The sequence below is a fragment of the Pomacea canaliculata genome, linkage group LG3 (genome assembly GCF_003073045.1).
Source record: "Pomacea canaliculata isolate SZHN2017 linkage group LG3, ASM307304v1, whole genome shotgun sequence".
Lineage (NCBI taxonomy): Eukaryota > Metazoa > Mollusca > Gastropoda > Architaenioglossa > Ampullariidae > Pomacea > Pomacea canaliculata.
Genome location: NC_037592.1, coordinates 13123015 through 13411372, shown reverse-complemented (window position 1 = coordinate 13411372; position 288358 = coordinate 13123015). Strand labels below are relative to the sequence as shown.

Below are 288358 nucleotides of genomic sequence, written 5' to 3'. Positions count from 1 at the left end.
GGGTAAGGAGCTATCTATACAGCATTTTCGATACCAATGGTTTGTGGGTTTTTTTTCCAGAGTTTACATCCCCAAAAATATCTGCTGCGTTTTTATATTTTTCTTTCTTGGCTCACACATGAATGTACAAACTTTTTTCAAAAGTGTGCGTGTGTGTGTGTTACTATTTTCGACCCAGTCATTGATTGTGGCAAGTGTATTCTAGCATCATGCCCAGATGCTGCCAAGCAATCGCGACTGGTCAGATATTCTGGTGCCAAGTGTTTTCGGAGTGTGATAAATCACCCGCCTTTTTCTGGCGGGGCAATTTTAGACAGCGCGTACACACTTCTAAAGCTTTCAACAAATAAAACAAAAAAAGAAAGAAAGTATGAAAACCTCGAGATTAGCCGTGTGCGTGAGACAGCACTGAATGGCATTTAATTCACATTGAGCCACATTCTTGTCTGCTCGTATTCGCAAAAAGAGACTGGGTAGTTCATGGTGATCGTTCACGTATCGCGAATGGATGCAGCTGTTAGCAGTCCACGTGTGCGTATCAGTAACGATACAGTTTGCCTGGAACGATACACGGCGATACAGTATACGTACACCGCGAAGCCTCCCAACCTTCTGGCCGCCTAGAGTTTCCGAAGTGGCTCGCACGTGTTTGTCTGCCCCTCTGTCCTCTCCCCTTCCCACCCACCAATTTTTCCCCTCCTGGTGGTGTCCGAGTGCTGCTCGTGCAGTTGGTAAACTCACGTGCAAGGTAGCTGCCATTGTTGGTAGTTTTTATTTTACCCTTGTGCTGCGCACGTGAGTTCTTCCTGGCTTTCCATCCCGAGAAGATGGCCGCCTGGAGATCTGACAGGACGAGTTGGACTGCATCTGCGATTCGGTTGTCGCTGTCATCGCTGTCCTGCGGTTAAGATGTCCTTTACATCGTCTGCTGCACCATCTGGGGAAGGTTGTTGTTGTCATGACATCGTGCACGTTCCGGCAAAACCATTGTCCCTTGTTTTCCTCACCAAGTCTCGTCAACGTCGTCTTTACGTGATCCGACCGTTCTCCGGTAATACAGTCGTCGCTGATGGTGTGGCGTTGAAAATTCTCATCATCTCACCGACTAAATTTCCACCTGTGGATTTATTGGTGTTAGTGGTCAATCGACACTTGGAATATAATTGCCATCTTCTCCATAACTGAGTAGAAGTAAATTTAAGCAAGTCTAATCTAATATACAGTAACATTACATTCAAGTTTCTGATTTTTTTTAATAATACTGAAAATTTCACGAAAGTTTACCTTTTTGGTGAAAGATGTACTTTGTGAGAGAAAATGATGACGAAAACCGTAAGAGCGCATGTTTCTTGTGGGGATCAAGATTTTACGAGATAAATGCGTATATTGACATACATACGTTTTTAGATAAAGATCAGTTCTTAGAAAGTCGTTTGTTGCGGTATTTTAAATTAAATTTTAAATTACCTAGCAAAATCAGCCTTGTATTTGCACATTTGTTGTCTTAGAAAAACGGTGTACCGTAAGAAAGACTTTGTTATAGCTAGAAGAAGGATGGAATTAAAGACAGGTATTAGTGTCGACAAAGTAACTGCTGCCATGGAAGACAAAGGCTGCGAGTGATGGATGACCTGTTAGGATGATGCTTGTTCTGCCCATGATCTCAAACCTCAGAGGTGGTGTGGCAGGCCCTCGGCATGACAGTCAGCAGCAAGTTGCGGGACAACCCTTCTGACTCCGAGTTGCTGGACTTGTTTTTTTGCTTACACGTCCGGTCTTCTCTCTTCAGACACTCAACCTCTCCAATGAATGTGCAATTAGATGATAGCAGGGGCCGGGGGAGTGCTAGGAAAAGACTTACTAAATAACCTTTGTTGTTAGTATTAATTGTCGCCATTTACTGTTCGAATTTTTAAATGTCCTGTAGAACTTTGACAGTCAGTGCTTGCAATTTACCGCCAACCTTTGTACTTGGAAGGTATTTTTCATACCGGATGATATTTCCAGCCATAGACCTAAAAAGAAACATCTTAGTATTTTTTTTTCATTCCTTAATAAAGATCCTTTAATTAAGTTGGGGGTCTATAGCTTCGAAATATTCCCTTCAGTAACATGGAATTCTTGTTAATGATAAGTGCAGTCGACTGTTATTATAGAGGAGATAAACAAATCTGAGTGAATCAGAATAGTTTTAACATCAACCACAGTCCGTCGTGAGTCGAAACGACAAAGACCCTCTCGGCAAGAGGAACTCTCAGGAGACGAGCCGCCATCGTCCAAACAAGGACCCCCTGGACGAGAAGAAGCAGGTGGCGCTGCTGGCAGTACTCGCGGACCGTGCTACTTGAGTACTTTTGTCTTTGCTGGTCCACAGACTAAACTGGAGGCTTCCTCGCTGATCGGAACCGGACGTCGTCTGGCTACTGTCATGGCCAGGCCAGGCATCCACACCTCTCACGCATGTCCTGAGTTCTTTGGCTGAAGACCTACGTTGGCATCTGGACGTCCTTTCAGGAACATCCTTTCGATGCTTCGAATAGAAACACACACACTCACAAACACACACACACATGCAAATTAACCATCGCGATACACAGGAGGTGCATGCACCCGGAAACTGATAACGTAGAAAAAAAAAATGGCGGCCCGACGGATGAAAGGCGCCGAGTTGCCAAGACAGAAGTCGAGACTCTTCTTCTTGCCTGTCGTTTCTACGATCCGTGACAACCTGGCAGCTAATTGAATTATTCGTCAGCTATATTTGACACTCGTCGGTCGTGGCTTGCACTGCCGCCGGCGTCGCTCCTTAGACAAGTTGCAGGCAAAAGTTTGAAGAGAGAGATGCTCCCTCACTTTATGTGTCATACTCCTCTCTCTCTCTCTCCCACCCACCATCCACATCCCACACCACCACCTGACAGGCCACGTCTGCGTCCCGCGCTAACAACCCCGTCCCCACCCCTCCATCAACAGGAATTTCAGATCGCCCTTCTGTTCGCAGCCGGGTCTGCATTCCTTTCCTTTGCTGGTCAGTTGTGATCAATTTTAACAATGTTTCCACTGGAGTACCAGCCCTCCGGCTCGACTGGCAATAGAAGTAATGCGCAAAGACAGAGAGGATTACGATCCCATCGTCTATCCCCCCTCCTCCCCGACTCCCTGCACCATCCCCATGCTGACTGGAGTTTCTGGGCTTTAATTACCAGCAAAGTTTCTTCTGGAGACTTCCAGTCTCCGCCATCTTTGTCTGTTCACATCTGCCATCTAAGTCTTTTTCACATCAGTCATTTGTTTGTTTTGTTTCGTTCACTTTTCTTATCATGTGTTAAATTTCTGTCTCTTTAGTTTCTCCATTGTTTCCTGTGGTCGTGCATTGACCCAGTGCCAGTCGCTAAGTCCCCGCCATCTTTGTTCCCTTCTGCCATCTTTGTCTTTCCCTTTCCGCCTTCTTTCTCAGTTCACTTCCGCGCCACGTTTGACTTCATTCATGGAGCACATTACTGCTTATGAGGTTTCACCCAAGTTTATGTTCTTTCTTTCTCTCTCTCGTAGCTTGTTTACGCCTATCCTAATTGTCTGCAAGAAATACCAATGAACAGTGAAGACGTTCTTTCTTCCTTCTTTCTCTCCCACCCATCCCATTCCTTCGCCCACTCCCTCCACCTCCTTGCCCTCTCTTCTCTTCTGCTTTGCTTGCTCTCAGAGCTTAGTAAGGAAGAAAGAAAAACAGGTGATTTGGTATAACAAGCCGCCTAGAATTTCTGGGCAATAATTGCAGACCATATGTGCCGGATCAAGAGAGGGTAACAAAAGTTTGTGGCTTCGGCGTCAGATAAACTCTGTCTTGTGAGGTGGGTGGCTCTCGGTCCCTGCTGAGTGTTTTAGTCATAGTACCTCCCTACCCAGGCACACCTTTCTCTTCCCCCTCGTTTTCCTTTAACCCACCCAGTCCCACCTTCCAAACCCTCCTCCTCTCGAAGTTGGATGTAGGCTTTTTATCATCTCCACATCGTATTGGCAAATGAAACGAGACCTCCAACAAACTTTTGGAAAGGGTACACATCTTGAAAAGATTATGTATACTGAAAAATTGTTTTCTTATTTGTAGAAAAGTGATATAGAAAGATCTGAAGTTGCTAAAACACAATTACCACCGCCTCCAATAATAATAATAATAATATTAGAGGGTTCCCTTTTCTCCCAAGTAATGACTTTAAAAAAATGTTGTCTGTATTTGTTTCACGAAGCGCTCTCAGCTCAGAAAGCTAATAGAGGAGTTAATGCTGTGGAAGATATTCATACTCGGAGTCCTTAGACGGACATTCCATGCTGAAATATGTGCCTTCCAGCCCCCAGCGCAGGTGTCGTAAACGGACTTCTTCAAACGAAGATGGAAAACACAAAGGCTGCGTCGGCGTTAACCGTCGTTCCAGCCTCCTGACCATTCTTTGATTCCACGCCTCCCGCTGGACGGAAAGTGCAAAATTAGTTTGCCACTGGGATTCCGCATTCCAGCAAGAAGGGGGCTCTAATGTTCGGAACAGTTGCTCAAGTCCTGTTTGTGCTTCAGACTGTGAGCCCTCCGTGTTTTGTCTTGGAGGATCTGGAATTAATTGCCTTCTGGCCCTTGTCTGCTCCTGGGGTCTGCCCTCTGTTATTGTTGTTGCTGCCACTACGGGCGCGCGGCTGCGACGGGCTTCTGTTCTGCCTTGACATTTTTCTGGCAGTGAGTTCAGTTCAGTTTAGCTTCGTGAGAACTTGCGCCCCTCCCTGTGGGTAGCGCTGGATGCTGCGAAAGGTGGGGGTACCCTTAAATACACATGATTGGACAGTTTCTTTACACAAAACAACATTTACACATTGCAGTTTTATGTGTTGCTGGGTTCAATGAAAGTTCCCTAGGGCGGATGAAGGTTTGTTCAGATTTTTTTTTATTTTTTGTGTTCAGTCATGTGAAATTGTAAACATGTTTCCTCTCAAAATCTGTTTCTCCTCCATTCCCAACTAGTCCGGCGATGTGGAGTCCAGTTTAGTCAGGTGTGTGGACCGAGGTCAATCAAAACTTACATAGAACCGAGAGCACAGGCAGTCAGAACACAGAAGGTGGCACCAACAGGAGAGAGCCTACTGGGGACCTTAGTCTTTAAGAGATGGACGACCAGAAGCCCCAGTCCTTCCTCCTCCCAAACCGCCTGCAAGAAAACGTTTTCCGAGCGGTCACGCATCGTTGGGGTGCGGTCATGCAGGCTACCGCAATCAGTCAGCTAGCTGCTGACAGGCTGATGGGATGAAGTCTTCCATACACACGGGTGAGAGGCTGAGCACGGTTCAACGCTGAACGTCGTCAGGCTGGCACCCACCCGTGGTCAAGGCGTCAGAAGCGCGCGGACGTCGTTGCGCATGCGCGATGAACTGCCGATGTCCTCCTCGCGGCTCAAGGGTCAAGTTATAGCATCATCTTAACAATGGTCTCTTTGATCACAGGAGAGTGAAGATTCCAAAAACTGTTGTAGGATGTCATGATAATGAGGATCATCCTTCTTCTATGCATTAATTATATTTAAAAGTATATTAAAAGTAAGATCCATATTCAATATTGGCTGTGAAAGAATACTCTTAATTATCACCAATAAAACATTACTAATTCTTCTGTTGAAATTAACTCCTAATTTACCACTTGCACTAAAATTCAGTTCTCATTCAACCCTAAACTCTGTATATTACATGGAAAATAATACAGTGCATTGCGTCTTATAAATTATATGATAGCTGTTCTACCGTCAACAACTAATAGTCTGCATATCCATAATTTTCCACACTGTTCACATTGTTCACATTTATTTATATGTCATTCTGACATATCTCTCTCTCTTTCGCTTTTTTTCTCTCCTATTCATCTTCTTCTTTCTCCTACTTTCTGCTTCTTCGTTCATCCCATATCCTTCTCACATACCACTCCACATACTCTTCTCATTATTTGCTCCAGCTTTAACGAGAGCGCCAGACGATGGTTTTTAGACGATTCACTTGCAGCAGACGATAGGAGCGGGGCAGAACGAGTCCCTTGCCATCACCTGACGATAAGCGAGGGAACAAGGACCGTCCATGTTGCCATACACGCTTATCTAATCATTTCAACTATTTCCGCTCTCACTGCTTCTCCACGTCGCCTCGGAGCCCATTGTTTATCGAGAAGCGAAGGAAACAGCTCGCGACATGCACCTCGTGACGCAGACTGTTTAGAAATTTTCTCTCTCTCTCCTCCCTTGCCGCGAGCTCTCCTTCATCCGCCACGGGGGCTGCTGCACCGGGATGACCTGCCAGCCGTTGCAGTTGCGTCGCAGGTGGTTCTCATACGTCCTGACCAGCCAAGCGAGATCTTCACGCTGACTCCGGCGGTTGCGGTTCCAGCCGACCAGAGAGAAAAATGAGAATGAGGTTACTCTACTCACGAGCTAATCATGAAGAGTTGATGAACCTGACGTATGGAGGACGAGACTAGGAGTCCTGTTAGTAGAAGAGTTTTATGTCATCGAAAAATTTCATGAGCTGACTGTAGATGCTAGTCGTTGTTCTGGACTGTAGTGGATCAGATGATACTGAGTTCAAACGTGAAGAAGTACAGCCTGGCCGGTTCGATGCCCGTATGACGCTGCAAACTTTTCTCCAACTGACCAAGATGTAGAATTGGTACCTGACTGCTTAAGGCAGAGAGAGAGGGAAGGAGATGGACACTTGTCTGGCAAAGCTGGTCCCGTAATAAATGAGGGATTTATTTCATCACTCTCCTACGACTGTAAAATCACGGGACTACCTTATTTTATACATAATAAATTTAGACTGCTGATTGTGATGTTAGTCATTGTTCTTCTATACTGCAGGCACATTTTTTCCACACACACACACACAAAGAAGAAATAAAGTTGGAAAGAGGTGAATAATTCAACCGTTAGACCAGATGGTCTGTCAACAAGATTTTGAATATTTGGCGTTTGGAGGAAAACAGATGCGAACTGCCCCCTCCCTTCTCTCACTCTCTCTTGACGGGTTTAATGTATTTCTAGATCTTCACGTGTGAAGGGGATTCTTCCTGTTCCCTGCGATAACAGTGCCTCGCCCGAGTGCATCGCCACCCATAAAGTCCGCCCACCCCGGCTCCTCCCACTGTTTTCTGTCTGCAAATCATTTAAAATAATATTAAAGGGAAATTTTGCACGCCATTTTGCCCAAGATTTTCGCCATTACCCGAAGCTCGCTAACAACACGGCCGCCTGTGGCTCACAGCGGGATGATGCACAAGTTTTGCCTCCAACAGAAGGAGGAAGGCCATTGTCTCACTTCCGGTGCGCTATGGCGCAGACCGCTCAACGGAGCTGTGAACGGTGCGCAAAGGATTATGGGAGCCAGATATGCGGTAGTGTAGAAGTTTAAGGACGGTCCCAGCGGTCGTGCATGTTTGCAGGTTCTGCAGGTGCAGACGACAAAACTTGCCAGCTGCGCACCGGAAGAACCTGTCGCCATCTTTTGAACGAGTCACGTGGCCAGGTGCGGGTGTACCCGTTGCCGGCTTGCTGCGACCGGTTCCAAGTGTTTGTGTGTGAGTGGATGGGTGTATATGCTCGTATACGATAGCTCATTATATATAGATTTGTGTGCGTACTTCTGATAAACCATTTCATTATGACACAGTTTCAATGACTATTTAAAACCTTTTTATTTAAAAATTTATTTTTATTTAAAACAAAATGGCGCCTGGCTAGTACCTAGTTTCTCTCACGGATAACCACAAACATTCCAGACTCATCATTTTGAAAGATGCATTCACTGTTTAAGACTTGCGCCTGTCAGAAATAACCCGGAAGCAGTAGTAAGAGGATGAGGATGAGACGGGTACCAAAGCTGACCCCATTTCTTGTCCTGTGACCTCACGGACCGGAGAAGCGGGTGGAGATGGAGGCACAGCCAAGAAGCAGCCATCCATGGCAGATTTATTCCATGGTCTGACATAAAGTCCTCCCTAACATCGCACCTCCGCAACATCAGCAACACGCGACGTCGTTAACGTCACGTGAACAGCTCCCGGAGGAAAGTACAAGTAGGCCAAGAGAAAGGAAAAACTTTTTTCTTTTCTTTTTATCGCGAAACGGCTCTTTATATTGCTTGATTATTGAAACGATTGCTTTGTCCCACCGACTACAGCGCACAATTAAGCTTCCTTTCGGTTCTCTTGGTCCATTTTTGGCAGGAATGATGAAATAGCGGGAACTGGATGCCATTACGGCCTGACATGATTAAATAGATATTCTGAATGTGGAATGCGTTTTTTTTTTTTTTTTGCAAGTCACCTTTTGGGGGATTTCGTAGCTTGTTCTGCAAGTTTGCATTGGGTTCAAAACTAAAATTATTTAGAATTGCGCAGATCGATTCTTACGAGAATGTATGAGCTTGCAAGTGCAAGAAAACACACACACAAACACACACACTTGCCTCCACAACCTGCATGTCTGGAGGTTGAGTGGTCATAAATTCAGCGAGAATTCACGAGTGTGACCTACGCAAAACTGAGCAAGTTTAGAGGGTCGGACTAGTGCTTGTCATTATTCCGCAAACTTAGAGTAAAAGGACAACAACGACAAAATTATTATACTTTTATATCACAAGCTGATTTTTGGCATCGATGTAAGAAAGGAGTTTCAAAATATACCAGCAGGGAGTGGTGGTCCTTTGGTGAAATCCCCGGAGGCAGAGGCTCTTACCCCGCGGAAGAATGTGGGGTTTGATGGGAAACATTGAAACCTGATCAGTTATCAACGTCATTAAATGTCATCGCCATTAAACAGCGGCAAGGAAGGGGTCACAAGTTTCCCACCATAATCGCTACCTTCCTTGACTGTTTTCTTCGTCTTCTTCCTGTCATGTTATCGAGTTGGTCTGTTACACAAGATAGAGTGGGAGTAGTTACCGCCGCTTGGACTCCACGGGAGTGTGTTGTATACTGCCATGCAGAAAATTCTTCTTTAAACCTATGACTCAAAAACCTCTAATCTTCATACTCCGATCTCATGTCTCGTACTTTCTTGTCTTGGGACTGTAGGTGTCTCTCTGGTCTGTGTTTCTGTCCCTGATGTTCCTTCGTTCCATGTCTTCCTGAGCGACCCGGTGAGGTAACGGTTATCGCCTGTCACCGATGTAGTGAAGGTTGTCACTTTTGTAGCAATTTAGCCTACTTTTTCATCAAAATGTCATTCCTATGACCATCTTGTCCATTCCTGTAGTATACCCCACCATTTCACATCACATTCCTTGAGGGTGTTCGTCCATTTCACGGTGAGCCACTTCCAGGACCATTTACTGGCGGTCTGCCTCAACCTTAGGATGTACGAAGGCCTTTCACATTCCGCTCTGCCAGCTGGTGGTACTCGGAGTGATTTTTTCCCCTGAAGGGTAGCCCAGCTAAGTAAGAGCTTCTGTTGTAAGCAGACACCTCCGGTTTCAAACTCCCTCTTGCTTTGTTTTAATGTGCCACGGAAATTAGCTCCCTTTAGCCTGCCACGGCCCTTGTTTTGCTCCCTTTTCGCCCCCTTTGCGACGCCCCCACAGAGCGCACCCCCTGCCAGTCCCAGGTCTTGTACCGCCGTGGCTGTGGGCTGCCTGCCTCCTTGTCCAGGACTCGAGACACGGGCAGCACCCGGTGCATTGTTTGGAGTGTCACGGCTGACATCCCCTTGTCGGCATCCAGCTACCTGCCGCTGGGGGCCTGTACAGAACATTACACAACCGGTCATTATCTAGTTGCCAGGCCACGGCCAAAAAAAAAAAAAAAAAAATGCAGCATCAGTTTCCATCACCTCCTTACTTAAGAAGCATCTTAAGGGAGACAACTGCTGTGATTAGCAATGGTATCAACGCCAGAAGAAGCAAAACCCTTCGTGGACTAAGAGATATGTACACAAACACAAAAACGCACACACATAGTCGTTCAAACACACAAACACACACACGTGACGTGGCAGGGCAGTCTATGGATGATTCTACACACGCCAAATTGTGTGTGTGTGGATGAGGGGTAGATACCAGCGGCTTTGGAGCCAGCTAACCATCCCACCAAAAAAGAAAAAAAAAAAGAAGGTTTGGTTGAATCGAGGGCTGGGGTATGTTTATATGGACATCGGCAATGAACCTACAGAGTAGAGAACTAGCTGCTTACTTTGCCCCCGATAGACACATTCCTGACCTGGCGATGTTACCAAACCCACCAGCATTGCGGAAATTCCCGAAAAAAGGTGTGAGCAAAATCAACAAACATTAAATACAAATCGAGGAAACAAGCATAAAATATAATTAAAAAAAGAATGGTGGGGTCAAATTTATTCTGTTTGAGTAACAGGCTGGGTTAGCTGGGTTCATGAATACGATCCCGGGGAACCTCGCGGATCGAAATACTTTATAGAATGCTCAAGACATGGTTTCCCCCATTAAACATGTTTGAGACCAACACTAGCCTGATGGTCAGATGTTAAGAATGATAGATTTTCGTCAAGTACTGTACTTGATTAACTACTGTTAACTTCTCTCTCCCTAGCTCAATATCATAGCAGTAGCACAGAGATGGTGATCATCGTTGTCGTTGTCGTCATCATCATCATCATCATCCTCCTCAAACCCAGCAGCAGCATCTATTCCTTCTCCGTCGTCATCATCACAAACAGCGCCACCTACAACCACCACCACCCGCCATTGATTCCAAAAACACAAGCGGGTTGCGGAGAGGGGGACAGAAGGGGACGAACGGGGGAAGCGCATACACTAGCGAGCCAATACACCTGTTGACACATCCACTTCTCGCGTTAACGGCTCCACCATCTTCCCGCGCACGCACACACACTCACACGCACGCACACACTGCGCGGGGGCAGGCCCATCCTGACGACGGGGGTATGGTATGGTTATTCCAGACCCTTTCATATTGTCTGTCATTAATTTCTTGCACAGCACCCCTGGGGGAAGCCTTCTGCTCGACAGAACACAAAGGCCACATCTGAGGCGCGCTGCAAAGTCTTGCAGACTTCGTACACAAACAATCAGCTGCGTGCGCCATTAGGCTGGAACCGTGAGACCCTCAAGGGTGGGTGGTGGATGGAAGGAGGGTGGGGGATGGCGGGAGCCCAGGTGCACGTGCGCTTCTCCACCTGACGGGCCGGGCTTAACGGCAGGCCGGCCGTATGGCTGCGCGGGCACAGTACAACGCTCTTCACAACAATGGAGAGCTGGGGAGTGAGCAGTCCATCACGCCCGACGCTGGCTCCCTACTCACCCCACCCCACAAACTTAAGCTCTTTCTATTCCCCGAATGTTCTAGAGAGCTGGGACAAGTGTAGCGGCGGTGTCGAAAGAGAGCGAGGTCGAGAGGTCAAGACAAAGCGGAGAACGCGGTCACCTGACTGCAGCTTCGCTCTGATACCTGGGATGTAGCAGATGCCGCAGTTTTCGTCAACTCTTCAAAACTGAACAGGAATGGACATCTTTTTGAAAAACTCAAATCATTGTTCTGAAAAGATAATTCTACAGAGCTTTAAATGTCTGTCGACAGGTGAAACCATCTCTAGAAACTAGGTAATAGCTGTCATACCTATCATGATCATGTACCTGTGGTATGATGGTAGAATTAATTGTAAAAAAATATCCCCGACAGGTCTTTGTTTATAAATATCATTGGAATCACAAACCAACTATCAAAGAGATAAGACATAAAGATTTAAAGCAATGAGCAATGTGGACAGAAGGCTGCAAGACATGGTGGGACAGAATGAGTCTGAAGCTTTTTCGAGGTCGATGCCCTGTTCCTTTAAAATTCACTTCTCGGGATAGATCGAAGAGTTTGGTCTTGGGGTAAGAAGGCTAGGGTGGGGGTTGCGGAAGAGAGGAGAGGAAAGACTGGCAATGGTACTCTCGGGATATGTACATATCTTCCCGCTGGACGCCATAGACATGACGGATGACACTCGCATAAAGGCTGCGTCAGCTCGCCCTCTCCACGTCTGGGAGGCGATTGCTTGATTTACTGCTCCCCTTGCGCAGGTTCAGATGAGACTGCTACTGCCGAAATTTTATTCCTTTTCTTTTCGTTTCCGTCTGGAACAATGTACATTTCCACCTCCTAGTCCTGGTCGCTGGTACGCCTGAAAAATAAATGTTATTTTTTCTGAACCTCACCCGTCTTTTTGCAGATACTGAACCGTATTCCGCTGCCTCGCTTGTCTGTTGTCGCTTATGGCCATAAGGATAGGTGTACAAACAATCGCATCAACAATTATCATAAGCAACGTATAAACTATAAATGTGCATGGGGGAAAGGTAAAAAAAGTAGAGAGCTTGGGTGGGGTTGGGGTTGAAAAAGCATGAAATACGACACAGAAAGACAACGATTTTTTTCCCATATAGGTTTGTGAGGCAAATTCATGGTCGACTGCTCAATTAATTAGTACTCATGCTCGCTCGTTGTCATTTACTGTTTTTAAAGTTAAACGAACCTACAAACCTACACCTGCCACCTGTCAGTCACTTCTCTCTTTCTCTACCAGAACATTTTTCTGAATATTATTTGTATATATATATATTACGATATCTACTCAAATTGTTCTTTATGGTGAGAGGGAAGTTGAGCTCGTTCGTTCGCATGTCCTAGTGATGATCTAAAACGTCCCGACAACGTACGGCTTGAGTGAGAAATCGCTGACGGCAGAAGCACTTTCCCTGTTAATTACGTTCTTGACGTGAGGTCTGGCGACGGTCCGAGGGCTGCTGTGGCGCAAGCCGCAAGATAAACAATTAGCGTGCGTGGCTGCGCAGCTGTCAAGGTCAGGGCGACTTGAGTGGCAGGAGTGTGCAACAGGAAACACGCTCCTCTGGCACTCGGCAACTTTCTCCAAGACAAACGGCGGAAGTCCATGGATTTTAAAAATGGCTTTCAGACGCCGAGAATTCTCGTTTCGCAACTGTCGACTCGCTCCATCTGGAGTTTTAACAATTTTCTGGGTTGTTGTTTCGTTTTGTTGCTGTTTTTTTTCGATGGAGGGGTATGTTGATGTAAATAGCCAACATAACGGTTGTAGATTTGCTGTGGTGTTTGTTTTGTAGAAATCGTTAACGCTTGTTACAGCCTTTTGGCCTGCGTGTGTAATGTTTGTTTGTGTGGGGAGTTGATAGGGCTGAAGATGCTAAGTGTGATGAGAAGAATACTGTGAGAAACGAGGGTAATGATGCTAAAGAATTGCATGAAGACAGAGATATTAGTTTAGCATTCAAAGGAATGTTGAAACAAGTGATCAGTGTTCACTGTGTCGCTGTCCTACGCACACGAGATAAAAGGAGAGAGAAAGATGAAGAAAGAAGGTGGTAGTGGTGGTTGGGGAAAGTGGGGTCAGAGAGAGAGAGTAAAGGTTCCTGATTTCATCGTCACACCTTGTTTCATCGCACAGTTTATTCGAGCCTTGCAACTGATTATAAAACTGTTGTTGCGAGAAAAAAAAAATCGTGGGAAGCTGGGTTGCTGCAACCAAAGGATGAGACCTCGACGATGTGGCCTGACGAGAGGGTCAAAGGAGGAAGCAGAGGTCGACTATCCAGGCCTTGGCTGCGGCCAGGCAGGTAATCCTCCAGCAAGGGAGGAAAACGGATAAAGCAGATAATGAGTGAGCGGCGCTCACAACTCCTTTGTCTGGGACAAGCGCCGGTCTCCTAGGTGCCAAGACACGGGGCCTAATAGGTTGGCTCAAGCCACCAGCGTTTGCTTGTGAGGCCTTTGATGACAATAACAACTCTCTCTCGTCTTTGCCTATGCTCCTCTGTCAGCAAATAAGCAGCCCAGTCGACATGCCTTTGAAGATGCGCGAGCAAGCCGGAGTTCTAAGTTTTGAACTTTTCTCTTTCTGTTTCCCCTCCCCTTCTCTAGTGTTTACATTGTTCTAAGGTGCCTTTTTTTTCTTATTTTCTCTGTCTTTGTTCTGTTATTTCACTCTCTCCCCCACTCTCTATCGCATGCTCGAGCGTGCGCACATCACGTGCAGGACACTGATGGTATCAGGGGTGAAGACGACGAGAGAAAAAAAAATTCTAAGTTACCTGAACAAGGTACCAAAGAATAAACTTTGTGTGAAAATGTTTTCCTTAAAATCGTATTAACAAAAGACATGGATAAAAGAGAAAGTTTTTATTTATCCTGCACAGGTGTAACAAATGAAACGATTTTGTGATAATGAAACGAGGTCTTATCTCACTCTTTTAATCTATTCCTCTCTCACTCTCACACACACAGGCACTGAATAAAAATAAAAATAAAAATAAAAATATTTATTATTATTATTATTATTATTATTATTACACAAGCACGCACACACGCATGCCTACACACCCAGTTATGTTTGTGTGCATGCGTAGATGTATGAAGTGAAATTTTTTAATCAACATAATCACAGAGAACTAATGTCTGTCTATCTTTTCCCAGTGTTGCGATTTACTCCAACTAATTCTAATACTGGACTAATTCCCAGCAGGCCACTCGGGCACTCCCCCGGGTAGAAAGTGCAGTGGGCGGGCAGGGGAATCACGAACGACCAACAGTCGCTTGTTGACAAACATCACTGAGCAGCACGTGGCATTACGTCACGCCTCGAGCCAGTGTCGATGCCGGGAAGGAGGAAAAGTGTGGGGACGGTGGGGTGGGGAGGGATCTCTCGCTGGGCTGCCCACTACGTGCCAGTCAAGGGGGTCACGCCCCATCGGGTCATCTTCCTGCATCGTCGTTGTCTGCCCCACTGCTGGTGGTGGGTGTCGGTGTCGCTGTGCAGCCAGACGACGCGGAACAGCTGCCGTCTCCAAGTGTGGTTGGAGGGGGAGCCTGCCATCATCTTTTTACTCATCAAAGGATTCTGAGCACCCGGCCAGTCACCCGGGACTTGTGATACTCGCAACTCACGCTGAGGTCGCTTCCGCCAGTCGTGACCCCTGACTGTAAATTGTAGATGCAGGACCTGATGGATATTTCAGAAGCCTGCTTGTTGGTTGGTTCGTATGCATGTTATTGTATATTTGTGTATCGGTGTTTTGTTGTAGAATCTTTCGCATTTGTTTCCCCTCACAAAACGAGGGGATAGTGCCATTCGTGTTGGAGGGAATCTGTGTTGTTTTGCTTAGCGCGGGTGTAAGAGTCTGTACCCGGGTACGGTAAATTTCACACGGCACACCTAGACAACGTTGTTTAACGTTCTTGCTGGGGTAGCACGGGTATTTCACGCTTTGTTGATGCTTCGTCTTCGTCAATGTTGGCTTGTCGTGATGTAGGATGAAATGGATGCCAGCGGCGTGTGGAGTTAGTTCGTTTTTTTCCTACTTTTTCTTTCCATCATGTGTTAAAAAGTAACCCATTATCTATGCAAATTATGACTTAGTTTTACCTGTACATGAGCGAGTGTAGGTATGGGTACCAAACAGCTACTAACTGCGCCCTGTCTTGACTTTTGATTAGTAATTTACAGAAAATTAATTATGTAATATATATATATATTACTTAATAGTTACATATGTAAGATTTTGTGTGCCTGTGTGAATGTACAAGAAAAGGAACTGTTTAACAATGTGGATCATGATTATCACTGACTAACAATAATACTGCCCTTGCTTAAAGGTCTCCGCACAGGCGGCCTCAACCATCTCCTCATTATCCGGTAAATTATCGGATTGGTCGTCAGCTGATAAAATAAATCGAGCCTGTTGAAAAAATATGGAAATCGTGTCTAATCAAATCATACAGGATTTTTTTAGAAAATGTTATAGTACTGGATCATGTAGTAAATCTGGAAAAGGTAATTTGAGAAGGCGTATCCAAAAGTCGTGAATATGTGTAGGGTAACATCCTGGGTACATGCTTCATTAACATGAACCGAGAGCTGATGTAAAGCAAATATACTGATATTACCTGATAATTCAGACATTAAACACGACATCAGACACAAAGGTAGGACAGCTGTTTCACCTGTCACTGTGCTGCCATTAAGTTAATCGGCTTGCGACGCTTGTGGCTGGGTCAAGAAATATTTCAATTTATTAAAACACTTTTTTAAAATGTTAAAAGATTGAAACATAAAAGGTAAAAGTAAAATTATGCAGGAGACAATATGTCACCTTTTCATGTACGGATATGATTGATCTGTGAAGACAATAAGAGGACAGAAAGCTTATGTGATAGAATCACCAAACGGTCTTGGCTAAAAAATGTTAATGTATTGAACGTCTATCTTTGTTTTTAAATATGCAATCATTAACCGTGCTTATAACAGGTAATTATTGCCAATATTCTGAAATATAAGCCTACGACTTAAAAATATTAAATTAAAAATCTTAAAGCCTTGCTCTTGTGCAAAAAAAGATAATGTAAGTGAACTTTAGTTTTTGTAAAAAAATTAATACATTTTTTGTTGCACGAAAAGAAACTATTGCTGATTATTGGGTGGAGCATCTCCCGCCCCCATTCTCCCCGCCCGCCACACCTCCCTCCCACTCCCGACTTTTGATCATTTTGTGTTGACTTGATTGCTTGTGTAGTTCATGTTTATTTTCTATCAGAACTGTTGTCCGTTACAGAAAGATTTGGGAGGTTGGGGGAATGCATGCGTTGTATAGTTTTAAATCCACGCGCACTTTCAGAGCACTTCTGTGTGAGAGAGAGAGAGCGGGGGAGAGAGAGATACAAACTTTCGATATCAGCCTCCATGTGCTAAGCGGTGTGGATATCTCCGCTACCATCTGGAACATTCGAGCCTTGGAAGCGTCTTTAAGATACGCCTGTGACCACGTATAAATGTCGGGAGACACGACGTAGGCACGTAGTCACGACTGACGCGCCCCCTGCCAGCGTCGCTGGGTGGCGGGCCTATCGCTCGCATGGCGCCTCGTACATTCTCGTTAGCGGCGAGATTTTTCCTTCATCACGAGAAGACATCACAAGCTCTTTTGTCCTGCAGACGTAAGCAATGTCCCGTTGTTTTCGGCCGCTCAAAAGCTCTTTTGTTTCACACCCGTGCTGCTAGACAGTCCCCCCGACTTATAAACTCTATCAGCTCGGCCCACGAGGGGGCGGGACGCGGGCACAAACAATGCGCCATTGCAAGCGCCGATGCTCGAAAGCCTTGCTGCGTTTGAAGTTGGGAATTGCAACCATCTGTAATAAACATCATTCTCGGAAAATGTCTCAGAAGGACCAGCGTTGTTGCAGGCTGCAAGGCGATGACAGGAACTCTGTGCAGAGAATCTGGAATTCACACTGTGGCGGCATCCGACAGATAGAGCTGCTCCTGAGGACGTGCTTTTCCTCCCTACAGCTGGAAACACTTGTTTCGTCAGTCCTTTAGGTGCGACACACACACACAAACACAGGGCATCTATAAGGCTGAAATACATTGAAAACGATATCAAGAAACTTCACTCAGTTGACAAAAAAAATAAAAAATAAAATAAAATAAAATTCTTGATTCATCTGCCACTCTCGAAGGGTATGGAGATATTATAAATAAATCCATACATATTTACACCGAACCTACTTTTTTTTTAGGGTCAGGGATGATTGTTGATATGAAGAGATGACACGTTTGACATTTATTGGCAGAAATAACAGGATGCGATTGTAAGGAAGTCTTTTACTGGTCTGAAGGAGGACGATCAGCTATATAGTATGTAATCTCTCCAGTGTGGAATTGAACTGCGATCATTCTAACGGACAGACAGTCAAAGATATTCCAAAAGCAAGATCAAATGGCGTTCTAACTAGCAAAGTGCTGTCTTATTGTCCCCCTGTCCTGTAACATTGCAATCTATCATCTTTCATATCAACAGAAATATCACAAAGCTTTCGGCAGACGAGAAAGAATCAAACGACGCGAGGAAGCCTGAGAACACTTCCTGTCTTCACATCGTGCCAGTCGTTAGTCAGACTGTCAGGCCACAGAAAGGCAGCAGTGGCCGCCATGTTGAACAGGCGCCGTCGTCCCGTGACACGTGGGCCGATATATTTCATAATGCTGCCTGGTGCCAGACAAGGATTACGTATCTCTCACGACCAGCGACTTGCGCCCATTCGTTTTCATCAGCCCTACAGTCGAGCCCTCGGATGCATTTAGAAGGCGCTGCGCTTTTTCTTCTTTTCTGTTTTTTTTCTTTCTTTCTTTTTTTTTTTTTTTTGAGCGGTAATTTTGCAACGTGTTAGACGCTTTGTTGCACTTTATCTAACGACAGTGTTTTTACCCTCCCATGCACATTTTTCTTACTTTATGAAGCTTTTGTCTTGCCAAGGGCATTATCAGTATGAGGCTGTTTAGAATTCTTTAAATAGGTTGTTGATGTTGTTGTTGTTGTTGTTATTGTTGTTGTTGTTATTGTTGTTTGCCAATCAATAATTTTGTTCTAGTTTTATTGACAGTTTACACACACGCGCTTTGATTTGTTTATGCGTTTGTAAACAGGCTTGACAAAAATTTGCTGCTGTAGTCCCTATTTCAGTAATAATCTACAGGTGTTTCTGAAAATACAGATTCAGTTTCAAGAAAGAAGGAGAAAAGGGAGTGAAGTGTTGGAAGAGATTTTTTGCAGTTTTATAACGACAGATGAATGAGGGAACAAAAGGGGAGAGAAAGAGAAAAGGTGGAAAAGTAGCCTTGAATGACTTTTTTAATCGTTTCTGCTAGTACATCAATTATTTTAACATGTTGAGGTACAACTCTTTACTCGCTGCCTCTTTCATATTTTCCTTTTGTCTTTTCTTTTCTTGTTCTCACTCCTTTTATGTGTGTTTGAGCCTGCGTGCATCTCAGTGCACGTATCATTCTCGATCCTTGCTGCTGCTACCTTACTCGCAAACCCCATCTCCCAGACTAACCCTAACCCTAACTCCCTAACTCCCTAACCCCACACTGCAATCCCCACCATAGCTCCCAGACTCTAAATTTTAAAACATCCTTTCTTCACTCGCTAGGACAAGGACGGTGCCAGAACACCAACAGCCGTAGCAGAAAACACAACTCGCAAAGACATTTGTTACGTGGTCCGGAAGTGCAACAGGAAGACGGACCACAAATCGGTTGCCCTCTCCAATGATGCCCTTCAACGTCGTATTTCTTTTCTTTTCTTTTTTTCTTTTTTTTTTTTTTCATTTTCATTCTTCTGAGTTTTAAGTCCCTAGCAGAGAGAAGTCTCTCTTTCTATCTTACTCATCCCCCACCCGTCCACTTCTTTTCCTCCTCCCGTCTGTCACCCCAGCGATGATGGATGTGGACAGTGGTGTGTTGTCTGGCTGCGATAGATGATTGTCGTATCAAAAGCAGACGCTCTCCGGGGCTAGGATGTTGTCGTGTCCTCCATCACTCGCGCGCCACGCCCAGCACCCAGACAGCTCCTAGCACCTCCGAGCATGCTCGCCTTTCACAACTCCTAATTGATATAATGATGTCGGAACATGCATCCTGGGAGACCATTATTTATGGCGGAAAATCGTGTGGAGAATTGAGACACACACACACACGCACACACACATACACACGGAGAGAAGTAGAGAGGACCTGTTAGGTAGGAGTGTTTTCTGTCAACACTTCTATTGCCGTTTGTTTAAGTGGAACTCGCCCTTGTGACGCCATCTACAAGAGAAATGTGGCTGGATGACTGGGCTTGTGTTCAGAGAACCTCCAAGGAGGAAATCATTACTGAAAGCTGAGATGTACAGTCATTGTCGAATAGGAACAGGGATGCCTGTTGTCGGGTGGATGGGGCGTTTGCCGTCACAAGCCAAGCCAGTCACACCCTGCTTTCTGCGGTTGTCCAAGATGAAAAGAATCCATGTAAGAATTACAAGCCGACCGGACCACAACTCTTGAAATCGAGTCAACTGAAAAAAAGTTGGGTGGGAGGGCGGACTTCCTCTCCAAGAAGGTCTTTTTATCATCGTTATAAGAAGAAAATAGAAGATATATGCATATCAGAAAGAAGGGTAGTTGTTGCACAAATATAAGGTAGGGTGGCCATATTTTGATGGACAAGGGTAGATCTTTGATTGCAGGTATAACCCTCACGACCTGTTGCTTCATCAACGAGCCAACGAGAAAGATACAAGAACTGATTAGCAACCGCAAGACGTAAAGAATAACTGGATGTGTGAAGCAATTAGAAGGGTTATCGCGATATACCGAGGGCATCAGACCATCCTTAATTCTCCCGATACTTTTTTTTTTTTTTACAAAAAGCAAACAAAAAAAGGAGATCGAAGTAGGTCCAGCTCTCTTGCATCACTTTACCAGTAAACTCCCCCCTGCACTCCAGTCTGAACGTGTTGCACGCTTCTCTTATAGGTGACTGTAGGCGAGTTGGCCTGACTACAGGCCTGAGGTTTGAGAATGAGAAGTGGAAAGTTTGAATCCTGTCTAGGAAAAAATGAAGTCGCTTTAAACGAGGAAAAAAAAAATTTGAAAATGGATATATATAGGAGGAGACATCAACTTTTACGGAGAAGCTGAAGTTTTTTTTCTCCTCTGATGACCCTAAAGCAGACACACGTGTGTGTGTGACTCATACATGTCTTTTATAGTATAATTAATGCGATACTTAATTTTTTATCGCGAAAGATTGTGTTGATAGGAAAGACGACTTTCATTTATCATCATCGTCGTCATCGTCTTTGTCATCATCATCAGAAACAGATCATTCAGTAACTCTCGCACGTCTTACAAATGATCCCGTTATTATGATTACCAGTACAACAATAATAAAAACAACACCTCGGTAAAGACAGCTCTTGAGAGAGAACTAAAGTGGAATGTTAACTGAGAGCATTTGGATGGAAGTCCATGGAAGTTCTCACGCTGTGGTCGGCTTCACCGACTCAGGTCCTGTAATCACTTCATTAGCCGCAGTGGGCCTTCTTGCTTCTGCCGATTCCACCTCCCACCCTTCCATCACCACCACCACCATCATCACCACCATCTTCGTCCACCGTGACTTGCTTTTTCTCCTCGGTTCCACCTTCTTGTTTTTCCTGTTCCATCGACAGGATGTCTTTGAGGCCCAAGAGTCTAACTCCTTTAAGTTCATAAGTGGATATTCATACTCTGATGATAAAAGATACACAGGGAGTAGTGATGAGTAGGGGATGGATGGTACTCACCCGTTCTCTACAAGCAGCTGGAGCCCAAACTTTTGTGGAATGCGAGAAGAACCTCAAGAACAGTGCCAGAGAAAAGTTTCTCATCCCAAAAAAAAAAAAAAAACAGCCGCCCGCTTCAGAAGCACATTTAATTAATGCCTTTTTCATCTTCATCAAGCGCTTGTGATAACGGTGTCCTTTGTTCTTTCTTTCAACTGCATTTATGGACAGTTCATTGTAGACACTGGAGGCTTAGCTTCCAACGTATCTGTTACTGATGCTCTTAAGCGCAAGAGCCTCCTATTAAGATGAGAGAACAAGCAAAGCGTCCGCGTGTTTAAAGTTGTCGAAATGGGCGTCTTATAGTTTCGCCGATGTTTCAAGTCTCCGGCACGCAAGAGGTTAATATCTTCGTTGCCTGTGACTAAATCAAAAGCACACAAACGCTCGCCGCCTTGCCGCTCAAGTAGTCCAGTTCCCTTATTTCTCCTTTATGAGCGAAGTCGGACTGTAAACTGTACGGCGATCGGTTCATGCAAGTGTGCTCAGCTTTTTTACATCTTTCTTTTCTTTTTATCAGTGTTTTTTAAATTTAATTTAGTACTTCCGCGTAAACGTTACAAAAAACGAAATAGTTTTGGGTTATCTCACTGATTAATCTAATTAGTGGTAAGGTCTATCCTTTTTGAACACTTTTGTCACGAGTGTGTCCAGCCAGCCAACCATCCATGCAGACATGTCATCTTTAAAGAAAAAAGTCATTTTGTCTATGCCGCTGGCAAGTGTGAAAACATGGTGGATTTTTTAAATTTATTTTATTGTTTTGGTGAGGGGGCTGAGGGGCAACAGTTTGTCTTGTTCTTCCGACGGTCACCCTGACCGGACACCACCCGCATGTCACGCGTGCACCCGGCAGTTTCGCCACTGTTGGTGGGTCACGTGTACACCCGGCCGATTTGACAGTTAGCTGGTCACGCGCACATCGCTGCTGCTGCTGCTGCTGCTGCAGGCTTGAGTGAAGACGTTAATGATGGCTTAAAATGACAGCGCCGAGCGAGCTCTGCCATTTAATTAGACGAAAAAGCCTCCATTTCAAAGACGACTGTTTTAAAGACGTTACCACCTTGTGACCTTTGACAGCAGGAAAAACGTTAACGATTTAGAGAACTTCCAGTGAGAAAATATGTGGCAACCATCCTTGCGCAAACAACACTTTCTTTTTGTCTTTCTTCCTTCCTTCCTTCTTTTTCTTTTTTGGTTTCTTTCATTTTTTCTTTTTTTTTTTTTTTTTTTTGTTTCTTGTCTTTCTTTATCTTTCTTTTGTTCTTTTCTTTCGTTCTTTTTTTGTTTCGTTTCTTTTTTTATCCTTCTTTTGTTCCTTTCTTTCGTTCTTTTTCTGTTTCGTTTCTTTATTTATTTGTTTGTTTATTCTTTCGTTCAAAATCGGATTGTATTTTATTTTTTCTACCAGGCAATCACGTACTCATCTCGTTTTTAAAATGACAGTTTGAAAATATTCCAAGAGAGATAAGAGAAGACAACTCAGGACAACAGTAGTAGTAAAAAGAAGAAGAGTGTTCTGTCCGAAAAATGAAAAAACAAAACTGTTATCACTGGGCTCTCGCAGCACTACAAAATTATTACGAGGGAGCTATGTCGTAGGTTTTATTTCACTTTGTGCTTCTGTCCATATCGTATCTGCCACCAGTTATCTCCTTCTACCACCTCCAATCTCTAAACTTGATGTGTGAGTTGGAAGAGGGCAGTTTTTTTTTTTAAGAAAAAAGGTGGAAAAAATTCCCGCAGCGCCTGGAGATCTGGGCTCCTGCCACTTACACCGTATCTTCATCACAAGGATGCTGCTAACCAGTTTTTCTTTTCATGGGTTATCGAATCAAAGAGAACAAAAGTAGAATAGACCGAGCCTTCAAAGAGCTGACAGCAGGCAGTCAGTCTTTTAATGTGAGAGTTAAGTTCTCCTCGCAAAGCGCAAAACCCTTACACAGCTGTCGCCATGCTGATAAGGGGAGAGGAAGTTACAAGGAGGCTTGTTTCATTGGAACACGTGTTAGCAAGGCGCCGATGAGACAGAAACTTGTCTATGGGGGGAACCAGGGGGTTCCTCTCCACGATAGAAAGACGAAAGTGTATATCTTCAAGGGATCAGAAGACAAGAAAGAACATAGCTACCCTGATCGTTGGTGTTAATGACTATGAAAATTTGTTCTTATAAGTTTTCAACTCTTGGCCCCCAAAAAATAATTCAGGACATAGTCGCACGGTGGTGACCAAAGTTAAAAATGGTGAGGAGTAACTGGTTGCTTATAGGCAATTTACAAGCCCTTTTAACTCTTTGATTGCTGATTACAGTTATCTCACTTGCTTGCCCCACTGCTCAGCTCACAGTCGTGGTCGGGGCAAGAAGCGAAGTTGTGTGGAATAATCAACAGTGAAGATAGGATCTGTGAAGACGCGGTGCAGCTGCTGCTTCGTTGAGATGTTTTGCGCGCCGACGATGCAAGAAAAAGGGAGAGAAACCGTAGAGGAAACGTTACAATTGCTTACAGGTGAGGGACAGGGGGGAGGTAACCGACGAAAGGAAGCCCAAGCAGATAAGTTGTCCCCCACCACCAAACCCACCCCTTACTTGTCTGTTAAACCGACGAAGAGAACTGAGCAGGTAGATTAATTTATTTTACGATTCTTCCTTTCTTGTGAAAGAAAGTTTTTCTTTCAAGAAGAGGTCTGGTCAGTGGGTACGTGCGATTCCTTGGGGAACATATTTACGAGTGGCTTTGAGTTGGATGAACTTACCTCAGCAGTAAATGTTCTATCCTTTCATTTTCTGAATCCTAGATGGATGAGGTGGAAGGTGTCTGAATAGGAAGGACTTTCTGAGGACACTTGGAAGTAATTATTGGTGGAGTCTCAAACTGGACGGATGGTTGGAGTAGATGCAAAGGTATTATCGAAATCTTGATAAATTTTCAGCTCTCAGTGTTGATAGTAGACTAACAACAATTCACTTCCCATTACACGATCTTTTTTTCCACGTTCGTGAAGAATTTCGAATTATCTCTAGTTCTGTGTTTATTTGTAGAAAATGTGATAACTTGAAAGTAAGGAAGCGAGTGAGTGGGAGATAAAGAGACTGAGAAAGAAAAAGAAAGAGACAAAAGTAATTTTTCCAGTAGTTCACTTTGGATGTTGATTGTCATTTGTCATTACAATAATTAGAATCGTTCATCTTGTGGTGCGTCTTATGTCGTGAGAAGACCTTAACCCTACATACTCTGTCAGTCAGCAATGACCCATACCTCTACTAAGCTACCCCTTTCCTTACTCACCACCCGCCTTCCCCATCGCCAGTAGGTGGAAGCTATTCCTCATGAATATTTGACGATCTTGATGAAGGCAGTAGAAGCACATGTCGATCATACGTGAAGCACACATACAGCCCAAGACAAATACATATCAGACACGTAGAGCACACCTACAACATCCTACAGCAGGCAAATTAAATGTACACGCCCTTTGTTATACACACATTGTGCAGGAGATGTAGGTTTACATACGTTCAGGTGAAAAAAAGGGAAAGCACTCCTCCTCAACTTTTAAAAAAAAAACTTTCGAGACTCTGAAAGTCAGCGACTTTTTTCTTGACGTCTTTCAAAACGCTGCCATTGTACGCTAACTTGTGTATTTTGCATGTTGGAAATTATTTGCGGGTGGTGATAAACATCCTGTGAGAAACTCCCCGCATTTTGTTTTTTGACGGCGTCGAGCATGGCGGCCGGATGTGAGACTAGTCAGTTGGCTTCCGGTCCCTGAGCCACCCGCTTAGCACGTCAGTGGAATTGTTCCACCAAGGTGCATCGCAGATATGTTTATCTGGCAAAACGCGTGTGTCACTTGTCAGAAGAGAAATACGTTTACCTCAAATTATCGTCGCTTAAAAATGAAACATAAATAAGGAATCCAGGTGTGTGTGTGCGGTGTCTATGTTTGATGCTCCACCCGCACACTTTTTGACTCGATATATTATCTTTGTCTTGACCCGGGTGGACAATGGGTAGCAGACGTTTGCGAATCATTTTGGTGTGGACAATCGCAAGTTTAAGATTTGCCATGTACCTGGGTAGAAGGACACTTCCTCTCCATACTATTGGACAAGGCCCAAGGGAGTTAACCAGGTCAGTGAGAGCGCGTTCATTCAAAGGTTAACAACGAAGAGATGAAGCCTGGCAAAAAAAAACAAAAACAACAACAACAACAACAAAAAACAAAACAAAAACAAAATCAAGCAAACAAAAACAAAAAAAAGACAAAAACAATTCAAAAAATGAAAAAACGAAAAAAAAAACAAAAACAAAAACAAACAAAAAAAGACAAAAAAAAAATTCGGTGGATGCAGAAGCATCTGCACCGACCATGCAGACTTCTCTCGATTACGACACATCGGTATCTGGAATGTTGAAGTTTGGAAGTTTGGGAGTTGATGACCTGACACTAGGGTGACATACCCATAGCGTCGTTTGCCACCCGGCAGGCGGGTGGTCGTCGTCACTGATATCATTCTGAAATTCGATCTCTCTAGGGTAGGGTTTCCGACTCTGAGCTTCTCGAAGATCTGGATCTGTCAGGGGATCGGGGTGGAAGTATATGTGTGTGCGGTGGTGGTCGGGTGGGTGCTGTCACTCATCATTCTGACCAGATTTTGTTGCGATGCGGTTGTAGAGTTGCCGTCGATGTCGCTTGTTGATATTATCTCCTTTATTCTACCTTCGCTGCCCTTTTAAAATATAAAGGATCTTATAAATGTAAAATTGGATTTTACACTGTATTTTTAAGGGAAGTGGTGAGGACATTAAAAGCTCATTACATATTAAACTTTACTTCATCTCCCCCGCACACTTTCTTCTAATGTGTACAGTCTCGTGTGTAGTGTTTGCTTTAGATGGAGGGAGGGATGCAAGAAGAGGATAAAGAGTTTACGGAAACGACACAAGAGTGAGGGGCTGCTCAATTATCGCAAAGGTGAAATTACAAAAGCTGCTGTTTACATGAAAGAGAAAGACTGTGCTTTTCAGGTAAACAAGCAGTGGGCTCTGTAGATAAACCGCCTCCACCTCGGGACAACACCGTATACATCCAGCTGTCAGAGACCAAGATGGCGGCCAGGTGACGTCACGGAGTCGCCACAGACACCCCGATAAGGAGTATCTTTGGGCCCAGCCACGAATACATCCGGGAGCCTGCCAGGAATGTAGGACATGAAGGAATTATGTTACCTGGTGATAACCGAACGACACTACCAATGTTCAGTCCATCTGTCATAAGTCAATGTACCCTGTCCATGTACCCTGTCAATGTATCCTGTCAATCATGTTATGGTTAAGAGCGCGGGCGTACATTCCGTGTTTACGAAGCTGGAAGAAGAAGAAGAAAAAGAGGAATGAATGACCCGCGCAAATAATTCGTTTTACTCTCTTTTTCGGTTCATTTATTTCTTCGTGTGTCAATTAAAATGTGAAACAAGTGATGAACGCAGCGAGACCAGTGGAAAGTGAGAAGGCTAGGTTTGGGGGAGGGGATGAAGGAGGTGGGGGCAAAGAAAATTTATCTCCCTTGACTGAACAGGTGGATGGTAGGATCCTGGAGAAAGGACTCTTTTTTAAAAGAAACGAAAAAAAGAGAAAGATTAAATCTTTATAAATATATACTTACAAATACACTACTTTATATACCTATACTTTTATATGTGTATATATATGAATATAAAATATTGGTAATGTTTAATAGATAACGAAGCATATACCATGCAAACAGACACATACATGGTTATATATGGACAATTTCTTAGACACACATACACACACGCTCATCTAAGTACTCGCGCGCGCACACACACAAACAAATGTATTTTTGGAAATTTCGTTTTATTTTCTAATCTGAGGTCTCCTTTATGGGGGTAGAAGTGGCAGAATACAGTATATTACATTGGGAAAAAAAAACTGTAGCGAGATGGCGGCTCCGGCGGAGATTTCTGACAGCACGTGATGACGTGATACGCAGAAAAGTGATAGCAACCAGGTTTTTACTGCACCCCCTCCTCTCTCCTCTCTCTCCCCCCAGCCCACATGCACATTCTTCTTGCCCTTCTTCTCACCCTCCTTCCCCCGCTTACGTCCCCCCTAATTGCCAAAATGTCTGTGATCTATGTTGTAAGGGGCCAAGTGTTTCCACAGTAACGCTGACACCATGTTGCTGGCATTTTGAATTTGTGATCTGGAGGAATTGTTTTGTCTTAACCCGTCACGCGACCAACCCCTCACTCCGCTGAGAGGTAAGGGGGAGGGGCTGGAGGATGAATTTCCAGGTTGTTTTTTTTGTCTTTCTCTTACATACGTTCATCTTCATTCACTTTCATGTACACGCCTGTCTCTCTCTCTCACAGACACACAGACTTTAGAATCAAAATGTGCAAAAAACGAAACCGCACAAAAAATTTTAAAAAGTTGTTTTGGTATTTCTCGTATGGCGCAGTGGAATTGGGAATTGCGAGAAGGTTATGCTTTTGTTGGGGATGGAGGGAAGGGAACGCAGCTCATCCCCGCGAGAAAATGTTTCGCATCATTCGAAACCCGCTCGCTGAAAGCTCGTTTGTCGTTAGTGGCGCTCTTGTTCTCGCCGCCTTTGTCTCGTCTCGCGCACGTTCTTCACCTCAATGAGGCGAAGAGTAGGTGATCCGAGTCCTTCGGCGAACAAACATCTCTCCTCTGTGTCATAATCTGTTGGTTTTTTTTTTTAAAAAATCCTCCCCTCCCTTTTCCTTGATGTCGTCTCTGCCGTTGTCCACCACCATGGTTACTGTCTACGCTTAAAGGATGAGTACGGCGTAATTTTTTTTAATCGCTGGATTGAACTCTGTATAAATATCGTTTCCCGAAATGTGGGTGAACATCTCTTTCATTTTTGAAAAATAATATCACAATGTACAGCAAAATATCAAACTCGTGATTTGTCGATGGATTTTAATTTTAATGTATAGTCCCAGCTCTCCCTCTGATTGAACCATCTTTACCTACATACAGTAATACTTACTATCTTTTGAGTTCTTTCTGTGCGTAGTAATGTTTGAAAGGGTGTATATAGAAAAAAGGAAGAAGGGGATTCCCAGATTTCAGATTTATCAAAAGGATATCTTGGACTGAGCTCCGAGAAGGATTTTTTGCGCCGTGGTAGTCCTTTAAGTCAGCAGCAGTAGAGGGCGCTGCAGCGTGAAATGTAAGTCTGTGAAGCACTGGCGGCATGGCCTTGAGCGCACCTTGGTAACCGTGGAGCGCCACACTGTGTTTGTGAGCTTTAATGTCAGCCTCTTACCCCGGGCCATTCCTTTCTCCTCCCCCGCGCGCACGCGGCGCACTGCACTGCACCGGAAGGCGACGGAAAACAAAAGGATGAAAAAGTGATCTAATGCCGCCCAGCTGCCGAGTGCACAGCTTTGAACGCGCCCTGCTGACTGACAGGCAATAAATTGGTATTGTATATAAAAATAAACTGGAGGAGGGCGGAATCAAAGCGGGCTTCAGAAGGGAGGACAGTAGGGGGAGCAAGGCCCCAGTATTCGGCAGATCTGTTTTCTAGTGCTACACACACACACTGTGGGGGGAAAGTACTGTGGAACCCGCACTGCACGACTGTTACAATGTAATAAGGTACAGGGATTACATGTAGATGGCAAGTATTAATGATAGGTATTGTGCTAAAAATAGTCCTGCAGATGTCCTTTAATGTACGAAGTGGATAAAAATGTACAAAGTCTGCTTGGATTATCAGCTCGTCGTAAGATACTGATTTGTTTCATTTAAAATATATACAATATATTTTCCTGTTTTTGTAGACGCTTTACGTCCATCTTGATGATGGGAAAAGACAGTAAAAATCAAATCATCGCCATCATCATCATCGTCGTCGTCGTTGACGCTGCTTTACCAGGTTAATGCATCATCAAGTAAGAGTTCTCTAGTTAGCACATGCATCTTTGTTGGAGTTGAAGTTCCGCATGTCTCCAGGTTAGAGTTTATCATTACTGCATGTCGCCGCCATGTTGGTAGCCAGCCAGGAGAAGGTAACTGTGCATCAGAGAGTCTGACAAAAGCCACAGAAGTTGAAAGGTTCCCCCTCCCATTCCCCCGCCCAGACCTCCCGCCTGGCCTCTGCAGGATTTATTAGCGGATTCGTGAGTAGTGTTTAAACTTTTGTGGATTGTATTAACACGTGGCCGCCCGGGCAACATCTCTTTGAGGCTGAGGCAGGGACAAAGTGAAGGGACATAACTGTGGAGGCTGCTGCTTTCCTTTGCACTTAATAAAGATCGGCAGTTGCCTTTACATAAAAGACAAGCAGTAATGAGGGCATAAAGATGCTGAGTGTGGCGGCGGTAGTAGTGGTGGTGGGTAGAAAAAGAAGTGGCAAAGTAACTAGAAGGAAGAGAAAGAAAAGAAAACCCAAGTGCCAGGATATGCATTGTGATATATGTTACTATATTTGGTATTTGTTTATATGACCGTTCTGTAAACATGCCAAACATGTGTGTGTGTGTCAGCATATAGCGTACCTTATAACGGTAGATATTCGAGGAAGAAGACTGTTGAAACCATCCACCCTCCCCAACCAAAGACCTCCCTCCCAGCCAGACACATCAGTCGACTATTGCCGGGCCATCAAGGCACAGCCAGGATCTGATGGCACCAGACCACTGCGAGGGTTCTAGAACTCTGGCGGCTGACTGCTTGACGTCGGTACCTGGACACTGGACTCCCATAGAGCTCCACCTTTTGACCATCCCGCCGCCCTCCAGCAGGGGCCAATCTCTCTCTCACGATCATTATGAACACCTGCCTTATCAGCAGCTAAACAGTCCTGAGGTCTACACATGCAGTTTAATTGGTCAACGTTTAAAGGCTTAGCATATGGGGTTAACTCCCCACCTCCTCAATTTCCTAACGGTATCAGTCTGTGACGAACTCTGTGACTGTACTCTCGATTCAGTCAGATGAAGATATGAAACCTTTTTAACCTATTAACTTAAATATTAGAAAATGTTCTTTACTGTTTCGTCTAAGTCAATATGTTTGTTAATACAATTATACAAGCACGAACAACCAGCGTGGTCAGGAACAGCAGCCTGGTCCATGGTCAGACGATCTGAGTGAACGTCGTCCCTGAAGACCATGTCATCCTCCGGAAGGACCGCAGGCGTTGTGGTCGCCGGCTGTCGTTTGGTCGCCATCTAGGTCCGGATAGCCAGGACTAGGCCGTGCTGTGTCCAACATTGTGCCCTCTGGCAAAGAACAGAGCTACATGCCCATCCCTGCTGTGTCCTTCTCCTTCCCTGTATAAATTTGACTGCGGGATGCATTGTCTCGCAGGGCCCTCGAGCTCTTCGTATGTTTTCTGGCCCGACAGCGCCAGAGAGCCGTGAAATGGGGCAGGCAAATGATGCTGGCTTTTCATTCCCTTTTCTTCTCCCTTTTGGCCGCGATAACGACAGTCATATCGTCGCCATCAGAAGTTTACGAGTTCATCCATCCCCTCTGCACCTTGCATCCTCCCCTACCCCCCGTGCCCCTGTCTTGCGCCGTGATAACAGTGGAAGCGTTGGACGTTGAACAGTGTCCAAGGGTCCTAATGTCTCTACCTGATACGCCCCCTCCCACTTGCTTTTGATCCCCCTCCCCCGGCCCCTGCTGGTAGTCACTATACAGACCTGTCTCCCGCCATGCCGCTGCCTTTGTTGATTTCCGCTCTGTTTTATCCTTTCCTTTTCCTTCTGGGTCATCTCGTCTGTGTTTTCAATTTTAGCTCGACTGCTGGCTCGTGTTGGTGCGCTCACGAGTGAGCGAGCGAAAGAAGGAAAGTGAGGAAAAAAGAAGTGTTCCTTGTTTCTCACATGCCATAAAATATGAGTTTACATTCACAGATTGAAACAACGCTTTAGGTTCTTTATCAAGTATGAGGTAAAACTACCTCTACTTCATGCCACCAGGTCTTTGTCTCACTCTCAGAGTCCTGTTCACACGACTGCGACCAATCTGCCGGTGTCGCCATCAAAGTTTAGTTCCGCATTATAGGAGAATTTGCATCCAATTGCAGCGCTCAAAAGCTCATTATAGATGGCACTGACCATTCCCTTCAATGCCAGCTGCCTGTGTTCTTGTGCACGTGACAGTCTTAATTAGTTTGCTCATGTCACTTATTCTCTTTCAATGCTTGCACTTTCACTATGTATGTTTTTATGTCAAGTTGTTTCTCGGCTTTCACGAATAATTATAATCAAGAGCGTGCATCGTCGTCCAAAGTTTCTTTTGTTTCGTTCCACCCCTGACATGGGCGCCGATCCTATCTGGACGGACTCCTGTCAGAGATAAACAGACGCCCACCATGGCGACACTGGCACCAAGCGGTTCTCGTCCTACCTACACGTCACATCCCGTCTGTCATTTCCTCTTCTGCATCACCACCTTCTTGCTCATCAGATTCTTTTGAAGAGCCTTTCCCATTCCTCTTCCTCGTTTCCGTTCTTCAAATTTATTTTTCTGTGCGTGCGAGGCGCTTGTCCAGCCTCCACCTGTACACAGCTTTTCCTTCTCCTGTACACAAGTCCTCTTTCTTCCCCTGTATACAGCTCCTCTTGTACATACCTCTTTCTTCTGACCATGGGTTTGGTTGTTCCTCACATCACTAAAGCTTCAGGTTTTTTTTTTTATCTGACTACTCAGCTCCTTCTTCCCTAGCACATCTTGGTGGCTGGAGGGACGCTCTGCCGCGTTCAAGAGGAGTTTTCATTCCTAGCGGCATTTATTCCTCGTTAGTGGGACTAATAGCACGCCGTCATTGCGCGCGCAACACACTTCATGAATTTTTATCGTGAGCACGAATCAGTGTCCCCCTCCTGTAACGGCCTGCCTCGGCCGCGGGATGCGAGCCCCACGAATTGTGCGGAGGTCGTGGAACAGCTCCAATTTCAATGCAGTGCGTGGTCCAGCTATCAAAGACCATTATGACATGCCATCGCAGAATTACCTCATTCGCAGACTATGGCGCCATCTCCAGTCAAGCTCCAGAACGTACAAGATCGCCTTCCCTATTCCCCGCACCATTCCCATCTCGGAACGTGCTCCCCCAGCCCCCGGCCTTCAGTTGTTGGATTTTTTGTTGTTTTGTTTTTTTGTCATTTTTTTTTTTTTTTGCCTTTCCTTAAGAATTTTTTTCTTCTTTCCTCGCTCTCCTCCTCCTCTCCTTCCTTGCCATGTATTGTTTCTTCCTCCATTTGCATAATGGGCGACAACTGAGGGGCGGAGTCTTGCGGAGCTGATTTATCAATGTGGCGTTTGAAGATCTGAGTATTGTGCAGTAACGGTTTATAGACTTAGGGGAGAGGTTGGGAAGAAGAGGTGGGTTTATCTTTCCTCGGGTAATGCGAGACACTTTTGTGAGTGTTACATTATTTTTATCTTTCCAGATCAATGTTTGTATGCCACTACATATTATTTACATGGCCGATCGACTACATCACAGGACTGTGGGAACTTGGGAGAAAACACATTTTTTTGGCAGTAGTTATAGAGGAAACGGAGTGTTTCTTTTTCTTTATGGAGATGTAAAGTGTAGCGACAAAGCATGAAAGAAGGAAGAGAGGGTAATAGATGTGTATGGAGTGAGTGTACACTGTAACATCTCTAATAACTCCAAGTGTACATGTTAGGAAGTGTATGTACACTAACTCACTAATCAGTGTATTAGATGGCGAGGAGAGTTTGTGTGGCTTTCTTTCCCCTCCGCCTTTAGTGCATTTCCTTTGTCGGCACAAGTCATCTGCCAACACCTGCACGCAATTCGCTCATCCACTCCCGCGCACCCAAAAACCGAAATAACTCACATTAAGAAATAATGTCGCGCACACACACACACTTACAACCACACCATCCTAATGAGATCAAATGAATGTAATGGACTAATCGTTAACGGTCCACTTTCACATCAACAAGCATCCTTTGTGGTGGTGGGGTTGGGGGTGATGACGGGTGTTGTTGTTTATTGTTACATTTTTGTATCAATTTTTTTCTTCCAGTCTTGGGTAGCACTCTGTGGCTTAAACAGATACTGGTTAGAAATTCCATGTTTCTCATGCAACTATAGACAACTAATTAGCACTTATCTGAGGTATTCATATCTTTAGAACTCTAAACGCTTTACGTATTCAAACAGGTGCAGAAACAACAACAGGTGTTCTCAGGTGAGCCGGGACTCATTCCAGTAAATACTCCATTCAGCAAGTCCTTCAGATGAAGCATAGGTTGTACAGCAAAATATTTGGACCTTTGAATCTCATTACTAATAAACTTCCCCTGAAGCCTGCAACACCTTAAGATATATTTTTGTTGTGTATGAACATGTCCCACAGCCCCTGCAACACTGTTTCTGTGTTCGAACATGCCACCGAGCCTGCAAGACTTGAAGTTTTGTCTCTTACTTCCCTACCCACCCTGGAAGGAGGGTAAACAACTTCTATTTTTTCCTAGAGTCACATTTCTTAGAGCTGATTTATTGTTACACATTTATTTCTTTTTGACAGCGTTTCACAATCGAGGGGCAGATAACGCCAGGGAGAATGGAGGAGAGCCGAGAAGGATTAATGTGGGAGCTGTGCTCGTGCACAGTACTGACAGTTATTGCTGTCGCTGACGATACAGCTTTTTGTGGCAAGGATTTTTTTGGTATTATTATTATTTCTCCAAATCTCTGTGACGATGATTTTAAAGTTGCTATTCTTGGGATATTTTGTCAAAGTTTGACAAAAGTCTGTCGGGCAAAGAGGTCGGCCGATGAATGGACGGCGCAAAAAGTTGAGGAGGACGTTGTGAATGGCGTGGGACTCGAAGAAAGAGATTGTGAATGGTTTACAAATCTTTGCAGAATATTGTGAATGGTGTAGGAATCGTGAAGGATGTTGTGAATTGCTTACAAATCTTGCGGGATATTGTGAATGGTTTAGGAATGGTGATGACTATTAGAGACGATTAGAAGAATATTGTTGAGAGTCAGAAGACGAGTATCAGTCGTGAAGGATGTTGTGAGACAGAGTAGGAATCCCGCATTCGAGCTAAAGTTATAGATATATACTGAAATTCAAATCCAGAATTTGTTGCCTCTGTCAAGTAGTTCAAGTCTCAAAATCGAAACGGGTACGACATGGGGTAGGTGCCGTAGACAGACACAGAACACACATAGTAGCCTTGTGTATGCACAAACCTTCGTGGGGTATGAGGGAGCTACAGCCGCTATGTTCCATCAGTAATTTTACGGTAATCCTTTGTTGTTTGTATATCTCATTTTACTGCTACCATCACCCTGGCAGCTTACACAGCTGCTGCTTGTGCTTCTAAGGGGCTAAGGTATGTTTACGTGCACCTCGACTACCCGTATATGCTTACTTGTGTGTGTAGGACAGCGGGATGTGTTTATCTTTATGTGTCCGACACAAAGACGAATTTCGTTATATGCTCCCGACACCCACTATCCCCTCCCTTCTCCCTAAACTCATCGGAGTGTCGGATACAGTTACAGTACATTGCTTCTGTCAAAGTTGTCAGCCACCCGATTTCCTTCTTGATTTCAGCTCCACAGAGTTAAACTTTCATTCTTGGGGAACCTTTGCTCCTTCAATGGTTATTTTGAGATTTATAACATTATTAGAGAGCCATACAAAATTAATTTGCAACATGTGCACCCGTCTGTCTGGCATTGATGGTCACCTCCGTGGAAGCCGACGAGAAGCGTACTTGTGTCCTTGTCATGTCCTCAGACATGTCCTGTCCATCCAGTAATGGACTTTCCTTCTCGTCCTTCAAAATTAAAATCATTTTCATAATCCCCTTAATGTAAATTTATGTTGCCACGAAAAAAAAAAGCTCAGATTTACTGAATTTCGAGACCCGCCTTGGCCAGGCCAGAACAAATGGCCGGACGCTGCCCACCCCTGCTCGAGGATATCCACCCCTGGAAGAGCAGGGATGAAGCTGTACAGTATTCTTGCCACACTAACAACAGACACGAGGGAGGGGGAGCCTAGCCTGATAAAAGGAGGCTACTTTTTGTGGCAAGTCTTTGTGTTGGCAGGGATCTGATCTCGCGTCATCTCGCGTGATGTCTGATGGTGCTCGCTAGTCTCGTGCCAGGATTTTGCGCCTGAGCTTGTTGGTTTTGCTTGGAGAACAGCTTACACACACCCTTTTCACACTTTCATTTTTTTCATTTTTTTCTTTTGTTCCCTTTTCATTTGTTATTTCTTTTTTGCGCCCTGTTCATTTTGTTGTTTCCTTTTCTTTCTTTTTTCTTTTTCTTTTTTTCTTTTTTTTTTTTTTGTTTGTTGAGGGTTTTAGCATCCTTTCTGGAATGTTCTTCTTTCTTTTATTTCCTTCGTCTTTTCTTTCTCTCTTTATAAGTTTCTTAGTTTGTTGTTTTTTTTTCTTGACGTTCGTTTTTTCCAGTTTCTCTCTTCCTTTCATTATTTCTCTGTTTTGTTGATGTTGTTGTTGTCGTTGTCGTTGTTTTCGTTCTTTCCTTCTTTTTTAGAATCTTTCGGTTTTCTCTCAGATTTACCACATATTATAATTATTTGGGAAAATACAGATGCATTCAAGTACATATTCCTCCCTTAATGTCATCAACCACCTCGATATTTCTTGCCCGAGCTCCTCCAGACTGGAGAGGAGCAGCACCCAAAGACCTCTGTAGATGCCCATCCTGCAGGACTGACTCCCTCTCTCCGTCATGCCAAGGGTTCGCAATGTCGCACATCAGACTACCCGCCTAACCCAACATCAGCGTGAAAACAAACCTACAACAATAGCACTAAACCCGTTTGTCAAACCCTAGTTTCAACCACGAGAATAAAGTCTGCTGGTAACTCGGTAAGATGAGAGGGCAAAGGTGACTGTTGGTGTGTGTGTGGATAGGTGGTGGTGGTAATGGTGGCGGTGGAGTGAGGGGGTGATGCATTTTTACAGTTACAGATTAGGTCGTCTGGCACACAACTGCACCTCGGCCACTACACCCTCCCTCCACTCTGTCGCAGAGATGCAACGATACTGTGGTGGTACCCCCCTACTCTCCTCCCTCCCGTGCTGGTGTTGTCGTTTAGCCACTTCAGTCGCAACGTCAGAGGCTTGCGAGAGAAGGGCTGAGAGTTGTCTGTCCGGCGAGACTGCCATATGGTACACTGGGCTCTCCGGGGGGAGAACTCTAGCTGCTGCAGGTGTTGCGATCCTTGAAAAACAAACCTGCTCGGAGAATGCATCGTCGCATAACTGAGGAACTGCAGCTGTCTGTGGGCCTCAGAGGCTAACGTCCTGTATAGCGTTACCCCAAAGGTCTGGCGGAGTTCGCGGCGTCCATTATCGCTCCGTGACAGCCAACGTCGGTGCGATCTTTGACGGGTGGCTCGATAGCGCAGTGGCAAAACTTGTTGCGCGATTCAAGAATCGAACTCGCTGAGTTTAGATTGCTTCTCGACACACAGTCTGAATCACCCACCTGTTCATTGGGATGGTTGTCGAACTTTTTTTTTTTTCGCTGGTACTCCAGTTTCTAACCCTTTCGACATTCTTATCTAATCAACATACATACCAATCAAACCATGACGTGTATGTATATCATACCCCGCGCCTGTATATCTGTTCTACTTTCGATACTTTGTAATGTGGAACTTTCACATTCTTTTCTCTCCACTTTTAGTCTTTTTTCAGTTTATCGTTCAGTCCTTCTGTATATATAATTTAGACAGAACAAAATTTTAAAAATTTTAATTTGATGTTTACAGTCAAGATTTTCTTTCACTTCACCGGCGCCTTTATCTTCACTCCAGTGGCTTCCTGTACATCGTCTTGTCTACAGTTTTGCCTCTTCCGAGCATAAAGAAGTGATATGTCAGGATCTGACTCAAGAAAAAAGTCCGACATCAACATCACAGTAGGCGGCGTTATTTATTTGAACCCTTAGCAAGTCAGTGATGTGTTTCCTGCACGGCTTGATAACCCAGCGCCATCGGGTAGCACGTCCACCCGAGCGTGGAAAGAGCAGAATAAGCATGGATAACACATCACAAAATGTCTCTGTTGTCACGTCTCATTTTTTTTTCTACTCCCGGTTTGAAAACGAGACTTACAGAGGAGTTGTCGACAGCAACCAATCAAACAATAAAAGTTATAAGTCGTTAAAAGAAATATTCGTATATTTTTCTCCCTCACTAAGCTTATCCCACGGGACTGGATTGAAGTCAAACAGTGTTTGGGCTTAAATGGTTTTAATTTTATAGACTCTTACAATGTTATTGATGTGTCATACAGACGCATTGACAGGTGTGCCTGTTCAGCTTCTTAACAATGTCGCCTTCACAATCAGGAAAGCAGTGAAGCATTGCAACAGTCGGCACAACACCCACAAAACCATAATGTAAGTGAATAAAGAAATACTGGAAGGGGAAAAAAAAAGCTCCCGTCCATTTTTTTCTGAGCGCAGGCAGGCAGGGGGGCACACAATTCCGTCCCTACATATGAAAATTAAACGGGAAGAAAAGACCGCTTATAATGGAGCCTGCAAACTTGAAGCGCACGTTCAAAGGCGGTCCAGTGAACAAAAGCTCACAGATTGTGATGAAATGACAAAAAAAGTGTTCACCGACGGGCGGTGTCAGACTTATTATTGAAAGGTTTTATGAGAGTAAATAAGGACAACATTGCAGACACATCACAGGGTTTACCCTCTCCCCCTACCCTCTTCACCCCTTTGTACCCGTGTTGGTGCGTCTTCTCTCTCTGTGTCGCCTCTTCCCAGTCCGCCATACCCTTACATTGCAAACCAAACAGTGGCAGTAAGCACTTCAACTAGAGAAAGACGATTTTTTTTTTAAAAAAGGAGGAAAAAAAAAGAAAAGAATTGTCAACAGGGTGGCTCCTCCTTACACAGAAAAAGGTAGGACACACCCCGAGAACTCGCCTTGGGGTACCTGTAGAGGTTTGCTAAGCTCACTTGTTGCACAACACGCTCGACCTCAGAGCTGGCGCTGCCTGTGACACCCGGGGTAGAACCGGTCGTTCAGCAAGGGTTTTCCTTGCGCCCAGCCCTGTCCACGGGCTACCCCACCCCACTCCACCATCCCCATTATAGCCGTGGGAAGAAGATCTTACTCTGCAGCTCTCTTTCTGTCGTTCCGCGTCCTCGTCTGACCTCTGCCGACAAGAGTTGAGTTTGTTTAAACTGGCTTTCAAAAGCTCTCAGCTTCTCTGAGTCATGCCAGTGTCGCAGTTTTGTCATGAGAAATGTCAGACTTTTTCTCCTAACCTTTTGGGGAGGTCGCCGAAACGGCTGCTGTGACGGTTAGAGAGACTGGAGGGTGAGGTGCGCGGTCGTGGGGGAGTCGGGACTAAAGACCAATAACCTTACTTTACCATCAGGACAACGCCACGACAAGTTGTCCGAGGGTGGAGACAACATCTGGCTGACGTCATGTTAGTGCTAAACCCTGGATCGTCTCCTGTCACGTGATCAGCGTACCGTCGTTGGAAGAGGTAGACTGAGGACAATGTGCTGAGAATTATATATGGTCGTTGTAACTGAAAGATGAATCCAGGAGGAAAACTTATAATCGTTTGGTTGTTGTTTTGTGTGTTTCTTTGTTTGTTCGCACTTATTTGCCATTGTTACCGCTCGTCCTTTCCCACACAAGTATAGCCATCTTGAAATAAGGCTACGCCACCCTGACAACCGAGCAGGCACGACCCTCGTGCAAATCTGTGGTTGGGTGCACTGCATGGCCGACCGACGGCCTGTCGCCGCAACATCGTTGATGACATAATCAAACATCTCAGCCTTCTAGGACCACTCACACCATTTACACTGATGTCGTGAGGAAATCCTGTTGTCTTTCGCTTTCCCGTCGAGAAGACGATCATGCAGATGGCAACCCTCCTACTAACCAGGTCACGAGCAGCCCAGTATCATCTCTCCCCGGTTACCTGGCAACTGCGGACTTGTAGAGCCCACTTGACCAGACCCCACGTGACCAGGAGGGCTATGTGCGCAGGAACAGACTTTATTACACTGAACGCACGATTTTCGTGACCTCCATTGGGGTGGTGGTGGTGATGGTGGTCAAGAGTCGCTCAACTTGGAATTTAAATTCTATGAAGCATCTACTCCAGTTATGTGCTGGGTACGCAAAGCTACCCCGATGTACAAGCCCCTTGCATGTGATACAGTGGGACTATTGATATCACCAGACCTTTCACCTTTCCGGGTATTTTACCTGTTTTTTTTTAAAATAAAGTAACAAAGAATGTGAAACATAAAGTCTAGCCAGACCAGCCAAATAAATTAACGAACCAGTTGTCACGATGCTAAAGTATTGAACGACTCACGCGTGTCAACAGCATGTTGTTTACTCAGTTCAAACGTTTTTGCACGTTGGACGCGAACAGTTTGATTAGATGTCCAAATAGTTTCAGTTTAAAAAAAAAAAACGCTACTTCTTACACCTTGGACGAAGAGGATGTGAATAGGAGGGGAAAATGAAGATTAGCAAGTGGAGATAAAAATGAAGTCCGTCTTCTGGGTGAAGAAGTCTTCGACTCTCCAGCCGATGCAGTTCTCTTGAACGGACTGGGTTTTTTTCTCTAAAGTAACTTATAAAGACAAGAACTGTTTATTTAGCCATGTAACCAACATTTAAGCTTGTCACCTCTTTGCTTTTCTAGATTATTTTCTAACTGCGGACGAGGTTGGTGTTGGTGTTGGTGGTGAAGCTGGTGGTATTGGCTGTGGATGTGTTGGTATTGGCGACAATGGTTTACAAATCTTTGTTCCCAACTATTGAGAAGATAGACGATGTTTTCCTTAGTGCTTTGGGCGTATCTTTGTGAACTAAAAGCGAGGTCAGAATGGGGAAAAAGTTGTAAATGAAACTAAATAATCGCTTTTAGCTTTTCAGTTTCTTTATAGGCGCCTCTGTCTTTTCCTCAGTCGATCTTCCATTTAATAACGTCTCCAGTTTACATTTAAAGACTTTCGATTTTCAAATTAGTGATGTTGAGTGCTAACTGAATTTACCCCTACACGGCCAATGCTGGTTTTCCTATCAGCAAATGGAATCATTGTTTTCCTCTCTAGATTAACCAATAAAAGTTAAAAAAAAAATCGTTCTCTTCTGTTTTCATTTCATTCAAAGTCGTTATGTGTGACCTATAACCGCGAGAAGGAGACTTCGGGAGCCTCGAAAATCTATCAGATAATGCACGGCCGCGAGTTGGAGTTGAATTCTTTTCCCTTTTCTTTGGGTGAACGCTTTCATCCATTCACAGGCCTTTCTTCAACCCCGTTTCCTCTGCTCGTATTTTCTCTGGCCACAAAGCCTTTCTCTTCTTGATGATTTCATTTTTCTCGATCTAGACATTGTGGCCACATTGTTTGATTTATCAAATATCGCGGCTCCAGGCAGGGTAGAGGGTTTGACCACCAGAACAACTGGCGTTTGGTTAAGAGTCAAAAAGTCCCGCGCCTTTCAGCTCTTGTGTTTGCTGTGCAATCAAGGTCTTCAAAAGATCGGAATCGTCTTGGCTCCACAGACCGAGCCTCCCAGCTTGCCTATGGCTAGAAAGCAGGGAGAAAAAGGAATTGTGGTTTTAGGACAACGTGGAATGTGGAAGAGTGGCTAACTTTTTTGTGTTTTATTTTATTTTGTGGAAAAAGGGGTAGACGGGTTAATATTCTCTCATTTTCTCTCTCAGTCTTTGAGACTTTGAGTTTCTTTCTCACGTTGACAACAATCGTGATTAGTTATGTTTTTCTTTTTCTTTTTCTTTCTCTTCTTCTCCTCTGATATCAACTTTATAGGTTTATTTTTATCTCTGTTCAGCACCAGATGATGATAGTACCCTCCCCGACAAGACTCGGTGAGTTAGCTACCCCCATCTCTCTCTCCTTTTTCAGCCACCCTTGTAACCACGAATATTTTCGCTATTTCTAGGGTGTTGCTCTCGTGCCATGATCTGCTAGTTTCCGTACACGTCTACAGTTCAGGCTCCTGACTACTGCACTCTGTGACCCACCAGACAGACACCGGGTAGGAGCTATTATTAGCTCAATTTACCCTTCCTGTGAGAGCGACGCCCTCGCAGACGATATGACGAACAGTTAGTCAAGCACCGAGGCACAGCCAACGAACTGTGAGGAAGAATTTTAATATTGTTTGTGAATTAATCAACAAACTAACACGCGAACGGTGCTCGAGACTTGACACTGTGCGATTAAAATGTCAAGACGCCATTTCTCCACCACCAGCTAAAAATAGATCAGTTGTTTGCTGCGTCATTGTGTGCCGACGTCATCGTGACGCAAGCACGAAGACCTTTGACTTGAGTTGTCGGCGAGCGAGAGACGCTGCGGCTACCTGTGGAGGTGTCTCGCGAGGGGCATGCTGGGATGCTGGCACATACCCCTGTGAACTTCCTCGCGACGCTGCATACCTCCAGCCACGTGTGCGTAAGAACATTGCGGGTGTTTAGGTTTCTGCTGGCTTTTTCTCCCCAGCAGAATTAGAAACGCACTCATTGTATGGAAAATGGCCTGCCAAGACATCCGGCTGTACAAAGGAATAAAGCTTTCTAAGGACTGCGCTAAGCAATTTACTGATAATGGTTATAATGGTTTCTCCTCCGTCTCTCGCCACAATGGTCCGTGGAGGTTTTGTATGGCAACTCCAGTTCAACTGGGGACATTTTTAAAAGTGATGTACATAAAATGGATGGGCAAATATTGAAATGAAATATTAACAAAGGCCTTGCATTGCGGTATTTTTTTTTTCTTCTTTCATTTTTGAGACTTGCTCCCTTTTTTTTTTTTTGCGTTTGGCTACGGAGTGACTGTGAGCCTCATTGTAAGGCTAATTGTCGACCCCTGTGTGAATAAGGCTAAGAAGTTTTCACAGGAGTTGTAATGGAGGTATACACGTGCATGTGCAGAAATATCAGCATGCATTCCAAAACACAGAAATGCGTGCGCGAATGTTTCAGAAGTCTGCCGGCGCGCGAAATGAGGGTGGGTGAGGGTGGGTGGGTGAATGGGCGGGAAAGAGAGAAAACATCAAGAACAAAGAGAAGAACATTTCTAAGAAAATGGGTTTGTAATTTACCGATAAGAGCTAGAAGGGAGTTCATTTAGAGCTGACTGATGCAGAAGATTTGAATTCCAGTTTTCTAAAAACGTCGCTCGTCATCTGCATCATAACACTTTTTATTTATTAACCGTATTCTCTTTTTTCCTCCCCCTCCACCCAAGAATCTCACCCCAACCCCACAAATATATATACACAGTCATCTCTGTCTCGCGCGACTGTCGTCATCAAATGAAATGCTGAAGCTTTGACTTGCAGTCTGCTTCTGACGTGTCTTCCTGTTTAAAATGTCCGCACGCTGAAGTGCTTTGATGGAGGTCCACAACCCTCACCTGCACATGGAACAATGAAACTGTGATTAATTTGCTCTCTATGGACTATTTTATCATGTTCGTTTCTGGCCTGCATGATGACAGTTATTTGTATACCATCCAGGTTTTGTTTAATGGTTAGTGACATTTGTTGTTGTGATCTTCTGTCGTATTTCACATCATCATATCGTCGTAGTCGCTATTACTGTAAACATCATCACGATGACAGCTAACTGGCCTATCAGCTAGCAGCAAAACTCTCCCACACCCCCAACACACACCCCACCTTTTCTATCCATACTTTACTGTCCTCCGCCCCCATTTCTTGACCCTTGACCCGGGCACTAATGACATCAGTGGACTTTTCTACTGATCTCCGTAGTACGGTTGCATTGCTGCATCCCTCTTGTTGTTTATTTTTTCCAAAAGATCCACAGCGAACATTCTTCAATCAGTTCAATCAATTGCCGACGATAAAATGAATGTTAAAAACAAACTATGATTGAAAGACTACGTACTTGCTATGCAAAAGCATTTCATCAATACTGTTTTTTTAAAAAATTAAGCTTATGTAATATGAAGCAGGTATTGTTGATTGTGCGTACGTGCGTGAGCACATTTTTAATAAGCAGCAGGGTAGTGGGACTGAGTGAGAGATATTTAGCAGTAACATGAGTTATAGTAGGGTTGACCTTCTCTCGGCACTTTGGGGGTCGGGGGTCGGGGGGAGTAGGTTGGCGGTCCCGACGAGTTCACAATCGAGAAGGGACGAGGGATGGGGTGTAGAGCTGGGCGAAAATCACAAATGAGAAGGGGTAGGAAGGGGGTCCCTCCCCAAATTTCAGTTGTAATGGGTGGATGTTGTGCAAAGAAAAGTTTGTAAGCATGGGAGAGTTAAACACACAAGGCAAGGAACAAAAGCGACAATTGACAGCCATTTCTAGTCAACTTGCTCACAAAAGCTTGAATAACAAGTCTTTCTGCCTCTTCTTCTCGCTCGCTCTTTCGAGTTTTGTGTTCTTCACCCTTTCTCTCTCTCTCCCTGTACAAGTGCGCCTGTCGCCCGAACTAACGGGAGACATTGTACCTGGAGGTGGGCACGTCTACCTGTCAATGTAGCTCTCGCAGCCCCTTCACGGCAGGCACTCGCCGGCTCTTTGGTCGTCTCCTGTCCTCAGCCCCTCCCTTGGTCTCGGCTTTTATCAGTTTGTCTTTTCTCTGGGTCCTTTTTTTCCCCCCGAACAACGGCACAGGGGCGTAGAGTAGGGTCCCCTGTTCTGCACTGCTCGGCACACCGGTTTGCTATCTATTCTATTTCACCTGATGACCAAACACACCTGGGATATTACGAGGTGAGCGAGCTTTGGCGGCATGGGGAGTCTCGCAGTCGGCACTGAGGTACACAACTTTTCCATGGGAGGTTCGATGGCTGGCGCTCTTCCTGTAGACTTACATCCATAAAGCAAGGAAGTGATGACAGAGTTAAATCTAGCGCTTGTGCGTGTAATTCTCTGGGAAGTATAGCACGTGTGACCCATCTTTTTCTAACAGCAGTCTTTTGATTTTATTCTGTGAAACTCGGGTGTGGACTGTTCGACCAGCGCAAGCTTTAAGACAAGATGAGTAGTAGACGGAGGGATGCTTCCTTGCCGCCGACCCCCATGCGTCTCCTCCAACTCCCACGTGCCATGTGAACACCAGATGCTGCTTCCTCCGGTGTACAAACATCTCAGTTCGCCTCCCGATAAGAGTGGAGTAATCGGCGGCGAAACAGATTTGTCGTGTGTAAACGCAGTGCACTACCAGGAGTACACGTTGCTCCCAGTGTCGTCAGCTCGAAGGCGTGGAGTTCGTATTCCGGCAGGTCGCCGACCTGTCTTGTCGATTGACGGCCCACCCAGAGCAGGACTGCACCGTGCGAGAGAGGATTATTACAGATGTAATGTGAATGTTCTGCTTGCCTGAAGGTGAGATCACAGGTGTTCTGTCTTTACTGGTGAGGTTGCAGGGTATAACGCTGTTGTAGCAGGTGTCTGATCCATTATACGTTTACTTCGCCATGTATTTGTACGTGTGTGCGTGCTTACATGTATATGTGTGTGTGCGTGTGAGAGAGAGAGAGAGACAAGGTGCCAATGAAGAGAGAGAGAGCTAGCCCGCAATAGCTAGGATGAGAGAAAGAGATAGGGGGGAACAAAGACAACGTGCATGAATGAAATAAAACATGCAGGTGCGATAATGAGCCTTCCCAGTCTCCACTAGCGCCCCCTGCCTAGATCAAAAAGGTGTCATCCAGGTGTAGCTGCCGTATTTTTTTATTTATTTATTAAAGACACCCAGAAATATTGTTACGGACTCACACAAAATAGCTGCAACACATTTTCTCTGGTTCTGTTGGAGCGATCTCCCCACCCCTTACCCAACCCACATCCCCCAGCCCCCCGTTCTGCTATACACTTCCTACGTCACTGGCCTTGTACGCTGGTCACCTCTGCCGGGGTCATTGACTGTCAAGTGGTTTCCCCTCCCGCACTCCCCCAGAACCCGTTTGTGAACCCACTCGCTCGATTGGCCACTCGCTGGACCCCAAACGCGATCAGGATCAGTCGTTTGACGACAGAACACTTGTCCTCAAGCATCTCTAGCCTTCAAGAAAGGCCACCAGGGGCTGAGGAATCAGTCACAATCCTTACCGCCCCTTAACCGACTGTAACAGGGAGTAGGAGTGGATTGGGGGGATAGTCTGAGAGCGACACAGTCCAGTTCCCCACTTTCCCCATCCCTTCTGGCGATGGTGCCACCATTGTAACTACACTGGTGCAGAGACAACCACACACTCTTTACCTTTTCTTTAATTGAGTTTGCATCCAACCATCTCTCAGATTTCTTCACAGCAGTGAAAATAGCCTCTTGTACCCTCCGTGAATTTATTGTGGATAGAAAGAAACTCATTTTTTTATTCTTTCGGTATAAAATGCTGTCTCGAACTTTCCTTCCTCTGACAGCCAGCATCAGCCACCAACTCCATGTTTACCCACGTGCAGACAGACACGCCAGTGGACCAGATGCCTGGCTTCGTTTTTGGTTGTGTGATAGATAAAATTTGATTTGTAAGGACGAGGTGATTATTTTAAGCGTAGAGAGAACTTGATAGCATCCCTTCTTCCTCCCTTCCTCACCTTAAAAAAAAATCCAACATGTCTTGGAGAACCATAGACAGGCACGTGTTGGAGGCGGCAACGGTAACAAATTGTCGACGATAGAAACAGACGAGGAATAATGATGAATGGCATTTACAATTTAATAATATTTAATATAAATTGAAAACAATTTTTCTATGTGAGTTTTATTTAAATAATATAGACAGTTTAATGATTTTATTCTAGAGTATGCACATTCTTGCAAAATAAAAAATAATGTTAGCCTACACAGCTTTTGATAGAGACATATAAAGACACATACAAAGACGGACTTACAATTACAGACATAAAGACAGACATACGCAGAGACAGACATGTGGACAGGAAGGATGGGGTGAAGGTAGAAACGAGGGGAGGGAAACATAATCATGGGAAGGACTGACAATGTGGAGTCACTGCCCTCGACAATAATAGTGAATTGCGAACAATAGTTATTTTATTTGAAGAAAAGTCTCTTTGCTGACCCTCCAGTTTGTACCTCCAGAAACACTTCAAACCTGTGTAGGCTCTCTCTATCTCTCTTTCACACGCACACACGTAAATAAAAATTTTAATGTGCGATACTATACATATATAAGCTATATGAGAAAGAGTTTTCGTAGAAAAAAAAATATTGTTAATTTTATTTAGATGCTTTATAAAGAAAACTTTATAGTTAAATTTTCGAATTTTGCATTCTTCCGACTTCTCGCATTCCTCCTCCCCGTACTGATATTTTCAGTCCACACCACCGCGACTGCTCTGTGTGGCTGAAAATTTGAACCGCGAGCAAACACAATGAAAATATTCTCAGGAAGGGCTGGGATGGGGTCAAAGGGAACGGAAGCGCTGAAAGGAAAAAGAAGGTTGAGAGGGGGAGGGGATGGTTTCGCCAGGGATGGGAGACAAGGCGTCTGTAGCCCGATGCGCGAGTTACCAGCGATTATTATGAATCAGCGGCGAGGAGGGAAAGTGCATGGTAACGGTTAATAAACAGCACCCTGAGAGCACTGTTATTTCAAGACGGCAGAACTAATCAACCCCGCACTTTTTTTCTCACGCGCCTTCTCGCTGCCCTGGGAACTGCACTGAAGCAGAGCGTCAATGGAGTACGTTGTCTCCTCCGGGTCCCCCTCACCCCCCAAAACCACCATTTTGTTTCCCTCTTTGCTTGAAGAGACTGAGGTGAAGTCAAGGGTTACTGTACCTAATAAAACTGGAGCATGGACTTGTAATAATTTGTCAGAGTAACAGCCACTGTGTGTGTGAGTGCGTTCGCGCGTGCGTGTGTGTGTTTGGGTGTTAGTGCGCTCGAGGGGACTTCGTGCACGCACAGTACACGCGCACCGCTGATCCCTCCGACACCATCAACATCCCGGTACACACGCACGGAGATCAACGCCTTCACGCCAATGCACGCGCACACGCACGGACGTATGTTCCGTCCTGGGTGTAACACCCTCCTGAAGACATTGTCATCGTCATCCTAGATGACCGTCCACCCACCCACCACACCCTGACTGCGTCCACAGCTTGTGTGTGTGACAACCATCTGGTGCTCACATGACAAGTAGTCAGATGACGTAGTTAACAAGACCTTTCGTACGTCATCGCCAACAGGTTCTCGACAGCCAATGATCTGTCGTCTCTGCGTCAGGATGCGAAGGTCGCAAACTGTTGAGAAACCTAACACCTTCTCATCTTCTCGCTTTACGCTCACAGAGCGAGACGGGTGGGGGGAGAGGTGGAAGGAGGGGGGAGAGAAAAGGGAGGGTAGGGGGAATGATGGAGGGTGGGGTAGGGAGGTTGCGTTACACGTTGGTACGACATCACACCCACTCCTATACGATCCTTCATCCTCTACGCTCGGCCTCTCACGGCGCGGCTGGCTTACAAGCTGTGCAGCACAGTGCGGCAGGCAGGGAGGCAAGGCGGGCAGGCCAAGGCGGGCAAGCCAGGCAAGGCGTTACAGCGCCGTGTCGCGAGGGGGGGGATGCACGCCAGCACAAGCGGCGGCGGCGCGGCGGCGGCGGTGGCGGGGCTCGCGCCTTCCTTGCATCGCCATGCCATTCACAAGAGCCTGCCAGGCCCACGCCGCGCGCTGATTGGCTGGCAGGACAACTAACACATCATTTTACCTAGGCCGGCATTGGCAGGCTGCCGCGCGATTGTCTCAAAACCAGCCACTGTTTCCGATTCTTCTGCTTGTCTTCGCAGGCACCAGATTCTCTCCCCCTCCTTCCCTTCCCCCCACCACCGCCTTTCTCCCTCCCTCTCCCCTCTTCTTCATCCTTGTCTTTCTGTTTTTGTCGGGGGGTGGGGAGGAAGAGGGTCTTCTTATCCCCCCCTTTACTTTCCTCCCTTTGCCAGGTCCTCCTCCTCCTACCAAGCTCATCCCCTATCCTCCCCTCCTCCCATCCCGTTTCTTCGTCTCTCGCATCCCCCCTTCCATCTCCGGCCTATTTCTTACCATCTCTTCTTCTCTACTTTCTAATCACTCAGTGGCAGCGAGAGAAGGGGCTACGGTAGCTCGCCATTCAGCCTCCGGCCTTCAGGAGCAAGCGCGCTCTCACAGCTGAGACAGGGGGAAACCGATGCCGGAAAGACACGCGATCAGCAAGGCTCTCGATGGGGTCTGAACTCCAGCACCAGCACTCCGGCCTGTAGACGGCTCGTAGAAGGAGGGACCCGCCGCTGTCTCCTTACGCGGTGTCAACTCGATTCCATCACAACTTCCCCACCACCACCACCTACCCTATTGGTCTGTGTGCTTTCCCCACCCCCCACTCTCAACCACCCCCTCCTCTCTCTATTTCACGCTCCTTCTCTCTCGCCGACAGACTCGATTCGTGTGACTGTGATTCAAGCCAGAGGACTGTTTACCAGCTCGTTCCTCCCAGAGACATCGCCGTTCTCATCATCTTGGATTCTGGACGTGTTGGAACGCCAAGATGGACATTACTGACGGTTTATAACAGTCGATGATCGTTCGATTGAGACGAGGGGCGAGAAAGAGCTTCGCTGCCAGAAGATTGAAATTTAGCGCGCGATCCGGTCAGCGACTGTTGCCCCTTCCGGGGTCAGAGGGCGAGACACGTGTTGTGTGTGTTTGCATGTTCACCGCGTGCAGTGCAACGGTTTCAACCCCGTCCCCATCCCCCGACAACGGTGCGGGGTGTACCACCGCTTGCTCTACCCGTACTGCGTAAATCACCCTGAGCTGCTCTCATTCCTCCACAATGGGATCATCGCCGAGTGACTATCTGCGTCTTGTTCTCGTCTAGCCAGCGATGGGAGGAGCTGCCTTACCCAGGCTGTGAACTGTGGACAATACAGTGAACTTTGTTGTGAACAGGGAGCCCAGTTCGTGTGTCCTCAACCATCCTGCGCCCCCCACCCTCCACTCGCATCCGTGTTTTCACGGCAGACTGGTTTCCCGAGACTGTCCTGTTACCTGCTCTGTCTCGGCTACCCACACCATGCACGAAGCCTGCGCCCTGTCCGTCGTCTCGGTCAGGTAAGTCGCTCACTTAGCGATCTTGTCACTTGATTGCTGTTGCTAGGTAGCAGAAGCCAGGTTAGCGAGGCGCAGGTCGAAGCCGATGAGTAGCTAAGTAAACCCCTGAGGCGAAGACACCTGAAATAATGACGCAGTCTCGTCGTGGAGTTTACCTGGACAGATTAAGCTCGATTCTGCACTTGCAATGGCCTCCACACCCCTTGCCCACCTATACCATCCACCCCACTACCGTGATGACAGGTGGAATTAAATCTGTGTTGTTCACTACAAAGCAGTGGTGGCGTTCGTGGATGTGGATGAGCGGTGTATCAGTTCATCGAACGGGTGGAACAGAAAAATGCTTTCTGTCGCTGGTTCCTTTCTGTCGGTCCGTGAGAATAGTATCATCAAAGTCTAGCAACTATCCCACTGATAGAACTGATTCAGTAACATGTGTGTTTGTTTGTTTAGTGGACATTTTAGTAAACAATATATAATATACTAGTGTTTGCCGAATAGAGTTACGGGTACATTCACAAGACGAATCATTCACCGTGTTATTCACCTTCGCGTCCGGTTCCTGATTGAGCACACACCCGTTTTCTGGTTATAATAATAATGTGTATCTCCTTTCTCATTTGCATTATGTCGATGACATTCTCTCTCCCACTCATACCCAGTCTCGTAGGTGTACGTAAGATGTGTTTTGATATTCGAGACTGTTTACATGATGCTGTACCCGTGTTCTCTATCTTTTCGTTGCTAGTCATGCTTGTCGCGGTGAGCATGGGGATGGTGGTGGTGTCGTTGCGTTTCGGTGAGTTTTAATGATCCACACAACGTTGAACACGGTAACCTAACCCGGGTGGTGACTGACGGGGCGAGCAGGAATTGTTCCTATTGTGGTCTTTTGTCGCCGCTCAGCTTGCACCACCCGGAGCCCACGTAAGTCATCGGGTAGACGGTTGAGTGACAACTACCTGTGCTGGCAATGTCGCAAACAAGTGAAGAATTACGATAGACGATGGAAACGTGAGTAAATATAAAACGAATATGATTTTATATCTCTGTTGATATAAGTTTTGTATGTTTCTGGTTTTTTCCGAAAGCTGGTGGAGGCTCAAAGTCTTTGACACAGAGGACAGGGTGACGATCAACGTAGATGATTGTGGGGGAAGTCTAACATCCGCATGCCGTTCGATGAAAGAGAATTATCTACCAAAATATTTTCAGGGGACTTTATAACCTTACAACAACAACAAACCACAACAGACTACTGGGTGTATCAAGGGTAGAAAAGAAGAAAAGAAATCCTTGTATCATAAAGGTCATTGCTTTGACCTACTGAGTATACTTCAAAGGTTATTTCTCTGCGATATGTGGGACCTAGGTAATATTTTATGAATCCGATTCCGTAATAAATTCAGGTAAACCATCCGATCGCAATAAATGCTCTGACCTTTCTTTCAAAAAAAAAACCTCCATTGCTGCTCTCCTACTTTCATCATTGCTTGCGGACACTGTGTGTTCCTCTCTCAATCAAACCGCTTGATCACAGAATCACTTCTCCTCCAATGGCTTAATGTTTGCATCATATTCTTTTTCTTAATCGATAGTCATTCCCACTTTTTATTCCTGTTCGATATCTTGTTCGCGAGTGTTCCCTGGGATTTGTTCGGTCTCTGGAGTATTTTTCTGGCACCGTTGTGCACCCAGACAACAGGCGACCATTGAGAGTCGAACCTAGTTGACCACCAGTCGCTACTGTGGTTGTGGCACGGAGGGAAGCAGTTGTGTGAGCTCACGGTGGTGAGAAGTGTGGTGAGAAGTGTTGGCCGACACCACTTCAACAACGGGCAGCCCTAGGGCGTCTCTCTTTTTCTCTTCCTCTCCCTCTCTCTCTTTTCTTTCTCCGTCTTTTTTTCTCTTCAGCTTACAGACGCTATGTCGTGCATCAAATTAGAGTAAGTGCATTTTTCTGTGAATACATTTGTCTGTATGTATGTGTGCGTTTGTGTGTGCATATACGCTGAATGTTAATCTAAAATTCTTTGTAGATGTTTACAACTATCGTGGTCGTTAAGACAAAATAAACAAACTTACATGTCTGCAAATTTGATTCCTCGATACCGAGACGGTTTTCGCATATTTGAAAACACTGAGTAACTGATGTTTGGTGATCAAATTCTGGTTAAACGGGTACACAGGGTTCATCCTGGTAACCTGTGAAATATGGCGATTGATATGTGTTTAGATTGGTGTAGACAGTAAAAGATTTAACTCTTTTTTTCTCCAGTGTGTGTTTACTAGCTCACAATGTTGATGATGTACATTTTCCGCAAGTCCACGGTTGTGATACTGATTTACCTCATTGCATTTCTAGATTCTCTCTCGATTCCTAGAAAAGTCTGTTCCTCCTTAATTTAATTTTTAAATTGATATATCATGATCTTATTTTTCAAAAACACTCGCTTTCTGTGAATCTGCTGAAGGCCGGACGCAGGCACCAACGGACAATGAGACAAACATTTCCTCGTGTGTCCAGAACAACACCGATGTCTTCTTGTCGATGATGTACACAATGGCTGACGATGTTGACAGGCTCAGTATCAGGGTCACAACAAAAACGAGGTCTCTTTGCTACAGAAATACATATTTCCTGGAAACGGCCAATCTCTTGAACGGTTACCACGACACAACAAGTTTCTCGTACATGAATCTGGTTGTGAAAAAAAAGTATCTGCTTTGTCATCCATTCTTATTGTTTGTTTCCCGCTGTACACGTCATACATTCCATGACTGTTTCTCTGTTTCTCTGTTTCGCTTCCTGTTGCTTTGGGCAGACGACATGACAGCCCGAGGCTCTGAGTAGAGTACAAGAAGACGAAAATAGCGATGACGGGAAGTGACCGTTACAAGGACACAGTCTTGTTTGTAACACAGTCTGTGCATGTTGCGGACTTGTATCAATTTTTTAAAAAATTTTTCTCCAGTAGATATCTTCAAGGCAATATCAATGGCCATGTATCTCCTTCTGTCTGCCTCCTTATCTGGTCGAACGGATGCACACTGATTTATGACAAGCGTTAATCATCTCGATACGACGATTAGAAGGCACAGGGAGCTGATAATGACATATGTGAATAATTAGACAATTTCGAACTTAATAATTTAAAAAAAAAAACATTTTCTTTTAAACTCACACTTGTTTACTGCTCATCGTATGTGTTATTCACATCGCGAACCGTTCATTGGTTTTGGGGGAAAATTCTGGAGGAGTGTTTGGTAGTTAGTCTCTGTGACTCCAGACACCAGCGGTTCGAAACCTCTCCACCGCTGGGGGTGATGGTCTGTAGGTCTGACGACCATCGCCCACTCTGCCACAAACACTTCACCGCCTCATCCCTCCCCTCTCCTCCCCACCCGTTACCACTACCACACCACCATCATCCCCTTCACACTCCTGCCCGGCAGGTCAACTTGACGGATGACCCGGGCGATAAGCGGACACGGAATAGTAGGTCGGACTATCTTTTGTTTATGGTAACATCCTCTGGCATGCGTCCTGCCTGTGGAGAGGTCTGCGAGACTCATCACCTCCTGACCACGTGACCAGCGACAGCAAACACAGCAGCAGCACCACCACCACAGGGATGCAGCTGGACCAGGAGTCGTAATATCGGCAGCAGCGTGTAGATATGAGCGCGTGCGTGTACGTCACGTCTGCACGTGTAATTAGGACTGAACAGGCTTGGTTATGGGGAGGTAATTAGGCCAGTGTTCCCGAGGTCGTTGTGGTGGGGATGGGGATGGGGTTGGGGTAGGGGGATGTACGGCATTCTTGCTGACTCTTTTTTCCTTCCTAGTTCTTTCTTTCTCTTCCCCGCCTTTCCCTTTCTCTCTCTCCAAGTCCATGTCGTGTTACTGCAAGAATCGTCCATTTTCTAGCAGTTCTACCCAGGCGTGGTCTCTCGCTATGGGTCGGCTTCTGTCTTGGGTGTGTACGCCGCTGCCAGACCCGAGACAATGGGAGGCCATTAGCTGCCTGCGCTTCTGGTTGTCCCAGTGAGCCACAGCCATAAACAAGATGGCTACTGTTTCTCAACCGCCACAAAGACCTCGCCACGCCAGACGCTGCCGTCCGTTACCAAGGACCGGGATGGTGGCAGGGTCTCTGGATGTGACTATGTGTGGAATGTTCTGGCGATATACAATGCTATAGGTCCATACTTACAACTGCTAACATCTAGAATGTTCTGTTGATAGGGTAGATGCAAGTAAAAGTGAGGGAACATGCGATGGGTGTGGGCAGAGATTATCTTTAATCTCTCTGACGTGGGTGCATGTAGGGACTGGTCAGTCGACATTCCACGACACTAATGGTAAGAGATTGGAAGTAAAATAATATCATGGATGTTTAAAGTATTAGTGGAAATAGTTGTAGAAGCAGCATCCCCGGTACAAGTGGCTGTTAGTACGGCTGGAACCCAGTGGCAGGTTGTTGACAGAGATACACAGACCTGCGGTTAGCGTACGGGATGTGTTATCCCGAGGGTAAGTAAACAAACTGCCTGCTGTGAGGGTCAGACTGGACAGGATTGTCATCGTCGTCAGGGTCGTTATCTGACATCACCCGGCAGCTTTGCCGCCCGCCTGCCAGAGTCAGCAGGTGGTGACAGACACGATCAAGACTTGGCCTCCTGACACAGCCGCCATTGTTCCTCAGGAAAAGAGAACCGAGGGCAAAGGTGCCACGGTTGCTGCCCCAACGTCTCGTGACCAGTGGCCACATGCTGGGACAAGGCTGATGGTCAAGAATCCTGTCCTGTTCTGTCTCTGTACATGTGGTTCAACATCTTTGATGAATCAAACTAGTTCTCGGTCACTACATACAGCTCCAGCATCGTTGGTCCTCTTGGTCAAGGTCTAGCTCTCGGATTGGTAGAACCTCCGTTCGCTTTCTTATTTAATTAAAAGTCTAGGCATACAATTTTGCTTGAACTAGTAGAGAATTCTGTTTTTTTTTAAATATGCAATGTTGCTGTTTAGGTGTCGTCATGGTGATCCATAGAAATAAGTAATGTGTTCATTATTAAAAAGACGAAAGGGAGACAAATCAGATGACTGCAAATTTAAAGTTATTTTCTCGGTTTATATTGCTCACATAATAAATAATGTTTGATGATCTTCACCTTCTGTTACCGATGGTTACAGATGTTAAAAAAATGTTACTATACATAAGAAATTGGAACTTCTGCTACACAGGAAAAGAAGAAATAACCACGTGATTACCATCGCATTTTTGACGAGAAAGAGATCATATAAAAAAATAAAAAGGAAAGGAAAAGAGCGATCAAACAAACTACAACAATTTTCCCACCCATCTCTTGCAAGGCTTCGTGTCTCTGCAACATTCTCCACACCCCCGCATCCATGCAACCCTCCACCCCACCCGGTTGTCGAACATGGGCTGTCAACCTGTCAGCCTAGCTGAGGGACAATACACGACTTTGACTATTTAACTGTCGCCGCGCATGAATGAGTTTGACTCACTTGCAGCAATAGATTAAAAAGTTGACAACTTCACAGCAGCCGAGATCAACCCGGGCGAACACGGGTTCCATGGCTAGTCTGTAATAAATACACCAATGAAATCATTCCTTAGGGAGGGTATTACTGTGTTAAACAGGCGAAGACTAAACTGACGTCTTCTTCACCCCTTCCTTCCTTCCCTCCTTTCCCATGGCTGTGATCTGCTGGCGGCTCTCTGCTGGCGGTCCGGCCAGTCAGCCTGACAAGCGGCGTCAGGCCGCTCTGGTTAAATTCTGTCAAATCAAAGACCCTCTAAAACAAAGCTTCGGGGCCTCTGCGCCTGTCGGGAGTTTGTCACATTCTCTCCTCACTCTCCCTCCATCCTCTGTTTGCTTGCCTCCCCTTGCGTCCATCAGTTTCCCTCTTCCACCCTTCCTCTCTCACTCTCGCTGTCTTGGCGTCACCCACCCCTAGCCACCCCACCCTGCATCCTAATCCCCTACCCCTCTGTCCCTCCCAAACCCTCCCAGCTCTGTTAGTGCCGAGTTGTCAATAACTGTCTGGGATTTTGAAAGACAAGTTCCTACGGCTCCGGGCCTTCCATGGAGGGACACTAATTGGAAGCCTCTGGCTAATTAGTCCTGGCAACAATTAAATCCTGATTGGCCGATGCCACTTGGAGGGTCAGACGGGGACTAACCATTGTGCTTGTACGGTAGATATTTTACAGAGGAGCCCATTCGCAACGCCTTGCTTACCGCCATGCTCGCCCTCGGTTGAACGTTTCCCCACCTCGGCAAGTCTCGGAGGTTGTCGGCGGAAGCACAATTAGCTTACTGCCCTCCGGCATTAAATTAATTCTCATTGCTAATGCCTGGCTAAGGGTCAGAAGAAAATGGTCTTGAGTACTACAGCAGACGAGTACAGAGGCACCCGTCCTGATGCCGACGGAGATGACGATGTGCGAGAACGCCAGGAGAACGGCTACAACTGATTAACTGTGTTGACTGCCGTTGGCCATGTCTCGCATGTCTTGTATTTCTGTCCTGCCACAAGGATTAGCAGACCTCGCAACGACTGGACCAGGGCGAATAAAATGTATCGTGGAAGATGTTTTTTCTTCTCGTTGGCGAGCAATTGAGAGATTTTGGACCCTGTCGCATGTCCTCACACGGTGCATATTATTTTGATAAAACACACACACATATATACACACACACTTAGTACATATTATACATAAAAACAGCTTAAGACTCATTTTAGGATATTTAGGAAACTGCTGTTGATGTTTAAAAGCAAGCTGTAAAATCTTATGCAACTAGTCAACAGAAAATCTCATCCTTTCTTCGTGTTAAACAGAAACTAGACATAACGAAGCTTTTTTCATTTATTTAGACAGACAGGAAGTAGTCACCAAATTTCTCATTTTTTATTTTGAATGTGATTACACAGAGAAGAAATTCAGACAATACGAATGACTTATTGAAGTATATATTTTTATTCGGCAGATAACTAGAAACAATATCGTAAGAGTATTTTTTTTTTAAAGCCAACGAAGATGCGCAAGAGGAAACGAAGATGACGATGAAGAATGCTGTTTGCTAGATACCTGGCATAATATTTGTTTCTTTTCTTAACCGACGTTTGATTTATTTGCACACTTCTCTCAGGTTTATATTTATTTTCTAAAAGCTCACACATTCAATTTATGCTAGTACAAGACTTGAACACACACCCTCCTCCATTTTTTTTCTTTCTTTTCACAGTGGGCCAGCCTAATACACCATCTGTATCCTTCTGGCTAAGAATAACTTGGGTCGTGTTCGTTGTAAGGCCATTTTCGTTAGACACGAGATTTCTGCCAGTTATCTCCCCTCGCAAGATACAGCGCTTCTCCGCCAGGCTGCGTTACATTACCAAGGGAGATAAGCTCCGGTGTTTCTGATGAGACGAGGGATTAAATCTTTTGAAAAGATGAATTATTGTGTGATCTGTTACTACGTGCAGGGTTTCGATTACGCTGTTAGAGTACGCGCGGCTGACCTCGCCCAATGGTGCGCGGACAAAGGTGCGCGATCGTCCTGAACCCCTTCTAATAAAATTTCATTTAGATTGCGCGTGGGACATTTGATAGGTATACACTGATGATTATCCATCCAAATTTGTTGGTACTCAGCATCTTTTTTTCTTTTACGACAGCGGAAGCACCTTTCTGTATATGTGTGCGCGTGCGCGAGGTTTGGGAAGTGGAGAAGGTTGAATCAAGACGGAAATTGCGATGTGCGCAGCTGCAATGATCGGTCTACCCCTCTAACTACATCCACCCATCTTCTCTGGTTTTATTTTTTTTTTCTTGGCTTGGCTTTTTGGTCAGAATAAGAGAAAAGAGCAGTAAAGAATAAAACCAGAGATCCGTGAGTCTTTTGCTGCGGTGCTTCAAGACTGCGCAACCCAAGCACATCTGATGGCGGGTTTTCACAACTCGATCTCCCGCGATACGGCGCCACTGCCACGATAGCATCATCCTTCTTACTTTTTTCCCCCTCAAAGTCCCCTTGATGTGAAAGATATGAATTTTTGATAAAAACTTCAAATCTCTTTTCATCCCCAAAGTCTGTGTCGGCGGTGCTTTTTGTGAGGTGAGATACTTATTGCCTTGTAACGCCCAGTATTAAGTCGCGAAATGATGACAAATTCGCTTCTGCTTTGAATCACCAGATGCTAGTTGTAAAAAAAATAGTATCAAATAATAAAACCTCATGGGGAACTTACTCAAGCGCCTGAAATCCCCTTAACGCATGCGTTTGATCGGCTGTTAGATTCTTGTTTTCCGAGATGCGGAGTACATACTGTTACAAGACTTGTACCCGAAATTGAAAGAAAGTAGGGAGAAGAGAGATGGAGAGAGAGGGAGATGAAAATGGGGTTGGGAAGGGGTGAAAGTAATAGGTAAAAATAATCGTATCGGTGGGTAAAGAACGGAGGGGTATATGACTAGTGCGGGTGGCGGGATGGGGAAGGGTGGGATAAAGGAAGAGCAACGTCGGCCATGCTTTATTTCCAGCCCAAAGTTTGCTTTAATTGAAACAATTTTGTGTCCGCCATGTTTGTAACCTGGTCCATCCATTGCTAACGTGAGACAGGATGTGAAGTAGGATTAGCTTGATTATCTGCCCCTGTGCTGGTGTTCATTTAGGCCTCCAGCCAGTTTTCTTCTTCAGGGAAAAAGACTGGAAGAAAAATAAGACGGAAAAAAAGTCCAAACAGAAAAAAAGGAGAGAAAAGAAATAGAGGCACTTTGAATAACTGTTGGCCCCAGAAAGTTTTCCTTTTCTCCTGTTGGCGTGTTGCTGTTTTCAAACGATACATTTCTACAAGATGCAAAAGTAGCCTCGGCTTGAAAAGAGGTTGCAGGTTCCGATAAAGTCAGTTCTTAGGGAACAATGGATGTGAAATGCCACGGTTTAAAACGTGCTTGGAACCGACAGGGGAGGGAAAGCTGCTGACATAAACCTCTTGCTAACTCACTGGGAGCGGTGGTACTTGATACGCAAATCTCCCTAGGGAGCACAGATACTTAATATCCAGGACCCAGTAGGGAGCTAGCATACTCGATACCCACCTCTCCCTAGGGAGTGGAAATGTTTTATACCTCCAGATCCGTAGGAAGAAGACATAATTGATGTCCAGATCAACGGCCTTCGGGTGCGAAGAGTGTGTCTATGGATTTCTCCAGAAGTCTGTTGTTGGTGCTGCTGCAGGTTCTGCTGCTTATGTTCCTTCCCCAATCAGCACCTTTAAAATATGGATATTACTTCAACAAGCGATACAAACATGCTTCCACTATTTTATTTATAAGCTATCTGTAAAGAAATAATCTGTGTAGGTAACCATCAAGTTGAAGTATTGATGAAGCTACCGCCCATGTAGTTGTTTAATAAATATTTAGGTTTGACTTCAAAGGATCGCGTGACAGTCCCAGAGGCAGTTTGCAGCATCTAAACAACGGTCTCCTCAACTTCGCCCTTATTTACTCCTGTGCGCGCTAGTTAACAATATATTTGTTCTGCCTTTCAGTCTGTCTCTCTTCCTGTTATGAGATTAGAGGGAGATTTGATTGGCTTTGTTTATCCAAAGGCTACAGTCCTCCAGAAGGAATGTACATGATCATAATAATTACATAATTTTGAAAACAGAAATGTAACAATGCAGAAACTTTAACTGACAAGTACTACCTAGCAAGAATAAATTTTAACATGTAATAAATTAAATAAAATGGGGGTAATCCATATCTAATTATCTAAACAGTATTTCTAAACGTAATCAAGGAGGGAGGGATAAGAAAACAAATTTGTATTTTTGCTGAATATGTCAGCCACCCGTATAAAATCTTGTCATGTGATGACAGCAAGTCTTCATGTCCTGATGTCCTTTTGCACCTTGAGAGACTGCACCTCACAGTAGTTAGTGAACAGACAGGAGCAAGTGGTGAATGGCGGACATGAAGGTGAGAGTGAACCACGACAAAGAAATTAGCGAGAATAGTCTCGACTGCTTGTCAGGGGAGGGGAGAGGGTCAACATCAATATGGGAAATGCCTTCAGATGGGAAAGTGTGTTTGGGAGGAGGACATGGGCAAGACCAGTAGGTAGGGGGAACGTGGGGTAGGGTTAGGGGTGTTGCTGGGTCAAGACGGACAGATGTGATTGAACTTTGTGTGCTGTTGACCATAGGTCCGACACACTTGTGCTGAATGATTGAAAAGCGATGTTGGATGCACTGTAAAAGAAAGTGAAGGGAGAAGAAAAGAAACAATAAAGAGATGCAGGAACGAACAAACAAACAGACGAACGGACGAATGTTAGAATCTTAGAAATGCTGACTATGGGGCGTTGCGGGATCCGATTTCTAAATAATATTAATTTTTCCCTTGAGGAACAGATTCTTGTGTACTGAACAACAAGGGGAATTTTTCTCTATTTATTTTCTTTCAGCACATAGATCTCGCCATTCACATCTTTTTATGCGGGTTGTTGCAGGAGTGAAAAGAGAAACCTGTGTTTTTCGTTTCCTCGGTTTTAACCGCTCCCATCTTAAATAATTAAGCTTCGCCAACGAGAAATCCAGCCACGTAGTGCAGTGCCATAAATACAAACCTTTACAAGTTGAAACATTTTCCCTCTTGAGACAAGGCGCTAGAATTCCAACCTCACCCTCTGGCTACCCTCTCAACAACTTCTTTCTTCTAATCCGCTTGATTTTTAACTGTAGTCATTTTATATACATTTGAAAAATCTTATTACTTTATATAAATATATCCAGTGAAAGAACCATCAAAATGGTCAAAGCCGCATTTCTCTCTCTCAAACACACACACTCATGTATAAGACTGCCTCCTGAGAGTGCTTTTATTCTATACCATCCTCATGGTGGCACTCAGTTATCTCCCCAAAGAAAATTTGCTTGAATCATCTATTCAGTGGTTTCTAAACAATAAGCAAACAGTCTTCTTGTTGGCTTGGCCTTTTCTTTCTAACCGACAAAATTTAATTAAAATCTGTCTCTGTTGCAAAACACCAATTATCATATTTAAACAATAGGTTTGTGTCACTGACATTTAGGAAGGAAATAGGATATCAAGGGAAGACAACCCTAACGAAAAACTTGCAACGTCCAGGCGAAATTAGGAAATTGTCCGGTGGCGTGGAGTACGACCAATGGGGCAGGGAGGTAGTTGTGTGTGATGGTGGTGGTGATGGTGGTGGTGGTTGGGGAGAGGGGAGCGAAAATCAAAAAAAAAGAGCGCCTCACCGCGGCGTCCTCATTAGGGGTTCAGGTCGATGCACGGGAGATAATAGGTCGATGCAAAGGGAGATAATTCTGCCTTTGTTCTCGGTGCCATCTTCAGTGGCCGCCTAAATTTGAAGATGCTATCCCGGTAGAAAATATTGACGCTCGCCATTGATTGTCGCGTGCTTGAGCGATCACATGGCTGCATTTAACTAATTTCTTCCTGCCTGGACATGCGCGGACAAAAATGTGGGAAAAAGGAAATGAAACTTAATGATGCTTTGATCGTTGCCTGTGGCTTTTTCTCCGCCCTCCTTCCTTTCCACATTATTTCATTTTCCTCCGCTGAACTTAAGTCGCTCGTTCAGTTGATAAACAAGAGTGGCACTTTTGATGTCTTCTTGCGCGCGGAGTCAGCTAAGAGGAGGAGGGAAAAGATTAAAAGAGTTCTCTTGGATATTGTCTCCCTTCCACCCTTCTTCTCTCATATCCCTCACCCCCTTCCATTCTGTCGTCTGCTCTAGTCCTGGAAACTTCTCGAAAGCAATATAAAGTTTTTTTTGTTTTGTTTTGTATTTTATTTCTTTTTTTTTTGGTCGTTGCTAAGGTGTATCCATATGTTTTTCAACTGCAATCAATTTTTGAGCGGCGTTATGGCTTTTGTACAGCTCGTATTCAAGTCCTTAATCTGTAGTTTAAACAGGGATTGTCCTGCGACTCGGCAGGCTTTCATGTCTGGAAGCAAATCAGCTTTGTAAGCGAGCGTCTTCAAATGAGAGGTCGATGGGGGGCATTATTTGCGGCCTCGTGCGGACTGTGTACAGGAGGAGGGGGTAACGAGGCGAGTGATCTTCATGTAAAATATTGGTCGCAGATGCAATCGCCCTGACAGCTTGTCATGCCCGGGTGTAATTGTGGCGTAACAAGCACCCCGCTCTGCCAGCAAAAACCTTCAGACTCGCCGAGGACCCGCCCTGCCCGTGTCGTCTTCATTTTTCACGTCTGCATGCCTGGAGAGCCGAGATCTCCCTTGTTGATTTTTGCGGAGAAAGGAGACGACCTCGGCTTATGAAGTCTGATAGTCACTTGCCTGTCTCGATTGCTTTTTTTTTTTTGCTCTTTTTTTTTTGAAACAAAGAGGGAAAAATGCGCAAAAGACTTCCAACACCAGTCTTCCTTCCAAGTGATTGCTTTGCTGGAGGAAAAGTCGGATAGATTGTGGAGGGAGTCATCTTTTAAAGTTTTTCTTTTTTTGAAATGTAGTAACCGGTCAGCTGAAAGGATGAAGGTGGAGTCATACTGTAATTATTTAATTTAGATTATTTAAAAAATATCTCACTGACTTCTTTACAACAAACAACCAAATAAATAAGAAACAATACTTTAACATTTTAAGTTAGAAAAAAAACCTAAAAATGTATTGATGTTCAAGTACAACGTTTTCTGATGGCGAAACACAAAAAGTAATTCATGATTTGTGAATAGAACATGATCAATGTTTTAGTGAAGTAGTTGAGTTGTTGTTGTTGTTGTTGTTGTTGTTGTTGTTGTTGGGTTTTTTGTTTGTTTTTGCGTCTGTTGCGTTCTGTTTAAACTTTTTGTAACATTTTCAAACATATTCTTGTCATCTAAAGAAAGAACGTTCTTTTGTATCTGTAGTGTAAATTGGATGGCGAAACTATTTACTTACATAAGTCTTCACATGAATACTCCACATGACGATAAATATAACAAAGACATGACAACATTTTCCTCTCACTTTTTAAAACGAGGCTGCAGGTAACTAACTCTCCGCCTCAGCGTCACGGCGCATTAGCTGGTCGTGGAAGGTGCGAATGAAAAAAGGGAGAAAGAAAAATGAAATGCAATGGGAGTGAACTCTAGCTTGCGGCTTTCTGATGTAACAAATGAGCAAACGATTGTTGTTGTTGTTATTTAAGCCCTGACTCAGCAGCAGATACTGATCTATTCTACCTGAGGAATACAACTACAAGAAACAGAAATGTCGTCCGCACACATGATAACGGTTGAGAGATAAATAGACGACTAGACAGACGAGAAAAGTGCTTTTAATAGACACAGAGATGTTGATACATGGAAGTAAATCTAACGGCACATGTTTTTTTTTAAAAAGACAAATATATAATATAACAATATAAAAACATTTTTACAGACTAACTGACAGGTCAGTTCACTTTCAGCTCGACTGACAAAAATATCGACACATCACTAAAAGACAGATTTTAGAGTTAAGTGAAAGTTTGCCTCTTTCTACTTATTCTTCTGACTTTGAAATAAGCGGAGAGAAATATATCTAATGAGTTTACTTCAATAGTTGATGAGAACAAAACAAAAAGGGAATTTACAATGTGAAATTGTGCGCTGCAGAAACATCGGCAGAACTAAAGACGAAGGAGAGTGTGTATGAGAGAGAGAACAGGTCGGAAGAAAAAAGATAATGTCAGATGTCACTAACGGTTTGTCATCTGTTTATCACTTTTCTCCCCCCTAGACAGGCATAAGCCCATCGCCAAAACATCTTCCTGTGAAGAAAATCTTTCAGACTGCCAGCGTTTTCTTGAGCGGAACAGCCGCCAACCTCAGCTTTTGACGGCCAGGGGGGGACACCCGAGGCGCTACCCTCGTTAAAGAAAATCTCAGAAGAGACAACAGCCGGTCATTGCAGTGATAAACACAATAACAAACTCATAACTCCTGCCAAGGAGTGGGCCAGGCGCCATGTTTTACTGCACCATCATTCTGGGGACTCTTTCAGGACCCGTGTCGCGGGCCTTTTTCAGACCTGACATCCTTTTACCATAACCTCTCGTAACTGCCCCCTGTACCAATCTCCAAAATGGAGTCTCGCAATTGTTATAAATTCATATCATCTCTCAGGGACGCTTCCGGCCCCGGACCGCAGCGACACACATCGCATGTGACAAATATGTTTAGGTATCTGTCGAGCATTCATTCTCCCGAAAATCCCCGTCTTTCCGCTGCATGAATTAATTCTGAAGTCGACGGGGGGTTCGGGGGTTATGACAGTGATAAAAGGTTCTGGTCGGCGGGTTCGTATCTCACCTTAGCGTCTCTCATTTGAAAGTCATTTCCATGTCGGTGCGCTGACGTCACTTGAGTGCTGCGGGTGAGAAAGTCTCGGCAGGAAAGTCTCGGCTAATAAGTGTAAGACTTATTTTTGAACCGAGACCTGCTGTCGAGCAAATGACAAAGATGCCAATTGATTGAAGAGGGAGGACAGGAGGCGGAGATAAAAGGTTTAATGGGGCGGACAAAGTTAAACAAAATATTACGAATACTTTCTTCCTCGCAGATCCCTAAAAGCACACAGACAGATTAATCAAATCCCAAGTATGTCAAACAAATATAAGAAGGGAAATAAGCTCAAATCTGCTTAATAAATAAAAGCTTGTGTACCTTCAGGATTTGCAAAGTGAAATGCTTAAACAAATAATTCTCGGAAAGAGCATGAAAGAGCACGAGAAACTTTGTCTTCTTTCATCCACCCCTCCTCCTTTCTGTTTGTTTAAATCCATTTTTTCTATTTGTTCTAAACACGGCTTTGGTTATTTAAAGAATTGTAAATTCGAACATTAACTCCAGAAGTTGCATATTATTTCTCGTTATGACCTTTCGTTGAACATTATTGTGAGCAAACACAGCAGTTGTAAAGATCCCGTATTATATATTTCTCTGTCGTCCTGTCGGAGTCGCAGCCCATAAGCTGCTTTCAGTCGTGACACAGGAGTTTGTCAAATTGGTTTTTGTCGATACAACTCGCCTTACAGGATGATGTCGCCCAGGTTAAGGACTAACAAGCAGCAATTGTAAGAAAAATACAAATAAAAAAGAGAATGAAACGCATGCGAGGGCTTAGAAAGATTACGAGACGAGAAAGAGGATCAGGGATGTGGGCAAGTGCGGGTGGCGAGGCGTGATGGCGTGGGGTCGCGCATGCGCCGTAGTGGTGTCGCGTTGAGGTCAGTCTGTTAATGGTTGCGAGAGTTGTTGCTAGTTGTCGGGTGTGGAGCGAGCAAGCGAGTGAGATAGAGAGGAAATTCTAGACTGGCATGTCAGCCAACTGGCAAAGGGCTGTGCGCGGGACCAACTCCATCAACACGCCCCAACAGTTAGGAAGCCGGCGGCTCAGGTGTCAGCTTGTCGCCTGCCCGCCCACGTGACTCGCGCCGCGGGCGCTCACCTGGAGCAGGAGCAGGTAGGCGGCGCGATACGCACACCCCTGTACCTGTCTCAACGGCGACGGGCAGAGTGTTTCACCTCCCTACCCACCCACCCCTTCAAACAAAGCAAAAAAAAAAAACTAAGACACGTTCTGTGATTATTTGTATACAACACGACAAGAAAAAAAAATATTTACACAAACTTTAAAAAATACTATACGCCCATATTGTTCACCTTCCCATATTTACACCAGAATTGGCTTCACTCTGGAAAGGATCTTAAAAATTGAAAGTTTTTTCTTGCCTTATTTTATAAAACTTTTATCAGCTAAACAAATTATAGTATAATGGCGGTTATGAGTCTAGTCACCTTTGAAAAAGTTTGCAAAAGTCGTGGCTACAATAAACATTCCTCTAACCTGGTCTTGAAACTTTAAAAGTAAGGGGCCAGATAGAGTAAAAGTAAACCTACATTTTAAAAGTATTTTATTTGTGTATATTTGCGCATGCACAGTGACTGAATTTATTAATTTATTTTATTTTAATTATTTCTGAGCGGCGTGTTGTTCATTTAAAGTTGTCAAAACTGAGCGCTTTTCAGTGCATTGATATAGATAAAATGCCAGTTTATATTATGTTAATTGTTGCTAAATTGTGTTTATTTTGACGACGATTGGAAAATTTTGTAATGAATTGGCAGCCAGATACGACAGTCAGGTTTTCTTTTTGTGGATCTGTTGTTGTCTGTGTATAATATTGGCAACTGAGAAATTACTATTACTGGCTGCACAGAACCAAAATAATATTGACAACAAGCTACGTGTGGTAGCTGATAATACTCCAGGTGTGGCATACCTGTACACACCGACACTTCATTGGCAGCAAGTGATGACCTATGATGATCAAGTGGCAGGACACATTTTTCAGAGATGTTAAGAAAAAGGACAAACAAGTTTGGTTTGAAAGTCTATATCGCAATGGAATGAAGCTCAAAAGAAATATACACTTAAACTGTGTTTTTTTTCCCCTGTTGAGGTGCTTTTCCCATCAATCCATCCTGACTAAAACTTCCACTTCACTGCTGCTGGCTTTTACGCCGCACTATGTAATCCATAAAAGTTTTGGAGGATGGACGTTGGCGTCAAAGAGTCACGACTCTCCATCGTGCATACCATCGTCTGACAATTAATCACCCGGACACTTGGATTTGACAATTAGAAATCTGGACGATAAGGCCGAGGGGAGGAGGAAAGTTACGTGGAGAGGGGGAAGAAGGAAGTGAGCGGGGATCGGGAGATGAGGGCAAGGGGACTGGAGTGGTGGAGCGAAGGACCGTGTTCAATCAAGCGTGACATTCCTCTCCGTGCGTTTCGCATCCACTGGCATGAGCACTGAGTGGAGTGGCGGGTCATCGAACACGAGCTGCGCGAGCAGGCAGGGCGGCTGAACAGGTCGACAACATCGGGACGTTGCCCACGGTCCTGCTTCTTCATCGCCGAGGGCAACCGCAAGGAAGCAGGCATCAGAGGCTGCAAAGTCTTACAGCACCGCTTATACACTTCACTGATTCCCATGAACAATCAGTGGTCTTACTGTAACAATCATTAGTGGGATAAATTAGTGACATTCTAACAACCTGCAATCTTTTTGTTTGAAAATGTTTTGATATTATTGTAATGACACACATTTATTTATTATAAAGAAGAAATTTTTTAACGACCGTAGATAATTATTTAGAACTATAAAGTCGAAATTTTATTATAACAGCTTAAGTAATCTTATTGTAATTCTCTACATTTATATATTGTCTTTAGTCATCTTATTATAACAACTTTTAGTTTAGTAAAGTAGTGATGTTATTAAAACGACGCCTACTGTAGTAGTCTTCAGTATGAATTTAACTACATACATTATCTATAATTAATGGTGAAGTAACGACATTTAGCTAATTAAAATAGTGAAGTAATGAATCAGGAAGTACTATAAAGAAATATTTACCAATCACCTTGTAACCATCAAATTTATTAAAAGTTTAAATCCTGCTTCATTGCTTCGTACACCTTCTCTCGTTGGTTTTATTGTATGTCCGTATAGCAGAGAGAGAGAAAAAGGGAGATATGCACAAAAGGGGGAAGGGGACGAAGAAGCGAAAGAGCAAGTAGGAGGGGTGGGTCAGAGGTCAGCGAGGCGTTTCGGCGCTAATATCTTCAGCACCGTCTTCGATCTTACTAAAGCCAGACATTTGTTTTGCATTTCTCATTGTGTATTCAGCGTGGTCGCGGCGTCTGAACTGCGCTCATCACTCACGTCATAGTAACAGGGTGCACGAGCATAATTCGGGTGTATGTGTGAATAATATCCGCGCTTTCCACCAATTTATTTACTATTTTATTTATTTAATTATTTGTTTGCTTTTTGACATACTTGAAGGGGAGAAAGATGCGGGGCTACATTGGAATCTCGACCATTAATCGGAAGGCGTAGGGGAGGGGTATGGGAAGGGTGGGGTGTGAGGGATGGAGGGAGGGAGAGAGAAAACAAACTTTAGCCAGCAAAAAGCGCAAATTGGCGCGCAGCGCGCCGTGCGCGGGTTTTGATGAGTGTGAAACCATAAGATGAACTTTTGATAAAACCATGCATCAAGCCATGGCGTCGTCCCTTTCTCTGCAGCTCGCCGCAGTGCTGGCGATGGATCGTTTTCTTGTTGCCTTGTCATTCGAAGGTAATGTATGACATTGTAATGGAATGAGCTCATGGCGGTTCGTGCTTTTCGTCGGAGACATGGGAAGCTGATGGAGTGCCTAGATGCAGGATGTTCGTTCTCTTCTCCCCATCACCCCTACCCCCCTACCAAACCCCGCCACCCCTTTCTTGCTCATTTTCTTCTCTCGTCAACCCTACACCCTCCCCTTCCATACCCACCTTTCATCCCCCCAAATCCTTCCCCCGCCACCATTTCCTCGCTGTCTTTTTTTTTCTTACCGATGTTTGATTCACTTTTTTTCTCTGCTGGATCCACAGTCAGATTAATTCGAGGAGACGCGCCGTCTTGGCAGCTTTTTTTTTTTTTTTGGTCGCTCTCTCGCGATTAGACAAACGATTAGGCCGATGACAAAAACGCTGATTGATGATGTTTATGAGCGAGGTAGTGATGATGATGGAGAAGAGGTAGTAGACGGTATGGAAGTTGAACAATCCAGGAGAAGTGGCGGTTGGGAGTGGGGGAGGTGTCGTAATATCCAGAGTGTTTGGCGGAGAGACGCCGGTTTTAGAACTGTAGAGTAAATACAAAAACTTAAACTTTTCATTTTTCCCGAATAATCTTAGTCAGCAAACTGCGGGGCGACCTCGTGTGTGCTCATCGCTCTTCGTGGCAAACTGTTGCCAGTGATTGTGTCCATCACTTGTTTATTGATAATGATGTTGTGAGGGCGACAACAGTCTCACAAACACCGTCTCTCCCAGATGCAGGAAGTCCTGCTTCCATCAGTGGTTAGTGGATGTGAATTTTTAGTTTTTGTTTCTTTTCTTTTATGTGTATGAGAGAGGGGTAGGGAGTGGGGTTTGCACCTGAGATGAACCTTTTTAGTGCCGGTCTGTGAACACTTTCAGGTAGAACCAGTTTGCCGACACCAATATGTTCTGGATACTGTTACTGTTTTCAATCGTCTGCCGACCCCAATAGTGTTCACTCGAGCGTGACAGTCTGTAATATAACTTAACTTCTGGATTCATTTCTGTCAGTTTGCACACAAAAGACAAGTGTACGAGGAGCTGTTTGCGTTTGACTTGCTGCACTCAACGGACTTCACATTCTGTATGTGCTTATCCAAACCTACACAAGAGAGGAGTTACATTAGAACGATCCTTCGTGACTCGTTAGCTAATAATGTACTCCGATGTAAGAGAGAGAAAGAAAAAAAAAACCAGATAAAATTTATTTTTAAGAGAGGAAACTGGAAGCCAAGAACTATTACAATCGATGTCAGGTGAATAGCCTTATCGGGGTAATGGTGTTTCTGACAACAGCATTGATTTCATTAAGAAAGTAAGGGAGATGACTCAGGCAAGGTTATCTGTACTTGTTTCTGCCATTAGGTATCCGGAGGAAACTGCCGTGGGCCAATAAATATAATAGGCCTAGCGCAGAGATTGATAAGTCGGGCCATTTGTGTAAGTTGGAGAGCGCTCGAACTGGGCTAAAAAGTAATTTGTCTTTGGGAGTTATCCATCATTGTGCGAGCAGGTAGTGACAATATGTCAGCTGGCTGTCACAGCGGCCTCTTTAACAGAGGATGCCTGCTTCAATCAGGAAATACTGTGTGAACTTCGATTGATGAGGGAGAAAGGAAGTTAACCCTCTTCCGTTGCCGCTGTGGGATGCGAAACGTGGAGGCGATGGGTGGCGAGAGCGCATGCGCATGGAGGCAACTTCTGAATAAATTCTTGCGTGTGTGCATTCTCTCTGTCATATGTCTGTCTCTCTGTCTTCTTTATTTTTTATGAATGTCTGTTTTCCTTTCTTCCCTTCCCCTTTTTTCTTTTATTCCATCATTCTTCCATCTCTCCATCTCTTTATCTTTCATAAAATCAGGTTTGAAAATAGCAGCTGCTTAAGAGTGAAATATTGACTAGAAGAAGAAAAAGTGAGAAACAAGCTGTCTCAATTCTTTCAGCAACGGTTCAGAGGTGTGTTTAATCTCATGGAATAATACAAGCAGCAAAAGCAACAAATAAAAAAAAAAAGCTGTGACGAGGATGTCAGCACTCGAGGTCGTCGTTGACAGTGTCGTTGCCAGCAGCAGGCTGCGTGATGGTGGATGCTCTGGTATCGGCGAAGGGGTTAAAATAAGGCTGGAGCGCAGAACAGCGAGGCCAGGGACCTGTCATTATCAACTCTCATCGCTCATAATAGATGTCGTGGCTGTTGGGAAGAATTACAGTTGAGGGCCGACTTATTATTGAGTGTCTCGCGGAGCACAGAAGGCGGTGCTCTGACTCGCAAGATGGCTGTAAATGACAGACTTCAGAATGGGAAGCAACCAATGCGAAGGAAGACAAGGCAACAAGCCCATCAGATGGGAGGAGAGGGGGGTGAAGGATGAGAAGAGAAAAGTAGGAGAGGATGGTGGGCTAACAGACAGTGGATGTGAGAAAGAGAGCGAGAGAATCGAAAAGGGATGCGGGGTATGGGGGGTAGGGGGTGGGGAAGTTGATGGAAGACCGTTAGACAGTGCTTATTTTGTCATACGATCTGTCAATAAATAAATCCTTGCTCAAGTTTTGTGGCTGTCAGCCTGGCAAGGCCGGGGGATTATTGTTTCGCTGCTCCCCCCTTTGAGAGCATCTCTTGCCGAGGAGATCGCCGCGATGACTGTGGACGCCAGCAGAGTCCGGGCGTGAGGACTTGTTGTCACGGACAGGCCGAGAGGTGGTCCACACTGCAGCTCTGCCGATGCCTGGTGTGTCATGTGTCATGCTGTGTCAGTAGGTACAAGAGGTGTGTGTGTGTGAGTGACAGACAGTATTACAGACACACTTATCGTTGATTCTTTTGAATTGTAATAGAACGATTAAAAAAAAAAAAAAAAAAAAATTCAGCGATGCTATTTTGATAACGATGGTTCAGCGATGAAAAAGCCTGTGATGGCAGTTCGAGACTAGTTTATACTCATTTCAATTACTAGTTAAATTACATGTCTTTGTTGCTTTATTGTCACATTACTTTTTTAGTAATGGGTAAACAATTTATTATGTATTCTTTCTGTTAATTTTAACAATAAGTTCTTTTTAAAAGAGTAACTTTGTCAAGAACATTTCTTTTCAGATTTCCTCTTTTAAAACTTCGCTCTACCAAAAATATCCTTATCGTGTTTGTTTTATATATATATACACACACTTTTAAATTATCTTTTATAAGTCGTGTTAGGTCAAGCGCTTGATATATAATCAGTTTTTGCTATTGATGATGATGGTTTTCATCGCATCCATTCATGTAACATCATATTCGGGGTTTTCTTGTCGTTAACCATGATTTTAGTTATGTTACGATATGAAGTTGTGAATTGTGAAAATCTGTAACACCAAATGATTCTCTTTTTTCTTGTTTACTTATCCATGCGAAACCAGACACCTGAATATTTCACAAGTACCGTATGCCCTTCCTTCCACTTGGACTGTATAAACGAAAAGAAAGAAAGAAAGAAAAATAGCACGCAGAGGAACAGGCGGTAAAAACACAACAAGAGCGAGATAAGACGAGAGAAAACATTCATAAACTATCTGTCGCTACCAGTACAAGCGGGTAGGGGTCACGTGACTTTGACGACACAATTGCTTGGCTGTGTTTTGTCAAGTGATTGAAATTGATACGATGTCCACAAATATTTTTGCTCACAAAACTCTTTAGTCTCGCCTGCACCAGTTGCACCACCTTGGAACAACAGCAGCGTGAAATCGCAGACGCCTCGCGGAGTGCCGGCGGTGTGTCGGCCCCTTGTCGAGCTCTCCTCCTGTTTTTTCTTACGACTCCTGTCCCTTCTCAAGACTGCTATCTTCCTTTCATCTGCTTTGCGGCCGTTATCTCTCTTTTGTGTGGAACCGCTGTTGTTTTTCTCCTTCGGTGGCCGTTTCAGACAGGTCAGAAATGCCTCCCTTCTATGATAATGATGGAGATGGGTGTGGATGGTGGTGGTGTGGGTGTGGGAGGGTGAGGGAGACAGACGAAAGCTTGATTGTTGCGAGATCGATTTACAGGGTTTTCAAGGCGGTAAAAAAAATGGACACAGGTTCAGATTTGATCCCTCGCTTCACTCAGCAGCTGTGCGCGTGCGTTAAGAAAGAAAGAACGTCAAATAAGCGTATTCTCTTCTCGCTGTTTTCCTCTTGTTCTTACCCTCGCGTCGACTATTTCTGCCGCTTCTTTAATCTTCGCAATTCTTTCCTCTTTTATTTCTTGTCAGAAGGATTGCTTTTCACTCTCTCTCTCTTCCCCCACCCTCTCTCTCTCTCACTATTCCCCTCACCCCCTGTTTCCCCCACTCTCTCTCTCTAGTCCCCCACCTCACCCCCTGTTCATTCCTCTCACCCTCCCTGTCTAAACTTACGGATGACTCATTGCCTACATTTACGTAACGGTGAAAACTATGGCCTCTGTGTGAAGCATCGTCATGTAACATTATTGTAAGGGGTCTGGGGGGTCGTTTCCAGGGGCTGTGCGCATGGGGCGCGTGCTGTGTACTCCGGGATGAATAATCAGGTCTGTAGCGGCATGATAATGACCATCTTACAGCCCATCTCCAACATTTATCAGCGTATAGTCATGCAATACAAGGGCTCGCTTATGCGTCAAACCCACACAGCCTCCGTGAAGAGATGCTTATCCCTGGGGATGAGGTTTGTCTCCCGACGGCGCTGTGTTACTCGCCCGCGCGCACTTCCTGCAAACGGTGGGTGCTTGTGAACGAGCTCAGCTCTTCCTCCTTCTCTCTTTCTCTCACCAATTTACTCTTCTTCTCTCTTCTATCCTTCCATATCTGTCTCTCCCTTTTTCCTGGTCTTTGGCCTTCACTCCTTTTTTCATTTTCTTTCCGTCTCTTCTTTCTTATCTCTCTGTATCTCATCCCCTTCCCTCACACCATCCACATTGCACCCACCTATCGAATTACTCATTATGTATAGCTTAACATTGACATACACGATTCTATAACCAAGAATTTCTCTGTCCTCTTCCAAAATTAAAAAAAAATGACTGTTTTTTTTACTTATTTTTATTTTTCGTTTCAACCGTCCTCTTCGTTACCGGAAGGAGGTTCCAAGCATGCCCTTCTTCTTCTTCCAGTCGAGGTATTGTTCCGCTCTCCTAGAATTCAAGGTCCCCCCTCTATCTTGTGCATCTGTCGCGATACGCCTGCGCGGTGCCAGCCCCAGCAGCAAGCAAGCATCCCCCAGAGTGGACGTGCGGAGGCGAGAACACAAGGAACAAAGAGGAGCCCAGCGGTGGCGGAGGACGGGAGGGGTCTGGCATGGATAATTGCACAGGACGTTTACATAACACGACGCGTATCTATATGCACCAGATGGTATTGCAAAATATGCTATCTGGCGACTATCTTTACGGGCTGACAATGTGCCAATTGTGGCCGCCATGGCCACTTTTTTGCCCATGTTAGTGCAAAATTGCACGTACGCAGAAGCGTCTTCCCGGAGTCTTCCCGAGGGCTGAGGGGATGCGGTTGTATCCCGAGATAAAGTATCGCATAGCGCGCGTGCAAGCACGTGCTTCTTTGATTGCAGGAACCTCATCATCTTTATCGGGTGGGCGTTGAATTTTGCACAAAATAGCCCAGCCTTTATAGTGGTGACATTTTTATGAATGGACCGCTTGACGACAGTGAGGGGGGGTCTATGTTTATAAACCCTTCAGTGACATTTTCCCTTCACCGGCCGCATTCAACACCCCCCAACCGCCACTTTAGTGACGTCACCTTCTGACTCACCTACCTCCAGAGAACAGTCAGCAGAGCCCCTTTCTTCCCCAAGCCGCCCGTTAAGGAAAGATAAATTTGTTCCGAGATTTCTGAGAGGAAAAAAAAGTCGGATAGGAGTAAAACTTCTGAGCAGTAATTGGAGAAAATTTACTCATCCCAAGTGTTGGAAAAAAAAAATACAGATATTCTGTTGGAGCTTTGTGGGTAAAATTCACCTAGCTAACATGTTCCCCCATTTTGTCATTAGTTTGCAAGTGCTTTATATTTAACTGAATTAAATAAATATTACTAACACTACCTGTCAACAGGTACGTATTATTGTACGTATGAGGACCTTTGCGGTACAGGGGGAACGGAGCAAAGAGGATGAAGGCTGCGGTTTATAATTCTTGTGACATATTGACTGAAATATTATATAAAAGGCAGTTCTTGACTAGAACAATGAAAGAAACTCCGTGAACATATCCCTGGCACAAACAGTGAGGGCAATCTTACGATCGCGTTAGATGATGACTCGTGGTTTACATCGGGGTGGACGTCTTTGGACCAGCCTTCTGCCAAAATGTGGTGGACTAGTTTTATTTTTCGTTTTAACCTTGGTTCATTTGATTGAAATTTCATTTATCAAATGCAGTTTTTCGTTAGAAATCGGCAGCACGTAACAGTCAAACAGACTGACGAGTCTGATGTAGTCGTGCGACTGTAACGGTGGCTTGCCTTCAAAGAGAAGACCATCGGAACATGCCGCTCACCATGACTTTTTGTTTTGTTTCAACAGTGTCATACTACCTCTGTTTTGACACGAATGTGTCATCGGTATAGATCAGACAAATATTCGGGTTCCCCCAATCCCCGCCTACGTAAGTTCAGTCATTCAGCTGCAGTTGTCATACAGTCAGTACCCTGTTGGAGAGAGAGAAAGCTGGATAGTGAGTGTCGAAAATCAGTAACGAGTGACAGCAAGGTAATTTTTTTTTCACATATATTGGAGATAAAAACGTGGACTTAATTTGCCGAAAAGTCATCGCAGTTTTCAAAAATGTAGATAAAACATCACTTTAGCACAAAACATTGGAGTAAACTTTCCCAAGCAGGAAATATGAAAAAGACCGATTGGTATAAGAAGCAAGACAATAATTTTACCAAAAAGACCAACAACCAGAAGGCGGAAACAAAAGCGAATTTTAATGCGTCTAGAATTCAAGCAACTTCACTTTTTAGATTGAAATTCGTGAAGAGAACATCACAGTGTTCGCAAGTTTTCAACCTCATTATTACTCGGGCTGTTGTTTAGTCACGTGACCTGGCTTTTCGGTATGTTGCCGGCCCGCCGCACAGTTTAGAATGTTGAGACTGGCCCACAACAGAAAAGTTTGCCCACCCCTGGTTGGATGCTGATGGTAGTGTTGAGTGCTGACGCCCGTCTTGGATGCTGACGTTGTGTTGGCGTTGTCTGGATGCTTCAGCTCGTGTTGCACCCTCGCAACTTCTCTTGTAAAGACATGGGCATCTGATCCCTTGGACAGAAACGGCGCCGTCGCCATCCCCTTACTCCCTAGATGTCGTCTGTTAAGTACAGTTATCTTTCCCTGTTTCCTGTTTGTGAAAGTTTAGTGCCAAGTATGTAATGATAGGTCTTTTGTTTCCCTTGCGAACAGGCTCCAGGATCACTAGTTGGTATTTTAGAAACGTGTCTGCTTCAATTTTATTTTTTTTTCGCAAAATTTCTTATTTTTAATTTGAATGTACTGGAGACTTTTTATTTCCCTCTCTTGACACAAAGCTTGGTTGGCGTTTACAAACAGAAAAAAAAAGACAGTGAAAACATGTTTTTAAGAGCAGCGCCACTTCTCGTGGTTGTTGATAGGCGTGTTGACTTATCACTTACCCCTGGAGCCTACACGGGGGCCAGTCTACCCCTCACCTCACAAAGTCAGTCAGCTGGAAGCTGAGTTAGATTATCTGCCCTTTTACCGGCGAACCTGTTATCTTGTGGGTGCACAATCTCATCCATTGTCTTCTGCCAGGTCGGCCTCGCCTGCTGCTGTATTAGATTCCTTGGGTGAGGGAGGCAGCGTGTGTGTGCGTGCGTACGTGTGAAGGAGCAAGAGAGAGAGAAGAAGAACACGTAACTCAATGAGAAAATTGACCGAGCTGCAAAATAAATAAAAAACACATTTTTAAACACGTGTTTGTAATATTTTACTGCGTTTCGAGCTCCGTTTAAAAACTGAAAACTACGAGTAATTACTCTCCATTCAGTAGCCATTTAGCGAGGCTTGAGCGAGACTGTGTTCTCTCCCTTGTCCATCGATAAGATTGTTCTCCCTTGGCTTCCTACAGAAGCGGGTACGACTGTAAAGCGGGGTGTACAACAATAGGCTGTTGGCATGGACAGGCAGGAAGAGCAGAAGACTTGGCGGGAAAGGAACGGTAATAAAAGAAGTGAAGAATGAGGAAAGATAAGACGGACAAAGGCAGACAGGGAGTCGGTAGACAGGGGTAAACAAGGGGTCCTTTCATCCCGTTGTCATTTTCAATGAAATACGTGGGACCTTGGGCTTCGGCCTTGAACTGAGGGGCACTTTAACGGTTAGGGAAGTGTGGGGTCAGGAGCGGCGTCACACGAGGTAGCAGTATGCAGAGGATGGGTGGAGGAAAATGAAGACATCTTTTATTCCCCGAAAGAGACTGGCAGTGTATCATAGGGTATACATTCCCTGCTTCAAATAATGTAGAGATTAGGTCACCTTGCTCTGGAGCTGGCGGGGCAGGGTGCTGGGGTGTGTGGAGGGGTTTTGGAGGGTTGAGTGACATCCGTCTTTAGCTCTTATTGTTTCCAGCAAATCTCTGTTGGGTTCGCGCTTGGCAAACAAGCGCCATCTACAGCAGAGGCTCGACACGCAAAGTTAATGTTTTGTACGATTTTCGTCCGGTTGCAGGAGCATGTCTTCTAAGCGAAAGAACACCCCGACCAAACTAGCCAAGGATGACGGCCCGGTCTTTGAGCGGCAGACCGTGAACACCGCAGCTCCACTCACCCTGACTCCTCCGGCCCTCGCTCACCTGCCGTGGGACGACAAACTGCACCACCAACCCCATCACCACCACTACCACCACCACCACTCTCTCTCCGACGACGGCACGCTGTCCACCCACAGCGACAAGGATCTCAGCAGCGACAACAACAACCTCCCGGACGCCGTCGAGCTACAGGGACCACCGCCCGCCAAGCTTCGCCGCCGTTCGCAGGACAGCGCCGGTGCTGGTGACGTGATCATCGCGGGCAACGGAAGTGATAGAGACGTGGACCAGGACGTAGAGGAAGCAGACGATGTTAATGGGGTGTGGTAAAGAACGTTGTGCCTCCCGCTTCCGCCGAGTACCTCCGCGACCCCTCATCTCGCCTCCCAACCTCCTTTCGCTGGCTGGCGACGTCGGCAACTCCATCATAACCTCAGAACAGACATCATCCTCGTCTTCCTCGTCGTCGTCGTCCTCCTCCTGCGCCTCCGCCATTGCCATCACCACCGCTGCCGCCAACCTCAACGGGTCCAGGCCTCACCTCGGCCTGCTGCCGGCGCCTCAGCGGAAGTCGATGGAGAGCGTGTTGCGGCGTCTGAACAGCTCGCGCGCGGCGGGTGACGTGGCGGAGATGGTGACCCCTGACACGGGCAAGGTGTACAGCTCCGTCCACGCCGTGCTGGCCAGCGACGGGACGCTGCACGAAAAGGAGCGACAGATCAGCGAGATGATCCTCCAGTTGCAGAACATCAAGGAGAACCTCAGCCGCCAGAAGTCGGAGGTGAGAGCCTGGTGGCGACTTTGTAGTTCTAAGTACCCTGGTCTTCTGGGTCTGAATGGGTTGAACTTTCATGTCTTGTTGGTCACAATATTTAATAGACTTTCTTTTTTTCTCTCTCTCACACACATTATCCCTCTCTTCCACCATCTTAGATTATCATTTTCGCTCCAGTTCTCTGTCCATCCGACTCTACCATCTCTGTCTTTCCACTCTGTTCGTTGTCACCTATACACTTCCCTCTTTTCTTTCTGTATTTTTTCCATCTTTCATCCATGTCTCCGAGGGCGCATCATGAAGCGTGTAAACTGTTTTCACAGCAGTCCGGCACTGCCCTTGCCTTGCCGCAATCCTCCTGCCCTACGATCCGGCAGACTGCCCCCGAGACACCCTGATGAAGCCGACAGTCCCCCTCCCCCAGCACCCTCCTCTCACCTTACGTGGCAGTCTTTATTGCTTCCCACCACCTCCGTCCCTACCTCCGGAACCTTGTCCACCCCCCTCCTTTCTGTCTAATTATTTGTGCTCGTCAGTAAGGGTTTCCTGCGTGTCCAGTACTTTCGTCCCGGGGACACATTTTAACAGGACTGTGTTTTCTCTTCCTCCAGTCTTTTGTGAGAGCCGGGTGTTTGGGCACCGTCTGAGACCCTGCAGCCAAAGCTGGCGCAAAGAAAAGGAGAAAAATACCTCCCCCCTCCCCTGGCAAGAAATATTCCCACATACCAGCCTCTTCGGTTATGGTTCCCCCCTCTCGACTGTTTCTCTCCCTCTCTCCTTGAATTTTCGTCGCTAAAATCGAGAGCTCGACAAACAAGACGACGGTGGGTGTCTTTATCGTTGGCGACAACGTTGAGCATTAGAGTTTGGCACACGGAAGTGAAGAGAAGAATAAAGAAGAAGAAGATATCACAATTATAGGTGTTTCTTTTTTATCATCATCATCATCGTCGTCGTCGTCGTCGTCAAAAAAAAAATTATTTTAAATCATTACCATCACTAATTTTTTTTGTCAAAATTTTGGAGGTTTGCTTACATTCTTCGACTCGCGATCTCACGTCACAACACGTGACGTCACTACGCCCAACGGTTTTTTCCGCGGTCCACCCGATTCTCCCACGGGGCTGCACGTGCGTGACGTGGCGTGGGAAGAGTGGACAGGAGTCACGCCACGTCACGGTTGTTTGTTTGTGGAGGCCTCCGACACGCGGCCTGGCGGCGAACAGGTGTATCTCTTTTGTTTTCGCCGCTCTTGCATGCCAGAGACAGGTGTGCGCGGACGAACATCGGCCATAACACATCTCGCGCAGAAACGCTTCTGTTTGGCTTCCGTTGTCGGCTTCCGCTAGAGGGCGTAAATACCTAGCTGTGGTTGCGGGGAATAAGCTTTGTTAAAGAGATTATGCTTTGCAAACATAAGTGCTGCATTTTTGGCTGTTTGGGTTTATTTAGTTTAGCTGCAGCCGTTTGTTTTGTTTTCGTTTTAACCTTCTCGGGTTTTTGAAGAGGTTGCTTGTTACGGGCGTGAAGGTAGATGGCGGAGGAACAGGGGAAGGAAATAGAAATGATGGGGTGGTAGTTAGTGAGGACATATACCCCTCCCCTCACCTGTGTGTCAGTGTTGGAATAAGCATTGTACATAACTTCAAATGACTGTTACGTGCGTGCGTGCGTTTGATAAAATTTATTTCATGTCTGACAGTTTATGATGCTAAGTACAGACAAGGCAAGCAGACTTCATTCATATCGGACAAACGTTATTCAAATCTCATAATGTTACCCTGTGATTTTTTTGTTTTGGAAGTTTCGTGTGTCGAGCGTCCAACATCGTGATATATGCGTTAATTTGGCCACTGATGGAAGTGCCCTTTGACCTTACATCTCGCCTTAGATTTAAGTCCTTTAACGCGAAAAATACTTAGCGAACAGTTCTTGGCTAAAGTATGTTTGTGCTTTCATCCTTCATTAGCATTTGAAGTGACCTGTCGACATGATTCGCGCCGTCCTCTACAGACTGTCCTGCCCCCGGAACTCCTACAGTTCGTTAATGAATCATTGGTTTTTATTTCCTGTCGCGTAGTGTCAGCGATTGTTACAGCCTGTCCCTGACAACCGCCCCGCGGAATCTCTGATATATCGCCTTTTCCCTCAAATGTTGGCTGTCACGATGACCTCCGACATCTTACAGTAACACGTGCACCGCGCCCTCTGCCGTCACAGACACAGACTTCAGTAACCGCAGTCCACGTGGACATTGTCCGAGATTACCTCCGTGACCACGTGATCAGATGGCGCGTGACACGCACAGGATCAACGTTGACAGTTGGTGACGCAAGGCACACCTGTGTGGGGGAGGGCGGCGATGACCTGTGCAGGTATCGGAAGCAGACGACAGACAGAGGTAGGCAAATCGTTTGGTCCAGATTGTAGCGAGCAAAGGGGATGGGGACAGATTGATGAATGAACATTGATGGGTGTGTGTGGGGGGGGAGGGGGAAGCTGACCTGGTTTATCTGTGACTAGATTTGGTTTATCTGAAGAAGGTTTCTAAGGCGATTGTATTCTGTCTGATTTCCAGAGAAAAGAAAAAAAAGAATAATAGAAAATGCAGCGCTAACAAGAACAAAAGAAATTGTGACACAACAAAGTCCTTAGCAAACTGTAATTTAACGGAAGTTTCCACTTTAAGACGAAATGAGCGCCAGTAATACGAGGGTGATTGGATTGTTCCCCACTGACCTTTCGCGTCCACACACACACCAGACATATATATATATAGTTTATTGTCAGTTTTGGACATCACGAATAAGAGATAGGAGACAGAGAGTGAGTGGAGTGAGAAAAAAAAAAACAGAGAGATGGGGCAAAGAATTGTGTAATTTGAGTGATTGTAAAAAAATTTACAGGTCAAGAATTTGTTTGGCTTGATTATTTGATGTTAAAACTCGTAAAATAATATTTTAAAATCTTTATCTACGTTAAAGCGCCAATGTATTCCACGGTTCAACATGTTGTTATAAATAACCAGGTAACAATCCGAGTTTTACTTTCTAACTGTACTCCCGATTTTTTTCTTCATCATCGTCGTCGTCGTTATCTTCATCGTCTTCCTTCGCTCTGGTTTCGTGGTCTTTATCGTATTTTGGATGATCGTCAACATTGCCCGCCGGTAGCCAACTACTTACTCACGTGCTTACAGAAATATTTTCTGAGCAGGATATTCAAGCCCCTTAGCGAAATATGGAGAGGAAACATTTTTTTTTCGCAGATTGCCCTCAGAATACTATGAACCGATGTTGCACAGCCCCTGTAGTAGCCCACAACCTTATCAGGGCTCGTGTTTTGAGGACGGTTTATAGGAAGACGTCGATCTGCGGGGAGATAACTCCATCGGTAATATGAGGACTTCAAGCAAGAACGGAAATGCAGCCTCCTTGTCACAGCTCGGTATCAGCACTAGATCATATTGTGGACTGATATTCGCATTTCCGCCTTGTTTACAACACTTGGGGGACTCCTCGGCTGTTCTTCTTCACCCTCTCTCTCTCCCCCTCGTCTCTGCGTGTGTGTGTGAGTGTGTGTACGAGGGGAGTGTTGTATCTGTGTGTCGGTGTCCTTTGGTAGGGGAGAGAACTGAGCAGCTGTAGCTGATGTATACAGTCTCTGTAGCCGTCACATTTATTTTTAAAATTCCTGTTAATTTGGGTGTGTCGCACTGGACCAGTGACAAATTATTTTTCTTCAAAAGAAGGAAGAAAACAACATACAAAACCCTCGTAATTAACCTGATCTGTATTGATTAATTTTACTTTCTATACTTAGGTATTTTGCATCTTTTTATTCAAACAGCTTTCTTGGCAAGGGTGAGGTCTGTCATTATATTTTGTTTCTACTGTCCATTTTGATATAAATTCCATTCCTAAATCTACTATTACAATAATACAGTGAATGTATCCAACCAGAAAATATAGAAAAGTGTGAGTAAAAATTGAATACTTTAATTGAATTATAATTAAACCTATCAGAGATGTATTAATACTTTCTTCCAGTTTACTTTATGTACAAATCATGATGGGATGATGATGATGATGATGACTAGATATACAGTTGCTAAATTTCTGCCTAATTTTCATTTGCTTAATTAAAATGATTTTTTTTTTTATTTTTGGGGCATCACAGAGTTGCCTGAAAAATAACCTACGACTTTTCTCTGTGAAAAATAATTACAACCAAGCGTATTTTAAGTATAACTGTCCTGTAATACTTGTACAGGGCGACAGTAAGCTTTGTGTTACATGTGTAATCTTTAAGCAGAAGTGTTCCCTAAGACTTTTTCCAAGAGATGTTTGTAATAGATGAAGGGTCTCCTTGTTTTTATTATTAGGAAAAGACCATTTTTGAGTGGTGGTGTTTAGAAACTGAAAGTGAAGTTATGTAGACGAAGTATTTTGATTGCTTGTATTATAGATATACATTCATGTTATACATTATATAAAACTATATAAACGTATATAATATACGCATGACACTGTTTTGATTGGGGTCCACACTGCCTTACAACGATCAGAGTAGCAGCACCACATGTCGTGGGTAGGGTGGGTCGGTGGGTGCGTACGAGGGGTTAGCGATTCCGTCACAAGTGACGAGAACAGTGTTGGGGGGACAAATGAAGTCGTCGTCATCATTCTCATCATCATCATCCTCCTCATCATCATCAATCATCCTCAATCATCACCATCCCTCTCTGTAGGTGTGATTAAAACAAACCGTAGGTCCGGCGTAACACGTTTGAGGATATTCCAGTTAGAAAATAAATAAATAAATAAACGCGATTTCCATTGGACAAGCTGCTCAGTCAACACACGTCAACTAAAATCACCGAAAAGCTACCTACATGGCTACTAATGGTTAAACATTGAAAATGACATAGTTTAAACAAGAAACTTCGAAAATTTACTATCAGCTAATAGAAAACAATTACGTTAATTTTTTTTATTATATTAATTAGCGTGTGAAGGTCTGGCGTGCGTGACAAGAACAGGGCGTGTATTAGAGGGCCATTATGTTATCTTTTTTTGGTTGTTTCACTATGTTAAAAAGAACAAAGTTCACACAAAATTTTTTCTCGACTGAAAAAAAATTTCCGCTTCATTTATACGGATTTTTTTTTTTTAAATATTGTCGATACTGTTCTGGAAGTTACCCATCCCTTAAGGTCACGCCCCTGGGAAACCTAAAGCTTTGACGAAGTGATGCCCCCTGAGGCGGAAGGTTATTTCAAAGCCACGAAATCCGCACCTTGCTGTGTGTAGTAGAGGAAGAAGACGACGAACAACAGCAACAATAATAATTTTAAAATGAAGATAACATTTCATCAGACGCTAACCTGTTGCTAAAGAATGTCGGGATGTTGGAATACGACGATGACGTCATCAGTCACCCACTTCCCGCAGGGGTGTGACCAGCTGATCGGTCAAGAGTGTCGAAGTGTGACGAACGAGAGCGTAAATACAAACAACATCGACGTGAACATCAGCTAAGAGTAGCAAAATGGATGGAAGAAATCCTCGTCTCTGCAATCTGTAGAGAATCACCGAGTACAACCACATCACTTCTCTCCGACGGCGTTCTCATATAGTTCCGGACAGAAGTTCTCGAAGTTTCTCATATCGCATCATCGACTGCATCGAAAAATAGTATTGTATGAAAAAAATTAATAAAAATGTGTGAAAAAGAAAACGGAGAAGGAAGAGAATGTGGCGACTTTCTCTCTTTTCCCCTCTCCCCACCCCTACTTCCGATACACTTCTGTCCACGGGCCTACATCCGCTTATAGTATCAATGCGCGCCGCCGGAAGCTACTGTTGGTGACGTCACGCGCCCCTTCCGCTCACTTACTTTTTTTCCCTGATGCACGGTCGTTTCTCACAATGAGTCGGTTTTTCGGGAAGTAACTTTTCTTGAAAGTTTTGTTTGACGAAGACCACTGAGTTTTCGAAAGAGGATGACAAGAAGAGAGCTGCTAGAAGAAAGCGAGGTGGGGAGGAAGCTGGATAGTCACGGGGAGTGGTTGAGGGAGAAGAAGACGGGAGGGGAACAATGAAGGGGGTGTAGCGGTTTCGAAGCAGAGCGCGGGGTAGGGTGGCTGGGGGCTGGGAGGAGCGGGTCAAATTAGTTTGGTCTTTTTTGTTCGTGGGACATCACGACAGATGGTTTTCTCAAGGTGGGGGGTGAGGGTGGAGGAAAGTTGCTAACAGTTCAGAACTAGAGAAATGTAAGCCTCGTTTCCAGTTCCTGGTGAGGCACAGGCGACACCTGTTCCAGGCATTTGCTGGGCAGTCTGGCGGGCGAGATGTCTTTTCTTGTATTAACTTTCAGGCTATAACAGCAAAAGTTGGTCGACACAGGGACATCACAGAAAGCGGGTAAATGGATAATGTCAAAATAAATAAATGGAGCAAGAGTCAGCGTGAGACCAATTTCAATTTTTTGCCTCTTTTTTAATGATTTTTTTTTATTGTTTAGTCTTTCTGTTTTGCTCTTAAAATATATTTATCCTCAAACACTCAGATTTTTACAGAGATCAGCATCACTTCAGGCATAATACCAGAATGTATCGACATCAATGTAAATAAATAATCAGTATACCTATCAGTTATCTGATAGACAAATAATCAAAGTAGAATGTACAAATCTATGTTTACAACTTATTAAAAAAATACTAATGTAATCTGTCTATCACACAAACACTTTTTCTTTCGCTCTCTCTCTCACACGCATACAAGGCAAGCGTCTTGTCACCGTTGTTATAAAGCGGCATTCAGATCCTGCAGATGGCGACTGACCTCTGAGGTCAAAGTTATAAAACGGTTGCAAGGAGGTCACCAGATAAAGTCTATTGTGCTGTATGTAAGCGATATCCACTGGGTGTAGACACCAGTTATTAACTACAGAGACTTGGCGCTCGCCCACAACCACCAACCTCCGCCATGACATCGTCCTGTCCAGCCCTGCATTCAGACCCCAGCTTTCAGTCGCCATTCCCCTCCAACATACAAACGCCGCCATCTTGTACACGTGGCAGACCTGCACGTGAGCGGTGCTCAGCTGCCGAGTGCTACTCACGCCCCCTATCGGCGTACGGGTGCAAGAGAGAGAGGGTAACCCCACTCAACGGGACCCGTGCCCAACGCGGGAAAGTTCATCTGGGAGCTGATTGGGCCAGATGGCCTGGACCTTGGATAATCCGACTTCCACACACACTCCCTGTGATGACAAGGCCTCATTCATCCCACAAGCCTCAAAGAATGCACGCGCTTCTTCCTCCCTCCCCTGCAAACCACCAGCACTCCCCCACTCCGTGTATCTCAGTGCATACCACGGAGAACTACTTTATCGGATGAACACGTGTACCTGTAGGTGGTGATTGTACAAGCGTGTCGGCAGCTGCTTGATGAAAGGATTCAGGAGAAAAAAGCTTTTCTTTGCTGTTAGTGCAAGCCAAGCTAGGTCAGTGAGAAGCAAGGAACACGTGAGAAATGTTATTGCAAAAGTTCTCCGTACTTTATTTTGGATGTCGGATAGAAAGTTTAGATAATATTACACGTGAGTATCTCACATCTTGGTAAGCTAGTCAGACGCATTTCTTATATGAACAGTCAGAATCATGTGTCCTGGGTTCAGAACTCGTCTCGGGCATAATGTTCTTTCTATGCATGTGACATGTTTGCTTTGCCTTGATAATAGTCTTAGTCACATACTTGACAGAAAACATCATCCTCACTATCTCACTTGTTTGCTGGAGGCGCAACGGTTAGTCAAAAACAGTGAGGGTTGGATGTCCTGGGTTCAGTTCTCGTCTCGGGGTCGCTGTTTTTTCTCTGCATGTGGCATCTGTTTACAGGGCCTTGCCGTGATGTGAATGTAGTTGCTGGCGGCGTCAAACATCAATTCTTCTCCCCACCACCTCACTCGTTTGCTACCTCGCTCGCTCTCTCCATACCTTCAAAAAATCTGATTTATCTGCGGTTATTTCGGTGACGTATGCTCCTGCATATTACTACCCGCCCGTTTGACTGCACGTCACTTACCTCCTCTGTGTACATACAATCTCTACTTTATTTCTTGATTATGCTTTTGCACTCCCGTCTTTTAAAAAAAGTCGGTAATTACCTCTTCTAGTCCTCGCCTTGTCGTTGAGATAACAACCCATCCTGTGCACCTGATGTTTGCAGTCGCTTGATAAATATAAATTTCTGCGTGTGTCCTTCAGTGCTCTCTCTACCTCCACAATCGATAAGGTGTTGTTTTATTGAACACCTGGGAGGCTGGTGATAGCATCTACAATGCTGCGCAGTGCAACGGCAGCGGCTTTGTCAGGGTCAGCACCGCCATCTTAACTCCAGACACGATTATCGTGCAATCAGGGTGGGTGTGGGGTGGATTGGAGGGTTGGTGGATGGGGGAGGGTGCCATCTTCAGGTGCCTTATCTTTTCTGGGTGCCCTCGGTGTTGATAGGTGAGGCAGACTGTTGCTGAGCACGGGCAGTGCTTGCATCGGGGTGGACGTATCCAGACTTGCATTCTGGTCTCTCTGTGTGTGTGTGTTTATGCCAAGCTTATCTGTTTATTCCTAGCAAACGAAAAAAATCGCTTTTAATTTTCTATATGGTTTAAAATAAATTTAGCCGCTATGGACTATGTGATACTGAGTAGGATGTGAAAATATCATGTTTGCAAGTTTCAAAACACTGAGCACATATCAAAGAGTTCCAACTTCATTTTAAACACGTGCACACATTTTTTCTCTCTCTTTCTCTCTCTATCTCTCCCCCTCTCTCTCTCTCTCTCCCACACACGCATGTACAGACCAGATAGGTGAACCACTAAACAGAAAAGGCAATATTGTCACCGCCAGGAACAACATAAATAAATAAAAATAATGGACCCGTAGCTCACCCGTATACCACCCTGAATTAACCTTAATGGAAATCCTTACCACTGTGTGGTCAATCGAAACCCATTTACCTCATCGGCCTAAACTCTTTGATGATAAAAACACCAAACAAACATCGCTGGCGGACGTGTGGTCCCCCGTGTCAGTAAATCGTATCAGATAACAAGTCCGTGTGAAGCCACTTTCTTGGGAGTAGAGACCGGGGGTAGCTGCTAGTCCCTCTCCTCGTCTCATTGTTTGTGTGCGTGCAGTTCATATTTCTGTAGGAGGGGAGTGTTCTCACCCACCCCACACTCACTGTTCTCTCTCTGTTAGTGTAAGTGTCAACAAGAGTTTTGTCTTGCAGCCAAGCTCCATTTCAGTGATAAGCAAGTGGACGAAGATGCATTATCGTGTCATCACAATTTGTTTGTGCTGCAACTCCTTTTTAGCAGGCACCACAAAAGCTTATCATCTTCGCAGGGGGGTTTATTACTATTATTTTGTTAATTTTTATTTTATCGAGGAGCTAGAGCAGGCGATGATGTAGTCGCTTTGCCAGACACGAGGGCTGTCTCCACCCCTTGGTGCACCATCCTCCCTCATGTTAGTGTTTGTTGTTGTAGACTAACACTGACTACCCTGGCGATAACCCCCCGAGTCTCTTATTCTCAGAACTCAGAGCAAGACATGTCACTAAAATTTGTTTGTTTTTTTTTTCTGAACGAGACTGAACGGGTCCGGTATGGTCAACAATGGGGTATCTGTTTCTTACAAAATGATAACCCTGGAATATTCTGGTACATCTGTGTGTACTTTTTTTCAACATAGGATTGACTGTTCTCGTTTGAGAATGCATGGGTTTGGGGGGCAGGGGGTTCTGGGGATGAAACAGCTACTTCTGCGTCTACCCAGCTCCCCCCAACGTCTACCCAGCTCCATTGACAGACCAGTTTATCTGGACATCAGCTAGTACCAGCAAATACTGCATGGATGATGATGACTACCTCTAAAGACAGAAGGACCTGAGGTCTGTTTAGCTGTCATTTATTGTGAGGGAAGAAACGTACAGCCTGTACAGGGAGAGAAGGAGAGAGGAGGGACAAGGGAAAGAAGGAGGGAGGAGAGATACAGGAGGCGGGACGGTCGGGGTAGGTGGGGCGGAGTGGGAGATATCATTGTAGTCGGGTGAAGGAGGGTGAAGAGTGAGATCATTTCACTGTCAGATTCTAATACGAGACAGTGTTCTGACCCAAACGCCCTTAATTTATCTTGACACTTTTAATAGTTTCCAACACAAACACATTCCAAACTGCACGTGTCATTACACGTTCTCACCGTCGCGGACACACTGGCAAACACACATACGTTCATGTAAGAGTCTGAGAGAGAGAGACTGTGTGTGGATGCATGTGTGTGTGTAAAGATAAAGACGGGGGCAGGAAAGAGAACTTATCATCTACCGAGGACTATCTCTATACAAATATCTAAATAAATACACTCGTGTGTGTAAGAGAGTCTCTCTCTCAGTTCATCAACAAAGACAAACCTGTTGGACTATTTGTTTGTTCGTGAGTGTATCAACACCTTGTCCTCATGAATGACATCAACCCTGGGAAATAATTTTACAATCAGAAACTGAGATACTTCCCTCTCGGTTTTTCCACTGATGGGATGTTTCTCGGGTATTTCACTCCTTTTGAACGAGGGTTGGCAAGGGATGGGAGTTGATGAGGGTCGGGGAGGGGGCTACGCAAATAACAAAAGTGACGTCACACAACAGGGTTATCTCCCCGTCCTTCATTACCCCATCGTCAGCTTTATTTACACCATTATCGCAAAGTGTGTTTGAAAGCAGGAAGTGAGAAGGTGAAAGGTGCCGGCGCATGCGTGGTCTTTTGTATTAGACAGAATACAGTAATTCAAGAGCAGTTTGTTGTTTGATAGAAGGACCAGTGTTATCGCCCGAAATGGCGAATAATGGACAATTATGTAAGGGAGAAAAAAAGAGGACGAATAACAGGTCCGTTATCAGTAAAAAACTTCCTGCTCGTGTCGCAACAGTCATTACCTTTCTTCCCCCGGCTGAGCTGGCGATAAAGTGGCTCATATTTGGACACAAAATAGTCCCTATCACAACACGGCCAGTCTCAATGGTGTGAAAACGTGCCACGATAGTCGCTACCTCCTTCCACTTCACCCTTCTCTCTCACACACACACACGCACAATCACACTCACACATAGACACACTCAGCATGCACGTCACATTAAAAATACACATGAAAAAACAGAGATAAGGGGACAAAAAAAGAGATAAAATATTGAGAATAAGAGAGAATGTCAGAAGGGAAAAATAGACAGAGAGAAAAAAATGGAAATGACATTTTGAAAACAGAAGTGAATGAGTGTGTGTGTGTATGAGAGAGAGAGACTCTGACCCCAGTGTTACAACATTTCAGTCGTTATTCCATTTCAAACTTTGCCACCTTTCGCAGACTTCTGGGAGCAGTGGACGGGTGGGGAGGTCGGGTGGGGATGGTGGAGGATCCCAAACCATATGCTGACGAAAACAATGAAGCGATTCTTGGCGAACAATGGTTCAGCCTGTTGATCTCATACTTCGCATTGTTCTCGGTAATCGCGTTTATCTTTGGAGACAAAGTCAGACGCAAATGTTTGCCGTTAAGAACAGGGTGGGGAGGGAGCGAGAAAAGGCCGACATTATTCTCTGATAACTATCTACAGGCTGGTTTGTTCGCCTGTCCGCCAAACTGTGATGTTTGAGTCGATTGTTGCCAGTCGCGTGGTGTGGGGTGTGGGGAGGCAGCTTTGCATTGTTACCTCCCTTTTTAGAAAAAGAAGAAGAAAAGGTTGGTGTTTAATGAGTTAATGAGTGGGAGCCGTGGTTGTGGTTTAAAGTGAGCGGCGCTTGAACTGCTGGCGGAGGCTGGTGCTAGACAGGGGAGGCGACCCTAGCAGCGCCTGGTGTGGTGGTGGTGTCGGTGGTGTTGGGACAGGCGACGTCACCTTGTGTAGCCTTGTAGCTCAGGTGTTGTTGATATTTCGAACATTTATTTACCTTTGGGCATTTCTTTCAATATCTCTCTCGGCTTGTTCTTCCTCAAGAATCCACCTTCTACTTCCACTCCAATACTTCTCAGGGTGGTGATACCTCCCTGTACATTCATTTCATTTCTTTGTACCCGGAGGTACTTAAATACCACAATCAAAGGACAAAGAGAGAGAAAGAAAGAATCTTTGCATTGTAGAAACCTGTCGAGAAGGAATCTTTGCATTGTAGAAACCTGTCGAGTTTATGGACAGTCCACCAAGAATCCATCCTCCAAGGCGGAGCTGCTGTTGTTGAGTGGCCCAATCCCACTCTTGGTTTCCTGTACGGCACCGTGCCTTGATGGCGGTGGGGTAGGTGGGCTTTAAACTTCATTAAAGTGACAGACATAGGGAAGGAGAGACGAACGGTGGGGTGGGGATGGGAAATGGAGGGAAAGCTCAGAAGTAAGGGAAGCGCTCGCTGAAAGGTTGGATTGTGAAAGAGTGTATTCGTCTGCCCGCTGCCAGCTGGCTTTTGTTAGAGAGAGAGAAGTTCTGTGGAGAAGACGAGAAGAAACAGAGGAAGTTTTAAAAAAAAATTTTTTTTTAAGAACAACAGGAAGTGATATATTACAATGGATTTTACTTTCAATTTAAGAGTCTGCTCCCGCTCGGGAAGGAATGCTTTAAAAGATAGCCTTTTGTACACACATGCGTTTCATTAAGTGCCAAGCCTCTCCGTCTTGCATCCTTAATGAGAGCGCTTGCCACAGTATTGTGTTTTCCTCCCGCCCGCCGGTTACAAGCAGGAACCGCCTGCGCTACAAAATGAACTCCGCTGTGACCAATTATATAAGGTCATGCTACTGCTCACCCTCCCGACTCTCCTCCTCCCTTTCTCCCCCCAACTCACTCAGTCCTTCTCTCTCTCCGACGAGCCGTTGTCAGTTTGAGGGAGGTGTTTCAACCAATATGTCTTCCGCGTTATCTCTTTTGCACACATCAGTTCCTTGTGTGGAGAACAGACAGGCTCTTCATCCTGCTCTCTCACTCCGTGCGTGAAGCAGCCGAAAAGAGAAGTTATGAGTAAAGATTTGGCCAAAAAAAAGCTTTTCCTATTTTTTATTATCATTTTCATTTGTTTTAATCCCCCTCTTAGCACTCTACCCGTCTTGTCTTCGCCGTTTCCAGCCAGGCAGAGCTCAGCGGGGTTGGGCAACGGAGGATGTATGGATGTTCTTTCTAAGTTCCTGTTGTCTCCCATCACTCCGAATAGAGGAGAACTTGAAGCCTGCTTAATTTTTGCTAACTGCTCGAGTCAACAGAGAGAAATGAGGGAAGGGGTGTTTTTTTCGATTTTTCTTCCTTCGTTGTCTTCTTGCCTTGAAGTATTTCCAGCTGGTCGTCTTGCTCAGACAAATGTTCCGATCTCAGGTCTTGTGTCATTTTTGGCGAGCCAAGACCGTTCGAGGATGAAAGAAAGAGAGGAAGAAAAGTGAGAGAGAGAGGAAAGAAAAAAAAAGGGAAAAAGAGAAGAAAAGAGGCCCACACCTGCGCCTCACTTTCACGGCCCACATTGAGGGCGGTGGGCGTCTGTTGCGCAAACCTGTGTTAGCCGTCGGGTGGTGAGCGGCTTTCAGGCCTCGCATTTCTCTCACATTTCGCCTCTTCGTAACAACAGCATGTCTGCAAATTTGAAAACGGGAGTCGGTTTCGCAGGGGAAACAATTGACAGTTTAATGCCTTGCTGGGAGTAGCAGGCGTCCAGGTGGGGCGGCAGAAACCCAGCTACCCGGTAAGACAGGGGTAGAGGCGTAAATCTTTGACATGAAGACGTTATTAGAGAGGAAGGGGAGGCAAGTCTGCGTGTGTCGGGGGCTTGACTAAGCAACCGGTTACAAACAAACAACACATATGTTTCTGTGCAGATCTCCCTAACAGTAATAAAGATCAGTATTGCAATCTATTATTTTTTTCTGGGTTTTTTTTTCACATCCTTTATATTCTGTCTCGATATTAGTACCTTATCTCCATGTCTAGGTGTGGTCTGTGGATACATTACTTAAGGCGCTTACCTAATTTCCTTCACATAATTTCAATAAAGAAGCTCACGTTGCTAACAACACCACAGCCACGCATGCGCAGACAGGTCTTTCAATATGTCACACCAGCCAGCGAGCAGCCAGCGCCCCGACTGTCGGCTGCCACACGGTCCTGATGGCTGGAGTGAACGCTCGTCACGAAGCAACATTAACTGCGGAAGCACAAGCACGCGCATTCGTCTTCACGCACTTTACAGCAACTGGCGCTGGCAGCAGCAGCAGCAGCAACAGCCGCAGCATAAACGAAGAGCCTGCTTAGGATGTGACGTAATGTGACGTAACGGAAGTACTCCCACGCGCGCTCCGCATCGCGATCATTCATCGTTCGCCGAACAGGGGCAGGCTGGGGGGATGGATAGCCGAGGCTTTCGAGAGTGGGGAGGGGTGTGTGGGGAGGATATCGACTTTTTTTTTTTTGTTAGTAAGGGGGGAAGAAGGATGTTGGCGCTCTCTTCTGGCTTGCAATGGCTCGAGTCTTTTGAGAATAAGCCGGCGTGCCTGAGCAAACAGCAAATAGTTTTGAGTTTTTGAAAAGTAAATGAAGAAAATTGTGGAGTTGGGCCCTCAGGGGAGCTCGAGCCAAGCTAGCAGACAGATAGATATCATACAACGATCTATTTTATTAATAGTCGTGTTTGTTGCGAGGCAGAAGTTTTATTTTCCTTTTTTATTTTCACGGTTTGGGGGGTAGGTGGTGAGAAAGTGTGAAATGAAAGAAAAATGTGTGAAAGTATCACAGATTGTAAATGAACCAACATCTACATACATAAATACGTACATACGAGCGTGTGGGCGCGCTTGGGGTCATCGTCTACTGTAGACACCGACGCGAGGATTAATTCTTGGATGGGTTGGCAGCACATCAAGGGCGACAACAATGAGAGTGATTTCCCTTTTTACAGCTTTCAGCGGGCCGCCTTTGGATGCTTGGGGACCGCGAAGACACGAGCGGAAATTCATATTTGCATTTACTTCTGTTCCTGTTCGTCTGTCTGGTGCATCATTCATTAGGCCGCCCATTGATTTTGCCCCTCCCCTTCCCTTCCCCTACCCACCTTCCCCTGAAAGAAGTAGGAGGGAGTGAGGAACGCAACAAAAACATAGACCCTCTGTCAAAATTGTTGCATAGAAATTGAGTTTTGCAAGCAGCGGGCCTGAGATTTCTTTGTGGTCTCTTTCAATATTGCATTCCTCCGCACAGAGCTCGACGGCTGGAGGCGATATAATGGAACAAACTTTGGACCTCGCTGCCTCTGACAATTGTTGTTTGCAGACCTCGAAAGTCGCGCCACGCGTTCCATTTCCTGCGCCAGATTTGGCTTTTATTTCCTTTCATCAGACTCCATTTTCTTGGGCTGTTACTATAGATTTTCTCTGGCGTCCAAAGACGCGGCCCCTGTATGGGCCCGTGTGCCCGTTTCTGACACTAATGGCCACAAGGATGGGCCGCCACACAATCAGACGCTCTGGAATATTTCGAAGTTCCCCACCAGCCCGCGAAAAACGTATTGTCCTCTGTGGATCCAAATGGGTGCGAGGAGGCAAATCCGTCTGTTTTTTGACCCTCTCCCCCATCCACCTCTCGCTTTCTCTCTCTCTCTGTCACATTTTCTTTTTTTTTCGTTTTTTTTTTCTCTCTCTCTCGCTCGCCTGCTGTCTTCAAGACCTGGGAGGATGTGGAGGAGGAAGAGATGGGTAAGGGGGAAGAGAGAGGCCAAGACAGGCTGGCGATGGCAGGCATCACTTCGTTTGTCCCCGGCTTTTCTTCCATCTTTGGTCCACTAGCCACGTGTTGATGCCAGCCTTGCCCAAATGCCAGTGACTCAGTGCTTCTTTTGTGTTGCTTGGGGGAACTCTGATCAAAATTCACCCAAGTCGAAACAGAACCAAGTGCCAGTCCTTTTCTCCTCCACCCCACCCACCCACGTCGCGTCCCCTCTCCTCCACCCCACCCCCCCACTAACCCCGATGCTAAGAGGTTAGGGGAAGGGGCAAGAGCCCCGGGGAGATGGGGTAGGGATGGGGGTGGAGGGGCGAGTTGGGAGGGGGAGAGTGTCGTTGTCTGAGTGCCAGGGATAAGAGCTGGGGAGTGCGTCAAAGAAATCGAGATTTTGGCGAAACACGGGGATTGCAGTTTGTCTGACCCTTTTCTTTTTTTCTCTCTCGCCACGCAAAGAATGAATATCTCTCTTCTCTTTTTCTCTTTCTTTTCTTCTTCTTCTTCTTAGCCTAGGGCTGTCTGTCTGAAAGTTGTATTTGTTCGATCTGACGTTTCCTATGGTTAGAATTATCCCCATTTCTATACGCTGCCTGTCGCGCGGGGCCCGTAATCCAGCGACCGGCCACTAACACAACATTGTGCGCCTTCTTTGAGGACCATTCCCTCTTCCGTCTTCGTGGATGTCCTCGGTGTTAATGGCGCCCCTTCCTGTCCTTTTGTCTGAAGATGCTATAGTCCATGAAGTAATGAAGTTTGTATGCCATTCGGAGACAGTAGCTTTATTGAATTAAAATACTTATTTTACTATGTTCATTACTTTTTATGTATTTTTATGCTTTTTCTTCTTCTTGTTCTTCAGCATCATCATCATCATGTCGTCTTTCACGCTTTCTCATCTTCTTTTATTATATTTTCTTCTTTTTCCTACTTCCTGAGCAGTTTGCTCACCACTGGTTTTTTTCTATTTTCTTCCTCGTAGTTTGGTCCTTTCGTGTTCCTAAATATTGACCTCTCATCCGTTGCTGATCTTGCATTTGATTTTTATGTGGGCAGGATACAAGAACCCCTTCGACTACAAGCCCTACGCCCAAGCCTTCGTTGACAACAGCAGGTAGGAAAATATTTCTTGCGCTCATTTTGTACCCTGTCCTCTTATTTATATATTTTTATCGACATTTATCAATCCCTCATAGTCGCAACTTGTGGCGAGATTTGTTGGGACAAAGACTGCGGAAAAGATGGCGAAGTTTACCTGACACATTTCACAGGGTGGTTGCCGTGAGGTCAGTGTAGGACGATCAAGCTTGTTGTCTTCATGTGTGTCACGTGGCTTTGACCAGATGGACCCCTGGTACCTCTTTGATGACCTGGCAGGCAGGAGAGCTCTGTAACCGTCCTCTCGAAGTGCCCATCCTTGGCACTCTTCTCTCACTAAGCTGTGGACATGGCTGCAGCTGCACCACAAAAAGATGTTGTTGGGGAAATGGTGAGCCAGCGAGGACGCCTCCCGTCCATTGGCACATTGTCTCCATTGACTTCTTCATCTTGAACCACTGTTGCTGCTTTTGCTGCTGATGGACATAGCTCCCAGCCAGTCACAATAAAAACAAAAAAATCCAGGACGCCCGTGAAAAGTGGGCGAAAGCTCGGAATGGGCAATAAATTAGATTTTTTGCGAACGGAGAAAAGCGGGTAACAGGTCATCGGGTGCAAGGACAAACCACGACATTGATCTTGTCTCTCAAACTCCAACAGTTGTGTCCCTTTGTAATGTTATTGTTTATTACTTTTTTTGCCGGTAGCTTTTCGTGTATTGTACTAATGAATTTCTCTCCCTCCCTGTCTGTATGTCTCTCTGTCTGTCTGTCTGTCTGTCACTCGTATATTATTTTATCACGATGCTGGGATTCATGAGTATCAAGTGGCAGGAAAGAATCCGACTCCACCCACATTTTTATTTCTTCTATTTCCCTTACCAGTCCTCGTGTTCTCGATGTGTATTGTTGTTGCTGCTGGGTTGTTTTGGTTGCGAATATACCGCGGAGTTACACAATAGTGTTATTTACAGAGTTTAATAGACGCAGTATGTTTCCACAAGAGGCCGGAAAGTTAGAGCAGCAGACCTTGACAGTGCTTCTGATGTCTAGTGCGCGAGCACGTGTTGTCGTGTCTACATCACGTGAACAGCAGCCAGCTCCGAACTCAGAAAGATGGACATTAGTGTCCGAACAACAGGAACCAGAGCCGCTATTACAGCTAGAATACTCTTCCTTCATTGTCCATATCTCTGTCCAGTCTCTGATTAGGAACCGTTATCATGAAGCAGACATACATCCTCACCCCCAGGCTTTGCTTTACCTCAGCTCAGTACCCAGAGAGAACTAGAAGGGTGCATGCATACACTGGATTCGATACCCGCTACAGTTGACAGCTGGGTACCTGACTATAGTGTTCGGGAAGGTAAGTTCCCCTCGAGAAAAACTGGGATCTCTCTTAATTTCCCGACAACTGCAAGGTCACGTGACTGTCTTTTACCTATTCTGTTTGCTTTTCCTTTTTTTTTTCCTTACCCTTTTCCATCCCCCGATGTTGTGTGTTGGAGAAGGGAGATCAGCGGAGTCTTGGTTTGTTCACGTATCCCGAATTCATCGGCACACTTGGCCGAGGCTAACACCGCAATGTCGCCGTTGTCTCTTGGTGCCAGCGAGAGCGGCCCCAACTGTCAAAGGACCAAAAGAGACAAGACACGACAGCCAAAGAAAAGTTTGAAAAGCCGGCGAGAAGGACTGGCGAGGTCGCGGCGACGAAGGGCGAGAGAGGCAAAGCGACGGGCAATGGAAGAAGGATGTAAGGAGTTTTAATTTTTGCCCTCGCGCACAATGGGGGTCTTCTGTTTAAAGTTTAAAGTGCCATTATGCGTCGCCGAAGCCAGGATCTAAGCCCAGACTCAAGTGGCACCAGACTTCCTGTGCTAAAATTGCGGTGTCCCCCGCCACATTAAACTCCCTCCACGAGAAACATTTCCGGTTCTCTGGCATCTTATGCAGGCACAGCGGGCCGGGCGACCCCGCGGATAAATGGAGGGGATAGCAAAGAAAGGGTTAACGCCTTTGAAGGATTCCATTGCTTGTGCCGAGTGGACAGTGTAGCGGATGCTAGGGTACAGATGAAAAAAAAAAAGGGAAGATCCCTTTAAATAAAGGAGGGAGGAAGGTGAGTAAAACGGAGGAGGGAGAGAGAGGGGATGGAGTTGACCTGTGATAGACACAACAAAGATGGTGTAGACAGTGTATATAGACAGGTTAGACTCGACGAGTTCTCCACATTAGAGTAAGGGGAACAAAAAAAAAGTCGTTGAATGAAGATGGCTGCCTCTGTTTGCTTCGAGTTCGGAGAAAGGTTGCTCATAAAGAGGAAAGGGTGAGGCGGGTGCTTGGTGCACCCGGAAGAGGTTGAATGGCGCGGCGTCCCAGCCTCTTCCCCACGGATGCCAGAGCGGGTGGCTGTGAAGTATGAATGAACTAAGTGAAAGAAACGTCGCAGGCACGTGCAGAATGCACACTGCAGGTAATTATTCTGCAGCAGCCAGCTGGCTTATTGGTCTGGAAAACAATGGAGGAGGATTCACTGTAGACATCTTTCTCTCCTTTCCTTTTTATCTGATAGCTTTCCTCGTTGTTCTCCATCTACACTCCTTTTCCATTGCACAATCTCTTTTCTGTCCACTCGGCACGCGTCTAGTAGAGAATTATTACAAAGTCCTTTTTATCTCAAAAAGGTTTTCAGATTTTTTTTTTGGCGGAGGTATCTTGTAGAAGTTTATCTTTACTGCTATGTATTGTCGCCCTTAAAGGACAGCGAACGCATGGTGAATGAAGTTGTTTGTCTGTCTGCCTGTCTGCCTGTCTGTCACTTTATGAGCATTCATGTGTGACAAGAAAAGGGAGAGATAGAGACAAAGATAATACGAAGTAAATAGCCCAGACAAAGCTATTTCACGCTTGTCTGACCTGAACTTCATTTAGAGAAGAACGGAAGTGCGGAGCTCAGGAGGAAGAAACATTGGCTCGCAGGGACGACTGTAGCACCCGTGAGGTGAGCCTGGAGTAAACAAGACAATAAAACAATTTTAACACTAAAGTCTCTTGGGAGTGTTTAGTAGAGTGAAACACAGGCAATTGTTTCATTTCTTCTTGACAAGATTATAGCAGCGGTCAGTGTGATGATCTATGGGGTTTGTTTGTTTGTTTGGTTGTTTGGTTGTTTGGTTTGTTGGTTGGTTGGTTGGTTGGTTTGTTTGGTTGGTTGGTTGGTTGGTTTGGTTGGTTGGTTGGTTGGTTGGTTGGTTGGTTGGTTGGTTGGTTGGTTGGTTGGTTTGTTTTGTTTTGTTTTGAATTTGTGATGGTCTGGTCATCGCTCTCTCAGCATCTCGCGTTACTTCTGCTCCTTCTTGTACGCATGCGCACAACATTCACAACTATTGTATTCATTACAGTTATTCATTATTTATGAACGTGAATCCTTCATGGCTTGTGAACCTACAGCTGTGAACATATCATAGTGAGGACTGTGAGCACACTGTGAGGCAACAGACATCAAAGACATCCTACAGCTTAGTAAAGAAAATAAACACAGTACATGTCCCTACAAAAACCTTTCTAGGGGCCTCAATCTTGGCACACGGTACCTTGAGGGATTCAGTTCACCTTTCCTTTTCTTTTTCCCATCACTTCTTCCTTTCTTCCTTCATTCCTTTCTTTCTTATCCATACCCACCACCATATTTTTTTCATCCCCTCTTCGTCATTGTATTATGGACGTCTCTGCTGGCATCATCTCATCCTTCTAACCTCCTCTACTCTTTCTCTGTTTCTCTCCGCCTGCCTCTTTCTCTTACCTCATCCCTCATCCATTTGAGTATATGTGAATGCATACGTGTGTTTGTGTGTGTGTCTGTGTCTGTGTGTGGGTGGATGTGCTCACGCGCGCCTGTGCCATGTCTCCATATAAATAATTATTTCGTATACTAGTGCTCGCGTTCCAGCACACCACCCTGTCTTCTCTCCATCCCTCCCACCAACTCCATCCCTAATCTCTCAGCTCATCTCAGACACCTGTGAACATGTGTTACAAGCCGCTACAGTAGTCAGACAGGCGGAAGTGCCTTATTTTTAATATGCAAATAATGCCACTCTTTTTACAGTTTACTGCGAAGTCTCGGGTGGATGTGGAGAACAGCCTGAATGATTCTAGACGACGTAAACACCTGCTGTGTTTACACGACCGGTGGTAGGGGTGGCGGGGTGGCTGCACACCCACCAGTAGTCGACATCTCAAAGAACTGTTGTGTTTCCACACTAACTGCGTTTTCTTTCTTTTAAATTATAGTGATCATATGTTTCCTGTTAGCGGTCGCTCGTTCTAGAAAGCAATACACAATGATTCTTTTTTTTTAATGTTTCTCTCCTCTCCCCCTTTCCCCTCTCCCTCTTCCCCCATCACATACACACCTTGAACTAGTCTATTTTTCCCCGGCATAGAGTGGAGTATATTTATCTGGAAAGAAGATTGCGTGGGTGCGGGCGCACCAGGGTGAATTTCTTCACCATCAGAATGCTGTGTGTTTACTTCTTAGGATCGGCATGAAGATAATGTGCTCAAGAAACTGCGTAGGCATCCATGTTTCCCGGCTTGCATCTCGTCCACGCTGCAACATTTCGCATCCAACTGTTCTTTAGCTAATTCGTGTGCAAATGTATTTTATTTTTTATTGTATTTTTCGTGAAGCAAACAGTACTTCCAGGTTTCACCATCACTTCTTGGATTAAGCTGCAGATGACATTTGGTTGAACTATGATCGGTTTGGTTTAACCACAAGTCACAAGTCAAAGATCATTCTGCCAACAAGGCATTTGGTGGATTCCAGATTTCAGACCACAAAGATGGTGGGTTAAAACACACCCTGACCAAAAAAAAAAAATTGTGAGGACAAGAAATCTTGACAAAAAGCGCCTGGTCTTTTCTTGAGCTTTATGGCAGTCGCGAGTCGGACTGCCAACTTCTTTTTCAAAGGCCAGGGCTTTCTCTTCCGCGAGGGAAAGTTTGAGAATTCCCCAGACAAAAGTTTGGCTGCTTCCTCGTGCTGAGAAAAGCAGCCGCTGAATAAAGAAACCCTTTGAGAACTGCATGGGCATTACCGCACCCCCCGTATGTCATAACTCAAAATAATGCTGTATCTCTCCCGGCATTGTCAAGACAGGAAAACTGAAAAACATTCATCTTCTTCAATTTTTTGGGCCTGCCCGATGGATCTGACAGGCTTTTATGTCTTTATTCCCATGTCTTGGGATATGGTATTGCCATCTTTGTTCATTACGCTGCTAACTTTGTCAGTCTTTGATGTCAAGCACAGAGAGAAGGAGAGAGGGAGGAAAAGAGGCTGTAGAGGGGTGGAGGTGTAGGGAGGAAGGAAGAAGAAAGGATGGAGGGAAGGTGATTTCACAGATGGATGGGGGCTGACGTTTGAGCGGAAACATTGAGAAGGAATTGAAAAATGAGAGGCAATTGTGGGATTCTCAGGCGCCGGAGTGTGGGTAAGTTTTGAATGGTAATAACGGCATCAAACCGTCTGTTTTACACATTGTGATGGCTGTTCGCACCGGCAGGAGCCCCCGGCATTATTTTTGGGCACAGCTAAAATCTGGTTGTTACGAAGGATTACAAAATGGAAGAAAAGCTTCTGAAATAAGACCGCACCATTACTCACAGAAAGAAGACAGAAATTATGAAATTTATGACCGCTGAGAACAAAAATCACGTGGTAAAATATTCTCGCACATTAAAGTTTCAATTTGATTTTTTTGTTTCCTGCAGGAAATCGTATCTGCGGTGGTAGAAAATCTACTTTATCATTATCGTATTTTTTTCCCTCCAAGCTCGCTGTTGGAGGCGAAAGCAACACTAATCTCAGCCAGCCATAAAACATCCCCAGTTCCCTCCCCTCGTTGCCATCTTTCCCCCAAAAGGGAATTAAAGAATGGCTTATGACGTTAGTCTTTTATTCATGGCGTCGAAAGCGAAACTAGAAGATTTATGGTGGAAGTAATTAGATGGAAAGATGTGGCGATCAGAAAGCTGGCGCTGTGTTTTATCCTGAATCAGCAGCAGACACAGCAACATCCACCCTCGCCAGCCGCTCGTCCAGTCAAGCAGGGCGTTGTCATCTCTGAACGGGGGGGGCTGTCATCTTAGAGAGGGGTGTTGTCATTGTAAACCCTCGTTTAAAGTGAACCCATTTCATGTCTGAAAAAAGCTCGGTAGGGGGTAGGTGTGGGGATGTTGCTGGTGGTGGTGGTGGTGGTGGATGAAATGGAAGGAGAAGCAAACTGCTCATGCATACTTTTCATACATCTTAACAGCTATAAGGAGAACATTTTGAATGAACACATTTCTGGTTTTTTGCGCCCTAAGCTTTTCATGGCTTGACGTCTCTCTCTCTATTTTCCCTAAAGAGATTTTTTTGCGGTGTAGTGTTTGAGCCAGGATTGTAACTCTGAACTGGGGGATATTTTCGGAAAGTAGAAGACTTTCGCGATTGCAAATGTTTCTTCTGCGGTGCTTTGAAACCTAAAAGTCGAGCTTCACAGCAAATTAAGTCTTTTAAGTCTGAAACCATTAAGCTTTACTTAGGAGCATCTTAAGGTTGGGAACTCTGAAACTATGTAGACTGGCGTAAGAGGGTAAACTTACAAAAAAAAAGAAAAAAAAAAAAAACAGAAAAAACGATGACATATGAACTGACTTTCAAAACGCGTGGTTGTCTGCCCCCAACAGCTGCTACATTGACCGGAAGACAGATGCAGAGGGGGGACAAGAGAGCAGCGAATAAATTTGTTTTAGACAATGAGGAGAAGTGAACTCTCGAAAGATGGAGGGAAAGAGAGAGATGCTTTGAGGTCACCTGAGACTGCAGGTCCATGCTTTGAAGTCCCGAAGTAGGAGGTGGAGGATCCTACAGTCAGGTTCTGAAGGATCCAAAGCGTGTGTCGAGAGGACTGGGGGTAGGGGCCATGTTGTCATTGGGCGTTCTCACGTCACAGCTGACGTCGAAGTTAACGAAGTCGTTGAGTGACGTCAGTTCAGCGCGGGAAAGTCAAAAGCTTTCTCGAGCTTCAGGTTCGGCGTGGCACGCTATTGCTTCGATTAGACGGATTGCTGGATTCTCCAGTTCTGACGATGCTGACAGACATGTAGGTGGCGTGATGGGGTAGTGGAGTGATGGAATGATGTGGTGGGGTGGAGATAGGGGGAGGCTGGGAAATGGGGGGACACAGAAAACCGACGAGCGTCGACCCTGGCGTCGCTACATACAGGGACATTAATAGGCTGTACTCTTGTTAAAAAAATATTTCCGTTCACTCTCTCTCTCTCACATTCTTATTCTTATCAGCGATGGGATGTTTGGGAACGATGACTGGATTTTATAAACGACTGAACGAAAAGTTCCCAAGAAGAGAGGAGCAGTGCCGAACCGTTACCTTGTCTGTTGCCTGTACCCACTCCCTATCCCCTACTTTGTATATGCGTGTCAAGTACCTTTGAATATGGGACAAAGCCATCAGGAAAGTTAATAGGCAAACAAAAAGTTATCTTTCCCTCGAATTGGTCGTTCTGTTAAGGGGAGAGAGAGGGAGGTAGGGGGGGGGCTGGACTACCTCCCTTTAGCCGAGACCTGACGACGCGCGTGCTGATGTTAAAAGATCAAAGCGGAGTTAGCAAAAGGGAAGTGTACTAGAGGAGGGATAATGCCCCCCTACCTCACCCTTCTACGGTTAATCAGTCACAGACGGGAGGGTGGAGAGAATATTTACTCCTCCTCCCTCCACCTCATTAGAGGCTGACTAGAACAAAGAGCGCAAGATTGGTGATGGTGGTGGTGGTGGTGGTAGGGATGGATAACTGGAGTTAAGGGAGAACTAGTTTACTGGCTTGTCTTCCGCTACCCTTCCCTCATCAAGCCCTTCTCCTTGTGTCTTCTCTGCAGTCTTCGATTGTCGTGTTCTGCAGCTTCCGCCCTCTTTGTACACTTTGTCCAACACGGCTGAAGGTCGGACGCCATTTCCTGTCGTTTAGAGGTTTGTTTCATCATTAGACCCTCGCGGGGTCGGAGAGAGTGCATTGTGAGTGCACTCAAGATGTTTCTTTCTGCTTTTCTTTCTGTAGACATGGATTGATGTATATGTAGGTGTTTCCTTGTGCTTGCCCGCGTGTGTGTGTGTTACGTCTCGCTTCACGTCCTACTACGTCCTCTCCACGTTCTGAACTCCCGGGAACCCCATGAGCTCAAACACCGCGAAAGAAAATAAAATCCGCGCTCGATTATGTCCTTACTAAAAACCAATCTCCAGTTATTTCATATTAATAGTGCTTTTTGATCTTTCTTTTCTTCCCTCCTTTTTCTGTACCTTTCTGTTTCTTTTTTTCTGATTGTTTCCCTCAGTTCATCCAGTCCTTAAAAGCATCAAGAGTACTTCATAATTTACCCACACCTTCCTTCCATCTATCCCAACTACCCACTTCTCTCTCTCTCCCGCCCTTCATTATTTCGACACAGAACATAATGCTCCTCCCTTGCTCTCGGGTAAGTAAAATAAGAGAAGAAATACTGCTGACGATGCCAAAAAAAAAAAGTCTGCTGAAGATGGTGTCTGAACTAATGAGATAGGGAGTGAAAGCGAGTATCATTTAACCCTGAAATATATTTTGCTGCACTCTCTGACGGTTTACCTATATTTTGGAGGTATCTGCGGATGTGTCCGTCAGCGGGGTAGCCCCCATCGTGCCGCCGCGATGCCCCCGGGTATCAGCGACTCTCCTCCACCCAGCGCTGGCGCGCGGCGCACGAGGGTCCCGTGATGTATCTGTAGAGTCGGACAAGATTTGCGATGGCTTTATAGAGACAGGAACAGACGTGAAGAACATGAGTATGGAGACATTAGGATGCGAAGAACATAAGTATGGAGACATTAGGACGCGGGTGCAAGGGTAAGGGGCCAGATAGCGAACAGAGGTGGATGGTGCTGGGGGAAAATGGAAAACATGTTTTTGAGACTGGCGGGGATATCCTGTTGGAGGAAAGGTTTTCTTGAAAGAAAAAAAGGAAGGAAAAAAAAAAAAAAGAGGATGGCAGCTATATTAATAAGTGGCAGGTTCGACTACTGCAGAAACGCAGCTGTTCCACTGGTTTTTGCCCCTCGCAACTCCTTTTGAGTAATTATTATGACATCGCGAAGACGGAACTGGAAGGTAAAAGAGAAAGAGCGAAAAAGAGAGTGTGAGTGTCTGTCGGGTGGGAGGGTAACGGGGGGTAGAGGACCCCTGTTCACTCTCTGCGTGGAAACCAGAGTTGCGGCAGTGGGCGCGCAAATGAGAAAGATTGAACCGATGCATCTGTTGTTTTTTGTGAAATTAGAAAAATAAATCATGTTTGCACAGTCCACGTGTTGTTTTACTTACTCAGCGATCTAACGCCTCCCCCCTACCTCCCAACCACCTCCACCCCGTCATCTCTAACCCCTCACTCCCCCTTTTGTCGAACTCGATATTAAAAGCGTGATTCCCAGAAGCCAACGCGATTGGCTGGGCGCCGGAACAGGTCGCGCAAGGATCTGGAGGAGCGCCGCGGCACAAAAAGAAGGTCGACGTCTGGCAGTCTCGGGAAAAATCGTGGATGTTGTTAATGCGGAGATGGCCAATCAACGAGCAGTTTCACTGGAGCTCGAAAGCATTGTGGGTAATCCCCCCCTTCCCGAAAATTTTTTTTAGAAACATTAAAATTAAAAAACTCTTTGCTATCTACCCTCCCGCTTGTGACCGAGAGGAGGATTTGATGTACGCGTCTGATTGACAAGCCGCACTTTCGTTCTAAAAGGAAGAAAAGAGAAAAATGGACAATTGCAAACGCTTCTAATTGTTGGATTTTTCCTTATTATTCTTAAGAAACTTATGGTTTAGAAAATCCAGCTGTTGCAAAAGAAATTCAATTCTTGTTTTGGTCAGTGGCTCAAGGAAAAATATTTTTTGTGAATTATGGGCGGAAGTAGATCAAGCGATCACGTATTTCAATAATTCAAAATAAGCTTTTTATTTTTTTTTTAAGAAAGCAGCAACAATATTAAAACACCAACCAGTGTTTCCGTCCTTGTATTTAGATGAACCTTTCGCGAACTTCTTTCTTTTCTTTTTTCTTTTTTTCTTTTTTTGTTGGAGTACTGAGCATTCAATCTGACAGGAAAGGCTAGTCGGGGAATGTCTTAGACACGCCTAGGTACGTTGGTGCATGTTGAAAATGAAATCATCCCTTTGATGCGAAACTTGTGAAATCGAGAGATGGGAGGAAGAGGAAGGGTGGTGGTGAGACTTTGATTTAGTTGCCTCCATCCTTTTGTGCAAAAGGCGTGTAAAGTGATGACCAGAATAATGCAGAAAGCTAGTTTAATTTTGTTTTTGAAACAAGTGTCCCTCCTTCCCAATCTGTTCCGAAGCTTCATCAGAAAGAGGGCTGGACCAGTGGTGAAGCTGTTAACAATCGTTCACTTCTGTTCTTGATTCTTTTTGTTTTTAATTTTTCACGTTTAAATGCGGGCGGAGATGACAGGGCAAAGGTCAAACTAGCTGTGAGCGATGAAGTGATGGTCACATACAAGAAGAGCGGTTCTGAAAGCAAATGATTGTAGCAGGTGTTGTAGCAAATGTAAGATGTTCTTGCAGCGGATGTTGTAGCAGTGGATGCAGTGGACATTGTAGCAAGTAGTGGATGCTGTGGTTGTAGCAGATGTAACCTGTGATTGTAGCAGTTGTTACAGTCACGCTGTCAAGCAGGGAGGATCTGTCCAAGTCATCCATCACCGCCCGCCGGAGCCCGGAGGTGGTTGGCGGCAGTGGTAGTGGTGGTGGTGGAGGTGGCAGTGCCCACGAGGTAGGAGGAGGAAGGTAGGGGTAGATGGAGAGACGAGGGACAGATCGATAGTTGATCCCGTCGCCCGATTAGATCAACGCAACGAGCCATTTAGATGAGCAGATAGCGGTAAATGGTTTTATTGGCAGGTGACAGCCCGTGTTAGACTCTCTTTTGTGCCGAGACAGATTTCGTGCTGGCGTCCATTACGTCAGCAAGAACCGTTCACGCCTCGGCTATCGCCCTCTTTGATCAGCGGACAAGCTCGCGAGCTGGGAGGGTGGCGGTGGTGGTGATGGTGGTGTTGGGGAGGGAAGTGTATAGCCGCTAGTTTGACGAAACAGAAACGAGGAGAACTTGGGGGAGGTTGAGGGGAGAGGTCATGGTGCTGGGAGTTGGGGGGAGGTGTGAGATGGGAGAGGGGTACGACGACGCGGTATCGGAAGTTTTTTCCCTTGTCGGGCGTCCAGTCTTGGCATCCCTGGCCGCTTCCAGTTCTTCTGCTTCTTCGCGCCTGCATAATAATTAGAATGTAATCAATCACGGCCTTGCCTGGGGCCAGTTAAGTGCATCAATCACAGCCAAAAACTGCGCCTGACTTTCGGGTGCCCAGCGTTCACGCCGTCTAACGTACAATACTCAACCCTCCTTCCTCCCTTCGCGACTCCGTGACCCTTACCCCCGCTCCGCATTCCACCGACCCCACCCACACCCCAATCTCGATGCCCACTGTAATCACACACTCTCCTGGTTCTTCATTTTGCTTGCACAACGCTTCAAAGACTCACAGGACGGGAAAAGATGTGTAAATAAATATCCACGAACACATCGAGCTACAACAATCTCATTTTGGAATTTTTTTATTCATCCTTTGATCAGCTTTCATCTCTGAAATAATGAGCGAATAATAATAATGACTGTATTATTGACGATAACTACAATAAGTTTCAAGAAATTAAATACATGAACATTATTTGGGGAGCTGGTCACGAGGACATGGTCTGTAGATTATTGAGTGTGTGACAGTTGGAGAACAAACAGGTAAGACGGTAGGTAGGTCTGTCAACAGGTGAGTTTGATTGTGTGTCTGCTACACAATAATTCTAGTTGTGGACACAATACCTGCTCTAGCTCTGTAGCATGATGGACATCTGTGCACTCAGTCAATCGCGAGACGCACCGTTAGTTCTCTTGTCTGTCTGTCTTCGAGCGACTGTCGGCGCTAATGGCCTTATAACCTCAGTCCTAAAAGCTGACGAGAAGAAAAGATTAGCGCGCCGCCTTTTGTGCCGCGTCTGTCGCCAGCCTCCGCGGGCGCTCTTCAGCAACGGCAGGATGCACATCAAAAACGCCGACAGCAGGCTGCCGTGGGTGTCGGGAGGGAGGTGAGGGGAGGAAGGGAAGGTCGAGGTTCCCGCGGAAGGTGATCAATCTCAGTGGTGTCTGCTACACCAACGTCGGCAGCTCTCGTTCGCTTGCCTCCTACCTCCTCCCATCGCCCCCACCACCCACACACCACGTCACTACCTGTTCAGGTATTTTACTGCATTTTGTGCTATCTTCTTTTTTTTCTTTTCGCTACCATCCCCTGCTTCTCCTTCATCCCTCGCCGGTCCAGCAATTCAAGACAATGCGGCGTTTGCCGTGTCAACTGGCCAGGTTCGAAATTTGGAGGACTGATGGAGTAGAATTGGATGTTGGGAAATTGTTGGGTATCCGTGACCCTTCTGATCTCGAAGACACGGCTGGATGAAGACTGAGGTGGAAGAGTGTGATGGACTGGGTGGACAAGTAGCTCAATCCCTACCTAGTCTGTACCCATCAACACTATAGGGTTGAAAAAAGGAAAGTCTTTTCCCAATGAGATCTGCGAAGCTGAAAACATAGTTTAGTATCAAATCAACAAAGCACCAGCCCTGGATATGAAAAAAAAAATGCTCTGACAAAAAAAAAAAAAAAAAAAAAAAATAGCCTTCTCTACCAGCGCCATGAAATACTCCAGATTCCATCCCTTCAATCTTGCCTGTCTTCCCAGAGCCTGGCTGAGAAATTTATCGTAAAAACAACAGGGTCTTGCCGATTCTATCACCTGCTCCATTATTTCGTGGTCAAAATCAACAACCCCTGTGCTGGCTATCTGCGCCCGAAAAAGAGAAACAGCTGATTGCATAATGGAAAAGATATGCAGAGAGGATAAGCCTTATCTTTTCAATGGAACCTTAGACGTGTGCATCTCCAGCCCTCGGCCACACGTAGGCTCGGTTTCATCAAACTCACCCCAGTAGTTAACCCTCCTCTCCCCCCTTCTGTCTCTAAGGTTACTCTTGTGTTTTATTTTCTGGGATACGTCTGTCGACTGGCGCTCCGTCGGCGCCTTTGAAGTTGATTTGGAGAAGTCTGCCATTGATAAAAGAGGGATCCTTATCACAGTTTACAATTAGGGGGTCCAGTTCGGCTCTGATGATGCCCCTCTTGTATTCTTGTCGGGAGCTCTCCTGCAAGGAGAAGAAAAAGACACGCTTAATAGTGTGAAATTGTGTTTTGTAAACAGGCTTGAGGCGGGCCAGAAAACAAGGCGCGACCCTGCCTTGTACCATCGCTCTCCGATGCCATCGCTTGATGAAAACGCCGCTGCGAGCCTCGATTATCTGCCCGCGCCAATCACAGACCTACATGTCGAGTTCAGATGTGAAGGACTAATTTTCCCTCTCGTTCTGCGGTCACTGCGGGAGGGGGATTCAGTCGAATAATTGAGTTTTATGCCGAGCTTTCAAGAATATCAGAATTTTGTTTTGTGTGGGGAAGAATGGGACTGTTAAGCTTTTTGTTGTTCGGTTTTTTGTTCTTCAATCAATCCCCACTTTTCTAAAAATTTCGTTCTCATCTCCCCTCCACTCTTTATTTCTGTCTTTCTCTCATTTTTAAATTCCTTTTCTTGTTTTTATGTTAGGAAAAATATTCTCGGTTGGTTAGTTACTAAAAATCAGCGCTAGCTTTGTCTTTGTTGGATAACTCAAACCGAATCTTCGTCATCAACAAAAGCAAATCTCTCTTTAAAAAAACAAAACAATAAAGATGAAGAAAATGCCAAAGATAAAAAAAAAAAAAAACAGAAGACAATTATCTAGATTAAGTGCACATGCTTTTTGCTGCTTGCATGCTTGACTGATACCCTGCAGTTCCTCGACTTTCACTCACCCCACTCCCACTCCCCAAAGGTTTTTTTTTCACAGTAAGTAAACTTTAAAGGGTAATCTCGCAAACACAACAGCAATAAAATGTGAAGAATTCCTTTGATGTCTGTCAAAAGAAAACGTGACTTGTCTGTTCTCTTTTGGTGTGACATTTGCTGCAGTGTGGTGTGTCCGCCTTGTTGTTGTGCTCGACTCCAGCCCTCCGTTAGAAACAATAAAAATAAAGGGGAAGTAATCGCAAACTAGTCTCCGGTGCGTGTTGCACTAAGGCCCGCTAAGAGGCTCCGGGGTTTGTCGGGTACATAGATCTCAGCACAGAGAGAGAGAGGCTGAGGAATGTAAGGGGCTTGTATCTGATCACATCCCCTCACAATATCCCTTTGTTGGCACGCTCGAGCTCTGACGACGCTTGTCCTCCAAGAAGGTGGCAAGGGGGGGCAACTTTGTGGAGGGGGACATGTTTGGAAAGCTGGGTGCAGCGATGTTTGGTTCTGTAACAGATCGGAGATTGGCGCCTGCAACGGCGGCGGCGTCGGTGGCGGCGTTGGCTGCGATGTTTTATTGTAAGTGTCGCCATGGCGCGCGCGGGTCGCCGGTCAGGGTTCAGAGCCTGGCATCGCCCTCCTGTCTGCCGGCGCTGGGTACGGACAAACTCCATCCTTGCGGGGGCTCGGTGCTGCCATTTCAGGGCGGCAGAGAGGGGACAGGCTGTAGATGGTTGAATAGGAACAGCGAAGATAACTTTTGCACTGACACATACGCGCTTGCAGAGAGATAATGGCGAGGATGATAGTCCTTTTCCTAAACAGATTAAAGTATGTTTATAAAAGAAAAACAACAACAAAAAGCTTGTTCAACAATATGAAAAGAAACGTTTAAATAGTAAGAGGAGATTGTAATGATAATATTTCTTTATTCTTAAAAGACATGGAGGAAGGGTGAGACGAACGATCATAGTTTTATTTTATTTTTAATAATTTTTAATTTTAATTTTAATTTTATTTTCCTTTCCTCTCCCTTTTATTTTCCTCAAGTTAGATTCTAACATAAACGATGTTCTTCAGCACAACAAATCAATAAATGCATCTTGGTTTGTCGTCGAAAGTCGTCTTACACCTTCATCCACACCATCTCTGATGCAACATCGTCGCAGACTGCATCCCGACACCTGGTGACACTCTTATCTACCTGATAAGCTGGATACTCGGATTAGAAAAGTGGGTATGAGCCCTGACACAGACCACCCCGGTCAGGCTAGAATCTAGATAGAGGTGTGTCAGGTGTTGGAGTTGGTGGTGGTGGTGAGGAGAAATGGGAGGAGCCTACATCCTAATGGGCAGACGGACTAATGAACAGATGGCGCGTAACATTCCAGACTCTTCAGGCCAGTGAAACGCACTCAGGAGGAAAATTTGTCTAAGACAACAGCATCCATTGGACATGACCCGATCAGAGAGCATACTCATGGAAGCAGTTTTCAAAAGAAAAAAAAGGGATAGGGGGACGGAAAATCCTTGGGACAGTGTTTGCTCATTTCGACATGGCCGTGTTGGTGGCTTGGTGGCCGTCTTACAGTCTTTCTGGATGCTCTTGACAGGGCTTTGTGAACATATGTTCAGTTTAGGGCTGTTAGCATAGTTCATCTTGGCATTTCTTTTCAACAGATGCTAATTTTTGGCTCTCCGAACAGATGCTCATCTGGGTTTTATTCATCATTTTGACATGCATCCGTCTTTAACCTTGTTAACAGATGTTCAAGACATGTCCTTATGTTTCTGCTCCTCTGATCAGTTGTTAAGATACTTATAGCCTCGTTCTAAGCTCACAGCTAAGATGCATAATCTTTTGTGTGTTTCTTTCCATGTATCAAAAGTCCATAAATAGAAATGTCCCCACATACATAAAATCCATATTAATGTCTTATGTGACCGCTTTATTGTCTAAATTTATGGTCATCTGGTATGGTGTGTGTATATAAGGATGAGTCAGCCGATTACACAACAGCCCAGGTTCCTCTGCCGCTCATATTGTCAGATTACATAAGGTATTTCTTTCATTCTGAGTAGAAGAACCCAAAGGCCACACATCAAGATAGATGTCCTGTTTTCTACATTCATGGTTCAGTTCTTCTACAGGTTTAACTTTTTCTGAAGACTGAGATCCGGGAAGCTGATTACCCTCCCGACATTCCACCCCAAACCCAAAAGATCCCAGTTATCTTCTTGTTGAGTTCTGCTGCTCTCCCTCACTCTTCGTCTTCCTCCATTTACCCCTCCGTCCGGACCTGGTGACTGACGCCATTTACAGGGGTCAGAAGCATATCGTAGCCCAACCCCGAGGGTTAGGCGTGACATGCCGCGGGCATAGTTCTCACCAGCGCCTCGCCTTGCTCCACAGATTGGCCTCGGAGATAAACCTGGCAGAGGGAATGCACTTCATCGCTTACGAAATGTTTCAATATCACGTGATCTGTCACGTGTCGCGCCTTCAGCACCAGAGGGACGTCAGGCTTGCTGACTGGCCACGAGACAAGGGCAGCAGATAATAGCGACAACGATAACATTTGTTTACGGTGTGACAGGAACATTTTTCCTTTAATTGTTTTTAATGAAAGTATGCTTTCCATACATACGATTAAAAAAAAAAAAACAAACATTTTGATTTACAAGAACACGAGATTATCTCCTTCACAGAAAGCTAGTCCTTATTCTTTCCTTTTCTTCCCGCTTTTTTTTTATGAAGTTTGATGTTTTCTGTTCTTTTGACACGAACGATGTAGCTAATGATCTCGGTCATTGTGTTTGAGGAAAACATTAATCTCCTCATCTTCCCTCCCGATGCATTTGAAACTGGGAAGAGCTCATGCCTCGTGCACAGGCTTTTCTTCACATCCTATTCACTTTAATCGTCTCTACTTCTGTTCTTCTTGATGACCGTGACTTTTATTCTCTAGGTTCTTGTCCTCCGACTCTTCATGGTGGAAATATCTCTTCGTTTATTCCATGTTGTTCTTTCTGAGTGTAAACTTCGGGATTGTAGAATTGGGTTGCTTGAACCCTCGGCATCGCTCGTCTGCATTTTGCAGCTGCAGGAAGAGAGAGAGATCGAGGCAATGACATTTTCAGACACGTGCATCTGCACGACGCGCGCAAAAAGGAAGAGAGTAGGTTTGTCGCTAATTAGCAGACAGTTTAAATGAAGATTCCCCGGTTTGAAGATGGCGCGAGAAAGCGAGAGAGAGAGAAGATCAGCAACAAAAAATCCTGCACTTCCGGTGCAGGGAGAGAGAGAGACACCAAACAATGAGCGCGTGCATGATCGGTGTGAACCTTCTGTTCATAATGGGGCAACGTCTCTGCTGTGTTCGTTCCTCTCAGCGAGGTTGTGTCAAGCAAAGAATTGGTCTCGGGAGGTGTGTGGGTAGGGGGGAATGTGGGTCAGTGGAGTGTGCGTTTAACACCATTATGAACAATACCCTGGAAACGATTATGAAGCAAGATTGTTTGAATTGTGGATATACATTGAGTAAGTAGAAGCTGGGCAGGGGAGAGAAGCGATGGGGAGACTGGGGATGGAGGAACAAAGAAGTGGATTGGGGGAGGGGTAGAGAGAGAGAGAGAGTGAAAGAGAGAGAGAGTGAGTAGCGTTTGAGTTCATTAGCAGGATTACAGACCAGGATGAAAACGGGAAGAAGCAGCTGAAAACAGGAAATGCGAGAGTGGGTCGAACTAACCCGTGGAACACAAAACATACCATCTCCCACTAACCCCACCATCACCTCATGCCGCTTGTCATCTGCAGACGAGCAGACGAAGGTATTTCCTCTTGTCTCATCTCACCGTCCATCTTGTCTTGTCTGAGATCTGAGTCAGTGTTTTATCCCCTCGACGAGCGTCTTCCTCGTGTTCTTCAGTCTGAACATTAACTAACAGTGTTCATCTGTAAAGTCCATGAACCAAAGCTTGTTCTATTAGGCACATTATTAAGTAAATTATATCTATATAGACTGGTATGTACACCCACACAAACACAGACTCACGTATGAATGCATGTTGTATCTCTTGCATACAAACAAACACTCAGTCACACAGACACACACACGCGCGCGCATATACAGACTCTTTCATGAAGAGATAAAAGGGTGAGGAAGTAGAGGAAGATTATATATATATAGGGACATACTGTCATCGCTGTTACTGATGATAGTTCATGACGTGTGATAACTAAGATAACCTTCCTTTTCAAGAACGCCAATTGGCTTAGCACGAACTCTTGAAAACAAAGCCCAAAACGAGGCTTTGGAGTGGCTAGTAGGCGGAAAGAAGGAAACAGAAACTTAGAAACCAGATGAAAGTCCGGTAGTTCATAAATAAACAAATGAACCATCACAAGAAGTCTTTCTGCTTGAAGTCGGTTCAAATGGCCTGAAAATAGCGAACATTGTGCGGCGAGATGTGAACATCATTGATTGGCTGTGAACACGACTCACGTGTAGAGTTTGATACTGCAACAGTGTAGGTATTGTGTCTGTCTGTCAGTATTGTATGGCTTTATTATTCTCTTTGAATCAAGTGTCTGCTGTCCTTACTAAAGTACAGTATAGCTTGATGAGAGGAAGAGACAGTCTGTTATTATCAGGTGTCGGGTACTGCTACTCAAGCTTGACACTAGCTGTTCATTGTTTAGAGCCCCGGGTGTAAGTTGACCGAGGACAACAGGAAGTACCACTTTCTTAGAGTTTCTTTGTTTTCTTTTTTAAAGCCATGAGCGTTGAAAATAATGTATCTTATACATGTATTCTGATCAATACACAAAGAACAGCGCAAAAACACCAGTTTCCATGAAATTTACTCAAATATTCCGTGAAATATGCAGTTTGAAATACTCCACCAGCCCCAACTGCCTGCCATTTTTGAGAGAAAGGCAAAACCTGGAAAATGGAATGACATCCGGGAACTTCGACATCTTGGTGACGTAGCCTGGAGGTGTACCGTTCTCAGTGGTCTCCTGCATGTATTCGGGCTTGGAAAAAGGGGGGAGGGTGTGAATGGAAACAGTCCTACTCTGGTAACCGTTACAAGAACGGAAGTAGATTTTTTTCTGCATACGATTAATCTCTTCTCGTATTCGTTCTTCCTTGAAGAAAAACTGATTTGCCTTAGATTACAGGTAAGCAGTACGGTCACGAACCTTGTCGAAGGCAGATGGTGAGCTGGCAATGGTGTCCGGTGGACCCTCACTTACACAAACTATAGGTAATCGGTAATCGTCGCGTGTTTCCATGGTGACGCTGGCGGCGACTGTGCTTTGCAGCATTCACTGTTTTGTCAAACGCTGAAAGAAAAAAAATGCATTACTCTGGACCAAGTACTTTTTCTTGTATCGTCCTCCCACTCACTCTCCTCACTTTTCTCGTCTGATTGTCCGGTGGAATGGTCAGAGCAAGGCAAAGAACAGTTCAGTCATGGTTCTCTTCTGTACGAGAACGATGAGTTAATAATAACAGGATTTTGTGAAGTTTGTCTCCACCGAGGGTGGCAGGTGATTGTGGAAAAGGAGGAGGGTGGAGGAGGGTGGAGGAGGAGGACAAGCGGGGTGGAGGTAGGCCTGTCCGGAGGTGGGGGTGTAGGAAAGGGAGTCGGTGTGCTTGGGCATAGTGGGTGTGGAGAGAGAGGATGAGAGCAGACAATGAGGAAGACAATAGGAAGGTTGTCTCGCGGCTTCTGTGGTAGCTCTTATCGGGGTCCGCCACGCTTCCGGTTGACGTCTGTGAACGATAACTCTGCTTTGTACCGTGCGGCGGCGCTGCGCTCGGCTGTCGCACTCGGCCGGCGACAGTCAGCTCCTGGTGCTGCTGCTGCTGCTGCTGCTGAGTCTGCTGCGAGGTGGGGTGAGGGAGGAGAGAGAATTATATAACACCCGATGACAACAGGCAGTCAGTAACCGGTGGCAAAAGCCCATTCCGTCCTAATAAATAAACAAACAAGTGATGATGGGATGTCGCTTAAAAAGATCAAGATTCAACAAGGAGTGATTATTTCTTCTGCCTTTCATCTAGGAAGGCTTGAGCAAGTCTTTTGCAGCCTTATTCACGCACATGAGGCCATTTTGATACGTGTAGTTCAATGAAAACTTGTTTCATGAATCAATCAGGCCAACAGCGTTGCAAACGTGTTTGTCAAACCAACTTTTACTAAATCTCAAGAAAAGCAGTTTTGAAAACTGTCCTAGAAGCAGCTTTTTTCTATTCGCAATACCACAAGAACGAACTTTTTTTCGGAATCTGCACAAAATAGGAAAAAAAATTAACAACTTTCATGATATGACATTGAAGCTATCGTCATCCATTACTACATTGCACTGAAATGAAGAATGAACTAGTGTCTCGTTGTGGACGAGATTACTATCTGCATGGAGGCCTGCAGACACTATTTAAATTAATGTATGGATTAAATCAGAAATTGGGGTCTGCTGTGGTCTCCGCAACTTCTGGTGGCTCTGCAAAAGTTTCTGCAGGGTAAAACCACTTAAAATTTTAATGCCATCCTGCTAATTATTTCTGTTTTTTGTTGAGAGAAAAACCCTTTTCTCAGAAATACCTAATGTTTGCGAAACAGCTCAGTATATTCCAGACGGCAAAAGGGGAAAAAGTTTTGTTCTAGGAATAATTTCAAGGAAAAACTTGTTTGCTGAAATTCCAGACTCCCTGAACCGGATTGAGACTGAAAAAAAGCTCGCAAGAAGAGGGATAGTCACAGATTTCCCCAAGACTTCTCACGGTCCGAGAGTAAAGGAACCACTCGCAGCTGGCTGCAGGTTGCGGGGATTTTCAGTACGCTGTATCTACCGACAACAACAGACTTTGGCCGACAACAACAGGGCCGGAAACAAAAGGGTCCCGGCCTGGGAACCTGAGGGAACAATTAACAAGGGCCTGTGTCTCTGGTTGCCTGTGACTCGATAAGAGGAAACAACAGGGGTTCAGGATCAATGCACAAGACTTGGGAAGAGCTGGAGGTCCCCGCTCGGTGCTGGGAGACTTGCACGCAGGACGGTAGTGGTTTGGGAGTCGGAGGCTGGGTGGTGATGATGGGGAGGCGGAGGGGAGGATGAGAACAGTGCGGATGTGGCACAGTGTTGCATGACGATAGAGTGTACTGTACAAACTGGGAGGAAAAGTAAGGGGAGGGGCTTAAGACAAACAGGAGAGTAAAAATGTATTAATGAACGAGCACACAGCGCTTGGGGTGCTACAGAGGAGGAGGGAAGAGAGAGAGAGTGACAGAATAAAGAGAGACTATTGGCTTGCCGAGAAACAAAGGGGTTCTAACTACCGCGAGATTGGTTGCAGTTGTAGCACTGTGCTGATAATGACTAGCACATCCTTCCTGTTTTTCTTTAGTCCTCACTGTTGCGAGTGCAAGCCTAAAGCCCTCTTGTTCTTAACCCTTCGCCACGCTCCCCCCCGAGCCAGTCGCCTTTGTAGATCTTCGTCTACCCTTCCACCGCCAAAGGGTTAAAAAGCCAGTGTCGTCGACCAGTTTGCGGCCTTGTGCCCCTTGTGTGAGGCCGTTCATCACTCTCGTCGCCGAGGGAGGTATATTGTTAATCGCTCTCGTGGCCCCTGCCGCGTCCCAGTGACACTGCCACCGAGGCTGGCCTGCCACTACTCAGAAAGGCGTTGTTTCGGGAAACAGTGCTTTACACTCATCTTACGTCACGCCCCGTTGCTGCGGAAGGTAGAGAGGGTGGTGGTGGTGGTGGAGAGCCAAGTGGAGGTCGGGGGATGCGGACTCCGTGACACTCGGGTATCAGCAGCACCATCCAGTCGCCGCTTGCAGCGCCGCGTCACCGGCTGTAGTCATAATATACTCCACGGACCGTGGGCTTCGGTGCTGGAACATCTGGGGTTCGTTTCTTTCTCATTTTAACCCATTCTCTTCGTTTTGATACTTTAAACAGCATCTCTGTACGTGAAGGAAAATTAGTCTGTTTATTTTGTTCAGTTGTTGGAGGCGTTGTCTTATTTTGAACTTTAACTTTTTCTTCTTAAATTCTGAACCGTTTTAAAATACAGTTTCCTTCTGTTCACTTTGTCTTTAAGCTTAACCCGTTTATTTTTCATTATGTGTTAGAGAACCTCTATTCTTTCTATCCTGTAAAAAAATCAAAGTAAGCAAAAGTCCTTACAATTGTTTGAAAAAACTTTATTTCTTATATATTTCATAATTTTTCTATCCTTCCCTTTCTCTCTCTGTGCATGCTTACTCGCCTTCCTCATGTTTAGATAGAGATATCTGTTGGTTTTATTTTAAGAATGCCTTAAACTAGCGGGGGGCTCCCCCACTTTTATCTCTCTTATCATTTACAGTGACAAGAGTTCTTTTTTAAACGTTTTCAACAGAAGGGGAATTTAGTCAACATTCAGTAGTACACAATAGCTGTCATCACGATAACTAATATCTTATCACTTCCACAGATAGTAATGCTACCTCGGTCACTGTCTGTGGTTCATTAACATCATGAAAATAGCTATTTCCAAAATACAATAAATTTACAATGTGGCAAAGAGAAGCAAGGTTGGTCTATTCGGCTTTTGATGAACTTCAGACTGATTGCTCAATGCATCATACATCAGTAACAAATCCTTTGTAGCCAAATCCTTAGCTAGACACCCTACAGGGGACCTCCAGCTTATCAGCTCACCTCTTAGGTCTGAACCTGTTTTCAACTACAGGACCTAGAAGGCTTCCGGGCTCATACTCATCGACCTCGGCAGTTTGCCCATGAGTAAAATTGTCCTTACTTGGCTGGGTGTTAGTTACCCCGACTGGCCAACTAACTCTGCATTCATAATGTACTTTGTAGGTAAAGTTACCTAACTGACCGGTATAACGGGGATACCCGATACAGGGAGTTGCTCTCCCTGCCCCGTCCCCTCTTTCTCCACTGTTTTCGCCCTCTCCCCTGCAATGTCCGTTCGTCGTCTGGACAAACCAAGTCTGACCACGAGGTCAAGGGTCACATCTGCTATCAGCCTGGGTCCCCCCAAACTCCACACACGTGGACGGGGCGGGGGACGAAGGGAGAGTAGGCACGTCTCCTCCCAACCTCCAGTGATCCGGTATCCACTTCTGGAATCGGAGGTGCGTTCAGTCATCCTTCATTCCACTAGGTACCTCCATGAGAGTATAATGTATCTTCTTCTGACCTGTCGAGATTGCGGGAGGTAACGCCAAGCTGATGGTAGTCGTTCTTTTCTTTTCTTTTTCTCGGGCACCTTCTGGATTTGGTTTGTTTACCTGCAGACTGGGATTGTAATTCTTACCGCCTGTGACAGTGACATAGCTGCTTATTGTGAGTCTGTACCTACTTGTCCATATTTTATCTCCTGTTTTCATCGGATTATTTTACATAGGCTGCACGTGTTGTAACAGCCATGGCTATTTTGAGGAAAAAAAAAGGAAGAAATGATGGGTAGGATCAGAATACAACCCTCGTGAACAAATCATGTATTCAAACGATGTATTTAATTTACATTTCGTTTAATGTGGAGAACACTTTCAGGATTTTCGTTTCCATTTTTTTTAAAATTTATTTTAATATTATATTTCGGGTAGAAGCGAGAGACCATTGAGAGAAGAGCTGCTTTTTCGTCAAATTCTGGAGGAATATCATCGAGGAATGTAGTAGTTTTGAGTAGGAGAGGAACGGTCCAAGTTTCCTGTCATTTCCATAATGAAAACTCGAAAATCCGATACAACTCTGGAGAAAGTTAACTAGCATTCATCGAAATTCGTAAATATTTTATGCCTTTCAATGTTGTGTATTTTAACATTTTTATTGCACATATAAAAACTTATTTTAAAAATCTGTTTACAAACTAAACACCATTTTCAACCGAAAATTCAACTCAGCAAACCTGCCTGCTCAGTCAAAAGCATACACGATGCATTGAAAGACAATAAAATATTTTTCCCCTGATATTAAATTCGTTTTTTCCTCCATCATTTCACACATCACCGGCTAGAAAGTATAAAAAGAAGAAATAGCTGGTGGAGTCGGGAGATGTAACAGGTGATGTAGTGCGCACGCGCAGCGTGCAAAGGAAGTTGCGGCATATACTAGCAGCGACGTCTGTTGACAAGCAAGACAAATAATCTCTCTAACAGGAGACCCATCTGAGGCGCCACTCGGGGGGCGTTGACACCAGACCGATCCTCCGCCCTTCGTATCGCTGACCCTGTCCCTTTCATTAAGTATTACATCTCACTTTTGATGTATGGTCGAAGGTAGTTCTCTGCAGTCACCTCGCGCATTTCTTCCTCCCCCCAGCATGGAAGCTGGAGATTTCTCTCGATGCAAGTCTCTCATCACCTGCCAGATTACGGCCCCTTGGTGGAAAGGTTCTTTCCCTTGGCACGTTTTCTGCCCGCGCGGAACACGCTTGTGGATAAAATCCGCATTACCTTTCTTACATCCACTCACACATGTATATTCCTTTCTGGGGTTACAGAGAAGGGGGGGAGGGAGACTATTTAGTCAGTTACTGGCCGCTCTATTTGCTCTGCACCATAAATTCCAACTTTTTTTTCTGTTACCCGTCTTGTAGCAAATCAAGATCGCCGTCTGGAGCGTGGAACATGCCCAGCTTTCATGTGACAATTTTATTAGGACTGTATGATCCATCCTTCAAACAATTTGTACATGCGCGCAGCGCCGTCTTGTTTCCGGCGGCCAGTGAGAAATGTTCCGCTGATGAAACAAGCGCCGCTGATGTACGATGCAGGAAAGTGTCCTTGCGCAGTTTGGAGTGGTCGTAAACTGGGCTGATGTTGAACAGTTAAAATTCGCTTCTCTTGAAATATGCAGATGAGTTTATACTTAGTGCGAAAGAGACTGAGGTAACTGCTGAGGGATGAGGCAGTGGAATGACACCACGAGGAATAATTTCGGGACTACTTTATTGCTGTGTGCATGCGCCGGGCCAAAAGATTATAACGATAGAGTTCTGAGGAGTCCGAGGATCTGAAAAAGAAATGAGAGGTGGGGGGGGTGGGGAGGAGAGAGAGAACACAGTGCAGTAGGGATGTGAGAAAGGTAAGAGAGAGAAGAGGGGGTGGTAGGTGTGGAGTGAGGAGGCGCATAACTAAAAGAACCTCGCATGTTTCTGTGCCGTGACAAAACCCGTAAATTACGAGTCTCGGGACATCCTAGTGGTCTGGCCATGTGCTGCTACCCACAGCGGAACTTTTCAAGGAGCACGATTGAAAACCGTTTTTCCCTTTCCTTCCATCTCATTTCATCTACACCTTTGTTCAGGATGCATGGTACAAGCACGCACGCTCGCGCGTGAGCATAAACACATAAACAAACAAACGCACGAACACGCAAACGTACACACACACACAGTCGTTCTTCAAGCCTACTGCCTGTAAGATTTCGGTGTACGGATGAATATTAAACATCAGAAAACACTTGAAAGGCGTTCTTCAAAGGACCAAAGCACCTTCTGTTTGCGCATTGACATCTTTGCCATCTGTCGTGGTGTGTGTGCAACATCGCTTATTTTTGCATCCCGCATCATAATGCCAGCACGTGCTGCAGCCATTTCCCCAGCCGACGGACGCGTCTTCATCTGGTCGCAGAGAAACAATTCCCCTTCTGTGCCAGGAGCGGGCTACACGAGCTTTCCTCCTCTCCTTCCCATACGTAAAATGTGCACAGAACTTTCACCAGCTCGACCGTATGGGTCGTTTTTAATGTACGGAGACGGATATGAGAACTCTCATGCACTCCGCCCCTACGATCCTCTTGGCAGGCGTAGGCTCCAGATAGGCTACTGCCTCCCTGCGTCCTCCCTCTCCTCCACTGAGCCAAACTTATTACCTCCCCCTCGCATCACTTCGCTCCCCTTTCCCCTCCTCCATTTAGTCCACCCGAACCTAGAGAACAAAGAAAATATAAGTGACGGCAAAGAGGAAATTAGAAAGCTTAGGGAAATTTTTGGAAGTGAAAAAGTAAGAAGGATGGATGGAGGGTGTAGGGGATGGAGGAAAGAGAGAGCGGAGCAGACGCAGGGGTAAAATAAGATGCGGGGGTGGGCGAGAGGCTGGGGTGAGGGCGGTGTTTAAACAGAAAATTTCAAGATTGATATCTTTTCCATGTTAGCGAGTTGCCAGCCCCTGGTAGATAAGACAGTGCTTCCAAGCATGGCCGACGTCTTTTTATACGGCCGTAAAACATTTCCGATGGGGATAAAAGAATGGAACGGCCCCGGGCCCTGTAAGCATAATAGCCTCCCGTCTCTGGAACAAAAGACAAGGTGGGGGGTGTGGAGGTGGGGGGTGGGTGGAAGTAGGCTAAGAACCGGTCTGATGAGTTCCTCGAACCGTACGCTCAGTCTTGCATGGTAATCAGTGTTCCAAAAAAAAAAAAATCCCCCATCTACCTCACTATCTCTATCTTGTTATTTTTCCTTTTTTTTTCATCCCTGTGTATGCACGTGTACGTGCGTGCGTATGAGCATGTCGATTTTTTTAAATAGCAGGATGCAAGTGCTACTGGAAGAGCTGGTGTATCGGTCGGAGACTTGCTGACGAGGGAAGCAGGGGGGTAGGGGACGGGGAGTAAAGGTTGGAGGAGGGAGATTTTTAATTTGTACTGGAAGTCAACTGTGAAGTCGGCACTGTGCCTGGAGGTGAGGGAAGCCGCGCTTCATCGCAACTGCACAGCAACCAGCGTCAATTATATCGGCGCCTGATAAGCGATTGCAGCAACATTTTCGATATCATATTCTAATGTGAAAGGCTATCTCTTGTTAAAATTCCTCTGCGGGAACTCCGTGACCTGCGCCCAGACGAGAAAGTGTTGGCATCTTGCCGGTGCCACGAGGATAGGGTCTGCTGCCTCCTGCCTCCTGCACCGCTTTGCACTGCAATCCGATCCCGTCCGGCAGAGGCGCCTCCATCCCTGAAGGACTTTTGTTGTAGTTGTTGCTTTATTTAATAAGATGTGCACATCTTTTAGCATTATACTACAAGAAAGACAGACAAACAAGCAGACATATTTTTTTTTACTCGAATTTTAATTTAGTAGTCTGAGTGGGGTTACAGAGAGAACGAATATTTTATTCAATTTTATTGCTGTTGCAATTTATTTTTAAGACTATCATCAAAGCAGTAACAGCTTTCAAAATCGAATAAATCGACACCAAGGATGGATGTAGGAGGTTGACACATCACGTACAAAATATTGAGGTTTTAAAGAACTGACGAGGTCGGTATCAAAGATGCCTAGTGACTCGGTGATAAAGGAGGAGCTAATCAGGGTGGAACGGTGTAGGAGCAGCAGCCTGGCCTTTACTTAATTCTTCTCATCACTGCGGCGGGAAGAGCCTGGTCGTGGGCATAAAACATATGGCGAGATGCGAAGGCGAATCATTCGTCACATTTTGACAGTTGAATCCCACAGTTTCGTAACATCACAGGGGCGCGATGGGAAGGTACCGGAGAAGGCAGGATGGTGCCACTGGCGGCAGAAGATGGCGGAGGAGGAAAGAGGGGGGATGTTTGAAGGGTGGAAAGGAAAGGATCCACCGTCGGAACACAACACCCGGTTCATAAAGAGCCAAGCCCCTCCTTCCCCCAACCCATCCACCACTCCTTGTTCTTTTATCCGACTCGGCTGACAGGGGTTGAACAGAAAAAATGATGGATATGCTGACAGGGTTGCCAGGGAACATGATGGTATAAAAATCGCACAATTTCTTTTCTCAACAACGTTTGTAGTGCATGCCTGACTGATTTGTTGGAACTTGATCCCGAAAACCTGTTCTAATCTGTTAGCACTCTTCATGGGAAAAATTAAACACACCCTCCTTTATACACTCCCTCTCTCAGGGCTAGTCCATAAAACAAGGCGAGAGGCTGAAAGGGGGAGAGAGAAGAGAGTGAAAGGAGGCGAAAAAAAGAGGCAACCTTGTTGAAGGAATTACTGTTGAGCAAAGACTTGCTTGTCGTGCTTAATGTTTCCGGTTAGCTTGCGCGCCCCTGTGAAACCTGAACCTGGCGACCAGCGAGCTGCTCAGTTCAACTTGGGACTAACATGAGTCTTCTTGTCCAGCTTTGCCATTTCCTTCTGAAATGCCTGGACCTCTCCCTCTATCACAAAGACCTCCATTCCCATCTCTGTACGGAAAGACTTTCACACTTTCGTACCAGGGGTGATAACCTGTTTGGTCCCCTATTCATCAGGACAAATTTCTGGGGATTCTGGACATTTTAATAATCATCTTTGTTTCCATTCCGCCTTAATTTCTCATGGTGGTTGTTGTTGTTGTTGTTGTTGTTGTTGTTGTTGTTGTTGTTGTAAGGTGTGGCAAGAAGCACCGTCCTCCGTCTCCGTCGATGATTGGTTGAGTGTGCGAGAAGTAGCACTGATAATCCGATAGGCCCGGCTGTAACTCCGGCACAGTGATAGTGAGATCAACGGGCGACACCAGTTGTGATGTCATCTCCAGGCTCTCGGCATCGTGGCATCAACTGAAAGCTGTAAAGAAAAATGGCTGTTTACAAAGGAAGCTCAGTTGCCGAACCGGGTTTTGGCTGGAGTGAGGACAAAACATGAAACTGCCAACTTGTGTTTAAGACGATAAGGCTATCGTCTGCAAACTCCCCGCTTCCCTCCTCCTCTCTCTCCCCAGTTCCCTTCTCTCTTCCTCCGTTTCTCTTATCCATTCCTTCTCTTTAAGCGCCTGCTTCGTCGTCTGTTGGCGTATCTGTGTGTTGAGCAAACGAGTTAGTTAGTATGTGTTATTAAGAGCTGGGTGCCAAGGCACACTTGATTAGGAAGCGAACTCCGCATCTTCCATCAAGAGAGCATCCGAGCGGCATTGCCTCCGTTAATCATGCTTCATTCGAAGATGAACAGAGCGAAAACGGCCTCCGACCTTGATAAGTTGCTTGCGAACAACTCTTGCAGACGATTGCCTGAAGTTACGTCCTCCTGCCGAAACATATGGAAACCTTCTGTTGTACGATGGCGAGTGGCAGACAGGTTACAAATCTGTAAATACAACATCCTGTGAGCAACTGTCGTTTCCGAGCTGAGTTTCAAGCTCACGTAAGAACTTGTGCTTAATCTCTTATCCTCCGAGACCCTCCCTCAGGCACCATAAGGATGGGTAACATGGACTTCGGGGTCAAAGTTCTTTTGGCTGCTCCGTATTTCGGAGATATGACCAACCCAGTTCTTATTTCTAATTATGTGTCGTGACAGTTGTCAGTGAAACGCCTTTGCTGTTGGTATAAACTTGAAATAAAAAGGGAAGGAAAAAAGGAAAGAGCTGTTTTTTTTGGGGAGGGAGCTTATTAGGGGGAGGGGGAAAACTGGAAGAAATCTGACGAACGGAGCAAGGACTAAGAGAAGTGGAAGGGGACATAAGCACGATCAGCGAACAGTAAGGGGACGTGGCAGGTCCCGGGCCATCTTTAGCGAGACAACTGATGTGACAAGAATGTTGTTAGGCGAATCGATCAATTGATTTTTAGGAATTGTTCGCTGGGGCAGACTGGGCCATGAAGGTGCAAGCAGACCCCTTTATCTCCCTTTCATCGATTGCCTTTCCAGTGGTGGCCCCTTCCTATTGTTACCCAGGAGCTGGAAAGAGCAGCACATTGGAACTGATGTCTGGATAGTCGATACGCGACGGGCCTCATAACCGCCACCTTCATTTTTGTCGTCTTTCCTTCTCAGTCTCCGACTGTCTCGCCGATGTTCACCCCCCAGGAAGAGTCTCAGAGCTCATCTGAACCAGTGACCAAAGAGTTGACGGGACAAGAGGCGGTTCCTCGTGACATTGGGGCCTGCTCATAGGGCTGTAGTGCTCGATGGCGAGGTTTTTGCTCAAGTGCCGCACCCGGACCGGTCCAAATGGGATTTGTGCGTAGTTTTAACTTAATCCCTCTGGCCTGGCACCGGCAGAGGCGGTGCTTTTTGTCTTTTGCTCCTGGTGAATCGGGAGAGGTGCAAGAGGCTAGTTTTTTCCCCCAGAAAGGAATCTCTTCGCTGGTTTATAAGGAGCCAAGGCGATACGAACAGGTGACATTCTTTGATAATATATTTCATTCTGCTATATAAACAGGTGGCATTATTTGACAATATTTATATAAATATTTTCAGCTCCTTATTATGATGCTTTGTATGTCTGTGTAATGAAAAGACTTTATGTCTGGAATGACAAGACACAATATGTGTAAGCGTGGAATTTAACCATGAGGAACAATTGCTGTTAAAAAATTGTCAGCAAATTAGCGCCCTCAGAACTGGTTCTTTTTACACGTGCGAGTGACTGTGACGTCACTAGTAAGGGTGATGAGGTCAAAGGTATGCGCTTGTGGACGTCCTGTCCCTTTCACAGGAAATGAATTTCGGAAGGTTTTCATTGCGGATAAAAGCGGATCATTTGTTCTTTTCTTCTGTAATGATATCTACCAGTGTGGAAAGAATGTCCCTCTCTTTTTCATTCAGCTACCCAGCTAGGCAGCCTTTCCTGCCACCCCTCCCTTATGGAATTCGATAGAACACTGCGTTGCCAAGGAGTTTCTGTTGGTTCTGAAGTTTTATGCTTGCGATTGCAAAAAAAAAAAAAAAAAAGAAAAAGAAAAGAAAAGAAAAAAAAAATAAAATAAAATAAATAAAGAAAAAAAAAAACACTACCTCTACTCTTCCTCCATTTTTGCTGAACCCAGCTCAGCGTCCCTAGGGGGGATAACCCGATTTTTAATATCAGTGTCGCGTCGTACTCATCGTGGCTAAGGTTTCAGGTAGATATTCGCTGCCTATCGCTCCGACTCGCGCCCATAATGCAGTGCGGCTTGGCAGATGCGAGTGCTGAATGAATCTGGACCGCTCTGCGTACTCCAAGCGATAACAGACGGGGGAGGGTGTTCTCCTGATTACGTCCCTTCGCTTACCTAGCCCCCGTCTCCGATCTCACACACCCACCTCCCGCTTGCTTTTCTCTCGCTCCTTCTTCTTTCTCCAGTCTCCCAGACCCGGGGTATGAAGGGGCGGGGAAGGTAGTGGTCGTAGACTTTCTGTATGCCACGACGGAATAAACTCTTGGCGTTCATTTTTGACGAGGGCCTTTGAGTTGTTTTGTGGGGTGGTGGTAGGGGGGTTCGTTATCCGTCTAGTTACCTGGACAAGTTATTCATGAGTAGATCGAAATCTGTTGCCAGCTCCTGACTGGCGAGGTTACATTGCCGAACTTGTCCTTTTATTGTGAAATATTGAAATCTGATATCATTTGACGGCCGCATGTAATGTCGTCTTAGAGTGTTGACTGTATTTTACTTCCTTAAAAGTCTTATATTTGTTTTGTGCCCCTTTTAATTTTTTATTAATAATTATTGATAATTTTTTTGCTGCTGAAATGCCGTCTGGAATCAGGCAGAGTGATTTCCTAGTCTCTAGCTACCCTAGTATCTTAGTGTCCAGGCAGCTTTATCTCTTTTCCTTTCTGCTTTTCATGAGGTTTCTAGTTCGCCAAGTGTTGATTGTTTACTGACAGGAAGCATTCATAAGATGATGCGACGTAAGTTTGAAGTGGACAAGTGCTGACCGCACCTTTCGGATCTGCGGTTAATCGACTAGGTTCCATCTCGATGCCCACTTCCTACTAGTATCTGAATCATGAGTTGTCAGGGATACTTGATCGTGCCCCCTCCGTTATACTCCGTACTCTATTATCGTTATGTCTCCGTGTGTCCGCGATACTTTATGATGAAGATGGGAAGGCAAGTTAGAAAAGTGCTCGCTCAACACTCAAGACGAAACACTTAGGGTTTTGCAAAGACTGCATTATCCAGTTCGAGTGTCAAGGAGGTGTCCGACAGGGGCCTTGTTTTTTAGTCAACAGACGCCACACCTCCTCAAGAACATTTGCACTTCAGCAACACCATCGTACCCCACCCCACTCCATGTCTTCTTTTCTGTCCCTAGGGGAACTTTCTTTTCTTCCGCGTACCTACTTATTATAACTTTAATGATCTTTCCTTTTGTAGGTCCATCGTGTATATGTTCTTCTACATGTTACCATTAGGTTACATCTTTACTGGTATCATTTTTTTATTTGTTTAGATAGAGTGTAAGAGGGGATAAAGGTAGGTCACGTTGCCCTTTGATCAACGCTAGAGAGTTGGGTTTTTTTACCCTAGGAGTATGCTCACAGGACTAATCCGAGGGTAGACCGAGTCCCAGGTTACCTTTGCAGTCTTCACACTACTAGAGTGGTCCGTCAGCAGGTAGCCAACAGTGTCCTTGTATCTAATCAAGTGTGAACTTAACCTCAGGGACCGAGGGACGGGCCACAGAGGACTGAAGCGCACCTTCCCACCCACTCCAGTCCCCAGGGCCCCGAGGAATAAGACATTGTTGTTGTCTGCCTATTACAGGGACATCAAAACAGGCGCAAAGCAGGCGTTCATTAGAGGGGAACAGACGTCCCGCTGGGTTTTCATTATTCTCTCGGCACCACCGTGCTATTGAAGATGAGACAGGCGCTGCACTGGCGCTTGGGGATCCCTTTGAAGAACGGTTTGTACCAGAACGGATATTATAAAACCAGTTAGGCGAACCTGCTACGTAGCGAGACTGAGGAGACGTGAGAGTCGCGTAGATGCTGGCGGCCCGAAATTTGCTCGTCAGGACAGTTATTACCCAGCATGCTCTCTCCCCCACCCCCTCTTTCCTCTACTTTCGTGCTCCTTGACCTTGTGTGATTGAGAACTTCGTACCGACGACCCGTCATTGTCTTTCTTGTCGGGGATTGTATTTTTGTGGCCATCGCTTCAACTGCACTTTTACCCAGAGACCTGAACAATCATACGGGGCCCGCTCCGGCGTTTGTCGGTACAAAATTAAGTTTAAATTATTATTTAAAGACTTCTTGAGATGTCTGGAATGTCTGGTGACGCCAGAGGACGATTTCGGCTTCAGGCAATCAGATGCATCGTTCCCCCCTGGCGTACTTTCCCAGCATTCTTTAGCCGAGGACATTGTGGGCCGTGGCGGGCCAAGCGAAACCCAATCGTCTCGCTTGATGATTCTTTGGGGATTCCCCGAAAGCCCTTCGTGAGAAACTTCATTAAGTAATCAAGCTTCCAGCATGTGGAGCTCTTTAGTCACTCATTTTGAACCCCTCTTGTCTGCCAGCAAGCTGGCTGTTTCCACTACTTTTTGCCATCAGCGCTGCAAGAATGTTCATTTGCTGACCTTAGAGTGCAAGATGTCAGAAGTGGGCAGTACATTGCTCGTTAGTAGTTTGTCGCAGTGGAATATATATTCTTCCAAAGGTCGATGTCCCTGCTCCTGTAGACTTGAAGAACGGTTTGTACCAGAACGGATATTATAAAACCAGTTGCATGAACTCGCTACGTAACATGACTGAAGAAGCATGTACATACTGGCGGCCCGAAAGGTTCTTCGTTCAGATCTTCGTCTTGGGGAACACGCATGATTGCATCCAGTCACAATTTTTAACCGTCGCGGATATTCTCCGAGAGGTAATTTTTATTGGTAATTTAATTAGTTTCATTCTCGCCTCCTGCCAGCCTTCAACATTGTTGCTACCGCAAAAGCACCTCTAGGAAGTACTTTCCCACCAACCAGTCATCATCACCAGTACTGCGTCAGAACAGCGTTCACCGCCAATAAACTTTCTCCTTTTCACAGAATTGTCTACATGGTACGGAACTACTAAGCTAGTTCGTTGCCTAGCGACAAACAATAGTACACACGCACACACACACGCATTGTTTTGGTTGTAGCCTACGTCATATAGCTGTTGGGAGAAAGAGGAAATGAGTGTCAACAAGGGTCAGTCTAATAATGTCTAACGTCGTTAACGAACATCAACGACGTCACAAATCTGCGAGGTGACTGACTGCACGTGCTTGACCCCTGCCCTCCGTTCCCTCCTCACTGATTTTGGCCTGCTACAATTGTCTATCTCTTGACTATTGTTCCTACACCTACACGCTCTGCATGGCACAAGACCCTCGTGCTCCGCGCCTCGTTCTGTAAGCCATTTCCTTCTCTGGTTCCAGACCTTACTCCCACCACTACCACCACCACCACCACTACCACCACCTTCTCTTCCCCATCCCATCCTATCCTACCCTCCGCCACCTTTCTGGGTTCCGGCCGACCCCTTTCTCTCCTTGAGTGCCTAATAATTGAATACTTAGCAAGGAAAATAAATGGTTCGACCAGCGACTGACACTTTAAATGACTTTCTAAGCGGCGCAGGTCTGTCAATTTGGATCTCAGCCCGCACTGTCACTCCTGGCCTGACACCCGTCTCTGACATTGTTTAGCCTCGCGCCAAACAGAAACGGTCCATGTTGGGCCGGTCGGCAGCGCGGCCACAGGGAGATGGGGAGGAGGAAGAAAGGTCTGGGCAGCAGGCCCCTCTTGTCTCCTTGTTCGCTTCCACGCGGAGGTCTGTGGCTAAAGGGGCCATAATCGCGTTCTACGTTGTCTGCCAGGGTTATCCCCATAGTTCGGCTTTTATAGAAGAGTAAAAAGAAAATTGTTCACATCACCGGGGGAAACCTAGTCATCGGATTGGTGAAAGAGTTGTGACCCTTTGATTGGAAGTGTAAGACTGATGGTGCAAAGTCCGGCACGTCGGTGTTTTTTTTTTTTTTCTCTCGTTCACTCTTTTGTTTTGCGAAGAACAATCTAAACATACACACATGCGAGCGCACACCACACGTACACCCTAAATAAACTACTCCTGTTGTGCTATTAAATCATAGGCTTACTCCACTCATTACAGTAGCAAAGCAATAAATCATCCAACTGTTTGATTTTTTTTAAAATAAGGACATTAATCGTTTAGGTGTGTTACTTCGGGGTTTCCGGTAATAATATTACAAATGTAAAGGATTTCGTTTAGACTCTCATTCTTGGAAGATGCTTTCCGTATGACTGACTGCCTTTTTTTCCTTTGTGTGTTTGTGGGTAGGGGGAGAGATGGGGGTTGTATCTTGCAGTCTTGTGAAGATGAAGAGACTGCTTTCTGCCCAAATTGACAGCCTCCTTAGCAAAAAAATAAACCCTCCGAAAAATGAAAAGCGAAAATGAAAATAACACAGGAAATTAAAAAAAAGGCACAAACTTTTTGAATTGCACCTATAGAGATTGCAGTCGCAAATAAAAAAAAGAAAAAAAAAAAGCTACGAGTTCAGGGATGGAGAAGGGGAGAATGGTTTGAAATAGCCCTGGCCAGCTTATTTTGTTTGCCCAACCTTTCAGGTTTGTTTGCCCAAACATTTCAAGGCAAGCGCGCTGTGCCTTGTGGGGCTGCGGTCTCGGGGTGAGCGTGCGAAAGAGTCGACTACTGTAGGTTGAGGTGGGTTCTCCGGTCTCCCGGTTGTGTTTCATGAAGACAAATGACATGTAGACCTTACTCTGAAGAGAAAGTCCATTCCTCCATACACTGGCTTTCGTAGACTTAGAGACATTTTTATGAGATGTGTTCCTTCATGCAAGCCGACCCAGGGATGCTATGTTCCTTCGACCAGGTGCCAGAAAGCCAGAGAGAGGCTAGGCTGTGTTTATCTTTAAAAAAAATATTTTTTAATTTATAAATGGTGGTACAAAAAAGAATAAACGCATCGAAAACTTGACATAAAATGTTTTCTTCATTTTAAGGCAAAACAAAAGAGTAGATATTGTCCGTAAGCAGGAAGAGATAAGGACAATATATTGGCGGCTGGTTCTGTCCTTTGATCTTGGGAGACCTCGGAACGCGAACTATCTGCAAATCGCTGCCACGTCAGTCCAGCAGCTTTTTTGTCTGCTGATGTATTTTACCTCCACGAGCCTCTCTCCCAATTTTTTTTAAATACCCACCACCTTCGTTCCCTTCCCGATGGGTCATCTGTCAAAAGTAACTGCATTCACTAGTGTTGCACGATATGCAGTCTCCTACCTAGGATCCACAAAACACCAGACCATTTCATCACGTCAGTGCCAGCAGGAAAGAGGTTGATAGGGTAGGGTGGGGTGGGTCAGATACCCCCTTCCACAAGCTGGCAACAGTATAGTAGCTTAGCGCAGCCTTTAGCTATCCTCCGTCTTGTGCCCCCACCATCTTCCTCTTCAAGAGATAGGGTAGCTATCTAAACAACTCTGCCACTGACTTTAATGACCAGAATGAGAAAGAACAAGACGGTATAAAGTTTGCTAACCATATTTTCGCCTCGTTCCCGCACCAAGTCAGCTACTGCGAGCGGCTGTGAAGTGGAGAAGATTTGTTTGCGCTGCTGGCCGCTGTGCAGCGCCGCCATCGGTAACGGTCCTTGTTAGTGCGGGGACAGGGAGATAAATCAGCAACAACGATTAAGGCAGGGTTATTGTCCTTTGTCCCACAATCATCTGGAATTTTTTTTTTTTTTGAATCCGAGACGGTCGAGATATATATATTAACAATTTTATTGTTAGCTAATTGATTACACTCCGGTGCTTTGGATCAGATGGCCATTTATTTCATTGGAGCCAAAGCTATCGTTTAAAACTTGCGCATGTGAGGCAGTAATGGGGAAAATATGTCATTGAAATCTTCTTATCATTGGAAGTTTTTTTTCTCTCATTTGTTTTTCAGTTTGCATGAATAAAACAAAGTAATATGTAGTGAGAGTAGATGTATTAACCTAATGGCAATGCTTAGAAGTGTAAACGGATGCCAGAGTTCAAAACTTCAGTGATGAGGTATCAACATGTAAAAGTCCTTCTCACTTCTTGGTACCCTTACACTTATGCAGTGCAAACTTCTGTACAAATCTGTTGTCAATTTTAGTGCACTCTTTCCCTAGATCTTCTAAAACAAGGTTTAGATGTGTGATGTCAATCTCAATTACTCTTTCTAAGTAATTCTGTAGTGAAAAAGAAATGTTACAAGAACACTCTGGGTAGGATTTTAAATGACAAGGTTGGCAGTGCACATTAAACCCATGATAGCAAACCCAACAATCTGACGAGAGTTTTTTCTCTTCTCTGTTTCAGTTTCCTCTGCAGTACCTCAGTCTATGACCTCACCAAAGGTCACCGGCACATTGTCCCCGCCCATGCCCCCAACAACCTCACTGCTGTCATCTTCACCATTGTCTTCGTCACTGGCTGCAGCTTCATCCTTACCATCTCTGCATGTAGAACCACATAAAACGTCCCCGTCTTCACCCCTCATGGCGGTGGCATCTCCTTATTATGCAGTCCAGCCATTGCCGGCCCCCACAGCTGTCAGACAGATGACCCCCATGGTCTCGGGTGCACACACCCCAATCTTGGTGGGACCTGTGCCTGGAATGTACCCCATGCACTCCATCCCAACCTCCATGAACACCACCACCACTACTACAATGATCAACCACAACATGGGCCACACCAGCACTGTTCCTGCCAATGACCAGGACGCTCCTCTCAATCTCACCAAGCCCAAACAGGAAATCAAGTCAGAGACAATCTCGGCTGATTATTTCACACATCCTTATGAGAAGAGCTCAAAACAAGAGCGGGTGGTGACCCCACCACCTGCACACAGCAACCATCATAAACGTGCTGCAGCCATTCCCATTGCTGTGACAGTGTCACAGCCTTCGCCACCTGCGCCTCCAGAGGTTTCAAAGTTTCTTGCCAGCATGCAGCACTCACCATTTGGGCTTCCTTCACAATACATGACCACTCCATTCTTGAGTTTACCTTCCCATATTGGTTTACCAGCTTTTCCAGGACTGGCAGCGCATCATCCTCAGGCACACAACGGAAAGCTGTCTCCAGAATCAGAAAAGGTGAAGAGAATTTTTGTCCCTATTTCCCAGAAATACATAAATGAAAAAAAATTATTTAAAAAAATTTCCTTAAACTAGTCTGCATAATCATGTATGCATGCACACATATACACACAAGGACATATTTTCAATGGGATGTATATGAGGGTACATCACTGTACAATTCTTGGATCCACAGCAGTACCTATATATATATCTTGTCTTTGCAGGATTCATCTTACGTCCAGGAAATGCTTGCGCAACAACTTGCAGCATCAACAAACCCAGTGTTTCCTGGAATACCCCATCACATGGCTTTGTATGCCAGCACCCCCTCCCCTTCCCTGCCTCCACTCACCCCTCTTCCATCTGCCAAAGACTGCTCTCCCATGGCTGGCAGCTCAGAAGATAACACCAGCAACTATGTCCAACAACTGCAGAGTGAGCGCCCTTGCCTGTATTTGTTTAACAAATAGAATTTTGTCCTCAATCATAATTTTATGGAAGTAATGTGGGGGTATGGTTCTGTAGCAATTCTAGCATATGCTGCAAACTGTTTATATATATATATGCACACATATTAGGCAGTAGAGTGGAATGCATAACATTAGAGTATTCATGTACATTCAAAATGCAGATGCTTTTCAGGCTTTTGGGGTACTAAGTCAACTGTACAGAGTATGGTGCATTTGAATAGTTAATGAAAACCCTTTGTTCATCAATCTGCTTGGAAACTTAAAATATTACTGCAAATTTAAGAAACAAGCAGCTGCTTACTCTGACAGTGTCTTGGAATTAGTGGCAGATTAACACTTTAACATTGGCACCAAAACAGATTCTTTGACTTTGATAAAGAGGCAATTTTAATTCAATTCATAACTATTTTAGCCAAAAGAGATAGAATTACATATAAAGTTTATTTCAAAAGAGGAAATGACTGAATTCTCCTGTAGAAGGAAATCCTGGAAACACTGTTTGCTGCAGCTAACAAAAAATATCCTATTGGGATGGAATGAGATCAGATTTAAAAAAAAAAACAGCATGTCAATAAAAATTAGATTGCCTTTTGAACTACGACATGGTTTAAACCATCATCTTGTGGAGACAATAAATGAGGTGAAATTAATTGTGACTTCTGATAACTCTTCATCAAAAATGCACAGCTTTTTTTCATGTCTTGGAAGTATTAATTTTTATGCATTAAAATGCCTTATGTATTTCTTACAGGCAAAATGTTTGGTGCCAAAATAATCCGAGCTCAGCGTGAGAAGTCGGACCCCAGCAAACCTCACATCAAGCGACCAATGAATGCATTTATGGTCTGGGCACGTGAAGAGCGTCGCAAGATCCTCAAGGCTTGTCCTGACATGCACAATTCCAACATCAGCAAAATTTTAGGTAACATCAAAGCTCTTTTTCAGCATTCACAATTCTAGCCTCACCTAGTCTTCAGGTAACCAAAAAGATAAAAATGTGCATATCACTTTCTTAACACAGATATCTCTGTACTGCAATATTCTTATCACTTGCCAGAAGATGAAAATAACACATAGCTCCTGTGTATTTTGTATTATAGTGATAACTTGCATTCTTCTACAGACTGGTACATAAGGCCGTGTGCATCTCTAGCCTCTTCTTTAAAATATGCTCATGTTTATTTTCCAGGGGCAAAATGGAAAGCCATGTCAAATGCTGAAAAACAACCATACTATGAAGAACAGTCACGACTAAGCAAATTACATATGGAAAAGCATCCAGATTACCGATATCGGTGAGGCTGCTGAAAATTAAAATTAACATCCTTTTTTCTCTTTAGTCAATAGGTAGCATTAGATGCATATACTTCTGAGCTATGCTTTAGTTTTGTCATAACAGTGTGTACCTAGAAGCTTTTATTGCTGAGATAGTTTTCCAAAATTTAGGTTTCTGTAGGGCTTATGTTACTGTGCAGTAGATATTACAAATTTGGCTTTGTTGCTTTTCTGCATAGATGTATTCAGTCTCAATGTAGCTGTGTGTACTAATGTAGGTCAATATTTTCTGTCTAGATAAGATAGTGTTCTTCCGAGTTATACACAAAAATGCAATATGTGTGCATGCATGCATGTGGGCAGACCTGCACATAGACACAAACATATGGCATATAATGTATTAGAATCTAGTTAAAGGATTAGAGGGATTAGTAAAAGGGGGGATTAATGTATTGCTTGAAGATCAGAGAATTCTCTAAATCTGTGGTACTTGAATTGTCACAGTCAAGGAAGAAGTGTTACAAACAGCATTTGCAAAGTCTTGGTTCATAGTTAATTTCTTTTAAATATTCTTTCTTCATTTTTTAATCTAAATGTAGATTCAGCATTGTCAGTTTTATAGGTTCCATTTCCATTATGCATGTCAATTGGACACACTTCCTGTGGTCCCAGAACATTCATTGTCAAAGGCAGTTTTCAGTCTTCACTGGTTATGTCATAGAGTCAAGATGTATTGTTTACAAACACAATCAGTGAATAGCAATACCAAGAAAAAAAGCACACAAAGATGAATAACTTTTCCTCCCTAAACACAACAGCACAAGCTGCATAGGAGACTTCCCACATACCCCTGCTTTGAATGTGACCTTTAACATATTATGAAATACATGGTAGGCCTGATTTTTGATTCCTGTTTAGGCCAAGGCCTAGGAAAATGAAAGCCCAACAGCAGGCCAAGACGATGCCCTCCTTGGTCCCAGAATTCAATGTCCCATCAGCCATTATTTCCTCTCAAGGGAGAGAACTTCTTCCTCCCTTCATGTTTGCAGGGGGGCTCTACCCAAGTTATGGGTCCTTGTATCCTCCTTGTGAGGAAAGGTATGAAGCAAATTTTGAAGAGAATAATCTGCTGTCCACTAGACCTGGGAAAAAAAAAGAAAGAAAAAAGAAATTAAACACAAATCAAAAAGTAAAATATTTTCTTTTGAGATGTTACGCTAAAAATATTACTCTATATAAGCTGAATTCTTAAATGAAAAAAATGGTAATAACAGAAAGAAGAATAATCAACTATTTTTCATGATACAAATAATCGACAGATAGACTGTTTCACATGCTTTTGTTTAAACATTTGAATATCATCTGTATTCATTTTTTTAAAGATGGCTTGTAATGATATAATCAGAAACTATAAAAGCTGTTTTTATTACTGCCAAGGAAATAAAATAAGCAGGAAGAATAGACAAAAAAAATTAGAAGAATATAAATACATAAACAATATCTGTAATAGTATTATTCATATTACTGTTATGTGAATAGATTCAAGCACAATACTATGGTGCCTATATATTGTGCACCATTGTTTAAAGTGATATATTGCACCTTAGAATGATGGCCCATATGTTTGGATAGAGCCAACCCTGCATTGTAGACTTTTGCTTTCTGCCATTGTGCATAATATTGCAGGCTACAAAAGGAAAAATGAAATAACAGCATAAAAATGCTTTCAATATCATGCCTAGAGTGACTCACAAAAACTTTTATTTTTGGGCTGTAAATTTTAATAACTATTTTTATATTGATATCTAGCTTCAGTTTGCACCTCTTTCTTTGCATTATTCTTGATGAATCCCCTAATTCTTCAGTATAATAGATCAGTTTCTTTTTAATTTCTTGCTTGGCATTTTCAAAAATTAATTTTTCCTTGGTTTCTGTGGAAGAGTAGATTTATCTGATATATATCTTATAGGAGCTTAAGAAAATTATGTAACTAATTTGCTTTACAAAAAACAGTTTCATTAGCAACCTGTTGCTTTGTGTAAATACAGCATAAAAAAAATTAAATCAGTTTGATACATTGCCTTAGTGAAATGTTTGTATAAGGGATTTGCACAAGCTGCTATTTATTTTGCTGATTTTTTGTTTATTTACAATGAATCATCCGAAGCCATTCAATTTTAATACTACTATCACAGTATCATCTTGCAGAATTTTTCCTGCATTTTTTTTTTTTAAAGAGATTTTAAAAATTCATTTCCCAGGCCTAGGTGTGACCAGGAGATAATATACAAATGGCATATTTTAAAGTTTATTCACACATTAAGGTTGCTAGATGTTCTAGCATATACCATCTAGATGTTCTAATGCATCTGCCTGTGTTTCTCCATTGTATGTGAGGATGAGTGAGAGAGAGTTTTAGGAGAGGGGTACCAATTTATATACTAAGACTCAGTAATAGGTGAGATTTTGTTCTATAAATATACATGATTGTCAGGGTTAAAGGTTAAACTTGTTGTGGGTACACAATACTTAAATTCCTAAAGTTATTAAGTCTCCTACACCATTGTTGTCATATCTGGAGAGGGTGCATACTTCTAGAAGCCATGCAACTCTAACAAATGTCTGAATAATCTGTTTTACCATTCTAGTCCACGGCCAAAACGCACCTGCATTGTTGATGGCAAAAAGCTGAGAATATCAGAGTACAAGGCACTGATGCGAACACGGAGACAAGACATACGTCGAGTATGGTATGGAGATTCACCAGGATCTTTTGCTGATGGTGAGTTTGCCTCAAAATGCTCCAGAAGTTACCATAAACCATGTTAATTGGGAACATCCTGTCATTTCCAACCCTCTTACGAATCTTTATGTAGCAGTTAAAGTGCACTTTCTTTGCACATCACAAAGAACACTGCCATCTGCATGCATGCAATTTTTTTAAGTTGTATGGAGGTTTTATCCTTAAGCAGAATGCAATAGGATCTTCCCACCCACATCTTGCAACTTATTTCATCTGAAGAATTTTTTTGTAACTAGAGAACAAAAAATGAAATTGCTGGGTATTGAAGGTTGTTGAAACATTGGCTTAAAACTTACTTTTATGCAAGAGATAATGGGAATTTGAATTCTTTAAGGATATGCATTTATCAGTTTTTAGTAACCAGGATGCATTAATTATGTGCATTCATGTTTTTTTTAGGTGAGTGTTATGTTGAGTATAATGTTTCTTTTCTGTCTATAGAACATGATGGTGCTAACTCTGGAGAGCCAGGGTTTGATCCTGCACAGTTCCTTTCTGATCCTTCAGCAAAAGGTTGCGAAGGGTCCACACCAGGCTCAGACCTCAACTTAGGCAGCCACAGCGAACATTCGGACAATCCAACTCCTGTGGCTTCTTCTCCAAATGCACTCTTGCCCAATGGCACATGCGAGATGGATGACTCAGGTGACATGGAGTTTGATGGAAGCAACGATGAATCATATGCAGATGCAGCTGATGATGAAGACTTCTCTCATTGTGCTGATGCAGATGAGGCAGTGGTGTCATCAGCATAGTTTCGACTGGCATTTTTTAACAGTGCAGGTTTCCTATCAGGACAGCTGCTTTGCTGCATTGTTCTCAGAATCCTGTCTGCAGTTGAAGCAGTGTTTGGTTGTTTGCTTGCAATGTCATTGTTGCTGAGCACACAAAAACTATATATGCTTTCTCATCTCTGACATTGCTGCCATGTTGAATGTTCTGAGAAAGATTCATATAGCTGGCAATACACCTTACGGTCATTGCCAATTTTCCACAGCTTGTCTGCCAGGCATCAGCTCAAATGGCCCTAGAACTTCGATCCTGTTACACATTACACATAACTGAGAAAAGTTAAATGGAAAAAGAAATAACACCCAACAAAGACTGTACCTTGCAATGGATAAGCTGCAGAATGATATCAGGGAAAGTACCGCTGAACTGTATTAACAAGTGAATATGTGAAAATAAGCACATTGACTTAAAATAATGTGGCTTTACCTGTGACGGCAAGGCAGAGGGTAGATGCCAAACCTGCAGTGACTGTACGCATCTGAATATTCTCAAAAACTTGTGGCATCAGCTCACAGCATCACCTCAGCTGTGTGCAAGAACAGTCAAAGGGAGTGAGTCGTGGATGCAGCAAGAACCGTCTTGGCATGAGCATGAAAACAATAACCACATTTTCACCATTTGAAAGGATAAAGAAATTGTGAGACTTCTCGTACACAGGGAAAGATGGTTGTGTGGAAACACACTAGTACTTTCAAGGGATGGCATACCTATATACTGGTTACACATGATAAAACTTTTGGGTCATGAGATAAAAATGAGAGAACATACAAAGGAACAATATGTGTTCAGCATGATCAGCAAAAGCTGATAAATCCACTTAATTTCAAAGCCCTTACCAGACTATGCCCCATCTGTGTCACAGGAGAAATGACTTGTGTGTTAACAGCTGTCATGAACAGTTTGTTTCTATTTTTTTTTTTTTTTTGTTGGACTCAAAAATAAACGTGGAGGAAACTTTTTTAAGGTTTCACAAAGGCAGGACACCGTTTTGTATGCTCTCATTTTTGTACTTGGAAACAATGTACATGAGGGTATTCAGATATTTACATTTTAAAGACATTTGATGATTCAAGGTGTTCCTGCTGTGCTGAGAAATTCCTTATGTTTTACATCTCCACAACTGTTGACATGATCTCACCACTTTGGAAGGAAATGACATTTAAGAAGTAAATTGAAACAGGGCTGATCCCCTACAAGTGCAACACAAAAAAATTGTATCACTTTCTTAAAATGATTGTTATAAAAGCAACTGTGCTTAGTAGAATCGTCATTTACTTGTTTTGCACAAAATAAGTTTGATCAATTCAGCATCATCATCTCAGAGAAAAGACTACGCACATTTTTCCAAGCTTGCGAGATAAGGTAGATAGGATTTGACGATGCATCAGTAGAAGGTGCAAGAATTTTATGTTGTATCCCATGTTGCATCATCTGCAAAGATCACATGAGTGTTTGCCTGCATTTGCTATCTTTGTTCCTTTTTTCTTTAGGAATTGATAGATGGCCAATCAGATGCTACATCACGAGGAGGAAAATTTAGTATGTTATTTTCATTCTGACATCTGTCCTCACACTTTTCCAAGAAGTTATTTTTTCATTATAGTTTTTTGTTTAAAAAAAGATGCTTTTATCCTTTGGCTTTTTATATAATTATGGTTTGTTTAAGAAGGTTTATGGATGAATGTCAAAGACATTTTGTTTATGAAAAGTGTCATCTTGAAAATTCCCCACTATAATATTCTGCAGTTCTCTTAGTCATCTGCAACTCAAAACTGCAAATCTTCTCATTCAAAAGATAGCATAAGACAGCAAATGAGGTATTAATAAAGTCCTTCTTTATTATAGTAGTTAGTGATCTCAAGTGAACAAAGGTTAGGAGACAATCTTTCCTAAATGCTGCATTCCTGAGTTCAGATATTTGGATACATAGAACATTTTGTGAATACCTAAAGAAGAATTTTAAAATGGATCAGCGAGTGTAATGGAGGTCAAATTACACTGGCACTGGCATGCCAAATCACTATTTTAAATAAGTTGTTCAGTGTGAATGCAAAGAGCTGATTAATAAACTGAGGCTCCAGTAATAATACGACTATGTATGATACTATCTCTGTGTTCAATGATCACACTTCATTGGTCTAGAAATTGTTTTATTACGTGCCAAATGGATTATTGCGTAGACTTCCTTGTGGCAGACTATACTTCTATATAAAAACACAGATCACCCATTTATGCTAGATGGTACAAACAGATGTTTCATAAAATGTTCTACAGAACTTTTGTATCTTAGAGTGCCATTTATTTTGACTGAAGCAAACAGCATGTTTATATATTACTATCTCCTTCATTGTCAAACGTCTTCAATGATTGTGCAACAAATCTCAGAAAGAGGACAAAGTAAGAGTTACTGTTTGGGGCAGTCAATGATGGTAAAGCAGTTGATCTCAACAACGATTTTTGAAGTGGTATTTTAGAATACAATGTACATGTATCACAATACAACAGGGTAGTCTGGCCACTGCAGTATTCAGATGTCTGCCATTGTGGGAATAATAGACACCAAACTGGCATGCTCTTGAAAAAGAAAGTTAAGCATGTTCTTGGTTTCTTTGATCAGGTATGTGTACATTCACAGCATATTGATATACTTACCTTGTAAACTTCCTCCCTAGTTTTGCTGAACAAATGATTTCATCAGATGGTGCTTAGACAATGTCGTATTTTATTATATGCATGTGTGGGTGATTCTGGGAGGTGGGGAGAGCTGCAGCTAGAATACTACACATGAGAGAAAGGAATGTTTGTTAGTTTGCAAGAGGCTGAATGCACATACAAATGTATGTGAGAAATTCTTGTTGCCTGTTAATAATTATATAACAAAAAAATAGATGTTTATTCCATATGAAAATGGTTATCTCCAAGAAAGAAGCCAATTATCTGCCAAAACAATCAATATTATCCAATCTTATACAAGTTCCTAAGGGGACTGTTTTCCTATTCGGAGCAACGCAATGAGCAAGACAAGGATTTTTGCCTTGCTTTCGGTGTCTTCCATTTGATACCCTTTAGCTGGTAGTTTGTGTGCACTAAATCTGCAGCAATTTTATTGCAGCTTGCAGTGGTATGAAGAGCACAAAACTGCATGAACCCTTTGGTTATTGTATTTTATTCATCCTAGAATAAACCTTAGTAGTTCAGTTTCTTAAGTCGCACGATGTATCCTACACATACACTGAATGTACAGTTGCATATTCTAGAAAGGTCTCATTATGCTTGAAATGGCATTGTACACAGTATGTTACTGCACATGTAAATTGATGACAATCTGCTGTGCAAAGCGGTGAACTCTTTTCTTCAGAACAAGTTTCTATGGATAGCAACTGGGTATAACATATAACTAAATTATGCAACAACTATATCCCCTGAACTGATCTCGTTTTTGTATGCATGTCTACTTGTTGTCAAACTATTTATTGGCATCCAACTATCACTATACATTTGTTTACATGCTGAACTGACTTCAGCTTCTAACTGCAGCCTGTTTGTGACAAAATCACCATGGAAGCGAAACCATTGGTGAAGACAGGAATAAGTGTACAACATGATCTACTGTTGAGTGATACCCCTTAGAAAGGAAATGCCTCAGTAGAGCTTTGAACCATGCTGTTTTGTTTCAAGTCACACTGAACATAACTGAGGGATCAAAGTCTTGTTCATAATTCAATTACAGGAGAAATGGAACAGCTCATGTTGTTAATATGTAAGTCACCAAGTTGGAGAATTGCTGTATGACTGCGCCAAGAAATGATTGCCAGAACGCCATGTTGCTCAAACGGATTCAAAAACTATACAAATGTTTCCTTTCTGCATGTATATCTTTATCATCTGTATTTCTCTTTCTTCTTCATATCAGTGTCCACATAAACTCCAAATTAGTTTTGTCATATGAATGTTCTTACATTTTTTTTGTTTACACTTTTAGAGCCAGATTTAAAATTTTAATGCCACTTTTTCAGTTTTCATATTGGAAAGTTTGTTTGTTGCCTTATTTAGTGTATTTTGAAAGTATGAACTGGTGCTTTTTGACTGATCTCGAGACTTTCTCACACTTCTGTCTGAAGGTTAACACATTCAGTTTGACAACATTCACATTATTGTATCGATCTAAGTAGCCTGGGTTAGTTTCCTTAGTAGAGCCTTAATCTGCTCTAAAGGTATGCTTTTTCTTTATGACATCTTACCCTAGAACACAGGTGAGGTTACAACATGCCTAAAATGTAGTGAGTTCAGGTATAAATTGGTAAAATTACTTAAATAAAATAATTTTTAAAACTATTCCAAAAGCAAGCATTTTTACTTATTTTGTTTCATTTTAAATGTTATCAAATATTTATGTTATATTGGTGTTACTTATCATCTAATGGCTCTTTTACCTTGTCTGAGTTTTTTTTTTTTCATTTGTTCTCATCTTACTCCTTTTCCTACAGCATAAATCGTAAAAAAAAAAAACCAAAAAAAAAAACCCCCTCAGATTTGTAAGCATCATTGACACCATCCAAAGCAGATAGTTTTAGGATAAATTAGTTCTAAGGGAAAGTATCATCCTCCAGTGTTGATTTGTGCTATCCTACTGCCAGCAATAGGATCTATCAGTGGTTCATGATCAGTATAAGAACAATTAACAATTCATTAACTGCAATTGCCACCCCCAGTGCAACGTACCTTGTAGTGGCTTGCATGCCTCGTCAATCCACAGAGTTATGTCAGCTGGAACCTTGTGCTCCTTACAGGTCTAGCCAAGCCGAACAGGTCTGTTAGGGGAGAGGCCAGACTAAAATGTTGCACCCTGGCCCTCCAGGCTGGGGGTTTTGCTTTGGGCTAACAACCCACATGTAAAGAAAAAAAAAAGCTGTTAACAGAAACCACAACAGTACCACAACAATGGTGGGGCCATGTGCTCCTTGAGGAGTAACAAGGAGTAAACTACTTGCAACTGTAGAATAGTCCATCAACACTCAAGCAGGTATTAACTTTCTCCAGAATATCATATATCATCATTTTGCAAGAACATGTACAAGATTTAGTCCTCCCTGATATGCCCACAACAAGTGCACAAACATCAAATGACATCATGCTTTATGTATATATCTTTCAGTCTTATTGGTTTAAAAAAAAAAATACATGCAAATGCCAACTAGTTTACAACTACCAAACCACCTCAGGAGTTTTTAGCTGAGCATCTGGCATTTTAATAATTTAAATACATTTTCTACTTGAATTATTAGTATCTTAAAACATGTTCATGTGAAAGCAAAAACACTTGAAATTACAGGTAACTGACTTTTGTAATAAAATGTTAATAGGTATGACCTGTAATAAGCTGTTACCTCTTATGAAGAAGACGGTAGTCTGCAAGATTGTACTATACCCATTTGCACTGTGTTCAACAAAAGTTTTAAGATCTGACATCTGTTCATGTTATAAAATTTTTATCAAATGTTACCAGTCTGTGCTTTCTGTCTCTCACTGTGTGCAGTGCTTTATTATGCATTTTAATTTTGTCTTCACAGTGTATAAGTTGCCTCTTTTACTTATGTCCTGCCGCTAGATCTGTAAGGTTTTATTTACCATAGATATTTAGTAAAGACCTTGATCACTACTTCTTAAAGATAATGAAGTGTACATTCTCAAGTTTGCACTTCATTAAACTTAAACTAGTGGAATCAATTTTTCTTGCTGCTGGGCACTCTGTGCTATAAGTAGATGCAGTACAAGTCTTTCTGATCGATATGATGCCCCAGATCAGTAGTTTTACATAAACCTACATTTTTGAAAACTGTCAAATTGATCACTTCTGTGTATACAAAGCAATAAATTTATAGATGCAGATGATAGGTGCATGTGTGAATATGTGTGCATGAGTGTATATATGAATGAACAAGTTCTAATGCATGGGATGTTGAAAATGATGTAGTAAACATCATGTAAAGTGCAAAGTATGTTTGATTTTATGTACTGTTTGAATAGAATAACAATAACAGTTTTTAGATAATTTACATAATTAAGTTTTGCTAAATAAATATTTTGATGGAAACTTTTTTGGAATTAGTATGGACTTGTAAAATAATTTTCTGTTCAATTAATGCAATAATGGTCAAAATAGACTTTCTGAATCAATTCTTTTTATATCACCATGTCTGTTCTCTGTGAGTAAACATATAAAACAGACCACGTCTCAGGCTAAAAAATGAATACCTTCTATATGAGCATCGAATGTTGTTTACAGTTTTGCAAGCTATTTTTTTTTTTTTTTTGCACTTCTTTGCATCCTAACAAATGCCACATTTTGTGATAAACATTCTGAACACGTTTTTGTAAAGTGTTTGAAATTTTAATATATTTTTCTTTTTTATAAGTTTACAATAATCAGAAGAGCTGCAGAAGATTCGGTTGTTTGTCCATTGTGACATGAAATCATACAAGGGTTAATTTGTGGAAAATTCTCTTATTCAGCCAAATCTCTTTAAAAAGGGGGATGGAACTAATAGTATATTAAACGAAATGTTCACATTTTAAAGGGAGAACATATGTTACTCTCTCCATTAAAATCCATCTGATAAGAATGTCTTGTGGTAATCCTGTCTGTACAGAAACAGAACACCCTCTTTTTACGTAGCACATTGTGGGCTTCCAATTAATGCACTCCATAGCAAGCAGTGTTGTTCCCCTAACCTTTACCTTGAGAATGTGTCAAAAATCATGACTTTGACTAGAGAAGATCACTCTACCTTACTCTTCTTCTATATTCTCTGGAAGACCATTTAGGTTGTTTGCCCCATAAACAGAACGGGCAAAACAACTGCCACAGACTAGGTCAATGATTGTAGATTTAAATTATTTTATATAAATGACTTTTATACAAAAGATTAGGTTTTGAAAAGCATATTCTGGGTCTGGCTTGTTTGTGTTAGATACATTAATTAAAATTTTAGGGTGTTTTGGATGTCTTTATAGGTTCTGTATTTGAAAGACATCCCCACCTGGAATGAATTGTTGATTAAAAAGTGATGATAAATGTGATTAGGCATAATTTGTTGTGTCCTTAATGTAGTGTAGATTTTAAAAAAAGTTTCATTTGGTTAAATGAAATCTTTTTTGTCTGTAATTTGTACATGTAATCTTTACTGGACCAATGTATGTAAAAGTAGTTCTGTTTCACTTTTTTTTCATAAAAAGCCTACCACTGGCTGTTCTTGACATAATTGCTTTTTTACTTGTTTGGAATGATGGTGATATGATAGAACCTTGCCAGGAAGCGAGGATCATTGTGTGTGCTCAGGTTCTGCAAAATGTCTTCATCTCTAAAACAAGTTGTTCAGGCGTTGGCTACAGAGGTAGTTTGTTCAGCTCTCATGACACTTTGTGCAAGCAGTTTCTGCCATTGGTTTCAGTTGTTATAGATCAGATATCACTTGCTGGAAGGTTTTAGAAATAAAACTAAAATCCACAGAATTAATAGAAAGGGTAATGGTTTACAGAGAATTTAAACTACCGACTGACATATAGTCCTGAATATTGCTGTGAGTGAAACTCTGCTCATCCAAACACTACTCATATGTTCACTCATAATCTCCCATCACGCCATTCGTTTCCTGTAACCCTTAACCTTGACGAGGCTCAGACCTGTCTCTGCCTAATACGTGTCATGGCCGTGCATGTGTTCCCCATTCACTAGACAGTGAGGCAACATTACTACCCTTGCTACCACCGCGCCCATCTGATACCACTGTACTGACTTGTATTGTTCCATATTTGTATTGTACTGTATTGATCAACTACACTTTGACTACAAGCAAAACGATTGCGCTTCGGACTCAATAAACTCTATAGTTGCAAGGTATAGATTTGATACTATGATTTTTTCCTTGTGGAGAGAAATAAATGCCGACGAACTTTCTACGCTTGTTGTTTCTGATGTGTGTGTGACAGAGAAAGAATTTGATGGTTTGATTGGATACGTGTGCCATTGATCACCATTTCAACCTCTTTGAATCAGAATAAGAAAATGATGTATGAAAATAATTCAGACAAGAAAGTAAACAAACAAACAGACCATTATTTTCTCCCATAGGCAACGGCTTGAGTATGGACGGGTATAGGTGGACTGCTGTCTGTCTGCCAAGACCAACGCTTCCTCTTGTTCTCCGCTGTTAGTCTCGGCGACCCTAAACAAAAACCGGAAGCTTTGTAGTATCATGCCTCGTTTTCGTAATTAATATGAAATGTGAATAAACCAGATTGTAGTATCGTGGCTCGTTTTAGTAGTTAACTGAAAAAAAAATCATCTGCCAGCAGTCCAGTAATACAAGTTCGTGGCTTGAGCGAATATTTGACTTTTTGCTGCCTCTGTTGTCACACTATACTTGTGAGTTGCTCGTGCCTCTACTCACACGTATACTGACATATGCATGGTTTGCGTGGGGTTTGTTTTTCCTTCTTCTTTCCTTCCGTTCAACACAATCTACACCTGTCTAATACACACTAAGAAATATTAATCAACAAACCGATAAACTTCACAGTCGTTATGCAATAACAATTTTCATCCCTAAATGAATGTCACAGCACGCGCGCACACACAACAGATCGAGTTAATCCTAACAGTTCCTGTCCTTTTCAGCAAATACAGGGCCATTGTAAACATCCACCAATTAAATAAGCAAACCATGGAAATCCTTTCTAACACTCAAACCTGACGAGATGGAAAGAGGGGCGGGGGTATATGGTGTACCCGGGCAGCAGCTGTGAAGGGGACTCAGCATGGTCAATGGATTTTTTCCTTCTTTTCCTTTTCTTTTTCTTTTAAAGAACGGTTGACTTAACATTCCTCACAAAAGATATTTTTTTCCTATTGAGCGGAGAATATAGCTACATGTACTATATTTGTAGTTTGTATAGAACGTTTATATATGAAGTCATTTAAGCAGGTTTAAAAAAAAAAATCGACTTGCCATTCGTGCGAGGAAGTCACGATCGTCACTCAAGAATCGATGTCCTCTGAACACAGAAAAATTGCAACTTTGCCTCTCGGGGCTGACGTTGCTCAGCCACTCCATTGCATGCGCTGACTTCCGGGTTTTAGTAATAATAGCAAATGTTATATGTTATATAAGAATTGTACAGACAAATAAAAGTTGAACGATGTATAGCTGTTTGTAATTATGTAATTCTCAACCTCTACTTTGTCAGTAAAAGTGCTCTCAGTGTAGCCAATTGAAATAATTGTAGTGGTAAACTTGACAGCATTTATGTCTTTACGCGTATCACTAATTCTATTTTCAATGCTTTCCAAAAATGCTAAAACATAAGTAAATTTTAAAACAGGCGTTCAATAATTTTTTTCTTGATTATACAAAGTACACAATGACTGACAATTTTCATTTCTTTTAAAATAATGTTTGTAGCTAATCAGAAGTATGACATAGTAGCATTTATATTAATTTTTGGGGTTTTTACTTAGTTTATGAAACATTCTTTTCAAATTTAATTAACTCTGATATTTTTAATTCCATTTTGACAAAAGTTTGCTTCATATTCTTTTTCATTTCATATATTATAATAAATTTCTGAACCTTTCCTTGAAAAAATATGTGTTAAAACTGTGATACGTCTCTTTCAGTATGTTTTCACTGCACAACTCATAAATTTTTAAAAGCTTATATTTCGCTTTAGCTGTTTAAAAGAATTGTACGTAACAAATCCACCCCTTGTTTCAATGAAGTTCCTTATACTAATATAATATTTATCAGTCAGTCTTTATAAATAAGAATTTCCGTCAATTTTAATATCAGTATTTTAAAAGAGAAGTTCCGTCCAGAGTTTTCAACCATATAAATTTTTACTTTGTTTTTATAAAGTCTGTATGTATGTATGACTTCCAAAACAAACTGAATCTTTTATATAACCCACCTGTTCGAAGTGGTTCATTTCTGAAACTCTAATTTTACATTTATCCATATATAGTCACTGCATATATAAGTTTTCGAATCCTTGATATTTTTAATCCCGAACTATAACATGACGCTGAGATGAGATGTATTTAGACTACACCATTCTTAATCTTGATCATTATTTTTGAATATCAAGATGAAGAAAACAAGTATAACTATTTTTTTAAAATAATTTTCACACTTTTATTTGAGATGCACTTCGCCTACGGGTAAAGTATATGACTTAAAATATCAAAGTGTGGGGTGCACTCTTGGAGTTCTTTGGGGTCCCTCACACTTTTATATTTTAAGTTATAGTATTAAAGAAAACCCCGAAACATGGGGAAAAATTATTTTAGCCTTTTATTAATTTTTTAATACTTATTTTATTTTACACTTTTTGCTTAAATTTTTTTATCGAGTTTTTTTTTAAAATATACTTTGTGACATTATTCCCTTGTTATAGGCCGAACTAGGGGAACAAACCTATAATTTACTAGTTCTAGAGCAGCAATTATCTATCTCCCCTTATTCGGTCAATCCGTTCTCATTCAAAATTAAATTTAAAAAATTGTATTTCTTGTGGACTGCTGGAAATGATTTAATATTGCACTGTCACCGGAAATTAGGCCTGACGAAAGGGGTAAAGGGGGGTCTGGTGCAATTCCTAGTAATTCAACAAAGGATACTTCATGCTGACAGCAAGCTCAAGACCATGAGGTCGACATTTCGTTTCAGGATTTCAGACAAATGGCCAGTGCTCAATCAGCTCGATCCCAGTATGACATTGTGGGTATGAAAGTCAGTCAAAACATACAAGAGTTGAAAAGCAAAGCTGCCGTTTACAGTGTCAGCTCCAACATTTTTGGCAGGCTAGGGATGGGGGCAGGGAGCAACTTAAACGATGAATGTGCAACTTCACGCACTGATTCCGAAATGACAGTTGGAATAGAGAGCCTTATAAGTGGGAAATTTTCTTTTTAATTCAAATCTTTATCCATGTCAATGAAGTTGAGATCGTGTAGCTTGTTAAAGATGCTCACAGGGAAAGAATGCTATAAGCTAAGCCACGCACATACGTTCGACCCTTTGACGGCTTGCTCATGATGCTAAATGTCGTCTGGATTTCGCCATAGGACCTCGATTTAAACAAAAGACCCTTATTGGTTTAGTTTGCATTTTAAAGAACCTTAAAAGTCTTGATGAGAATGAACAGCGCTCAACTTCGGTACGACTGTCTTGAATGAGACTGAGAAGTACTATTTCAGAAATAACTGAACTGTTTCTGGCAGACTGACTCAAAAACAACATATTACAACTTAACATTAAAAGTATCATGCTATTTGATTTAATAATGAATGCAATATCAGCAATTAAAGTTAAGAATAGTAGCAGACGATCGCCCTTGTTTTTGTTATTTGGCTCCTCTTTGTGTTTTCTGTATTTGATTTTATTCTTCGTTAGTATTGTTGTTTATTCTTTTATAGCGCAAATGTTGTTTTCTTGTCCTAGTATGGTGTACATGTTTCGTTCTTGTTCTTGACAACATTTTGCATTATTATTGCGCATTGCACTCTTCACGTATCTATATTATTATCTTTTTTATTAAGTTTTTTATTTGATCTTCTGTTATCACGCTCTCATGTATGTGCAAAACTATAAAGTTTGTATTTTTATTATTAAAGTGGCGTGTACCCAGACTCACGTTCAGGCCTCAAATCGGGCACAGTTTGAAGTTAGATCGGTTCTTCTTTCTGAATAAAATATTCATTATAGAATGCAAACTTCATTAACCTACAGAGGTGTGAGCTGTTAGTGCCTCGGTCATGCTTGACCGTACACAGACCGTGCTACAGAGCCTCCGCGAATATCCTTCGCACGTTCACGAAAAGGTCCCATGGACTGTCTGCAAGATTCCCGGACAAGTGGAAAAAAGTCGTCTGCACAAAGCTACACTTGCTGCACGTGTCCTGCAGATGGTGAGGGTGGGGAGAGAAGGAAGTGGTTTGAGCGCTCTGTAATGGCACAGACCCAAACTACAGCTTTCAGCAACAGTTTCTCTATTTTATTTTTTTAATTTTTTTGGGGGGAAAGGGGAGAACAGAAGATGGAAGGGACACATGGTAAGGGGGGAAAAGTTGGTTTCTCGTTTGTAAGTTTCTGAGCTCGTTTCCCATCCTCATTACCGGCAAACAAGTTCCTGCCTATCATCTTGTCACGCAGGTACACTTGCACTCAGCTCTGCATACCCCTCCCCAAATCCCCCCTTCCCGCTCAGCACCCGGCTCTCGTCCTCCGCTCCGCCGATCTCTCTACACGCGATGATTATCTGCATCGCTCAGCTCCGCCCTCTTCACGGGTTCACGAGAACTTCCACGCGGACTATTGTATCGTGTTATCTTAAAATGTAGAAGAAACTTTTTTTTAAGTTTTACGAGCTGATATTGTTTGTTTATTATTATTTATCTATTTTCCTATTTTCATTTGAGATTTCCCCTCCCCCAACCAACCATCGCCAAACATCCTCCCTCCCTAACAGCTTATCCTTATCGCAATTAAAATGAAAATGTGGGTATTGAAAAACAATTTAACATATTTTTTGTTGTTGCAGACGGCTGGACAAGTTCTCGTCGTGGTCCTGCATACCCTGACCGTAAGAAAATGTAAAAGCAGGTTTTGCGACAAATTAATGACATTAAAGATGACAGTCGCAACAGAACTATAGTTATATACCGCCCTTCCACGAAGAGAAGCCCTAGAGTGAGTTTACAGGATGTTTGTGACACAAGCCCTAGTTAAGATCTTCAGCCAGAATGACGGACAGATTTTGTTTATCCATTAAAACACGCGACGGACATAGTGAATTTTGTTATAAAATACATATTAATATATAAATAATGTCATGACCAATGGCGATCTTCCACGAAAAGATGACATAACTGTATTAAAAGAATAAATGTAGATTTTAGTACATAAAATAAGACATCGCTGTAAATAAATTTATACTTTTTTTTTTTTTAAAGAACAAATACTTATAACATACCTTGTCTTTTCGGGGAAAATGTGTGGTACAAGGAGCGAACTCTGTTTCCCAGCTTCTTACTACAGTTACCGACTGGGGAATGTGAAGTGTCTCTAATCCTTGCAGTAGAACAAAACGATTTGGAAATCATTTCGTCGGAGGATTTAAACTTACAAATAACTGAACTGATACAAGCAACACATTCACCTGGAAGCTATAAACCATTATACAGTCGGCGAACAAATCAGTTCAGGAAAGGTCACTCTGTGTGTATGTCAAAGTATTTGGTTGCGCCACACGTCACGTGCTGGTGATGATACACACCTGCTACAGCATGAACACTTCTCACCTCCAGCAGGTGTCCACAAATACACAGCGAACGTCAGAATGTAAAATTCTCGTTGACAAATAATTCTAAAAATGTTTAAAAATAAGCTACAATGTGTGTCATCCTCTGCTACTTATACCTACGAGAGAAATTCGCTTTGATCCCCAGCACCATCGTTTAAAACTCACGATCCCTATTCATTAAAACCATGTCTACGTTCGAAGCTTTTAAGTCAAAACGAATCTCTTTGGTAAAAAAAAATACAAAAACAACACTTAAATCCAGCGAACTCTTCTGCTCACTCATCGAGATAATTCCCTTCCTTCGTTCGTCTCGTACACAGACGTCGATGATGAAGCAGTCATTAAAATAAATTTAGACCTATGTGATATCTTCACAACAATAAATACACAAAAATCACCCCCACTCTCTTTCACACAAAGGCTATCATAGAAATCTTTATTTGTCTTATATTTTCACACACACCACTGAAATTCTCCCAGAGACCATAACATTCCCTTCACACCATACACTGGCAATAAAATTCAAAAGAAAAACTTACAACCAGAACCATCTACCTTATGGAGACAGATGGCCCACACTATTTAAAAACCAAGTACATACAACAATAATAATACTAGTAAATGTTTTAGCTTGATGTAACTGAAACAGTAACTAGTAATAATAATGATTTTAATGATTACTATGTCCTTTACATGAAATTACTTATGGTGATGAAGAATGATGTCATGGATAGTCTATTTATTCTGCCTCCTGTCAACAGTTCATGACAGGAAAAAAAAGGCTGCTTCGTAATTTCTTATTTAAAAAACACTTTCTCTTTAACAACCCCTTCTAAATGCTTGATGTCAATTTCCAACAGTCTACATGAAGATGTCTGCTAATTTGTGACTGAAACTAAAAATGCTGAAGCAGACATATTTATTGATCCACTGGATCCTTTTCAGTCTCTTATTACTGGAATGGACATCATCTTGCACACTCAGTCCTGATAACTTGTTTTTTCAATTGTTAACAAATGACACAGAAATTGAAAAATGACTTATTATTGACGTTTATCAAGGGTTCTCTTTTTTTCTTTAAATTTTTGGCTTTTCTTACTTTAGATGAAAAAATTTTAGAAAATATTTAATTAGAAATTTGCTACTTGTTAAAAGCAAAGGCAAACATATTTAATTACTCACATAAATGGCACAGCGGAATAATTTAGCATGTCAACAAATGAATTGATGCACTTGACAAAAAAAAAAAAAAACCACAAAAAAACCCCAAAAACCAACAACACTGCAACACAATATCTCGGTTGTATATTTTGGTCTGCAGTCATAGATTTTTTAAAAAATAAATGTATGTCCTTTCAACTGTGTACAATCGAAGACAAGAAAAAAAACTTTCTATACAAATCATTTAGGCTGCTTAACTAAGGTCAAAGTGCAGTTTCATTTAGCTGCTACATCACTACAGTCTTTCAGGTCAAAGCTTCAGAACTGAGCTGATAGGCATTTATTTAAGTTCCAGTATAAGATTCAGAAATCCTACAAATTAGAACACTTCTTTTCCACTAGCTAGCACCCACAAGCAGCATGAGTACTGTTAGGGTGCTCAGTCTGAGGCTGTTGTGATATTACAACAATATCAGAAATTGCTTCTTTCTGTAAAAAGCCCAACATGAAGGACATAATGCCAATGTTTGAGTAATTGGATTCATGCACCTGTGTACATGGGTGAAAAAAAACAGACAATACAAGTGGAGTGTCTGAGCTACTTGCAGTGAAATTTATAACTGAAATCATCATCGTCAATCATCATCATCCAGATGTGAGCTCTAGTTAATACAGTAGAAACAGAAGGTTTCATGTGGTTTGTTGGAATTTATCACAATCATTAGAAGGCCTATAAAACACCCTATAAATGTCCTCATTCTTGTCGAGATAGCTAATGAGGGTAAACAAAACTTGTGACCAGTTTTGTGGGAAAAAAAATACATGGATTGTACTTATAAGCTATTTGGACCATGAGCATTTCTATTCCTCAACTAGAATTAAAAAATTGTAAACACTAATTTACATCAAAAGCCAAGTCATGTTATCTGAAAGTAGTCTCCCTTGCACTGAAAATAGGATTCCAAGAATCAATAAAACTTACCATGACTTAGGCAGAAAACAAATATGGTAAGCGAATATGGGCTTAGCTGTGCCTGTTTACGTGGTGCAAAGCATCTAGGTGAGGAATCTCATTGAGCAATTTTTGTAAGCTGTCTAGCAATCAGATTTTTTTTTGTCTAATAATCTATTAGACCTTTATCCTTGATCATCTTCTTTTCTAGCTGTATAATCACAATTAAAAATAACAAAAGTAAAAAACCTAAAAAGATATTACTGAAATAAATCATCAAGACGGGCATCTCGAGGAGTACAGGTTAGCAAGTGTGCTACGGACCAGAGGACTTGGATCTACCAGAGTAACACGAAAGAAAAGGTTGACCAACAAAACACTTCTGCTCCATTTGTGACATTTTATGAAATAACACAGTTCAACATACTTACCACTTTACCACTTGAATCATTATAGTAAAGTTTCAGAGCAGCAACACTAAATTGAAAAATAATGAGTTTATATTTCACACATATTTTCTGTTTACAAATACATATGATATATAATATTAAAGCTACAGATATTTACATCTTTCAAATCCCAGTTTATTCCCTATTTTATTTTTTTTTTAACTTTTAATAAGATTAAAATGGCAAGCATTAATAAACATCTCTATTCCCTCTATCCTATCACAGCCGTTCAACAAACAACAAAAATGAAATAAATGTGCTTAAATTATTGACAGTTTCATGAGACATGTTGTGGTTAATATTATTACTTTCAATAAGACAAACCATAAAAAAAGGAGGAAAAACCCCGCAATACTTTAGGATGCCTGATGCAAGGGAGTAAACTGTGCTTAAAAAAATTACGGGTGTATTTTACAATATTTTTTTTCTATTGGACTGAATCCAGTAGCTATGTGATAGATTTTTAGAGGTTTAGCCATTGAAAATAATGTCTTCCTTTGCTGTTCCATATTTAAGTCTTAAAAAATACACTGGCAAATAGGAAAATGGTGGTGTCACTAACTCGCTGGAGCTTTGCACGTTTATAACAGAAGACCATCAAGAGAGATACAAATTATGTAATTAATCACAGTTTCTTAGGAGAAAATTTCAGTTTGATAAGCTAGATGTTGGATATTAATGATCCAATGATTCAAAACATCAGCTGACATTCTGAACACATCCCTTACTTTACATAACAAAACACATATTCTGCATAATTTATGAACTGATATTTTATCAGGTGATTTTACCCTGCATAATTATGGTAAATACACCCACATGCAAGAAACCAGAATCCTCCCACAAATGATATGCATTTTATAAACCAATACTGCAAAAAATAACATAAGCAGATGTAATGACATGTATAAATCCCATCACTCTTAACTTAAGCAGAATATGTCCTTCCACTATGTACAGATTATAAGATTAAAACAGATGTGCAAAATCCAGGAATTCTAGGTCATTTTATATAAACTGATACTTCTATATATGTACAATTGGTCATCATGTATCCCACACATCAGAGAGTTCCCTTCCTTAGCATTATCACCGTAAGAAAATTTTTCTTGCATCTGACAACCCATTTGTAGTTTACAAAATGCAAATCACAATGTGAACATAAGTTTTTACTCACACACACACACATATACATACTCTGACATTTTTAAAATATGGGACTATTAAAAATTCATGTAACAAATGAAAACTCTATCAAGGTCCAGCACATGACAAAATATGTTTCAAAGCCACTCCAGTGTGAAGTGACTGTCAATTATTATTAAAGTAATCTGGAAATCATTTCCACATGAAAGAACCCCAAGGCTTAACAAACCACAAAATTTCTATTTTATATCATTCAAACTTCTGCACATACCTAAATCTACATTTCAATGAAGTGTTACAGCTTTAGATTTTTCTTAATAATTGCAAATAAAATGACCACAAAAGAAAAATAATTTGCAGAAACACTGCACTCATAGTAAAAACATGTCCTTCTAAGGTCTTCCCAACATTGCCTAAAGGCATCAATACTGTGTTCTTCTTGTATTATCCTAAGAGAAAAACAAAGTTCACACACATATGCAATATAAAGCAATGATTGAAAATTTTGTCTGAATGAGTATATTTAGTCTTTTATTCCTCAAAAGTTTTGGCTCTTGCAGCAATATGGTAAAAACAAAAAGCTCACAAAACTTGCATGAATGTCTATTAAGTACCTCTAATCATGGAATTCGATGCCAACACAAGTTACAGGTAACATTAGAGATAAGCCCATTATTATGAGTTTCTGACCTAACGCTACTGAAGCTTCCTAGACTAAGTTCCGATTTTGGTATTTTGTTTGTTAATGTTTTGTACAGTCAGGAACTAAGATAATATTACAGCAGAGCAACTGGCCTAGCAAAAGTCGTGTCATGATAGTCTTCATGAATAGTGTATTACACTGCGCCACTGGACCAACTTTAACATTCTAAAATATTTCACACCAAAGAAATAAATCGACTTCAGACATGACAGCTCAGCAATAAAATTAGCCACGGAAGAACTGCAGGTCACATACTTGCTCATTACAGTGGTGTTCCACTCACTGAATGCAGACATGCAGTTTACGAAAGTTAAAAAAAAAAGTTCAAGATCAATAAGCCAGAAGGCAAACTTGCAGACCAGATCTTGCAGCTTCAAGTACATCACACTGATCAAGGCTGGACACAGTGAGTACGATGTTCTGAAGCCATTTAAATATTTTCTTTCTTTTCATTACTGCTTGTGCTCATCTAGGTCAAGGAAAAACATTTTGAAAGCGGGCTATCAAATCATTAATGTTCTAAACTTAGAACCACTTGAAACTTGAACTTGCATCATATTGTAACACATTAACAGTCATTACCGGTCTGCAACTGTTTACTTGAAGCTGCTTTTGAAGAAAATGCAGTGAGTCTCCAGATATCATGATAATGGCATTAACTATCACCTGAATAATCATTTACAAGTAATGTTACATGCATTGAGAATGGCTATGTTTATTATGCATCACAGTAAATTACATTGTGCAGAGCCAAAAGTTTGATAAGTTATTTTTTCTATCACATCAAGCATGTTTGCATCTAAAAGGGTGTGAATACATGTAGAACTACAAGAAATTTCTAAATTTTTTTACAAGTCAAAAAGCTAGCATGTGAGATCTAGGGCACAATCACATCCTTTTCATGCTAAGAAAGACCATTTAAAAACGGTCTAGAATTTATGAATAGCTATTAACATCCAAATGACAGCATGTGTAGGAATCAAACAGATTAATGCATAATTATCCATTTGTTTGAAAGATTTTCCACTGAAAGTTTATTTTTTGTTAGGCTGCTAAATTATTGACAAACTTTTGGCACAACTTATTTTTCTTGCATCTTGCATGTTTCTTTCAGACACTCCACAATCCTATATGCATATGCATACAGATATTTATACACCTACACAACATTCACAAAATTCAGATTTATACTGGAATGAAGGCAGTTTAAGAAATGAACTTTAGATTAATAGTCAACACGTTATGACATCCTTAAAGCATACATTTTACATTGCCAAGATTGTCTCATATTGATTCATAGGACATTTCATACATTTTATTTTGAGAAGCAGTCTTGCTGTAATGGTGCACTTAATGGCTGAGTTAATGGAAAAAAATTACTGCATAGGGGGAACAAACCCATCTCTTTTTGAGTAAGAGACTCTCTCACAACATCAAACATGCAGTATACATTTCTTCTGAAAGAAAGAAATTTAACTTTCTTTTCCATCACACGTGAAACACTGCTATGCATTCGACAAGATCTGACATCCTACCTCCCACCAACCCCATAAGACCAGTCTTCCAAGATTCAGTACAGACTACTGCTACTGCACATGCAAACATGGTTAAAGGTTGTAGCGGCCACGATATCGGTCCTGTCCTTGGCAGTATTCATTGTAGACAAGCTTGAAGAGGAAGAGGTGAAAGACGGTGATGAGGAATGCTATGGATACCCAGAAGAATGTGGGCAGGCCACCAAAGTGATGACCATGTTTGTGCAGGGCAATAATGTGATGCTCATGAGCTGGTGCTGTTGGGCAACATAAAAAAATAAAATATGATAGTAAGAGATGACAACCAATGGATGAGCTTTTTCTTTTCCTTTCATTTTTCTTATGTTTAATCTCAGTAATACCAGGAGTAGTTCTTACAACAGTCACTAAGTTCTGCCTTCTCAGTAGCAGTCATGCTTATTGTCTTTATTACAGTAGCCTTCACTACAAGACCTCACCTCCATATCCACATACATATGTACACATGTAAACATGGACAGCATGAAAGCGACGACACACCCATAAGGACAGCATGTAAGCATGCACACATCACCACCACATACACACAACAGTATTACCTTCAGCTATTTCCTTGACATGGATTGCATGCTTCAACTCCTCCATGTGTTGTTTGTCAGCAGTGATGTACAAAATCCCAGTCAGCGGCTCTGTAAGTTTTACTGGGAACTTCTGCCACTCATTGCTGGAAATAAGCAAAGCAAAATGCTGTTAAAGCCATTTCACTGGAATATCACATTTTATTTAGGTGGGGTAGGTGGGTGACTGGAATATCATATTTTCTTTAGGTGAAGTAGGTGAGTGACTGTGTGAGGTAAAGACCTTTCTTGAAGTGCTCTTTATAAATGTACAAGGGGCAGCAACCCTGTCAGCAGAATGTGCATGAGATGCCAATGAATAGGAACATAACACCGTCTCAAAATCCATTTGACATTCCTTCACCTCAACTGAATAGGTGCATCCAGACAGCCAGCGTCGCAAGCATAGTATGGCTTATCATTTCGATCCAAGGAGACAAAAAGGCTGGCCTTGTTGTCCTCACCCAGCACTACAGAAATGTTGACGTGGGTGTTGTTACCATAGTTGATGCGACGAAACATGTAGTCACGATGGAGCTCACGAGGGTGGGCGTTAAATTCCAAGTGCTGGTTGTGAAAGTGCAGGGGTCCAAAGGACAGTATCAGGGCCTGTAGCACACCTTCAGCTCCTGACTGTACCATGTATTCACACCCATGTTTTTCAAGGGTTATCATCCATGTCGTAACTACTCGAGCTATCTGGTCTTCATCTACTGGATCTATCCATAATGTCTCTGCTGTCCTGAAACAGGTAGGCGACACATTCTCAAGGAAAGCAGCATGCAGTTCTGTGAAAATGATGGACACTAGAACATAGAATGATGCGCAATGAAAAACAGGTGATACAGAAGCTCTGCCTTCAAGGACATAATGATTATTAATTACATTCCATATGCTTGTACCCTTCTACCCTTCTACATTTATCTTCTTGGGAGTCCTTTTGTCCATCAAATATTGCTTTCAGAAGTTTATGAATCTAACATCACAGTGTATATTCTGGAGTGAAACATTCCTTAACCACATCAATGCTCATAATGCATATTCTTGGAATGAAACACTCCTCACCAATGATTCAAAACTCACAATGTGTATCCTTGAAATGAAATATTTGTCAACAATGATGTTAACATCATAGGGTGTATTGTTGGAGTGAAACATTTCTCAACTATGATAGTAAAAGAAACACTTGCTTCTGCTTGACTCACAGTGTGGAGTGACCTTGATAACAACGATCTGGAAAATACAGGACTTTCTCTATTGCATTCCTCTCCCTCTTGCTTGTGCTCGCATCATGCATGGGGGCTGGCACATTGCTGAGGATATAGTAAATGGTGCGGTTGATCTTATCACCATTCAGAACCCCACTGGCTTTGGAGTAACTCAGAGAAAATCCACTCTCCCATAGCTGTTGACATAAAAAAAAATTATTACACATGCAGCAACCAAGTTTGTATAGTAAATATATTACTACACAAGCCTTCTTCCTCTTATCATTATTAAAAAAGTATATGGGAGATCAATGAGGCAAATCAGTTGAAAGGCAGTCGCAAATCATCTTGGTCAGACATCTACTTTCTGGACTATTGGTATCTGAGATATCCAAATATCCATGACTGAAGCCTCTATCATGGCTGACCCTTCCTAGCTTAATATCAGACTCAAGAAATTCTTTCCTGATGCCATTGTTCATCTAAGAATAGACAGTTTTTCTTATACCTAAGTTAAAAAAGAAAGAAATATTTCATACCTTGCCCCACACTCTCATATGATTAAGACGAAGATGCTTTTCAGCAAAACTAAGTCCTTTTGCCATATCCTGTTGACAGAGCATTTCTGTTATGTTACAAAACATAATGAAGTGAGCATGCTACATATTTATGTGTATGTTAGGGTTCAGACACAATTTAAGCAAAATTGTAAGAAATGAAATAGCAAAAACACGTTCAGTTTTTAAGGTTAGACACCGGTCGAAAAAAAAATTTTTTTGTTTCACGGGATAGCGCGGATTTTTTTGTATCAGCTATTTAGCCCTTGAATGAAGTTTCAAAAAATGGTTTTACTGCACTCGTCGCGCTATCGGTTGCCATGGAAACAATCCAAATGGCGCCAAAACAAACAATTTTAAAAGCTAACTCCTTCTTCAATTTTGTGAGTAGACTCAAAATTCTTTTTGAAATAGTTACCTAAAAGACAGATCTACATTTCTATGATAAATATTTGCGAATTCCTCTTAGTTTTTTTTAATAATTTTTTTTGTAAAAAAGTGTGTTAAATTTTAAGAAATTTTGATGGACTACTAAGTAATTTTTAAAAATCTATCATAGAAATGTTTTTATATGTATGAAGAAAAGCTCAACCAAATTGCAGATCTATATCTCTTGTCAAAAGAAGGAGTTAGCTTTGAAGTAAACAGTCTCTAACCAACAGAAGCTGAGAAAATGAGGAAAGAAAAACTGAAAGTTAGTAACTACTAAACTACTAAATATTTTTTTAAAAGCTCTCATAGAAATGTTTAAATATGCATAAAGAAAACTTCAACCCAATTTTAGGCCTGTTCAATGCCAATATAAGTTATAAGCTTTTGAACTAAACAAGCTTACTAAAACAAGAAACTGAAAAGGCGAAGGAAAACAAAGTGAAAGCTTAGTAACTACTAAACCACTAAATATTTTTAAAAGCTCTCACTGAAATGTTTACATATGTATGAAGAAAACTTCATTCAAATTTTAGGCCTGTATCACATGTCAATATAAAGTTAGGATTTAAGTAAACAAACTGTAACAAAAACAATGAACGGAAAAAGCGCGAGCAGAAATATCAAGCTTAGTAACTTTGTTTTATCTAAGCCTTTCATGTAATTTACCTGCTGAATGAAAAATATAACCATCTTTCAATGTGATGAAATGTTTTGTCCATTGAGCAACACTAGAAGTTCTCATGGTTTTTGCCATCTTTGTCTTTTGCTATCTTGCGCGAACATATATTGCTTCCAATTTTTAGCATCTACTGAAGTAGCATAAGTTGTGAACATCAATTAAAGAAATTATTTCAAAAGCTATAGGGGAGTTATGAATCACCCTTATAGGGGGCTGACAATGAAGACACTGAATGGGATTTCTGTTTGTTACATTTGGTTGGAGTAAGACCATCCAACCCCCACCCAACCTTTGTTATAATGATGTAGGATTCCTGACAAAGGCATTGCAAGTCACCTCGTTCAACCACAAATAGATGTACTGGGTAAAAGTTCCAATGTGAAAAGACAAAATTTAATAGCACCTTGAGTGTAAGCTAATAATTTCATACCTGTTCCACCTGATTCAACAGGCTGGCCATGTAATTTGGTGCTTCATTTTGAGAAATTGGTCTTGTATAGTTGACAACTGTGACAAAGTGGAAGTTGACAGTACTGGAACAATATAAAAAGCCCACAGAAATTGAAAATTTGGTGACAATGACAACAACACGAGATGATAATGGTGGTGGTGTGATGGTGAAGTTGCTTTTCTTTTGTGATATACACATTTTCTAGACTACAAGAGATGGTACTGACAGTTTTAGACTGTCCAACTCGTCTGTTTAGTTTATCAAGATGGAAGACACTTTTTTAAAACAGCAATTTATTCAACATCCATTGCGACTTACATCCAGAAAACAGTAAGTCTTAAGCACAACTCTCAGCACTGACTGCCATGTTTTTCTCAAGGCTATAAGCTGCAAGTTCAGGAGACACATACCTTCCAGGCATAACTGTTAAAGTTGACTGCTCTACAGTGGTACTCCCAACAGCAGCTGCCACAACAGAGTCTGAATCTGAAAGCTGTATGACTCCTGAGGTGAGCCGGTAGGACACAGGTTTGCCAGCTTGACTGTTTATTCTGGATGTAGAAAGACTTCATGTGACAATTTTTAATCTTTGTTTATAGTTTGCTATCCATAACCAAGTTCCTGGCATCCCAGTGGGAATAAGAAAGAAGATAATAAAAAAGACAATGTGAAGTAAAATGCGACAGAGCAGCAGAAGACATCATAAATCTGAGACTCTTACATGAGAAATGTTGATAAGTGTTATAAAAAAATAATTTTTTAAAGAAGTCAATACAATGCTCAGAGAACTAAAGGACCAGAAACTGTTCTGGAACAAAACAGCTTAATTTGTTACTGACAGAAAAAAAAGGACAGCTGGATTTGAGGTAGCTGGAGGGTGATCTCCACATAGTCATCTCATCTGATACAGTACAAAGAAGAAAATGGAAGTATTAAGTATTAAGTGGATTCCTTATGCACCCCTTTAGGTATGAAGAGGACTATGTAAGTAAGTAATACAATGCTCACATACTGCCTTTCCCTCCACCTCAACTCCTGACCCCACAAAAAAAAACAAACAAAAAAAAACAAAACACAAACAAACAAACAAACAAACAAACAACAACAACAACAAAAAACAACAAAACTTACGTTTTCAAGACACTGGTAGCATCTTGCCATCCTGAAGCTCCAATCTGATCAAATTCAACGGTGACTGCATATTTCTGAAAAACAATAATTTTACCATTTTAAGTCATCGTATTTCCATTACATTTCCTTCAATTGGGAAGGGAATAATCTTTATCATGTTAAACCAGCTAAGACTGAAATGTTCGTTTTAATCCTTTGATAACATTTACACAAAACACAGTATCCTTCTGATAAAATTTTGTCAAAAATTGTACCCTTAAACAGGGCTTCTGCCAAGGCTAAATTCTTTGGGGTCCCAGGGACCCCTTCTTCAGATTTTTAAGGGGTCCCTGTTCTTCACCCAAATTTGAAGGGGACCCCATTGACGAAAATTGAAGGGGTCTTGTCTCTATCGAATTTGCTGTCCCTCAAAATTTTCTTGTTATGATTCACTTAATGTAAATTGATATATAACTATAAATTTATGTTGTTACAAAAAAATCGAATATTTCCTATACTTAAAAGTAGTACAAAATTAAACTGTTGTGCTGCGTTAAGAGGCAGGTATTGGTTGCTAATTTGAACATAGATTTCCAGAATTGGAAAAGTAATGGTGACACCATGAAGGAAAAGGTGACTTAATTTCAATGTCAGTTTTTCAAAAAGTATGGATATTTGCAGTAGTGTAATCATGAAAGAATTATTTGAATTTAATGTTTGCTGCCTTTTCAAAAACTTCGTGGTCAAAGATTTCAGATCTACTCACTTATGTTTTTTTAACCTAATAATGAGTCAGGTCACCAGAGTAGTGACTGATCCTCAACACATGTTTAATTTCCTTCTCTGAACTTACTGTTGGATTTTGAACTCGTATGTCTTGTATCAATAATGAAGGGTGTGAGCGATGTGCAAACACTTGGCTATCCACATACATGCATCCTGATGGCTGAAATAGAAAAGCCAAGCAAGTCACCTTTAGCATTTTAGCTACAGTTCAATGCAAACAACTTGTCATAGAAACATCAGCCAGTACATCAAAACAACTTCCATGAGCTAAACCTTTATGTTTTTATAAATTAACCTTCATTGTCAGAGAAATAAAAACTAAACCTCTAGAAAAAATGCATATGCTTTCATGAAACATCTAAAACAAAAAACAAAACTTTTTTAAAATGAAAAACAATGTTGAGAGTTTTAACTTACATTTTGCACTGCTTGTATTTTGTAGGCGATGCCTGATTTAACATCCAGCACACTAGCTTCTGCAAAATTACAACCCGAGAATTCAGCAATCTTCATTTACAGCTCTGGTAACTGAGGACAGCCTAACGATTAAAGAGTAATTGAATGATGCAATTTATACCAGTGACTAGTGACATCGACAGTATGAAACTACCAAAGAAGTAAATGTAAGTTGATATGAGTTTTTATGCTGAGCAGGCAACAAATGCCCATTTCATGACATATTAACGGAACAAAGTCACTTACATAACCTTAAAAAACTTTAAAAAATCAAGACCAGCAAAACATTTCTGTACTCTCAACATAAAATTCATGACTGCACTAAAGTTAGCTTCCAGCCTAATGACGACACAAATGATAATGAAATGAAACTTGAACAAGACCTTTTACAGTCTCTTTCTGTACAATGGTTTGAATAACAGGCCAATATTTCACAGGAAGTGACAATGCTCGATTGAGTCGAATATAAAGCCCATTCTGAGAGTTAACAGCCACTGCCATTTTCCCATTTCCTGAAAAATAACAGAACAAGTTTTGTATTGCAAGACAAAAAAAATTAAACTGGGCATTTCATGGCACAGTGGAAACAAGTCTGTTGTTCAGTCCTTAAACTTCGCATATGCTCTTTGGTACTTTAATCTTCCTTTTCTATAATAATAGTAATGAACACTTTTCCCGTGCTTTCCAGTGATTTGATCATAGCGCTTTACAGAAGTGATAGACCTACCCACATAATAACCGACAATCATGCACTTCTAGTATCCAAACTGCTCATGTGAGTACCTCTGTCCCTGACACAAAGCTCTCACAATCCAGTTATCTGCTCCTGTGAGTATATTCTGTCCTCGGACACAACAGATCTCTCATTTATCTGCTTCTACACTTTCATCTCTCATCTCATGATATCATCAATATTAAAAAAAAAAAAGAACAAACTAGTCTCACTAGTCTGGAGACAACAACCAGAAGAACAAGAAGCACTCACCAACATATATAACATTCTGTTTGCTGGCATCTGTTTCCTGGTCTAAGTGCACAAAGGCATTGCCCTTGTCTACTGCATCTTGGAACTCCAGCAGCCTGTCTTCTAGGCATCCTCTTGTTGTATCTAGCATAAAATGGAAGACCAAACAACTGACTGGAGGGGATAAGGACCCTATTTCAAGTTCAAGATACTTAAAAGAAGTCTGTATTTCAAATATGTTTCATTCTTATTAACATACACAAGATGAGTAATAAATAACAATAAGCGGAAAAGGTGGGAAGGGTGTGAAAAAGGGAGAAAGTTTCATTGGTTTGCTGCACAGTAACTAAAAGCAGCTGTTTTTGTTCGGGTGACAAGAATAGTTGTAAGACGGTTATCAGACAAAGAGCAAAGTTGTCTGGCTGGGATATAAGGGCAGAGAAGTTCAGAGAAATAGTCAGGGCAGGAGCCAGCAGACAAATTAAAAATCAAGAAATCAAGCTATAATTAAATATATAATTAAAAAGCTTTACGTCTTGTACAAATATTGTCTTTACTCAAACACTGAATAATACTACAAAATCAAATACTTAAATTTTATATACTGTTATTTCAGAAGTGTTATTTTCTAATTCTTTACTTAATTACACCAGTCTTAACTAAACATAATTTAATTGTGCTCACCTGGTTGGTAGCGTTTCTCTTGACTGCTGAAGAGGTAGGGCAGTAAATAGTACAGAAGAACCACAAAAGCTAGCGCAAAAAGTACAATCTTCTTGAATCTGCACAAAAAAAACAAACATAGGTACCCTAAAATTTTAAGGATTAATGTGTGAAAATGACAAACATTATCAATGACTCTTTCTGAGTAAAATCCACAAGAAATTCTAAACCTAACAACAAATTTCATATATATATAAAAGTGAATGTGTGAGCCGAGAATAGATAAGTTGGTGCAACCGATACCTACACTTCAATACCTAAAATGTGTTATATGTGTTCAAAAGTTAAATGCTACATGTAAACATATGCTTTTTTATTTTTATTTTTGCAAATTTACTTTGATCTAATCTGCTTCGAAACACGTAGGAGTGTAAAAACGATCACTAATTTACACTAATTTCTACTCTATGGAAACATAGATTATGAAGTGCTATATTTTTATATCTGAAGGAAAGAAAGCGACCGATGAACAAACCCTCTGGGATTGTACTTAGTTACTATTGCTGTCGGGGAAAAAGGTATCAAATGAATCAAACATCGCAATGATTATTTAAGGTCTCGATCATTTCGAAAGCAGCACTTAACACACCCTTGAATTCATACCTGCTTAAAGAATTAAACCACAAAATGGCGTTTTGCACAGTTCCCTTCACCCACATTTGTGCAGTTCTTGGTAGCACATAAAAACAACACGAAATGACAACATTTAGAAATGAAGCATTCTTCATTTCCTTCGGACGTTGCCTTCGTCAACACATAGGTGGCACCATATTGTAGTTGCACACTAAATGTTTCCAAATGTTTTCAAGTATTAAAACTTAAATATATTTAATTTAAATATCTCAGAAGTTAAATACATATCGTTTTTAATTTTGGCTTCCATATAGTTTCAATAGGGGTTTATTTATTTTCATCCACATAACATCCACATTGTCCTTATGACCTAAGCAGCGTTCCATTACTTCCGCCAATTGAGATTTTTGTTTACCTTGATTACTGGAATCTGACAGGTTTCTCCTTCTGTAGATAAATGTTTATAAATTGAAGCTTTCTTTAAGCAGTTTTATTTTAATTATTTTATCAATAATATGCAATAATATCAACATTATTCGTGTTATTATTAAGGTTACTTATAATTAGAAGGCAGATCTCTACTTGGAAAAACGAAGGAATAAATACAGAGCATTTCTGGTCGATTCTCAATGGCTTACGATATTGAGATCGAGTTACTGAAGTGAGCACTTCACTCAAAAATCACACACTGTCTTGTTTGTAAATGTAATACTATTATATTTGGGTTATTTATGGTCATTTTCAGGTACGGAATGAACGAAAACGTAAAGCACACGACGAATGCGTTATAGGTAAAAGGAAAGGTAAAAACGGATTAAAAAAAAAAAAAAAGACGTTTAACACCCAGCAGCCATGCTTGTTCCAATCTTCACACTAAAACTAAACCATAAAATCACCCCACGAACAGTCAGTTTGGGCAAATTTGATGGCATCCATCCTTCACTTGCATGTGGGACCATTGGTGGAAAGGTATTATTTGCTCGTTAATTTTTATCATATTTTAAAAGCATTGACACAACCCAGTGTGTGTGTGTGGATGCAAAAGTACGTGATGTGCTGGTATAAAGGACATGCAACTAGCCAGTTTAATCATTACTCTGCTATTGCTAGAGGAAGAATGCCTTTCAAGTTAAGCATATTAAATGTTTAATAAATTTTAGGGTTATGATTGAAATACACCTTGATCACAGATGTTCAGACTTTATCGTGACACCATAGCACACACCATTTCTTTAAGCTGCATGAGGAGTATAACCTAGAGTTAAGACATTCTAAAGACCATTAACATGTGTCATTTGCCTGAAGTAATAAACAGTTTTCAAGCTACAATAAAGCACTGATACACTGCTCCATGATAAGTAGTGATATATAACAATATTTTAAAGATGATGAAGCTTAGCTAGAAGATATAGATGATATTAATTTTTTTTTTATAGGTTCTTATCCATAGTCCTCACTTAAAGACCACACGGCAGCAAACTGATGGTTTTGGAAGAACTCCTGAAGTGTCTGATATAAGCCTTCTCAATATAAACCAGCAAGTGATTTCGCTTGCTACAGGACGCCTTGATCCTGAAGTGCCTTGTGACAGCCTGCTTGTAGGAACAGCAACTAACCTCATGGCTTATGATGTTGACAACAATACAGATCTATTCTACAAAGAGGTTCTAGTTCTCTTTAACATCTTCATGTACTTTCTTCTAAAGAAAGAAGAAAATACTGCAAATTTAAACAGTCATATATCATTTGGTGTAAGGAAGCAACTGCAAATCATACCACAAAAAATCTTTATAACGAAAAGAGACATGGGTGGCTGCCTGTAGTACGGTAATATTTTATCTTCCCTTTATTAGAAGTGGTCACCTGCAACACTTCTTCCCCAACCTCTCATGTTTTGATTTGATCTGAGTGCTGACAGCCTGTCAGGTGAAGGAAATATTTGGGGAAATACTTGGTACCCTTCTTAGTCTACATACAAATAGTCCCATTAAATATAACTTTAACCCTAAACCACTTTCAATTTGAAAGAGGAGACATCTTTTACATGTTTGTACATTTTATAAGACCCTGTCCTGGAAGGATTTGTTTTGGTTTAGTTAAGGAATAAGATACATTCCCCTTGTAGCTTTGTAGATTGATTTATTATTAACATAAAGAATTTGCAAAAGGTGGTCTGACTGGTCCAAAATATAAAATATGACTCACAATACGCATGATTTCCAGTTCTTAATACTTAATTTCAAGACTTTAACCACCAACACAAAAGATTATTACTAATACTAGTAAACATAACATTTCTGTAATAAAATAATGGTTAAAGGGGGTTGGTTCCATGCAAATTATTTATCTATTATTTGGAAATAAGACTATCAGGGTTATTTAATCATTAAATTGGTGCTTATTTTTTTCAGGTACCAGATGGGGCAAATGCCATAGTAGTTGGTAAACTTGGTGGTATAGAGACACCCATGGCAATAGTGGGAGGAAACTGTTCTATTCAAGGATTCAACCGCAAAGGAGAGGAAGCATTTTGGACGGTGTGACTTGCTGAAAGAATTTCCTGCCATCAGTAGTAGTATTTTTTATTTAGTGAGAGCAAATAGTACTGCATTTTCCATTTACGGATAAATAGATTTTTACATACTTTTTCTCATATTGCATTAAGTTGGTACATATTATTAATGCAGTCAGTTTTGCAAATATATTTAACTTAGAGAATATGCCTTATAAACTGATGTAAGTTTATTGTGGACCCTAATTGCAATTACTTTCTTATTGATAGTGTTAGTTAGCACAATCTAACTTAAAAAATATCCAGTTCACTATGCTAATGGAAGCAACTGTCAATGTTTATTACACTCTGTATTAGTTTGGTCATTTCAGCTGTTATGACCTTTTCTATGAGGGTGAATCCAGTTAGATTTGCCTAAATGAAGCTGGAAGCAGGCTTATTTACATCTGGAGAAGCCTTTGTTTCTTTCTCTCTTTCTTGCACACACATGCACATATAAAACTTGCATAAACATAGTTTATTGTTATGGACTCTTTTTTTTCCTTTATTTCTTTCAGGTGACTGGTGACAATATTTGTTCTTTGGAGTTGGTCAACTTTAGTGGGGGTGGCCAAAATGAGGTGGGGATTATGTGTGGGGTAACGTATTATCATATACTTAGGTAACAGCATTTGCCAGCAAGGGTACTGTTGTGCTCCATTACCTAACAGCCTATGTTTTGGTATTTCCTTTTGCCTTCCTTTTACATACTTTTGATATCAGTAAAATCTGAAAAGCTGGAGCTAGTGTCTGTGTCCCACTGTTTATGAAAGAAACTTGCAATAATAAATCACATTTTGTGCATGTTGCTCAAACTGATTTCGAATGACACTTGCAGCTGGTGGTTGGATCTGAAGATTTCGACATCAGAGTCTTCAGGGAAGATGAAATCATTGCAGAAATGACAGAGACAGAGGTCTGTAAAATTTCACCTTGCATTTCCCACACCCAGACTAATGCTTTCACTTCCATGTTACTTATCATGTTAAAAATAAATTCAATATAAGCAGGTACCATGCAATGAGATATTTTATTTATCACCGATATGAACTTTTGTTTACTTGAAGGCAATCACATCCCTGTGCAGAATGCATGACACTCACTTTGGCTATGCACTGGCGAATGGCACAGTTGGAGTCTATGATCGCACTACACGATACTGGCGCATTAAGGTAGACATAAGTGCTTAAGTGCTTTTTCTATTTAAAAGAATGAGTGTGATAATAGAAAATTATGCATTTAGTTTGAAAATGGTTAATTTACTATTCAGTCATTTCTTGTTTCTTAAAGTTTACATCACAACTTATGAGTTTATGTGTGCTGCATTAATGAGCACAGATTACTGTGCTAAAGTGAAGATACATCTCCATTCAGTGATCAACACAGGAAGTTTTGTTGCCTGTATGTTTAATATGTCTATAAAGATTTAGTGTGACTATTTGACTATTTACCAGATCAGAAAGAAAAGTCCATTTTATGATTTTGCTTTTTTTAATACATATATATATAAGTCCAAGAACCATGCTGTGACAATTATGGGCTATGACCTGGACAATGATGGGGTAGAGGAGCTCATTACTGGCTGGAGTAATGGAAAGGTTTGTGAAACTTCCTTATTAACCAGTTGCCTCACAGCTCATGGAATATCCTTGTCACTGAAGTAAAAGCTCATATACAAGGTTGTGACTGTAACTTTGCAGAGAGCGAATTATAATAATAATGATTGAATTTGTAGAGTGCACATTCCTGTGTGAAAGTAGGCTCAAAGTGTTGTGCAGGAACATTTACAAATGAGTCAACAGTTAACTGTACAACTAAGAAACTTAGCTAGCAGCAGATGAATGTTAATAAGATTTTTTCTGCTGATGTGGAGATCTGGTGAAATGTAATCAAAATCAGATATGAATACTGCTAGTAGGAAGATCATTCATAGAAGCATATTATTTTCATTTTAAAATATTACCAAAGATTGTAATAAATAGCTGCAGTTTAAAGTTCACCTTTTACTCAAGATGATGAAGTTTTAAATATTCTCAGATTTTGTGCAAATTATCATAAACACCAGACATAGTTTCGTGTGGTATGATGGTTAGGATATATACAAGCCTGACACCACAGTGAAGAGGTTAGAGATTTTGCAGAAATATTAAACTGGTGTCATCATAATGCTGGTACAATTCTAATTCTTCTTCAGATTGATGCCAGAAGTGACAGAACTGGTGAGGTCATCTTCAAAGACAATTTTAGCCAGACTGTTGCAGGCATTGTGAAGGTATGAGATGCAAAGATATATTTAAATACTACAGTTTTTCTGCAAAGCTACTTCCATGACTTGATCAGCAAGAACCTTTTATGAAGCAAATTAATAATTACTATTATGTATTTTCTCCTGAAATGTGTATTTGCAGTCATTTATGAATAGTCTAAGATTAAATCAACCCAAAGAAAATATTGCTTTAACCATGAAAGATTAATAAGATAAAGTTAGTTTGAGTAAAATAAAAGCACACTTCTCCTGCAGTACATTAATGTAAGATCAAGTATATTTTTGCAATCTTAAGTTTATGCTAAAGCTGAATAAACTATACAGTTTTTCATCACTAGGGAGATTATCAAATGAGTTCTTCCTCCACACAAGAACAACTGATATGTGTGTCTGTTGATGGTGAAGGTGAGAGCTCTCTTCTGAAAACCTCAAATAAACTTTTTTTTTAAAGCTTATCATACACAAAAGTCTAGGCAAACATGTGTATAGCTGTATTTGTATTTTTATGTGTGTTTGCATACTCTATTATTTTATCCGAAACACCACTAAAATTGTGCTTGTTTTGCAGATTTTTTTTTTCTAAAATGTAGCATTAAATTTATCATTTAAATACTAAAGCAACCAAAAAAATGAAAACAAAAATCCAAAATATCTACTTTGTGAACAGTTCGTGGCTACAACCCAGCCCAGGCAGGTGTGACTGGAAACTTGATGGATACAAATGTTGAGCAGGACACTATTAGAGAACTTAGTCAGCGTAAACAGGTAAGGTTGAAGGAGAAACTTGCATAACTTGTTCACCTATTTCACAAATTCAGGCAATGAACAAATGGCCAACTTTATTAATAGATGTTAGGCAATTTTAACTTGGGAAGTGTACTAGGTTACAAACAAGAAAGAAATGATAATACAAAGTGTCAGTAACTACATAGCTTAGGTGTGCAACTGATTGCTTTTGATGTTGTTTTCTAGAATCTTCTTCTTGAGCTAAAGAATTACGAAGAAAATGCCAAAGCTGGAATGGCACCTGAACTGGCATCTGGACTGTCATCATCTGTGATAGCTGCTTCTGGAGCAACTGGTGGTGGTGCTCGGGGTGCCACCACCCTGAGTGCCAGCAGCTCTGTCATTGGGGTTGGTGGGAGACCTGGTGTGAGTAGTGGAGGGGACAGCAGCACAGGGGATGCTGGTAGCATTAGAAGTACAGAGACTGTGACTAGCTACAAAGTAGGAGGAGCCATTGGGGAATATGAGAAGGCTGCCATGGGAATGATTCCGGTGAGTTTATATCAGTGTTCTGGTGACATTTGAAGAAATTATGTTAATCTTAAACTGGGATTTATGCTTATAACTTCACTGCTGTAAATTTGTCACTGTGAGGGTTTATAGCAGGGGTGCCCAACATATGGGCAGCTCATTTTAACAAGACACAACGTAATTTCATTTTGAATGTGATGATTCTGGCAAAACCGCCATGTTCTGGCTCAAAAAATGTTATATTGTATCCAGTGTGGCCCTTGGACAAAAAAAGGTTGGGCACCACTGGTTTATAGTCATGCCAGAAATTGTACATTTCTGTAACACCAGTGTGTGTAAGTCATAAAGATCTCTCTATACATATAGATGTTAAAAAATTGTTGTATTTTGTTTTAAATCCATGTGTGCACATCTGTGAGTGGATATGGGGATTTAGGGATGTGGGGATGTGAAAGTAGATGGAGAAAGTTGAGTGTATGTGGGATGATACATATGCACACATATGTTTGCATGTACTCTTAAGAAAGTTCAATTTGAAAATATTTGTTTTGTATTTAATGTTATATCTACTATTTGTTTTCTGTTTATTTAGGCCAACACACAGTTACAGACAACGCTGTCTGTAAACTCTGGTGATGGCACCAAGCCAGTAAGTTTTTTATTTCCTAAAGGCACTTTTCCATTTTGCATTCTATACTGTTTTGCATTTCACTACATTTTAATTTGCATTTTTATTATTTATTTTTGAAAAATAATAAATATTTTCATTTCATTGTTTTAGCCTCGTGTGGAACTTTCCATCAGCACCACCAATGGTAAGTAGATTTTTTAAAGAGAGTTATTAATTGACTAAACACACCAGTTTCATTAAATTATGTTCAACTATTCTCCTTAAATGTGACAATGAGTGGACTTCTCTTTAAATTCAAACTATATTTTATTGTTTTTCTCTTTCAGATACCATCATCCGAGCAGTTTTAATTTTTGCAGAAGGAATATTTGATGGTGAAAGTCATGTAGTGTAAGCTATTTTTTCTATCATTAACTTAGGCTGATTAGAGTCTATTATGTTACATGGACTGGGAGCTTGATAATGAGGGCAGGAATCCCTTGTGCTTGAACATATTCCTTGTGAATGGTACTGGTCTTCAGCATGAAATGGGATAATCTACCATATAATCTCTAAAACTTTGGTTTCAATTCTAGCAATATAGAAATTCATAAATCTGTATAGAAATCTAGATGTTCACCATCAGCATGGGCTTGTTATTTTAGCAAAAACAGTTAACCCTTGCAGTTTTATATACAAAATATAGGTAAACCAAAGCATCATTTGGAGTGACCTTATTTGACCCCTCATGCATTGTTAAGCCTGAATACTGCTTGGGTCTTTTTTTTAAAATAAACTTTTGTGTTTGAGTCATGCCCATGGTTAATGTCAAAGATGTTAAATATTGTCAGCTTTGTTTACACCTTTTTTACATTCTCAGTCATCCAGTAACATTTCATGATTAATTTCATAGTACATTGCTTCATTCTGCCATTAATGTCAAAATTATTATTGTAAAATAGATTTCAGCACCAAAGCATATTGAAAAATATGTATTGAAAGGGTGTATTTTGTTTTTTTCCTTCTTTGTGGTAGTGGATACAGTCAGTACATGCACTAATACACTGTTTGGTAAACATGTTCTTCTATGAGGCTTGTGTTGATGTGTCACCTTTAGACACCCTAGTCCAAGTGCCTTGTCAGGAAGTCTGAAGGTTGCAATAATTCCACCAAAAGACATTCCTGTCGATCTTCATATCAAGGCTCTTGTGGGACACAAATCCAGGTGAGGGGTAGCTTATTTACTTGATGTGGTTTTGTCAGTTTAAGTAATCTTACTGATCATCTTCCTGTGATCCAGAAACCTGACTTTAAAATAAGTCCAAACCTTGTTTCTTCATGAGCTTTACCAGATGACTCAACTGTTAGGAGCTCAGGGATTACAGCTGATCTTTAACCAAACAAGTTACTGTCCTGATCAGAGTAGCTAGAACCCCTGGCTGCTAGAGCTTCACTGTACCCAGGTGTTTTCATCCTTGACCTCTGTATAAGGCTTTGTTAAAAAGAACTCGTCAGTCAGGGGTGTCCGGTAGTGTAGAGGTTAAAACTCTCACGTCACTGCAGTGAGAGTCTGATGGTTCAGATCTTTTGGGACACTCTCTGCATGTGACATCTCAATGTTGCAACATCACCTCTAGATTGTCAGCAGTCAAACAACAGAAAACAATGTCAAAATGTAACAGGAAGGGACAGGATTAGTGAATCTTTAGATTTATTAAATGCTAACCTAAACAGCAGTTGGATAAAAATAAAAAGACTCAACTACTGGTTAAAGATGGTATAAAAGACCAATGTAGAAAAAGCCAAAATATTGGCCAAGACTATCCACAATATCAGGCTCCATCCAGATTTTAAAATGACAAGAGAAAGGGCAGAAAGACAATTCTAACCATCTCTAAACTCAGTCCAACTACTGCGGCAATAGAACAGGCATTAAAGTAAACAAAAAAATGGATAAGTCCCAGGATCAGATCTCATAACATATGGAATGCTCAACATATGCACTTGAATAGAAAAATGCACTTCCTCCAATTTTTTAATGAAAGTCTAGAAAGTGAATCTTTCAAAATAGAAAAGAGTGACAGTAGTTCTTCCTAAACCAGGGAAAGGTAAAACAGAACCTACAAGCTATGGGCCAGTAGCTCCCCTCCCCCCCAGAAAGAAAAAACATTTGAAACTATTATTAAAAGTAGTCTAAACTAAACATTTCTGTGGAATTAACAGTTCCTTTCCACCTTTCCACAGAACGGGCAACTTTAGGAAACACAGTACAACAATAAACCATGTTACAGCCTTACAACAGGAAATAGTAATACCCTACCTGACTCAGCCTTTGGCGACCATTTTGCATATGGTTAGCTCATCTCAGCTGCAGGGCATGCTAAATCCTCATAATTATTACTGTGGGTATGCTGGCTTGTCCTGGTAGTTGTTCTCATAATAATGTGATTGATAATGTTCATGAAGAAATAAACTTTTCCTCGAAAATTCTCTTTCATCATTGCTGACCAGTTCCTGCTTTTCTTCTTTTTTTTAAAAAGAGAGAGAATTTTGTTATATTTATTTGTTCTTTAGCACACAGTTTCATGTGTTTGAGCTAACACGACAACTGCCAAGGTTTTCCATGTACTCCCTTTGCCAAGAAGTGCCAGAGCCTCGCAGCTCAGTGACTATGCAGCTGAACGAGAGAGTGCAGAGAGTGAGTGTGATTAGCTGTGATTAAATTTCTTGCCATTTTTGCATATGTGTGGTGCTAAAGATATAAATCTGATTTTATCCAATGGTTTTCACAGATAACTGATCATAAAGACAGGAAGACTGTGTTTTCTATTCACTAGTCTGAGCTGGCCTTGAACATACAACCTTTTGCTCCAAAGTTAATCAGTTTTTTCCTTTTTTCCTTTAAAGAGTTCTTATTTCATTTGCATTTTTCTTGCTTCCAATCCTAAAAGCTTAAAAGGTAAAAGCATTCTACTGTATTGACTGATGTGTCCCAGGTCTTCATGTGGCTAAACCAGAGTTTCCTTCTACATGATGACTTAACAGTAGACACAGAAGTCAAGGTCTGTTTCATGTCACTTCGGGGTTCTGGGCCACTCATCATTCGTATGGACCAAATGGGACAGGTAAGTTCAGAGTGCATATGAATGCAGCGTTTTAGTGTGTGAGACAAAGAGTGATGAAGTCAAATTCTAGCTGGTGGATTTATATACAACAATTTCTCATCCTCGAGAAGATGAAAATATTACATCCGAATTCTGTTTCAGTTCACCATTAGGACAGATGACATGGACCTAGCAGGAGATGTTATTCAATCTCTTGCTCAGTTTATGAATCTGGATGACCTTCTGACAACTGCTGATTTTCCCATGGAGATTGAAACACTGAAACAGATTCTTGTCAAGGTTGAAATCATTTAATTACCTGCAATCACATATCTCTTTTGTTAAAATCAATTTTATCCTGTTGATTACAAGCAAGTCTAAAATTACCTTCATGCAGTCAGAAAGATGGCATATAACAGCATTTCAGACCAAACTAGCACATCCCCTCCATCCCAAATTTCTAGCTGTTGCTATCGGGCAGACTACAGAGTGCCACATGTGCGTAAAAAGCTGCCTACCAGAGGTCCTTTGTGCCAGCAGCCATCACTATCCTGAATAAAAGGCACAAGACTCGTAGGTTTACCATTTTACCTGGCATCCTCCTTAGGAGGTTCACATGTATGTGTGAGAAGGTGTTGCATGCATGTTGAATGTCTTGTATGGGTAGGTATGTCTGTCCATTTTGTTGTATATATATAATTATATACTCATATTATGTTTGTATATGTGCTTGGGTTTGTGTGGAAAAGAAAAATTTCTGTCTTGGACTTCTTCAGACAGACAGTATAGTAGTTTGATTTGATTAGTTGAAGATTTTAAGTTTATTTTTATTTTCTACTTGGGGATTAAAAGCGATTCCTATTTAATTAAAGTGCAACATTTGTTAATAAAAAAAATAGGTGGATGAGTTCCACAGGGTACGCCAAAAGTTGACAGCAGAAATGGCAGATCATTCAAACCTGATCCGCAGTATGGTTGTTCGTGCAGAAGATGCTCGTCTCATGGGTGACATGTAAGTAATACAGCAACCAACCTTAATTAATAATAGCTTTAGGTTAACATTATAGCTTTTAGGCACAACCAGCTGTTATGTTCACCACTAAATTTCTTCAAAAGATGATGGTCAGCTCAACATCCACCATACAAGAAATACAATTTAAGGTATTTTACTCCATAGACAATTTATTTTGAATGCAGCATCTAAAAGCCAAGCAACGATTGTTGACTTAAGGATTTGTTGCACACTTGTGCAGCTGGAAACACCTGATTGTTTGTCAAATGTCACAGGCGCAACATGCGTAAGCGTTACGTAGAGCTGTTTGACTTGAATCGTGATTTAATCAATGGCTACACCATCCGCTGCAACAACCACCAGGAACTGTTGGCGTGTCTGAAACTAGTCAATCAGACCATACAACGTGCAGGCCGCCTTAGAGGTTAGCGAATGAAAATTAACTATAAAGGCTAAAATCAAAGGGCTCACAAAATTAAGTTTTCAGGCCACAGTTACAGAAAGCAGTTTTTTTAAATAATTTTTAACATGATTCATTGTGAGAAAAAGTGTTGCCATTTAACCAGTTTTTTTATCTTTATGTGTTTGCTCATCCATCTTTCCTTTCTAGTCCATAATGCATCTCATTAAAAAAAAATAATTATTTCATTTAATGCAATTCTTATCAGAAAAATTAAACTCTTAAGTGCCAAAATCTTATTTACATTTTCTGAATACAGCAGTGCATTAGTGTCTGTTATCTTTTGCAGTTGGCCATTACAAGACTTTGGTCATCAACGCTTGCAGAGGTGCTATCAAGAGTAACAACACTTCATCTCTTTTCAAAATAATTCAGACAGGGCAGGCTTAGATAATTTGTTATGAGTTTGGGTATTTTTGTGAAATGCTGGTGTTACCTCCTGTTACCTTATTTTTGAGCAGCTGAAAGCCATACATATCATGAAATCTTGAAATCATTTCACTGAAGAGAGTCATTTGTGATTATTTTCTGAGTGTGATATGTTTGTGAATAGATGTGATGGTTAAAAGTGAAATTTTGAGATGGAAAGTTATTGCACTAATTATTATACCTTTTAACAATTCTTGCTAACAAAATAAAGTTTAGCAACCCAATTTTTTCCATTCAGTTTCAAGAGATGTCATTCAGACTTTCTGTTTCATTGTGAAAAAGGAAAAAGAAAATTTTTAGAATAAACATTTCTATGTATTTGTGATACAGTTCATGGCCATCGTAATCCGTCCATTTTGTTTCATTTACAGCCTTGTTAATATTTGTTAAAAACATTTTACTGAAGACGACTCTTTTTACATTCAGCACAAGTGAATTTGAACTCATTCAAGTTCTAAAATGATTATGTACTCATTTTGTGGAGTGGGTCAAATTATTTAAAAATAGTAGCAAGTAATTTTATTAAATTTTAAAGTTTGAATTGTTCTAAAATCTGTTTGTGTTTTTTTTCATGAACATGTGCATTTGATTAGAAGAGAATTGTAAGTCTCCATATGTAATAATATGTAAGAATATTCAAGAGTCTGTCTTTTCATTTTATGCACAGCTAATAACAAAGTAAAATAGCAGCTAACATGACAAAGAAGAGCAGTAAGAAAATAAAAGTTCTTTACTATATCAGACTAATGCTTATTATGTGTGTCAGTAGACAGGAAAAAAGCAAGTTGATGAGTCATACTGGATAGAGTTTGCAGATGACTGGATTACATCAAGGCTTTGCAATTTTTAGAGTAGACACCGAATAAGCAGGCCAACTAAATTATATGCATTCTGGCTTTGGCTGCTTAGTTTCCAATACCAGACAATAGAGAACATTACATAGTAGCAAGTCAATCCTAAGTTTATATTCATTTTAGTGAAAAGAGTTCTGTTACATTAGCGAAATGTCTGTTGTGTTAACCCCACCCACCACCTATTTAAAAGTATTGGATAGCATGTTCTCCCTCCAATGGTTTTAGCTAGGTGCAAATTTTTTATAATGACTGGGTAAAACTCAATGCTAAATAACTATTTTCCAAACTCCAAATGGATACCCCTTTTCCGTTTTAGAGATGGAGTGTTGTTATCTTCAGATTTTTTCAGTATCTAAATTTCATTGTCAGCTGGACCTTTCATTACAACACATGGATTGTGCATGGAAACTGTCTTAGTTGCAGCCCTATTACACACGCCGTATACGGTGTCAAAAGCAGAATCTTTCTCCATGAACCGGAAATTAAAACGATCGAGGAACATGCAAAGCTGGCGTGACTAGGAATATGTTCTTCTTTTCCTCAGAAAATTTTCATCTGTACGTGCATGCACTTCCCCCTACACACATAGAGCGCCACCTCTCCACATCCACAAAGGTACAGAGGAGGCAACTCCTCAAATATGACTTGTCACGTTCTCGATGGGGTAGAGGTGGGTTTGGTAGGAGAGTATCCATTACAGAAGCACGAGTGACAATTTTCGCTGGCCTGCAGCACTCGTTTCTGAAGCTCCACTATCTACTGTCCGCGGGACTTCTGGACCCGGCAATAAAGAGCAGCATGTAAAAGAGGGCGCCACCCACACTTGCGGCACCCACACACACCCCTACCCTAACCCTTTCCTCCCTTATACCCAGGTTCCCTCTTCAACCACCCCGACAGTGCGAAATCACCTTACGGTGGAAACACTTCTACCATACAACCTTAACTAACAATTTAACCTTAAGGTTGGTGAGGTCAGGGAGCCCCAAGCCCACGTGACCTGCAGGAGGCGAGGCGCCAGCCAGCGTGTGCAGCTTGACACAATTGATCACTCATGTCCTTCCCAGGTGTGGCTGTGACCTTCAACAGACAGTGCAAGTCCAGGTGTCTGTAGCACTGTTTAAATGCTGGCAGGTAAGCATAAAATATAAACATATAGACCATGCATCTACGACTGAATGTCTAGTAACTGTTAAAGGTCTAGCGAGGTGGAAATTGTTTTCTTGTGACTGGGTGAAGCTCAGTGCAAGATACTATTAACCAAAATCTGGATGAACACCCTGCTTCCGTTCTCGAGATACACGCGAACAACCTTCACCATGACAAAAGTAAAAAAAAACCATGGTGACGTTCAGTTTTTACACAGGTATGCCTGTCATGTGCTCCCAGGTAACTCAAGGACTGAGGCTTTAAAAAGCAAAGCATGTGCAAGCCTGATGATGAATGCAATCCAGACTTGCCGAATACAGCCGCCGAGGAACTGGCAGCAGTGAAAGCAGGATGGCTTCAGACTATAGGCAGGGTGCAGTTGAAATTTCATATTTCGATATAAAGCATCGACAACAACATCGGAATCGTTTTTACAACGTCATCAGCTTTTAATAAAAAGCATTTGACAGAGTCTGTTTAACTTTTTTCTTTTTTGAGAACATAATGTGAGAAACACTTCCTAAAGATGGAAGCTGCATGGCAAATATCAGTATCAGGATCCCAACAGCTGCCGTCCGTGGAAAGGGTGGCCCCCAAGTACTCGAAGCTGCTTACCTTTTCCAGCTGTACCCCGTTCATATACATCTCTGATTTGCCGCTGCCATTGATCATAACTTTTCTTTTTTCAGTGTTGTCTCCATTCCATATGCTTCCTTTCTCTTTCATTCTGTTTGTGAGGTCTTGCAGTCTGTTGTTAGTGCCTGCTAACAGGTCTGTTATCTGCTAAACATAGGTCTTCCACCAATGATGGAAGTTTGATGGTCGTGGAGGGTTTCGAGGATGATGTTCGCCATGTGACCCGACAGGGTACCCTGCAAGATGGTCGTCGCAGAGCGGACAAAAAAAAAAAACTTGTCTAGCATGAAAGAATGGACTAGCCAGTCCACACTAGACCTACTTACTGCCCCTCAACACAGGTTTAAGTGGCTAGCCTTGTAAGCTCCTGCGTCTATCCAGATGTTTCACTCCGACGACTAGTACCACCCGTTCGTTGATATCAATCATGGGACGAATGATCAATGACCTGTGTCATGCCAAGCATTCTCGCCAGTTAATATTCTCGCTTCTCAATCAATCAGAAAATATGCTGCATGACATGAAACTTCAATCAAAGGGTGTTCAGCTGGAAATGGCAACCTGCTGTTGGAGATTTATTGATGTTGCTGTACTCGACATGTGCATTTAGAAACATGCTAAATTAAAAAGAAAAAAAAAAGGAAATAACGCCTCAATCCTTTCTCCCAGGTTTTCTCACAAAACTAAAGTATGCATACATGTTAACAAAACTTTAGCAACCAGTACTTTACTGTTTCACCAAATAGTGTATGCATGTGTGAGCGTACGTACGTATATTTCTATCTGTATCTGTTCGCTTGTCCGTACGAGTCGCATATTCTAACAGGATATTCCAATAAACAATTTTAACTGTTAAAGGTTGTAGTCATTAACACTGCATAACCAGGTTTTCAATGCAGAGAGTTAATAAAATTAAAAATTTTTTTTTTGTAACACAGGTTAGAGAAGGATATCCTGTTCATCAACATAAGGTAGCGTTGGACTGTCCACATTTTATAGTGATTTCTCTGCGCCTAGTTTGAATAAAGAACTTTTTTTGGTCGATTTACCACCACTGGGTTGAATAAGGAACATGTATTGTTAGACGCTTGGGGACAAAGACTGTAGACTCTGGGATTAATATATATGTGTGTGTGTTTTTACAACTGATCCCGCATTTGAAAACCCGCTAGTGATCGTGAGTATGGAATCGCTAGCTTTAAAATCTTCCACTGGCTGATAGTATGGTGTTGCTGGCTTCTTTGAGAAAGATATCAAAATAGTGATGATAGTATTGTAGTTATGATAATTACACTGGCAGTCAACAATTTATGATCAAAGCCTGAAAAATACGGTCAATTTTTATGGCAGTTTTCGAGAGTCTTTTACACCTCCACAGACAGGGAGAGTTTGCCACCAGACGGTTGATGTGCGAAGGAGACAAAGACTTTGCTGTCCGCCCACACCAGACTACAGTCACAGCTATGGCTGTCACAGGCGCCTGATAGCAATCCAAGTCGACCCCCAGCACAGGTGGGCATGGCCGGTGTGACGCCAAGGTGTGGAGATCAATAAACAGCCGCGCAGGTAACCAGAGGTGGTCGTGCCTCCTATAGGATACGATGGACTAGAGATAGAGGGAGGGAAAGGCTGACGTTTGTAAGTATGATGTTTGAGTGTTTATCTCTCGCAAGTTTATATTTATAAATGTACACTCACACGCGTTCTCTCTTTCTCTCTCACACACATACACTGTCACACACTTTCTCTCTCTCACTGTCACACACACTGTCACATACTCTGTCTCCCACACACCGTCGCACATTTTCTCTCTCTCTCTCTCTCTCACACACACTCACTTTCTCTCTCTCTCTCACACACACAAGTACATAAAGAAATGTTAGTATGCATCGATTAGAAATTTATTAGGAATATTGCTGATGCTGTTTTTTTCTGTAATTTTCTAACTCCCATGAAACAAACCAAAAGGTTTATTCAATAAAGAATTCGTTCGTTCTCTCTCTCTCTCTCTCACACACACACACTTTCTCTCGCATGCACATTCACTCTCATTCACAGCATCTGTTATATTTCGCTCCATTTTCTGGCATAGTGTTGTTTGAAGGCAAGAGAAACGTGCAGATAAAGCTTCAGGAGAAAGCCCAGTCTGTAGGAGAGAACTTTGTCATTCAATCTCCTTAATGAACCGTAACGATCACAGAACCTGCCAGCTGTGAAGGCTCCGGCTTATTGATTGTCGCCAGCTTCATATCCTTCACAGAAGTATGTTCTTCATTCATCATTTTTTCTAAGGGTCTTTTTCTTTCTTATACAACACTCCATTATTCCATTTCCTCTTTCTTTCAAGCAATGCTCTGCATGGTGACAAGAAGGACGCTGAGTGAAGACTTGACAAGTCATCGGTGTTTGAGGTCGTCCACAGTATTAGAAAAGGCCACGGACTTCTTCTAACAGACTTGCTTGGCGGATAATTTATTTACACAGGTGTGTACGAATATTATTACAGATGTCATCAGGTGCCAACTATCAGTGAGTACAGTTGAACTAGATTTCTCCCTGTCCATGTACATCTGTAATCATCTGTCTGTATGTATATGTATCTAACATATCTAATGTCCTATCTCATGTTTCTGTAATTCTACACAACGCTGCATTAATTCAGTTACTTATATTTTTTAGGAATAAAAATAAAAATATTGACAATTAAAAACATTCGTTGATATTTAAATTGCTGTTTCAAATCCTTGGTCCTCGTGGTCATACGATTCAGAAAGAGGCCACCAGTGCATTGGCACTGAAACACAGAAGCACACCTACCTATACTCTGGTATATCATCGGCTTAAACTGATAGAGACCTTGAGATACGTTCCTGGGGAATTTATTAAAGAGTGTCAAAACACCTGTATTACCAGGGAGGACAAAGGGCCTTGCTTATACCTGTATGGAGGACCACGGAGTATGGAGAGCTTTGTCTACCAAATCCTTTTAATCCCTAGGGTGCACTCCTTCCGTCTAAGTATCACCGATAGGAACAGTCAGCTCGCAATGTGGGAATCCACCCGCATTTAGAGATAAGAAATGACAGGTGGATTGCCTCACGCTGCGAAGGAAAGTGGGTGTCTGATCACACATACCCGACAGGCAAATATTTCTGTAGTACAAGGATCCATACATTAAGCCAGTCCACAATTTTAAAAGCATGATTTTGCTGGAATAACTGAGAGGAGAAGCTAATAAATAAGAATAAGAGGTGGAAAAAATTAAAAAGTTTTCTATATGGATTTCTTGATATATCATGTTTTTTGTTGATTACATGACTGAAATTCTTACTAGTGGTTCCTTCTACACAAGTTTCACCAGTGATGTTTGTTTTTGCCTCAAACTTGACTGTTTGTCATTTTGAACCATTTTCGTTCAAACGTGTTTCGTGAATAGAAAGCTGTTTACTTGAAAGAGTGGGTTATTTGCCGATGTCTAGATTCTAGGACGACCGTGAGCTAACCCCTGTTACACAAGACAGAAAGTGAGAGAGGGGGGGGGACAGTCAACTGCTCCTTTATTCAGTACTTATTGTATACAGCTGTGAACAGCCTGTAATGAGATAGCTGTACATGTTGAAGAGGCGATTTATACCCAGCAAATATTGGAGGAAGATAGCGCCGCAATTTACAGGCCCCACTACATGGATCTGTTCCCATCTACCCACCGACCTCACCCACACCACCACCGCCCCTCAATAATGTGTGTTCTTGAGTGAATGCCATCTTGAAAAGCGGGTGTCGCTCTGTTTGCTCTGTTCACAAAGAAAATGTTGGCCAAAGCTGAAGAAGCTGTATTTATGCGTTGGTCATGCGTTTTTTCATACAATTTTCCCCAGATCACAGTCAGCTTATAAAAAACTCAAACGAAACAAAACAAAAAGTATCCAACTAAGAATACTGGATATTGAATAAAAAATCTTTGCAAATGAAATATTCAGAATAATATTATAAATAACAGCCTAAACATGGCACGGTATGCACAAGACTGTACAAAGCGCTGCTGTGAAGCTTTGGAAAGATCGCAAGAACAACTTCACAATCTTCCAATAGGTAGGAGTAAAGGTGAAAAGGAAAATGAACTCTGCCTCTCTGTACCTTCAAGAAATTAGAATGGCTATTGCCATAATACATTATTTCCATCCAAGAACTCTTCTCTAATAATTAAGTTGTGAACACCTGTTACCTCATTCATGTATTTTAATACTGGTATAGGTCACCCATAGCAGTTCACCATGCTGCATTCAATTTTACATAAAAGACCAGGAGGTTACCTGGTAATTTAATGACAGGACGGGGTCTAGATCACGGGAAGAGAAACTGAAATGAAGGATAAGTACGGTAGTGCCACAAGTGGACTGGGGTGGGTCGGGTGTACACATTAAATCCTAGAGAAGATTTGCTCACTGCACGTAGTGTTCACGGATGGCTTAAACATTCATGTTTGCTGCCACAGTGGGCGACTGTCACTTCCTGCTGCAGGGAGCGACTTCAAGTGAGTTGCTAAACTTTCCTGTCTTTATGATTTTTTCATGTCCTTTTTAATCTTCGTGTTTTTCTCATGTCTTACGTCTTCCGACCTCACGGTTTTCTGATGACATTACGTCTTTATAACGTTATTATGCCTTTTATACGTCTTTACGTCGCGCTCTTCTGAGGCTGATGGCGACTTCAAAATGCGAAGTAGGAAAGGTGGATTAAAAAAACGGATGTATCTGCCTCATGACTTTGTGCTTGACTAGCAAGGGCTTAACAGAATAAGCAGAACATGATTCTGGACCACTTTTGCGCTGTCACCTCTGAACCGGTTCAGTCTTCGTGAAACAAAAATGATTTTAAAATATTTGTTAGAGATAAACAATATTAAGAATAATTATTTTTATTTTTTTAAATTCTTTCCTACCAGTCTTACTCTTAGTTTTTACTTTTTAAAACATATTTTGTCTTTCAGACTTGACGAAACAAACCAACCAATGGCGAGTGTGGAATCTGGGGGCAGGTCTGTGTTTTCAACGTCGTCGGCTCCTCACGCGTGCATGACCTACATGCACCGCCCGCCACGCATCATGCCGAACTACGGGAGGAAGACTCGGGGGGCACTGCCCAAGTCCAACGTCTCGCGCGTGCTGCTGTACGACAACGTCACTCAGCAGCAGATGCTGCAGGTCAAGATCTCGCACCTCCACGTGGAGAAGCGCAAGGCGGGTCACCTGCTTGACCTGCACCGCAAGTACGTCACCTGAGCTTGGGACAATATAGTGCACGGTTAGGCTGTGAGAACATGAAGTAGGAGAGAGGCTCAGCTATAGGACAGGGAGAACCGAGGTCGCATGCGTCATTTCAATGAATTAATTAACAATGCTTTTGTTGTAGAATGTAGGTACTTCCCTAAATTTTTTTCGCTTTGTGACACAACAAGAATAGCCTTTACATTCTTGCATAAAGTCACGTGAGGGCAAGTGCAGGTTGAATGGACTGTTAAAGTCAGTCTTTCTCTGGTGCTGTGTTGTTGCCTTTGCTTTGTTTTCAAATTTTATTTTTAGTTTCCTTGGTGTGCGTGCACGTCTGTCAATTTATGTTTGCTCTTGGGTGTGATGGGTAAAGTATAAATATATGTGTTTGTGCGTGCGTGCGTGCGTGCATGTGATTGTGCCTTCGAGAGTCCGTAGATTACCAATGCTAAATCCTCTCATCAAAGTATTCACCGTTACAGGTCTTTTATCATAAGACGCCTGCAGACACAGAAGCATGTGGGAGAGAATCCTGAGAGACACACCTACCATTTACACCTCAGGAAAGAACCACAACTCTCTTTTACCCACGCCAAAGCGAGTAGTCTTTGCCTGGACGCACATAACTCTGGTGCTGATAGGCCGGAGGTGACGTCATTCACCAAGCACGACGACATTTCCGTTGAGACAGAAGAAAAGCTCAGACAGCATCCTGACCTCAGGAAATTAGCTCAAAAAGATGAAGAATGCTCGTCTCATCGTGGACTTCCTGTAAGTGCAGTTAGCCAGGACCACCAGACTTCCGGTAATGGCGTTCTCCGAAAATCTCCCGACCACGCTCATCACGTTAAACGTAGAAACCAAGCGCACGGTTTCCAGAGCCTCCAACGAGATGATGCCGGCACGATAAAACTTCCAGACATTAGCCGCCGCTTTGCAGCAGCTTCTGGTGAAACCGGAAGTGTGGGTCACGTGCTTCTAACCAGCGACAGCAGCAGCTATGGCGTCACGCGCGTGTTGCACACGTTTCCTGCGCCTGTCGATCAAAAGGGAGGTAAAGCTTTAGCGAGATGCTGTGACGAGGACTGTCTCCCCTCAGACGGTGACTGACGATCGGTACCGGAGACTGGTGAGGCTGCTGGTGAGGCTGGACCGTCCTAGCGAGGGCTACCTGGAGCTCAGCCCCAGCTTTCAGTCCAGTCGTCAAGATGGCGGGGACCCTCAACTGCTTCACACGTCTTCCCTTATACGCCGGGCTGCCACCCAAGTTACCTCCCGTGTTCTGACACCCATTGGTCTCAGTTCTTTGTGACTTAAAAGAAAGAGCTGTTGATGTGTAAAATATGATATCTACCAACTATGCTTGATATACCTAAGCATAAGCACTAGAGAAGTGTAACATTTTAGAAGCGAATTGGTGGAAATATGTTTCTTATATTATTTCCTCAAATCTGGGTGACTACAACCTTTCGTTCCAGTCTTTCAGTTTCCAGATGCAGGCATACACTTGGTTTAAAGGGAAGCAACTGTTGATAAGTAAAGGTAGATTAAACAATGATTCTGTTTCATGCCTATGCATAAACACTATGTCAAAGGTCACATTTTGGACGTGATTGTGTCAAGCTGTTCGTGATAAATACACCCTTTCTCCAGCCTTTTATTCTCAAGATACAAGCCTGCAAACATCACAATGTGTAGAAAGAAATTAAAATTGTGATGATGCGTTTGTATTCAGATACGCTTCATTAACATACGGTCCTAGATAATTAAAAACAGAAGCAAGGGTATAGGATATTTCCCTCAGAAAATAATACCTGAGTTTTACATATCAGAAATAAAAACTCGCCCACTATATATTTAATCTCTCTGCTCCTGTTCATCTGTGAAAGAAACTGTTATCGTAAAGTTTCAAATCTGTGATAAATTGATTTTGAGGTGTTGTAACCGTCTCTCATGATTTCCTAGACAACAATAGGAAAATGTAGGGGAACGAATAAAAGTGCTGACGGCAGAAGGCGTTAGAGATTATGTGTGTGTGTGTGCTTGCTTTAATAATAACATAATTATAAGACAGTTATTGATGCTTATTGCCCATTTACATTGTTCATAATATTTTCTTGCGTTCTTCTCTTTTTTAATTACACACTAAGGGTAGATGTCTATAAATGTATTATTATGAGGTGATTAAGGTTAAATCACAGGATTTTAACTCATTTCATCTATATTCTGTCATGCAAAATGCATTTGATACTGAAGTCAGCCAAAACAGCAGCAACAGCAACAAACAAAATGTCAAGCCTAATGAAAATTGAAATTACAGGCGCTCAACTAGAACTGAGGACGACTGACGAATTCTGGGGTGCTGACGGAGTCGTTCAACCCTCGACGAAACTCTTGTTCTAACACGATCAGCTTCTTGTAGCACAGACATGATGTTCTCAGTGGAAAAGTCTTGCCCAGGTCTGCGATAGTCTCATCCAACCCTCTGGTGTAGAAGATGCTGAAGACAACATTTCCGTTTCCTACGTCAGCTGATCGCAACAGGTGCCACGTGATATGCGCGCGCAGTTCTTCGTCACTTCCCTCGCCGAAAAGGTCTGTTATGTAATGGATACCTTTACTGCAAGTGCAGTAGCTTCCTGCAGACAGGACTGTCGGTAAAAGAGATGCATCAGTGTCCAAGGGAGGACTGTTGGCGTCTGTAGCCAGGAAGACGCGGTGTGTGCAGGTGTTGGTGATGAGGGGCACGTTAGCTGCCATCACTCTGTATGGCTTCAGATCGAGAATAATTCTTCCATCTGGGAAGAGATGGTGTAATTGTTTTTCTCAGAAGTAACAATAGATGCCATGTCGTCATAGAGAGTATTCTCAGTCCTGGAAAATCTATTGCAATTTTCTTAAGTTTTAAACTAATCAAACCATGTCAGCTCGACGCTTGTGAGTGTCTGAAACAGAAGCAATGATTAAATATTAATGTTTCAGGAATTTTTAAAAATCTGTATGGAATAGAAATTCTGTAAGATTTCAACAAAAAGTTATTTATAACACACAGTAGATAGTTATAGTTTTATTTAATCATTAAGAAACCAATTTATTTTGTTGTACCATTGTGCATTTATTAGCACAAAAAGCATATACATTAGTATGAAAGAAGTTCTTTTCGGAGCATGTCATTACTTCATGCAATATTTAAAATCACGCCATTCCTCCAAAATGTTTTTTCAAAGAGAACACACCTTCTCTGCTACCTGTTGGTACGTTTTTAGAAGTCTTTGTCCATACACTGCCATGCTGATTTCATTGAGTGCCAAATTAATATAGCAAAGGTGGGGCGACCCGAGGTGTCTGTCACGAACGAGTCTTTGAAGTCGCCCATACACTCCCCTTCCTCTGTATTCCTTGACCACTCTTCCTGCAGTCTCTAACAAAGTCCTGCCTCCATCAGTCAGCTGAGTGCTCATAAAAGCAATCTGCATCAAAGTGTTTACACAACTGATAAAAACCACAAAGTGTTGCAGGAAAATGTCAATAAAACGGATGAGAAATGGATAGTTTGAATCAAAAGCATTGCGATTTGATCGAATTATTTTCTCTGAAATTAATTAACAAGAAAAAACATTATGCAGAAGTTTCTATTGAATACCCAAAGTTGCAAATGAATGCAATTTAATAATTATCGGTTGTTTAAGATCTTGAGACATCCGAACCTTATAAATGCGCAAATTGCAGTCGAAATATTTGAAACATATCCACGATTGGAGTGTTAGCAAGAATCATTACTGTGTGTCTTCTGCTTTTGAGCATTGTCAACTTCATAGACAACAGCAATTCAATTTCTTTTGCAAGTGGTTTATTCTTACTTTCTATCTTAAATTTCAAAATGTACTCAAAAGTGTGTTCTCTATCCAAAAATTGAGTTGAGAAGGTTATAATTAATTTCAAGATTTCTGTAGAATTGTTCCCTGAACGTGTAAGAGAAATACGGCAGCATCCATACTTGACACTAATTTATTCATAAGAGAAAAAAATGCCGATTTCATCAAAACACGAATAGAAAAATTAGAAAACTTTAACTCTAATTCATGAAAACTGTCATTGCAGAAGAAACTCTGTAATTATTTAATAATTTATGAAAATTTTTATGTCAAGTGATTATACTTACAGCTTTTCCCCCCTTTTTGTAGATGTAGCCTCGAACCCCTGGTCCTTCAACGAGAGAGGGGTAGGTGGCGGGGAGGTAGTCGGTGCCGCTGTGCACGTCATCAGCTATGGCCACCACCGACTGTCGGTCAGCCAGCGATGCGATACAAAGCTCCTCATCCGATGGCATCTGCTCCATGTCTCAACGAGTCGTAAGCTCAGTGATCCCCTGGTAAAAAGTTACATCAACAGGACAGGTGCTTGAACACCTTCAAGTTATTTCAAACACAAAGATAAATCATTTGTCTTTATCTTTCTGCAGCCACTTAGTCCGAAAATTAGCACCACGAAATTGAAATGTAGCCGTTCTATTTTTAATAATATAAAGCAACTTTCAGAACACTTTCACACGCAACTTCCAAAGTATAAAAGCAAGTGTTTACTGAGTACGTAGTGAGCTGTATTGTAAAAAGCCTGTTTACTATTCACCAGCTTGTGAGAATAATAATCCACCTGACGCATACGTGATACTGCTTAAAGTGTTTATTAAATAACTTTGACCTAGTAATCTGATTCTAAAGCAATGAAAATTGTCAACCGTTATGCTGAATAATGACTGTGTAATAATAAAAGCAGCAGCAACTACTACTACTACAATAATAATAATAATAATTATTATTATTACTATTATTACACGTTCCGTCGTTTAAAGAAAGAGGTTAATATCACGGAGAGCATAGTTTAGCTCTGTTTCTGGGTGCGAAGAGTGCATGGGGAATATCTTTATTCGCGTCGTTAGACATTAATCATTCATCCATTGCGGGATATGGAAAACATCACACACAAAGTGCAGTTCACATACAGTTTTCTCGTATACATCGTAAAGGACCAATTCATGCCAGCGTTTGTGTGTGTGTGTGTGTGTATTAAGTCAGATGACCGTGATTAGCTTAAAACTTTTAAAGAGGTTACTGATAGCTTTCCACACATGTAGCACACACAAAATGTTATCTCACTGAACAATAAACGATTAAAAACGTCTATGTTTTAAGACTCGAAAAACGAATATGAAATAAAAAGAATCCGCATATTTATTCGTTATACACATATATATTATTTAATTTTAATTACTTTATGTCCGTTTGGTAACATATAGGTGTTATCTTACACTGATGAAGGTTCAACGTTTACATATCTTGATGTAAGTTTGTAAATGAACAGAGGCATTTAGTGAACGATAAGCAAAAGAAAACCCTGTTTTGCCACATGACCTGTCTAAATATTCTTACCAACCTCATTGTACAAGTAGGAAACATCTCTTATTTATTCTTCGACCTTTATGCAGATAACCGGTCCTAGTAATTCCAACAGCTTCGTGAAATCCGAGATATGTAAATAACAGCTTGCAACATTTCAGGTGTTAATGTACAGATTAGATGCTTGTCACGTGTTCAGTAATTTAACATAAAAGTGACTTGAAGGACGAAAGAGATGTGTGACATGTGTACAGTGAGCTACATTCACAGCTTCAGCAAGCTAAAATGCTTACAAAAGTAAAACAAGCTTCGAGGATTCTTATTTCAACATTAGTCAAGTGTTCCCTAGAATTATTATATGAAGATGACATTATAGATCAGTTTTGTCTAAGAAATTAAATCGAGAAACATATAAAGCTCCCAGATTACTCGAAAATCAAAATTGGAAAAAAGAAAAGAAAGCAAAATGGAAACCACCACAACAATATTTACTGACAAAGATAAATTAAATTTGAAAGGCATTTTACTACACTGTAGCGTCTTCTATTCTCTTGCTGGGAACAGATGGGATCCTCCAGGGTGTTGGTAAAGTTCTTGTGAACATGACCAGCTTCTTGTGCGGCGATGGACTTCGCACAGAAAACCGTGTTTCACATTTTGTTAAAATGAGCCACTGATGAAGCAGGCTAAATTTCACTCATTGAAATATCCAATTAAAAAATTTAATTGAAACTTCTAGTGTTACAGATAATAAAAGTAACTGTTGTCAGGCGTTCGCATTTCTAATTGATAAAAACAGAAAACTAACAATAGATAAATCAGAGAAAGCCACTCTTCAACTCTCGTTCCAATAAAATTTGCTGTTTAAAAGGCAGATTTGATTTTCTAAGTGGAAAGGTCTTTGCCAGGTCTGCCATAATTTCATCCAAGTTTCTGGTGTAATATACATTAAAAGCGACATTGCCGTTGCCCGTCTCAACGGAACGCAGAATGTGCCACGTGATGTGCGCACGCAGCTCGTCCTCACTTCCGTCACCGAAAAGATCTGCTGCGTAGTGAGTACCAATCTTACACCTGTAGTAGCTACCTGCGGAGAGGATGCGAGGGAGAGAACTGCGAGCCCTGTCCAAAGGGGAACTACTCTCGGCGTATGTTGCCACAAAAACGCAATGCGTGCAGGTGTTGGTGATGATGGGGACATTCTCTGGCATCGCTCGGTATGGCTTCCAGTCCAGAATCATTCTTCTGTCTGGGAATAGATGAAGGAGGTCGTCTAGTGACTCGCTAGACATGATAGAAGTCATATCATCACTAGAGAGTATTCTCATTCTTGGATTATCGGATTCCGTTTTCCTCTGGAAACTAAAATCAGAGGAAGTCAGCTCGACACTTGTCACGGCCTGAAACCGAATGAATGGTATTAGTATGTTTGCACTGACAAAGAATATTACATTAAATATTAAATAAGTAAAGGATAAACAGCTTTTAGAAAGTAAATCTACAATATTCAATTACCTTTTACAGCGAATTACTGTGATAAAAGTTTAGATATTGATGCTGTTTAAGACTTTACTAAAGTTAATTACAACGAACATTTAAAATTTCCTTATGTTTGCAGTAATACACTATGTACATACCCTTTCGGATACCTTTCTGTATGTTCTTAGAAGTCTCTGTCCATTCACTGCCATGTTTAGATTATTAACTGTAAAGGTAAGGTAGCAAATGTCAGGTGACCGGATGTATTGGTCAAGGATGAGTGGTTTAAATCGCCCGTACACTCCACTCCCTCTGTATTCTTCTACTATTCTTCCTGCAGTCGTAAGCAGAGTCCTTCCTCCGTCTATCACCTGAGTGCTCATGAATCCAACCTGTATCAAAGTGGATATAAAGGCTAGTTACTGATAGATATGTTAATTACTGATAGATATTTTAAAGAATAGGTAGTTGATTTAATTTGATCAAATTATTAGTTTTGTAATTAATGAATGGGGAAAATTATTTCATGTAAATTATCTGAATCCAGCGCCGGAGTATAAGACAGTGTGTCGGCGGTTACACCTGTGGTGAAGACAGTTAAAAGCTGAACAGAAGAGAGTATCATCCGGGGTTCTTCGACTGCGCAGATTAGCAGGTCTTTTAAAATTCTAATGACATTCTAGATGACTTAGCTGATGTTGTGTCTTCATTCATCACTTTCTGTGTTGACAGTCATACCCTTCAAGGAAAATGTCATCTTTCCTAATAATAAACCCTGGGTAACGAAGGAACTAAAATCAGTATAAGGGAGAAAACACTGGAACCTTTAGGAATTGTTCCACTATGGATTAGTTCCCTTTAAATCCTGAATAAGTCAACCAATCAGGTATTTTATTATGTATTGAAAGTATAGGCAATAATTTAATTGTATTGTAAAGGTCTTTTACCGCTCAAGATTGTTGGTTTTATTGCCAGGTGTTAGTGTTAGCCTAAATTAAAAATGTTTTTAAATATTAATTAGCATTATTAAGTGATTATACATACAGTTTTGCCCCCTTTTTTGTAAATGTAGCCACGAACGCCTGGCCCTTGGACGAGAGAGGGGTAGGTGGCGGGGAGGTAGTCGGCGCCGCTGTGCACGTCATCAGCTATGGCCACCACTGAGTCTCGGTCAGCCAGCGATGCGATGCAAAGCTCCTCATCCGATGGCATCTGCTCCATGTCACTGACAGCCGCCTGACTCAGAAAGGACTGTCTCAAGTGGCTGAGATTTTGTGCGAGTTTGCTGCTTTGTGAGAAGATTTAATGCATTAACCCGACAGATGCTTCCGAATGTTTTTTAACAAAATAATGGCTTACTTCCCTTGGTTGTTGAGCTTCAAGCAGTCTGAGAAAATCCACGAACGTCACACAACACTGAGCTACCTGTTCATTTACAGTTAAAAGAAGAAAAGCAAGTCAAGGCTGAGTAAACCATTAGCAAAATTGCTTGTAATATGAGTGAAGCCTATTGCCCGACGTAAAGAGCAAGAGCTTTGGAAAATGAGGTCAGACTTGGCTGTGAGAGTAGGAACACAAGATAACATTGTATTCGGACACACGCACCTTTGTGAGAGATGTAAGCTGATCTCAGTGTTCTTACCACTTAGTGTGCACACTCTCTTAATTCTCTCTCTCACACTCACAGGCAGGCCAGCTCACACTGTGTAACATCTGGCGGCGTGTGGAGACCAGGGATGGGGAGTAGCTACTGTAGCCGGCTACAAATTTTGTAGCTTGTAGCTTAGCGGCTACAAATTAAAAAAAAGTAGCTTGTAGCCGTAGCTACATTTTAGAAAGTAGCTGTAGCTTGGCTACATGTTGGCTACTTTCACGACTGTAGCACTCTAGTAGTGTACAAAGTATAATGTCTTTGGGTTGTAGATTTGCATCTATATTCCAGAATGTTCAGCACGGCAGCAATGAAAAAGATAGAATGTCTGTGCGAGGGAGGAAATGATGTTCAACAATGTAGCAATGTTCAAAGTAAAAATGTCTTGTCTTTGTGCGAGGGAGGAAATGATGTTCAACAATGTAGCAATGTTCACAGTAAAATGTCTTGTGCGAGGGAGGAAATGATGTTCAACAATGTAGCGATGTTCAAAAATGTCTTTATTGCGACGAAATAGAATGTCTGTGCTAGAATGTTCGAGGGAGGGAGATAAATAGCAGGGCTGACAGTGGTGTGGGACCTCTTTGTGAATTGAAGAGAGAGAAGTTAGGCCAGCTGCTGAGAAAAAGATACTGAATTAAAGAAAACTTCAGTGTGGAATTCTATCTCTGTGTTATTTCTGGTACGACAGCCACTCTACGTAGCCATTTGACGTGTTGGTTACACGACCATTCGTCGACAGCGTGTCAGCAAGACGACGACAGCCACTGCTCTCACTGCTCGGTGTTGTGACAGCCAGACACCACGTGTCTCGCACGCTCAGTAACCGGAAGTACTGTGTCGTCCAAGTGGCGGGAGCGATTTGAAAAACGAAGATGGACGTACCCATCAATTTCCAGCCTTATTTGAAATTTTTTACATTTTGCGAAGCCACAAAATTGGCTATAGTTTCAAATGCAAGAATTGTTGAGAGATTGTTCAGTCTGGCAGGACTTATCGTGACAAAAGCTGCGCACTAGGGTGACAGACAGCAACTTCGAGGCCAAAGTTCTGGTCAAGTTCAATTCCATGGAGGACTGAAAGAATGTAGATTTGTTTTAAGGTTACCGGTACACTCCAAAAATTAAAATCCATATTTTAAATATCTTTAAGGGTTTTTAAATATAGAGTAACAAAATAACATAGATACAGTATAGCACTTTAAAACTGTTTTTGAGTACCTAAAGTAAAAATTGTGACTTTAATCAACGATTTTGTTTCAAAACGTACAAGCATTTAAAAAACAAATTTACACAATACCATAAGTCATATACCAAAGGTTTTGGGTTTTTTGTAAACTAGAGGCACTGATAAGAAAACTGATGCATAAGGCGTTTTGATATCTCAAGATTTCTAGGAGATATAAAAAATCAGACATGGTACCCCCGACTCAGTGTGAATGTGGCAATTAAATATTTAGAAAATATTTAGAAAAATGTTAATTTTATCAAAAGTAATGTTTATACCATATTCTCAAATGCATCACTTTGTAGCTTATGCATTTCTAAACAAAATTGCAAAATGTTACTGCTGTAGCACAAGCCAATCTTGAGAAATATGTTTTTATAGTTTAGGACTGGATGTCAAAAACGACAGAGAAATTCAAGCTTAAAGATTTAAAATAAATATATCTTGTATCAGATCATTTTTGAAAAATATATTTCAGTGTTTATATGCTACATTTGACATCCTACTATATAATTAAATTCTATTCTAGTATGCCAGGACTATACTTTTCACCCTATCAGCTTTTGGAAACAATTAGTTTGTGTTCCTTTCTTTGTTTTCAGTGTCAGTGTTAGAAAAAAATGCCTTATGATCTACTTGCCTAAACTAGATTAAGCAGTGTTTTACTTATATTCCATGCAAACTCATTTATTTCAATGGTCTGTTGTTCATTGTCACAGTATTGATAAGAGGTTGACATTTTTCATCACCACATAACCTAACTTATTGAAAATTCCACCAGGTACCTGATACTTAAGCATCTGTTTAGTTTTCATTTCTAAGTAATAGGAACAAATAGTTATAGAAAACAAATGTTTATCGGAAAACTTATATAATTTCTTTTGTCACTAAAACAGGATGAGGAAAAAGATCCAGAAATGTTTAATATAATCGTAAAATACGTGTACTTATTGTGTGAAAAAGGCCGGGGGAGGAAGGGTGCAAAGAATGAATGAAAGCATTTATGGATTCACTAAATAAAATTGTCGGTATATCGCAGTTCTCCGTTTCATTATTATAATAAAAACTTTGTAAAGCAAGTAATAGTGTTTTGTGTGTATGTTTGATGTTTGTGTATGTTGCTACAGCCAGCTGGCTACAGCTAACTTGTTATAACATCACGCTTTTAAAATTAGCCAAAAGAAGCTGGCTACATTTTAAAAGTAGCTCAAAGTAGCTGGCTACTTTTTGGAAAATTGTAGCTGTAGTGTAGCCGGCTACATTTTGAAAAAAGTAGCTGTAGCCTAGCCGGCTACAAATTAAAAGTAGCTTGCCCATCCCCGGTGGAGACACATGAGAAGGTTCTTGTTTCCCCATGATGGCCTCATCGTCTAACTCCTTCTCGGGGTGACTATAGTGAGTCTCTCAATGTTAGTACTTTGCAAGCATGTGTACCAGAGACAGGCAAGGCTACTGTAATTGTAGGATCTGTAGGACCAATATTTATTAAATGCAAGATAATAAAACTGGTCAGAGACTTTTGATGATTATATGTAACAGATTTTTTTTTCGCACGGAACATGTTTTATATTATTAAATGGGACAGTACGCTATACATGTAGTGGCGGCACGTATAAAACCTACTAAAAGAAAACCTATCTCCTGTTTCCACCTTATCCTAAAATATTTGCGATTCTGGTCATCACGTAATTATACTATACATATATAATTATTATATCTTTACTCTTTTACCGCAGATTGGCAAACAGACGCCAGGAAAAGTGATTAGTATCAACTTTGTTTTACTGTTTTCGTGAAAATAGATTCTTTGGTTATTAAGCTAACAGGAAAATACACTGCTGTTTTAAAAATAATTGCATAAAATGTTCATCTTATACTCATTTCATATTCTGATTACATATAGGTAATAATATTAATAATAATAAAGGATAGGTGTATCACTTTTTTTCTAAATACTACATAGAAGGTACTGTATTTTTAATAAAACAATACTACTCCATTCTTCCACCCACTACTTTCCTATTCGTCCTTAAAAAGAAGATTAATGGAACTCTCAGTACTTGGTATCCGATTCATTCTTGCGTTTATATATATTTGTCCTTTCATCAGTCATGTAGCCCTTAACAAAAGTCTTGTTCTAACACGACCAACTTCTTCTCGGACAGACATGAATTTCTCAGTGGAAACATCTTGCTCAGGTCTGCGATAATGTCATCCAAACTTCTGGTGTAGATGATGGCGAAGACAACATTCCCGTTTCCTACGTCAGCTGACCGCAACATGTGCCACGTGATATGCGCGCGCAGCTCTTCTTCACTCCCCTCACCGAAAAGATCTGCTGAGTAAAAAGTACCTTTCTTGCACCTGTAGTGGCTTCCTGCAGAGAGGACCTTTAGGGGAGCAAACAAAGGTGTGTCCAAGGAAGGACTCTTGGCGTCTGTAGCCAGGAAGACGCGGTGTTTACAGGTGTTGGTGATGAGGGGCACGTTAGCTGCCATCAGTCGGTATGGCTGCCAGTCTAGAATAATTCTTCTTTCTGGGAAGAGATGATGAAGGCGGCCGTCCTCGCAAGACATGATAGATGTCATATCATCAGTAGAGAGTTTTCTTATTCCAGGAAAACGTGCTGCAGCTTTGAAACTAACATCAAAGGATGTCAGCTCCACACTTGTTATTTTCTGCAAAAGAAGAAATGTTTATGTGTTGCCTTTAAAAAAATATCGAATAGTGCCTAAAATAAAAATAGAAAATATTTCTTTATTTTCCTTTAAACATTTACCTATTACCTATGAATGCACAGATATAGAATCATACTGTTACATCGCATTGTGCAATTATAAACTGAAGCTAATTTATTCTTTGGACATAAAATTATTTCAAGGGAATGTTGTGTTTTTGTTACAATTAGAAGCACTATATTTCTATAACATATTTTGTAACATTCTCAAAGTGTAACATACTTTTTCGGTGACCTGTCTGTTAGTCCTTAGGAGCTTCTGTCCAGTTGCTGTCATGATGAGGTCAGAGACTGTAAAGGCAATGTAGCAAAGGTTAGGTGTCCCGATATATTTGTTTCGAATTAGTCTACGAAATCTCCCTAAGACTCCAGTTCCTCTGTATTCAGGCGCCACTCTTCCTGTACTTTGTAACAGCGTCCTTCCTCCGTCTATCAGCTGAGTGTTCAAAAATGCAATCTGCATAAAAAATGTATAAACAACTGAAAAAGTTTACTACATGTTATATGTAATTTGTTTTATTGAGCAGTGAAAGCTGGATATTTTGAACAAAGTGTATTCATTAAGTGTTAATTAAATTATTGTGTGTGTTTTCTTTTTACTAGACAACCGGTATACACAGATTAACTGAATTTGAGAAGTTTAATATTTTTGCAGGTCATTCCCTCTTTAAAATCTTGAAAGTATGGACAGTGCATGTCCCTGGAAAAATGGCATTAGATCCACTTGGATTCTCTATACACTCGACTAGTCAGTAAGGACCCATCAGTATATTTTCACTTTAAACATATATTGATTGAAGAAGACTAATAATTATGTAAGAATTTATGTGAATTATTCAATTTATTATATAAAGTAATGATTCATACAGTTTTGCACTCTTTTTTGAGGATATAGCCACGCGTGCCTGGTCCTTCCACAAGAGAGGGGTAGGTGGCAGCGAGGAAGTCGGTGCCGTCAAAAACATCTTCGTCTATCGCCACGACTGAGTCTCGGTCAGCCAGCGATGCCACACAAACTTCTTCATCTGATGGGATCTGCTCCATCTCACTGACAAGAAATGTTCTCGAGCTGTGATGTGAAAATTGAGTACTGGTTGGCTGTACCCTGTAACCTGTACAAAAATTAGACACAACCCAATACGTTCTCAAAAGAAATATTTTAATTGTTATGAACAAAATACATGTATAGGTAATTTATTTTTAGATACTGAAGTAGCTTTCCCCAAAGAATGGCATAAAATATATATAATATGTATGTTTTAATACAACGACCTGAAATAAATATAGAACTAATAACGACGTGAAGAAAGAAAATAGAGAAGAAAGAATGGATGAAAAAAAGAGAAAGAGATCGAGGTCAAAGACATCTAGTCCGTGATATCCTAATAGGAACACATCCAAAAGCTATAGAGGCATTTTTAACCGTCATTTGGTTTTTTATACACTGTTACTAAATGTTGGGAGTGTAGGTACATAGTCATTTATAATTGTGCACAAGATTATAAATACTAGTTTGTAGATTATCACTTTCTGAGCGCTTCCTGCCCGTTGTAATAATGTGATTTTAGGGCTAGCTGAGAACAAACATATTGTTTATACTGCCACCCTCGTTTTGAAAGACTTCTCATTGCAATTTCCATTGCCTTTCTATCTGACAGATAAACACTTTTTCCCTTTCTACTATTTTATTTTCTTAAAGTGTAAGGTACTCAAAAGTAAACCTTTGAGGTTCAATAGCAATTTCAAAGGAAAAAAAGACAATGTACATTTGTCGCAATAAATTACACACACACAAAGGTAAACACGGATTCACAGATAGAAAGAGAAGAGCGATAATCACACAGATTTGGGAAAACATTACCTTGCATCGAGTTTTATCTAATAATTAGAAAACTTACTACATAATAGTAATCTAGTATTTTAAATAAATTAAAAAAGAACTCTTGGTGTATTGTGAAATTACTGTGAGTTAACCTGCCAGCCGTGAGTAGCTAGCGTGTATAAGCTCACAGCTACCTGAGTCCACCTGCCTTTGAGTAGGCGACTGAAATGGTAGGAGTATTGTGTTGGAGATACCCAGGTCCAGCTGTGACAATCAGATTTTGTGGTTTAGTGTTACGACAGTTGACAGTGTGCGAACAGTGTTCCTGGGCAGCAATTGTTGCGCAAGGAATAAGCAGAATCAAGGAAGAATATTTTCGTTTCCTTAAAGGGATTCCTTAAAGGCAAAATAAAAGTGCTTAGAATCGCGTAAAGAGTAGGATAAATTTGAATCTCGTCTATTTATATGTGTGTTCATGTGGAAAACGTTGAAGGTTTTTAGCAGAATGTTGTGTTTAATAAGAAAAATTACTCGGGACTCTTTTTTTGCTTCCACGAAGTCTCGTTCTCCGTCACATGACCCTATGACGTGTGGTTTCCATAGTGAGAACCATGCCTCGAGAATGTGCTGCACCCGATTGCAACGAAAAGATGGGAAAAGATTCAAAATTTTCTTTTCATCAGTTTCCGAAAGACAGAGCCTTACAAGCCTTACAAAGTGCGTCATACGAATAAAAAGACGTCAAATCTTCGCAATGACCTCAGACACTTCCTGTGCATGTGACGTCATAAGGAGACTCCTGTGCTTGATCATCTCGGGAAGATATCGTGGTTACTAGGCGGAAGGACACAAGGATTTCACTGGATTTGTTAAATTTTTATAAACATCGGCAACCGAAATAGTGCTAATAAGTGGTAATTAAGTGAGAAACGAATCATTTATTTCTCCTGTACTGCACTCGTCCTCTGTCATTGTAACTAAATATATTTTTGAAACGTTTGACCGTCACCACAGACTTATCACAAGCCGTGAGTATCCCTTTAATAACGACAGACTGTCCAGACTATGCACATGATACTTATCTTACTTTACACTATGAAATCTGCTTTATAAATATGGTTCCATCCGTAAGGCAACATCTAGGAAGTCCTAGACACCGCTTAATAGCTACAAAGTCTTGACTATTAATTTATCTGGGACAACGACTTACTCTTGCTCCATGAATACGACCCCAGGGTTACATTTTGTTGGATTTAACAGACACAACATGTTTCACTCTAAGTATCATTAAAATAACTTTGCTACTCGCAATGTCATGTAAAACATCGAAAATAAACAGATTGATACTAAAAACCTAAATACTGTGCGTTTACTGGTAACCCTTGATCAGATGGTCTAAAACAATGAAAATAATACTAATCCAACAATGATGAGCCTTAAGATCACCCTGACATATGTTAGGTTTGTAGTTTGAGTCTCACTTTTATAACGTCTACACAAGCAAAAAAATAGTTTCAAAATAACAATACTGCTAGACATATATGATAAACATGTTATTACTTAAAGAGAGGAGATACGCTTCATTTTAAATCAGGTTAAAATTAACTAAATAACAGGTACTTACCAGACTGTCGTCACATGCAAGAGACTTGACTTTGTAAACTCTTACAAACTGCAAGCAACAGGCTCACCAGTGTGTTGTGTAAGATGGAATCCTTTAACGTGGCTATTGATTTCAGCATTATGGTTTTATATGTATGAACAGCACACACCATATCGGATTATTACCTTCTTTCCTGTGGAAAACGTTTGTACCACGTCTCAGCATCGCGTGACTCTGTAACAATGAATTAAGTCGACTGCCTTATGTGACATTGTGTGTGTGTCGGGGGATACGGGGGGAGGTTGGGTGGAGTGCGAGGGGTGTCACAACCAAAGTGAAACAAAGGAAAGCATTGAGGGATTGTTTGGTATTTACAAATGCAAGACCTATACAATAATGGTGTTAATAGTCAGATGTACTGCAACACTTATAACTTGTAATTTTTGTAATTTATTTTTTATGTATTATTACTGTAAATGCTTCTGTCTACGATATTTTCCTTCAACATTCTATTCAGTTGATGATTCAACAACTGTACAATTCACCCTCTGTTCTGGATTGGAGAAAATATTCACAGACAAGAAAGAACACATTCTGCACAAGGATAAAGTGGTAGGAAAATTAAAATTAATGATGCAGTTTGAAGGTACGACAGTCAGTTTTCTGCTCATTTCACAGACCTTGCTCTTTGAACAAAATGGTGAGACATCTCTTCCTCAATTTACATCTGAACTTCTGGTGGAAAAAAAACACAAGATGTTTTGCAAATAAACCAGCATATAAGAATAGAAAATCGATGACATTGAACCATCTGTGAGTTATTGTGATTTAAAGCCGCTTAATTGTTACTAGCAGTTAATAAAACATACTTTAATAAATCTGGATTTTTACTGACCATGTGGCTGTTGTGACCAAATGGCCAAAACAATGAGACAGAGAAAGTCTCCCTTTGCAAGCAAGTGTTTTGTGAAAGAGTCCAAAAGAAATAATTTGGCCGAGCTTAACAATCTGCTTCACAAACAGAGATTTGATGTTTTACTTAGGTCTGTATTCTGCAGAGGCAACTCCTTTCCAGTATTAGTTGATGAGTGTCCCGGCTACTAAATTATGTCTATGATGATTTCTATAGTTTGTTTTTCCAGCTGAAGTGTTATTGTCAACTTTGAATCTGTTAATATACTGGCGGGCGGGCCAGCGGGCGGGCCAGCGGGCGGGCCGGTCAGAGACAGGAGGCGGGCCGGATCCCGCCCGCGGGCCGCCCCTTGCCCAGGTCTGCACTAACGGCTTCTGTGTCCTGTTCTTCACTTCCATCTTGTTTTGAGGTTTTGACTTAACAGGATTATAAAACTTTTTCATTGACACATAAACTTTTTTTGACATTGTCAACCACGGAACTGCTTTTCATTTTTTGATTGACGGACCACGAGGGTTGTTACTTGTGAAATTTGTATCTTCGATATCTGCGCCCCAACAAACACAAGCCATCACCTTGCCAACCCACACTGCCAGCTTGAATTTCTTCAGGGATGGAGAATAACAGCGTTTCAACTGTTTGCTTTGAATCTTTGATTCCCGTTCAAAGTGATGAACCCAGGCTTCATCTTGAGTTACTAATGTGCAATGGAATTTCTCATGATGATAATGTCTGGAAATAACCTGATGTTTTTTCCCCGTTCTTATTATGTATGTGTTTTTTTTCTTTTTTCTCTTTTCTTTTAAGTATGCACTTTGAGCCTTCCTATAATGGTGTGAATTATTATTATTATTATTATTATTATTATTATTATTTATTATTATTATTATTATTATTATTATTATTATTATTATTATTATTATCATCATCATCATCATCATCATCATCTGTAGGTTGAATGTGTCAGTATACCTGTCGTCAACAAAGCACATCTACACTGCCCTCCAACCGCCATCATCCGTGCCTGAGTGATATTATTCAAACATCTGACTTGTTATCATAAAGACAAGAAATTACAAGACTCTAAGGATACACTTCTTTTACACTTTTTACCTTCGCCAGACAAAAAAATTAATAAAAAAGCAAAATGAAGCCACACAAATAAACTACCTTTCAGCATTGTATATACATATGTCGTTTATGATGTATAAATAGGCAATACCTTCAAAGAGGTTGCCAATAGCTTTTCACACATGTAGTACAAAAACAGTTTTCTCTGACTGAATCATTAAGAATTAAAGCGCTCTACTCTTTATGTCACAAAAAAGTAACCAAACAAAGAATATTCCGCATATGTATACATTATGTATTATATAATTATAATTAATATGTGTCGTTTTGGTAATAGAATATTATCAAACACTGATTAAAGTTTAAAGTTTAGTTATATTGATATAAATTTTTTAATGAATAGGAGCATTACATGGTGACACCTAATAATAAGAAAACCCTACTTTGCCACATCACCAGTCTAAATGCTCTTAAGACCTGAAGGCCTCATCGTACAGGTAGGAAACATTTTTTTCTTAAATCTTTATGTAGATAACCAGTTACCAGCCCTAGTAATTCCAACAGCTTTGTGAAATACAAAATATGTAAGATATGCAGCATTTCAGGTATTAATGTACAGACGCATGTCACGTGTCCAGCAATTAAAAGTACAAGTTGTTTGACCGACAAAGGAGATGCATGCCATGTGTACAGTCAGCTAATTTCACAGCTTTAGTATTTTAAAGTGCTGAGAAAACTAAAATAACCATCGAGGATTGTTATTTCAAGATAAGTCAAGTGTTTCCCACAACTACTATGTGAAAATAACTATACAGAAGCAGTTTTGTGAAACAGATAACTGTGTTGTGTGCAGGCATTGCACACATTTTATTTATAAAAAGATTTATATGGAATATTTTTAATTGTTAAAAACACAAAATTAACAGTAGATAGTTTAGAGACAGCTGCTCTTCAACACTTGTTCGAATGAAATTACCTGCTTAAAAGGCAGATTTGATTTTCTAAGTGGAAAAGTCTTTCCCAGGTCTGCCATCATTTCATCCAAGCTTCTGGTGCAAGAGACAGTAATAGCAACATTACCGTTACCCACATTAGCGGAACGCAGAATGTGCCACGTGATGTGCGCACGCAGCTCGTCCTCACTTCCGTCACCGAAAACATCTGCTGAGTAACAGGTACCTATCTTACACCTGTAGTAGCTACCTGCGGAAAGGATGCGAGGGAGAGAACTGCGAGCCCTGTTCAAAGGGGAACTACTCTCGGCGTCTGTTGCCACAAAAACGCGATGCGTGCAGGTGTTGGTGATGATGGGGACGTTCTCTGGCATCGCTCGGTATGGCTTCCAGTCCAGAATCATTCTTCTGTCCGGAAAGAGATGAAGGAGGTCGTCTAGAGACTCACTAGACATGATAGAAGTCATATCATCGCTAGAGAGTATTCTCATTCTTGGATTATCGGATTCTGTTTTCCCATGGAAATTAAAATCAGAAGAAGTCAGCTCGACACATGTCACAGTCTGAAACCGAATGAATGGTATTAGCATTTGACAATTATATTAAATAAGTGTAGCACAAAGAGCTTTTAAAACATCTACATTATTCACTTATTTGTTACAGTAAATTACAATAACAGTTTAGATATTGTCTGCAATTCATTACTTTACTAAAATTACTTACAACAAACAATTAAAAATTTTGTTATGTTTGAAATCTATAAACCATATACACACCTTCTCGGATACATTTCTATATGTTCTCAGAAGTCTCTGTCCATTAACTGCCATGTTGGTATTATCAACTGTAAACGCAAGGTACCAAATGTCATGTGACCGGATATATTGGCGAAGGACCAGTCTTTGAAAACGCCCGTACATTCCTCTCCCTCTGTATTCCTTTACTATTCTTGCTGCATCCATAACCAGAGTTCTCCCTCCATCTGTGAGTTCAGTGGTCATAAATCCAACCTGTATCAAAATGGATATAAAATCTAGTTACAGACAGATAATTTAAAGAATATGTAGTACTTGATATTATTATTAGTTTCACTTACACATGGCTTTGCTAAAACATAGTTTGGTGATCAACTGCTTTGGTTCCTACAATTTTCAGTCCAATGTAGGTTTGATGGCATTTGCGAAGAAAACTACAAACCAACCAACTCGCACACAAGGTCTTTTACACCTGAATGTTTCTCTGTCTGTGGATGCATTGCCAGGTGTTAGCTTCAGATTTAATTGAGAGATTTTGTTGCACCTAAAGTGACCAGATGAACAGACAAGGCAACCGTGATTGTAGCATCTTTATTGGTTGACCATTTTTTTGAATACAAGTTAAAAAGAATTTTGGAATCTATGTAAGTACATATTTACAATGTAATTGATTATTATTATTCTTTACTGATTACAAAAATGTAACATGTTTTATATTATGACACGAAACCTGGTCATATTATTACCAAAAACATAGTTTATAACTTTCTACTATTACCTGTAACAGCGTGGATCAAGCCTCGTAAAGAAAAACCCATTTCTCTTTAATCTGTTCTTTAAAGGTTATTGCCGATATATGATATTATACAAAATGATTCTTAACTCTCACAGACTGCCAACTGATAAGGTCAACTTAGGTGCAATTTCACTTTTTGATGAAAATAGATTCCTTAATCCTTAAACTAAAAACAAAATACACTGATATATTGAAAATAATTAAATGTAAAGTACATCTTATACTCAGTTTATATACTGATTGAATGCAACCTATAAATTTTAATACATAATGCTACAAATTCGACACAGAAGTATATATCATTTTAAAATATTAAAAACTTTCGTGACTTTTTTGAACTAAAAGTATAATAAAATACAAAGTAGGAAATCATACTGTTTGCTTCACCTTGAAAAAGATAGTTGTAGTATTTTCCTAACTACCATATATACAGTATGTGTACAATAAACTACAATAAGCTACAGTCACAGTGCTCTCAAGGAATGAGCAAGTGAATGGTAATTTTAAAAATAGTTGTCTGAGGGACGAGGTACATTCAGGTCACGTGTAATTAAATCTGACGGACAGACCCTTAGATGTTGTTGATGCAATGTGTTGCATCTGATTGTCTTTGTTGGCCACTGACAGCTGGATATATTCAGAAAGACATATGTCTTACTCCTGCTTTTGTTATCTTTAAATAGGAAACCAGTTTGCGAACATTAATGCAGCTTTAATAAAACTGATATTATGAAATGAAATGCCAGAGTTGATGATAAATAACAGTTAATACATTCCGAATATCTACGTTCCAATTTTTCACTTTCACGTTTAATATAAAAATGTCTAAGCTGAAGAAGGTTTATAATTAGGTAGGAATGTGGGAAAATTATTTGGAATAGATGTCCGAAAAATAAACCTACAGTTCTGCCTCCTTTTTTGTAAAGGTAGCCACGAACGCCGGGTCCTTCTACAAGAGACGGGTAGGTGTCAGGGAGGTTATCCAGGCCGCTGTACACGTCATCGGCTATCGCCACGACTGAGTCTCGGTCAGCCAGCGATGCCGCACAAACTTCTTCATCTGATGGGATCTGCTCCATGTCACTGACAGCCACGTCTGTCGACAAGAAATGTTCTCGAGATGTCACGTGAAAATTCAGTAGGGGCTAGCTGTTCCCTGTAAAATAGATGAGAGACACATTGTTGTATTGAAGCGACCTTTTGACCGTTTGTAACTGCCATGAACACACACACACACACACAAATATTCATTTTTTCTTATGGTTTGTGGAAGCCTTGCCCTAAGAACGACACAAGGTTCTGTTGGTTCTATTACAGCAATAATAACTAATTACTTAACTAACTAAATAAACTAAATGCAGACACCTAGTAGGAGTCACACCCAAAAGCCACGTCACAGCCTAAGCTTCCATTGTTGTTTAAAAGAATTTATATTTATATAGCTGCACTCTGTGTGTGTTATATCTCTTTCTCCTACTTTTTTTCACTCTATGTAAATGTTATGTGCTTTGGTATGAAAATCGTCATGCATTATCTAGTATCGCCGTATCGACGTATCGACCTCTGTGTACTTCAAGACTCGATGCCCAGCGATCCCCCTGCCCCCAGTCCCCTGCTCAGTGTCAGTGCTATGCTTTATCTGTCATGTCTTTCAGCGTTATTGAAAAGAACAGCTTGTCTTCATAGCCTTTTTCTGCCTAAAGAAAGACAAATTAAAATCCGTGACTCCATGATCCTCCTCATCCTCGTCCGTTTATCCGTTTATGTCTGCTGACAGTATGTCATCCCCTGTATCAACGGTAAAAGTTTCAGAAAGCTTGGGTAGCGATCTTTTATTATTTCAGGATCCTATCGAAGGTAAATGAGGCACTGTCGATCTTCAAGCCTACTCGCGGCGATGAAAGTGATCACACTGGAAAGAACGATTGTTATCCTGGAGAGAACTTGGTCAGAGTGGTGGTAGGGGAGGTAATAAAGACGTTGGACAGTCGCCTACATAGAGTCGTCTCGCTTTAGGCCCAACAACAACCAGCAACTGAAAAATTATTAGCTGCTGTACCAACACTAGCCTGTGAAAATGACAGGCATCAGCAGTACAGTCGTCGGAGTCGGTGAGAGTTTTCACAAGATGAGCGCGAGACTGTAGAGCACAGTGGAGCGGAAAGGTGTCAACGTCTTCAGTGATGCCGGACTAGAAATAGGTCAAATTGTGATGTCATGATTTACCTAATTAATACATGTTTCAGTTCTCTCACTGGTTGAGGTTTTCTCATGGCTAACACATCCACGATCCTGACGTTTGGGTGAGTTTTGTGCATGCTAATGTTGGTAGACGTGTATCTAAAAACGGAAAAGGTTTATTCACCCAAACTTTAGGAAATAGTGCATCGCTGGTTTAATTAAACTCCACTTGACACAGATGACCAATCAGGGTTTCATTTATGCGAGCAGACGTTTTGCATGCACATAGTTTCCATTAGAAACACCCGACAAACATTCATCAGATGTTTCCAACGACAAACATTTTTATAAAGATACGTTCAGAAAAAAGATTAAAAATGAACTGAATGACTGGTACTTACTCGACTGCCGTGCTACTGAAAAGGGAATTATCTTCCCAAATACTCACGAGATGCACACAGTATAAGACGATAGATTAATGACAGAAAAAGGAAACATACTTGTTGTTAAAGTCCTTAGTGTGGAATCGGCCGCTGTTCCTTCTGAGCGACGAAACCAGACAGAAAATAAAACATATGCCAGGTCCTTTTATGTAATTAGACAGTTACATGAACAATATCATAGGCCAGTGTGTTAATGGAATCAACGCCACGTGATGTAACTGACCAATCACAGGTTCGTGTAGGGTAGCAGACGTCTTGCATACACGAATCATTAGGAAACAATTGCCCCATGTGTCCTTTCAGCAATTAATCCCCACCTTCTGTAGAGGGCGAGTGTGTACTGTGTTTTGTCGAAACGAAAGGAACCTTGGAGGGTGGACACTACAATGGCCATAGAAAGAAGGTGGACTGGACTGGTCTGGTTATGCAGGACCTGCCCACTATCTCCCAAGACTATTATTCAGCAGGACCAAAGAATACAATATCAATGTTGAACACACAGTGAGAGAGTGGAGGGAAAAAGAGAGATATATACTGATACTGTAGAGAAGAACCTAAAGTTTACAGTTAGCTATGAGCTAAGTTTGCGATTGAAATTTTTTACTCTATTTTAAAAATGGTTATGGTCATCCCCTTACCATTTCTTCTCGTTTTGGGGTGAAATATTAATGATATCATTTATCTATGGGCTAGCGCTCTAACCACCCAGGTATTCGCCTTCCTTTACTTAGTACGGTGTCTGCAGAACAACATAATTAAATTGACATTATGTAAACTGCATTCGGCTGAAAGCAGTCCGTAATAATTGATTGTTCGCACCCTCGTCAGTACGAGAGCTTGCTTAATTACGGTTTAAGCACAGAAGTTAGCAAAAGAGCCGGAGTTATTTAAAGGATAAAGGTCAGGGGGGGGGGCACGAGTGGCAAGGTCAGTCCATGCTCTGGCAAATTAAACATCACAAGCTTCTCGTTCTGCACTTTTGCTCTGACGATCGTGTACTAGAAACTGTGATGTAGCACACACACACACACACACGTAGACACCTGCATACATTTTGGAAATAGCACTTAAAAATTATTTCTTATTGGCAACGACTTTAATGTACGAAAAAAGACAACCAAAAACGATTTATAGGAGGAATTAGCAGTTCCTAAAGGTGCCTACACTTCTGTCGAACATGCTCCGTGGTTTGCTTTTCATCTCCACAGGACCTCACACTGGGGATGACATCGGATGTAGCTTCTGGTAAATGTGGGGCTTTACCTCTGACATTACTCTCTATGGATTCCTTTCTCCAATAATTCTTCCGTCTGGGAAGAGATGGAGCAGGTCGACTACACACTCGCAAAACACGAAAGACAAGATGAAATTACTAGAGTTCGTTTTTCTTTCTAGAATAAATGATTTCGTTTTCACATTAGAACAAGAATCAGACGATGTCAGCTCGTTACTCGCATGTGACTGAAGGAATGCCAGTTGTACTAGTTTAGAGACGGCTGCTCTTCAACACTTGTTCGAATGAAATTACCTGTGTAAAAGGCAGATTTGATTTTCTAAGTGGAAAGGTCTTTCCCAGGTCTGCCATCATTTCATGCAAGCTTCTGGTGTAAAAGACAGTAATAGCAACGTTACCGTTACCTACGTTAGAGGAACGCAGAATGTGCCACGTGATGTGCGCACGCAGCTCGTCCTCACTTCCGTCACCAAAAACATCTGCTGTGTAACAGATACCTATCTTACACCTGGAGTAGCTACCTGCGGAGAGGATGCGAGGGAGAGAACTGCGAGACCTGTTCAACGGGGCACTACTCTCGGCGTCTGTTGCCACAAAAACGCGATGCGTGCAGGTGTTGGTGATGATGGGGACGTTCTCTGGCATCGCTCGGTATGGCTTCCAGTCCAGAATCATTCTTCTGTCCGGAAAGAGATGAAGCAGGTCGACTATAGACTCACTAGACATGATAGAAGTCATATCATCACCAGAGAGTATTCTCATTCCTGGACAATAGGATTCCGTTTTCCCATGGAAACTAAAATCAGAGGAAGTCAGCTCGACGCATGTCACGGTCTGAAACCGAATGAATGGTATTAGCATTTGACAATTATATTAAATAAGTGTAGGACAAAGAACATCTACATTATTCACTTATTTGTTACAGCAAATTACTGCAATAGCAGTTTAGATATTGACCGCTATTCATTACTAAAATTACTTACAAAAAACAGTTAAAAATTTCTTTATGTTTGAAATCTATAAACCATATACACACCTTCTCGGATACCTTTCTATATGTTCTCAGAAATCTCTGTCCATTAACTGCCATGTTGGTGTTATCAACTGTAAACGCAAGGTACCAAATGTCATGTGACCGGATATATTGGTCAAGGACCACTCTTATAAAACGCCCTAACATTCCTCTCCCTCTGTATTCCTTTACTATTCTTGCTGCATTCATAACCAGAGTTCTTCCTCCATCTGTCAGTTCAGTGGTCATAAATCCAACCTGTAACAAAATGGATATAAAATAGTTACAGACAGATAATTTAAAGAATATGAAGTTTCTTTGACGATATTAGTATTAGTTTCACTCACACATGGCTTTGCTTTGAAGTAAAAACAACTCAAATTATTACAAGTATTTCGCATTTTAGACCTCAAAGCATATCGATGCAGAAATTTGCTGGCCACACAGCTTGCACCAAGTTATTCAATGTCTTTAATAATAAGTTTTGCGCTTGAGGCTTCATTAATGGATAAACGATCAATTTGAAATACAGTATATGTGCAATAGACTATAATAAGCTGCAGTCAGACTGGTCTCAAGGAATGAGCAAGTGAATGGTAATTTTTAAAATAGTTGTCTGAGGGACTAGTTAGATTCAGGTCAAGTGTAATTAAATCTGACGGACAGACCCTTAGATGTTGTTGATGCAATGTGTTGCATCTGATTGACTTCATTGGCCAATAGCAACTGGATATATTGAGAAAGACATATGTCTTACTCCTGCTTTTGTTATCTTTTAAATAGAAAACCAGTTTGCGAACATTAATGCAGCTTTAATAAAACTGAAATAAAAATGAAACGTTAGAGCTGATGATACTTAATTAAATAACAGTTAATACATTCCGAATATCTACGTTCCAATTTTTCACTTTCACGTTTAATATAAAAATGTCTAAGCTGAAGAAGGGTTATAATTAGGAATGTGGGTAAATTATTTGAAATAGATGTCCGAAAAATAAACCTACAGTTCTGCCTCCTTTTTTGTAGAGGTAGCCACGAACGCCGGGTCCTTCCACAAGAGACGGGTAGGTGGTAGGGAGGTCATCCAGGCCGCTGTACACGTCATCGTCTATCGCCACGACTGAGTCTCGGTCAGCCAGCGATGCCACACAAACTTCTTCATCTGATGGGATCTGCTCCATGTCACTGACAGCCGCGTCTGTCGACAAGAGATATCCTTAAACTGTGACTTGAAAATTCAATGGCTGTACCCTGTACCCTGTTCCATGCAAAAATATTAGACACTTATTCCGGACACGTAGTGAAACGACCTTTTTACAAGAGAAAGTTTGTAATTGCCATGAACATAAAAAATAATTCATTGGTTCTCATCTTTTTGCAGCAGCCTTGCGCCCTTGCCCGATAAATTACATAAGATTTAAAGCGATAATAAATGAATATTTTGCAATCCAAGATATCTAGAATATGCAGAGAACTTAGTAGGATTCACATCCAAAAGCCAATGTTCCATGCATGAAACATTTGGATCTCTCACTTTCTTTTATGTAAACTATCACCTCTTTCTCACTCTCTTTTTCTCTCTCTCAAAAACACCAAATCCAAAGAATTACTTGGTGACAGTAATTGTGTGTCTGTTCCTGGTGTCAGTGTGTAGACCTTGTAGAAATAACTTGCTAGAAATCTGGTCTCATGAAGATTTAGTTGAGCTTCAGAGGGTAGGATTCTGTAACTTTGGACTACTTTGTATTAGCTGAAGGAAAAGGGAGAGAACCCACCTAGGGTAAAGACTTTGAAGTACAATACAAATGTCAGAAAAATATTAGATTATTTGACAATAATTAATGAGTTGCTGTTCGTTGTTCGTTGTGTCTAAAAAAAAATTCCTTCTGAGAGTGAAGTAGTACTGAGGAAAGGTCCATCCGGCGGTAGACACAAGGTGGCGACCATCCTGCATGAGGACAGGACATCATCGTGGCCGAGATACAACACTCGCCATTGTCACGTACTACGTGATTTAGATTGGCATGGCGGATGACGTAGTACGTTGGTATACATAGAAATACATGTTGTAATTGAAAAACCCCACGATGCAACCATTTCCATAGAAATCAGTTCTCTGAAAATCTCCGGATGCTGTTAAAAGCAAATACACAATGGAGCAAACAACTACCATCAGTAGTATATAGGCTTGTGCTATGCATCCCATATCCGCCGGAGGTGAGGTCATACCAAGTACGTTGTCCTTTAGTAGTCAGCCACTACCAAGAGTTGCTTGCCTCTTGTGATCTCCCTCCCACGACTCTTTAATAATATTTTCCTGAAAAAGATTTATTTTCCCTCCCTTTTTATTTTGTGCAAATGGACTGTGAAAATGTCTGCATTTATAAAACAGGCATTTTATGTACAATTTCTTGTCTTCACGCTTGTATTTTCACTTTGTAAAGCCATATCTGCGTGAGACAGTGCTGGTGGCTACTGAACTCACAAGCCTCACCATCAGGCCTGTGATATGTATTTTACTTAAAACTTTTGGATTTATTTTCGTATGTCTTCTCTAACAATCATTATTCGTCGTTAGTTTTAAATTCACCTACTAGTCTTCCTTGAATAAAATAACTGAATTAGACATCACAATTGTTCATTGTAGTTATTGAGTCATTTTATAGTCTACTGACAATATTCATAGTCTGGTCTGTTGTTTCAATCAACTCGTTTTCATCGTCTTTACAGCGATTACACGTTTCGTTCTTTTGCGCATGAGTATTTGTTGAGGTCTGTACTTGCTCAGTGTCTGTCAAAGGTTGTCTCGAACGAAAGCTGAGATCGTAAACCACAGCCGGTCTGAAGTTTTTGTCTTAAGATGACAAGCTATAAAGCGTTTCAGGCCCAGACAATATTTTTAACTCAAGGTACGACCGCCGGTATAACAACACACTCGGGGTCCCACCACCACCAGATCCACCCTCGGCACGTTACTGTTGCCACAAGCGGGTACATGGTTGACAACTGTGCCGGGTCAAAAGTCACCATGGAGTTCTTCGTGGGACATTCGAAGCAGTTTTCTGACCCACATATCAGGTAACTCAATGTCATTGTTGCCTTTGTTCCCAACAGGCATGCAAGGCAGTTTTAATGTGATCTTTAACACAACTAATGTGTCTTTCTGGGCTCATTTACCGTCGGTAACACCACCATGCAATAACCGAATCTTCTAAACTTTCCTGGGTCGTAAGAAGAGACATTCTGATGGGTCGTCTTCACTCCTTATTGGCTGAGTTCACGGTGCATCCTGCACTTACAAACTCAGGTTACATAGTGGGAGGCTCTTCTCTACTCGGTACACAGAGCTCTATGTCTAACCCACTGAACAAAATACAACAATTATCTGGCCTATGACCTTAGCTGACATAAGAATGCATCCTGTTTGCAATAAAAAAGAAAATATTCTGAAAACATCAAAACGATTTCTGCCACCCTTCACTAAAGTATCATTAATTAGTATTTGATGGTGTGACAGTGTCGTCGATACACCCGCAGTTCTCAACCGATGCTACGTGTACCCCTAGGGGTACGGCAAGAAATATTCAGGGATACACAGCGACATAAATAGGCACACGCCATTATGAAAATAAATACTTTTATGCACAAAGCTACGCGCGATGGGTACCCGAGGAATACTTTCACCATCTCGGGGTACAGTCGCGAAAAAGGTTGAGAATCTGTGATAGAAGGAAAGGAAAGGGGAGCGGGGTGGCCCTGTAACACATGTTATCAGCTGCTCGTCATGTGTTGTATGATACTTAGTGACAGTGTCACCTACGGAGAAAGAGATTACCGGAAGAGCAATCTTCATGCAAGCTTTGATATCAAGAAGTCAGGTTCTATACTGTGTGGATATTTGAATTTTCTCGTTGTTACTTTTACGGTAAGCGAATCGTTACTTACGTTTAGTTTCGTCTTGTTGACGAAGCCCTGTACTCGCAGCTATTGCCTGGGTACGGCGCTGAACAAGTCTCTTGATGATTATTACTGTGTGTTGTGGCAGTAGTTGCCCGACTGTGAAGAAGTCACGTGTCGAAAAATCTCACGACGTTTCTAGGTTTAGAGACTGAACTGAATAAATTGCATTGCATTGCAGCTCTCAATTTCAGTCGATGGTTATTGCTGCTCCATTGTACCAACAGTCACTGGTGACTGATGTTGCAGAATCGAAATATATATCTTCCACTCACACACACAAATTATCTTAACTCGTAGAAACAATAAAACAAACAAAACACCACTAACGCCTCCACTCGGGTTAGATGTTATTACTAAATGATGCTGTCTCTCGGGACGAGTGACCCAACATACTTCAGGCCAAAAGCAAACAACTCCAACTAACTTACAGAACAACAACAACAAAACTCTTCAAGTACTCCATGGCATCTGCCAGGCCCAAACACTTCAGACCCATCTCAGTGCCCCGCAGACTGCGCCTACTGACAGTTACAGCAAAATTAAATTACTAATATTTGTTTATATTTTAAAAAAGAATGCAGGAAAATTTCAAAACCAGGCTTATAACTTATTACATGGGACAATGCAGTACACTCGCAGTGATAGCATGTATAAAGCCTACTAAAGGAAAACCAATATCTTGTTTCCACCTTCTCCTAAAATGTTACTTACGATTATCATCGTAGAAGAAATCTGTATACTTCAGAAAATATAATTCTGTTTTATATAACTTCAAACCATCTAGTTAGGCATAAAGATAGACTATAGACATAGTGACATGATACCTTCATAGCACAATAAATAAAGTAAAATAAAAAGCCAAACAAACTAAAACTAACGGGCATCAAGTTAATATCTGTAAGCTCTTTTTATAAACTAGTTGTTGTGAAGTACATTTGAATAAATCAAGAGTTTCATAACATATACAAATATCTAAGTAATAGAAAACATTGAAAAGTTACATCTCTGTTATGTTTGCTGGAAAAACAATTAAAAAGGAAAAAAAACCTAATTATAGGTAATGAGTTATCTAGCTAACACTGCTATATTATTATACAGCGAGTACAGTCCAAATCATGGGATTCCGCATATCTGATTGCACTTGTTCTACTAGCCAGGATGTATGACAACAATAAGGAATACAACATGCATCACATCAATGTTTGTAAATGTTCTCGTATTCAAAGATATAATTGAATGATTTGCCAATATTTATTATTATTCTTAGACCTACCTACAGATAACCAGTTACCAGTAATAGTCCTCTCAGTAGTTTCTTTAAATCTGCGCTGTGTACAAATATATTGCAGCATTTCAGTTGTTAATTTAGAAACTGAAATGCTTGTTGTAAGCACAGTCATGTCAAATAGAAGTGGTTGGGATATTGAATATGAATAGCAAGCTAATTTCACGGTTGCACTATGATAAAATCTTGTTTGAACTATACTGATTCTAATATCATAAATGCTTTCTCCAGAAAAATCCCCATTTAAATGATTTTAGACAACTGATGTTGATAGCAAAATTTAAGAAACATATTAAAATATAAAAACAACAGCAACAATCAAAGTATAAAACAAACTAAAATTTCAAACATCTTGCTCTAACGCGATCAGCTTATTGTAGGACAAACTTGATTTTCGCAGTGGAAAAGTCTTGCCAGGTCTGCGAGAAAGTCAGCCAACCCTCTGGTGTAGAAGATGCTGAAGACAACATTTCCGTTTCCTACGTCAGCTGATCGCAACAGGTGCCACGTGATATGCGCGCGCAGCTCTTCTTCACTTCCCTCGCCAAAAAGATCAGTTATGTACCGGGTACCTTTACTGCAAGTGAAGTAGCTTCCTGAAGACAGGACTGTAGGGACAGACAGCAAGCCTGTGTCCAAGGGAGGACTGTTGGCGTCTGTAGCCAGGAAGACGCGGTGTGTGCAGGTGTTGGTGATGAGGGGCACGTTAGCTGCCATCAGTCGGTATGGCTTCAGATCGAGAATAATTCTTCCTTCTGGGAAGAGATGGTGAAGGCGGCTGTCATCACAAGACATGATAGATAACATGTCGTCATTAGAGTGTTCGTATTCCCGGAAAACGTGTTGAAGTTTTACAAACTTTGAAACTAACATCAAATGATGTCAGCACGACACTTGTCATTTTCTGCAATCGAGGATTGCTATTTATGTGTTGAGTTGTTTCATCTTATAGTGTGTAAATTAAAAAAAAATATTTATTAATTCTTAATTTTAAAACATTACCTAATACCTTTAGCTACAATCTTTTCTATAAATATTCAGAAACATTTTTACATCACACTGTGCAATTATATAAACATTGCTTTAAGACTGTGTTACTTTTTTAGGAATTAGAAGCACTCTGACATTCTCAAGGTGTAACGTACTTTCTCAGCCACCTGTCTGTTAGCTCTTAGAAGCTTCTGTCCAATCGTCGTCATGGTGACATCAGAAACTGTACAGGTCATGTAGCAAATTGTAGGTGACCGGAAGTATTTGCTATGAATTAGTCTGTGAAATCTTCCTAAGACTCCACTTCCTCTGTATGCAGGCGCCACTCTTGCTGCGCCGTATAGCAGCGTCTTTCCTCCGTCTACCAGCTGAGTGTGTAGAAATGCAATCTGCATCAAAGCATATAGATACTTTATAAAATTCACTATCTGTTACTTGAGTTTGCCTTTTAGGCTTATGGCAACTTGATATAATCGGTTCCCAGTCACTTAATCCCCAGACACTTCATCCCCAACGCTTCATCCTTAAAATGAAATTTTAACTATAAAAATTATGAAGCCAGCGAAAAATTTAATTGAAATTCAAATAATTATCTTCATATAAACATCACAATTATAAATTATAACTTTCGAAATGCAAGTGTTTGAGAGGTCATGTGTGTCACGAGCCGTTTGGGTGAGCGGAGGTTCATTTTTTTATTGGGGGTGGAAGGGCATTATCTCGTCTACGAGCAGAAGTGCGCATGAGAGTGAGCAAATATTTATGTTATGGATTATTTGCGTTGATCAATTTTAGAGTTCGATACATGCGCCAGAGTAAGATCACCTCTATCACCTAAGCATTGTGATGTCTGGGTCGCGGCGCATGTGGCACACACACACGCTTTTTGTTTTGGAATTTATGACTAGTACAGCGATTCTCAACCTTTTACTAGTGACGCCCCCCTGACGAACAAAGGTACGTCCTCGACCCCTTAGCCAGCAATGTAAGCTAATCTCCCTAATACCGGTATAAGAAACTTTAAAAAAAATGACCACCTTCGCGCCCCCCTTGTAAGCACGGTTTGAGAACCGCGGGACTAGTAGTCTCTAAGGAGAGACATTGTTTTAGAAACTTTAGCTAAGGGTGGATTTGAAGGAGGACTTGCCGAATGACTGCTAAATGTTTTTATGCGAGCTCGCGAAAGCTTATCTGATGAGTCCTGAGACAGACCACGGCAATCACGAATTTATATTTTATTTTATGTCAAAAGATATGAATGACTGTATTTTACATTTCCATGTGCAAAATATTTGACACATGTGACCCACCACCATAAAACAAGTCTAAGCTGGCAAATTTGAGCTGTGCTGTTATACTTTTAAAATCGTTTTGACCTTACATTTAACAGTAAAGGTGTCCTAGTTCCCAAATTGCGTAATACAGGCTCGAGTTTCGCGACGGCCATTTTGAAAAAGAAATTGTCAGCGATCCTTTGCAACGAGTACTTCTAACAGTTCAAATTGTACTAAAGTTGACGTGCTGATAAAGCAGCAAACTATATTATTTCAAACTATAAAAGGTTCCTACCAGTGGATAATTGTGAGTTTTTAGTGCCCTACCATGTAAGCGAAACACGTTTGCTTTGTATGAACGACTATCAGTGTCCATGTCTAGTTCATGTCTCAATTGTTCGTTCAAACGATGAACTGGAACAAGAGGTACATCTTCATCAGTGTCATCGCTATTTTCTGCAAGCTGGTCATTGTAGTCTGATTTATCATGGTCTTTTGCAATGTTGTCTATCCCGAAATGAAAACTGATGAAAATAAAATTTTGAATCTTTTTCCATCTTTTCGTGGCAATCGGGTGCAGCACATTCTCGAGGCATGGTTCTCACTATGGAAACAACACGTCATAGGGTCACGTGACAGAGAACGAGACTTTGTGGAAGCAAAAAAAGAGTCCCGTGTAATTTCTCTTAAACACAACATTATACTAAAAACCTTCAACGTTTTCCACATGAACACACATATAAATAGACGAGATTCAAATTTATCCTACTCTTTACGCGATTCTAAGCAGTTTTATTTTGCCTTATGAATCCCTTTAATAAAGTATTAATTCACTTTGGGTATTAGATGAAATAAGCAAGGAGTCCAAGCTACCGCTTGCAAATATTAAAGTGGCGCCACATAGAGTATCATACTTGGACACAGATGTCTGTATGGTCAAGCTTGGCTGTAGTCTTTAACTGTATTTATTAGTCTGAGGATTATTATTATTAATACTAGTGTAGTCCATAACAAACAGTTAAACATAATTGAAAGTCTACTACAAGAAGATAGAAATTGTGATCAAATAAAACCGCAACAATAACTTTATTTTAAAAAGAGACTAATCTTAAAACAATTATTCAAAATAAACCAATTACAGTTACATAAACGTACAAAGGAAGATAAACTAGATTTATAAATATACAAAACATAAACTCAGAAATGAGACCCAAATTATTTGAATGAAGTAAACCTCTGAATGACAGAAGCGAAAAAAAAAAAAAAAAAAAAACAACAACTAAAGGACATGTTCATTTTTTTTAATAAAAACTACAGGCACCCGCACAATCACAAAATACACACACACACATGTAGTCAGTAACTAGACTTTATACAGATGACAAAAAAAGACAAACTTGTTTTAGAAGATTTCGCGTGGAGTCGGCCGCTGTTCCTACTGAGCGACAAAACCCAACAGAATTAAATATACATGCCATGTCATTATGTATCACTAGCGAGTAACGTGAGTGATGTCATAGACACGTGATGTAACTGACCAATCAACATTTACGTTAGACAAGCAGACGTCTTGCATACACCGAGTTTCCTGTGTACATCTTAAGGAGAACACCCGACGAAGTAAAAGTAAAATTACAATGCTCCGGCGGGCAGCACGTTTCAATGTATAACAAATAATAATAATTAGATAGTATAAGTAGAACATGCTTTTAAAATAAAGATTTTAGCTTGGTGACTAAGACTGGTATTTGTATTTAATGAGAATATGCGGTACACAGTGAGGACTATTCAGACAGACGAAAGGTGCGTGAAGTCATTGTACCCTTACACTGGCCTCACCACTTCCAATGGCGGCTAGTCCGCTTGAAGTACACCCAGCAGCCCTTTAAACATTAGTTGTAGATCAGTTATTTTAACACTAATTAAAACGTTCAGGCATTTAAAAAATGTGCAATTTTGGAAATAGAAACGTGATAGGCCGGATACAACACAAACCTCGATGACGTCTTGGAGATTTTTTTACAACCTGGAATGAAGCAGCTCCAAAGTGAAAAAGCAAGTGTCTGTTAAAAGTTATCAGCCTACTTTTATTACTCAGCAGAACTAGAAAAAATACGATGTAGATGCCACATGCACACTATTGTCAAAAGCTCTCTATCGACCTTGACCTCATGATCGAATTTTAAAGTACGCACACACTTACAGATAGATATACCCACAGAGCGTCAACCTGTTTTAAGTTACTTCTCTGCTAAGTTCGAAGTTTGAGTATTATTTTGTATGGAGTCTGGAGAACAATAAAACAATGTACTTAAATCAACAATAAGACAACTTCATGTGGTTACACGCAGACTGTAATTTTTGTTCTTTGCGCCTCCGTCAGCAGGAGAGCTAGTATCGTCTGCTACTCTGTTTCGTGTTGACGGCTTCAGCAAAGAGCATTAACGTAAAAGCGACGGTTATTTTAAGGCTACAAGTCAGCTGGCGGTCACTGCATCGTACGTCGCACGCGCACACTGACAGATGCACGCGCTTGCATATATGTCGGAAAAAAGCTTGGAAATATATTTCAAATGGGAAACTTCTTTGATTAAAAAAAGGAAATATCATTTAAAAGCAAAAATTAGCAGTTCTTGGAGTTTCCTACGCTCCTGTAGGACACACATTGGGGATGACATCAGATGTAGCCTCTGATGAGGATTACGTTGAAAGATATGAATGAGTGTATTTTACATTTCCGTTTGCAAAAATGTTCACACATGTGACCCACCGCCATAAAACAACTCTTAACCGGGAAATGTGAGCTGTGCTGTTTTGGTTATAAATAGTTTTGACCTTCTGCTCCCCAAATTGCATTATACAGGCTCGAGTGTCGCGAAGGCCATTAAATTTTTTTTTTTTCAGCAATCCTTTGAAACAGGTACTTTTAATAGTGCAGATTGCACTAAAGTTAGCGTGCTGATAAAGGACAGCAAACTATATTATTTCACGATACAAGAGGTTCCCAACAGTGGATAGTTGTAAATTTTTAATGCCCTACAATGTTAGCAAAACACGTTTGCTTTGTATGAACGATTATCAGTGTCCATGTCTAGTTCATGTCTCAATTCTTCGTTCAAACGATGAACTGGAACAAGAGATACATCTTCTTCAGTGTCATCGTTATTGTCTGTAAGGCGGTCTTTATAGCCTGATTTATCATAGTCTCTTTCGCAGATGTGCGGAATGTGTGAGTGAAAGTATTTGCGAAGACTTTTGTGTATGTGTTGGAAGAATCTATGTTGGGGTAGGGACTATTAGTTGTTACCCTAGCATTATCGAAAACCGAAAACTTTTACCGAGATAGACCTGAACTGGTCACATGGAGTGAGCTGGTGAACTGAATACATACAGTAAATTTGAAACAATGATCTGATCGACTAAAAGGTTCACGACATGTGAAAGCTAAAAACAAATGCCAAAATCGAGCTTATTTTCCCCAGAGCCTCGTAAATGCGATTAAATCCTTTTCCCTCTCCCCCCAAAAATATATAAATACATAAAAGTCAGAAATAAAAAAGCAGAAGGAACCATTCCAACCACAATAACAAAAATGGCAGCAAAACGAAAAAGATCGAAATTCCCTGGTGCTGTACTACACAATAGGGTGACTGCTGTTCACATGCGAACTGGTAACGGGATCGTTCCACCTTTGACAAAATTCTTCTTCTAACACGATCAGTTTCTCGTAGGACAAACTTGATTTTCGCAGCGGAAAGGTCTTGCCCAGGTCTGTGAGAAAGTCATCCAACCCTCTGGTGTGAAAAATGCTGAAGACAACATTTCCGTTTCCTACGTCAGCTGATCGCAACAGGTGCCACGTGATATGCGCGCGCAGCTCTTCTTCACTTCCCTCGCCAAAAACATCGGTTATGTACCGGGTACCTTTACTGCAAGTAAAGTAGCTTCCTGAAGACAGGACTGTAGGGACAGACAACAAGCCTGTGTCCAAGGGAGGACTCTTGGCGTCTGTAGCCAGGAAGACGCGGTGTGTGCAGGTGTTGGTGATGAGGGGCACGTTAGCTGCCATCAGTCGGTATGGCTTCAGATCGAGTATAATTCTTTCTGGGAAGAGATGGTGAAGGCGGCTGTCCTCACAAGACATGATAGATGTCATATCATCAGTAGAGAGTGTTCGTATTCCCGGGAAACGTGTTGAAGTTTTACAAACTTTGAAACTAACATCAAATGATGTCAGCTCGACACTTGCCATTTTCTGCAATAGAGGATTGCTATTTATGTGTCGAGGCGGTTGTTTCATCTTATAGTGTGTAAAATAGAAAATATTTATTAATTCTTAATTTTAAAACATTACCTATTACCTTTAGTTACAATAGTGTCTATAAATATTCAGAAACATTTTTACATCACACTGTGCAATTATAGAAACATTGCTATAAGACTGTGTTACTTTTTTAAGAATTAGAAGCACTCTGACATTCTCAAGGTGTAACATACTTTCTCGGCCACCTGTCTGTTAGCTCTTAGAAGCTTCTGTCCAATTGTCGTCATGGTGATATCAGAGACTGTACAGGTCATGTAGCAAATTGTAGGTGACCGGAAGTATTTGCTACGAATTAGTCTATGAAATCTCCCAAAGACTCCACTTCCTCTGTATTCAGGCGCCACTCTTGCTGCGCCGTATAACAGCGTCCTTCCTCCGTCTACCAGCTGAGTGTGTAGAAATGCAATCTGCATCAAAGCATATAGATACTTTATAAAATTCACTATGTGTTACTTGAGTTTGCCTTTTAGTCTTATGGCAACTTGATATAATCGGTTCCCAGTCACTTAATCCCCAGACACTTCATCCCCAACGCTTCATCCTTAAAATGAAATTTTAACTATAAAAATTATGTAGCCGGCGAAAAATTTAACTGAAATTCAAATAATTATCTTCATATAAACATCACAATAAGTTTTACAATTAAAATAAATATTGAAATACATTAATAATATTTAAATCATGCTATTAACTTCAACGTCATTTGAACATCTACAACATTAGTTAAAGTATTTTAATTGTAAAACTTATTGTGATGTTTATATAAAGATAATTATTTGAATTTCAATTACATTTTTCGCTGGCTTCATAATTTTTATAGTTAAAATTTCATTTTAAGGATGAAACGTTGGGGATGAAGTGTCTGGGGATGAAGTGTCTGGGGATTAAGTGTCTGGACACCGATATAATCAATATTCGTATTTTTTACTGTTCGATATAATGTTTTTTTAATAGGAAAACAGTCAAACTGCCAGTTTGCAAACCTTAACTCAGTAATGGCCTCTTTAAGACTTTGAAACTTAAGAGTCAATATTAAACTTACATAAAGTTGATACATTCGGAATATCCCCGTTTTGATTAGTAAGGACCAATTACTACTTTTTATTTTACATTAAATATAAAAAAAATGTCTTGGCTGAAGAATACTAATAAATATCATAAAGTAATGTAAATGATTTGAAATAAATGTCAAATAATTATGATTACAGTTCTGCCTCCTTTTTTGTAGAGGTAGCCACGAACGCCAGGTCCTTCCACAAGAGAGGGGTAGGTGGCAGGGAGATAATCCAGGCCGCTGTACACGTCATCGTCTATCGCCACGACTGAGTCTCGGTCAGCCAGCGATGCCACACAAACTTCTTCATCTGATGGGATCTGCTCCATGTCACTGTCAGCCGCGTCTGTCGATAGGGAATGTTCTCGAGATGTCACGTGAAACTTCAGTAGGGGCTGTGAAATAGATGAGACACATATTCTATACACGTTATAGTGAAGCGACATTTTTTACAATAGAAAGTTTGTAATTGCTGTGAACACAAGATATTGTCATTGCTTCTCTCTTTTTCATTTTATTTATTTATTATTATTTTTTTTTTTTTTGCATTAGCGTTGCCCGAACAACAACACAAGGTTCTGTTTGTTCTATTATGGCGATACTAACAAACAAGTGTGCTTGATGGACGCCTGCAATTGAAAAACAGCACTTTTCCTTGACAAAAAGTAATTCTAATTAATCAAAGACGGGGAGCATGTCAAGGACTTTCGAAATGCAAGATTGACAGGTGTAACACCTGTCTCCAGTGTTTGAGAGGTCATGTGTGTCACGAGCCGTTTGGGTGAGCGGAGGTTCATTTTTTTAGGGGAGGGGAAGGGCATTTACCTCGTCTGCGAGCAGAAGTACGCGTGACAGCGAGTAACTGTTTATGTTAGGGATTATTTGCGTTGATCATGCGATACATGCGCCAGAGTAAGATCACCTCTATCAGCTGAGCATTGTGATGTCTGAGTCGTGGTGCATGTGGCGCACACACGCTTTTTGTTTTGTAATTTATGACTAGTAGTTTCTAAGGATACACATTGTTTTAGAAACTTTAGCTAAGGGTGGATTTGAAGGAGGACTTGCCGAATGACTGCTAAATGTTTTTTAACTGAGCTCGCGAAAGCTTATCTGATGAGTCCTGAGACAGACCACGGCAATCACGAATTTTAATATATAAGCCTGTGTTTATTGTTTAAATTTTAAGTTAAGCTTAACGTATAATTATTCCAGTACAGTGGAACCTCGGTTAGCGAACGCCTCGGATAGCGAATATTTCGGTTAACGAACAAAAATTTCGATAAAAGTTTGTCTCGGATAGCGAACAAAATTTCGGATAAAGCACAGCCACGTGAAACCACACGTGACCGACCCAGCAATGTTCATCATTCGCGCTCGAGACACAGTTACCGCTCAGTCGTTCCTTATTATCGCAATAAATATTTTAATAAGATAATCCACATAATGGCTCCATAGAAGATTAAGAGCATATAATGGTAGTGAGGTAATGACAGAGGAAGCGGCCAACAAATAATTGAAAACACAGGAAATGATTTCAAAGTATGAAGGTGGCATGCGTTGTCCCAGATATGTGATGTCGTATTACCCGAAGAGTTTTACAAAAAAAGACACGAAGGGAAACAGACACTGCACAAGTTTTTTTTCTTTAAACCCAAAGCTACAGAAAAGGAAGTCATCCCGATTTTAATGTCACGGTCTCATGGGAGGGGGAAATCAGTAATTCCACCATTCCTCCCACACCTGCTTGCAAGCCTACTACGTCAAATACGGCAAGTTTTCTTGATGTTTAAAATACTTTGTTATTGTTTTTAAATGTTTATTTAACTCCATTTATTTGCATTATAACTGTTCTCATTAAAACAATATCCTATCATATTATATAGCCTGTAACTTTCAATTTTAACGAGTCAACAGGGGCTGGGAACCAATTAAATCTATTTCCTTTATTTCTTATGGAAAACATTGTTTCGATAACGAACATTTCTGATAACGAACAAGTTTCGAGCACGGATTAAGTTCGTTAACCGAGGTTCCAACTGTATTTTGTTGAATTATGGTTAAAAATAAACTACATGACGGGTACTACTTACTAGAACGTACCTGAAAAGAATAATGTGCATTCTTTAATAATAAATCCACTACGCACGGCGAGGCTGTCTCTTCTCTCACACACAGTACTGTAGTCAGTAACTAGAAGACAAATAATATGACAAAAAAAAGACAACTTGTTTTAGAAGATTTTGGCGTGGAATCGGCCGCTGCTCCTATTAAACGACGAAACCAAACAGAATAGAATATATATGTCAGGTTATTCTGTATCTAGCCAGTCACGGTGAGTGATGTCATAGACACGTTGATGTAACTGACCATCACAAGTTTTCGTAGATCGAGTTTCCCGTGTAATCCTTAAGGAGACACAGAGGAAGCAAAACTAAATTACAATGCTCCTGTCGGCAGCCCCATTTTCAATGATAACAAAAAAGTAAATCATGTAGATTATGTGTAAATAGAACTGGCTTTTAAAATAAGATTTTAGCTTGGTTATTAAGGCTGGTAATGGTATTATATATATATATTTAGAATATGCGGTTGCACAGTAAGGAATAGTTCACCACACTGGGAAGTACAGTAGTTTTTCTTACTCAATCAAAATATGAACGTATTGTCCGACTAGCATAGACAAGAAGTCTCTGTTTGTCTTTCTGGCAACTGAGACAGGATGGTACCGAGCCTTCTCATTACTGGCGACGGTCCCAACACGAAGCGGATGCCTTTACACTGGCCGAGTGTTTGAAGTAAACACTGAGCAGTTCTTGGAGTTTGCCTTCGCTTCTGTAGGAAACACATTGGGGGATGACCTCAATGTAGCTCTGATTAAGAGTTTTTTTATGTCCAAAAATAATAAATGACTGTATTTGACATTCTCCGTGTGCAAAACATTTAACACCATGTGACCCACCAACCATAAAACAGTCTAAGCTGGCAAATTTGAGCTGTGCTGTTATACTTTTACAAATCGTTTTGACCTTAACATTTAACAGTAAAGGTGTCCTGAGTTTACCAAATTGGTAAATACAGGCTCGATTTCGCACGGGCCATTTTGAAAAGACATTGGTCAGCGGTCCTTTGCAACGAGTACTTCTAAATTCAATTTGTACTAAAGTGACGGAGAAAGGCAGCGAAACTAATTAATTTCAAACTATAAAGGTTCCTACCAGTGGATAAATTGTGGAGTTTTTAGTGTCTGACCATGTAAGCAAAAACACTTTGCTTTGCCTGATTATCAAGTGTCCTGTCTAGTTCATGTCTCAATTGTTCGTTCAACGATGAACAGGTACATCTTCATAGTGTCATCGTATTTTCTGCAGAGCTTGGTCATTGTAGTCTGATTTATCATGGTCCTTTGGCAATGTTGTCTGTTCCGAAATGACGGTGGAGGTTACAGTGGCAACAGAAGAAAAGAAAAAGTGATGGCCGAGGATATTGTGCGCCGTTGCGGTTATTTGTTTCTCTGTCTTTCAGAAGGACCCACATAACAAGCTGTTGTGGTAAATGCTGTGCGTGTGTGGGAATAATTTCTTGATCGGTTACCAGCGGATGGCTTCCTGACCAGTATCGCAGATGTGCAGAATGTGTGAGTTAAGTATTTGCGAGGAAGACTTTTGTGTAATGTTGTTTGTTGAGACATTTTGTTGGGAGGGACTTTTATTTGTTACCCTAGCTACATCGAAAAACCGAAAAGAAAAAGAATCCCTTAACTTTTACCGAGATAGACCTGGAAATTGAGCTATTTAGTATATTAAATATTAATATAGCATGCTTGTTATACCTTTAAAAGAATAGCTTCATACGTTTTTTAATACCGCATACACATTCTTTGAATAAAAACAAACAAATTGCAAAGTATTGTCGCAATTTAGCCCTGAAAGCAAATGCTTATGTCACTTAAAAACCATACGTTTTCTTTCGCATTACTGAATAACACGTCCCACCATGCTAGTCCATTCCTCAACCCACACACATAATTTTCCTATTGTCCTTCCTCTGCGAAACCTAAAATTTTTGCGATCCGGATTTCTTTCTGTGTTTCTGTATTTTCTTTTGATTAGTCTCAGTACTAATGTTTATCCTTCCGTCTTTCCAAATGTTGTCCATGTCTGTCTTTTCTAAAGCGCTTAGAGAATGTCCTTATGAGCCTAGGTAGTCCTATAATAAATCACGCATATTATTATATTATTATTTACTATTATTATTATTCCTGTGGATGGTTGCTGATCTCTTGCAGGCTGCTGACGCGGTAATCCAGCCTTTAACTAAGGTTTTTGTTCTAGACGACCATTTTCTTGTCGGACAGACATGAAATTTCTCAGTGGAGTTATGTCTTGCCCAAGTCTGCGATAATGTCATCCAACCCTCTGGTGTAGATAGATGCTGAAGACAACATTCCCGTTTTCCTACGTCAGCTGATCGCAACATGTGCACGTGATATCGCGCGCGCTTTCTTGCACTTCCCTCACCGAAAGGTTGCTTGAGTAAAAGGATACCTTTCTTGCACCTGAAGTAGCTTCCTGCAGACAGGACTTTCAGGGGAGCAAACAAAGGTGTGTCCAAGGGAGGACTCTTGTCGTCTGTAGCCAGGAAGACGCGGTGTTTGAAGGTGTCGGTGATGAGGGGCACGTTAGCTGCCATCAGTCGGTATGGCTGCCAGTCTAGAATAATTCTTCCATCCGGAAAGAGATGATGCAGGCAGCCGTCCTCACAGGACATGATCGATGTCATATCGTCAGTAGAGAGTTTTCTTATTCGCGGGAAACGTGTTGCAGCTTTTAAGCTAACATCAAATGATGTCAGGTCCACATTTGTTATTTTCTGCAATAGATGAAATGCTGCTTATGCGTTGATTTTTTTTTATCTTATAATGCATCGAATATAAAATATTTCTTCATTTTCCTTTAAAAGTTTTACTACTATCTATGGTTTCTATAAATATATAGAAACTTTTTTTTATATCACATTGTGCTCTTAAGCGTATTCATTGTTTGGACATTAAATTGCTTTAAGGGTATGTGTTTATCTTTTGTACAGGCTTAGAATTAGAGTATTTTCCACTCTATTTACATAAAACATTTGAAACGTTCCGACATTCTCAAGCTCTAACGTACTTTCTCGGTCACCTGTCGGTGTGTCCTTAGAAGCTTCTGTCCAATCGTGTTCATGGTGATATCAGAGACCGTTAAGGCAATGTAGCAAAGATTAGATGACCCGATGTACTTGCTACGAATTAGTCTACGAAATCTCCCAAAGACTCCACTTCCTCTGTATTCCTCCACTACTCTTGCTGCACTCTGCAATAGCGTCCTTCCTCCATCTATCAGCCTAGTGTGCAGAAATGCAATCTGCGTGTAGACAATTTATAAAATTCACTACGTGTTACATGTAGTTTGCTGAGATATGGCAACTTGATATATTTAAGAAGACGTATTTTTTACGATTGGAAAATTATTTTTCAAAGAGGGGAAACGGTCAAGTTGTGTACACGGAATAAGCCAGTTTGCGAACATTAACGCAGTAATGGCCTGTTTAAGACCTTGAAACTTAAGAATCGATTATACTTAGATAACAGCTGATCATTCGGATTATCTACGTTCTTTCACTACTAAGGGCGACTTACAATTTTTCAGTTTCACTCAAAATATATCAAAAATGTCTTGACTGAAGAATATTTATAAACATTTATGTATGAAGATTATTTAAATTATCTGAAATACCGATGTCAATAAAATTATGCTTACAGTTCTGCCTCCTTGTTTGTAGAGTGTAGCCACGAAACGCCAGGTCCCTTCCACAAGAGACGGGTAGGTGAGGGAGATAATCCAGGCCGCCCTATCCGTCATCGGCTATCGCCACGACTGGTCTCGGTTCAGCCGCGATGCCACACAAACTTCTTCATCTGATGGGATCGTTGCTCCATGTCGCTGACAGCCCGCGTCTGTCGACAAGAAATGTTCTCGAGATGTCACGTGAAAATTCAAGTAGCCGGCTAAGCTGTTCCTTAGGAGCAACGAAACAACAGAGCTATAAAACATATGCAAAAAAGGTCTTTTATGTAATTAGATTAGATGCAATCAACAATATCATAGAGCAGTGTGTTAATCGAGATCAACGCCACGTGATGTATACTGACAATCACATGTTCGTGTAGGGTAACAGACGTCTTACATACACGAATCATTAGGAAACAATTGCCCCATGTGTCCTTTTCAGCAATGAATCCCCACCTCTGTAGAGGGTAGTGTGTAACTGTGTTTTGTCGAACGGAAGGACCATTGGAGTTGTTGTGGTGGTGGACACTACATATGGCCATAGAAAGAAAGGTGGACTGACTGGTCTGGTTATGCAGGACCTGCCCACTATCGCCCAGCTATTATTCTGCAGGACCCAAAGAATACAATATCAATGTTGAACACACAGTGAGAGATGGAGGGGGTAATAAAGATAAATACTTTGATACTGCAGGTAGAGCAGAACCTAAATTTACAGTTAGTTATGAGCTAAGTTTTGCAATGAAATATTTTTATTTTTTCATAAAATGGTTATGGTCATCCCCTTACCTTTTCTTGTCGTTTTCTGGATGTACCATAGTTAACAATATCATTTTTATCTCAGGGCTAGCGCTCTAACCACCCGGAATATCCGCTATCCTATACTTTGTACGGTGTCATGCAGGAGAATAATTATTCAATTGACATTATGTAAACTGCATTCGGCCGAAAGCAGTCCGGTAATAATTGATTGTTTGCATCGCTCTCAGTACGAGAGCTGTGCTTAATTACGGTTTAAGCACAGAGGTTAGAAAAAAAGCCGGAAGTCATTTAAAGGATAAAGGTCAGGGGGGGGGGGCACGACGTGCAGGTCAGTCCATGTTCTGGGCAAAGTAAACATCATCAAGCTTCTCGTTCTGCACTTTTTGCTCTGACATGTACTGGAAACTGTGATGTAGCACACTATTACACGACACACACACGTAGGCACCTGCATACATTTGGATTTGAATAGCACTTGAAAAATATTTCTTATGGCAACTGACTTTAAATGTACGAAGAAAAGACAACCGAAAACGTTTTAAAGGAGGGCATTAGCAGTTCCTAAAGGTGCTACACTTCTGTTGAACATGCTCCGTGGGTTTGCTCTTCATCTCACAACGGACCTCACACTGGGGGATGACATCGGATGTATGCCCTTGGTAAAATGTGGGGCTTTACACTCTGACATTACTCTCTATGGATTCCTTTCCTCCAATAATTCTTCCGTCTAATAAGAGATATATCTAGAGCAGGTCGACTACCAACTCGCAAACACGAATAAGACAAGATGAAATTACTATGTTCGTTTTTATTTCTGGAATACATGATTTCGTTTTCAACATTAAACTACAATCAGACGATGTAGCTCGTTACTAAGCATGTGACTGAAAGGAATGCCAGTTGTACTAGCTTAGAGAACGCTGCTCTTCAGCTTGTCTTTTTTTTCGAATGAAATTACTTGTTTAAAAAAGGCAGATTTTGATTTTCTAAGGGGGGGGGGGGGGGGGGGGGGGGGGGGGGTGGAAGAAGCGCTTTCCCAGGTCTGGCCATGCATTTCTTCGATCCAAGCTTCTGGAATCCTGTAAAAGACAGTACCGCATCTGTCTGTCTAGCCACCGTTGCCGTTCCACGTTAGCAAACGCAGAATGTGCCACGTGAATGTGCGCACGCAGCTCGTCCTCACTTCCGTCACCAAAAACATCTGCTGAGTAACAGCTTTTAGTACCTACTCCTACACCTGGCAGTCACTTACCTGCGAGAGGATGCCGAGGGAGAGAATTCGAGCCCTGTTCAAAGTGGGAACACTCTCGGCCGTCTGTTACGTTGCCACAAAAACGCGATGGGGGTGCAGGTGTTGGTGATGATGGGGACGTTCTCTGGCATCGCTCGGTATGCTTCCAGTCCAGAATCATTCCTCTGTTCGAAAAAGAGATGCAGGATGTCGGTCTAGAGACTCGCTAGTAATGATAGAAGTATATCATCGCTAGAGATTCTCATTCCTGGATTATCGGATTCCGTTTTCCAATGGGAATACTAAAATCAGAAGAAGTCAGCCTCGACGCATGTCAGACAGGCTGGAAACCGAATGATGTGGTATTAGCATTTGAACCATTAATATTAAATAAGTTGTAGCACAAAGAGCTTTTAAAACATCTAAATTATTCACTTCTTTGTTACAGTGAATTACTACAATAACAGTTTAGATATTGACTGCTATTCATCACTTTACTAAAATTACTTACAAAAAACAGTTTGAAATGTTCTTATGGTTGAAATCTATAAACCATATACACACCTTCTCGGATACATTTCTATATGTTCTCAGAAGTCTCTGTGCATTAACTGCCATGTTGTATTATCACTCTGTAAAACGCAAGAAACCAAATGTGTCATGTGACTGGATATATTGGCGAAGGACCAGTCTTTGAAAACGCCCGCGTACATTCCACTCCCTCTGTATTCACTTTACTGACATTCTTGCTGCATTCCGCAACTAGCGTTCTCCCTCCATCTGTGAGTTCCCGTGGTATAAATCCAACCTGTATCAAACCGGATATAAAAATCTAGTTACAGACCAGATAATTTAAAGAATAGGAGTTTTTTTGACGAACCATATTATAATTAGTTTCTTGTAGCGTACACATGGCTTTGCTAAAACATAGTTTGGTGATCAACTGCTTTGGTTCCTACAATTTTCAGTCCAATGTAGGTTTGATGGCATTTGCGAAGAAAACTACGAACCAACCAACTCGCACACAAGGTCTTTTACACCTGAAGTTTCTCTGTCTATGGATGCATTGCCAGGTGTTAGCTTCAGATTTAATTGAGAGATTTTCGTGTTGCACCTAAAGTTACCAGATAAACAGACAAGGCAACCGTCATTGTAGCATCTTTAGTGGAGGACCATTTTTTTAAATACAAGTTAAAAAGAATTTTGGAATCTATGTAAGTAAATATTTACATGTTTTTGATTATTATTATTCTTTACTGATTACAAAAATGTAACATGTTTTATATTATGACACGAAACCTGGTCATATTATTACCAAAAACATAGTTTATAAATTTCTACTATTACCTGTAACAGCGCGGATCAAGCCTCGTAAAGAAAAACCCATTTCTCTTTAATCTGTTCTTTAAATGTTATTGCCGATATATGATATTATACAAAATGATTCTTAACTCGCACAGACTGCCAACTGATCAGGTCAAGTTAGGTGCAATTTCACTTTTTGATGAAAATAGATTCCTTAATCCTTAAACTAAAAACAAAATACACTGATATTTTGAAAATAATTAAATGTAAAGTACATCTTATACTCAGTTGATATACTGATTGAATGTAACATATAAATTTTAATACATAATGCTACAAATTCGACACAGAAGTATATATCATTTTAAAATATTAAAAACTTTCGTGACTTCTTTGAACTAAAATTTTAATAAAATACAAAGTAGGAAATCATACTGTTTGCTTCACCTTAAAAAAGATAGTTGTGGCATTTTCCTAACTACCATATACACAGTATGTGTAGAATAAACTACAATAAGCTACAGTCACAGTGCTCTCAAAGAATGAGCAAGTGAATGGTAATTTTTAAAATAGTTGTCTGAGGGATGAGGTGGATTCAGGTCACGTGTAATTAAATCTGACGGACAAACCATTAGATGTTGTTGATGCAATGTGTTTCATCTGATTGTCTTTGTTGGCCACTGACAACTGGATATATTGAGAAAGACGCATGTCTTACTCCTGCTTTTGTTATCTTTTAAATAGAAAACCAGTTTGCGAATATAAATGCAGCTTTAACAAAACTGATATTATGAAATGAAACGCTAGAGTTGATGATAAATAACAGTTAATACATTCCGAATATGTACATTCCAATTTTTCACTTTCACGTTTAATATAAAAATGTCTAAGCTGAAGAAGGTTTATAATTAGGTAGGAATGTGGGAAAATTATCTGAAATAGATGTCCAAAAAATAAACCTACAGTTCTGCCTCCTTTTTTGTAAAGGTAGCCACGAACGCCGGGTCCTTCCACAAGAGACGGGTAGGTGTCAGGGAGGTTATCCAGGCCGCTGTACACGTCATCGTCTATGGCCACGACTGAGTCTCGGTCAGCCAGCGATGCCACACAAACTTCTTCATCTGATGGGATCTGCTCCATGTCACTGACAGCCGCGTCTGTCGACAGGGAATGTTCTCGAGATGTCACGTGAAAATTCAGTAGGGGCTAGCTGTACCCTGTGAAATAGATGAGACACACATTGTTGTATTGAAGCGACCTTTTGACCGTTTGTAACTGCCATGAACACACACACACAAATATTTCTTTTTTCTTATGGTTTGGGGAAGCCTTGCACTAACAACGACACAACGTTCTTTTGGTTCTATTACAGTAATAGTAACTAATTAATTAACTAAATAAATAAAGTAAATGCAGACACCTAGTAGGAGTCACACCTAAAAGCCACGTCACAGCCTAAGCTTCCATTCTTGTTTAAAAGAATTCACATTTATATAGTTTCACTCTGTATGTGTTATATTTCTTTCTCCTACTTTTTTTCTTGTTTTAAAATTAAAAGGAAAGCATCGGAATTTCAAGGAAAATATCAAACGTCCATTCTTGACAATCGACGACGGATATAAAACGTAAACGTTAATTTACAGAAGGAAACAAAGGGAAAGTTACACGCGGCCTCTTTTTCTGTCACTGGAGGTGGCACGTGTTTCTAAGCTCCGTGAAAAGAAACTTTTTAGATAATTTCTGGGCTGATGTGGCTTAATTGATATGATTCAGTGTACTGATTCACTCTATGTAAGTGTTATGTGCTTTTGTATGAAAATCGTCATGGATTATCTAATATCGCCGTATCAACCTCTGTGTACTTCAAGACTCGATGTCCAGCGATCCCCCTGACCCCAGTCCTATGCTCAGTGTCAGTGCTATGCTTTATCTGTTATGTCTTTCAGAGTTATTGAAAAGAACAGCTTGTCTTCATAGCCTTTTTCTGCCTAAAGAAAGTGAAATTAAAATCCGTGACTCCATGACCATCCTCATCCTCGTCCGTTTATCCGTTTATGCCTGCTGACAGTATGACATCCTCTGTATCAACGGTAAAAGTTTCAGAAAGCTTAGGTAGCGATCTTTTATTATTTCAGGATCCTATCGAAGGTAAATGAGGCACTGTCAATCTTCAAGCCTACTAGCGGCGATGAAAGTGATCACACTGGAAAGAACGATTGTTATCCTGGAGAGAACTTTTCAGAGTGGTGGTAGGGGAGGTAATAAATGCGTGACAGTCGAGTTGGACAGTCGCCTACACAGAATCGCCTCGCTTTAGGCCCAACAGCAACCAGCATCTGAAAAATTATTAGCTGCTGTACCAACACTAGCCTGTGAAAATGTCAGGCTTCAGCAGTACAGTCGTCGGAGTCGGTGAGAGTTTTCACAGGATGAGGGCGAGACTGTAGAACACGTGGAGCGGAAAGGTGTCAACGTCTTCAGTGATGCCGGAGTAGATGTCTCTGTCATTACATTGCGGGGTTTCAATTCTGGTCTATCTCCTGCCAGTTATCCAAGTAATCGAGACCCCCACGTGATCTTTTGAAGCTTGGGGTGAAAGTTATTGACTATACTTCTCTTGATCTGGGGTATCTGTCCGAAACACCCGTAGCTGGTGTATCTTTTTCACCTGAAGATGTTAGTCCTGTGATTTGTCGACAGGATAGGCCATCCGTATGGGAGCATAATTGTGTTTTCTCTATTAGCTAACCTCCAATGTACTGAATGTTTGCTACTATCAAAGACAAATCATAACATTTCATCAGTTAATGCTTCTTCTTCGAAATATTTTTTGAACCAACCATGAATCTTTAGAATTGAGATCAGATGTGTCTTAAACCTCGAGTAGTTTAATAGAAAACTACCTTTCAAAATAAAATTATAGCTTATAGTCTTGGACATAGGGTTTATAGGGTTAGTTTTAATATAAACATTTAACACAATGCCTAACACTGTATAATTGACATCTGTGCAGCTACTTTTATAAGCGCACTGTATAGGTTGGGACAACATTTATCCTTTAAGGTTTTTTTAAAAAAAGAAAATAGTTTTCGAGATAAAAGCCAATAAAATTCAGCAAGTAAGCATCAGCATGCAAAGAAATTTAGGAAATAGTTCATCGCTGGTTTAACTAAACTCCACGCTCCATAGTTTGGATATAGTTTGCAATAGGAACACCCGACAAACCTTCATCAGATGTTTCCAACGACAAACATTTTGATAAAGATGCCGTTTTGAAAAAAAAAAGATTAAAAATGAACTGAATGACTGGTACTTACTCGACTGCCGTGCTACTGAAAAGGGAATTATCTTCCCAAATACTCACGAGATGCACACAGTATAAGACAATAGATTAATGACAGAAAAAGAGACATACTTGTTATAAAAGTCCTTAGCGTGGAATCGGCCGCTGTTCCTTCTGAGCGACGAAACCAGACAGAATATAAAACGTATGCCAGGTCCTTTTATGTAATTAGACAGTTACATGAACAATATCATAGGCCAGTGTGTTAATGGAATCAACGCCACGTGATGTAACTGACCAATCACAGGTTCGTGTAGGGTAACAGACGTCTTGCATACACGAATCATTAGGAAACAATTGCCCCATGTGTCCTTTCAGCAATGAATCCCCACCTTCTGTAGAGGGCTAGTGTGTACTGTGTTTTGTCGAAACGAAAGGAACCTTGGAGGGTGGACACTACAATGGCCATAGAAAGAAGGTGGACTGGACTGGTCTGGTTATGCAGGACCTGCCCACTATCGCCCAAGACTATTATTCTTTAGGACCAAAGAGTACAATATCAATGTTGAACACAGTGAGAGAGTGGAGGGGAAAGAGACAGATAAATACTAAAACAGTAGAACAGAATTTAAAGTTTACAGTTAGTTATGAGCTAAGTTTGCAATTGAAATTTTTTACTGTTTTTTAAAATGGTCATGGTCATCCCCTTACCTTTTCTTGTCGTTTCGGGGTGAAATGTTAACGATTTCATTTATCTATGGGCTAGCGCTCTAATCACCCGGATATCCGCCTTCCTTTACTTTGTACGGTGTCTGCAGAACAATGTCATTAAATTGACATTATGTAAACTGCATTCGGCCGAAAGCTATCCGTAATAATTGATTGTTCGCACCTTCGTCAGTACGAGATCTTGCTTAATAACGGTTTAAGCACAGAAGTTAGCAAAAGAGCCGGAGTCATTTTAAGGTTAAAGGTCAGGGTGAGCACGATGTGCTGGGTCAGTCCATGCTCTGACAAAGTAAACATCACAAGCTTCTCGTTCTGCACTTTTGTTCTGACGGTCGTGTACTGGAAACTGTGATGTAGCACACACACACACACACACACACACACACGTAGGCACCTGCATACATTTTGGAATAGCACTTAAAAATTATTTCTAATTGGCAACGACTTTAATGTACGAAATAACACAACCAAAAACGTTTTAATGTGGGGCTTTATCTCTGACATTACTCTCTATGGATTCCTTTCTCCAATAATTCTTCCGTCTGGCAAGAGATGGAGCAGGTCGACTACACACTCGCAAAACACGATAGACAAGATGAAATTACTAGAGTTTGTTTTTCTTTCTAGAATAAATGATTTCGTTTTCACATTAAAACAAGAATCAGACGATGTCAGCTCGTTACTCGCATGTGACTGAAGGAATGCCAGTTGTACTATTGACTGGCACATTCTGAAATGAACAGTCACTCTAAATGATTGTTACTAAATAATAGTTGTAATACACTGCACGTCCCATTAATTATTTTTATTTATTTACTTTTTTAGACATAAAGAATCCTACAAATCGGACCGACTGGGTGAGAAGTGTAGAGGTGTCATGCCCTGTTTAGCAGTCGACACACTCATAACATCTGAGATGCCAAGACTCAGCTAATAACTACGACTGTCAGCAATCGTTGAAATGGACTTTACTATTTGGTTTAATATAGTCATCAGCATTACATGAACTCTGTGAGGTCAAGCGCCGGCTGTAAAGATTGATGTGTTCAGCCTCCTTCAGTACGAGAGCCTGTGTCCTCTGATGTTCATGTTGGTGTTTTACTTTGTTCTGTATTGTACAAAGAGAAATCTCCTGCTCAGTATTAGGTGATGGATGCTCCGGCTGCTAAATTATGGATGATTTCTGTCGTTTGTTTTTTAAATGTATTTGTCGAGTTCCGATCTTTTACCAGGTGTGTGTGTGTGTGGTGAATAAAACAATAAATCATATCACAGACTCGAGAGATCTGTTTATAAGCTTGACGATATCGTTTATGCGACTTCTTCCCAGTGTCCACTAATGGTTATTCACGCCAGCATTTCACGAATATTTATGAAACTTAATAAAATTAATAAAATTACAGAAGAATAGACTTAGCTGGTGTGTCTGTCTCTTAGTCTTTATGTTCTGTCCTTTCTTACAAGCCAGTATAACACACGAGCGTACGTACACACACACACACACAGACAGACACTATGTCCACTTGCATAATGACATTGAAAGATCCTTCAAGAGATGTGTATACTTTAGAAAATATAATTGTGTTTTATATAACTTAAAAATAATCTAGTTATACATAAAGATACACTCTAGACATAGTGACATGATACCTTCATAGCACAATAAAGAAAGTAAAATAAAAAGCCAAACAAACTAAAAGTAAATATCTGTGAGCACTTAATACAAACTAGTTTTTTGAAGTATATTCAAATAAACTGTCAGGAGTTTCCTACACATACAAATAATCTAGTTAAATAATATTAAACATAGAAAAGTTACATCTCTGTTATGTTTGCTGGTAAAACAATAAAAGAGAAAGAAAACCGTCTAATTATAGGGAATGAGCTACTTTGCTAACACTATTATTATTATACAGTGATATTATTATTATTATACAGTGATTACAATCCAAATCATGGGATTCTCCACCCCTGATTTGACTTGTTCTACTAGAGAGACATGTATGATAACAATAAAGAATGCAACATGTGTGACATCACCGTTTGTGAATACTCTCGTAACCAAAGGTATAAGTGAGTGATTTGCAAATATTTGTCATTATTCATAGACCTACATGCAGACAACCAGTTACCAGTTATAGTCCTTTCAGTAGTTTCTTTAAATCTGAGCTGTGTACGAATATGTTGCGGCATTTCAGTTGTTAATTTAGAAACTGAAATGCATGTTACACGCATATGCGTCTATATAGTCTATATAGTCTATATAGACTTATAGAACTGTGAAATAAAAGTTGTTGGGGTATTAAATAGAAATATTTATCAAGCTAATTTCACGGTTGCACTATGATAAAATCTTGTTTGAAAGATACTGATCCTAATATCATAAAAACTTTCTCCAGAAACATCCCTATTTAAGATGATTTTAGACCAATCATATTGATAGCAAAATAGAAAAAAATCTTAGGTCAACCAAAAATAAGAAACATATCAAAATGTAAAAACAACAGCAACAATCAAAGTATAAAACAAACTAAAATTTCAAACATCTTGCTCTAATGCGATCAGCTTCTTGTAGGACACACTTGATGTTCTCAGTGGAAAAGTCTTGCTCAGGTCTGTGATAATGTCATCCAACTCTCTGGTGTGAAAGATGTTGACGACGACATTTCCGTTTCCTACGTTAGCTGCTCGTAACAGGTGCCACGTGATATGCGCGCGCAGCTCTTCTTCCCTCCCCTCGCCGAAAAGGTCTATTATGTACCGTGTACCTTTACTGCAAGCGAAGTAGCTTCCTGCAGACAGGACTGTAGGGACAGACAGCAAGCCTGTGTCCAAGGGAGGACTCTTGTCGTCTGTAGCCAGGAAGACGCGGTGTGTGCAGGTGTTGGTGATGAGGGGCACGTTAGCTGCCATCAGTCGGTATGGCTTATGATCGAGAATAATTATTCCATCTGGGAAGAGATGGTGAAGGCGGCCGTCCTCACAAGACATGATAGATGTCATATCGTTCTTAGATAGTGTTCTTAATCCCGGAAAAGGTGTTGAAGTTTTACCAACTTTAAAACTAATATCAAATGATGTCAGATCGACACTTGTTATTTTCTGAAATAGATGATTGTTATTCATGTCTTGAGTTGCTTTATCTTACAGTACATAAAATATTTCTACATTTTCCTTTAAAACATTATCTATTACCTTTAGCTACAATTGCTTCTATAAACATATAGAAACATTTTATATCACACTGCGCAATTATAAACTTAAGCAAATGCATTCTTCGGACATTTTATTGCTTTAATGTTGTCTTGTTACTTTTGTAAGAATTAGAAGCACTCTAACATTCTCAAGGTCTAACGTACTTTCTCAGCCACCTGTCGGTGTGTCCTTAGAAGCTTCTGTCCAATCGCTGTCATAGTGATATCAGTGACTGTAAAGACAATGTAGCAAAGATTAGGTGACCCGAAGTATTTGCTACGAATTAGTCTTCGAAATCTCCCAAAGACTCCACTTCCTCTGTATTCCTCCGCTACTCTTCCTGCACTCTGCAATAGCGTCCTTCCTCCGTCTAACAGCTGAGTGTGTAAAAATGCAATCTGCATCAAAGCATAAAGATAATTTATAAAATTTACTACGTGTTACATGTAATTACACTTAATATAAAAATGTCTTGACTGAAGAAGACTAATAATTATCATAAAGTAATGTAAATTATTTGAAATAGATGTCAAATAACTATTCATACAGTTTTTCCCCCTTTTTTGTAAAGGTAGCCACGAACGCCGGGTCCTTCTACAAGAGACGGGTAGGTGGCAGGGAGATAATCGGTTCCTTCATGGACATCATCGGCTATCGCCACGACTGAGTCTCGGTCAGCCAGAGATGCCACACAAACTTCTTCATCTGATGGGATCTGCTCCATGTCACTGACAGCCGCGTTTTGTGACAGGGAATGTTCTCGAGTTGTGTTGTGAAAACTCAGTAGGGGTTAGCTGTACCCTGTACCCTGTAAAAGAGATGAAACACACATTCCATACACATTGTAGTGAAAGACACGTTTTTTACAATAGAAAGTTTGTAATTGCCGTGAAAACAAAATATTGTCATTGCTTCTCGTCTTTTTGCAGTAACGTTGTCATAACAACAACACAATCTTCTGTTTGTTCTATTACAGCAATACTAATAAACAAACTTAACTAAATGCAGACACCTAGTAGGAGTCACATCCAAAAGTCAGTTATTCAGAAGCTGTGAATGCAACATTGTGATCTCTCACTTTCTTTGTTATACACCATCACTAAATGTTAGGTGTGTGAGTCTTCTTCATACTATTCCTTTTCACCCCTTGTGATGCCAAAGACAGTATGAACACGGAAGTAGATGGGGGACTGATGTCTGTCTGTCGAGACTCACTCTTGGCCTCCTGCGAAGTTCTCCGCGGTCAGTCTCGGTGAACAAGAAGACGACCAGACTTTCGGAAGAGCATCACGAAGATGGAATTCAACGAGTTTTGATATTAATAATATAATTACCGTAAGTGCATTGCTTTGTTGGACTAGTAACCAACCTTGTGCCTATTGAGAACACAAACGCATTTGCTTCACTAGTCTGAAATCTTTCTTATGAAATAATGAGTGATATGAAACGCACATAAACACGGCGATCTACAATGACTGAAATGTTCCAATATATTCTTCCCCTTGGTCTCTCGCTTTTATATAAAATTCGCTTGTATTTTCTATTCTTGATTTAAAAACTCTGACACTGGTTTACAGCATAAGAAGCATCTTAAATCATCTCTGTGTAGGCGAAGGTATCCTTTATTTATTGTTATATAAAAATCCTTATAGGATAGTTAAGAATAGTTCATCTGAGTTCATGTATTACAGTAAATCCCCATTACATAAGGTGACCAGCTAACCAGCAGGGAAGTAGAGGGCCTAGAGTTAGAGGGGGATGGGGATGGAAAAGGGGCTGATCCAGATTCAACAGTGGATGCAGGTCCACGGTCCTACGATCACGATGTCATGAGAGTTTTGAAAGATGTTTGTATGATTTCTATACATTGTCATATAGCTCTGTTTTATTAACATGGTTTTTCTGTTTAGCTTAATTGTTTTTCTTATGTGTTATATTTCATTTTTGCCTGAATGGATGCAAGTGGATGAGTTAGTGGCTTTGTAAAGTTTAACAATGTATTACATTGCGCGAACGGATTCGTTACAGTCATGATCACGCCTGGTGAGGTCTGTAGCTAATCTGACGAGTCCTGAGATCACGGCAATCATGAATTTAATATGTAAGCCTATGTTTATTGCTCAAACTTTATGTTAAGCATAAACCTATAATTATTCAAGTATTTTTGGTTGATCTGGTTACAAATAAAATAAGAGACAGGTACTTGACTTGTACTGAAATGAAAAATGTCTTCTCAAACTCTCATATGATGCACACAACGAACGTGCTGTCTGGTGTGTTCGTTTAGTGTGTTTTTTTTACTTATTTTATTTTAAAACAACAAAAACAATCAACCATGAAATGAATAATGACAGTATATCAACAGTTGTCAAACTATCATTTTAGTGTCGTTTAATTTTCATCGGAACCATACAAAAGAGACCCTACACTGGAACAGCTTGGAAAAAAAACCCAACATGACAGTCACTGACTCGACTGCTGTCGAAGTAAAAATACAATTTTTTCCTGAATATTTTCACAAGTGTTCAGTGCGATATCCTAGCTTAATAAAGTATCAATTCACTTTGTGTATTAGATGAAATAAATGAGGCCCAAAATGTTTGAAAGAAGTAAACCTCTGAATGACAACAGAAGCGAAAAAAAAAAACAACAACAAAAGAACATGTTCATTTTTTATAATAAACCACGGGCACCCGCACAATCACAAAATAGACACACACACAAACGTGTAGTCAGTAACTAGAATTTATACAGATGACAAAAAAGACAAACTTGTTTTAGAAGATTTCGCGTGGAGTCGGCAGCTGTTCCTATTGAGAGAAGAAACCCAACAGAATTAAATATATATGCCAGGTCATTATGTATCACTAGCCAGTCACGTGAGGGATGTCATAGACAATTGATGTAACTGACCAATCAAAGTTTACGTTAGACAAGCAGACGTCTTGCATACACCGAGTTTCCTGTGTACATCTTAAGGAGAACACCCGACGAAGCAAAGTAAAATTACAATGCTCCTGTAGGGAGCACGTTTCAATGTATAACAAATAATAATAATTAGATAGTATAAGTAGAACTGGCTTTTAAAATAAAGATTTTAGCTTGGTGACTAAAGTTGGTATTTGTATTTAATGAGAATATGCGGTACACAGTGAGGACTATTCAGACAGACGAAAGGTGCGTGAAGTCATTGTACACCGGCCTCACCACTTCCAATGGCGGCTAGTCCGCTTGAAGTAGACCCAGCAGCCCTTTAAACATTAGTTGTAGATCAGTTATTTTAACACTAATTAAAACGTTCAGGCATTTAAAAAATGTGCAATTTTGGAAATAGAAACGTGATAGGCCGGATACAACACAAACCTCGATGACGTCTTAGAGATTTTTTTACAACCTGGAATGAAGCAGCTCCAAAGTGAAAAAGCAAGTGTCTGTTAAAAGTTATCAGCCTCATTTTATTACTCAGAAGAACTAGAAAAAATACGATGTCGATGTCACATGCACACTATTGTCAAAAGTTTCCTAACCCTGATGTTCTTTATCGACCTTGACCTCATGATCGAATTTTAAAGTACACACACACACTTACAGATAGAAATACCCACAGAGTGTCAACCTGTTTTAAGTTACTTCTCCGCTAAGTTTGAAGTTTGAGTATTATTTTGTATGGAGTCTGGAGAACAATATAACAATGTACTTAAATCAACAATAAGACAACTTCATGTGGCTAAACGCAGACTGTAAGTTTTGTTCTCTTGCGCCTCCGTCAGCAGGAGAGCTAGTGTCGTCTGCTACTCTGCTTCGTGTTGACGGCTTCAGCAAAGAGCATTAACGTAAAAGCGACGGTTATTTTAAGGCTACAAGTCAGCTGGCGGTCACTGCATCGTACGTCGCACGCGCACACAGACAGATGCACGCGCTTGCATATATGTCGGAAAAAAGCTTGGAAATATATTTCGAATGGGAAACTTCTTTGATTTAAAAAAAAAATAGCGTTTAAAAGTAAACATTCGCAGTTCTTGGAGTTTCCGACGCTCCTGTGGGACACACATTGTGGATGACATCAGATGTAGCCTTTGATAAGAATTACGTTGAAAGATATAAAGGAGTGTATTTTACATTTCAGTTTGCAAAAATGTTCACACATGTGACCCACCACCATAAAACAACTCTTAGCTGGGAAATGTGAGCTGTGCTGTTTTGTTTTAAAAATCGTTTTGACCTTACATTTAATAGTACAGGTAACCCTCTACTCCCCAAATTGCATTATACAGGCTCGAGTGTCGCGAAGGCCATTTAAATTTTTTTTCAGCAATCCTTTGCAACGGGTACTTCTAACAGTGAAATTGCACTAAAGTTGACGTGCTGATAAAGCACAGCAAACTATATTATTTCACGATACAAAAGGTTCCTACCAGTGGATATTTGTAAGTTCTTAGTGCCCTACCATGTTAGCAAAACACGTTTGCTTTTTATGAACGACTATCAGTGTCCATGTCTAGTTCATGTCTCAATTCTTCGTTCAAACGATGAACTGGAACAAGAGGTACATCTTCTTCAGTGTCATCGTTATTGTCTGTAAGCTGGTCCTTGTAGTCTGATTTAACATAGTCTCTTCCGCAGATGTCCGGAATGTGTGAGTGAAAGTATTTGAGAACAAGACTTTTGTGTATGTGTTGGTGAGAATCTATGTTGCGGTAGGGACTTTGTTACACTAGCAACATCGAAAACCGAAAAGTCAGGGGTCCCGTAACTTTTACCGAGATAGACCTGAATCAGGGCTTCTGCTAAGGCTAAATTCTTTGGGGTCCCAGGGACCCCTTCTTCAGATTTTTAAGGGGTCCCTGTTCTTTGCCCAAATTTGAAGGGGACCCCATTGACGAAAATTGAAGGGGTCCTCCGAACTTTTAATGCGTACAGTACGCAATTTTTTGCGTAAGCAGAAGCCCTGCCTGAATGGTCACACGGAGTGAGCTGGTGAATTGAATACATGCAGTAAATTTAAAACAATGATCTGATGGACTAAAAGGTTCACGACATGGGAAAGCTAAAAACTAATGCTAAAATCGAGCTAATTTTACCCAGAGACTTGTAAATGCGATTAAATCGTTTTTCCCCTCCCCCAAAATAAATAAATACACAAAAGTCAGAAATAAAAAAGCAGAAGGAACCATCCCATCCACAATAACAAAAATGGCAGCAAAAACGAAAAAGATCAGAATTCCCTGGTGCTGTACTACACAATAGGGTGACTGCTGTTCACATGCGAAATGGTAACGGGATCGTTCCACCTTTGACAAAATTCTTCTTCGAACACGATCGGTTTCTTGTAGGACACACTTGATGTCCTCAGTGGAAAGGTCTTGCCCAGGTCTGTGAGAAAGTCAGCCAACCCTCTGGTGTGAAAGATGCTGAAGACAACATTTCCGTTTCCTACGTCAGCCGATCGCAACAGGTGCCACGTGATATGCGCGCGCAGCTCTTCTTCACTTCCCTCGCCGTAAACATCTGTTATGTACCAGGTACCTTTACTGCAAGCGAAGTAGCTTCCTGCAGACAGGACTGTAGGGACAGACAGCAAGCCTGTGTCCAAGGGAGGACTCTTGGCGTCTGTAGCCAGGAAGACGCGGTGTGTGCAGGTGTTGGTGATGAGGGGCACGTTAGCTGCCATCAGTCGGTATGGCTTCTGATCGAGAATAATTCTTCCATCTGGGAAGAGATGGCGAAGGCGGCCGTCCTCACAAGACATGATAGATGTCATGTCGTCATTACAGAGCATTTTTAATTCCGGAAAACGTGTTGCAGCTTTGAAACTAACATCAAATGATGTCAGCTCAACAGTTGTAAGTGTCTGAAATAGAAGTAATGATGTTTAAGTGTTGATTTGTAAACAATTTAGAAATAGATATTAGGCTAAAATCATTACAAATATATTTCTACATTACTTAATACAATTCTAACAGAAACCTACATCTATAACTTTATTAAATCACTTCTAAAAGTACCAAAACTGAATCCATCTATACATCTCATTGTCCATTTAGAAACGTCATAGCACCTTAAGCAAATAGATTATTTGAAAAAAAATTGTTTGTTAGAAGTGTAAACTTATTTTTGTGAAAATTAGAAATACTTTACTTCCACGAAACATTAACATACATTCTGACATTCTCAAGGTGTAACATACTTTCTCGGTGACATGTCTGTTCGTCTTTAGAAGCTTCTGTCCAATTGTTGCCATGATGATATCAAAGACTGCAAAGGCCTTGTAGCAAAGTTTAGGTGTCCCGATATATTTGTTACGAATTAGTCTATGAAATCTCCCTAAGACTCCACTTCCTCTGTATTCTTCCGACACTCTTGCTGCGCTGTATAACAGCGTCTTTCCTCCGTCTATCAGCTGAGTGTTCAGAAATGCTATCTGAATCAAAGGTGTTTAGATACAATTAATAAAATTCACTACATGTTGCATGTAATTTGTCTTGATAACCGACGAAAACTAGAATATTTAATAAAGATTTCTTACGATTTGATTACATATTTTAAATAAAAAAAGTAAACACTATACACGCAGGAATCAAATTTTCAGACTTTAAAGCAGCTAGCGGGGATTGCCTCTGTAACACATTCTACCTGCGGACCTTAGATTCTATGGTACTTAAAAAACAATAACATTTGGAGCATCTGATTAGTGAGCAAGGACCAACCATCACATTTCCACTTAAACTTGCAATGTAAAAACTATTTTGGCTTAAAAAAAACGATTATGTAGGAATGTATTTAAAATCGGTGATCTCTCTCTAGATATATATAGTAAGTCGTACAGTTTTGCCCCCTTTTTTGTAAAGGTAGCCACGAATGCTTGGTCCTTTCACAAGATAGGGGTAGGTGGCAGGAAGAGAATCGGTTCCGTGATGGACATCATCGGCTATCGCCACGACTGAGTCTCGGTCAGCCAGCGATGCCACACGAACTTCTTCATCTGATGGGATCTGCTCCATGTCGACAAGGAATGAGGTGAAAAGTCAGTACAGTGATACCTCGGTTCTCGAACATAATTCGTTCCGGGAGGACGGTCGAGAACCAAATTGTTCGAGAACCGAAGCAATGAAACCTATAGGAAATAATGGAAACTGGATTAATTCGTTCCAAGCCCCAGAAAATGCCTATTTACTGCACTAATTTGTATATAATATGTAGAAAAACATGAGTCTCAACAAGAAATAAGAAATAAAAGTGTATTTATTAAAACAAAAAAACAAAAAAAAAAAAAAATGTACTGTACAGTACAGTAAATTGTGTTTCATTTACTGTACCTGTACCAAACTTTATGGCAGGAGGGAATGAATGTGGAGGGAGGAGGGAAGGGGGATGGTTATTGTTTTGAAGGGGAGTCCTCTTCAATAAAAACAGAGGGTAACTGCTCATCGGATGTTCGAGTTCCAAATATTTGTTCGGATTCCAAGACAAAATTTTCTCGAATTTCCTGGTCGAATACCGATTTGGTCGAAAGTCAAGGCGTTCGAGAACCGAGGTATCACTGTACTTTTCTACCTTTATCCTGTACAAAGATTAGAGAAAAACGGGTAACTTGTAGTGAGCCAACTTTTTTACAACAATTACATAATTTGTGTCTATACGAATCCTTTCTTAGTCCGTGCTCATCATGAAAGCTAATATTTGAATAATGCTTCAGCGAGATAATTTATGCACTTATTTATTATTGTTTACATAGGTACGTTTTTAAAGTTCGTTTCTTACAACAATATGTTTTTGTTAAAAGCTTATTCTTCCGCTTTCACCAGTTACCATCAATGAATTCTATATTTCTCTCGGTGGTTTTTGTTGGTAAGGGAAAAGAATATTCAACAGGTTTGTTGGACATGTAGATTTGTAGATTTGTAAAAGCTTTTAAGAAAATGTAATGTCTAATAGTAAATGAGATCCCAACAAAAGTCACCACACATGAAAACGATCACTGACCTCTGTTATTTAGTGTAGTACACACACAGTACAACGTTCGACGAGACCCCGCAGAGGACGATGAAGATGAAGAGGAATGTCACTGAGGGAGTTTTAAAGAAGATGGCGGTGTTTTCCCGCTCAGCCATTTTGAGAGCTTTTCTCTTATCTATGACGTCTTTTACAGCTCCAAGTGACGTGGAACAAATGACGCACACAAGACGTCAGACACAAGACACGTCATACACGAAACAATGCATGACGTACCACGAATCGCTGCACTCGCCCTTGCTAAAAATAAAATCAGATTTCTTCAGGTAGATTGCTCTATTGCTTCGGTAAACTCCATGTTTGTGCAGGTGTCGGTGATGAGGGGCACGTCAGCTCCCATCAGTCTGCATGACTTCTGATCGAGAATAATTCCTTCTGGGAAGATACGGTGCAGGCGGCCGTCCTCACAGGACATGATAGATGGCATGTCATTATTAGAAAATTTTCGTATTTCCGGTAAACGCGTTGCAGTTTTACCTACTTTCAGACGAACATCAAATGATGTCAGCTCAACAGGTGTAAATGTCTAAAATAGAAGAAATGCTGTTTAAGTCTTGATTTGCAAACACTTTTAAAATAGACCTTAGGATAAATATAATTATGAAATACGACGATATACACACTGATAGAAAACACACGTGTCTGTTGATCTATGTTAAACTATGTTAATTACGTTTACATGTAGTGGAGTAGGGGTAGTGGTTAAAAATGATTAACAGTTTTCTTATAAAAAGTAGTTGAGAGTTTGTACGATGTTTTTTTTTATGGAAGCTCAACTGTAAAGCTTTGGTGGCGTGGCTTAACTTTTGCAGACAGAAATATGGTTCCATATTGACAACTCTTGTTAAAGCATCACACTAACGGTCACAAGCTAGTTTCAGAGAGATGCACAGTGTTAATCTATCACACCTGCTTTTACTGTGCAGAAAGCTCGCTGTGACAGCTCACCATCAAAACTTTAGCAATTGTAGAAAAGGAATCAGCCTGAAGATGACTGCTGATGCACAGACCTAACATGTCAGTCATTGCAAGATGGCGCTCACGTGGCAGTAGAAATAAAATAGTGTAGAAAAGAAGAAAAATGGCGTAGGCACAAAATTAAATACAGGAATATACGATATTGCTTTATAGATGCACAGATCAATATTGCACAAAATGTTGAACTCAGATTAACAGGAAAAGACGAAAAGCGACGGAGAGCTAATCCCCTCTAGCTACTTAGGAGAAGGGACATCACTCTTTAAGAAAGCTCTTGTTCTAACAAGACCAACTTCTTGTCGGACAGACATGATGTTCTCAGTGGAAACGTTTTGCTCAGGTCTGCCATAATGTCATCCAAAGATCTGGTGTAAGCGAGGCTGAAGACAACATTCCCATTTCCTACGTCAGCTGACCTCAACATGTGCCACGTGATATGCGCGCGCAGCTCTTCTTCACTCCCCTCACCGAAAAGGTCTGATGCGTAAAGGATACCTTTCTTGCACCTGTAGTAGCTTCCTGCAGACAGGACCTTCAGGGGAGCAAACAAAGGTGTGTTCAAGGGAGGACTCTTGGCGTCTGTAGCCAGGAAGACGCGGTGTTTGCAGGTGTTGGTGATGAGGGGCACATTAGCCGCCATCAGTCGGTATGGCTGCCAGTCTAGAATAATTCTTCCATCTGGGAACAGATGGCTTAGGCGGCCGTCCTCACAGGACATGATAGATGTCATATCGTCAGTAGAGAGTTTTCTTATTACAGGAAAACGTGTTGTAGTTTTATCAACTTTGAAACTAACATCAAATGATGTCAGCTCAACAGTTGTTATTTTCTGCAATGAACAGAATGTTTTATGAGTTCAGTTTTTTTTTAATCTAATAATGCATAGATATAATTTCCTTTTAAAAGTTTACCTATTGCCTATAGTTACAATCGCTTATATAAATATAAAGAAACATTTTTACATCACACTGGGCAATTATGCAAATGCATTCTTCCCACATTACATTGCTTTAAGAGTGTGTTCTTACTTTTGTAACAGTTAGAAGCGCTTCATTATTTACATAGACATTTAATTAAAACCCTCTGACATTCTCAAGGTGTAACGTACTTTCTCGGTGACCTGTGTGTAACTTCTTAGGAGCTTCTGTCCAATCGCTGTCATGATGATATCAGAGACTGTAAAGGCCATATAGCAATGTGTAGGTGACCTGAAGTATTTGTTATTAATTAGTCTGTGAAATCTTCCCAAGACTCCACTTCCTCTGTATTCAGGCGCCACTCTTGCTGCGCTGTGTAACAGCGTCCTTCCTCCGTCTATCAGCTGAGTGTGTAGAAATGCTATCTGCATCAATAGATAATTTATAAAATTCACTACGTGTTACATGTAATTTGCCTTATTAGCTGATGGCAGCTTGATATATTCAAGAAGTCGTATTTCTTACGATTTGATATAATATCCTTTTCTTTTTTTAATAGGAAAACTAGTCAAACTGTGCTCACGGAATAAGACAGTTTGCGAACCTTAACGCAGTAATGGACTGTTCAAGACCTTGATCATACATAAATATCAGTTGATACATTCGAAATATCTACGTTCTTGACTGGTAAGGACCAATTACTATTAATCGCTTTTACACTATATAAAAAATGTCTTGGCTGAAGAATAATAATAATTATCATAAAGTAATGTAAATTATTTGAAATAGATGTCAAATAACTATTCCTACAGTTCTGCCCCCTTTTTTGTAAAGGTAGCCACGAACGCCTGGTCCTTCTACAAGAGACGGGTAGGTGGCAGGGAGATAATCGGTGCCGTCATGGACATCATCGTCTATCGCCACGACTGAGTCTCGGTCAGCCAGCGATGCCACACAAACTTCTTCATCTGATGGAATCTGCTCCATGTCACTGACAGCCGTGTCTGTCGATAGGGAATGTTCTCGAGCTGGGATGTGAAAACACAGTAGGGGTTAGCTGTGCCCTGTACCCTGTAAAAGAGATGAGACACACATTCCATACACGTTGTAGTTGGGCGGAATTTTTATAATAAAAAGTTTGTAACTGCCATGAACACAAAATATTGTCCTTGCTTCTCGTGTTTTTGAAGTAGCGTTGCCCGAACAACAACACAAGGTCCTGTTTATTCTATTACAGCGATACTAACAAACAAACTAGCTAACTAACTAAATCAACTAAATGCTGACACCAGGTAGAAGTTACATCCAAAAGTCAGTTATCCAGAAGCTGTGCATGTAGCATTGTGGTCTCTCACTTTCTTTATTGCACACTGTCAATAAATGTTAGGTGTGGGAGTTCATTAACATTGATAATGTTTTAACCAACTTTTAACCTTGTAGATTTTTATTCAATGTTTCGTTATTTCAGGATCCTATCAAAGGTAAACGAGACACTGTCGATCCTCAAGCCTACTAGCGGCGATGAAGTGATCACACTGGAAAACACGATTTCTATCCTTGCGACAGCTGTTACTGGTGGTAGGGGAGGTAATAAAGGCGTGACGGTCGAGTTGGACACAGAGTCGCCTCGCTTCAGTCCCAACAACAACCAGCATCTGAAAATTAATTATTAGCTGCTGTACTAACACTAACCTATGAAAATGACAGGCTTCAGCAGTACAGTCGTTGGGAGTGAGTGAGAGTTTTCACAGGACGAGGGCGAGACTGTAGATACACCTGTAACTGGCTGGTTTCAGACAATGTTACTCTTTTGAAATAAGTATTCCATACAAAGAGAAAACTCTAACTCTTGTTGGTGCTGCGGTGTATGTGCCACTTGAAAACTCAGTTTAAGATAGCAGATGAGCTTTTCGGGAAACTAAAGAAACGTGAGCTAATTAGGACAATGAATGTGTACTGCGACTTGGAAATTTTAATGTTAGAACAGGAATTACACCTGACCTTATTTACATATATATATATTCATCTCGTGCGCCATTGAGAGTATACGAGTTGTGTGTGTATATCAATATCATTGAGAATAAAAAAAGCCCCTACAAGGTAGTGATTATTTCTTGGAGGTTTTTTTTTTTTTAAACTTGGAATGAAGCAATCTTCGAAGTTACAAAAGAAAAAAACAAACAGAACAGGTGTCTGTTTAAAGTTAAAAGCCTACTTTGCACTAGAGCACTCGAGCGTACGCACTTGCATATACGCTCGAAAAAAGCTTTAAATATATTTCGAATTGGCAACTTCTTTAATTTAAAAAAAAATTGAGAACATTGCAAAGTATACATTAGCGTTCCTGGACGTGACTACACTCCTGTAGGACCTGCTCCGTGGCTTGCCCCACATCTCCACAGGGCCACCCATTGGGGTGACAAAAGATTAGCTTCTGGTAAAGGTGGCTTTTATGTTGTTATTCATGACGGAGTGCAATTTACATTTTCATTTGCAAAAAGGATTTGACTCATCACCAAAATAAACCAGTCTCCATTTATTTGTAAATTTGAAATGTGCTGTTAGTTTTTGTAATATATATGTTTTGACATTTTATTTAACACCACAGGTTCTAGTCCCCAACTTGTGAGTTACATAGGTTTGGAGTGTGTGAGTGTCGCGAAGGGAAAAATTCAATCTCACAAGGTGGTGTTTTTTTTTTTTTTTTTTTTTTAGCAGTGGGTACTTCTAACAGCTCAAATTGCACTCAAGTATATACGATAAAATACAGAAAATAGAATCTAACTTTGCGGACGAATTTTGGAGACATTGCATCCATGCTTAGTGTAAAAGTCAAGAAATTTCAAAATGCTGATGTGAACGATTTGCGTTTTATAAATATCGAAACTTTGGTTCGGGTCCTTATGGACCCCAGCGGACTTTAGAGGGTTAATATGAGAATCAGCAATTACAGTAATTGTTACTTAACTGACAAGCCTCATCTTTACGCCAGTGATACATAGAAATGTCTTTAACTTCAAATTTTTCGATTTATCTGCATATGGCTTCTCTGATAATTACTAATCGTCGTTAATTTCAAATTAGCCAACTAGTGTTACTAAGTGAAATAACTGAATTTGACATCATAATTGTTCATTGTAGTTATTGAGTCATTTTATAGTCTACTTGGAATATTTCTAGTCTGGTCTGTTGTTTCAATCAACTCATCTTTGTCGACTTTACACGTTTCGTTCTTTGCGCATGTGTATATGTTGAGGTCTGTACTTGCTCAGTGTCTTCACAAAGGTTGTCTCGAATAAAACACGGAAAGCCATGGAATTCCACATTCCAAGTAGATTTTTGACCCTCATATCACATAACTCAATGTCATTGTTGCCTTTGTTCACAACAGGCATGTAGGGAAGGTTTAAATTTGATCTTTAACAGAACTACTGTCTTTCTGGGCTCATTTACCGTCGGTAACACTACAAGACGATAACCGAATCTTCTAAACTTTCCTGGGTCGTGAGAAGAGACCTTCTGATGAGTCGTCTCTGTACGTGGGCTTCTACTACTATATTATGCGGGAGCTTGTATTTATTTTAAGGTAGGGCAACAATGGTTATGTAACTCAAATCATTACTTGTAAATAACTGTAAACCAAAATTCGCACATCAGTGTCATAGACGACTCTCCACTTCTCCGTCGTTCAATTTATATAAACCAATGCTACTTCAATAGTTCCCAAAATTCTCACTTACGGTCGGTGGTGTCCAGGGACGTCCACACTAACACACACACACACACATCTACACTTCCTTGAATAATCTTCCTTGAAAATCTCTTCTAAACTGGGACCGCTGGGCTGACAGGGCACACCATGCTGACGACAGTACCTTGTCTGTACCCCAGAGCAGCGAGGGTCGACTTGGCTGACACACCTGTTGACGATGATATACACTTGCAGATTCCCAAACAGTAGGTGCTGACTATGCAGACACACCTGGTTAACGACGATACACTTTAATTATCGAAAACAGTAGGTGCTGACTGTGCAGATCCGCCTGACTGCTGATGATACATTCCATTAACCCAGAACAGCAGGTGCTGACTTGACAGATACACCTGGCGGGCGACGATACAGTTCAATAACCTGCAACAGTAGTTGCCTAGAAGACAGGGAGGTGTTGAGGATTGTAACGGTGATGCTCACTCTGTCGCACAGTTTGATAACTCTCATCTGACTCAGCACTCAACGCTTCCACACAATCAAGAAAATAGATGCTGATATGTAATACAAAATATAACTATAAGAAGGAAAATTTATTACGTGAAAGGAATTATATATATATACACCATATATGTGCACAGTTGCCATAAACTTGCAATCTGCTTCTTAGCTTCTCGGTTGTTGACAATTTTTCACTTTCACTCCACAGTTTGTACAAGGAGGCTATAACCCTCCTTTTAGTCTTGTTTAGAAGAGACAACTGCATGTGCTAGTGGGATGTATTTTAATCTTTCTAGCTCTTCAGAACTAGTCAACGGCATCCTATGACCCACAAACGTAAGGCTTTGAAGGTTCAGCCATCAACTGACTTAAAATATAAACTAGACTCTTGACTATCTTTCCGACAAACCTCAATCTGTCGGACTATCTAGGATGGCTAACAAAATGCACTTCAGAGAAAGCCGTGCTTCAACTCTCGTTCCAATAAAAATTGCTGTTTAAAAGGCAGATTTGATTTTCTCAGTGGAAAGGTCTTTCCCAGGTCTGCCATAATGTCATCCAAGCTTCTGGTGTAATATACAAGAAAAGCAACATTGCCGTTGCCCGTCTTAGCGGAACGCAGAATGTGCCACGTGATGTGCGCACGCAGCTCTTCCTCACTTCCGTCACCAAAAAGATCTGCTACATAACAGGTACCTATCTTACACCTGAAGTAGCTACCTGCGGAAAGAATTCGAGGGAGAGAACTGCGAGCCCTGTTCAAAGGGGAACTACTCTCGGCGTCTGTTGCCAGAAAAATGCGATGGTTGCAGGTGTTGGTGATGATGGGGACGTTCTCTGGCATCACTCGGTATGGCTTCCAGTCCAGAATCATTCTTCCGTTTGGGAATAGATGGATCATGTCGACTGAAGACATGATAGATGTTACGTCGTCATTAGAGAGCATTCTCATTCCTGAAATATTTATTTCCCTTTTTTCATGTAAAGTAAAATCAGATGATGTGAGTTCGACGCTTGTCAAGGTCTGAAACCGAAGAAATACAGATCGCATTTTAATAGACAAACAACTCTAAATATTAAAATGCTAAACATTAACTATGACAAGTTAAAATATGACCTTTAATTACTGGTGACAAGTGATTAATTGCATTGTACAATATGGGTATTTCGGTGGTGGTGTAGAAGGGTCGTGTCGCCGCGGCGCTGTTCTGAACGCTTTGCAAGCGCACGATGTAGTGAACATACAAGTCATCAACAGCAGTCACGTGATGTAGTCGAGGACATACAAGTAGCAGGTCTTTCTCAAATACTCGACCAGATGTTCACAGTGTAGTGGAGTTGTGAGAAAGCTGCTCGGCTCCATGTCATGGCATTTCAGAAAGTCAATTATCACGAAAGTTAATTTCTCAAGTTTTCAAATAAATGACACACCTTTTCTAAGACCTTTGTGTATGTCTTTAGAAGTCGTTCTCCATTCACTGCCATGATTTTATTATTCACTATAAAAGAAATGTAGCGAAGGTCAGGTGACTGAATGTGTCGGTCAATGACAAGTTTGAGAAAATGTCCGTACAGTCCCCTCCTTCTGTATTCCGGTGCAATTCTTCCAGCAGCGATTAGCAGCGTCCTTCCTCCGTCTATCAGGTGAGTGCTTATAAATCCAACCTATCAACGTATATATAAATTAATTCAATGACTAAAAAAGTTATAAAAAATAGCGACACAGCAAATTAGTTCAATCACTTTGAATTTAAGACTCATGAGATTACCAAGAAATTTCATAACAACCCTCACAAGTCTATGAACAGACTTAGTCGCTACATTAAATAATTATATTTACAGTTTTGCCTCCTCGTTTGTAAATGTAGGCCTGAACTCCTGGTCCTTCGACGAGGGAGGGGTAGGTGGCGGGGAGGCAGTCGGTGCCGCTGTGCACGTCATCAGCTATGGCCACCACCGAGTCTCGGTCAGCCAACAACGCAACACAGACTTCCTCGTCCAAAGTCATCTGCTCCATGTCACTGTCTCGTGTAGTCACGTTGAGATACGTACGGTTTTGCTGCTTCACCTTGTAAAAAAGCATTAATTGTATCGACATAGTGTAGAAGAGAATAAAAATGGCGCAGGCACAGCATTATATCCATGAATATATGACATTGTGTTATAGATGCTCGGATCAATATTGTACAAACCGTTTGAACTCATATTAACAGGAAAAGACGGAAACGACGGAGAGTTAATCATTACAAACAACCAGTAACCAGTAAGACACATCAATAACAAAAAGAGACAAACTTGCTATAGAAGTCCTAGCGTGGAAGCTGCCGCTGTTGCTACTGAGTGACGAAACCAAACAGAATGTAATATATATTCCAGGTCGTCTTGTGTAACTAGCTATTCATCGAGTCAGCGCCACCTCGTGATGTAACTGACCAATCACAGTCTAGTGTAGGCAAGGGCATCTGCATAATCCTCTTCCCGTGTAAATCAGCGGTCCGGTGGCGCAACGGTTAACGCCTGTCACCAGTACAGTGAAGGTTGGCTGCCCAGAGTTCATTTCTCGGTTAGGGCACGCTGTTCTTTCTCTGCATGTTTACAGGGCTGGCTGCCTTGCCGTCGTATACCCTCAGTTGCTGGCACGGCGTAAAACACCACCCCCCACTCCCGTGTAAATCATAACGACAACACCTGACAAAGCAAAGCAAAAATTGCAATGCTTCTGTGAGTAGCTCGTTTCAATTTATAACAGAAAAGTCTAATACTCTATAAAATACAAAATGGAGCTGGCTTTCAAATACATCATAGGTTTGTGATTAGGACTAGAATTTGCAGTGTAAATGGGAAGTATTGACCCAGAATTGACCTAACGAATAATTAACGGATGGGTTTCGGAAGCTGAAATGATTGAGTTAGTTTTATGTCTCCTGTGTCTACTGATATCTGCAAAAGCATGCGAACCATTCAGACTGTACAAGTCAGTAAATTGTTCTGCAGTGAAGGGCGAGTAAAGCTGTACAAGTTCCCACTTACATTTGTCGGTAAAATTCTTGTAGATAAACTGGTATACATAAAGTTTTTTGTATTAAGTCTGGATTGATATAATTATATAAAACTTTGCAATGATTATTATAATTATTATTTACCCTAACCCAGTGATGCCCAACCTTTTTCGGCCTGCGGGCCATATCCATTTCGGACAGCCGTGTCGCGGGCCACTTCACCGCAAAAATACAAAAAGGAAAAAAAAATTGAGCAGATACCATTTTTTTATTAGAAACAAGTTGTACTTACCATTAATTATGTAGTAATTAGTGGGATATTTGAAGTTGTTTTCCCGAAACCAACTTCTGAATGTCCGGCCTCATCGTAGAGACACCAAGTCGGAGCACTGAATCGAAATGTTCGTCCATCGAAAAACAGATTGGGAAACGCCCCTACGTGGGGATAAATACTTCTTCTTCATTTTTTTTTTTGTTTTTTTAAGGTCTTCTTTTATTACTAACATGCCGATTTCCTGCACTGTGGGCAGAAGTTTTGCGGGCCGCAATGGCCCGCGGGCCGTAGGTTGTGCATCCCTGCCCTAACCCATTAATTTATCATTGCGAGTATTTTCACTAAGAAGTGCGTTGTGGTAAATTTAAAATTATTTATATGTTTAAATTTAGTATTAATCTCTTTCTAACACGTCTGCCAAAATGTGAAGTGCACTTGTTATGTTTTCACTATACAGTGTGGAAGGGGCTGTACTTTGCCCACCCCTGCTTAGACCCTCTCTCTTACACTTACACACAACAAAAACTGCAGAGAGAAATATAGAACTCATTGATGGCAATGTGTAAAAGTGAAAGAATAAGCTTTGAAAACATATTGGTGTAAGAAACAACTTCTAGGAAAGGACTTTTGTAAACAACGAAAAATGTTTGATGATTCAATTATGTTACTTTGACATTTTTCAACTATTAGCTCTAGGATCAGTGTGGACTAAGACCGCCATCTCGACACAAGCTGACTCTGATGTAGTAGACCACAGTACGACGAGGGGGGAAGTCTCTGTCATTTTGTTTATTTTCAAACTTTTTAAAAAATACTTGGAGTAAAACTTGCAGTGGTGTAGTCGTCGGTGGTGTTGTGAAGGAAACCTCTTGGCTAGAGTGCAGTGCTGTGACCCGAAACAACAAAAATTTGTCGACTTGTCGCTACAGGGCATCAACACACACTTTGAATGTCACTCACTGACTCAGCTCATGGCGGGTTGACTCACACAAGTCTTACAAGGTGATGTTCAGTGCTTTCCACTTGAACATCTTTAACTCGGTACAGTGCTACAACCTCAGCTACTCAGGAAAGGTTTGTGTTGATATAGGATGATTCTACAAAACAATGCGCAGTCGAATAGTGGTGTACACATTTTATTTTAATTATAAACATCAAAGAAGACACTATTTCCCGGAATCTGGGTATATATTCCTCTTCCATTCTCGACATGCGCGTCTACAGACAAGATTTCACAAGAACACGTCAACAACACGAAGGTAAAGATGGCGAGTGAAACTGTTTAGGTTATGAAGGCTTGAGTGAATAGAGGGGGAGGGAGGTAACTGGAGTTTTCCGCCGAACCCTCAGCTGAGGCTGTATTATAATAAAGAAGCCAGTCATGTAAACAGATGCCACATGCAGAGAAAGAGCAGTGGGATCCAAACGAGGTCAGGTCAGGTCAGCCATCAGCCAATGGACGAGCTGTGAACGTGTTCAGGTGTATCGGGACGTAACGATTCTGTCATGCAGGATGTATAAAGGTATAAATTCATACTCTCATGTTTCGTCTAGTGTATTCCGCGGTGGTGTTGAGAAAGCAAACCTCTTGCTTAGAGTGCAGTGCTGTAACCATGAACGACAAGAATGTTTCGGCATGCAGCATTTTAGGAGAATAGAACATGAATGATTGTGAGAAAATGACAGACTTCGACAAAGTTTATCGCATATCTTTGTATTTCATACATTTTTGCTTTAATTTCAATGTGCATAGTTACAAGAACAAAGTTTTTCGGAGGACGTCCATTCCCAGCTTGCTGAGGTCGACGATATATGATAGGGTCCTACAACACGTCTAGCTCTGATTAAGTTCACACTTTGTATTAAACTAATGATGTGAGTAGTCTGTTGTGATTGAAAACAGATGTGTCCAATACCTTATATAGTCTAACATTAAACTGCATTTAAAAGATCATAACTTTGATACTAGGCACTATAACACACACACAGACACACACACACACACACAGACAACATGTCCACATAGAGAATAACATTCAAAGCTGCTTTATAAATTCAAGAGATATAAAAAGTAAAAAAAAATGTTATTCTGTTTATTTATCTTAAAGTAATATGATTAAGCAGAAAGATACACTATAGACATATTTACATGATACCTTCATAGCACAGCAAAGTAAGTAAAATAAAAAGCCAAACAAACTAAAAGTAACACGTCAAGTAAATATCTGTAAGCTCTTTATATAAACTAGTTGTTTTGAAGCACATTCAAAGAGATTGCCAGAAGTTTCCTACACACAATATATCTAGCTAAATAATAGAAAACATTGAAAAGTTACATCTCTGTTATGATTTCTGGTAAAACAATAAAAAAGATAATCCGCTTAATTATAGTTAATGAGCTATATTGCTAACACAGCAATATTATTGTACAGTGGTTACAGTCCAGATCATTCCCTGTTCTACTAGTATGAAAAGAATGAATGCAACATGTGTCACATCACCGTTTGTGAATGCTCTTGTATCCAAAGGTATAATTAAATAATTTGCCAACACTTGTTATTATTATCTGACCTCATGCAAACAACCAGTTACTAGTCAAAGTCCTTTGAGCAGTTTTCTAAAATCCGAGCTGTTTACCAAATATATTTCAGCATTTCAGTTGTTAATTTAGAGACTGAAATGCATGTTATATGCATAGTCATGTCAAATATAAGTGATTTGGATATTAAATATGAATAGCAAGTTAATTTCACGGTTGCACATTCATCAAATCTTGATTAAACGATACTGATTGTAATATCATAGAAGCTTTCACCAAAATCATAACCTTTAAAATAAGTTTAAAATCTTTTAAATAGATCCTTTTACATGTTGTTAAATCCTTTTCCTTCCTTCAATTAAAAAAAAGTAAGAAGCGGTATAAAAAGGTAGTACTATAGCTACACACACAATCACAAAAACAGCAACAATATTCAAACGATTGAAATTCCCTGGTGCTTCACTAGACAACAGGGTGACTGCTGTTCACATGCGACTGCTAACGGGGTCGTTCGACCTTCAATACACATCTTGTTCTAACACGATCAGTTTCTCGTAGGACAAACTTAATTTTTTCAGTGGAAAGGTCTTGCCCAGGTCTGTGAGAAAGTCATCCAACCCTCTGGAGTGAAAGATGCTGAAGACAACATTTCCGTTTCCTACGTCAGCTGATCGCAACAGGTGCCACGTGATATGCGCGCGCAGCTCTTCATCATTTCCATCGCCAAAAAGATCTGTGATGTACCGGGTACCTTTACTGCAAGTGAAGTAGCTTCCTGCAGACAGGACTGTAGGGACAGACAGCAAGCCTGTGTCCAAGGGAGGACTCTTGGCGTCTGTAGCCAGGAAGACGCGGTGTGTGCAGGTGTTGCTGATGAGGGGCACGTTAGCTGCCATCAGTCGGTATGGCTTCTGATCGAGAATAATTCTTCTTTCTGGAAAGAGATGGTGAAGGCGGCTGTCCTCACAAGACATGATAGATGTCATGTCGTCAGTAGAGAATTTTCTTATTCCAGGAAGCAATGTAGTTTTATCTACTTTGAAACTAACGTCAAATGATGTCAGCTCGACAGTTGCGATTGTCTGAAACATAAATAATGCTGTTTAAGTTTTGATTTGCAAAAACTTTTAAAACAGACATTGGGATAATCCTAATTAGAAAATATTTCTACAGTACCCAATAAACACTCAAAATAAACCTATAGTTATAACTTTGTAAGCTCAAAATCCCAATTCTTTTTTAACATTCCATCGTCTAATAAGAAATTTCATAGCATTTTAGCAAATACGTTATTAGGAAATAAAATTGCTTTCTAAGAGTATGTACTTATTTTTGTGACAATTAGAAACACTTTCTTTCTATGAAACATTAAAATAGATTCTGACATTATCAAGGTGTAACATACTTTCTCGGTGACCTGTCTGCTCGTTCTTAGAAGCTTCTGTCCAATCGCTGTCATGGTGATATCATAGACCGCTAAGGCAATGTAGCAAAGGTTAGGTGTCCCGATATATTTGTTACGAATTAGTCTGTGAAATCTCCCGAAGACTCCCTTTCCTCTGTATTCAGGCGCCACTCTTGCTGTACTGTGTAACATAGTCCGTCCTCCGTCTATCAGCTGAGTGTGTAGAAATGAAATCTGCACCAAAGGTGTTTAGATACAATTGATACATTTCACTGCATGTTGCATTTAATTTGCCTTATTAACATAAGAAAACTGAAATATTCGAAAAAAAATTCTTACGAGTTAATTACATAATTTTTAAATAATAAAAGTAAACAGTTGACAAGTAAGAATGAAATTTGTAGACCTTAAAGTAGCTCGCATGGATTTCTTTTTTAAGACGTTGAACGTTGCGGACCTTACATTCGACGGTACTTGAAAACAATTAATAACAGTAGATACATTTGGAGCATCTGATAAGTGAAAAAATATTTTGGCGAAAAGAAACGAATAATTATGTAGAAATGTATCTAAACTTTGTCAAAAATATATATATAATTAATTGTACAGTTTTGCCCCCCTTTTTGTAAAGGTAGCCACGAACGCCGGGTCCTTCTACAAGAGACGGGTAGGTGGCAGGGAGATAATCCAGGCCGCTGTACACGTCATCGGCTATGGCCACGACTGAGTCTCGGTCAGCCAGCGATGCCACACAAACTTCTTCATCTGATGGGATCTGCTCCATGTCACTGACAGCCGCGTGATAGGGAATGTTCTCAAGTTGTCGGGTGAAAACTCAGTCCTTGTCTACCTCTAATGGCCTAACCTGTACAAAAATTAGAGACAAACCGGATACCTTGTAGTCAGCCGATTGTTTTCACACCAGAAATCTTGTAACTGTTATGAACAAAGTACAGGTCATTTATTCTCAGATACTGCAATTGCGTCGATCCAAAAATAACATAAACATTATTTAATATGTCTGTTCTATTACTAGGATCATAAAGACTGAAAAAATTCTCCTCGTCCCATCAGGACTACACTTTTAGTCCTAACTATTCCTGTCACCAGAATAACAACGTATGGTCAACGTTAGTTACTGTTCAGCGAAACAATGGAACTCCCTCCCTTTTTCATATTTGCCATGTCGCCACCTTCCCACTACTGAACCCTCTAAATGTCTAATAAACAGGCACATCTTCCTGAGACATTACTCCTAACAACAGTCCACACAGTGTCAGTTCTTTCTCACACTCTTCCCCCTTTTTCCGCTTCATGCTACTTCCCTGCTTGTCTTCCTTTTGCAAAATCACGATACCCTGTTTTTGTTACTTGGCTCCTGTCTATGTTTTCTGTATTTGTTCTTAAATTTATCATCGTTACTGTTATTTATCCTTCTATAATGCATAAGCTTGTAGCAATTTATTTCGCATTACAACACATGACAAAACTTTTTTGTCATACAATTACAGTGAATAAAGACCACACACACACACACAAGTATAAACATTACAGGATAGTAGGGGCCTTACTAAGATAAAAAGACGGCTACAGCCAGAAAACAACTGGTGCTTTGTGGTATCAATATATCAGTTTTACTTTTTAAAAAAAAAAAGAAAGAAAAATGATCAATTTTCAAACTGCTGTCTCATTAACTATAGAACTGAGACAATGGAAAACAAGTGTTAACGGCTGCCTGCGATTTTGTCCATGTGCTTTCCCCAGCGACTTGTACCAGTTAATGGATAAATAACTAATTAACCGTGATACTCAGTAACCTCCAAAGCACCGGAGCATCCGATACACTGTCACATGTGTTAGTGACAGGAACCTGCAATTAATTTGGTTTCTTATTGTCATTGCTCAATCATGGCTTCTAGCCAAAATTGTCCTTCCAGAGAATAGTGTTTCTATTTCCGTGTCTCTTTATTGCTGTGTTTACTAAACTTTGTACTTTGCTTGTGTTGTGTTGCTTTTGTCCTAGTTCTAAGACACAGCGGCGGCGTTAGGGGGTGGCAAATGGGGCGGCCGCCCCAGGCCCCGCTCTCGAAGGGGCCGCGCGCTTCAGCCCCGAGGTAATCTTTATGACTTATTGCTAGCTGTGTTAAACAAGTTGTGACCAAAAAATTGACGTTCAGAAAACACTTCTAAGTTTTAATTAAGCAAATTATTGAATCCATGTCTTAACTTTAAACCCGACAATAATAACAAGCAGTTTATTAAGTTGTCGTCACCATATTATTTCGCTTTACGAAAAAACCGCTACTGTCACAAACGGTGGGAAAGGTTAGGAACAATTAAAACACTAAATTCGTGCGCTATTTCGCGAAATTGGTCCAGCCTCTCTAACTGTATATAAATCAGTGTTTCCGGCATCATATCAATAGGGATGTTGATACACGTACTCCAGGACCCGACCCCGCGCAGATGGTCGGCCCCAGGCCCCGCGTGTTCTTAACGGTTCCTAACGCCGCCTCTGCTAAGACATGCATACCACTGATTAAGTGCACACTTTGTATTAAATTAATGATGTGAGCAGCCTGTTGTACTTCAAAACAGAAATGTCGAATACATTAAATATTCTAACATTAAACTGCTTTTTAAAAAAAAAATCATATATTGTTACTAGGATTGATTTTAGTGTTAAGTTAATTCCTGTGTGGTTATATTTTTATTTTCTTTTACAAGCTGTCTTTTTAGGGAAGCTGTATCATACAGCATGAACACTGAATGTTACGTGTTTTCACCTGTCATGAAATATTTTTTTAAGCTTTCGTTTGCAAGATTCATGTTGACAAACCATGCAAAATACAGTGTTCCCTCGTTTACCGCGGGGTATTGGTGCTATGATCAGCCGCGATAAACGAATTTCCGCGAAGTAGGGACATACATGCAATAATAATATATACATGTAAAACAATATCATGTGAGTGTAAAGTAATATATTAATCATGGTATTAATACAGTACGATAACAAATTATTATAAAAAAAAAATTATAACTGTACTCAGAGAAACTCAAAACACTGATGCGAACTGGCTGCGAGATGGGAGATAACAATCATGGCTCGTCGCTTACGCATAGCAATGGATTTCTGTTACACAATTATTTCTTTCTTTCTACAAAATAAACATGGTATTTTAATAGAAATACAAATATAGCTAAATTTTTAGTCTTTTTCCTGTTGAAGTATCTATGGTATTTTGTAGAACGATAATTCCTAAAGCGGAAGTAGCGATCGATACTTCACTCAAAAAAAAAACAAAAAACAAACAAACCGCGAAGTAGTGAATCCGCGATAGATGAACCGTGAAGTAGCGAAGGAACACTGTACAGGTCAGCATCACGACATCCCCATATAACTAACTAGAATGTTCTCTCTACCCCATCAACTGATGTCTCTCCGGGGTTCAGATCTCATTCCCGGCGCTCTTTCTTTCTTTGCATGTTGCGGCAGGCTGCTTTGTCGTGACTTGGCTCTCGTCCCTGGCTCGACAGAAATCACCAATTAACCCATCTTCTATTTGTTAAGGGCTTCACAAAGTAAATATTTTCCACTTACCTTCTTGATGTCCATGTTGTTGACGTCTTTCAGTATTGTTTGTACGTGTGTTTCTCGAGAACGGAAGTAAATATTAACCCACATTCAGAGAAGTAGTATTTTACTTTGAGGCTTACAGAATCATTATCAACTATATCTTCCACACCAGTATTCCAGGCAAGAAAAATCCAACTGAACATTGTTTTGTGGAGTTATCGTCAATTAATCCAAGCCTTTTCGTAGTAGGCAAGTGTATAGCGATGCACTTTGTTAAAGATGTTTAAGTGAAACGCACTGCACATCACATGTGAGATTTATGAGTGAATGCACTGTTAGCGGAATGGACGATGACAAAACAAGTGTGTTGTATTGACTTCTGGGTGACACACCAAGACAAATTCTTGTCGGTCACAATTGTAGCACTGTACTGTGGTCGAGGGGGTTGGCTTCACAACATCATCGCAGAGTACACCACTTGTTTCCTGCCATCTTCGTATTTGCCATTTCACATGAAGCATAGAACATGAAGAGATTGACACCTTATCAGTGATTTTAAACATATTTAGTCATGAAAAACCGTGTAGTTACGGAAAAAGAAATGTGTTTATACACTTCTAGAAAACTAAAAGACACAATATCCAATTTATTATAAAAAAAAACAAACAAAAAACAGTAAAAGTTTCTATGTTCCATTTGAATCTCGTCTATTTTCGCGTCTGTTAATATGGAAACAGTTGAAGGTTTTATAGCACGTTCTGTTTAATAAGAGAAATTATCAGGGATTCTTTCGTTTGCTTAGACCAGGGATGCACAACCTACGGCCCGCGGGCCATATCCGGCCCGCGATGTGGTGTCATCCGGCCCGCGAAACTTCTGCCCACAGTGCAGGAAATCGGCATGTTAGTAATAAAAGAAGACCTTAAAAAAAAACGAAAAAAAAAAGGGAAGAAGAAGTATTTATCCGTATGTAGGGGCGTCTCTCAATCTTTTTTTCGATGAACGAACATTTCGATTCAGTGCTCCGACTTGGTGTCTCTACGATGAGGCCGGACATTCAGAAGTTGGTTTCGGGAAAACAACTTCAAATATCCCACTAATTACCACATAATTAATGGTAAGTACAACTTGTTTCTAATAAAAAATGGTATCTGCTCTATTTTTTTTTTCCTTTTTGTATTTTTGCGGTGAAGTGGCCCGCGATACGGTTGTCCGAAATGGATATGGCCCGCAGGCCGAAAAAGGTTGGGCATCACTGGCTTAGACGAAGTCTCGTTCTCCGTCACGTGATCTTATGACACATGACCAAGACTGCTTACCAAGTGAGGCAAACTGTTTTCTAGAATTTTTAAAACTGTGCTTTGAAAAGTTCACTTTAAAACCTAAATTAACTCACGAGACACCACCGAGCACGAGTTCAAACCTTAACAATGATCACCGACACTTGCTGTCCGTCTCTGACTGACGTCACAATGATCACCGACACTTGCTGTCCGTCTCTGACTGACGTCACAATGATCACCGACACTTGCTGTCCGTCTCCGACTGACGTCACAATAATCACCGACACTTGTTGTCCATCTCCGACTGACGTCACAATGATCACCGACACTTGTTGTCCATCTCCGACTGACGTCACAATAATCACCGACACTTGATGTCCGTCTCTGACTGACGTCACACCCAGTCTCATCTTCTTGACCATCTCGGGAAGCTATCGTGGTTACTCGGCGGAAGGACACAAGGGTCGATTTCACTGGATTTTTTCGATTTTTATAAACATCGGCAACCGATCGTCGTCGTTCTGAAGAGAGAATTGTCTTCCTAAACTCTGACAAGATGAACACAACCAACACAACTGTGTTAAGTATCATTTAGTGTGACTTTATTTCACAACTCTAGTGACATTGATGATTGTCTCATTCAAGTTTAATACGAATATAATACACTCCAAATCCCATTTATTCTTTTATTCATTTATTTATTTTAGACATAAAGAATCCTACAAATATACCAACTGGGTGAGAAGTGTAGAGGTGTCATGTCCTGTTTAGCAGTCGACACACTCGTAACATCTGAGGTGCCAAGACTCGGCTAATAACTAAGTCTGTTAGCAATCGTCGAAATGGACTTAACTATTTGGCTTAATATAGTCATCGATATTACATGAACTCTGTGAGGTCAAGCGCTGGCTGTAAAGATTGATGTGTTCAGCCTCCTTCAGTACGAGAGCCTGTGTCCTCTGATGTTGTTTCATGTTGGTGTTTTACTTAGTTTTGTATTCTAAAGGGAGACAACACCTGTTCAGTATTAGGTGATGGATGCTCCGGACACTAAATTATCCAGGATGGTCTCTGTTGTTTGCTTTTCAAGGATTTTGTCGACCTCCGATCTTTTACCACTTCTGTGTGTGTGCGCGCTCGCTTACAACTATGCTCTTTGGTGAAACGATCGCGATTCGCTGGAACTAATCCCTGAATAAATTAAAGAACATACCTGTTTGTGTATTAATCTTTAAAAAAAATTAATAAATCTTAAGTAAACTAGAGATCTCCTTTACAAGGTTGATATCATCGTTTATGCGACTTTTTCCTCAGTGTCCAGTAAAGGGTATTCAAGTCACCATTTCACGAATATTTATAAAACTTGATAAAATTAATAAAACGAACAGAAAAATAGAGTTTGGAAGGGTGACTATCTCTTAGTCTTTGTATTGTGTATCCGTTCTTACAAATGCACACACACACACACACAGAGGCAGATATACACCATGTCCACATGAATAAAAAGTTTCAAAGCTGCTTTATAAATAGTAGAGATAGTATAGTTTAGAAATGTTATTTTGTTTTTATTTATCTTAAAATAATCTAGTTAAGCATAAATACTTTAGGCATAGTGAATGATACCTTCATAGAACAATAAAAAAATAAAAAGCCAAACAAACTAAAAGTAATGAGCATCAAGTAAATATCTGTAAGATCTTTATATAAACTAGTTGTTTTGATGTATATTCAAACAGACTGCCAGAAGTTTCCTACACATACAAATAATCTAGCTAAATAATAGAAAACATTGAAAAGTTACATCTCTGTTATGTTTTCTGGTAAAACAATAAAAAACCGTCTAATTATAGTTAATGAGTTATTTTGCTAATGCAGCAATATTATTATACATTAATTAAAGTACTAATCATGGGATTCCTCACCTCCGATTTGACTTGTTCTACTAGAGTGACATGTATGATAACAATAAGGAATACAACATGTGTCACATCACCGTCTGTGAATGCTTTCGTGTCCAAAGGTATAATTTAGCGATTTGGCAATATTTATTATTATTCTTAGACCTACATGCAGACAACCAGTTACCAGTCAAAGTCCTTTCAGCAGTTTTCTAAAATCTGAGCTGTGTACCAAATATATTTCAGCATTTCAGTTGTTAATTTAGAGACTGAAATGCTTGTTACACCCATAGTAAAAAATGCCAAATAAAAGTGATTTGGATATTAAATATGAATAGAAAAAAAATTCATGGATGCACATTCATAAAATCTTGTTTGAACCATACTGATTGTAATATCATAGAAGCTTTCACCAAAATCATAACTTTTAAAATGATTTTAGAATCTTTTAAAGAGATTCTTTTAAATGTTGTTAAATCCTTTTATCTCGTCCACTTAAAAATAAAAGTAAGAAGCAATATAAAAAACAGTACTATCACCACACCCACAATCACAAAATCAGCAACAATATTCAAACGATTGAGATTCCCTGGTGCTCCACTAGACAACAGGGTGACTGCTGTTCACATGCGACTGCTAACGGGGTCGTTCGACCTTTGACACACATCTTGTTCTAACACGATCAGTTTCTCGTAGGACAAACTGAATTTTTTAAGTGGAAAGGTCTTGCCCAGATCTGCGATAATGTCATCCAACCCTCTGGTGTGATAGATGCTGAAGACAACATTTCCGTTTCCTACGTCAGCTGATCGCAACAGGTGCCACGTGATATGCGCGCGCAGGTCTTCTTCACTTCCCTCGCCAAAAAGATCTGTTATGTACTGGGTACCTTTACTGCACCTGTAGTAGCTTCCTGCAGACAGGACTGTAGGGACAGACAGCAAGCCTGTGTCCAAGGGAGGACTGTTGGCGTCTGTAGCCAGGAAGACGCGGTGTGTGCAGGTGTTGGTGATGAGGGGCACGTTAGCTGCCATCAGTCGGTATGGCTGCCAGTCTAGAATAATTCTTCCATCTGGGAAGAGATGGTGAAGGCGGCCGTCCTCACAAGACATGATAGATGTCATATCGTCAGTAGAGAGTGTTCTTAATCCCGGAAAAAGTGTTGTAGTTTTACCAACATTGACATTAAAATTAAATGATGTCAGCCCAACAGTTGTGATTGTCTGAAATAGAATTAATGCTGTTTAAGTTTTGATTTGCAAACACTTTTAAAACAGACATTAGGATAACATAATTAGGAAATATGTCTACATTACCCAATAAACATTCAAAACATACCTATATTATAACTTTATTTAATCTCTTCTAAAAGTACTAAATCCCAATTATTTTTTATACATCACAAGTCTAAATAGAAATTTCATAGCATTTTAGCAAATACGTTATTAGGAAATAAAATTGTTTGTTAAAAGTATGTAGTTATTTTTGTGACAATTAGAAACACTTTACTTCTATGAAATATTAAAAAAATGGTGACATTATCAATGTGTAACATACTTTCTCGGTGACCTGTCGATACGTTCTTAGAAGCTTCTGTCCAATCGCTGTCATGGTGATATCAGTGACCGTTAAGGCAATGTAGCAAATGTTAGGTGTCCCGATGTAGTTGCTACGAATTAGTCTGTGAAATCTCCCAAAGACTCCGCTTCCTCTGTATTCAGGCGCCACTCTTGCTGTACTGTGTATCACTGTCCGTCCTCCGTCTATCAGCTGAGTGTTCAAAAATGCAACCTGGATCAAAGGTGTTTAGATACAATCGATACAGTTGACTACATGCTGCATTTGATTTGCGTTATTAACATACGAAAACTAAAATATTCAAAATTCTGTTACGATTTAATTACATTATTTTTAAATAACAAAAGTAAACAGTATACAAGTAAGAATCAAATTTGTAGACCTTAAAGTACCTCGCAAAGAATTGCCTCTTTAAGACCTTGAAAGTGTCATACCTTACATTCGACGGTACTTGAAAAAAAAACAAAACAGTAGATACATTTGGAGCATCTGATTTGTAAAAAATATTTCGGCTAAAAGAAACAAATACTTATGTAGAAATGTATTTAAACTATGTGAGAGATACATATATCTATCCAATTAATCCTACAATTCTGCCTCCTTTTTTGTAAAGGTAGCCACGAACGCCAGGTCCTTCCACAAGAGACGGGTAGGTGGCAGGGAGATAATCCAGGCCGCTGTACACGTCATCGTCTATCGCCACGACTGAGTCTCGGTCAGCCAGCGATGCCACACAAACGTCTTCATCTGATGGGATCTGCTGCATGTCAGCCGTGTCTGTCGACAGGGAATGTTCTCGAGTTGTGAGGTGAAAACTCAGTCCTTGTCTACCTCTAATGACTTAACCTGTACAAATATTAGAGACAAACCGGATACCTTGTAGTCAGCCGACTTTTTTCACTTTAAAAGTCTTGTAACTGTTATGAACAAAGTACAGGTCAATCATTCTCAGCTACTGCAGTTGCGTTGGCTGAAAAATAACATAAACTATATTTAATAGGTCTGTTCTATTACTAGGATAATAAAGACCAAAGAAATTCTCTTCCCCTACATCCCATCCAGACAACTACACTTTTAGTCCTAACTATTCCTGTCACCACAACAAAAAATATCAGTTTTACTTAAAAAAATCAATTTTCAAACTACTAAAAGTGTCTCATTGACTATAGAACTGAGACAGTAAAAACAGATAGAAATGACAATTTTATTGAAATCATCTACTTATAATTAACTTTATGTTTGAGGGTGATCTGTTTCATCTGTGCTAGTTTGTGTCTATAAACTGTCCTTTCTTAGTCTGTGCTGATCATCGGAGTCAATATCTGATTAATGTTTAAGACACATAATATAAACAATCATTTGTTATTGTTTACAAAAGAACGATTTTAAGACTTCGTTTCTTGTTTTTGCCTTTATTTAAGAGATGCCGACCAAAAAAAGTCACCACACACAGAAACTATTCTATAGTCAATTCAAAGGCATCGCATAAATCACATAATTTATTTAAGGGACTTTAACTTATTCAAACATCAGATAGTCATATAAAAGTATGAAATTATGTATACAAAACCCAAAATCTTTTCATTAAAAAAACTAAGACAGATAATTATAAGATAGATAACATCCACTCTCACTTTTGATTTCTACATACACTTTCACACACAGATCAGTGAGCTGAGAAAGAAAGGTGAGATGAAAAGTAGGAACAGAAGCTAATTCCTTAATAGACTAGAACTTTACACACCCTTACACCCGTGAAGCTGAAGGCGGAGTAAATGCACAAGGTCCCACACAAAGCACTAACAACAAAAAACAAGTAGCAATAGTTCAAACCTCCCTAAATGACATGACATAACTTCACCTTGAACTTGTCCTCACCTAATCATAAGGGAGATCACAAACACAGGGTTAAAGGCAATTTTACATCCGACTTTCCACGAGACGAGACAAACCCACGACAGATCACGTCGGGGTCACCAGGTGGGGTCACCAGGTGGGGTTACCAGGTGGGGTCACCAAGTGTCAGGGACACACACTACAGACAAAGCACATAAGCAAACATTCACTGTGTCCCACATGTATTCTTTGTCACAATAAATCACCATTCCCTGTACACGAGCTTTGCATTTTATATTAGTACGGAGCTTTGATTATCTTTTAGGGAAAAGCTGCAAACTATTCTAAGAACACAAGCCACTAAAATCTATATCTCTCTAATAACAACAGATCATGTAAACACATCAACCACTTAAGTTACTCTAACAAATACTTCTCTAATAACAACCAAACATGTATAACACATCAGTCATATAAAATTTCCAACAAAATATTAAAATTTTACTCCAGTCTTTTTCCGACAGTTACAAACATATTCATAGAAGAGTGTGATTTATCTTGGTCCTGATGCTGCACGTTATAAGTACACATCATCATCATAAAGAAAATACCTATCCATTACCTTGTAGATACAAGGAATTACTCGTATTCCCAGTCTCACAAAAAAATCTTCATCAAGTCTTTCTATTTTAACTTGTTTGGGAGTGACAAAACATGAACAGTTCGTTTAGTTACGCTCTTTCATAAGTCATGTTCACTACCATGCATTCCTAATAGCATACAGCCAAGGGCGACAATCCATGCGGCTTAAAATAAACAAGGGAGATAATCCACGTACCTACCCGCGTTCAAGACTACCACGACAGAAGAGGTTTTCTATGATAAAAGTACAGTTAATGCAAATTACAGGTTTTGGTAACAAAGCAGAGCAGTGGTCTATTATCCAGACTGACATTGTTTCATAATTTTTTTCATAACCACATAAATGGATAAGCTTTTTGAAAGCCTATATAAGTGTTATACTTTTCATCGGTTACCTTGAAATGCCATGTGGATATTGCTCCCACATTTTTCGCATCATTTGGTGAGCCGAAAGCGGTCGACAGACCTATATACTAGGATGGCGAAGTGGAGGCATCTTATTCATTTCTAGTTCATATTTTTTTGTGTTGCCATGTCGTTGCCACTCTCACCATTATTCATCACATGGTGCAGGAAGCGGTCGACCCATACCTACTAGCATGGCGAAGTGTAGGCATCGTACTCATTCTTGTTTAATAAAACTGTTTTATGATTTTTTTTTTTTTTTTGCAACCACGTGTTTATAGCTCTTTGTTAGTTTGAGATGCAGTTGGCAGCCGCTTCCGCCATATTGAAATGCTTGGTGCGGGAAGCGGTCGACCCATACCTACTGGTATTCGAAATGGCGGCATCGTATTCATTCACGTTTTATACATCTGTGTTTAAAGATTTGAATGGGTTTTTTTTATCAACCACTAAAGAGAAGGATTTTTGTGACCCCTTCTGTTTGCATTTTTGCTTCTAATTCAAATATTTTGTAACCAATTATGTTTTTAACTCTGTATTGGTTTGAGTGCATACATTTCTTATCGCTTAATTAACTCTTGACGACCATAACAAACATGGCGGACCTGAAGGCGGAGCTAGACACACAAACGGTGACGTCACTCATCCTCCGTCTGCTCGCTGCTCCACACATGACACTAATATAAACCAACACAAAAAACAACAAAACGAAAGCAAAAAAGAAAACAAACTATAATATTCCTTTAACACACACAGCTTCACGCCCCATCCTGTACTCCCCTCTGAAACATCGCTCGTACTCGAGGTGACATACATATCATCCACCGACCTGTGACGTACATCCGTTATCCTACAAGAAGTTCTGCCAGTCACAGATACCAGTTGGATGCCGCTTTCCACACCAAGCACTGCAAAATGGCGCCCTACTGCACTGTATGGTGTGGGAAACAGTTACAACAAAAGTTTGTAACTGCCATGAACACAAAATATTGTTATTGCTTCTCGTCTTTTTGCGGTAGCGTTGCCCGAGCAACAACCCAAGGGTTGCATTATTATTTATTGTATTACAGCGATACAAACAAACAAACTAGCTAACTAACTAAATTAACTAAATGCTGACACCTTGTAGAAGTTACATCCAAATGTCAGTTATCGCATTCAGAAGCTGTGCATGCAACATTGTGATCTCTCACTTTCTTTATTGTACACTATCACTAAATGCTAGGTGTGAGAGTTCATTGACATTGATAATGTTTTAACCAAGTTTTAACCTTGTAGATTTTTATTTCATGCTTCGTTATTTCAGGACCCTATCAAAGGTAAATGATTCACTGTCGATCCTCAAGCCTACTAGCGACGATGAAGTGATCACACCGGAAAACACGATTCCTGTCCTTGCGACAGCTGTCAGTGGTGGTAGGGGAGGTAATAAAGGCGTGAAGGTCGAGTTGGACAGTCGCTTACACAGAGTCGCCTCGCTTTGGGCTCAACAACAACCAGCATCTGAAAAAATAATTATTTGCTGCTGTACCAACACTAACCTATGAAAATGACAGTCGTCGGGAGTCGGTGAGAGTTTTCACAGGATTAGGGCGAGACTGTAGAACAGGTGGAGCGGAAAGGTGTCTGATACACCTGTAGCTGACGTTTCTTTTGAACCTGAAGTTGTAACCCCTGTGATCGGTCATCCCAGGGGTAGATTCAGTCTGTTTCCTCTGTTAGCTAGCCAACAATGTACTGAATATTTGCGACTGCCTACGGCAAATCATAACAGTTCATCAGCTAATGTTACTTCGTTGAAATACACTTGTTTGATAACCATGAATCTTTACAAAGATTAAAGCTAACAAGTGTATCAGTCAGAAGCTGACAAGTATGCGATTACGCTTCTTATCTCTGAACTTTTTTGGCTTCACTTTTAAGAAAAAGTTTCCCGAGGTATGTAATTTACTCTCTGAAATAGAAACCAAACTAGACGATTTAGATCATGTTGACCTGACTGGCTTTACGAGTTTTATGAAAATTAGAAAATGTTCTAGATACAGATCTGGAGTCATAGTGTTACTTATTCGTAACGAGTTGTTGAGATACATTAATATCATTGAGCATGTTGATTTTAGTTGTATAATAGATGTTAACCTTCTGAAGTATTACAGTCTTGTTCAGAAGCTGGTTTCAGACAATGGTTACTCTTTTGAAATAAGCATTCCATACAAAGAGAAAACTCAAACTCTTGTTCGTGCTGGGCTGTATGTGCCACTTGAAAACCCAGTTTATGAAAGCTTTTTTTTTAAGTTAAAAAAAATTGAGAACATTTCAAAGTATACATTAGCTTTCCTGGAGGTGACTGTAATTACTAATTACTAATCGTCGTTAATTTCAAATTCACCAACTAGTGTTACTAAGATGAAATAACTGAATTTGACATCATGATTGTTCATTGTAGTTATTGAGTCATTTTATAGTCTACTTGGAATATTTCTAGTCTGGTCTGTTGTTTCAATCAACTCATCTTTGTCAACTTTACAGCGATTACACGTTTCTTTGTTTTACGCATGCGTATTTGTTGAAGTCTGTACTTGCTCTGTGTCTTTACAAAGGTTGTCTCGAACAAAACCCCGCCGGTCATGGGCTTCCTCGTAGGACATTCCAAGCAGTTTTCTGACCCACATATCACATAACTTAATGTCATTGTTGCCTTTGTTCACAACAAACATGCAGGCAGGTTCAATGTGATCTTTCACAGAACAATTGTATCTTTCTGGGGTCATTTACCATCGGTAACACTACAAGACGATAAGCGAATCTTATAAACTTTCCTGGGTCGTGAGAAGAGACCTTCTGAAGAATTGTCTCCGCTCTTTGTTTGCAACCTGCACTTATAAGCGCCGGTTACATAGGAGGAGGCTCTGTACGTGGGATTTTACTACGATGTTAAGCGGGATCTTGTATTTATTTTAAGGTAGGGTAACAACGTTTATGTAACTCAAATCATTACTTGTAAATAACTGTAAACCAAAAATTGCACATCAGTGTCATAGTCACTCTCAACTTCTCCGTCGTTCAATCTATTTAAACCAATGTTACTTCAATAGTTCCCAAAATTCTCACTTACGGTCGGTGATGTCCACACTAACACGCACACACGCATCTACACTTCCTTGAATAATTTTCCCTGAAAATCTCTCCTAAGCTGGGACCGCTGGGGCTGGCAAGGTCAGCACACCATGCTGGCGACAGTAACTTGTCTGTACCCCAGAGCAGAAGCGGTCCGGTGGCGCAACGGTCAGCGTCTGTCACCAGTACAGTGAAGGTTGGCTGCCCAGAGTTCATTTCTCGTCTCGGGCACGCTGTTCTTTCTCTGCACGTGGCATCTGTTTGCAGGGCTGGCTGCTTGCCGTAATATAGCCTCAGTTGCTGGCACGGCGTAAAAACACCAACTCCCACCCCCCCCCAGAGCAGCGAGGGTCGACTTGGCTGACACACCTGTTGATGATGATATACACTTGCAGATTCCTGAACAGTAGGTGCTGACTAGGCAGACACACCTGGCTGCCGACGATACATTCCAATAACCCAGAACCACAGGTGCTGACTCGGCAGATAAACCTGGCGGGCGACGATACAGTTCAATAACCTGGAACAGCAGGTGCTGACTGGGCAGAGACACCTAGCTGCCGACGATACATTCCAATAACCCAGAGCCGGTAAAAGTGTATTACGTCACTCTAGTGCACCGTTCAATGTCAAAGTCTGCATTTCTCGTGCTAAAGTAGCAGTCTTTTCAGAGCCACGACAAATGCAGACTGTCAGCATCCAGCTGGAGGAGGAGGAGTCATAATAGATAATGTGTATACCACAATTTTTATAAATTATCTACCTATATTTCATTTTTATTTTTTAGGGTTATCCGTTTCATCAGAACACGCTTGTGCCTATAAGGCATCCTTTCTTAGTCCGCGCTGATCAAGAGAGCTAATAACTGAATAATGTTTTAGCGACATATTTTCCAGCTCTTTTATTATTGTTTACAAAAGTACGTTTTTAGAGTTTTTTTTTTTTTTTATACGACAATACGTTTTTGTTAAAAGCTTATTCTTCCGCTGTCACCAGCTGCTATCAATAGGGTGACTGCTGTTCACATGCGAATTGCGAACGGGGTCGTTTTTAAATGACTTTTTTCCCAGTGTCCAGTAAAGGGTATTCACGTCAGCATTTCAAAATATTTACAAACTCCAACTACAGGAATGTTTGAGCTGTCTTCAAGAAGTCAGGTGAAGAAGATGGTCGGTTAGGGGAATGCTGGGATACAGGAAGACAGGATAAGTATTGAAATGATGGAGGGAATCGGCAGTAATGTGTACAGTCATTCTCGCTTCACCAGGCCGCTAGAGAGGAAGTGACATACAACAAGTAATGAAAGCTACCTGCGCCAAAGGCAAATTAGTAGACGTCTTTACGTGAAATCAGACTAGAAATAGGGAATCAACATTCTACAAATGGAGTAAAATCTGTAGATTAGATTTTTGTAGTCTAGAAAGGCCTGTTTCCAACTCTTAAGAATGTTTAGAACGCTGTAGTCGGCATGAGATTGTTTACTCAGGGATGTGTATAGGTGGATTGCTGTCTATCTGACAAGACCAACGCTTAGTCTCTTGCGAAGTTCTCCACTGTTAGTCTCGACGAGCCAAAAAAATCAATGTGACTAAACCGGAAGCTTTGTATACACCTTCCTCGTTCTAGTAGTTCTAAAGAAATCGCCTGCAAACAGTCAAGTAATGTAAGTTTGTGGTTTAATCATCCCTTAACACAGGGGGCGTGAACTTTTACGCCATTTTTCACTTCAGACAAGGGGGACTGCTACTGACTGTACCAGCTATATAGCTGTCTTTCTACATGTAGTTATCTTCAAAAGTTACCCCTATCAACGTATTCACGAAATTTGTCCTCTGTGAGGTTAATACCACATATAGATCATAATAGTATGCTCTGAGAACCCTAAACATTTATAGTCTACAGTATGTATAGCCTGGGATGTGGTGTTACCTGACCATAAACAGTGAGTAAGTCCTTCCTGTCTGGTCCAGTGGCCCTAATGAGTTCCCTTTGTACTCATACTCATGAGTGGACAGACATCGCATGAAGTGAATATAAACTTTTATGTCTGTGACCACATGCAACTTATCTTCCATACCATTTGTTTCATGTGACTGACACAGGCCCCGCTCGTGGAGGCCATCTTTATTGTGATGTCACCGCATAAGCATTGACATGATGACGTCAGATGACGGACTTCCCATAAGCTTCTTTCTTCCGCCATGTGTCTTCACTAAAGGTGACAGTTCAGTTTTTAACAATCCTGACTTCTAGTTTAAGTCTGAACCTGGTGTCACCTGATTATAGTTTAGTTTCCCCTACCAGTTATCTTCACAGCTTTGTCACTATGGTAATTTTAATCAGGAGCCCGGATGATCTTCAGGACATTTCTTTTGTTAGCATCCTGGGCAGCGACGGTTCGTCCGGATTTTAAAAGGTCAAGACCATGAACCTGTACGTCTCTTTTGATCTGCCGACCTCTACCGTTTCCGCAAAATGAGCCAAAGAATCTGACGTTCTGGTGAGGAGGCCCACATATTGTCAGAAAGAGTGGAATCACATATGATTGAGACTAGCACCGACAAGAGCTATGCCATGGTCAACAGCACCAGTCACAGCATGAACGGTCTACTGAAAGGGTCAGCAGCTACAAGAGGTCAGGAGTTTACCTACACGAGAAGCTGGGTTTCAGGAAGGCAACTGCACGACAGAAATCCATTTAGACCATTTGGAACAGTAACTCCATCATTTACTTCCATGTCACTTTTCAAGCTGAAGGTACAATCTCTAGTGGGTCGGTGGTGTTTGACAAGGTGTTGACCAACAAGGGCAATGGGTACGACCCTACCATCGGGCTCTTCCAGGCGCAACGTGATGGCGTCTACGTCTGCACGGGTCGGGTTTTTACACGTGGAAGTGCCGTTCCAAGCTGGGATTTATTCGTCAATGACCCTATAATACTACTTTTTAAGTCTAGAGCACTGGGTGACTCACGTGACCAGTTCGTATTCCCACTTGCATTATTATGGACTTTTTTTTGGTTGTTGTTTTCCTCTCTGAATTTTTCTCTCACGACTTAATCAATTAAGAGATATATACGAAAAAGTGTAGAAGAAAAGTCATGATATGTATGTGGTTTATTCATCTATAATACAAAGCTATTTATCTAAGAGAATGTTTTCGAGTTATAGAAAAAGAGAGGATGCCAATAAGAACATATGCTTTATCTGCTAACTGTTTCAATCGCCGTTGCCAACGTTCCGTCCCATCTCAAGCAGCACTGCCTCACTATGATCAGCTTTTTTTTTACTTCATTGCCCAGTTACGACAAACTGTGTCTGTAGTCTGTGTCGTGGCTGTATTGAAACATTGATAGTGGATCACAGTGATGCAGAAAACTTATCTGATTAGATGCAACTTATGCCAGTGATCATATCAATAAGTAAAGAAGAATATTTTGTTCTGGCAGAAAACGTGGACATAACTTTTGCATAGCAATATAACCACGATCTTGTTATGTGATGTTCTTTGTTGAAAGATATACTGTTATAGATCGGAAGGCTTAGAGTCACTGTTTTATTTTTTCAGGTAATATTTTCTTAACAGCAGGATCGAATGATCGAAGTAAGATTACGAAGTTTTTATCCTGCTAAACTCCAGCCTCTAATAGTGACTATCTCACTATCTCATTAGCTAAAATAAACTACATGTAGTAAAGCTGCTAAAGACAGTTCGATAAGAGATCGGCTAGACTGTGTCTATTGATACATATCAGAAAATGTAAGTAGCTGTGTGTCTTTTTCAATTATCTATAATGTTGAACATTCATGTAGAAAAAGCTACTATGATGAATATTTGTATAAGTCACAGGTGGTGCAAAGTCTACACATAAAAAATTAATTTGTTAAATGATAGGTTAGAGTGCACGTCATCAGAGATGTTTGACATACCTTGAGTAGGCCATTTCATACATATATATAAACAAGCCCGGCAAAACCTATGCAAAAACACTTCAAGCGGACACAAACACAAAAACACACACACACACAAAACATTTTCATCAAGATGAGCTTGGAATTAACTAGACTCATTAAATATTTACAATGTGGTGACATTAACTCTAGTACCTAACTCTCAGCCTGAGACAAACAAAACACAGTGTGTAGGCCATATGACATTGATAATGGTTTGGAAAACTCTGCTAACATGTGGTGTACTTGTTTTGGTTTTTTGTGTATTTTACCGGCCCGGTTCAAATTTTGAGACCGGCCCCCCAACAGAAAACTTTGCACACATCGACTTGATGGTGGCACTTGCCTTGTGAACAACCCCGATATGTAAAACTTATGATATTGTTTGTGACACTATTTTCTGTGTTGACAATACCCCGTGTGTAGTCATTATGATATTAATGTCGACATAATTTTGTTGTGTAAATAAGAAACAATGTTCATGAGGGATCATACTAGTGACACGAGATGTGACAAGAGAAACACGGACCTCCTGTTGTGAGACAAATATAATTACGTCATATGTGGTGATTTCAAGATAGACTGAGAGAAGAAGAAAAAAGAACAAACTGAAGAAAGGTGTTGGTGTAAAAGAGACAACGTCTACAACAGGTGATAGGTGGGCAAAAAAGCCGACTAGTTGTAAGGGGAGACAATCACAAGTTGTGACGTACACCGGGACATGAAATGAAGTCGAACATCGGCATTAACATCAACATCTACCAGACAGACGACAACTTTTCTCTCCAGACCACGAACATAATGTCCACGCGTCACCCACACCACGTCACTGCGGGCCGTGGCCACGTCTTCAATGTCCTCATCCTTCATCACCCGCACTGGGATACCCGCTTCTTTCAGTCCTTTCACCGTACCCGAGTTCTCACTAACGTTGACTACACAAAGGACCACCACGTTTCTCCACTGCAGGCAAGGTGGTGTTGTGCAGTCGAGTCTCGATGTTGTAGTGATATTTTCTGTTAACATTAAAGTTTGTTTGTAAGTTTCATGGCAGAAATACATCGTACACACTAACACATGCAACTAAACAATGACACAATAACTTGAGAACGTTCCTCGCAAACAAACTTTTTAAATACAACTGATTGTGACCTGTTTTGATTTATAAGACGATCTACTGTACAACAGAAGTCACACTACACAATACTCACACCTACCCGTAGCACCAACACGGAGACTGTGTAGGAAGCTGGCCACCTCACGACCGCACGTCACACAATCAAGTGGCCTGCGACCTGCGTGACTCTGACCTAGATGATACAGTCGTATGACTGGCGGGCCGTCTGTGTGGTCGGGCACACCTCGCTCTTTGTACTTCATAACTTCATGGTGTTCAGCGATATACCTGTCCTTCTCGACTTCCTTCACCACGGCGGGCGGAGAGCGGAGTGGTCTGGTTAAATATTCCACTTGCCAGTCGTCACTGGTTGCATCTCGAAAGAAACAACTTGCCGCCCAAAGATGGAGACCAGAAACTTGTCTCAGCAGCTTGTCACAGAAAGTCTTGAAGTGTCGTAACCTGTAAAAGACATCAGCTACATGGATATGCTTGTCTATTGTCTCAAATATGTGTTTATTTTTATCATGTATGAAAAATTAATTAAGAATGTCACCATTAACTCTGTAAATGAAGTCGAAATAATAACATCTTCTGGTACTGCACAATCTGTATAACAATTTATGTATCAAAGTAAATCTATTTTTATTGCAGTAGGTGTCGACAACTATTTACAAATTGTTACTTATTAAACACTTTATGTTTTTTTAGGATAAGTTATCATCACATCACACGATGTACTACTCACATCCAATCAGGCCCCGCTTCATCAGCGATGACGTACAACGACCCTCCGCTCGCCTCCTGTGACAAGTCGTTGACGGCCTTCTCCACGTCTTCACCATCATCAAGGTCATACTGCAGGAGGTAAGGCTGACCGTGTGAGACACCTGCTGACATTTGTGTGTTTACTGTCTTCAGCAACAGGTGATACATCATGATGCTCGCTGCACGACTCCATTTGCAGGTACTGACAACGTAGACGGGGTGACCACCAAGCAGCCACTGTATGGCCATCAGCAGCAGCACCACAGTTTTACCTGTACCGGGCGGTCCGGTGACAAAGAGTCTGGGAGGCCCCGTGTGTAGCAGGTGAACTTGCTCCGGGAAGAGTGTGATGACAGCAGTATAGCACTCTCCTGTCCACCACACGGCCTGACCCAGGGTCTTGACACTCACACGTGGAGGACATGTACAGGGCACAGTCACTGATGTCGCCGGACCACAAAATCTGTTTAAATCGTTTTATCAAGAAGAAAATATAAATGCATTATCATTCACATCCTTAATCTTTTTTTTAATTTTTAATTTTTTATTTCAAACGTCTATAGTTTGTACCTAGATAATGACATTTGAAAGCTGTATTACTTTTTAATTAACTCAAAATGAAAACATTTTTTAGAAAACGATAAATATCCATTAATGTGACTGAATTAACGAGCAAAAACAAATTATGTTTGTAACATGACCAATGTACAAAGCATGTAATTTGGATAAAATCACGTAAAACGTTTTTTCGGAAACATGTAAAGCCTTTTGAGACAGGTCAATTAAGATATTGAACCTCTTAAGCAGAAAAAAATGGAAAGATTAAAATCTTAAATCATTTTTTAGCTTAAGTTTTTCTCATGATAAGTCGCATAAGACATCTCCTTTCTGCTGCTTCTATCAACTAGCTTCTGTCAATCTTCGGATTGTACAGGCGATAGTCACACCTCTTCTACACAATTTGCAATGGCTGCCAGCTCCATCTCGCATGCGATTTACGATCAACTGACTGTGTTGTGTTGCTGTTGACGGCCTTCGTCCCACTCTGAGCTTGTGTCGCTCTACCATCCCCACAAGTCAGTTTGCTCTTGTTACTGTCTCCACCGTCTCCTCTCTGAGCTACTTTGTGTTCCAAGCAATGATCATTTCTACGACTTTGATGATGGACAGTATTGATGCGGTCATCCAAGCTAATAATGTGTTCGTCCACCAATGTTGCTGTGCTGATGGTCGCAGCTGCCCTATGTGACACTCCATATTAGTCTTCTTCTAAAGCAATAGTTGGTATAGGTACCATATTCCTGTCCTGTTGTTGGAAACATTAGTCCAGTAATAAACATCGTCGTTGTTGCCTTTCCCGTCATCTTCCTCATCATTAGCGGCATTAATTACATAAACACAGGATTGCAGAAAGCTGACTCAGCTTGCACTACTACAAACACTTTCGCTAAATAAATTATGTCCTCACTTGCCCTTTTCCTTCTGCTTTTTTATCTTCTCTTTCGCCAATCTACCCTTGTTTGTTTTCTTTTCATCATTGCTGTCTTCTTTTTACCAGTTGTCTATATATTTCTCTGATCCATCAAAAACTGTCTCTCGCTTGTGGTACCTTCACGTTTCTGTCACATTTGCAAGCACCAAGGTCATCACATTGATATGCAGCAGTGTCAAGGTAATTCCGCGAAGTAGGGGGTTAGCGAATTGTCGAGTGGGGCTAAAAGTAGGGAGACATCTACACAATTGTTTCTCCTTGTTTCCTGGTGTTTGCTGTAAGACTGGTCTTTCGCTTTGTTATGTTTCTTAAACTGTGTCAGAAAAAAATTCGCACTTATACAGAAAGCTGTTTAATGCACACCAAAACCTAGAGGAAACTACTTAACACTGGTTGTAGTAACATTTACAGCTGTCAAACTGACAAAGTTCCAAACAAAACTTCAACCTTTCATCATCATCATCATCGTCGTCGTCGTCGTCGTCGTCGTCGTCGTCGTCGTCGTCGTCGTCAAAGTCGTCGTCAAAGTCGTCGTCGTCGGCGGCGGCGGCGGCATAAAATATTGATCCAACCACTACTATCTTACTTTGCTAACAGATACTCAAAATTGGTATTTTTTCATCACAGCAAACACCACAGCCAACAAGGACTGACCTGGCTACCAGACTCTTGTACACCTGTGAAGTCATGAGACTGACAGGTCCAGCCCCAGCCACACGTCGCTGCCACCAGTGTCCGAGTTCCCTCAGCACGTGACTACTGACGTCACATGGTGTCTTGGGGTCAGATAACTGATCAGAGCACAGACACAGACCTAGGATGTTGGAAGGATCTGTTGTTCCCAGACATCGACACAGGTCCTGAAAAAAACGGAGTGATGTAAAGCCAAATAAAAAAGGTGTTTTCAGGTGGCAAGAATTATTTGTAGTGAACTGAGCGTTCTTCGCATAAAACATCAAGCACATTTTAAATTATCAGAACATTAGTGTGATAATAGGATGCAAACATGTTTTCAAAAAAAAACAAGAACTTTCTACTTGAAAGTTTTCATAAGTATGTGCATACAAGTGCCAAGTGTAGAAGTCAGTAAGGGCTTTTGCAGGTAAGGCTGTGCATTTTCACCGCTGAACTAAGTCCAATGTAGGACTTGTTTGCTAACTGAAAGCATTTATTATTCATCAAGATTAAAAAAAAACATACACAGCCAAATATTTTAACTTCATATCTTTTATTTATCTTTTATAAAAATACGCTACAAATGTGCAATATAAAGAATTATATCGTGTAAACGTGATTTTGCTTTATGTTCAAGTGTATCAAGAAGGGTTGTGCAACCTGAGTTAGCTGGGCGTCGTCTGAGATGGCCTGCTGGACTTGGCCAGTCGTGAGGTTGGGGAAGGCGATAGTCTTAGTAATTTGCAGACCGGGAGCGATGTCAGACACCAGGTGAGACAACATGGTCTCCGCCTTGTCCAGCTGTGAAACGGCGTCTTTCGTTTTCTTTCTAGTAATATTGTCTATATCCTGCTGTAATATATTTAGAGTCTGTGTGTTGTCTCCAAAGACCTTTATTTCACAAACGACAAAGCCGTAATGTCGGTGAATAAGAAGCACATCAAAGTCGCCCTGTTTCCATTTCTGAGGGAGAGCAGAAGGAAGGTTGGCAGGTCGGGGGAGCTGGGCAGCCGCAGCGGCATAACAAGGTTCCCCCAGGTACTGGCCGAACGAAAGCTGAGTCATTCCAACCATAACTTCTTTGTTATGTTCACACAGTCTGTCCAGACAACAAAGGACGCGCTTCGTAGCTGCATCATCTCTGACGTCACTGTCATACACGCGAGGAGGCTGAGAAGTGAATGTATTGGTCGCAGACTGGTTGGACTGACCAGCCTGCTCAGGAGCTGACTGAAGGACCAGAACTTCCATAGCATGGGTCAGCTGCTTGACCATGGGCACGCGGTTGACGTGGACAGGAGGCAGGAAGTAGGCGCGAGAGTCGAGATCAGGGAAGGCGGCCTCAACCCACTGTAGCCAGAATGTCTGGGCCTGGTCTGATAATGGTATCTGTATTAGAAGTCAAGGTGGTTAAAATATGCATATAACTGTTTTAACTTTAAGTTGTTTAATTTCATTTTTTCCTGACAAATTTCTTTACCACTTCATTAAGATTGCTATTTAATTGACAAAAATAAATAAAGAAACAAACCTCAAAACCAATCTTCTGACTGATGAGATCCACCGCCATATTAATTTGAGAAGGAACACCGCGTATGATGATAATCTTTATACCTGGCACAGGTGATGGTTTAGAGTCGAAGTCTACGCAAGCGCCTGACATCTTTCTTATTTCTTCAAGGGACTTGCATTTCCTGTAAAAAGATTGAATGATTAATGCTGAATACTTCACCATTACCTTTAACAATTTTTAATTTCTTTTGAAGATATTAATAGTAAATACGCTGACATTCATATGGCTAATCATTTGTGTAACGCCTGTATTTATCAAAATCTTAACATCTAAACTAGTCGTCTCGCTGATTTTTTATCCTACTTTCATGTAAAATTCCTGAAAGATTGAAGTATTTTAAAAATTCGTCTCACCAGTATCTGTAAGCAGTAAAGCCTGTTCATCAGTTACAGAGTGTAGGTAAACTTTGACCCGGCCACCGCCTTTAGGACTTTCTCTTTCACCTCCTTTCTCACGGTGCTTTCCCTAAAATATTTATATTTATAACAGAGTAGATGATGATGATGATGATGATGATGATGAAGAACACATTTGATATGCTTGCATATTAAAGACATATATTAATGAGAACAAAACAAATGATGATGCGAGTAAAAATAGATGATGATCATTTGAATTTTATCGAGCTGATAAAAATCGCAACAACATTGTCCTTGAGTGTCATTTAGTTTGCGATTGTTTAAATTATACAATTAAGTATATTTCTATTATTGACATGAAACTGCACCTAAAACCCTTTTCTTTGTAACCTTCTCAAATTTATCCCACCCGTACAATGTCAACGCGAGGCTCAGGGCGTCGTTCATCACGATCCTCAAAGTCTCACTGTGCTGTAGCTGGTTGTGGATGCCAGGCATGGTTGGCAGTGATCTCTCTGAACAAGCAAGGGCAGTCTGGGTTTAGTCAGGACAAGAAACAATCTTCGCTTCACTCTGTGTTGGTTGTTTCACAAATGGAAACTACGAAACATTCACAACAGTATGTTATTTACACAGTGGGTGCTCATGAGACAAATTATGTGGACTAAAAATGTATAATCAGAAGGTGTATATGTGTGCAATATACAGCATGAATGTACAGTTATCTACAGCGAGAAAACTGGAAACTGGAACTTTGTTACCAGTGTAAGAGAAAATTGATGCAAATCTTTGTTGACTACTGACATAGACTTCTCCCAGTATTATGGTGACACATGTCTTACAACACTAAGGTCGTGCATGAATACGCTTGACTCGCATGAAGTGACAAATCAAACAAGCACCTCGATTAGCATTTTTAAGACATGTTTATGTAAGGTCAGTGTTCAGTTATAAAACAATTGTAACTTTGTAAGTATCTGTGATGAAAAAAATGTAAAAAGGAATAGAAAGACTCAATATTTAATCTATATTGTTTGTTATGTTTCAAGATGTCACCATTATTAACACAAAGCGTAGTACGATTATTTAGTTCTCATTAAACATTTTGAAGCTACTTTTCAGTATACCAGCAATCACATCAATTATCCTATGCTGTAAGTCTTCTAAAGATAGAGGTTTTAATTATAAACATTAGTTTTCCACATCTCCACAACAAAATTTCAGTAGAGTCAAACATGGGGAATTGGGAGATGCCAAATTCGGAAAAAGTTCACCTCTTCCAATCCACCTGTTAGGGAATTTCTCATGTAGAAACTGCCTACATGGAAAGCAAAGTGATAGGGAGCACCATCGAGTTAATACTGTATTTTCTATCAGTCTTAATAGACCAAGTTTAGCAATAAGAAATCTTGCGACACCAACTGATGTCACCATTAACAACACGCCCTTCAAAAAATTACTTCTCCTCTATTGAAGCCATGGCAATTCTGATTCTGAAAAAATAAGTAACTTTTAAGTTAAATTAAAGGAATTTAAAAGCAAAACAAACTAATCACCAGCTTTTCGAATTCTCTTAACAAGTTATTTATATCATTATACTTACACAGTTACAGCTATTTCAAATAGTGCACAGACATTTTGGACACCCTGTAAATAAAGTAACCCATATAAGGGGGGAACAGACATACTGCTGTTAATCTAACCACAGAGAAGACAGAGCTTGCTGCTCTTAATCGGGAGACAAAGAAATATCGCGTGGCGAGTCAGGCCATCTTGTTTAAACATGAAACTCAGTGCCCAGTGTTATCGTACTTTTCCGAAGCTGTGATACGCATACAATTCAGCAACTGAACGAAGTCGAAATGACATTGGAGACTCTGAATAGTGTCAAAGAAAATATCTTTGTCGGTCACAGTATTGAACTAAAGAATAGTACATGCAATCAAGAGTTACTCTTGTTTCTCTCTTCCTAATCTAGCTACTAGGGTGAGTTGTTCTCTCAGATGGTAAAAATTTTTAACAACGAAGGTCCAGTTCTCTGACCTCGGAGTTTCCACTCGACTGAAGGCCAAGTACTGCACAGTGCATAGTCAAACTCACCAACAGGAAATAACAACGCTAATTTGGTAAGGAGTTACTGTAGTGACAACAATAAACAGTAATGTCGATAACTGTATACCTGCACGTCATCTTGTTTTGCCTTTTTTCTTTGATTGTGAGCTCATACTGGCCTATTCCATCTCAATATGTCTGTAAGTTAATATCGTAACTTTCAAAATATAATTTGTGTTTCAATGTACACCGAAACTTGAAAATATTTGCATTTAAAACTGGGAGAGTGGAATACATCGCCCGGTGGGATTGGGACTGTTAATGAGTTACGATGCTAATATTCTGCAATCTTACAATAATCCGAACTAATGATGAAAAACGACAAAAGCTTAGTCTCGGATAACTGAAAGTTAGATAAAGCAAGACATTACGCGAGCTTGACTAAGTCACAGAAGAAGATATCACTCTGTATGAAAAGGCAGTACTAGATATGAGCGAAGTCACATGTGAATTGCACATCGACTGATCACGAACTATAATGCCTGGACTGCTGCAGACGATTTTTTCCAGTTAACTACTAAAACGTTTACCACAAAATATTTTTTATATTCAACTATTACACAGCGTCTACATGTGTATATCAGTCTGTAGAGGTAACTGAGATGTGTTGTGACTCAAAAGAGTCATTCTGCACACTTCTGATGTATGGTAATGTGTACAGCTATCCGTACAAGTAATTGCAATGTATGGCGACGTATTATACAGCTATGCAAGGAACTTGTATGGTAGTTAATATAGCCCACTCTGTACATATAACTGTGGGTGTATAGACACAGGGCCTCCATTGCTCCTTGTGTACAGAAGACAACAACCTTCTGCCAAAAATAAGGTACCTGTTCCAACCTGTCTGGAAATCTTTCACCCGCCACATTACCATGTTTACCATGCAGCTCCCCTGTAGAAGAGGGTGCTTGACTATTCGGCCAAGCTGTAATGAGAAGAGATTTTAGTTACGTTAATTACTAGCTTATGTTTGTAGAACTGCTAACGCAATACAAAGCATATTAACCCCCCACTGACAATCTCTGTACAATACTGACCATATTGATAGTCACTAACAATATTTATACACACTACTGACCATAGCTTACACACCTACCTGATCTTTGGCGACCTGTAATTCCATCGCGTTGCTAAGATCCGTGTCTTTTGTAGTTTTTTTTTATATTTCAATTAAAATAAGACGGGTTTTTTGTCAAACATGGTGTATGTGATTGTACTCTACAAATGCTGTCACAAACTCCGTATATTGAAAAAAGATATCAAAGAGTATCTATATTTGCCCAACAGCTAAGAATCTCGTAGCGTGAGGCGAGGACGGCTGTGACATGCGCACTCCCACAGCTGATAACGCGCTGATG

The 288358-nt window shown here is 41.3% G+C and overlaps 13 protein-coding genes and 2 long non-coding RNA genes across 29 annotated transcripts in view; 4 read left to right on the top strand and 11 right to left on the bottom strand.

Annotated features, from left to right (window-relative positions):
• The window catches only part of LOC112560811 (transcription factor SOX-6-like), a 245536-nt gene extending 100227 nt beyond the window's left edge, over positions 1–145309 (top strand). For 2 of the 6 annotated variants that reach the window (XM_025232871.1, XM_025232874.1), the window contains 10 exons: positions 1–2; positions 76355–77217; positions 94074–94131; positions 131246–132027; positions 132237–132447; positions 133234–133404; positions 133672–133777; positions 134676–134855; positions 136406–136539; positions 137002–145309. The exon at positions 1–2 is cut by the window's left edge and continues 136 nt beyond it. In XM_025232871.1, coding sequence (XP_025088656.1) covers positions 76747–77217; positions 94074–94131; positions 131246–132027; positions 132237–132447; positions 133234–133404; positions 133672–133777; positions 134676–134855; positions 136406–136539; positions 137002–137315 — 2427 coding nt within the window. In that variant the 5' untranslated portion in view covers positions 1–2; positions 76355–76746 and the 3' untranslated portion in view covers positions 137316–145309. Of the gene's footprint in view, positions 3–43984; positions 44689–47812; positions 49418–76354; positions 77218–94073; positions 94132–131245; positions 132028–132236; positions 132448–133233; positions 133405–133671; positions 133778–134675; positions 134856–136405; positions 136540–137001 lie in introns of those variants that run through there. The other 4 variants (XM_025232875.1, XM_025232873.1, XM_025232876.1 and 1 more) reach the window with 4 other exon arrangements.
• Positions 145310–151132: 5823 nt separating this feature from the next.
• Positions 151133–165399, bottom strand: LOC112559834 (uncharacterized protein KIAA2013 homolog). Its single transcript, XM_025231286.1, has 14 exons — positions 165223–165399; positions 164581–164678; positions 163918–164040; positions 163316–163444; positions 162894–162952; positions 162544–162636; positions 161712–161785; positions 160991–161131; positions 160560–160662; positions 159001–159069; positions 158459–158658; positions 157618–157995; positions 157236–157360; positions 151133–156914 (listed from the first exon to the last, which is right to left on the bottom strand). Exons 1-14 carry the CDS (start codon positions 165345–165347, stop codon positions 156730–156732), a joined length of 1902 nt encoding a protein of 633 aa, XP_025087071.1. The 5' UTR covers positions 165348–165399; the 3' UTR covers positions 151133–156729.
• A 152-nt stretch (positions 165400–165551) lies between these two features.
• Positions 165552–177435, top strand: LOC112560415 (Bardet-Biedl syndrome 2 protein homolog). 3 transcript variants are annotated; one of them, XM_025232270.1, is made up of 22 exons: positions 165552–165629; positions 165938–166161; positions 166629–166856; positions 167604–167729; positions 168262–168324; positions 168582–168659; positions 168811–168915; positions 169255–169341; positions 169938–170015; positions 170348–170414; positions 170677–170774; positions 170982–171287; positions 171859–171915; positions 172048–172081; positions 172224–172287; positions 172994–173101; positions 174451–174574; positions 174873–175001; positions 175143–175280; positions 175880–175992; positions 176268–176416; positions 176742–177435. In XM_025232270.1, exons 2-22 carry the CDS (start codon positions 166045–166047, stop codon positions 176840–176842), a joined length of 2370 nt encoding a protein of 789 aa, XP_025088055.1. In that variant the 5' UTR covers positions 165552–165629; positions 165938–166044; the 3' UTR covers positions 176843–177435. The 3 variants fall into 3 exon arrangements, with proteins under 3 accessions (XP_025088055.1, XP_025088056.1, XP_025088058.1); XM_025232271.1 differs by having other exon boundaries at positions 165580–165629; positions 165928–166161; XM_025232273.1 differs by having other exon boundaries at positions 165620–165641.
• Positions 177436–184524: 7089 nt separating this feature from the next.
• Positions 184525–186283, top strand: LOC112559851. The gene is made up of 2 exons (XM_025231304.1): positions 184525–184789; positions 185273–186283. Exons 1-2 carry the CDS (start codon positions 184533–184535, stop codon positions 185898–185900), a joined length of 885 nt encoding a protein of 294 aa, XP_025087089.1. The 5' UTR covers positions 184525–184532; the 3' UTR covers positions 185901–186283.
• Positions 186284–186437: 154 nt separating this feature from the next.
• LOC112559852 (histidine N-acetyltransferase-like) lies at positions 186438–189388 on the bottom strand. 2 transcript variants are annotated; one of them, XM_025231305.1, is made up of 4 exons: positions 189374–189388; positions 188953–189159; positions 188027–188260; positions 186438–187735 (listed from the first exon to the last, which is right to left on the bottom strand). In XM_025231305.1, exons 2-4 carry the CDS (start codon positions 189127–189129, stop codon positions 187700–187702), a joined length of 447 nt encoding a protein of 148 aa, XP_025087090.1. In that variant the 5' UTR covers positions 189130–189159; positions 189374–189388; the 3' UTR covers positions 186438–187699. The 2 variants fall into 2 exon arrangements, with proteins under 2 accessions (XP_025087090.1, XP_025087091.1); XM_025231306.1 differs by lacking the exon at positions 189374–189388 and having other exon boundaries at positions 186438–187588; positions 188953–189369.
• Positions 189389–189975: 587 nt separating this feature from the next.
• LOC112559845 (histidine N-acetyltransferase-like) lies at positions 189976–193361 on the bottom strand. The gene is made up of 3 exons (XM_025231300.1): positions 192710–193361; positions 191824–192057; positions 189976–191586 (listed from the first exon to the last, which is right to left on the bottom strand). Exons 1-3 carry the CDS (start codon positions 192884–192886, stop codon positions 191005–191007), a joined length of 993 nt encoding a protein of 330 aa, XP_025087085.1. The 5' UTR covers positions 192887–193361; the 3' UTR covers positions 189976–191004.
• Positions 193362–197459: 4098 nt separating this feature from the next.
• LOC112559848 lies at positions 197460–199356 on the bottom strand. Its single transcript, XM_025231303.1, has 3 exons — positions 199297–199356; positions 198148–198392; positions 197460–197737 (listed from the first exon to the last, which is right to left on the bottom strand). The coding sequence occupies exons 2-3, from the start codon at positions 198322–198324 to the stop codon at positions 197465–197467; spliced, it is 450 nt and encodes a 149-aa protein (XP_025087088.1). The 5' UTR covers positions 198325–198392; positions 199297–199356; the 3' UTR covers positions 197460–197464.
• Positions 199357–202711: 3355 nt separating this feature from the next.
• Positions 202712–235871, bottom strand: LOC112559842 (histidine N-acetyltransferase-like). Of its 5 annotated transcripts, none has more exons than XM_025231295.1 (7): positions 235489–235871; positions 233037–233290; positions 228116–228349; positions 227498–227822; positions 223103–223345; positions 204419–204652; positions 202712–204205 (listed from the first exon to the last, which is right to left on the bottom strand). In XM_025231295.1, the coding sequence occupies exons 2-5, from the start codon at positions 233211–233213 to the stop codon at positions 223287–223289; spliced, it is 795 nt and encodes a 264-aa protein (XP_025087080.1). In that variant the 5' UTR covers positions 233214–233290; positions 235489–235871; the 3' UTR covers positions 202712–204205; positions 204419–204652; positions 223103–223286. The 5 variants fall into 5 exon arrangements, with proteins under 5 accessions (XP_025087080.1, XP_025087081.1, XP_025087078.1 ...); XM_025231296.1 differs by having other exon boundaries at positions 228128–228349; XM_025231293.1 differs by lacking the exons at positions 223103–223345; positions 227498–227822; positions 228116–228349; positions 233037–233290; positions 235489–235871 and adding exons at positions 206096–206349; positions 207875–208107.
• On the bottom strand, positions 208895–214100 carry LOC112559846 (histidine N-acetyltransferase-like). The gene is made up of 4 exons (XM_025231301.1): positions 214009–214100; positions 211068–211261; positions 210088–210321; positions 208895–209885 (listed from the first exon to the last, which is right to left on the bottom strand). The coding sequence occupies exons 2-4, from the start codon at positions 211242–211244 to the stop codon at positions 209304–209306; spliced, it is 993 nt and encodes a 330-aa protein (XP_025087086.1). The 5' UTR covers positions 211245–211261; positions 214009–214100; the 3' UTR covers positions 208895–209303.
• On the bottom strand, positions 215409–219405 carry LOC112559850. The gene is made up of 3 exons (XR_003098413.1): positions 218970–219405; positions 216454–216687; positions 215409–216212 (listed from the first exon to the last, which is right to left on the bottom strand). It is a non-coding gene; the product is annotated as an uncharacterized LOC112559850 (long non-coding RNA).
• A 1774-nt stretch (positions 235872–237645) lies between the features above and the next one.
• Positions 237646–247904, bottom strand: LOC112559843 (histidine N-acetyltransferase-like). The gene is made up of 9 exons (XM_025231297.1): positions 247264–247904; positions 246827–246841; positions 246105–246312; positions 245468–245701; positions 242644–245131; positions 242053–242090; positions 239828–240088; positions 239445–239678; positions 237646–239187 (listed from the first exon to the last, which is right to left on the bottom strand). The coding sequence occupies exons 3-5, from the start codon at positions 246279–246281 to the stop codon at positions 244517–244519; spliced, it is 1026 nt and encodes a 341-aa protein (XP_025087082.1). The 5' UTR covers positions 246282–246312; positions 246827–246841; positions 247264–247904; the 3' UTR covers positions 237646–239187; positions 239445–239678; positions 239828–240088; positions 242053–242090; positions 242644–244516.
• A 670-nt stretch (positions 247905–248574) lies between these two features.
• Positions 248575–261303, top strand: LOC112559849. 2 transcript variants are annotated; one of them, XR_003098410.1, is made up of 4 exons: positions 248575–248823; positions 249748–249875; positions 250023–250234; positions 250657–251272. It is a non-coding gene; the product is annotated as an uncharacterized LOC112559849 (long non-coding RNA). The 2 variants fall into 2 exon arrangements; XR_003098412.1 differs by lacking the exons at positions 250023–250234; positions 250657–251272 and adding an exon at positions 261247–261303.
• On the bottom strand, positions 259578–261417 carry LOC112559847 (histidine N-acetyltransferase-like). Its single transcript, XM_025231302.1, has 3 exons — positions 261223–261417; positions 260616–260849; positions 259578–260292 (listed from the first exon to the last, which is right to left on the bottom strand). The coding sequence occupies exons 1-3, from the start codon at positions 261397–261399 to the stop codon at positions 259729–259731; spliced, it is 975 nt and encodes a 324-aa protein (XP_025087087.1). The 5' UTR covers positions 261400–261417; the 3' UTR covers positions 259578–259728.
• Positions 261418–266875: 5458 nt separating this feature from the next.
• LOC112559844 (histidine N-acetyltransferase-like) lies at positions 266876–271063 on the bottom strand. 2 transcript variants are annotated; one of them, XM_025231298.1, is made up of 4 exons: positions 270696–271063; positions 269541–269797; positions 268931–269164; positions 266876–268596 (listed from the first exon to the last, which is right to left on the bottom strand). In XM_025231298.1, exons 2-4 carry the CDS (start codon positions 269715–269717, stop codon positions 267997–267999), a joined length of 1011 nt encoding a protein of 336 aa, XP_025087083.1. In that variant the 5' UTR covers positions 269718–269797; positions 270696–271063; the 3' UTR covers positions 266876–267996. The 2 variants fall into 2 exon arrangements, with proteins under 2 accessions (XP_025087083.1, XP_025087084.1); XM_025231299.1 differs by lacking the exon at positions 270696–271063 and adding an exon at positions 269828–270208 and having other exon boundaries at positions 269541–269728.
• A 6986-nt stretch (positions 271064–278049) lies between these two features.
• On the bottom strand, positions 278050–281038 carry LOC112559807. The gene is made up of 3 exons (XM_025231229.1): positions 280767–281038; positions 280119–280480; positions 278050–279917 (listed from the first exon to the last, which is right to left on the bottom strand). Exons 1-3 carry the CDS (start codon positions 281033–281035, stop codon positions 279577–279579), a joined length of 972 nt encoding a protein of 323 aa, XP_025087014.1. The 5' UTR covers positions 281036–281038; the 3' UTR covers positions 278050–279576.
• Positions 281039–288358: the final 7320 nt, after the last annotated feature.

Excerpts from the sequence above, each read along its gene's own strand:
- LOC112559834 (XM_025231286.1), bottom strand. The coding sequence starts at position 165,347 with ATGAAGAATGCTTCATTTCTAAATGTTGTCATTTCGTGTTGTTTTTAT. Across the intron at positions 162,637-162,893 it reads AAATACAAGCAGTGCAAAAT|CCATCAGGATGCATGTATGT; the intron begins GTAAGTTAAAAC and ends TTTCTATTTCAG. Across the intron at positions 158,659-159,000 it reads ATATGAGAGTGTGGGGCAAG|CTATGGGAGAGTGGATTTTC; the intron begins GTATGAAATATT and ends TTATGTCAACAG.
- LOC112560415 (XM_025232270.1), top strand. The coding sequence starts at position 166,045 with ATGCTTGTTCCAATCTTCACACTAAAACTAAACCATAAAATCACCCCA. Across the intron at positions 172,082-172,223 it reads TTCCATCAGCACCACCAATG|ATACCATCATCCGAGCAGTT; the intron begins GTAAGTAGATTT and ends TTTCTCTTTCAG. Across the intron at positions 175,281-175,879 it reads TGAAACAGATTCTTGTCAAG|GTGGATGAGTTCCACAGGGT; the intron begins GTTGAAATCATT and ends TAAAAAAAATAG.
- LOC112559851 (XM_025231304.1), top strand. The coding sequence starts at position 184,533 with ATGGCGAGTGTGGAATCTGGGGGCAGGTCTGTGTTTTCAACGTCGTCG. Across the intron at positions 184,790-185,272 it reads CTGCTTGACCTGCACCGCAA|GTCTTTTATCATAAGACGCC; the intron begins GTACGTCACCTG and ends TCACCGTTACAG.
- LOC112559852 (XM_025231305.1), bottom strand. The coding sequence starts at position 189,129 with ATGGAGCAGATGCCATCGGATGAGGAGCTTTGTATCGCATCGCTGGCT. Across the intron at positions 188,261-188,952 it reads ACAAAAAGGGGGGAAAAGCT|ATTGCTTTTATGAGCACTCA; the intron begins GTAAGTATAATC and ends ACTTTGATGCAG. Across the intron at positions 187,736-188,026 it reads ACCAACAGGTAGCAGAGAAG|ACACTCACAAGCGTCGAGCT; the intron begins GTGTGTTCTCTT and ends CTTCTGTTTCAG.
- LOC112559845 (XM_025231300.1), bottom strand. The coding sequence starts at position 192,886 with ATGGAGCAGATGCCATCGGATGAGGAGCTTTGCATCGCATCGCTGGCT. Across the intron at positions 192,058-192,709 it reads ACAAAAAAGGGGGCAAAACT|GTTGGATTCATGAGCACTCA; the intron begins GTATGTATAATC and ends ACTTTGATACAG. Across the intron at positions 191,587-191,823 it reads ACAGAAAGGTATCCGAAAGG|GCCGTGACAAGTGTCGAGCT; the intron begins GTATGTACATAG and ends ATTCGGTTTCAG.
- LOC112559848 (XM_025231303.1), bottom strand. The coding sequence starts at position 198,324 with ATGGAGCAGATCCCATCAGATGAAGAAGTTTGTGTGGCATCGCTGGCT. Across the intron at positions 197,738-198,147 it reads TCAAAAAAGAGTGCAAAACT|ATTGCATTTTTGAACACTCA; the intron begins GTATGAATCATT and ends TTTTTTATGCAG.
- LOC112559846 (XM_025231301.1), bottom strand. The coding sequence starts at position 211,244 with ATGGAGCAGATCCCATCAGATGAAGAAGTTTGTGTGGCATCGCTGGCT. Across the intron at positions 210,322-211,067 it reads ACAAAAAAGGAGGCAGAACT|GTTGGATTTATGACCACTGA; the intron begins GTAGGTTTATTT and ends ATTTTGTTACAG. Across the intron at positions 209,886-210,087 it reads ATAGAAAGGTATCCGAGAAG|ACCGTGACATGCGTCGAGCT; the intron begins GTGTGTATATGG and ends ATTCGGTTTCAG.
- LOC112559842 (XM_025231292.1), bottom strand. The coding sequence starts at position 223,396 with ATGTCGCTTCACTATAACGTGTATAGAATATGTGTCTCATCTATTTCA. Across the intron at positions 222,304-223,102 it reads ACAAAAAAGGAGGCAGAACT|ATTGCATTTCTACACACTCA; the intron begins GTAATCATAATT and ends GCTTTGATGCAG. Across the intron at positions 221,828-222,069 it reads ACAGACAGGTGGCCGAGAAA|AAAATGGCAAGTGTCGAGCT; the intron begins GTATGTTACACC and ends CCTCTATTGCAG.
- LOC112559843 (XM_025231297.1), bottom strand. The coding sequence starts at position 246,281 with ATGGAGCAGATCCCATCAGATGAAGAAGTTCGTGTGGCATCGCTGGCT. Across the intron at positions 245,702-246,104 it reads ACAAAAAAGGGGGCAAAACT|ATAGCATTTCTGAACACTCA; the intron begins GTACGACTTACT and ends CCTTTGATTCAG. Across the intron at positions 245,132-245,467 it reads ACAGACATGTCACCGAGAAA|ACACTTACAACTGTTGAGCT; the intron begins GTATGTTACACC and ends CTTCTATTTCAG.
- LOC112559847 (XM_025231302.1), bottom strand. The coding sequence starts at position 261,399 with ATGGAGCAGATCCCATCAGATGAAGAAGTTTGTGTGGCATCGCTGGCT. Across the intron at positions 260,850-261,222 it reads ACAAAAAGGGGGGCAAAACT|ATTTCATTTCTACACACTCA; the intron begins GTACAATTAATT and ends CCTTTGGTGCAG. Across the intron at positions 260,293-260,615 it reads GCAGACAGGTCACCGAGAAA|ACAATCGCAACTGTCGAGCT; the intron begins GTATGTTACACC and ends TTTATGTTTCAG.
- LOC112559844 (XM_025231298.1), bottom strand. The coding sequence starts at position 269,717 with ATGCAGCAGATCCCATCAGATGAAGACGTTTGTGTGGCATCGCTGGCT. Across the intron at positions 269,165-269,540 it reads ACAAAAAAGGAGGCAGAATT|GTTGCATTTTTGAACACTCA; the intron begins GTAGGATTAATT and ends CCTTTGATCCAG. Across the intron at positions 268,597-268,930 it reads ATCGACAGGTCACCGAGAAA|ACAATCACAACTGTTGGGCT; the intron begins GTATGTTACACA and ends ATTCTATTTCAG.
- LOC112559807 (XM_025231229.1), bottom strand. The coding sequence starts at position 281,035 with ATGGCCATACAGTGGCTGCTTGGTGGTCACCCCGTCTACGTTGTCAGT. Across the intron at positions 280,481-280,766 it reads GAAGCGGGGCCTGATTGGAT|GTTACGACACTTCAAGACTT; the intron begins GTGAGTAGTACA and ends TGTCTTTTACAG. Across the intron at positions 279,918-280,118 it reads TCTCCGTGTTGGTGCTACGG|AAAATATCACTACAACATCG; the intron begins GTAGGTGTGAGT and ends TAATGTTAACAG.